We start from the raw sequence: 263361 nt of genomic DNA on the forward strand, positions 1-263361 counted from the left end.
CAGAAAGATCTATTGTACTAGAACGTAGGCGCTGAAGCGGGATGTCAGGTGAGTGAGCTGAGGGGCAAGTCGGGGCCAATGAGACACATTCACACTCAGGGGAAATGAGGGCTCGGAGCCTCCAGACTCTGCTATCTTGTGACCAGAACAAGCAGGTGGGCAGGAGGGCAGAGGGTGGAGACACGCGCGTGCCGGTGACGCCGGGGGTCAGGCTGGTGTCAGGTGTGGTGGCGAGAACAACCTCACGTAAGGGCAGTGAATGGGGTGTCGGGTGGATGACCGAGTGAGGAATTACAGAGAAGAACCAGGATGGTAACTCACGAGGCACGCGGGAGCGCAGTGCCCCTGCGTCTGCCACCGTGGAAGCTCCGGGCGTGCGACATGTGTTCGTGGACACCGCGGGCCTCCTGCCCGCCCTGTGCTTTCCTTTGCCACACAAACACCGTGCGGTCAGGAGGCCATGTTTTGAGAAGCATTGTTCTAGAATTTCAGGTTCTTGGCATGAAATGGTACCTGCAGATCTATAACGTTGAGTCTTCCTATTTGTGGTTCTAACTACGTTCCCATGCCCCGTATGGATCCAGCTTGCTGGACGTTGGCTTGTCTTGCTGATCCTTTCAAACAGCCGGCTCTCGGCCCGATTGTCTGGTCTGGAGTGGGTTTTCCCTGGGGGCGGGAAGAACGGATGCATTCGTTCTTGCACCTTTATTAACTCCTTGCTCTTCCTTTATCCCTGTAGTTTGGGCTCAGTGCTTAGCTCATGTAGTGTGCATCTTTTTGTCTTGGAGTCGGTGTGAATTGACTGTTACCAGCCTGCTGTGTGCAAACGTGCACTTCTATTTCCAGCCCCACTCAGACGCGCCTCTGACAAGCCCATTCCCGCTTGGCAACAAGAAGACTAAATTTAACTCAGCTTAACCCGGTAAACAGTTCCGTCGGGCATTTTTCTCTAACATCGCCCAGTTTAAAGCTTCGTCTCTCTCTGGTAAACACCTGCTCCCTCCAGGTGTGAGCACTGCAGCCTGCATCTGGCCCAGGCTCCTCTCCAAACCCCAGCGACCAGCTGCAGGGGGGAGGCTGTGGCAGCTCTCTGTCCTGGCCGCACCCCTGCAGCCTGCCTGGGGAGCTGGCCGGTGGGGTAGTGCTCAGAGACGTCTGTGTTGGTGGCTGGCTGCAGGTTAGGGGCAGTGAAGGCTGCTCATCCGATTCTGGAGTTACATGGTGACATCTGGCCACATCTGATGGTCTTTGGGTCCCAACCCCCACTAGCCTCCCAGTTTACACACACCCCCGACACACACACACACACACACACACACACACAGAGTTTCCCTTGCTGCCCCCTGTCACCTTTGGCCATCCCTGGAGGGCACTGGCATGGGAGAGAAAGCAAGTGGACAAGGTCTCGAGTCACTGCCCGGAGCATGTTCCTTGTGGAATGTAGGTGTGCTTTTCTCTCCCACCATTTCTGTCCTACCCAGGGGCACAGGCGTCTGCTCGAGGGGAGGGCGCACGTTCTAAAAGCCAAGGGAAGGGCAGGGATGTCGTGGGGCCGCTTCTCGCCTCACAGCCTTTTTTCGCTCCTCGGTTCCTGTTCTGTGCTCGTTGAGGAGTCCACCCTACGATCCAGTTGCCCGGGACCGGCTCTGAATGTGAGACACAGAGGTAGTGGCTGTCCGGGACAAGGGGCAGAAAGGCGAGATTTCTGTCCTCCCAAAAAGAGCCCGGGCATTGAGACTACTGGCTCAACACAGAAATCCCATTTTGATCAGCGAAGAACCACAAACTGGACAGCTTAAAACAAGACAAAACAAAACAAAACAAAATTCTTGCACAGTCTGGGGGCCAGAAGTCCGAAATCAGGGTGTCGCAGGGCCCCGCTCCCTCCGCAGGCCCTGGGGAAGGATCCTTCCAGGCTCCCCCAGCTCCTGGTGGTGCCTGCCATCCTCGGCGTCTCAGGCTTGCAGCTGCACCCGTCCACCTCTGTCCCCGTGTCGCGTCGCCTTCTCCCTTGTATCTGTTTTCTTCCAAGCACACTGGGTGAGGGCCCACCCTAATCCGGGAGGACCTCACCTGCACTGGAGACCGGACTTCCAAATAAGGTCTCCCTCACAGGTTTGGGGGACACTGTCCAGCCCAGGACAGGGCGGGGATCGGCATGCATGCTGACGCGGTCACTCTCTCGGGGTCCTCTGCCGACGAGCAGGCGGGCCCACGCGCGGGCGTCACGTCTGTGGCTCACATTCCTTAACCTGTCCTCTGACCTGAAGCAGGAGCCCCACCACAGCCACAGGTGTTTCCCAGGCGGGAATGTGATCTTACAGGCCTTGCTAATCCTGCTAATCCTCTCTCAGGAGAGACTTCTGGAACTTTCTCCCCCTGTTTGGTGCTTTCTGGTCGCAGTCTATAGTGGAAAACCAGTCAGGGGCCCCTCACCCACTTTCCAGATCCTTTTTCTGGGGGAATGTTCTCATTCTCTCCCCGGAAGGGGCCCATCTTGCTCTGGTGCGGGGCCTGCAGGGCCCCCGTGAGGCTGGGTGCTCCGTGTCGGTGACAGGAAGCTCGCCCCGGCTCCCACAAGGACTTATCCCTCTGGATTTCAGCGGCGTCCCGTGGACGTGTAGACAGGGTCTCAGTCTCAAACACAACGCTTCCCCGAGGACACCTGCAAACACCGACGGGGTGAGAGAGGATTTAGAGATCTTTTTCTTTTTTTAAATGTTCTTATTGAGGCAAAATTCACATAACATGAAACTAACCATTTTTAAACAGTTCAGTGGCAATCAGGGCATTCACACCATTGGGTAACCAGCTCACCTCTCCGCAGTCCCAGAATGTTTCCATTACCCGGAAGGAAAGCCTGGACCCCGCGGGCAGTGGCTTCCTGTTCTGCCCTTTCCCAACCCCCCCCCCACCCCTTGTCAGCCACCTGCTTTCTGTCTCTAGGATTCGCCTCTTCTGAGTATTTTATGCCAGAAATGGAATCCTTTAATATGTGGTCTTTTGTGCCTGGCTTCTCTCCCCCTCCGCATAATGTTTACGGGGTCTGTCCGTGTTCTTGCAGGTGTCCCCGTGGCCAAACACTGTTCCGTGGTCTGGAGAGACCACAGTGTGGGTATCCATTCACTCACGGACAGGCACTCGGCTCTTCTCACCTTCAGCCGTGGTGAATGATGCTCCGGTGAACATGCTTGTACATCTGTTTCAGCATCTGTTTTCAGTTCTCTGGGGCACGTATCTAGGAGTGGAATTCCTGAGTCATATGGTAATTTTATGTTTAGCTTTTTGAGGAGCCACCAAACTGTTTTCCACGGTGACTGCACCACTTTATGTCCCCACAGGCAGTGCGCGAGGGCTCCAACTTCTCGTTAACACCTGCTATTATCTGTCTTGATGCGAAGTGGTGTCTCATTGTGGTTTGGATGGTCTGGTTCCCGTGATGCCTTCACACTGGGGTCTGACCCATTGTGAAAGCTGTTGGTGCCGCCCGGCCCCCTTCCGCTCCGGTTGTGAAAGAACAGAGGTAGGCGTACCCTACTTCACTGTCTGCAAAATCGCTTGCCCCACAGTGAAGTGGGGGGTTGGGGAGGCTCATAGAAGCGACCCTCAAAGCACAGAGTCCTTACGAAAGACTAGCCCAGGCAAAGCCCGACAGCAGAAATCATGTGTCCATGGACTCAGGTTCCCCTGATTCCTTAGCTTAAAGCGTGGCCACACTCCGGGTAGAAAAGAACCCACTTTCATCCTGAAGGCCCAGCCTGTCTAGTGTTTGCAATATTCTCTCCCGTGTCTTCACCAACGCCCGTGTTCTCCGGTCCGTGAAAACGACTTGCACACACGAACTCAAATCTGGAAAAGTCTCCAGGTCCCACGACGAATTCCAGCACTGTCTGAAAGCCGAGATCCCACCCTCCCTTTCCGGTTTATCCTCGTTTTGATTTCCAAGAGGCCCCGGGGCCCTTGGCTTTTTATCACTGACCACCCCTTCCAGGTGGGAAAGGCCCAGCCAGCTCCCTGTGGCGAGCGCACGTCACCGGGCAGGAGTCCCTTCCCTGAGTCTCCTTCCTTACGTTTGGAAAGAGATTTCCTCTGCGTTTTGTGGTTTGTGTCAAATATCTGAGCACATTCAAAGCAAATGGACAGCTTCATCTACTGTGATAATCCTTGACGTAACTTGAATTATCAAGCTCTTGAGGATTGTGGTTGTTTCCGTAAACTGCTCGCAAGAGGAGAAGCGGGTTCTCAAGCTCCTTGGAAAACAGTGGGGTGAGTACAAGAACATCAGGCACCCTCCACCACAAGTAGGCAGGCCAAGTACAAGGCGGTGGTGACTTGGGTCCTGGGAGTACACCGTGTGGGCTTTTCCAAAGCCGTCTCCCATGCCGGGCAGGCATCCGATTTCCGTGTGGAAGAGCTCTTCTGGCAATCAGCAGCTTTAAAAGCCTTCCTATGGGGCAGACATTTCCCAGTGTGTCCTTGACAAAGACAAGAGGTAGAGCGCCAGATGCTGAGGTCAGAGTCCAGCGTTTGTGTGTTTGTGCACGAGAGAGACAAATCCAGGGTAAGTGTGTTAGATGAGCTAAAACAGAGCACTGAAAAAGGACCCCGGATACCGGCCCTAGCAAGACTGGGTGGCTACCAGCCCCCGTAAATGCAGAGAAACACCGTGGGGCAGTGCGCCCCGGCTAAAGGGAGCTGTACTCTCTGGTGACGCTTGAAGCTTCATCAAGTCGTTTTGAAAATCAGGGTTCTTAAATGCTGTTCAGTGGTTCCAGGGCAGGAATCGGGCCCAGAAAATGCAAGTGAGATGCCCCGGCTAGACAGCAATGGTTTGGACACGCTCGGTGTCTCACAGATTGCACGCAGGTGCCAGAGAGAGAGGTAGTAGGGTCTTAGAGGTCATTCCGTTTATTTTCTAAGTGGGGAAACTGAGGCACCAAGCAACGGGGCACCTCTCCCAAGGGCACTGAGCTAACCTGTGCGGGGCTGGTCCCCTGGCACCAGGCTGGTGCTGGGGTCTCCTCCCCCATGTCGCGGGGGAGGGGTTGTTGAAAGGAAAAGAAAAGCCATGGATTCCCTGTCTGATTGGCTTGGCTTGGGATCCCTTCTCAGGAGGTTGTTGAGAAATGGCCTGGCGTCCTTTGCTGGGCCCGGGAGAGACTCCGCTGCCAAGTGCTATGGACTGATGGGAGACATGCTCGAGGTACAGACCTGTGACCATGCTTGGTGGCCAAGAAGTGAGAAACTTGGGGGTTCAGCTTCTTGTTCCTCAGTGAGGGAGTTCCCTTGGCAGGTGCACATGAATAAATGGAAGCTCGAGGTTTGGGTGGTGTTCTGGTATTCTGACTACACCGAAACTTCTTGGCCCTAGTTCCTAACACACTCTGTGTCCATCAGGGTGCAACCAGAGAAACAGAACCAGGGGCGCCTGGGTGGCTCAGTTGGTTGAGCGACTGCCTTCGACTCAGGTCATGATCCTGGAGTCCCGGGATCGAGTCCCGCATCGGGCTCCCAGCTCAGCAGGGAGTCTTCTTCTCCCTCTGAACCTCTTCCCTCTCGTGCTCTCTCTCTCTCATTCTCTCTCTCTCAAATAAATAAATAAAATCTTTAAAAAAAAGAGAGAGAGAAACAGAACCAGGAGAATGCGTGCTTGCGTGTGTGCGTGTGTGTGTGTGCGCACGCGCACGCTGAGCTCTATTGCAGGCAGTGGGCTTATGTGGCCATGGGGGCTGGTGAGGCACGTCTGAAGTGGTAGGAATGGCTGTTAGGAAGGGCAGACTGGACCTTTTGGTCACTGGCCGAAGCTGCTGGCCACAGATGGAATTCTTCCTTCTGCAGGAAAACCTCAGGTCTGCTCTGAAGACTCTCAGCTGATTAGGTGAGGCCGACCCAGGTGTCCGAGCGTAATCTCCCTACTCAAAGCCAGCTGATTATGGACTTTCATCACAGCTACAAAATGCCTTCCCAGCAGCACCTGGGTTAGTGTGTGAGGGCGTCACTGGGGACTGTGGCTGCCCCCTGCACACACAGAAGGCTGACCTCTGCACACTCTGTCCCTGCAGAATGAGCCCCTTTATACTGGCCAGTCCTTGAGTCTTGAGTTTGCTAGATCCCCTCAGAGCTGAGCCACAAAAACGACAGACGTCCCCGTTTTCCTCCTGATTTGTTGGCAAACAGGCATTTGGACCCAGTCCCCAAACGCTCCCTTTGAACCCCCGCATGGTACGAGTTCAGTGTGGGAGCACCAGAGGCCCCGTCCATCAGGGCGTGGCCAGCATTGAGCCGGGACAAGGAGAGGGACCCAAGCCATCAAACCCACGGGAGGGTGTGGTCTCAGGCGCGGGGCTGTTCCCTTTGGGGTGGCCCTGTCTTTTCAGAATATAAGCTACAGAAAACCCACCCACGCTTCTTCAAGCCTAAAGGACTGGGGTTTTTGTTTTGACGGGCCCCGAAGTGCACAGGGCAGATGGGTCTCAGGACCCCGAGACGTTCTGGAATGCTATCAGGGCCGTCTCCGTTCTCACTCCTGCTCTGTTCACCTGTTCCTCCGCTCTCCTCCTCTGGCAGCCCACCCCTACAGCTGCTGGACCTCCCACGTTACCGTTTCATCCCCCCTGGACGAGGGCTGCTCAGCCCTTTCTGAACCCCCAAGTTCAAGACTCAAGGTTGGCCAACCATGACCATGAAGCTGTGGGGGTGGGTGGTGGAGAGATGGCCCGTCCAGAAGGGGCAGGGGTTGGTATGGCCAGCAGACTGGGTGGCTGCCCTGCACCCTTCCCGCTGGACAGCGTGGGGACCATCCTACAGTCCCCCAGGCAAGTGAAGGTGGGGATGGGCCGGATGGTTGCAGGCGTCAGCTCTCCTAAATTCCCGGCCTGCCCCCGGCCTGCCCCCGGCCTCCTTTGTGGCGGCATGCTTACGGGACCAGCAGCTCTGCACACAGCATCCCATGCCTGGATTTTCCTTGATTTCAACTTGTATCTTAGAAATGTACTTTTCCTGTGTCCCAGGCCTTTAGACCTATTTCCTCTGTCGGCCTAGTGCTTCCCAAACTACCTGTGTCAAAGGACCTGGTTTTTTTGTTTTGTTTTGCTTCTATAAAATACAAGAAAAATAAACTGTCAGAAAAATGACCGTTCGGGGCACCTGGGTGGCTCAGTCGGTTAGGCAGCTGCCTTCGGCCCAGGTCATGATTCCAGGGTCCTGGGATCAAGCCCCGTGTCGGGCTCCCTGCTGAGCGGGGAGCCGGCTTCTCCCTCTCCCTCTAGCTGCCGCTCCCCCTGCTTGTACTCTCTCTCTCTCTCTAATAAAAAATGAAAAATCTTAAAAAAAAAAAAAAAGAAGAAGAAAAGAAAAATGACCGTGCACTTAGATGCCTTGGGAAGGTCAAGGTGTTGTCAGAGTTTGCGAAAGCTAGTTCCCAGTCCTGGGCTCAGCGCGGGCCCAGCACAGTTAGGTCTCATCCTGTCACTGAGCGTGGACCATGCATGCCAGACGATTAACGGATCGGTCCTGTGAAAATATTCCCGAGCACTTACCAGGCACTGTTTCAGCTTATGGAACTTTACTTTTGATGTAGGAAGACAATCAATCAATGAACATAATAAATAAGTAAATAAAGCAATGTGTTAGAAGGTGATGTGTCCTGTGGGAACGCCAAAGCAGAGCAGGGGATGAGGGGGCTGAGTTGGTCGGGTTTTCCCCCGGGGCGGGTGGATTGCAGCTTTAAACAGGGGAGTCCTAATGAAAATGAAGGAAGTAAACCATCCATAGAAGGATGTGCATGGTTGTCCTTATCAGTTCAGACATTTATGGGGTTTTGTTTTGTTTATTTTTTAAAGAGGGAGAAAGGGGGGGGCAGAGGGAGAGGGAGAGGGAGAGAATCCCAAGCAGACTCCACACCCAGCACGAAGCCCAATGCGGGGCCTGATCTCATGACCCTGAGATCATGACCTGAGCCAAAATCATGAGTTGGACACTTCACTGACCAAGCCACCCAGACGCCCCTATCAGGGACATTCTTATTATCAAACGAACAGGTGCACCGGATGAGAACCAAGATCCGTGTTGACACAGGCAGGGACGTGTCTGGGGCAGGTGACATCGGAGCATGGGCAGGCCTGGAGGAAGAAAGCAGCAGAGGGACGGGGGGCAGGGAGTGGGGGGGAGAGCAAAAGATGGCCGTGAGGGCAGATGCTAGGCAGCCAGTCCCCACCACCCGCCACGCTCAACGGGAGGAAGGAGACCAGTCAACCCAGTGGAAGCGGGCGCGGAAGGAGGCAGGTGAGTCCCAGAGACTTAACACAGTGCAGACAACCCTGGACGTCCCTGGTCTGGTCGCAGTTAGCGGTGGTTTGGCAACAGTAATGTGCTCATCGGCATCACCTCCCCTGGACTGAGTGTTCAACTGTGAAAGAAAGAATAACATTAAGGAATGTGCACAAAAGGCTCGAAATACAGTCAAAGCTGCTTGGAAGTTAGAGATTTCATCGTACTTTGTAGCTTTCAGGGTGAAGAACAATCCCACGAGAACGTGTGAGTGTCTGGTTCCCCTTGACGATACATAATGTGGACACGGGCCATGATGGGTGAGATCCGCTCCCTACCCAGGACTGTTCCGAAGCCTCACACATATTCGCTCCTCACCCCCACGACCTCCCTAGGAGGGGCTGCTGTTATTATCCCCCCCACTTCAAATTGAGGTGTCGAGCGGCCGGCTTGCCAAGGTTGTTGCAAACCCTGGCGATGGGCTCCATGTCCGGGCTCCTAGCCACTCCGCCATGCTGCCTTCTCGGAGGCACCCTGCATCCCTCTCGGCGAGTTGGGGGAGGCCGTCCCGGGTGGCGGTGGTAGCCCTGCTCCCACCCAGAGCCCCAGCGGCCCAGGACCTCAGAGTACTGTTCCGTCCCTTCCCCGGGAAGCTCCAGCTCAACCCCTCAGAGGTGGCGTGTCCGGAACAGCGTGGTGCCCAGGCTAGGCTCCCTGTGCCCGGGGGACGAAGCTGAACTAGTTAGAAAGCCTCCTGCCAGTTTTCCCCTGGCAGCCGGACACCAAACCATTAGGATGGAAATCCCCCGCCCCCAGGTTCTCTTGACCGAAGAAGGGAGCAGATGGATTCCCAGAACCATAGCACGTAAGTCTCTGTCCTGTCCGAGGTCGGCCCCTCTCCCCGGCCGCCCCGTCTGCTTGTGCAGGTTCACAGACCCGCAAATGAGAGAAGCACGGGCTCCTTGCTCAGAGCTTGCCGGGCGGGGAGCCGGCCACCGCCGCTGCGTCGGGCACGGGGATGGGAGAGCGGACAGTGGAGTAGGGGGCGTGGGCGTGGGAAGCTGGTGGTGGGCTTAATCAGAAGCGGGACATCCTTTGTGGTTGCTTTGGGGGCATATTTGTGTCTCCCTGGTTGGTCCTGGGTTGAAAGCAAGGGCAAGATGGGGGAAGCTGGTGGTCGAGGACCACGTCCCGGCCGTTTGGCCTGGTCGCTGCGAGGGCAGTGTCAGGGTTCTGCTGCCACGGGTGGCCTGGCTGTTGGCCATGTCGCATGCTCCACCTCTCGTGCTCAGCGGGAAAGTGGGCTCCCGTGAAATCCGCAGCTCCCTGGCGGGCAGCATGCCCAGGGCCTGAGGGTCCACTGTGCCACTGGAGATGGACTCGCAGGCCCAGCTGCTGGGCGACTTTACACCCCGGTGTGGGGAACGAGGGCTGTGTCGTGGTCATTTGCCAGGTGGCTACGGACGAGGCTTGTCCCAGTCCTCTCCGGGGGGCGGGGCAAGCTGAACCCCCACACTTCTTTGTCCATTTCGCTCAAGAAAGGCTGGGGGTTCAGGGGAAGGGAACCCACATCGTTTGCTTCATTCTGGTAATCAGGTCAGTCTCTCCTGTGCTGCGTTGTGGATTAAAAGTAAGAAATGTCCCGCTGGGGTAGGCGGCTTGCACCTCCAGTGCTGCAAATGGATCTCATCTGATGGACAAGCCCCCATACCTTCCATGACCTTAATTTCAAAAGTTTACAAATACGCCCAAGTGTCCTGTGGTGGGTGATTTTATGAGTCCGCTTGACTGGGCTAAGGGATGCCCAGGCAGCTGGTAAGCTATTTCTGGGCAGGACTGTGAGGGTGTTTCCTGAAGAGATTAGCATCCAGGAAAGCAGGTGTCCCCACGGCCACCAGCAGGTGGAGAACAAAATGGCGGAGGGAAGGCTAAGTCTCTCTCTCTCTCTCTCTCTCTCTCTCTCTGCTTGAGCCGGGACCTCCAACTTCTGCCCTCGGACACGGGCGCTCCTGGTTCTCAGGCCTTTGGTTTGGACCGAACCACACCCCCAGCTGCCCTGGGTGTCCGGCTGGCTGACGGCAGGCCGTGGGGCTTCTCATCCTCCATCAGCGCGGGAGCCAGCCCCTCGATGGACGTCTCTTTCCAGTGATCTCCGCGCATATCCTATAGGTTCTGTTTCTCTGGACAAAGGCGCATCCCTAATTTCTGTCCTGACCTATTCTTGCCTTTATCAAAACGCTTTGTGAACCTTATTTTCAGCCAGTACTGCCTTTTGGGGTTAATAGTCCCCTGGTTCTACCGTCTGCTAAGTTAAGGGAGGTTCAGGGTTTTCTTTTCTTTTCTGTCTCCCAGGTTCTCTTCACCACAGGGCCGGGGCGAGGCTGGGGCCAGCGGAGCACAATGCTTGGGTGCGAAATGTAGGGGCGGGGGCCAAGGTCAGGATTATAGATTCTTCCTTTTGCCCTTGATTCCTTCCATAGGACTTGGCACAGCACCGTTACTAATCCTGTCTTCACTTAAAGATTGTCATGAATTGTTTGCATGCACTTTGATTTTCTTTAAAAATTGCATTAAAGTGATGTTTATCTTGATCACTGAGTTTTGGGGCCTTCCTTACATTTTGCACCCAAGGTGCATGCCTCCCCTCCCTGCATTCCAGCCTGGTGCCCTGGGCTTGGTGGGAAAGCCCAACACGCTTGAATGGACTTTTACGTCCCCGTTATGGCTTCCGCTTCTCTTTTGATAACTAATCATTCATTCATTCATTTCACAAGTGTTTCCTGAGGCAACTCTGTTCCAAGGATGTGCCAGGTGCTGGGGATTCAGGAGCGAGCAGAACACACGTGGGCTCTGTCCTCGTGAGCACACAGTGCCTGTGGCAGAGCCTGTTCCTTCGCCAGGCCCCCTACGCTGCAGCCCTCCGTCCGGATCCCGGGCCGGCTGGCTTTCCTCTCCGGGTGGAGGGGTGGAGGAGAAGGGCTCCGGGAGAGGGTCCCTGGGCGGGGGCTGCACACGTGTCATAGGGAGTGAGCCAGCCGCTGCCTTCTGGCCCCCCCCCGGGACAGGTGTAGGTTTGGCCTGGGTGGGGCCGGGTCCTCCGTCCAGGTGCCAGGAACCAGCCTGCAGGACGCCGGCATCGAGGGGGTGCAGACAGAAGAACAGACGGACTCGCTCTTCGGTAAGCACGTTCCAACGGCCCGCAGCACAGGACCGCACAAGAGGCGGGTCCCCCGTGTGCGTGTTGGGCCAACACCCGCGAAGGAGCGCAGCGAAGGGAACCGCTTCCTTCTGGACCCGGAGGAGTCGTCGCTCTGCAAGGGCAGGGGTATAAACTGCCTTTGTTCCGCTCTGCTCCTTACTGGGAATGACTTCCATCTGCTTCGGAGGGAGTCTGAGCTCCCAGACGCCCCCTTCTTTTCCTCACGGGGAGTCAGAAATGGGGGGTGTCTTTCCACACGAGCTCCTCACGGTGTTGAAGTCTCCACCTGAGCCGCACCTCTGTGCCTGCTCCCCTGGGCGCCCCCCTCGCTTTTCGGGGGACTGCACGCGGCCCACGGCGCAGGTGCCTGGGCTGTGCGGGCGGCTTTTCAGGGTTAGAAATGCCTCATTTGGGGGGATTAAAAGGCCCAAAGGTCTAATCTGCAACTTCGATTTCCCTCCCCCAGAAGCCCTCCCCAGCCTGTCGCCCTTGCCCTTCTCTCTGCACCCCTGCTCGCGGCGCTGGCGCAGGGGCTGCCCACCAGCTTCGGGCCTACCAGCTCGCGGTTTGTGTTGGCGTGTCCCGTCCGCCCCCTCGTTCCCTCTACGCTTCTCCCGCCTGCTCTTGGAGTAAGTGTCTCTTAGGATCCCATTCTGTCTCCACGGCGGCGTCACCGGCCGCCATGGACCGATCCTTCAGATTTCGTAGCCCCACGGTGGCCGCGCTTGGAGGTGGGCCTGGGGGCGGTAGGTAGGGGTAGAGCTGGTCCCCAGGGTGGGGTCTTGGAAGAGGAGACCCCAGAGCTTTCCCTGTCTGCCGTGTGAGCGAGCACAGAGTGAGGACTCCTTCACTGTGGGCGCCCGGCCTCTGGAACCACGAGGAATGGGAAGGGTCTGCTAGGGAACCGTGGCCTGAGCACCTTGTTGAGCAGCCTGAGCTGAGTGCGGCAGGGGCTGTTCCTCGCCGTGGTTTCTAGCGGTCGCTCTCAAGTTCCCTGCAGGTGGGTTAGAAGGCCCGGGACCTGCGCAGACGCACGCAGGGCCCGCACGGCGTCTCTAATCTACTTGAAAAGGCTCCAGCCGACTTGGGGCTGAAGCTTTAACCCCAGAAGTCAATGCTGATTTGCTCTCCCACGTGGCAGGTTCGGAGAGAGCCACCTTCTAGACGGGGCCGCCACATGTCCTGCCGTCTGCCGCGCGGTCCACAGCCGGCTCTTGGCCAGTCCCTGTCTGCAAGGGTGCCGAGAACAGTTGTTGTTTTTTTTTAAATTATTGTAGCTGGGAACCGAAGCGGCACGAAGATACGTGTGTTGCTGTGGTTTAGAGACGCCCCACCCTTGCGTGGATTGTGTGGAAGAATCTACCTGCGGCTCCTCTTGCAAGGAGGTCGGGAGCCGCCCAGTTCACGGGGTCCAGCTGGTGTGGGGGGGTCACGGAGGCTTCTGAGTCAGTGGCAACTCCGCCCCCGGGGCCAGGGGACGCCTTGAAGGAAACAGAGGAAGCTGGTTACTACCTTCCCTTTCCCTTTCTCTAGGCCGGGGGTCAGCAACACGGCTTCCAAATCCGCCTGTTTACGCAAGTGAAGTTCGAGGGCCCACGGCCACGCCCCTGCCCACGTGGTCTGTGGCTGCTTCAGAACTCCGGGGGCGGAGGTGAGCAGGTGTCACCGACCCCAGCTAGCCCTCAGACTGTTGACCGTCTGGTCCTGCAGACAAGGTTGCCAACCGCTTGGGCCCCGTGCCCTCTGAATCCCGATGAGATGGGCGAGGCCGGTGCACATGGTTCGCATCTCAGAGAACTTGGCCTTCACGGACTCCCGACTGGACCACAGGGAGCTCCCGGCATGGCCCAGTGATTGTGTTCTCCCCTCTCAGGAAACCATTTCACCGGGAGGCCCGAGAGTCACGGGCTGCGCCCTCGATAACGGGAAAGTCATCTTCTTCCCTGTCTGGGCAGAAGGACCAGGACAGAGACCCACTGGAGGGCCTGGGCCCCGGACAGAGGCTCGTGGGGCTGCAGGAGGGACGAGGGGCTGCAGGAGGGATGTGGGGAGGGGAGAGAAGCTCTGTCGGCACTCAGCGTCTCAGGGAGCTGGACTAAGCACAGAAGCTCAGGTTCATTACCCTGGGACCCTAACGTCAGCCGAGGGCTGGGACGTACCGAGGCCTTCACCACTCGGTGGTGACAAGGGGCCACACGTGCCCAGGGGCCATCTGTACCCGGGCCCGCAGACACCTGCTTCACAGGGTGGAGGGATGCAGTGGAGGCCAGGCAGGGCATCGCCGGTCAGCGCCCAGCGGTGGGGGTCCGGGCCGTTCCCCTGCAGACACTCTTTCCCAGAGAAGACGGAGCTGGCTGCGCTGGGGGGTCCACGTCTTTTGCCCTCAGAGCCTCGGCCTTCCCCACGCGAGCTGGACCGTCCACTTGGGGAGGAGGCAGGGAATCCACTCACTCCCAGAGGCTCCGAGCCCCCAGGAGCCGAGCAAGCCACCGTGGACCCTAGCTGGGGAAACGGTGCTGCGATGAGGAGCCGGGCGGGAGCTGGGGTTTGTCTTGAATTTTGCTGGCTGGAAGTGTCCTTTCCAATGCAGACCTTTCATTTTACAGTGAGCTCTCTGAGTACAGAGTTGTTTGTAATCACAGCAGAGGAATAAACAGAAGTCCCTTTTCCATCCCCAAGTGACTGAGGACCCTGAATGGAGCCGGGCGGGAGAGGGGAGAGGTGCGAGGGGGCTGGCCTTCAGCATCCCGAAGTGAGGAGTCAGCGAGGGCCTGGAGGTGGGAGGGCGAGCAGGTAGCAGGTGAGCGGGTGAGCTGGTGACCGGGTGAGCAGGTAGTGGGTGAGCTGGTGACCGGGTGAGCAGGTAGTGGGTGAGCCGGTGACCGGGTGAGCAGGTAGTGGGTGAATGGGTGAGCAGGTGAGCGGGTGGGTAGGTGAGCGGGTGAGCTGGTGACCGGGTGAGCAGGTAGTGGGTGAATGGGTGAGCAGGTGAGCGGGTGGGCAGGTGGGCGGGTGAGTCGGTGAGCGGGTGAGTGGGTGGGTAGGTGAGCGGGTGAGCTGGTGACCGGGTGAGCAGGTAGTGGGTGAATGGGTGAGCAGGTGAGCGGGTGGGTAGGTGAGCGGGTGAGCTGGTGACCGGGTGAGCAGGTAGTGGGTGAATGGGTGAGCAGGTGAGCGGGTGGGCAGGTGGGCGGGTGAGTAGGTGAGCGGGTGAGCGGGTGGGTAGGTGAGCGGGTGAGCTGGTGACCGGGTGAGCAGGTAGTGGGTGAATGGGTGAGCAGGTGAGCGGGTGAATGGGTGAGCAGGCGAGCGGGTGGGCAGGTGAGCGGGTGAGCTGGTGACCGGGTGAGCAGGTAGTGGGTGAATGGGTGAGCAGGTGAGCGGGTGGGCTGGTGGGCGGGTGAGTAGGTGAGCAGGTGAGCGGGTGGGTAGGTGACCGGGTGAGCTGGTGACCGGGTGAGCAGGTAGTGGGTGACCGGGTGAGCAGGTGAACGGGTGAGCAGGTAGTGGGTGAATGGGTGAGCAGGTAGTGGGTGAATGGGTGAGCAGGTGAGCGGGTGGGCAGGTGGGCGGGTGAGTAGGTGACTGGGTGAGCTGGTGACCGGGTGAGCAGGTAGTGGGTGAATGGGTGGGCAGGCAGGAGGGTGAGTAGGTGAGCGGGTGAGTGGGTGGGTAGGTGACCGGGTGAGCTGGTGACTGGGTGAGTGGTTGAGCGGGTGGGAAGGTGACTGGGTGAGCAGGTGAGCAAGTGAACGCAGGGCAGTGCAGTGGGGAGGCCGGGATTAGGGAGGAATAAGTGTTTTACCCTCTGAGGACAGGGCGCTTCGGCTGGGAGCCTTGTTGGTGACTTGGTGGTGTCAGAATCCCATCTGTACAGACTGGTACAAAGGGAGTGATCCACCCCAGCGACTGTCACCTGAGGCGGGGAGGGGGCAGCCTGGGACCCTCCTGAGCCGACGGAGCAGACAAAGCAAGGGGAGGTGGAGGGAGGTCTCCGTGCTCCCTGCTCCGTGCTGAGAGCAGGGGTCCTCGGGGGAGACGCCTCGTCTGGGTCACTGTTGACCCCACTGTGGGCAGGTCCCTGTTTGATGCGGTGTTCTTCACATCCTTGCCAAAGAGCTGGCTTTTTTCTTTTTCTTTTTTTTATTGTGATATACACGGAACAAAATTTACCCTCTTAACCGTTTTAAAGTGAACCATTCAGTAGCATTTGGGGGCATTCACAGTGCTATGCAGGCACCACCCCATTGAGTTCCAGAACTTTCCATCAGCCCACAAGGACACGTCCGCTAGCCATCCCTTCCCCTCCCTCCTCCTCCTCCCCCTGCCCCTAGCAACCGCCAGTCAGCCCTCTGTCTCTATGGTTTTGCCTATTCCGGACATTTCACATAAATGGATTCCTACAGTACGTGGCTGTGGCTTTTTAAAAATATCTCATTTTAAGATTTCTCTTCCCAATTAAAAACTGGGCAAAGGATCTAAACAGACACCTCATCCAAGAAGATACACAGATGATTAAAATCCTATGAAAAGGGTCTCCATGTCCTACGAGTCTCTGACGAGAGAGTTGCAAATTACCACCAGGAGGTACGACTGCACACCTATCAGAGGGGCTAAGATCCCGAACACCGACCACACCCACCGCTGGCTCGGATGTGGAGAAGCTCACTCACCGCCGTGGGAACACAGAATGGCGCAGCGGCCTGGCAAGACAGTGGGGCGGTTTCTTACAAAACCAAACGCGCTCCCACAGTACGATCCGGCAGTCACACTCCTTGGTGTCCACCCAAAGGAGCTTAAGAGTTACTTCCACACAAAAATCTGCACACGGATGTTTATAGTAGCCTTATTCATAATCACTAAAACTTGGAAGCAACCAAGATGCCTTTCAGGAGGTGATGGATAAATCAACTGGTCCATCCAGGCAGCGGAATATTGTTCAGTGGTTAAGAGACAGAGAGCACTAGCCAGTCACTAAAAGACATGAAGAATCTTAAATGTATGTCACTCAGTGAAAAAAAGCCCATCTGAAAAGGCTGCAGTGTGATTCCAACCGCGGCATTCTGGAAAAGGCAGAGCTACGGGAGGGCTGGGGTTGGGGAGGGGGAGCGGGGAGCATAGAGGATGTTCAGGGCAGTGAGACCCTCCGTGTGAGGCTACAGTGGCGGATACATGTCATCACCTCACATTCATCCAAACCCAGGGAGGGTGCAACACCAAGTGATAACTGTGGACTTCAGGTACAGAATAAATAATGTATCGGTGTTGGCTCTTCAGTTGTAACACGCATCCCACAGGAATGCAAGGTGTCACTAAGGGGAACTGGGGGTGCAGAGGAGTGGGAGGGAGGGGTGAGAGGCATAGGGGCTGGAGAGACTTCCTTTCCACCAGATCCGCAGGTGGTCTGGTCAGAGGACCACCCAAGAATATAAAATAAATGGTCCCTTGCAAATTTAATTTGCAATTAAAATGGTCCCTTGAGGGGTAAACCAGCAGCATTTGATGAATTGGAAAATCAGATTCTAAACCTGGCTCCACTCATTACAAAATGGGTGGTCCTGAGAAAGTCCCCCACCTCTCCCAGAACCACAGGGAATTCTTCTCGATTCCTGGAAGGTTCCGGAGAAACAGCCAGCCCTGTCACTTCTACTGCAGTCGGTGGGGCACTGGCAACAGCATGAGGGTCACTAACAAGCCCGCAGTGTCCCCGACTCTGCAGGGTCTAGTTCCAGAAGTCCCAGGTCCCGGGAAATCCTTGGCCCCAGGCGCACTGGGACAGTCGGTGTTTGTGTGCTCGTGCTGTAGGAAAGAAGTGAGGGTTCGAAGCCGATGGCCGAGAAAGAATTCTTGAGCTGTCTTCAGTGCAAAAAGGTGGTTTTATTAAAGCTCGGGGACAGGTCCCCTGGGCAGAAAGAGCGGCACCGGGGTCGCCAATGGTGGCCCATTATATACTATCAAGTTGGGAGGGGGTTAGGGAGAGCGAAAGTCCCTAAGGCATTTTGGAAGCAAGGTTTCCAGGACCCTGAGGGGCTAGCTCTTGTTGGGAAAAGGTCATTTACTACCGTCTAATAAAACCTGAGTCATGAGACCCTTCAGATGTCTATCCGTCGGCCACATGCCTGGGGGATGATCGCCAACGTGTATCTTGGGGGGTAGAGATGAAGGAAGTTTCCAAAGGAATTTTTAGATGTTAGAGTAGACTTACAGGATCCTGGGGGGTCAGGCTAGGATTGCCTTTGCCCTTAGCAAAGTGTCAACATCCAAGCAGTTGTGTCCCTAAAGGAAGGTCACACTGCCTTTTCCAAGGACTTGTCAATGGGCCGTAAGTAGTAAGGAAATTTAATAATTTTTCTTCTGCCCTTGTTTGCCACATCACTAGGGATGGAGTTTTTTTGGAATAGCGTTGTTGGGGATCCGGAACCCATGAAGGAATTCTTGAGACGTCCTTGGTGCAAAAAGGTGACTTCATTAAAGCAGGGGGACAGGTCCCCTGGGCAGAAATAGCTGCCCATCCTGGGATTGTGAGAAGCAAGGATTACACACTTTGGGGTTGGGGGGAAATCAAGACAAAGGGAAGTTCCAAAAGGACTTTGATCTGCTAAAGAAGACTCACAGGATCCTGGGGGCCTGGCTGTGGTCTAGCTGAGGATGTTTTTCCCTCTCGTGAGGCATTAACATTAAAACAGTTGGGGTTTTCCTGGAGGAACATTATACTCTGCCCGCCTCAAGTATTTGTTGATGGGCTGCAGGTTATAAGGACATTTAATTTTATCTACATTTCCTTCTGCCTTTGTTTCCCCCACCACTAGCAAAGAAGACAGAAAAGACAAGGGACAAGATTCGTAGTTCCCTATTTGTTGAGCAGCCTTCGGGGACAGGGGCCAGGCAGAGGGAGCCTGCTGTGGGGGATAAATCCCCCCAGCTGCCCGGGGATGATTGATGAGGGGAGTCTGGAAAGGTGTCCTGCGGGCGCGCAGGCTCCTCCCCAAAGCTTCCCCATCTGCCCGAACCATCTTCCCGCTCCCTGGAGGAGTCATGGGGAGGTAGAGACCAGCCCCGTCACACTGGAACAAATGTCCTTGGGGTAGATTTGGAGACAGGCAGGCGTGAGTCAAACCACAGGCAGGAAATTTCATTTCCAGACCTCCTTCAAACTCCGCTTTCCTGACTCATTACATTCAAAACACATTTAATTTTGCAAACAAAGCCGAGAAGCCTTTCCAGCAGGGGCCCAGCCCCCAGGGCTGTGTGTGTCTCCCTCCCCTGAAATTCAGAGTTGAACTTGAGCTCTCCGGCAAAGCAGGACGGATCAGGAGGCTGATGGAGTTTTCAGGGGGAAAAGCCCAGAGTCTTACAGCCTCGTGCCGTTGCTCTGACCCTCGGGGGTGACTCAGAGCACTTGATTTTCACCTTGGAGATCTTCGTTTTCCAGGTTGAGATATTATAAACCAAGTCATCGAAGAGGAGATTATTCACTAACGCAGTTCAACGTTTAAAAAAAACTAGTCCAGAGAAAAGGGGTCTTTGTCCTTTTAAGAAAGCAGTATTTGATATTTCCAAGTTTCTGGCGGATGCTGAGCTGGGGCGACCGTGGGCCTCCGGAAGGCCAGCCAGTTCTCGAAATCCCCCCGCCTCCCGAGTCCAGGGCGTGCCAACGCGACGCAACGGATGAGCAGCCAGCACGGAAGGAACAGTCAGAAGCTGGGCAGAGACCTCGGGCCTGGCACCGGCCCCTCCTGGAAGAACTGCAGGGGACCTCCAAGGTCTGTCCCGTTAGGGAGACAGACAGGCAGCGATGAACCAGCTGCGAGGGCTTTGGGGTGAACGTGGCTGCAGATGGGGGAGGGCAGCGAGACTCACCTCTCAGGGGCGCTGAAGCCTCCTGGGGCAGGGATTCCCCGCTCAGACCCATGGGGCAGCTTTTAAAACCTGGACATTTGGCCTTGACCCTGGGGCAGCAGGGCCAGGCACCATTAGTTCCAGAAGCTTCCCACGTGATTCCACGGTGCGGTCACTGGACAACCACCGCATGAGGTGACACCTGGCCCTCAAGGAACCCCCCAGCAGGGCTCGTCGAAGGGAAGGCGGGCTCTGGGGAGGGCTTCTCCCCAAGCGTGAGTGACCAGAAAGAAAAGAAGACCAGGAGAGCTACTTCAAATGACGGGACTCAAAGCAGAGGCAAAATATTACTGTAAACCAGTGGTTCGCACGCTCTGCCGTGCATGAGCGTCTCCTGGGGGCTCGTCACAATAAGGACTGCTGGGCCCGGCCCCAGATCCCCGCTCCGGCCTCTCTGGGGCGGGGCTGAGAACCTGCACCCCTAACTTGCTCCCAGGAGCCCCTGTGGCTCCAGGGACCTGACTCAGAGACCCGAGAACCACTGCCCTAAATGAAGATCAAGCTTGCAGGCTCTCAGCTGGGCTTAGCCCAGGGCCTGCACGTGAAAGAGCTGGATTGGCATCATCCACAGCCAGTTCCGATGAACACAGGGGTGCTGGCAGGGGGACAGGGCATGGGTCCCAGTGTGGACTCGAAGGCGTGCCTGACACTGAGATGGGATGCAGAGGCTCCGGCTGTAAGACTTCCACCTTGAATAAGCACATTGCCCGCCGTGCGACACAGCCACCAGCAAAACCACCAGATGGGGTACTAGGCCCCCCGTCCATGGAGTTCCCCTTTCAGACGACACAGGGCGACCTCACTAACGAGCTGCCTGAGTGACCTGGCCTCCGCTCTCCTGAACCCTGATTCCACTCGTAGGCTTCAAGTTAACCAATAGTGAACAACCCCACAAAACCCCAGACACCCCACCTTTGGACCCTAGTAAAGGGAGAGTCCATCCCCTGTGACCTTGCCGCGTGGCCCTGGGCATGCTGCGTTCTCTCTTGGACTCGTGAGTGATAAACCTTGTCCCTCAAAGTGCCCTGATGGGGTCCAGCCAGAGCCACGGGCAGGGGCGCGGGGCGTGGAGAGCCCTCTGTCTGCAGCCCCGAGGATCGACCCCTTCTGTCCCCTCAAGCTCAGAACCCCTCACTAGGCTGAAGCCAAAAGATTCTCTTCTTGACCAAACTGAGGACAGGTCCCGCTGAGCGGTCCCCCGCTCTACTTACTCCCTACCGTAAGTAGAGGCTGAGCTTTCAGGGCAATGGTCTTTGATGGTCAGGGCGAAGGAAGCAAAGGAATGGCGTGTCGAGCTGGTGGCCCTGGCGGGGAGGGTTGCAGTCGGCCTCCCATTGCTCTGCTCCAAGGGCACTAGCCAGTCCGGAAGCTTCACACGGCGCCCTGGCCATTTCCAAAGGGCCCGCTGTTCCTGCTGCAACGTGGACAGTGTGTCCATATTGAAAGCTGGTTGAGCCACCTAGAAAATGGGTCGTCCTGTGTCTTCTCTGCTCAGGCGGGACCTCAGGTGTGACCCTCCAGGAAGCTCCAGGTCGCCCATGAGTCCCTCCTTCACGGCAGGCACAGCACCCACCCTGGAGCCCTAGGGCGGTGGTTTGAGGGCGCGGGGGCAGCTCCCTGAGCCCCCTGTGCATGCACAATTTCAGCAGGAGACATTCGATCCTTTGTGTCTCGGGGACACACAGACCCTGGGGAAGCACAATCGTAGCGGAAGCTGGACCATCTAGACCTGGATCTAGCATTTCAAACAAGGGATGGGGCTTCAAGGAAAGAAGGGCGCCACCAACCCAACACTGGGCTGGATGAGGTTAAACAGACCTCCTTTCTGCAGGACTTCTCAGAGCCTTTGTTCCCTCCGTAATATTTGCAGAAGGCCTGCGACGGCCCAGAGACTGTGCCACGTGCTGCAGGGGCAGTGCCCATCCAGAGGGCTGGGCGCTGGGAACTTTCTGTCTCCATGACTTCGAAGGCTCTGGGCACTGCACACGAGTTCCTTCCCTGACGACTAATGATGTAAACACCTGTTCATGCGCTTATTGGCCATTTGTGTCTTTCTTGGAGAAAAGTCGAGCTATGTCCTTTTACCCATTTCTAATTATATTGTTTGTATTTTTATTCTCGTGTTATGAGTTACATATGTATTCTGAGTGCAAGTCCCTTATCAGATAGAAGATATGAAAATATTGGCTCCCATTCTGTGGGTGGTCTTCTTACTTTCTAGTGCCCTTTGAAGCCCCCCAATTTTTAATTTCCATGTTGCCTCATTTATCCATTATTTTCTTTGATCTCATGCTTTTGGTGTCCTCTCTAAGAAACCACTGCTTCCTTCGAGGTTATGGAGATCTACTCCTATGTCTTACTCGAAGGGTTTTATAGTTGTAGCTCTTACAGTTTTAATTTTTGTAGGTGGTGTGAGGTAGGGGTGCGTGTGGCCGTCCACTTGTCCCAGCGCCATCTCTTGGAAAGGCTGCTGCCTCCCCCGCTGGACTGTCCTGGCACCGCTGTCTGACACCAGCTGCCCATGCGGTGTGCGGTGACTCCTGGGCCCTCCGTTCTAGTCCCTGGATCTGGACGTCCGTTCCCGGGCCAGAACTCCCTTCTGGATTACTATGGTTTTGTAGGAAGTGTTATGCTTGGGAAGCGCGAGTCCTCCAACCTTGTTCTTCTTCAAGATTGCTTTGGCTCTTCTTCCCTGTAGCTGGGATTTTGACAGGGATTTTCCTGAATCTAGATCGATTACAGATCAGTTTGAGGAGAATCGTTATCTTAACAAGATTAAGTCTCTGAGCTGTGAACACGGGATGCCCTTCCATCCACCCAGATATTTCATTTCTTTCAGTGACGTTTTGTGGTCTTCAGCTTATAAGTCTTGCACTTCCTTTTAAAATTTAATCCTAAGTATTTTATTCTTTCTGATGCTCTTGTAAATGGAATTGTCAGCAGAACTGTTTTGATGTTATTGTAAATGGCAATTGTTTTCTGAATTTCATTATTGGGTTGCAGTGAATTTTATAGTGGGGTAAGTCAGGATGCATGTTATGATGTCTCCGTGCCTCTAAAGGGAAAATAAAAGATATATAATAACCAAGGTAATGAGAGGGGACGAAATAATAAAAATTATGTAATCCAGAAGAAGGGTGAGAATGTAGAATCCCAAGCACTCAATATGACAATAGACATAAATCCCAATGCAGTCGGGGGTTACAGGAACTGAACGTGGACTGAATGCTCCAGTTCAAAGGCAAAGATTGTTCAACTGAGTTTAAAAAATATTACAGCCCGGGACGCCTGGGGTGAAGCATCTGCCTTCAGCTCAGGGCATGATCCCAGAGTCCTGGGATCAAGCCCCGCATCGGGTTCCCTGCTCAGCGGAGAGTCTACTCTCCCTCTCCCTCTGCCTCTGCCCCTGTTCCTGCTCACCTGCTCTCTCGCTCTCTCTCAAACAAATAAATAAAATCTTTAAGAAAATAATAATAAAATAAAATAAAAAATATTAAAAGTCCAAGAGCCTCCCCCCTGTGGCGGGCCGCGGAGGATTGCTCGTTTGCTGCCCCACCACTGGTCACTCAGGTCCCGAGGGGAAGGTTCTAGAAGTCCCAGGTGACCTGCAGAAGTTCCATGGCAGTTGGAGCCCCTCCAGGAAAGGGAGCCATTTCCTTTCTGGTCTGGAAAAGAGCTGCCCGTCTGTTGGCCCTGCCTAAGACTGGAGCAGCATCTGCTCAGCTGGTGAGCATTTCTCTGTGTGAGGGGAGCTCCTTCAGAGCTCTGCCCATACCCCAGGGGTGTGCGATGTCTTCCCCGGGACCCTGCTCTCATCTCATCTGGCCTCCCCCCACCCCATCACCTGCAGACCACCTGGCTGCGACCATCTCCTGCCTTCCCTTCTCCCCCGGGCCCATCTCTGCCTGGTCACAACTCACACAAGCACACACCACCGCTGTGTGGCCCTTGCCCCACGGCAACAGCAGTCCAGCCAGGGCAGATAGTCAGGACCCCCTTGTCCCTCCCTGCCCCCAGCCCACACCCAGCAGAAGAGTGAACACTCGTGAGGAACCTCGTCTCCTTGCTTGGTCAGGACAGAGGTTTCGAGTGGCTCCAGAGACGGGTGGGGAGTGAGCCCCCCACACACGGTGCTGCGTCAGGGTCTCTGTGCGCCGGCCAGATGACCGTGCTGTAAGGAAGTGCCATGATGACCATCACGCCGGACGTCAGGTTGGAGTATTTAGAGGGAGTAGCTTCCCTCATTCTGAAGTTCAAGCCAGACAAGTGGAGCAAGTTGATCGGGGCCGAGGAGAACATGGCCTTATTCACCGAATTCTTCGAGAAGCCAGAAGTCCTGGTTCTGGTGTTGACGCTCAGCCCCGCCGGCATGATCATACCCTGCCTGGGCTTCCCCGCCTCCCTCAAGTCCAAAGGGGTTTACTTCATCAAGAAGGGACGGGAGAACATCAGCAAGGGTACCTACAAGGACCGCCTCATCTACGGGGACATAAGCCCTGCGCCCGTGGAACAGCTGATTGCCGTTGTGGAGGAGGTGGGTGCCTGGGGTGGGGGAGGCTGTGCCGGGGGGACAATCTCTGTTTCTCGTGCTTTTGGTGAGTGGCCTAGAGCCCGGCTGCTCAGAGAGTGGCCCACGGGCCAGCAGCGTCAGCCTCCCTGGGAGCCGGTCAGAAATGCAGGAGCCCAGGCCCTGCCCACCCTGGTGCTGGGACACATCTGCATTCTGACCAGACCTCCAGGCGGTGCTGTGCACCCGAGGGCTGAGAGGCCCCAGCCAGCACCTCATCCTCTCTCGGTCTCGTAGGACCTTGGGATGCACCGGGCACGGCCCCTGCCCACAGTGTCAGAGGGTGTGGGCCACTTGAGTCCCAGTAGATGGGTTTCTCAGTTCTGAGACTTTGAGTGAAGAAAGAGAAAGAACAGGGTGCAGTTTGGTGCATCTCCGCACTGTCCTGCCTTGTTGCCAGTGTCAGCCCAGGCAGGTGCGGCAGGTGCGGCAGGTGCGGCAGGTGCGGCAGGTGCGGCAGGTGCGGCAGGTGCGGCCCACTCTGGGCAGCCACACCAGCCAGAGTCCAAGTGACCCAGCTTTCTGGTCGTTGCTACCCTCATGCGTGAGATGGGGACTTAATTCCCTGCCTTGTGTGAACTGGGAGCACAGGCGCCCCTCCTCCAGGACTCAGGCCAGCCTCCCCTCGGATCGGGAAGAGGAGCCTGGCAAGCCTGCTACGGGAGTGCTGGGCCACCTGCGTGAGTCTGCTCAGGCTGCCGTGACAAGGGACCACAGTCCTGGGGGCTGGAGTTCCCAGATCCAGGCAGGACCTGTTCCTTCTGTAGCCTCTCCCCTGGGCTTGTAGACGCTGTCACCTCCCCATGTCCTCACTTGGTTGTCCCTCTGTGTCTGTGTCCACATCTCTTCTTATGAAGACACCAGTCACATGCGATTTGGGCCCACCCATGGGACTTCATTTTAACTTAGTCACCTCTTGAAAAGCTCATCTCCAAAGACAGCCACACCCAGAGGTGCTGGGGTTGGGGCTTCAACATGCAAAACTGGGGGACCCGGCTCAGCCCCTGACAGCTTTCCAAAGCCGCACGGGCCATCTTCTTTCGGCAAGCATTGTGAACCCCCTTCTCAGAGATGGCTTTGCTGCTAGGCCATCATCCTGCCTCTGCGCCCCTCCACTGGCCACGCCTCCTTCTGGCACGGACTCGGTTTCCCTGGGTGGGTTCCAGGCACCGAGGGCTCCCCATTCCTCCTGGGAGCCACCGGGGTGGAGGAGGCCTGGGCGCACGTACAGAGCCATTCCCTTCCAGGTGCTCTACTCCCTGTTAAACCAAAGTGAAAACTTGAGCGGATGGCCCCGGGTGGTCTCGGAAGACATCGTGAAGCAAGTCCACAAGCTGAAGAATGAGATGTTCGTGATGGGGGGCAAGATCAAAGGGAAGACCCTGCTGCCCATCCCGGAGCACCTGGGGAGTCTGGATGGCACTCTGGAGTCCATGGAGAGGTAGATGGCCCAGCCCGGGTACCTGGCCGGCTGAAGGAGTCGCTGACCTGTGACCCCCAGCACACTGAGCCCCACTGGGAGTCATCCACGAAGCCCCAAGCACATGCCTGTGTGACCCCAATAAGGACGGCCGGGTGGAGCCACCTTGAACATGGGTTTTATTCCACACCTGGCCTCTCTTAGCTGGGAGATCTGGGCATTTCTCCAGCCTCCCCACAGTGGTTGCGAGGAGCTTGGGACATGGGGTGAGATGGGGCGCTGCTGGTGGTTGCTTGGGAGGTTGTCCCGAGGGCCACCAAGGAGGGGTGGTTCCCGCCCAGAAGGGGCGGAGCTGGTAGAACCCCATCCCTGCGGCTGGGAGAGCATCTTGCCCGACCTTCTGCTCTGCAGGATGCCCCCTCCTCTGGACAACTCATTGCTGCATGGCATCGAGACCATCATCATAGATTGGTCCCACCAGATCCGGGACGTGCTGAGTAAAGACTCGGCCCGGCCCCTGCTGGACGGGCTACACCCCCTGCCCCGAGTTGAGTTTGAGTTCTGGGATGCCCGGCTGATGAATCTCAAGTGCATCCATGAGCAGGTGACCGCTCCTCTCCACAGTGGTGAGCGGGCCTCCGTGGCTCTGCAGCCAGAGGGCCCACGTGCCGGCCAGGCCAATTCATGACCCGTCCACCCCTCTGTGCAGACCCCCAGGGCCCCCGAGGGGACCCGGATAACCCGCACAAAGTCCTGGGCTCCAGCGGCCGCGGGGTCAGGTGCCTTTTGTGTGGGGTCTCCGAGCCTCTCTCGAGCTTCCCCGAGCTTCCTGTTCTCTGTTTCTCAGCTGAATAGGCCCAAAGTGAACAAAATAGTTGAGATCCTGGAAAAAGCCAAAAGCTGCTACTGCCCAGCCCTGCAAAATGTGTACACGGACGTCACGGAGGGTGAGCTGAGGAAGGGGTGCTGCCCTTGGCGGGGGCCGCGGTCCCTGCCTACATGCACCTTCCTTTGGGGAAAGTCCTGGGTCTTGAGGGAGCAGGTGTCCATGAGGAGGACGGGGAGCCGCCGGTCCCCGTCTCTGACCGTCGGGGCTGCACAAGCGCTTGCTCTCGTTCCGTGCAGGGTTGAAGGAGGCCAGCGACATCGTTCTGTATCTGAAGCCTCTGAGGATCCTACTGGAGGAGATGGAGCAAGCCGACTTCACGATGGTGTGTCAGCCTGGGAAAGGCCACTCTTAGGGGCCGGTCTGGTGTGTTAGGGGCGCGGGGGCTGTGGGCTTCTTGGCCGGGAGGGGCTGCGTGGTCCTGGGGAGCGCCTTTTCCTTCCCCTCTGGGGTGCCCTCCCGGGGCCGTGCGAAGCAGAGGGTGGAGAGGCTGCACACCCGCCTGTCTCCCCGCAGCTCCCGACCTTCATTGCGAAGGTGCTCTACACCATCTGCTTCATCTGGGCCATGTCCGAGCACTACAACACGCCCTCCAGGCTCATCGTCATCCTGCAGGAGTTTTGCAACCAAATCATCGAGATGGTAACCTGGCCCCACCACGCCGCCCTCTGCCTCCCGACTGGCGCCTCTCCCTGCCTGCTCGGCTTCCCCCTGCCCGGCGTATCTGGGCAGTTTTTGTTGTTGTTGTTGTTGTTAAGATTTATTTTATTTTGGGGGGGGAGAGAGGAGAGAGTGGGAGAGAGAGAGCGCGCGCACATGTGCTCGTGAGCGGGGGGGTGGGGTGGGGGGGAGAAGCAGAGGGAGAGAAATCCCAAGCAGACGCCCTGCTGAGCCTGAAGCCCGACAGGGGACTCGATCCCAGGACTCCGAGATCTTCAGCAGTCGGACGCTTACCTGGCGACGCCGCCCTGGGCAGTTTAAAAACAGGCAAAGATGTTGGCGCCGGGGTTTACAGGCCCGAGGCTGAGCTTGGGCCCTCTTGGTGGCCACCCACAGTTCTCCGGAGACTGGGCAGTGTCAGCCCAAGCGGCCCCACGGCGGGTGGGAGGAGGAGAGAAATGGGGCTGCCCGCCGAGTCCGAGGACCCGAGGACTTCTTAGCCGGCCGCGAGCGTTTTTGTTTGGGCCGCCTGCGTGCGTTAAAACCGTGCTTGCCGCCCAGAAGGGCACTGCGGTCCAGGATCCTGCCGCCCGCGGCAGGACGGGATTTCCCGCGGCAGGACTGGATTTCCTGGGCCCTGAAGGGGTCTGGGTCCCCCCTGATCTGGGACCAGGCTCTGTTCCGGCTGCAGCTGTAGGGGGGCTGTGGGGCCATGCAGGGAAGCAGCTCAGTTTCCTGAAAAGGGCCCGGCAGCGGGCAGACCGGTCGGGACCTGGACCTCAGGGACGGCTAATGTGTCCAAAGGAGACATCTGCGGGCCCCGAGGTGGGCTGTTTGTAGCCCGCCGAGCGGCCTGCAGGCAGCCAGCCTGGACCCTGGACGTGACCCCAGAGCTCTCTCAGGACTGGAATGTCTTCCCTTCTGCCCAGACGCGCACTTTCCTGAGCCCAGAAGAGGTGCTGAAAGGCTTGCAGGGAGAAACGGAGGAGATTCTGAGCAACATCTCTCTGTCCGTGAACGTTCTGAAGGAGCTTTACCGCACCTATGATTTCTGCTGCGCAAACATGAAGCTTTTCTTTAAGGTCCGGCCTGATTTCAGAGCAAGTTCAAGGACGTGTGGGCACGGGCTCCCAGGCGTCTGCAGGAGTGTTTGAGGCCCGCACAGCCTCCTCTCTGTGTCTCCCGTAGGACAAGGAGCCGGTGCCCTGGGAATTCCCTTCTTCTCTGGCATTTTCCAGGATGAATTCCTTCTTCCGTCGCATCCAGACCATTGAGGTAAAGGTGAAATGCAGCTCAGGCTGCGTCTCCCATTCTCATCCCACGCCCACATCTCCCGGTAAGGAGGATGAAAGCCACACCCAAGCATGCGTGTCGTGGGGAAACCGAGTCAGGGGCCGGCCTCCTCCATGCCTGGAACCGTTGGCCAAGAACAAAAGTGCCCCATTTTGGGGGGCTTCTCTCCCATGCCGCGCCTTGTGTCCGTGAGCAGGCTGATGACAAATTGCACGGGCGTCGGCAGGAAGCTGGGTGGCCGTGAGCGAGGTTAGGACAAGTGTGGGCAGGGGCAGGAGGCTGCACTGTCAGATACACAGAGTGACACAGAGCAAATGAGCATTTTTAATTGGTTCAAGATGGCTGCCTCTGGGGAGAAGAGCCGAGGCATAAACACGGGGGGCAGGGCAAGAATGTTTTGCTTTTTTTTTTTTTTTATGATTTTATTTATTTATTTGAGAGAGAGAATGAGAGAGAGAGAGAGAGAGAGCATGAGAGGGGGGAGGGTCCAAGGGAGAAGCAGACTCACTGCTTAGCAGGGAGCCCGACGCAGGACTCGATCCCCGGACTCCAGGATCATGACCTGAGCCGAAGGCAGACACTTAACGTCTGAGCCACCCAGGCGCCCAAGAAAGTTTTGCTTTTTGTTTGTGATCTTCTGTGTGGTTCTTTACCTTTGCCCACAAACTATTCACACCATTCAAAGGGGGAAAATCACCCCGAAGCCCTGGAGCATCGGTTTTTCCGATGGCCGCCACCATCAGCAGTGGCTTTGGGCAGGCCTGTCTGGTCTCCACAGCCTCGGGCAGGTGGAGGAGGCCCACTTAGGACTGCAAATTTGCATCACAGTGTTCCTCACGCCCAGAGGCTCCCAGGTCCTGAATGGGGATGAGCTTTCTGGGACAGGATGTCTCCCTGCTGTCCTCTCCCTCCTCCTGGCAGCACGAGCCCTGAGCTCAGGACATTTGACCCTGCTGCTGCTTTTCGTTGAGTCTGCTTTGGTGATGGCATTTTGGGAAGACGGGCCCAACCCCGGCACCGGCTTAGGGGCGTGGCGTGAGCACCACGTGCGCATCTTGGGTCGAACCGGTGCCGCGCCCTGGGTCAGGCTCCCGAGGCTGCCTGGGGTCCCCAAGGAGCCTTCAGGATCCATTGGGAAACGAGGGCCTCACACAGACACGGGAGGTAACACGGGAGGGGACCGGGTGTGAGGAAATGTCAAAAGGAAGAGCGCGGGAGAGTTCTGGAAAGGGAAGCCCCCCCCCCCGGTCGCAGGGGGGGGGCCCAGATAATTGGAGAAGCCTCCAGAGAGCCCCACCTCAGAGGAAGTGGGACTTACGGCACGCCTCGGGCGGGTGTCTCCTGCGGGAGGGCATCCTTGCGGGTCACCGTGGGTCAAGGACGGGCTCTAAGTGCTGATGGCCTTCCAGGAAGCAAAGGATTTGAAGCTTAGTCACAACACCAGAAACCTCCGTGTGAGGTTCCAACTGCTTCTGCCCACAGCTGAGGACATGGGGGCCCCAGGAAAGCATGATCCATTTAGATCACTCCAGAGCAGCGTCCAGATAAGAGCCCCACCTCATCTCCACATTCCCCTGTTCACAGCTTGGAGGGGACTCACGGGGCCCTTCCTTCCGTCCCCTCTCTGTGTTCCAGAGAGGACTTTGGAGGACAGAAATAAACAGAGGGTCCCCCCCCACCTTGCTGCCAGGTGGCCCCAGGTCAGAGGGCCATCCTTGCTCCCTGGCTCCTCCCTGCTGGGGTCAGAGCTAGATCAGTGACTGATCCGTTGTGTTTAGTTATGAAGACTCCTGGGTTTTTTTCCTCCACCAGGATCTTTATAAAACAGCTACTGAGTTTCTGAAGCTGGAGAAGATCGAGCTCGGGGGAGTGAGGGGCAACATCCTTGGCAGCGTGGTCGCTCGGATTTACGATGAGGTCTTTGAGCTGGTGAAGGTTTTTGCTGAATGCAAATATGACCCCTTGGACCCTGGAGACTCCGTAAGTTGGGAGAGGGGGGGCCTTGGCTGGACCCATGTCAGATGCCCCAGGAGTGGGGAGACACGTGGAGGGAGCGTTGGTCACGTTCTGAAGACATCCCAGAAACTAACTGCAGCTGGGGGCATCCCCATGACAATGAGCATCCTCAGATGGAGCCCCGAAACCTGCCGGGAGGGCCAGGGCCAGGGGCAGGGGCGGGGGCAGAGCGAGCACCATCCCTGCTTTGCATGCTGATTAGCAGGTGGACGTTTTAATTCACTTTCAGAGTTTTGATGACGATTACACTGATTTTGAGACCAAAATTCAAGATCTGGATAGGCGGCTGGCCACGATTTTTTGCCAAGGGTTTGACGACTGTAGGTCCATCGAGTCCTGTGCCAAGGTAGGTGCGAGCAGGGACCTTCAGGCGGCGAGCCGTCGCAGCAGCGCCCAGGGCCTGCCAGGGGCCACTTAGGGCTGACCTCGTTTGCAGATGAGGAGCCGGCCCAGGGGGGCGGGGGGCACAGGGGCTTCTCTCAGGCTGCGAGCACCTCGGGCAGCTCCCACTGGGTTTGGTGGCTGCCTTGTAGAGTAAGAAAAGGGAATAAGACTAAGAGGGTTAGTTTACTGTTCTCACTGTGGAAGGGTGTCCGTTCATTCTTATTTGATTCATCGTTCCCTCTGCTTAAAAGGACCAAAAGTTAGAGGCAAAGTGGCTGTGACAATAAAGGACATACCCTTTTAGACCCACTGCGCTGAAGTCACACCCTCTTTGACACGTGAGACTCCGAGAGCAGCCTGGCCTCATTACGAGGAGACACCTCTGGGTGGCAGGGAGCTGGCTGGTACTCGTCTGCCTCTTGTGTACTTTATTACACTTGGCCAAGTTGCAAGCATTAAGCGTGCAGCACTTTTACACTGAAAAAAAAAAAAAAAGAAATGATGCTATGAAAAAAGAATCTTAAAAGAATGGATGGTCGGGAAGTGCTAAAACCCCTAGAGATCATCAATTCAAGAGAGAAACACAGATGGCCAATACATGAGTACATCTAAGTTTGACCTCGAGAGCACCCAGAAAAGCCCCTGGTAAAACAGGAAGGTGGTGACTGCCACCAACTGAGCCGGTTAGATTGTGAGGAGCTGGGCGGTCCAGTGTGCCCCAGTCCCCACCACTCCATACTGTCCCAGCCCCGCCCTTCTTCCTGCATTTCTGTGGCCTGCCTTGCCCTGGACAAACCGCTGAGGGGGAATCTCTGAAGATTGATCTATAGTTCCTCTGGAGAACAGGGACTGAGCATTTAAATGAGTGAATATATGTATATACTTGAGTAGCTTTTTGCTATCTGCCTAGTGTTATGCATGTTTGCCAACTAGGACACTCTGCAGGTGCAAGCTGCCTCTTCCCTTTGCTTGGCAAGTCTCTAGGTTGCTGCAGGCAGTTCGGTGCCCACAGGAGACACCCAATAATTATTATAGGATCTTGGGTCCCACGGTGTTTGCTAAACTCGTTACCTACGTTATCCATCCCATTTTTACCAACTCCGACAAGTCAAGAAGCCTGCCCAGGGTCACACAATTAGCCAGTTATTAGAGAAGCCAGGACCCCAAACCATCCCCAAGTGTGGCCAGACGGGAAAGCAGTCGGGATGGCCTGGGCAGCTCAGGGTGCTGGCCGTCTTTCTGGATCTCCCCAACACAGATGCCAGGACATTCCTTTTTGCCTTTTAGACATTGTTTTTTAAAATGCAAATGCAAGGGAATTTGAAACTCCGCAATGTGATGAGCAATCAAGTCTTAGATTGCGTTGGTGCTCTAAGCAGAATATCAGTGAATGCGAATTAACACAGCACCTCAATGCTCTTCCCTCCACTGGGACACTCTTCCCCCTAAGTAGCTGCCTCAGGCCACCTTGCAGGGGAGGCCTCCCCTGTCCCTGCCTCTCTGCTGGCCCTCCCTGCTATTCTGTTGTGTGTTGATCTCTCTGTGTTCATTGTCTTCCCAACTAGAATATAAACTCCCTGAGGAAAGGCACTTGATTTGGGCACACAACAGGTGCTTTTGAGCTTTCCCCGTGCGGGGAACTGGCTCCAGCCAAGCGAAGGGAGTTGTACTGGGGTCACAGAGCTCCAAGGGCTGCCCAAGTGCGGAAGGGTCCCCAAACACAGGTTTCCAGCCGGGCCTTTAACCTGGAAACAACAGTCTCCCCCCTCCCCCGCCCCCGTGATGGGGTCTCTGAAACTAAAAGATAGCGCTGGAGCTCACCGAGGGTGGGGGAGCTGGGCGGATAGCATGTCTCACCTTCTGTAGGGGGGTAAAGGGGGCGCAGAGGGAGGCGGCACCTCCGCACTCCCCACCCGTGGGCTCTGACGTTGTGTTGTTGTCTAGTCCAGGGGAAGAAGCTGGACTGTTGGGGCCAAACCAACAAGCCCGTCCCCTTCGTGATCAGGAGTCAGGGGTCAGCACTCCGAGGGGTGGGGTGGCCGGCAGGAAGCCCCCCCACCCACGCCCCGACCCCCAGGCACCCTCAGGACTGGGCCCCGCACCCGGCCCACCAGGAGCTAAGCCTGAACCTCGGCCTTCTCGGGGAGCTCATCCTCTGTCCTATTACAACCTCAATCTGGCTTCTGCACCCATAGAGGAAAGGTTCTTTCCTAAATTGTAACTTTGTGCTTGGGCTAGATTAAAAAGAAGGAAACCAAGGGAGAAAAGAAAACAGCGCCTGTCAACCATTTCCACCTCCAAATGCGTGACTCTTCCTCCGCATCTGGGAGTGTTTTCTCTCCCACTTGACACCGCCGCGCCCCCCCCCCCGTGCCCTGATGAGGATGGGCCCTGGGGCTCCCTCCCTCCCAGCGCCTCTAATCCCTGCAAGCTCCCCAGCTGCCCCCAAGCTGCTTCTCAGTGTCAGGAATTCACACGCAGCCAGGAAAGTTCTAGAGAAATTTTCTGCATGATCTCCCGGTGGAAAATAAAATTAGCTTTCTTCCCAGGATCCAGAAGCCAAAAACTATGTAAACGTGAAAAAGAGAGGGGCATGGGAGGGGAGCCAGGAGACAAAATGTCAGGAGGGTCACGAACCCACAAGATGCACCTTTTTCTCCCAAGCCGACAGGTCCCTTTGGCAGGAAGTGGCACCAGCAACCCGGTGCGTCCGCCACGCCCCTGCGGGGAGCTGAGCTTGCAGCGTCCTGAATCGGTTTCTCCTAGCGGTCCAGCTGCCCCGTCTGGCTTTCGGGGACCTGCAGATCTCCTTCTGCAGCTGTGTCTCGCTCTTGCTTGAAAAGGCCATTTTGGGGACACTGTCTTATTCCTTACACCAAAACCTGGGGCAAATCAGAGACTCGGGTCCGGTGCCACTAGGCACCCAGGGCTGTGAGACTGTGGGGTCTGAGCACCACTGACCCCTGTTTGCCTCCAGGGCGGCTCTCCTTGGCCTGGGTCTGGCAGACCTCAGGCTGGCTGTGGAGCTTCCGGAACTCTTTCCAGATTCTAGGAAGACCCCACCCCCCCACCCCCACCCGGGCAGGCCCAGCCCAGGGCCTGCACTGCCCCTAGGCTCCTCCACGCCCTGACCTTGAGCAGTGATCTTTTAGGAAATTCTCCATCTGATTCTAGCCAGGACCCTAACGGAAACACCCAGATAAAGTAGCTTCCTCTCTTCAACTAAGCTTTTTATTTTGCACACAATTGCCCGTGTTTAGCAGACGTAGGGTTGTGAGGGTGATGAGCCAGCTACTTGCAGAGAGGTACTCATGCTCCGTTACTGCTTTCAGAAATGTGGTGTGACGCCTCCTGGATTAGTTCAGGTCCGCAGGCCCAGCCTTTCCTCTCCCGGAAAGGACACGTGACCAGGGACACGGGGTGTCCCTGCTCCTTGGGGACTCAGGGAACCTGGGGTCGAACCCCCAGGGTCATGGCCTCTACACGTTCCCAGGCTCCCTCTGTGATTCCCTCCGGGTCTCCGGGGCGGCGTCTCCGGCTTCCCACCCTCGGCCTCCGTGCTCATTACTGGGGCCCCCCGCCCCCACACCCACGTCCACCCTGGTCAGCCTGACTTTTCCTGGGCCGGGAATGTTTCCAGGCCTCAGACCTACTTTGTGGTGGTGGATGGCAGCCAAGCACCTGGGGACTCAGCAGCCGCCAACGTGAAAATCACAGAGGCATAGAAGTTCCTTGCATGTCCTGATGGGGCCACGCAAGTTTGGCCTCTTGCATCGTGCCAGCCGCCGCGAGGCCGGAGTGATGCTGGGGACAGGGCAGGAGGCGGGGACCTCGGCGACAGCTCATCTCTCGTTCCTCCTCAGCTCCTGCACATGTGCGGGGGCCTCCTGGAGCGGCCCCTGATCCTTGCGGAGGTGGTGCCCAGGTACTCGGTCATGCTGGAGCTCTTTGACGCCGAGCTGGACAACACCAAGACCTTGTATGACGCGCAGCTCGTGGCCTCTGCAGACGGGAATATCCCCCTGATCCACAAGAACATGCCCCCCGTGGCTGGGCAGCTCAAGTGGAGCCTGGAGCTGCAGGAGAGGCTGGAGGCACCCAGGCGGGACCTGAAGCTCATAGAGCACCCGTGAGTCGTGGCACCAGTGGGCGCCCCCCCATGGCTGCGGGCCAGGGGCGGGCCTCTCCTAGCACCCCGAGAGCTGACCGCCACGCATAGGGTGCCCCTCACCACCCCCTCTAACTGATTCCAGGGTCCTGTCCAGCTCGGAGGCCCAGCTGATCTACCAGAAGTATGACGAGATGCTGGAGCTGCTGAGGCGCTACCGAGAGAAGATCTACCAGCAGTGGGTGGCCGGCGTGGACCAGGACTGCCACTTCAACCTGGGGCAGCCCCTGATACGGCGAGACCCAGTCACCAACCTCATCCAAGTCAACTTCAGCAAAGCGGTGGGTGCTGTCCCGCCACTGGGCCCAGAAGGCGTCCCGTGTCAAGGGGCTCCGCGGGGAGCAGGGCCCCACAGCAGGTGGGGCGGTGGGAGAAGCCCCAAGCCTGCCGGTGCCGCCGAGGCTGGTCCCCTTCCCCCAAAGCACAGACTTGTGGGGGCTGATGTCTGTGACGTGTTTAGCTAAAGCTTTATTCCTTAAGGATTAAAGCGTGTCCAGGACGTATTTAAGATACGAGACAAAATAGGAGCATCGTCAAAAGCAGCTTCAGGGACTACACTCCCTCAAAGCTTGGCTGCCTTTCATGGGAGCCCAGGGTCAATTTGAGGATTGACAGAAACACACAAAGAAAGGTCTTGGCAAGATCTGAACAAACGGGCCCTCCGGTTAAGTCAGGCGAGGTGGCGAGAACTCACGCGGGAGCCGCGGGGCTAAAACCTGGGTGGCTGAGCCAAGCGACGAAGACAGAGGCCGGCTGGCCGGGATCCCTGCCAGGAGGCCCCTGCGCCCGCCCCGCTCCGAACCCCGGCAGTGACATCAGGGAGGCAGATGTGAGGTTTCTTCCGAAACCTCTTTCACTAAAATTCATTCTTTTAAAAAAATTCAACAAATATTTACCGAGCGCCCACTTTGGGTATGTGCTTGGAATAAATTAGTGAACCAGACAGACAAAAATCTCTGTCCTCCTGGAGCTTACCTCTTACTGGGGGAGGAGGATGGGGAGAAGGGAAGAAAGGGGGAGGGAGGGAGGGGAGGGGGCGGGAGGGAGTATAAATGAGTGTAACAGCAGTGGTAAGGGATGCAGTGCTGGGGAGGTGAGGATGAGTAGGGGCAGGCTTAAGGGGCTTCAACAGAGCTGGGGGGGGGCACAGGCTGAAGTTTCAGGTGTTGGCGGGAGAGGAGGTAACTGAGGGGGCGGAGGAGGGCGGAGGAGGCAGCACTGAGAGGTCTAGGGCCGTGGAAGGGACTCGGGTTTTTGCTCTTAGTGATGTGGCTGCCATGGCAGGTTTGGGAGAAGAGGCGAGCCCTGAGGTGGTCTGTGAATGTCAAGGACCCCTCCAGGTGCTGTGTGTGAATAGCCTGGGGGCGGGCGGGGGCGGGGGGGCAAGCGTAGGTGCGGGAAGACCGGTTAGGAGCCTTTTGCCTTAATCCAGGAGAAAGACCACAAGAAGGTGGTGGCCCCGGACCAGCGTGGCTGCGACCAGGGTGTGAGGGGAGACTGGGTTTTGATCATAGAGCCCGTGAGACTGTGAGACTCTGGGTGGGCTGGAAATAGAGTCTTCGAGGAAGACAGGACCAGCCCCAGCACATCTGGGCTGGACAACTGGAAGGACAGAGCTGCCATCAGCTGGAAGGGGGCAGGCAGAGGGGGCTGTGGGGCGAGGCGGCTCTGCTCTGGCCACGTCGGGCTTGAGACGTCACATGAACATCCGAATGGAGACACCGAGTGGGCACGTGGATACGAGAGTCTGAGGGTCGCGTTGGGGGAGGTCACTGGGGTGAGAGCAGATCCAGAGGAATGACACCCTGGGACTCACCAGCATGCACATCTCCAAAGTGTCCAGCGAGCCTGATGGCGGCGACCGGGAGAGTGTGGTGTCCTGGGTGCCAAGAGGAGAGCGTGTGCCCAGGACCGGGAGTGACCAGGGAGTGACCTTCCCTTGTGTTGCTGAGTGCCATACCACTGGGGTCATGCCCTGACCTCTTCTGTGATCTTCATTGGCCTAACAGCTGGTGGCAGTTCTGAGAGAAGTCAAGTACTTGGGCTTCCAGCAACAGAAAGAGATTCCAAGCAGTGCCGAGAATCTGTTCTCACAGCATGAAACCTTCCGGAAGTTTGTGGGCAACTTGGAACTCATCGTTGGCTGGTACAATGAGGTGAGCTGATATAGTTTTGTTTCGTTTTACTTGCCAAGTTTGGGGTTTTGTTTAGAGCAAACGCAGATGTAGGATCTCCCAAGGGCAACAGAGAGAGTACCTTTTCATGTCGAGATGTGGTTCGAGCCACTTGGCTATTGATGCACACGGGGGCAGCAAAAATAATGACAACTCAGAACAGCCGAAGATGGAAACTGCCATTGGACTTTGGCTTATGTTCTAGCTCCATGACTGCTTAGAGGGGCTTAACTCTCCTAAATGTATTTAGCTCCGGGTCATATCAAAGTCATTCCATTACGCCCATTAACGTGTGGCGGGGTGGGCATCTGCCAGAATCCGGGCGGGATGACAAATTTCCCAGCACCATATGGTGGGGAAATGGAGGGGGAGAGCTGCGCATTGAGGTAGGCTAGATCAGGGCCTGGGGAGGGGACAGGTGCACATCAGCTCTGCGGATCAAGAATTCCTTTCAGGGCTGCCCGGGTGGTTCAGTCAGTTGGGCATCCGACCCTTGATCTCGGCTCAGGTCTTGATCTCAAGGTCATGAGTTCAAGCCCCCACTGGGCTCCACCCTTTTCAATCAGAGCTGGGGACCTGACACAAGGAATCGTGAAGAGGCTGGTTCTGAATAAGAGTAACTGACTGGCCTTGGGTGACATGCCCTTCTGGGTCGGTAATTGGAAGGGGGCCCGGAGAGACATGGACGCGGGCCACCACGGGCCGTGGCAGGCACCCCCTTCCATACAGACCCCACCTGCAGATCCCTCCTCACTCCTGCCCAAGCCATAGCAGACTAGGGTGGATGTGGGCTCCGCATGAGTTTCCTGGGACCGCTGCCATAATCGACCACGGACCGCGTGGCTTCAAACGGCCCACATTTATTCTCTTCGTGTTCTGGAGGTCACAAGTCCAAGATCTGTTTCCTTCTGCTCAAATCAAAGCGTCAGCAGGGCTGCTTCCTCCCGGAGGCTCTGGTGGGCTTATCAGCTTCCTTGCCCTTCCCACCTCCTCAAGGCCACAGCCTTCCCCGCTCCACCTTCAGATGACAACCCCCCAGCCTCTGCCTCCTCCTTCCCCCTGACCCTATCACCTCCCTCTTCTAAGGGCCTTGTAATTGCATTGCCCCCCCCCATAACCCAGGATGTCCTCCCGGCGCCAAGGTCTTTAACTGAATCACCTCCAAAAATTTTCTTTTGCATGGCCACAGATCCCGAGGATTGGATGCGGATGTCTCTGGGGAGCCATTTGACCCCCCCCCCCCACCTAATCCAGCAAGGGGCCCATGAGACTCCCTCTCCTTGGAGCCCTGGGAATTTGGAGGAGATGCCAGCCTCCTTCGGGTGGGAGTCCTGGGCAAGCAGAGGAATGGAGAAGGGCAGAAGCACGGACTACCAAAGGAAGGGATCCGGGGAGCGTAGCTGGCAGCCAGCGAGAGCCCCAGCGACGGAGGAGGGGACTGGATGCGGACTTTGCGGGTTCCATTCTGGTGGCTCCTCCAGATGCATCCAAGTCTGTGGGTTTCCTGTTTGTGACCCTACTCATTCTGCACACCCTCTCGTGGTTTGCGCTAGCTCCAGAAGGTTGATTGTTCTCGCAGCCAGCTTGCCCCCAACTGGACAACTGTCTGGGGCCAGGAATGTTATTATTTTTGTTCTTGTGCTTTTGTGTCTCCACTCTGTCCTAGAGATGCTTCTGCTCACGGATTCCTGATGTGAGGGCCCCTTTCCTAGAGCTGTGGGGCCGTGGGTCTGCCGCCTTCCCCGGCCTGTCCTGTGCGGGCCCCGTACTGCATGCCCACGTCCATCCCGCACGTGGACGGGGAGCTCTTCCCCCTGCTGTCCTGCCCCTCCCCCGCTCCCTTGCCCAGTTGCATCTGAGCTGGCGCTCCCAGGAGCACAGCATGGCTGCACCTTCCCCTATGGCAGCAAGAAACAGCAGCAGGAATGCCGTGAATCCGAAGGATGTTTCTGGGATCCAGGACTCACTTACCAAACATCTTGTGCAGGGGATGGTGGCCGCTTAGTACCGTGCATTTGCCCGAGCCTGGGAATCTGGTGCCCACCTCAGGTGCCGACCAAGATAGGAGTGCGAATATCATCAAAGGATTATGAGCGAGGCCTTGAGGAGACCGAGGAAACCCCCTACCCTTGGTAGAGGTGACCTCCTTCAAGAACATGCTGGGATAAGCGAAGGCAAAGTGGAGCAGGCAAGGCCGCGCCAACACATAGATTTGTCAAAGGTCATCACCGTCCCAACCACCGACACGTGTCGCCCAGCAAAGAAGCAACAACAGAGCTGTTCCTTACTCCAGTCCATGAATTAGGGCATGGCGGTGACGTCACAAAAATGTGTTCAACAGAAACTAAAAGAAGCTCATTTTCATTAATTTCATTTTTCGGGATAAAATTTTAACGATCTCACTTATTTGTGCAGCCAACTACAAAATACCAGTGTCTGCCATAAGCGCATTTCCTTGACTTTGCTTTTCCTGGAAGCAACTATCTTCAGACTCAGAGACCCTCGCGTTCGCCCACCCGGGAGCCCCTCCCAGCCGTGGCGGTGCCAAAAACATCCATGGGCTCTTGTCAGAGCAGAAGACTTCCCATGGTGGTGAACCAGAAGAAAAAAGTCCAACCAAGTTTATTTCGAATTAAAAAAATTCGATCTTGGGGCACCTGGCTGGCTCAGTCGGAGGAGCAACCGACTCTTGATCTCGGGGCCGTGAATTCAAGCCCCACGTGGGGTGTAGAGATGACTTAAATAAATAAATATTTTTTTCAAAATAAAAAAATTTTTTAAAGTTTGATCTTCTACTTCTGTATTCCTAAACAAAACCCAGCCACACACATCGCTGTCCACCCCGAGAAGCGTGTTTCTCAGCCGCGAGCCCTGCCGCTCTGTGAATACAAATGTTGGACTAGGTGGGGAGGCGGGAAGTCAGGCCCGGGGCTGGGTGCCCGCGGCGACGCTTCCTGGTGACCCAGTTCCCCTCTTTGGAGCCCTTCCCCCCAGGCCCTTCGCATCCCTGGCGTGGTTTCTGTTGCCAAGAGACACCACCGGCCTGCAGACTGCTCGCATCTGTTAGTGTCCAAGCTAGAGAGGGCGCCGTGGTGCCTTGAGGAATCCGCTGGGGTGTCCGAGGGACCACGCGAGCGTGCGGTTTGTCCACATGACACTTCTGGGGACAGAGCCCTAGAGGTGTGGATTTATAACATAGGCTGTGAGAAAAATACACAGGACGTACATATTACTACGTGTATCTTCTCACCGGGAGCTTTGTTTACTCCGGCAATCACAGCAGCACGGTGACATTCGGCTGCTCCTCTGGGATGTCACCGGGGGAAATAGGCAATAAATGAGTGGCCGTCCCGAGTGGCCGAGTATCCAAGTGAGTTGTGGGCAGGACGCAGTGGCCCGGCTGGGCTGGCCCTGGGTGCTGAGCCCCGGCACACCTGCCAGTCCCTGCCCGTCCCCAGGGACTCAGCATCTTTCCCAGCTGGTTCGGTTCTGCAGAAAGGGCTCCCCTCGCAACTCCGTTCACAGGATTTAGTTCCTAAACCTACCAAAGGGGCACGTCGTGAAATGGTCTGGCGTGGGATACAGTCTCAAAGCGAGGGCACTAATAATGGGGAGGAGACCACAGCCTGTGGTAGTTATTTACTATCTAAACTCTGATGAGTGGAGTCAATATCTCTGTTTGCTCACTTTGTGATTCCGTAGATGCTCTCTCTTATTTCTGTCCTGTTTCTACTCGTCATAGGTTCTAAGCTTTATTTCTCTGCCCTCCTGACCCCCGAAAACACTTGAGGGAGAAGGTTGGCAGGGCACCGTATGACAGTACCAAATGTATGGAAAGTGTCGTTCTGAAAGGCAAATGGTCAGCATCTCACGTAGAGTTCTAATTCTATGTGCCTCCCTCACTTTATAAAGTAAGAGTGTCCTTGAAAAGTTATATAAAATAAAAATGTTGCTAGGCAACAATGTCCACAATAGCTAAACTGTGGAAAGAGTCAAGATGTCCATCGACAGATGAATGGATAAAGAAGAGGTGGTATATATACACAATGGAATATTATGCAGCCATCAAAAGGAATGAGATCTTGCCATTTGCAACGACGTGGATGGAACTGGAGGGTGTTATGCTGAGTGAAATAAGTCAATCAGAGAAAGACATGTATCATATGACCTCACCGATATGAGGAATTCTTAATCTCAGGAAACAAACTGAGGGTTGCTGGCATGGTGGGGGGTGGGAGGGATGGGGTGGCTGGGTGATAGACACTGGGGAGGGTATGTGCTATGGTGAGCGCTGTGAAGTGTGCAAGGCTGTTGAATCACAGATCTGTACTTCTGAAACAAATAATGCAACATATGTTAAGAAAAAAGAAAAAGAAGAAGAAGATAGCAGGAGGGGAAGAATGAAGGGGAGTAAATCGGAGGGGGAGACGAACCATGAGAGACGATGGACCCTGAGAAACAAACGGAGGGTTCTAGAGGGGAGGGGGGCGCGGGGATGGGTTAGCCTGGTGATGGGTATTAAAGAGGGCACGTTCTGCGTGGAGCACTGGGTGTTGTACGGAAACAATGATTCACGGAACACTACATCAAAAACTAATGATGTAATGTATGGTGATTAACATAATAATAAAAAATTTAAAGTAAAAAAAATGTTGCTAGGTAGAAGGATATTCCAAAATTCAAATGGTGCTTGTGATTTAAAGGGATAATTTAGGGGCGCCAGGGTGGCTCAGTTAAGCGTCTGCCTTCAGCTCAGGTCATGATCCCGGGGTCCTGGGATCGAGCCCCACATCGGGCTCCCTGCTCAGTGAGGAGCCTGCTTCTCCCTCTCCCTCTGCCCCTCTCCCTGCTCATGCTCTCTCTCGCTCTCTCAAATGAATAAATAAAATCTTAAAAAAAAAGGAATAATTTATAAAACCTGGATACACCTTCCTTCTCCTTCCCCCCCTTGGTTTGTGAACTGACGTTTTTTAAAGCATTAAATTCTTGGAGGAGGGTAGAGCTGTATCAAGAGTATACAGAACCCATACCGTCGCTCTGACCCACAAACAACTTGAACAGCTTCCCTGCAGACCTGGGTCTTCTTTGCGTAACCAAATTTCACATTTGGGATTTCTGACCAAGGAGAGATTCTGAGCCCAGGCGTGCTCCAGCTACCCGTGTCTGTTTCTTTCTAAGCCAAATAAAAACAGTTTTGGATTACGCACTCCCTGCCGTCCCATGATCACCTTCCCTTCTGTTTCTACCCCATACCGTGGGTAACTAAGAGTGAAGTACATGCTTAAACCCTTGGTGATAAGAATAGTTTGGCAAGTTGAAATCTCCTGGAATTTGATTTATACATAATTCCCAATTAAATGACACTAATTGCAATCGGTTTGGTGGGGACTGCGTAATAAGACCCTTCCTGTGAGACCATTTTAAATCCGGTTGGATTTGGAACGAAGGCCCTGAAACCCCAGACTTTGTATTTCAGATAAAGACCACGGTGATGGAAGTAGAATCTCCACTAATAAAGTCGGAACTGGAAGACATCGATGTCAAACTACTGAGTGCTGAAACCATGCTCTTCTGGAACAGCGAAGGTACCAAGGCCACGTTCGACTCACCGTGGGTTCAACCTGGGTGGGGGGTGGGGGGGGCGTGTCCAACCTGTCCAGTGTCTGTCCTATGACACAGGCGAGGAGCTGCTTCTGCCTTCCGGCTGGGTGGTCCACTTTGACTCCAACAGGGTTATGTTTAAGGCCAAAGGATGGTTCCCCCTGCTTGCCCTGTCCCAAAGAGACCATTTGTCTCACTTACAAAGGAATCAGGAAAAGACCTTCTGGGGACCTCCAAGGGTCCCAGAGGACGCACCTCTTTCCAGCCGCTGCAGCCCAGGGCGCTGAGACCAGTCATGTGTCCCCAGCGCTCTGCTGGTGGCTGGAGGGGCAGGGCCGCAGGGGATGCGGGGTCCCCCAGGGGGAACTAATGACCCACCTACTCGGGGATAGGGAAGTCCTGCTCCCAGAGAGGGAGTCCTGCTCAGCATTGCATTCGGGGAACTCCGGATGAACAGTAGATGTATTTTCCAAGGGCTGTCTCATTATGATGAGCCTTCAGCCGGCCCAAGGGAAGTTCTCCTTTTACTGATTTGTTCATTCTGTAAGATTCCCTTATGTTTATATTTTAGGTGTGTTAGAATATATTCAAGAGATGCGAGAAATTCTCCAAAACTTGCAGAATAGGATACAGAAAGCGAAGCAGAATATAGATGGAATTTCTCAGGCCATGAAAGTGAGTGAGCGGCAAGGCGCGGAGCAGGGCTTCATCAGAGGCCCAGGAGAGGGTTCCAGGGAAAAGGGGCCACACAGAGATGCTCACAGAAAGTGCCAAAGGCAGCAGGAACTTGCTGTTTGAGGCTCTGGATCACACAACAATGTCAAGGTGGCCCCAAGGCAGGGAAGTCCCAGGCCAGTCTGCAGAATTCAGGTCTGTTCTGTTCTGTTGAGCTCAGCAAGAGTGTTTGCAGGGTCCCCTCTGTGCCAGGCCAGAGCCAGGGACAAGGGGCGGGAAGGTGCACGGAGTCTCAGCCCTGCTCAGTGAAGCACTGAGGTGACTTTCACTCAAGCCCAATCCAGAAAATGGGGGGAGATCCCCCACAGCAGTTCAGTTGCCCCCACAAAAGGGACTCGTCCCTACTGGGCCTGCTATGTGGAGCTAAGGACCCTCCCCCCAGCTCTGACCATCCACCCCTGGGCCCGGGCACCTTCCCAGGGTGACTCCCTTGGGCCTGGTTGGGTAAAGCCTTCCAGCGGTCTCCTGGCCACCCCAAGCCCCTGACTGGTTTTAAGGCAAACGAGATTCTCTGCTCAACCGTCCCTCTGGGGCCCCGAGGTCTCTCCGAGGGACCAGGACATTCGCATCGACGAGCAGGCAGTGAAGCGGTGAGAACAGGCATTTTCCCCAAATGTTCTCCTCACTCCCACCTTTTCCCTGCAGGACTGGTCAGCCAACCCAATGTTTGAGAGGAAGGACAATAAGAAGGAGGCCCTGCTGGATTTGGATGGAAGGGTGGTCAACCTCAACAGGCGCTACACTGCGGTCAAGGAGGCCGGCCTGAAGATCCAGGCCATGGTCACGGTAAGGACTCGCCCACAACGGGCCTCGAGGGGGCACTCACTGTTAGTAGAAGAGAGACAACCAGAGATGCCATAAAAATGACTTTAGGGTCATGGAAATTCTACTATCTTTAATCCGGGAGTCTTATTTTCAAGAAGCAGACTATCCTAAGCGGACACTCTTGCGATGAGTCTGCCCTCCTCCGTGCTAAGGGGTCAGCACCCCCTACCCTGCACAAAATCGGTATAGGCAAGTGACATCTCTGTACAAGGTCAACACATCTTGTTTCCCTGAGATACACGGTGCGAGGGCGGGTGCTGAGTGAGTATCCGGTGTCCTTCACGGTTTCCCGGCCAGAGCGTGAGGGGGAAACAAAGCGTGTAAATGCAAGTGAGGAACATGCAATGTGCATGCATGGTTTAAATCAGGATGGTGCGGTCACACACACGTACTGTGCCGCCGAGAGCGTAGGTCAGCAGCAGTGGGCCTCTGTCCCCGCTGGCACGTGCCGAGGGAGGAGGCCAAACGCTCGCCAGGCGCCCCTGGGACTGCTGCCTGGGTTCCTGCCAGTGTGGGCGTTCTCATGCCCTCATGCCTTCCTCACTTGGCAGCCGTTTCTATCCAGCTCGCATGTTAGCTCATTTCTGAGGCAAATGTGAAAGGTGGAGTTCTGCATTGGCCTGAAAAAGAGAAAATTCTCCCTTGAGCTCAAGATATTTTCAGGGCAGTTTTGGGGGAGGTTTCCCAGTGCTTGGTACAAATCATGGATGTGGACTTCAATGATGGGTCATCACCCCCAGACAGCCCGCAGGCCCAACTGGGTGGGAGGTGTGTCACTGGCTGTTCTCACGGTCCAGCCATTGCTTGGAAGGTCATTGCCCCAGTGGAGTGACTTGACTGGACCAAAAAATATTTTGTCTCGTTTTCAGATCCTCCTCCTTCCCCCTTTGCCATGGTACCAAAAGGTTCCACTAAATGAAAATGGTCAAATGCAAACATATTACTCGGAACAATTAACAGATTAATCTGTTAACGCTCTCGGATGTGTTGGAAACAGGGCACAGGAGAGAGAAATTGGGCTAGGCTAAGGGAAAGGTTCACAGCACAGCAGTGCAGCCCCAGGACAGGCGACGAGGCAGGGCAGCAGGGAACAGGAGCCTAGGAGAAGTAGAGGCCAGCAAGCCGACAAGACAAGGCTTTGTCGTCATATTTGCCAGAGTCCTCTATGCACATGATAGTTATTTAAACCATTTCTTTGTACCTTGCACTGAAGTTATTTAAGCCTGTGTCTTCTTTCTTCTGTTAGAAGATAACTGCCCGAGGGTGCAGACTGAGTCATATTCATCTTTGTGTTCCCTGTGGCACTCGGTGTCTTACGGATTCATCCATCCCATCATCCACACATCCATTCACTCATCATCCATCCATCCATCTATCCATCCGTACATCCACCCACTCATCCACCCATCTATCTATCCATCCATCTGCCCATCCATCTATCCATCCATCTACTGTCTATCCTCCCAACCACACGTCCATCCACACATCCATCCATCCATCCATTGATCCATTCATCTCTCCTTTCATCCACACATCCATCCATTCATCCACCCATCCGCCCACCGATCCATCCATTTATCCTCCTATCCACAAATCCATCCACCCATCCATTCATCTCTCCTTTCATCCACACATCTACCCACCCACCCATCCATCTGTCCACCATCATTCCACCCACCCATCCATCCATTCACTAGCTCCTGCTTTGTCCTCAGCCTCCTGCTGCATGCTGAGACACAATGGTGGAAAGGACAGTCAACACCTGTCCTCACGTAGCTTGACCTCAAAGGGAGGTACAGACTAGACACAAATAAATAAAATCATTCAGAGTTGTCATCTGTGCCATGGTAGGCACAAATAATGGATTGCTAGAGGGAATACGGATGAGAGGCAGGGACAGAAGCCAAACCTGAGATGAATGGGGGGAGTGGTGAAAGAGGGCTTTCCTTTGTGAGGAGGTGACATTTGGGCTGAAACCTAGAAGAAGCCAGACCTGGCAATAGTGGGAGGGAGCAGCCTATGCAAAGACTCTGACATAGGAAAGAAAAGCACCCGGCACATTTGAGAAGCAAAAAGCAGCCCTGTGTGTCTGGAGTATGTAAGCAGGGACAAGAGTAGCCCAGAGAGTCGCCAAGTGAGTTGGTCAAGGAGTGAGCGGGGGACCCCGTGAAACAGCAGCTGACTGTGCGGTCCTGTTTGCAGGAAAATGCTGAACTGTTCAGAGCAGATACGACGAGCCAGTCCTGGAAAGACTACATCAACTATGTTGACAACATGGTCCTGGACGAATTTGACCATTTCATCCGCAAATCTCTGAATTACTTCATAGACAACATGGTCTTGGATGTGAGTTATAAATATAAGATATGCATATATTTGTGCTATAAATATGGTGTTATAAAGATAAGATAAAGTCTACCTTGGAATCTATAGTTTGTGGGCTCCTGATGAAAGACCAGGCTATCATGTTACAAATAACCAGACATTAGAACCTGCAGAGGGTGAACTATGTGCCCTGGCTTTAAGACTGAAAAGTCCTGTATCCCAGGACCCTCTTTAGGCCCCAGCACTCAGGACATCTGGTCACCTTCAATCTGCCCCACCATAAATCGGCTATAGAATACATAAATGGTCCTACCTTGTTGCCAGGTGAGGGAAAGCAAGCACCACTGTCCCCTACTCAAGTGGATTGATCAGGGGGCACCCTCCTGTCAGCAACATCAGCTACTAACCTACTCAACCCTCATGGGGTCCGAGGGGTCCGTGGGGTCCCTGGAAGTGTAAAGCAGGTCAGCAAACGATGTGCTGGTTAATTTCATTCTGGCATTCTCCGGCATTCTCCATGGGGGTGAGCCCTCTCCCACCCATGTCTTTTTCATTACAATAATTCCCAAATGATTTTGAATACTGCCAGTAGGAGAAGATCAAAGATCCCCCAGCCCCTCTAGCGCACCCGCAGGAAAGATGGCGAGGACAGCAAGACGCCCTTGTACGAGCCGCAGAGGATGGGTGATTCATGCCTGAGCCCAGCGCATGTGTCTCAAAGGCCAGGTGTCACCAGACAATCACAGACCTGAAATTCTGTTGATGAAAGTTGTCCTTACTACCAACCACAAGGCTCATCAAGCAACCCACAATGATGCAAAGTGTCAGCAAGTTCAGGAATTTATAGTTAATTAGTCACAATCGAAACCATGACGAAACCCTGATGACAAAATGTCCCTCTCCAAAAATCCCAGGGCGTCCCCATATTCGTAAGGGGCCTGGCAGCAGGAGCAGACCCCTGACGGAGAGGTTTTAGAAAAGCCTGGTCATCTGAGTTTGTGACGATTGACCTTGTGTACTTAGCAATTCACTCGGACGCTAGCAAACACCATCCCTTGGTCATGGAGAAAAACCCGTGGGTTCTTGAGTCAACTGCCCATGGGGCCGTCATGGGACTGTGTGTGGAAGATTAGTAGCGGTGGAGTGGATCTCATGGCCACCGGTGGGCCTTGGCCCGCACTTTGAGAATCACTGGAGTGTCGGACTAACCTCCATGAGGTCACCTGACAAGTGAGGCCAGCACCCTCAGCCTCGCAGCCTCGCGAGGACGCTCCAGGGGCAGACAGGGTTACTGGGCGTACCTACTTTACGAATGGGATCCTCCCGTGGCTGTGAGGGTTGTCCTTTCTGGAGCACTTGAAAGCCGGCCTGCCTCCCGTCCAGCTCCAGCATCTCACAGCAAGTCATTTTAGGGGCTCGATGAATTGGTCACGAGGCAACTTTGCCATGAAAATAAAAAATAAGAGAGACATTAAAAAGATCACAATGAAACCTGAAAAAAATGAATAGTATTAATACTTAATGTCTTCCTTCGTGATGAAAGGTATCCGTTTTCCAAATACTTGGGGGCAGACTGGTAACCGAGCATGGGACCTGTGCTCCTCCCTGGCATATTCCCTCGTGGATGTGGATGGGCACCCAGCGTTCCATGGGAAACAACAGGAGAAAGCCGACGCTGTCATGCTCTTGTCGCTGAGTTTTGTCGCATTGTGACTGATGCGTCAGGGTACAGGATAGTCTAGCGTGCAATCTGGCTGTACCTGGTCTTGTTTCACGCTCCCAGAAAGTTCCCCACTGTGTTTTCGATCAGGCTGATACACGTAGTTGTTATCCGCTGTCATCCACTATGAGGGCTAGCTGAGATTTCGACCGTATGATAAAAACGTGAGTGCCTCCCAGAACCTTGTCAGTGGAGACCCAAAACCAAACCGTCAACTGGTTCTTTTATCTTTTACGGCGGAATTGTTTCACTCTCGATTAGTTATGCAGCGAGGATGCTCACGGTGGAACTCTAGAACGTGAGCGTTGTGCTTTCTGGAGCATGGTGACACCCGTCCTGCCCAGCCATGACCCCACCAGCGCCTGGGAGTGAGCCAGCCGCCGCTCCCACGCCTCCTATGTTACTGGCTTAGATCACAGTAACCCCAAGAGATGGGGACAGTTGGTGTCTCTGTTCTATAAAACGATTATCCTCATTTTATGTATCTGGGGAAACTGGGAGGGCAAGTGTCTCGCCCAAGGCCACGCGGCTGGTAAGTACCGAGTGGACACAAGCTTAGCACCAAGGCCATGGGCTCTCCCCTGCACTTCCGTGCGTGTGCTGGCCCCCTCCAGCCTCTCTGGTTCCTGCTTGGGGGCCCCTGGCGAAGCGTGCTTTCCCACGTGGACCCAGCCAGCCCCAGCCAGCCCGAGTCAGCCCTGGCATGCTTCGAGAGAATATCAGGGCCTTGGGAGTGGTTCCACGGAGCTCGAGGCATTGACCCCGGGCCGGCCTGTTTCAGGAGAGCGTGGCACCACTCCTTGAGGTCCGCATGGAGCTAGACGAGGACGGGCTGGTCTTCCATCCATCCCTGGAGATGGGCGCGGACCATGGCTTCCTGGCGCTGATTGAGGGCCTGATCAATGACATCTACAACGCAGCCAAGCTCATCCCCCGGCTGGCCAGGGGCCAAATGAGCTACAAGGTCAGTCCAGGCTTCCTTGCTCCAGCTGCCTTCCCAACTCAGCAGTGCCCCATCAGTTACCTTTTAAATGCCGATGGCTCTGAGTGTGAGGAGCCGCCCAGGGGTGTCTATCAGGTCCTCAGGACGCCAAACCGCGTTTCCCTCCCCACTCTAGAAATCCCGCCCTTCTTCCCAGACTGGCTTCTCCTAGTCGGCATGGTTTTCATTCCCACTGCTGGCCAGAGCGTGCTGGTACCCATTTCCTGGTGTTTCACTTGCTTCTGTGAGTCAAACGCTGTGGTCCCCTCAGCACGCAGGCATTTTGACAAATGTGCCCTCGCTGGCTTGTGCATCCAGGTACCTTCGATACATGAAGTACCTATAAGCAAAACAGATCAGATTCTCCGGACACAAAAGGTGTAAGAAGTTTTGCTTCCCCGAAGGGAGGTCTTTGGAGGTGTGTGTGTCGGAGCATTGTTTGTAAGAGTGAAACAAAACCTGGAAAAGACCTAAGTGCCATCAAACAGGGGAGCTGGTTCAACAGATGCAGGCCCAACCTGACAAAGTGTCTGCATGAGTCACCGGGAGAGGTGCTGGCGGCAGGTTATGGTTTATCAAGTTGTGGAACAGTGTTCAGAATATGATTTCATTCATTGAAACAAACAAAAATCTGTCTTCCAATGATATGCTCCAAATTGCTAGGAGTGCTCCCTTCTGGAAACAGGATGGGGGTAAGGAGGGAGGGGGCTCGGACAAGGGGATGCAAAGAGGTTTTGATTTCAAATACTTCTGCGTTGCTTGAGATTTTGGATAATAACAGGCATGAATTATTTGCAACATTTACAACAAGAGGCTCTATACTGTCAGGGAGGAAGGTATATGTGTGCCTGTGCGTGCGTGTGCGTGTGCGCGGGGAGGTGAGTGCACAGAGGAAATCCCTCGCAATGTCAAGGACAGCTTCCCAGATCAGCTGAGTGTACACTGGCTGAGTCTTAAAGGGTGGGAGGGGGTTTCCAGGCAGACGGTGTCAGGCCAAGGGGATGTGCCTGGATGAAGCGTTCCAGGGTCCAGAATAGAGTTCGTCACCAGAGATCAGCTCAGGTATGGACGTGGGACCCGGTGTGCTCCGGAGTCTGGCAGGATGCACGTCTGGAGCTCCTGCAGCCCCCCGTGGGCTCTGAGGGGATCCACCTGCTGATGAAGACACAGGTGGGGGAGTTCAGAGCAGAGCAAGACAAGGGTCCTGCCGATCATGCCATAGCCCAGCCTGTGCACCCCCCACACCAGCCTCACTTGAGCCCATGGGATCTTAATTTGCAGAGGTGGCTGAGTGGCTGTGTGGAGAGGTCAGTGCCACGGAGAGAAAAGTTAATGCTGCTCACAGTTCCCATAGAAACAAGAGGCCTGGCAGGTGGTGAAGGGCCACATGGGGTCACAGCAGGTGCAGAGGTGGGAGTGAGGGGCAAGCCCAGGCCAGAGCCTTTCCAGAGGTTTCTGCAGGAAAAGGCAAGGCAGGTGGGGGAAACTGCTAAGGACTAGCCAGTTTGCATTAATTGGCGACTCCGGGCTCCAGGGGTCACCTGCAGTTATAGGGTACCTGACCCTGGGCCAGTTAGGGTAGGAGGAGTGTTGGATAAAGCAGCGGGCGGGGGGGGGGGGGGGTGTAGCCTCAGGGCTGGTTGGTTTGCATATGAAGGGTATGCTCCCTTCTGAGCTCTTCCTCTCTCTCAGAATTGGCTGGTCAGTCCCCAGAAGGGCAGTGTCTCCCATCCAGCAAGAGTTTTTAAGATGTCAAGGCATCTTAAGATACAGAAAATAAAAACCATAATGAATACACACACCCCACCTCGAGATTCTCCAGTTCCATGACTCAGGGAGTTGTCTTGTTGCTTAAACCAACTTGGGTTGGGTTTTCTGTCACTCAAAACTCAAAAGATTCTGTCCAGATCAGGCCTCCCCAGTTTCCTGCTCTAACCATCCGTGGTAGACTTCCTTTAGTTCCTCAAACATCTGCTTCCTCCCAGCGCAGGGCCTTTGCATGTGCTTTGCTGTTTCTCTTGCTCTTTGCCTAGCCATCCATCAGTTCTCAGAACAACGGTCACTTCCTCAGGGAACATTCCCCAACCTCCTCCCTGCTATGCATTAAAGCAAGGCTCAGAGTCTGTGATTTTTTGAGGAATGCCTAACCCCACGCCTGGACCACACCCTCCATGTGACCACCCCCTCATGTGGCACACACAACAGGTGCCAAGTTACTCTTGCATGAATGAATCAGTGTGCGAGCCATCCTGGAGTCTACCGGACAAAAGTCACATTCAACATAATCCTCTCTCGGGAGAACATGGCCAGTTGGCAAACTGCTCTGTTTTCCGTCTTGAGAGTTAGCAACACTTCCACCGGCAGAGAGACACCCTCCAGGGTGGAGAGATCCAATCAAAGCCGTGACCACAGGCCAACGCTCGCCGGTCTGCTTCTCTCCTGCCCCCTCGCAGGCAGACCTGGAAGACATGACAGACCTCATAGAGATGAGGGAGGAGATGTCCAACCTGGTCATCAGCGCCATGAAGGAGGCCGAGGAATACCAAGACTCCTTCGAGAGGTACTCCTACCTCTGGATGGACGACCCCCAGGAGTTCATGAAGAACTTCCTGATCTACGGGCACACGGTCACCCCGGAGGACTTGGACACCCGGGCCGAAGAGACCCTCTCCAAGGCGCCACCCAGCCTCACCCAGTTCCAGCAGCAGGTGTGTGTGCAGGCTTCCTCACCCCTGCAATTCCTGCCCCTTCCTCCGGGGGTGGGGGCTGCTCACTGGGCTTGAGTCAAACCTTGGTGAATGGCTTCTATTTTTTATTTTTTAAGACTTCTTTTTAAAGATTTTATTTATTTATTTGAGAGAGAGAGAGAAAGGGGAAGAGAGAGCATGAGCGGGCTGGGGGGCGGGGAGGAGAAGCAGGCTCCCCACTGAGCAGGGAGCCCCACGTGGGACTTGATCCCAGGACCCTGTGATCATGACCTGAGCCGAAGACAGACGCTTCACCGACAGAGTCACCCAGGCGCCCTGGGTGAATCGCTTTTTAAGTGTGGGTTTTATTATTATTCTGGTCTGGTGCCTCCCAACAGAGCAGATGACTGCCATGGAAGAGAGTTTGTGACTCACGGGTTCCAGGAGGTGGGGGCACACGTGGCCCCACAGGGCCACGGGGGAAGCACCAGGGTCAGTCCCAAGGCAGAGGGACAGAGGGGAAGGCAGGATCCACAGCCCGTGTTGTGGTTTTCACGTGAAAGATAGGGCCTGGGATTGGCGAGTTGGAGTCATGTTGGTGGACTCCGGGCTGTAGGGGTGGCCCCTCGTTGTCTGGTCCCTGGCCCTGGGGTGATTAGGGTGGGGAAATATTGGCCCCGAGTGCAGAGAGGGCGGTTGGGACGCAGGCTCTGCGTTGGTCTGTATACGAAAGACGGGCTCCCTGGGGCGTGGTCTGCTCTTTCTGGGAGGCCGCCAGCCCTGGGAGGGGCAGGCCCAGCAGGGTCAGTGGGGCCCCGGGCGCCAGAGCATCGGAAAGATGGAACGCAAGACAACAACCACACACACCCTTCCCCACGCACGGTGAGAGGGAGACGCCCATGAGCAGAACCCATGGGGGAGACAGGCGGGGGTGGGGGCGGCTGGGGGAGCCGAGAGCCTGCAGGGTGCAGAGCAGCGTGGAGAGGCCTGGGTTCGGGGTGCCCGAGGTTGCCGTGACCACATTCACCTCTTGAGCTCCTGGCCTGTTCTTCAGAAGCCCTGCCGGCCTTGCCCGAGGCCGTCCCCTTCCGACCGGCTGCCCGAGCTGGGGCTGGGCTGCGGGGCTGCAGGGGTCCCAGGGGTGCTGGGAGGAGAAGAAGAAGAAGTAACCTGTGGGCAGGGCCGCCCTCCTCCCGGCGCGGCCCGACAGTGAGCAGCGGCCGTGTTTTCCAGATCGATTCCTACGAGAAGCTGTACGAGGAAGTGGCCAAGTGTGAGAACACCAAGGTGTTCAACGGCTGGCTTCAGTGTGACTGCCGCCCCTTCAAGCAGGCCCTCCTCAACATCATCAAGCGCTGGAGCTTGATGTTCAAGCGACACCTGGGCGACCACGTCATCAACAGGTAGGTGCCCGGCCCCACAGCCCATCCTGCCGTCCCGACCTTGACCTCGCCTGAGGAGAAACACGCCTTCGTGGTGTCAGGGGGGCGCTCCTGCCGGGCAGGCATGGGGGTGAAGGTCAGTGTTGGGGTCAGCAGGGCCCCCCCCCCGCCCCTGTCCAGGGTGGGTCCCAGTAGACAGGAGTCACCTGGCTGTGAGTGGACGCCCCGGGCTTCGTGGGCCCTACTCATTGAGCACTTCCATGTCTGCAGCCGCAAGGGCGGCAAGGCCACCTGACGTGTCGCCAGGGGACAGGTGACCGTTCTATCAGCGGCGGCGGTCAGGGCTGCGAGGGGCCAGGAGGGAGTGCAGCCTGAGCTCCGATCGGGAGGCCAGCTGGAGTGGAGCTGGTGGGGCGTAGGGTGGGGGTCAGGAGCAGGTGTCCTGAAGAGGACAGGAGCTCTCCCTTGCTCAACAGGGCCCCACAGTATAACTGGGGAGTGCCCCCCGCCCCCCCCAGACAGGCCTCACCCCCACCATGGAGGCTGACACCCCTCGTGGGGGCCTCTCGTTCAACAGCCTGGCTGACCTGGAAGCCTTTATGAAAGTCACCAGGACAGGCTTAACCAAGACCCTCAAGGAGGGGGATTACGACGGTCTCGTGGAGGTGATGGGTCATCTGATGAAGGTCAAGGAGAAGCAGGTGGCCACCGACAACATGTTTGAGCCCCTGAAGCAAACCATCGAGCTGCTCAAGACCTACGGGGAGGAGATACTGGAAGAGACACACCTGAAGCTGCAGGTGGACAGCTGCCGGGCGCCGCGCCATCCGGGGGAGGGGGGGCGGCGGGGGGGAGCAGCCCAGGGCTGGGGGGTGGGGGGCTCTCCGGGGAAGGTGGGGGGGGAGCCAGCCCAGCGCCGGGGGCCTTGCCGCTGGAGTCCAGGCTGTTGTGCCTGGGGACAAGGCCTCTCACATGGGACCCCGGCAGGATAGAGCTCCTCCTGTGGATCCAGGGATCCATGTGGAATGTCGAGGTGGGAGAAGGCTCCCTGCAGAGGAAGGGACAGTGAGGTGGCCTCTAGGGTGAAGCCGGTGGTTCCTCCATTGAATTGTTGAATTAAAAATGCCCTAATATCCCACACCTGCCCCCAAGGACGGGTCAGCCCTGGGTGCAGGGGGGCAGTGGACAGAAAGCGGGGCTGGTGGAGGCCCTGCAGAGGTTAGGGACACAGCAGTGGGGCCGAAGCAGGGGCCAGCTGCCGCGGGAGCTCACCTGGAAGGTCCATGTGGCAGGGCTGGCCCAGGCAAGGTGGCAAGGAGGAGGGCAAGGGTCCTGGAGCCACAGCCCGGCCACCCCATGGAGGGTCCCCCTCATCCCTTTCTCGGCTCTCTGCCCTGCTCTGGATCCGGGCCAAGACCCTGCGGCAGAGGGGGATGGCGGGGGTGCGGGGCGGGGGGGCCGAACCGGGAGGCGCTGCCCGGGGTCCTGCTACCGGGCCGGTGGCCGCCCCTGCCGCCCTGCCCAGGGCCGACAGAGGGCGTGGATGTGAAGGGTGTGTGGCCCGGCCCAGGGGCGACGGGTGTGAACCAGGCTTTGAATGTCCTGCGGCCCACAGAATGTTAGCTCATCATAGAGGAAAGGGAAACCCCTGTCTTTGTTTTGTGGGCAAAGAATTCGTGGGCTGAGATTCTTCCTCTTCAAAATATTTTGTGATCAGAACTCCAGTATTTGCTCAAGTGCAGACAACTTAGAAAGTACAAAAACCCGTCTGATTGTTAAAGTCGTTCTGGCAAAATTACAGAAATGGGGGACAGGCCAGTGGTTGCACCTGTCGAAGGTCCGCCTCCCGGGGTGCCGGGGGCAGGGGGGGGCACGCAGGACTCTCCGTGCTACATTTGCAACTGCCTGTGAGTCCGTACTATTTCACGATGGAAAGTGTTTAAAAGAACAGGAAAAGGAAGGGATCACGGCCTTTGTCTGCTGCAGGAGCTGCCGGAGCAGTGGACAAACACCAAGAAGCTGGCGATCCAGGTGAAGCAGAACGTGGCACCCCTGCAGGCCAACGAGGTCAACATCCTGCGGCGGAAGTGCCAGCAATTCGAGGTAGCGCTGCCCTGGCAGGCCGGACCACGTTGCCCCCGGGAGGACGGGCTGTGGCCGAGGAGGGTGACACGGGCACCTCTCCCACAGCTCAAGCAGCAGGAGTTCAGAGAGAAGTTCCGGCAAGAAGCCCCGTTCAGCTTCACTGACCCTGACCCCTACAAGTCCCTGAATAAGGTATGTCGGTCAAGGACCCCGGTGCCCTCCCAGCCTCTCCTCGAGCTCTCGTCCTTGGCCTGGAGGGGCCTGGCCTCGGGGCCGCACGTGTGCACAGGTGTCCACGCACACCCGGGTGGCCTCCGCGCTGTGGGGTGCTGCTCGGCCGAGGGTCCCAGGAGTGGGAACACACTCCAAGCCCGGCGATCCAGCCTAGCTGCTCAGCCCCACTATACCTCCTTCGTCCCTGGCTCCTTCTCACCCAGTGGCTCCCTGTCACCTGGCCTGGCACTCACCTCTGTGCCGTTGTCTTCCCCTCCCTGGCCACCGTGTGCAGCGCGTGGCCGAGCCCCACCATGTCCCCTTCTGTTCCCGAAGTTAAGTCCACAACCAGTGTCCAACGTACAAGCACCACCGGTCTGGGCCTGACAACTCTCGCGGGGGAGTGTGTGAGGCACGCGGGCACGAGCACAAAGACCCCAAGATGCCCTTCAGGGTCCCCTGCACGTGCCCTCCCCCAGACTCTGCTCTTCTCACATGGCTTCGAAGCCACCATTCCCAAACATCCTCCCCATTCGTCAGGGTCATTTTCTCACGTCCCATTCTCCCGGCCCCGCGGGAAGGCGCACGGTCTCTCCTGGAGCCCACAGGGCCTGGGCTGGGTTCTTCAGGGATCCGGTGTGAGCTTGTTTAGGAACCGGGTCCGTGCGTGCGAAAGGCCTCCTGGAGCCGCCCGCACACACAGGGAGCCCATCTTCACATCCCGCACCCACGTACACACACACACACACACACACATACACACACACACAGACACGCACTCGGCCCCGAAGCCCCCACTCTCACTCCCCTCGTTTGGAGTGACTCTTGCTTCCCTCCTTTTATCTAGACTGTTCTCATTTTCAAAGCAATCAAGCATTAACCTCCTTAATGTTTAATAAGGCAAAAAACAGGGGGTGAGAATTGAGTCATCCTGAACCTCTCGGGAGGAAATCGGGCATTCGTGCCGGGTCCGTTAAAGTCACTTCTCACGCCTGAACTCCCAAAGCTGGAGCGCTGGCCGTGTGATGGAAGGAGGGGGCTGTGGAAGGCGGGAGGGGGTGCGCGCTGCTCTCCTCGGCCAGGCACACAGTTCCCGCCGGTCGGTGCGCGGGGTCGGAACACAGCACCCGGCCGGCGAGCACGCGGAGGAGGTCCACCGGGAGGCGGCGGAGGGCGAGAGGGAGGCCAGCACTGAGCGTGAGCCACGCTACTGACCGCCCACCTCGCCCGCCCCCAGCAACAAAAGAGCATCGCATCCATGGAGAGCACCATGGAGGCCCTGTGCAAGTCTGGGAGCCTGTTCGAAGTCACAGTCCCAGACTACAAGCAGCTCAAAGCTTGTCACAAAGAGGTCCGCCTGCTGAAGGAGCTCTGGGACATGATCGTCATGGTGAGGGCGATGGCGGGCTCCCGGCGTGGGCGGGGCGGGCCAGCACGGCGGGGACCCAGGGTGGGGGGCCAGGGGAGGCCCTAGGTCACACTCTTCTTGGAAAGGAGGGTAGCGCTCGAGCACCTGTTGGCTTCGGCCGGCCTCTCCTCCCAGCTCCCCCGTTTCCAGAGAGACATTAGCTCTTCCCTCTTATTATCTCCAATGAACTGCAGAATCTCTGTCAAATCCTCCTCTCCTCCAAGAGAAACCGTTATGACTTTATACAGAACTGGATTTTCTCTGTGAGCTACTCTGGGGAGCACTGCCCTCCTGGCGTTGATCGGGGTTCTCCCCGCACACAAGCATGCTCCGCCTCTCCGTTTGTCCTATTTTTTTCAGTACATCATAGTAAAATGTTGAACATGTCTTCCTTCTGACCACACCGAGCCTCTTGCAGAGAGGAAAGAGAGCGTCGCCGAGTCACAAGCTCTGTCCTCGAGAGAGAGGACAGACTGGAGCCTCTTGAGAGTTACTTTCTCTCAAGGAGCTGAACACGAGTCTCTTGTGTGTGAGGGACATTCCAGAACAGAGTCGGTAAAGCCAGAGAGGACGGGTGGCTGCCCGTGCCCTGGATAAACAACAGTCCACACAGACTAGAGAATAAAGCCTACGTTTCCCAGGAGTTAGCATTTACAGCCAGAATATTTCGAGGAAAATCCTCTAAAACACACTGCCCAGGACACTTTTATGAAAATAGCATACAGAATAAGCTACAACCTAAAAAAGCCACTGACTCGGTACCCACGGGGCATTAAGGTTTCGTGTCTTAGCATCTTCAAGGCAGGTCTCCTGCAAAGTCACCTCTCTTTGCCTTCATGCAACAAGTAGGCTTGTCCAGCCCGGGCCTCCAGGCCTCGAGGATCTGTGCCAACAACCTCACTCCGTCCATCCCAGCTTCACATCCATTTCCAGCCCACACCAAATTGAAGACCGCAGGCCTTGTGGCCTTCCATCTCCACTGTTGGTAGGGTTCTTCCCGGGGACATTCTGTGTCCTCGAGCTTCTTCTAATACATGGTCATGCGTCAGTATAAGCTAGGTTACTCTGCACTAACAAACAGCCCTAAGAAGACCTCTGTGTAGTTCACAACAAAAGTATATCTCTCTTTCATGCAAAGTCCACATGTTGGTTCCAGGCAGCCCTTGGGCAGCCCCTCGTTCCAGGCTGTGTAGCCCCGCGCATTTCTGTGACTGCGAAGGCCGTCAGGGCTCCGAGTCGAGCACCGGCAATTAAGTGCTCTCTGCCCCAGAGTGCCAGGCGTCACTCACGTTTCCCTGGTCGAGGCAGAATGGCCCCACGACGGAGTAGAGGGGCCTGGGTCCTGGTGAGCAGTAGCAGCACCCTCCACGGGATTCTGCCAAAATAGAGTTGAACTGCTGACTTTCGAGTTGTATCTTTGCAACTGGGCTTTCCCCCCGTGTCCGTCCACCATACCACCCTCTGTCCGCAGTCCTGCATGCTCCCCAGGAGCCACGGCAGTAAGGGGACACAGATGTCTTCCGCAACCTCCAGTGAGTGTTTCCCCCTCAGGTGAACACCAGCATCGACAAATGGAAGACCACCAAGTGGAAAGATATCAACGTTGAGCAGATGGACATAGATTGTAAGAAGTTTGCCAAAGACGTGAGGTCTCTGGACAAGGAGATGAAGAGCTGGGACGCCTTCGTGGGGCTGGAAAACACCGTGAAGAACATGATCACATCCCTGAGCGCCGTGAGCGAGCTGCAGAACCCCGCCATCCGGGACCGCCACTGGCAGCAGCTCACACAGGCCACCCAGGTACCACCCCAGGCGGCCGGTGGGCCTCGCCATGGGATGGGCTGGCCCTTGGCTGTTGAAGCTGGGTGTGGGCAGGGCTGGCTTTGGGCGCTTGTGACCTGGGCTGGTCACACGGGGTGCTGCGCTCAGAGGGCACCCATCCTGGCTGGAGTGTTCTGCTGCTGCCATCTGGGCATTCTTAATTTAAAGATTTTATGTATTTATTTGAGCGAGAGAGAGTGAGAGAGAGAGAGAGAGCACGAGCAGGGGGGAGAGGGAGAAGCAGGCTCCCCACCGAGCAGGGAGCCCGATGTGGGGCTCGATCCCGGGACTCCAGGATCATGACCTGAGCCGAAGACAGATGCTTAACTGACGGAGCCACCCAGGCGCCCCAATTCTTAATAATTTTTTTAACAAAGGGCCCCATCATTTTCATTTTGCACTGGGCCTCGCAAATTATGTAGCCAGTTTTGGTTGTAGGTTGACTGTCCATAGGGTTCAGGAATTTTGGCTTGGATGAACATCTCCCCTGGCTTCCCCCATGCCCCCCAGGAGCACAGAGCCCTAGTGCCCAAATTTTCCCAGGGGTATCCCCTAGTTGGGGGAAGGGGGTGTTACCGGCATCGACATCCCCAGGAGGCAAATGGGAACACTCCCCACTGTCAGAAAACATCGAACAAAACTTTTGAACAGCTACTCTTCAGAGAGGTCCCCCAGAGGTGCCACGGATACAAAGAGAGTGAGAATAGAGCCTCTGCCCTCAGGGAAGCAGAGAGAAGAACAGCACGTGCGATGATCGTGTTCCAGATGCTGAGCGGGGATATTCAGCGGAGATTCTAAGAGTTTAGAGGAGGCGTCGCCTCCAAGAGGAGGGAAGAACAGAAAAGGTTTCGGGAGCATGTGGAGTGTGGCTTGAGGCTTGGGGGAGAGAAACACAGGACAGGCAGAAGGGCTGGGCTGTCTGGAGTGCTTGAGCACTGAGCTGGACAGCAGGCTCGTGTGCCCCATCCAGGTGCCCCGGGAGAGACCCCCAGCCAGTGATGAAAAAGCAACTAAAATGTCCCAGCCGAGGACTTAGTGAAACCCAGGCAGATGTTCTCCCAAATGTGATGGAGAGACACTTGATTCTCCTCAGTTAGTTAAACCAGTCTCCACGGGGGCTCAGAACCAGTACTCGGAAGTGTTGATGTGAGGGCGAGACTGTAGGAGAGGGGTTGTCGAAGGGGTGTGAGGACTGGGTAGCCCTGGGCACCTGCTCCTGTTACCAGAGCAACAGTGCCCGAGACTCAGCTGTGCCTGCTATTAACACAGCATCAGTAGCATTAATCCCTGAGCCTAACGCGTCAGCGTCCTGGGGCTGCCACAACAAAGAACCACAAACAAGGGGCTTAAAACCACAGACACGTATTCTTTCGTGGTTCTGTGGCTGCAGGTCTGCAATCAAGGTGTGGGCAGGGGTCCCTCCCTCTGAAGGCTCCTGGGGACAGTCATTCCCTGCCTCCTCCAGCTTGCAGTGGCCCCAGGCATCCCTTGGCTTGTGGCTGCATCCCTCCAATCTCTGTTTCTGCGACCACGTGGCTTCCTTCTGCATTTCAAATCCTCCTCTCCTCTCCTCTCCTAAGGACGGCTGTCATTTAGGTCCCACGTGGATAATCCAGGATGATCTCAAGATCCTTAACATCGGCCAAGACCCTATTTCCAAATAAGGTCATATTCTGAGGTCTGGGTGGGCAGGAACTTGGGAGAAACAGTTCAAAGCACTATGGGCTTTGCTTTTACACAGTGTTACTGGGAGGAAAGTCAAGTCTTGGAGAAGTGGCTCACCCAAGTCATGGAGCCAGGAAATGGCAACACAGAGCTTCTTCTACCGCTGGCTCTCCACAAAGGACAAAGATGTCCATCCACTACAAATGACCTCAGCTGGAACATCCCTATTTCTCCCCCAGGTGAAATTTGAAATGTCAGATGAGACCACCCTGGCAGATTTACTGAAGCTGAACCTCCACAAATACGAGGACGAGGTCCGAAATATCGTTGACAAGGCTGTGAAAGAGTCTGGGATGGAAAAGGTATTTTTTTTTTTTTTTTTTTTTGTCGACAGCAAAATATGTTCTGTATGGGATGATGCTGAAGCAGGCCCACCAGCCCAGAGCCTATGAGCATCTCGTTTCATGTGGGGTCCGGCAGTTGCTCAACACAAAAACAAACTTTGGTGGGCTTTCCCTTAACCAACCCACGAAGGAAATCTTGTAAAAAATTTCCAGACTATATTACTGGAGAAAGGACCCTCCTGGCTCCAGCTCTGTCTCCTGCATGTGATAGTATGCACATTGAAACACGCCCTGAACTCTCTCCTCTCCTGGAGCGCCCTTGTCTGTGATTTTGGAAAAGAGGCTGAAGGAGTCAGGGTAGGAGGACTGGCCATCAGGGTGGGTGATGAGCCACTGTTTGGGACAGTCCCAGGACACAGGGAAACTCGAGAGGGTTCCTTCTGCAATTCAGATCTCTCTCCTCACCTGTTCGGTGAGTGTGAGTCTTCACATTTTGGCTTTCTTCCCTTTTTTTATTTTTTATTTTTTTAAAGATTTTATTTATTTATTTGAGAGACAGAGAATGAGAGAGAGAGAGCACGAGAGGGAAGAGGGTCAGAGGGAGAAGCAGACTCCCCGCTGAGCAGGGAGCCCGATGCGGGTCTCGATCCTGGGACTCCGGGATCGTGACCTGAGCCGAAGGCAGTCGCTTAACCAACTGAGCCACCCAGGCGCCCCTTTCTTCCCTTTAAAAAAAAAAAAAAAAGATTTTATTTATTTATTTGTCAGAGAGAGAGATAGTGAGAAAGAGCAGGAGCAGGAGGAAGGGGCAGAGGCAGAGGGAAAAGCAGACTCCCTGCTCAGGGAGCCTGATGCGGGACTCGATCCCAGGACTCTGGGATCACGACCCGAGCTAAAGGCAGACGCCTCTCCGACTGAGCCACCCAGGCGCCCCATCTTCCCTTTTTTTTTTTGAACAGCTTTATTGAGCTATAATTCATATACCATACCATTCACCCATTTAAGGTGTACAATTCAGTGGCTTTTAGTGTATTCACGGATGTTTGCAACCATCACGTGGGAGAATTACTCAATGTTAGAATGTTTTCACCAACTCAAAAAGAAAGCCATTCCCTCTAGAAACCCCCCATCTTCCCGTACATCCCCATCCCACCTCGAAGCAACCACTAACCCACCTTCTGTCCCTATGGATTTGCCTGTTCTGGACAGTTCATGTAAATGGAATCACACAAGATGTGGCCTTGTCTGTCCAGCCTCTTTGACTTCGCCTGATGTCGTCAAGGTCCATCCATGTGGGAGCCTGAGTCAGAACTTCATTCCTCTTTATGGCTGAACAGCATTCTGATGACCTGTCCATTGTACCTGTTCATCTGCTGACGGACATTTGAGTCCTTTTTACCTTTTGGCAACTGTCAATGATGTTGTTCTGGATTTTTCGAAGCAGGGCTTTGTTCCGGGTCCTCCTCGGCCCCTCGCGCCAGCCACTGAGTGACGTGGTTTCCGTGTCCCCCCAAAGGTGCTGAAATCCCTGGACGCCACGTGGTCCACCATGGAGTTTGAGCATGAGCCACACCCACGCACGGGCACCATGATGCTCAAGTCAGACGAGGTGCTGGTGGAGACCCTGGAAGACAACCAGGTGCAGCTGCAGAACCTGATGATGTCCAAGTACCTGTCCCACTTCCTGAAGGAGGTGACGAGCTGGCAGCAGAAGCTGTCCACGGCGGACTCCATCATCTCAATCTGGTTTGAGGTCCAGAGGACCTGGAGCCACCTGGAGAGCATCTTCATTGGCTCCGAGGACATCCGCGCCCAGCTGCCGGAGGACTCCAAGCGCTTTGACGACATTGACATGGAGTTCAAGGTGAGCACAGCCCTCCGCCTCCCCCTGGGCATTTTTAGAAATGGCGACGCTGGAGAGTGCGTGGCCACTCACGCCCCAGGGGCCCATCTCCTCCCAGGCCCTGATGGAAGAGGCGGTGAAAACCCCCAACGTGATAGAAGCCACCAACAAGCCTGGTCTCTACGACAAACTGGAAAATCTGAAGAAGAGGTGGGTCCCCGCGCCTGGCCAGGTGGGAGGCGTCCTGGCGGCAGGGACCCGAGCCAGCAGCCCCCACGCCCCCCCCAACCACCCAGGACAGGGCAAACTCTCCTCCCTGGGCGCTGGTGCCCGGGGCCGCGCGGTGCCACGCCGGCCACACAGCATGTCCTCAGCCTCAGAGGGACGCCCACACGGCAGGTCAGGTTCCAAGGTCCGAATCTAACTGGGGCTGCAAACAGCAGACCAGGTGTCTCCGGGGCTGTCGTCCGTCTGACGAGGACAGGATGGGCTGCAGAAGGCCTCGACCTCCCTGTTTCCTCTCTCCTCCTAGCTTGGCTGTGTGCGAGAAGGCCTTGGCGGAATATTTAGAGACGAAAAGACTGGCTTTCCCGAGGTTCTACTTTGTCTCCTCGGCTGACCTCCTGGACATCCTCTCTAACGGAAATGACCCCGTGGAGGTAGGCAGGCCCTTGGCATTCCGAAGGTGGCCCCGTGCTCGCCCCCATGTCTGGGTGGCCCTGGCCGGTTGGAGCCCTGCGCATGGAGGTCCCCGGACCGCCTCCACAAGGTCGTCGGCCCCAGAAACCGCCAGGGGGCCCGGCCATGACAGAGAGCCCCCTTGCCTCATTTTCCTCATCTGGAAAATGGGTTAGATGCCAGGAGCTTGGTGAGACTCTGTGTCTGGGAGACACGCCCGCTCGCTAGGTGGCTGCGGGGTCATCCTGACGGATCCGGGACCCCAAGAGCCAAGGGGAGGTGTTTCCTCGAGGCTCTTCTGAAAAGAGAGAGGGCTTAACTCACTAGGTGAAGGGAAAACACTATATTCTATTTGAATCCTAAAATTGCAGGACACACCAGAAGGGAGGCACGGGGTGGCCCAGGGAAACAGGCCTAGGGCCTGGGACCGGGCTTGTCAAGGAAAAGTGTCCTGTCACCCTCAGGAACAGACCTGGGATCCCCAGGCTGGTCTCTGAGATGCCCCTTGGTTGGTTAAGCGTGTTAGTTAACGCCAATCGGACGGGGGTGGGGTGGGGGCGGGGTAGTTCCAAAAATCAGAAAGACGCTTAAAACCGCCCGAGGAAAACCTGGCTGCGCCGCACCCCCTCCAAGGCCCTGGGTTCTGCGACCCCGTGTCTGCCCCCACTCCTGCCCCAGGTGAGCCGCCACCTGGCCAAGCTCTTCGACAGCCTGTGTAGACTCAAGTTTCGCCTTGACGCCGACGAGAAGCCTCTCAAATTCAGCCTGGGCATGTTCAGCAAGGAGGACGAGTACGTGGACTTCGACCAGGAGTGTGACCTCTCAGGGCAGGTGAGTGCCGGGGGCACATCCAGGGCGGAGGGACCGCCCCCCGGCCACCCAGCCCCAGACTGTCCCTCGATCCAGCAAGGGCTCCAACAGCTTCCGCAGAGAATTTCCAGCACAGCCTGACCCCGCGTGCTCCGGGGTGCATCTTGAGAAAAAACGGAGAGAAGAAAGGGAGGAGAGAGGGTTATGGTTGCCGGTGGGCTGTCTTGGGCTTTGCCAGGGGACTGCCTCGAGGGGCCCCCACACTCCTGAACCGCCGCAGTCTAACCCCTGTTCACAACAATCGGCTCCTCACCTCGGGTGGCCCCGTTCCCATCCCCAGCCACCCACGAGGCGGCCTCCTCCAGCCGACACCGAGCGGCCCCACAGCCCCTCTCCCCCACCTCACCGCGCAACTCAGCAACCAAATCGACTTTGACATTTTCCTAAGTGAAATGTAGTTTGGAGAGAAATCAGCTGGGGACAAAAGGAAAATCTCACGCAAGAAAACTGGAGCTTCAGAAACGTGGGCCCGGAGCTCCTGGCGGGTTTGCTCTGCGCAGCCAGGGTTGGTGGGGGCCCCGGCGAAACCCAGTCGTCATGGTGTGTTCACAACCGCGGGCACTGTGTTTATAGTTTAAAAGAAAAACCAAGCCGATTGTCCTGTTTGGGTCCTCCCCCCGGCAACCAGTAGTGGCTAGTGGAGGGTTTGTATTTCAAAATACAAAGAAGGCTTGTCTGCAAATAAAATAAATACAAAGAAGGTTTGTCCTGTGTGACTGTCTGGGACCCTGAGGCCAGGCACCCGAGGAGCAGCCAGAACCTGCCAGGAACTTGAAAGGATGGTGCCTCAGGGGCTCAGAGGTAGCCTGTCTTCTCCTCTAGAATTTTCTCTGGATCCCCTCCCTTGTCCCCCGAGAAATAGCGTGAGCACGTGAACGCCCAATGCGACAAGTCTTGCAGGGACACCCCCCGGCTTCCCAACCACATTTGTTAAGTGGGTCATTCTTACTGATCTACAAAAACCTTGACTTTTCCACCCCTGGGATGACAATGATGGCAAATGGTCCATTTATTTTTTTAATGACAAAGCCAGTCTTTGGAACTCGCTGCACTCAGGGCCTGTCCGGTCAATGGGGCTCCCGTCCGCAGGTGGAAGTGTGGCTGAACCGAGTGCTGGACCGCATGTGTGCCACTCTGCGGCACGAAATCCCAGAGGCCGTGGTGACGTACGAGGAAAAGCCGAGGGAGCAGTGGATCTTCGATTACCCCGCCCAGGTCCGGGGGCGGCGGGGGCGGCGGGGTCTGCCCCGAGGTTGGTCCCGCAGAGACCAGCCTCCGCGCCGGCAGGGACCGCTGTATCGGGGGGGGGGGGGTGACGCTCACGGTGCGGGGGGGCCCCGGTGGGCGCCCATCTGCTTGCAGATTGCGCTCACGTGCACGCAGATCTGGTGGGCCACCGAGGTGGGCCTGGCGTTCTCGCGGCTAGAGGAAGGTTATGAAAACTCCATCAAGGATTACAACAAAAAGCAGGTGCGTGTCCGCTAGAAACCCTGCCCTCTCAGCCGGTCGGTCAAAAGTGGCCAAATCTCGGCAGCCCCCCGTGGTTCCGCCCAAAGGTAACCGCTTTGGAAATAAACAACTTTCACTTTTTTGTCTGGAAATCAGCAAATCATCAATTTGTGTGCATAGCAAGGACTTACATGCCAATACTGTAGAAACTATCTGCATGGCTTTAAAAATCCCCTGTTTGTACTTAATATCCACCGTCTTCCCGGGGCGTTAGACTTTCTCACACGATGTCATTTTCAGAGGCTCCGTGGTATCCCATCAGGGGCTGCTCTGCAGCTCACCCCACCCCCAGTTGGGGGATATTGAGAATTTCTCTGTGCTCCGTTTACGTACATAAGAGCATGGTGGTCTTCCCTCCGCCACTGTGGGCTCCCAGGGGACCCACGCAGCCGGGGGAGGGCGGGGCACCCGGGGTGTCCCAGCCAAGGTGCCTCTGCTCCTGCAGATCAGCCAGCTGAACGCGCTCATCACCCTGCTCATTGGAAACCTCAATGCGGGTGACAGGATGAAGATCATGACCATCTGCACCATCGACGTGCATGCCCGGGACGTGGTCGCCAAAATGATCACAGCCAAGGCATGGGGGCCGGGGAAGGGCCGGGAACCAGGCGGGCCCCCGTTAGTGCCTCTTCCCCGGTGCGGGGGGGCGACTCTGTTCCTGGCAGCAGTCTCCACCCCTCACCAAGACTCGGCCCTGGGGAACAGTCAGAGGAGGGCCCGCTCCTCCGCGGGATTTGGCTGGGGGCAGCATTGGGATGGACGTGGGTCCTGGCAGAGGAGCAGAGGGTCTGGCTCCTATGCTCCGGCACCTCCTGCAGGTGGAGAGCTCCCAGGCCTTCACCTGGCAGTCTCAGCTCCGGCATCGCTGGGACGAAGAGAAGAAGCATTGCTTCGCCAACATCTGTGACGCCCAAATCCAGTACTCCTACGAATACCTGGGCAACACGCCGCGGCTGGTCATCACCCCACTCACGGACAGGTGAGGGCACGCACCAGCTGCCTTGGGCAGGCGGTTGGGGAGGCCTGTGTCCAGACTCACCCCTACCGCCTACTGGGCACCCAGCCTCGGATCACTCCGACGCTAGCTGTGTGGTCTTGGAGGAGTTGCTCAACCTCTCTGAGGGCCTGCAAAGTGGGGGTGCCATTTCTGGCCCCATCCCACGGACTTCCCTGGCCCGTCCCTCTTGTGTCTCCCTGGCGCCAAGCGCCAAGTACGTGTCCTCTGGACACGGTGAGCTGACACTACCGTGAAAGGGAAGGGGGTGGCCATGGGGTCACCACACGCAGGATAATCAGAGGTCCCTTGCAGATGCTACATAACCTTGACCCAGTCCCTGCACCTGATCATGGGCGGGGCCCCCGCTGGCCCTGCTGGGACCGGCAAGACGGAGACGACCAAGGATCTGGGCAGGGCCCTGGGCACCATGGTGTATGTCTTCAACTGCTCGGAGCAAATGGACTACAAGGTGCGCTCCAGGCCTGGAGGGGGCCAGAGGCCCCTGTGGGGACCACACACCGCATCCCTGGGCCCCATGCGCGTTCTAGATGTCTGGACACTGCGGTTCGAACCAGGGGAGGAGGCACAGGGTTCCCAGTCTGCTGACGGTCTCTGCCCCACGTCCCTGCTAGTGGTCTTGGCCCTCCCAGGAAGCTGGGGCCCCGGGGAGGTGACAAACATGTCCAGAAGAGGCTCCCAGGGTCAACAAACCCAGGCCCAAACGTCCTGTCCTGCCCTGGGAGGTCACCCCCTTCCGGCCTCTGTTCCAAGTTCTGTCCAGGTGGGTGGGGGCTCCCGATAGAGTGAGTGCCTCTGTCGTGGTTCAGCGTGGGGCTTTGGGGTCAAAGCGAGTCCAGACAGGCTGGGGGGTAGCCAGGGGATAGGCCAGGCCCCAGTGATCCCTGGAGACTGTGCAGCACGTTGTGGGTTCTCCGCGGGCCCCATGGGAGAGCAGAGCCTCCTGGAGGCCCAGCAGGACAGCCTCGGGGCGGGGGGGCGGGGGAGGGGGCGCCTAGCGTCAGAGCCTGGGCCTGCAGGAGGCCTCTGGTCCCCTCCCTACCCGTATTTGAGCCCCAAAGCCCAACCTTCCTGAGGTTGAGGCGGGGCCAGCTGCCCCTCTCCTGGTCAAGGCCACAGACCACAGCAGCCTCTGGATTTCAGAAAAGCGTCTCAGGAGCCCTTTAACACTCACCTGGAATCCCATAGGGAGACCCTGAAGAATCCTCATCACCCAGCTAAGGACTGGAGAGACACAAACATCTAGAAGAAAATCTGACACGCATGCCCACCCGCCATCTTAGAGAGAAGCCCCCTCCCTTGAGTGCAAGAAAAAATAGCAGGGGTTGCATTTTACACGAATGCACCTGTCTGAGCCATCCAGCTCGGAGGCCGGGGAAGCCCCCACACCAGGGAGGTCATGGGGCAAGGCTGGGCTCTTCCTGGCAGCCAGCCCTCCACGGTATGCACCGGCCCGCTGGCCGCCCCCAGGCCCCGGAGCTCCCTGGCCTGAGCCCTCGGTCAGCAGACTGTGAACAGGACTGTGACCCAGCAGAAGGGGCAGGTGGGGGGCTCCTGGCAGGACTCGGGTCGGCCCTCTGAGTCTCTTCCTCTCCCCCATCTCACCCTTCCTAGTCCTGTGGGAACATCTACAAGGGCCTGGCTCAGACTGGAGCGTGGGGCTGCTTCGATGAATTCAACCGAATCTCGGTGGAGGTCTTGTCCGTGATCGCTGTGCAGGTAGGGTCCTGTCTGTGGTCTGTGGGTCACGTAGGGGCTGGGGCTTGTCAGCTCTCCTGTCAGCCCTTACACCAGGCAGTCCGTTCAGCCCTGCGGCCCGTCCCCAGTGCACCGTGCAATGCAGGGTGGTGTGGCACGGAGGTGAGAGACCCCAGCCCTGTCCTTCAGGGGCCCGGAGTCCAGGTGGGCACACAGAAGAATCGGATACAGCAGCCTAGGTGTAACCAGCTACACATGCGGGGTTAATGACTTCTGCCTGGAGGACAAGGACAGAGGTTACGGGGTGTCAGCGAAGAATGCATTAGACAGCTGTGCTGGGAGAAGCACGGGGGGGGAGGCGGGGAGAGGAGATGGGAGGGAGGAAATAGGCCCGTGTGCTTCGGGCATGAACGATGGGGAGGCCGGGACGCGGTGGGAGTAAGATCCTCAGATGGGGGACAGCCCTGCGCCGGCACAGCCCCAAGCTGCTTGCAAGATGCCTGTGCACCCGCCCCCCACGTTTGAAGGCGCATTCCTACATTGTACACGAACCCTCCGGATCCGGAGGTGAGAACCACGGGGCTCTCTCAGGGGAGCTGAGGCCAAGCTCGAGGTCCAGAATCAACTTGAATATTCCAAAAGGACCCGGAGGTCAGGCCAATGCAGGTGCTGGGACCCTCCCTCCCACGGGCGCAGTAGATAGATAAGCAGAGACCAGCTCCCTGCAGCCGGAGCTCCCAGCCCACACGGGAGGCTGGGGGGCAGAGCCAGGGGAGCCAAGCTGAAACCAGCCCCCGCCACTCACGACCCACAGCCTGGGTGTAGAGCCTGCTCCAAACTTACTCAGTGGACTCCCCAACTCTGTGCTTGGCCGGGATTTCAACTCTCCCTAATCTGTAAAATGGTTTCAACGACACAGGTTTGCTGACACCATTAGAGGTGAATGCAGGTGGCCGGTATCCTCCACCTGTTAGCCTCCTGACACGGAGCTGTCCCTGAGCCCTGGGCTGGAGGCCAGTAAGGCAAAGAGAGAACGAAGGCTGCTGCCTTGGGGTCCCCCGCCCCCACCAGGGCAGCAGCAGAGTGACTCCCCACCCCCAAAGTCGGTAAATGGACCCCAACATGGTTTATGACTCGAACGGACCATCAAGAACTGGGCCAGGATGCTAGGAGAGGCTTCGCATAGAGGGGAGGCAGCGAAGAAATTAAGAAATTAAGGTGCGCCACCTCAGCTGCCAGCCCTGCCCTGCGGACCAGCCAAGGAGGAAAGGCCAGGCCGCAGGGCGGGAGCTTTGCTCAGAAAGGCGGAGAGACCTTGAATTCAGGGCAGGCGGTTGGGAGGCTTAACCATGATCGTGGGGCGCCCTCCCGTGGTCAGCAGGAGCGGAAGATCCCACGGGCTCCTGAGCCCCGAGGTTTAGAATTCACCCAGTGCCGTTCTCAAAGACCGACAGAGAGCTGGCTGCTGCGGCGTGCCCCCACGCGGCGCCCAGAGCGAGAGCGGGACCCACAGAGCGGCCAGGAGGCAGAGCGCCGCTCAGCAATAGTGCGGAACAAGCAGGGGTGTCCCGGCGCCGTGGGGTGGGGGGGCAGGGGACCCTCATCCCCGGCATTCTACTGGGTGACGCTCCCAGGACATGCTGCACCATCCCCCACAGCAGCGCTCGCGAAGGGGCAGAGGTACGGGAATCTGGAGCAGACCGCTGGTCGCCGGGGTCACGGGGAGGGTGGGGGCAGGGGGAGGTGGGTATGACTATGGCAGGGGACGTGAGGGGTCCTCGCGTCGTGCAAGATGCTCCTGCTAGGGGACGCTGCGGAGGGGCGCGTGGGAGGCCCAGGGGCATGTCTGCTGCCTTATTTCTTTAAAACTGCGTGTGAGTCTATGTTGTCTCAAAATTAAGTTTAATTAAAAAGAAAGCAAGACCAGGAGCGTCCTCTGCAAATGCGTAGCCACAGGCTTCGACACCAGTGAAGATCCAGCCCCTGGAAGCTGGTCATTCCCACACTGACACGTCTGTGTGCCAACTGTTTAGGTTAAATGTGTCCAAGATGCAATTCGGGCCAAGAAAAAAACATTCAGTTTCCTGGGAGAGATGATAAGTCTCATCCCCACTGTGGGCATTTTCATCACCATGAACCCTGGGTATGCAGGACGCGCCGAGCTGCCCGAGAATTTAAAGGCCTTATTCAGGTGCGTGGGCAGAGGAGGGCAGAGGGGACCCTAAGCCAGGGCGAGCTGGGAGCAAGGGAGGGAGGCTGGGGAGACGAGCCTCCTGAGTTAGGGGGTCTAGCAGGCAGGGCCTCCTTAAAAAGTAGACAGTGATCTTCCCGCTCTGCCTTCCTGGGGGAGGAGGCCCCTGACCATGGAAGGCCGGGTTCAGAGAAGAGTCAGTAGAGCAGGTGTGGGGCCTGGGACCAGCCCATGCAGAGGGCAGAGGGCACAGGGGGATGCTGGGAACCCACCCCCATGCCCCTGCAATCCTGACGCTGTGGGCTACCTGGCAGGGGAAGTGTGCACCTAGCTGATGAGAGGCGGGAATGTGGGAGGAAGAGGGAAGAAGCCTGAGCAGACCCCGCTGACCTCCCCCAGGCCCTGCGCCATGGTGGTTCCCGACTTTGAACTGATATGTGAGATCATGCTGGTGGCCGAGGGCTTTCTGGAAGCCCGCCTGCTGGCCAGGAAGTTCATCACACTCTATACCTTGTGCAAAGAGCTCCTGTCGAAGCAGGTGCATGCCAACGGTGTCTGGGGCTGCAGGGCGGCGCGGGAGGGGGCCGTCCACGTGCCCCCGGTGGCATGCCGGCTTTGGCCCCAACCCTCCCTAACCCCAGCCCGGGTGGGAAGGCGTGCTCACACCCGCTCGCCCATGCCCCGCCTCCCCAGGATCATTACGACTGGGGCTTGCGAGCCATCAAGTCTGTGCTGGTGGTGGCCGGCTCCCTGAAGAGGGGTGACCCCAGCCGGGCAGAGGACCAGGTGCTCATGAGGGCGCTAAGAGACTTCAACATCCCCAAGATCGTGACTGACGACCTGCCCGTGTTCATGGGGCTGATCGGGGACCTTTTCCCTGCCCTGGACGTGCCTCGGAAGCGGGACCTGAATTTTGAAAAGGTAGGAACTACTGGGCCCTCGGGTCAGATCCACGCCTCGACGGCAGGTGCAGCACTGGGCAGGCGGCCGCATCGGGCAGGTGGTAGCCACACGTTTCTCCCTCCGCTGCTGGGAGAAACACCCGGAAGCCACAAACACCTTCCAGCCCCAGCCAGCACCTCTTTCAATGCTGGGGGGGGGGGCCGAGGGGGGCGGCAGAGGGGCTTCGGGCAAACCTGTCCCCTGCACAGATGCTCAGCAGCATCACCGGCAGAACGTGGGGGCACATCCACGCCAGAAGCCACTGTTCCCTTACAACATCTCCCACGAAGCCCCCCTCCTGGAAAGACTGCCTGGTCCTGGCGCTCTGTGCCCAGCACCCCCTCCTGTGTGCACCTCCCCAGATCATCAAGCAGAGCATCGTGGAGCTCAAGCTGCAGGCAGAAGACAACTTTGTGCTGAAGGTCGTGCAGCTCGAGGAGCTGCTGCAAGTGCGCCACTCGGTGTTTGTCATCGGGAACGCGGGCAGTGGCAAATCTCAGGCATGCGCCGCTCTTGTCTACACCTTGGCCCTCCCTGAAGGCCTGCAGGCTGCTAGAGGCTCAGCCTCTGCCACGTCCCCACCCCTGCGGGGGCAGGGGGCAGCCAGGAGCAGGCCCCGGTCCCACTGATGAGGCCCTTCTCCTAGGTTCTCCTTTCTTCTTGCTCCTTCCCCCTGGACACCAGCCACCTGCCCCCTCCGCACCAGCTCCTCACCCCCCCCACCCTCCTGTCCCCACCTGCCTCCGGCCATTACCTGGGCATGAGGGTGGGGGCCAGTACTACTGAGAACTATAACATCGGAAGAGTCTAAGCCAGCTAGCGTTGAGCTGGAAGCCCGCATGATGGCCCACCGTGTTACTCAAGATCATTTCCGAAGACTAATAACACGGGGGCGCTCGCAGCAAGTAATTTTTTAAAAGTCAGAAACTTGGCAACAGCTCTCTGCCCACGGGTCCTGCCCCCGGGCTTTAATAAAACCACCTTTTTGCACCCCCCAAAAAAGGCAGAAACTGTATGAACCTGATCTTCTAAAAAGAATATGCACACACATATATACATATGAAAACATCCTCAAATGTCCCTAAAAATCCTTTTCTCTGGGTGGAGGAATTACCAGGAAAACCTTAAGGGAATCTCAATGAGCATGAATTGCCTTTGTCTTCAGGAAACTACTGTGAATTTTTCCTGATCTTAGCCTGGTCCCAGGGCACGTGGCGCTCCACTGTCCACAGACAGGGGTGGTTGCTGTGCATGCCCCATCCCCCGGGCACCTGCCTCGGTCAGTTTGGGGGCGCAAACTCACCTGCGTGTCACCAATGCAGAACTGACCCAGAGCAGGAATTCTGGTTGGGGTTCGTAAAAGGCCTTCGGAGTTGTGCATGGTGCCTCCCTGGGCGTGGGTGCAGGAGCGGTGGCCCCGAGCCCAGTGTGAACAACGCACCCCCATACCAGGTCCTCAGGTCTCTCAACAAGACCTATCAGAACATGAAGAGGAAGCCGGTTGCCGTGGACCTGGACCCCAAGGCTGTCACCTGTGATGAGCTGTTTGGCATCATCAACCCAGCCACCAGGGAGTGGAAAGACGGTAACAGGAGCTGTGACAGGGTGGACTGAGTGAGGGCAGGTCACCACAAGGCATCCGAGGCTCACACCAGCCCTGCTCACTCACACCATCCCTGCTCACTCACAACAGCCCTGTTCACACCAGCCCTGCTCACTCACACCAGCCCTGTTCACTCACACCAGCCCTGTTCACTCACACCAGCCCTGCTCACTCATACCAGCCCTGCTCACACCAGCCCTGCTCACTCACACCAGCCCTGCTCACTCACACCAGCCAAGCTCACACCAGCCCTGCTCACTCACACCAGCCCTGCTCACTCACACCAGCCCTGCTCGCTCACACCAGCCCTGCTCACAACAGCCCTACTCACTTACTCCAGCCCTGCTCACTCATACCAGCCCCGCTCACACCAGCCCTGCTCACCCATACCAGCCCCGCTCACACCGGCCCTGCTTACTCACACCAGCCCTGCTCACATCAGCCTTGTTCACTCACACCAGCCCTGCTCACTCACAATAGCCCTACTCACTCACACCAGCCCTGCTCACTCAGACCAGCCCTGCTCACACCAGCCCTGCTCACTCACACCAGCCCTGCTCACTCACACCAGCCAAGCTCACACCAGCCCTGCTCACTCACACCAGCCCTGTTCACTCACAATGGCCCTACTCAGTCACTCCAGCCCTGCTCACTCACACCAGCCCCGCTCACACCAGCCCTGCTCACTCATACCAGCCCTGCTCACACCAGCCCTGCTCACTCACACCAGCCAAGCTCACACCAGCCCTGCTCACTCACACCAGCCCTGCTCACTCACACCAGCCCTGCTCGCTCACACCAGCCCTGCTCACAACAGCCCTACTCACTCACTCCAGCCCTGCTCACTCATACCAGCCCCGCTCATACCAGCCCTGCTCACCCATACCAGCCCCGCTCACACCGGCCCTGCTTACTCACACCAGCCCTGCTCACTCACACCAGCCCTGCTCACTCACACCAGCCAAGCTCACACCAGCCCTGTTCACTCACACCGGCCCTGCTCATTCACAATAGCCCTACTCACTCACACCAGCCCTGCTCGCTCACACCAGCCAAGCTCACACCAGCCCTGGTCACTCATACCAGTCCTGTTCACTCACACCAGCCCTGCTCACTCACAACAGCCCTACTCACTCACTCCAGCCCTGCTCGCTCACACCAGACCTGCTCACTCATATCAGCCCTACTCACTCACTCCAGCCCCACTCACACCAGCCCTGCTCACACCAGCCTTGCTCACTCACAGGCCTTTTCTCCACCATAATGCGGGATCTGGCCAACATCACTCATGATGGCCCCAAGTGGATTGTCTTGGACGGAGACATAGACCCGATGTGGATTGAATCTCTTAACACCGTGATGGATGACAACAAGGTTCGAGGGGCTCCTGGATTCCAGAACTAACCCCCACAGCCATAGTGATGGCCCCGGGGCCTGGCTCAGGGCAGGGCAGGGGGCTCATGGGAAGGGCCACACATCACCACCCGCTGCACACAACAGACAGAACCTGCCCTAGACTGGAACCGGAAGAGTGAGGGTCTGTCTGGAACTCTGCACAGAAAGTTATGAACAAGGGAAAGATCCCTGTCACAATATGTGTTTGTCAGAGGACACAGCTCCACATGCCCCCATCTGAGATGTGTTTGGGCAGCAGCGAGGGTGAAGGGTGCAGATACAGAGAACATTCTTGCTTAATTGGCATGTGACATAACGTGGCGGAACATCTCATATCTTAGAAGGCAGAAACAGTCTTCAGAATGATCTAGAAGCCGCTTAAGAAAGGGATTCTCAATTAGATGGAAGAGGGAACTCAAGAGTCCCCGGGGAAGGGGGCGGGGATCATGGTTTCAGAAAGCAAACTGAACATCCCAGTGACATCCTACACGGTGCGCATTTCTGGGAGCCTCGTGTGTTGTCCTGGGGTGGGCGGGGGCGGGGGTCAGGGATGTCTGGGAAAGGCTGGGCTGGGGGACGCTGGTTGGTGGCGGGCACAGGTGCACAGGTCCCAGACTTCCTCCTCGTCCGGAGACACGTCCGTGTGACAATCCATCAGGACGATGGCACGTCGGCCCCTGTAAACCCACAGGCCTGCCTCCCTTCCCAGGTCCTCACCCTGGCCAGCAATGAGCGAATCCCCCTGAACCGCACCATGAGGCTGGTGTTCGAGATCAGCCACCTGAGGACGGCCACCCCGGCCACCGTCTCCAGAGCCGGCATTCTTTACATCAACCCCGCAGATCTGGGGTGGAACCCGTGAGTTGGGTTTTCGTTTTCCCGTTCCAAACTGGCGGAGGAAGACGGGGCTGGGGGCGTTTCGGAGTTGCCTGTGCGGGTGTGCATCCAGGCCTTCGGGAAATATGGCGTGGCGCGCGCCACACGACGGGTCACAGCAGTGAGAGGACGCGAGACTGCCCCGTGGCTGTGGGGGTGAGCACAGCGAGAGGACGGCGGGTGCCCTGAGGGGGAGGGAGGAGGGTCCGGGCCCGTCGCCGGGACGGGAAGTCTTCCCGAGAGGAGGCCGACTGAGGGCTGGCAGCTGGTGGGGGAGGGCGTTTTCCAGAAGGACGAAAACTGAGGGCAGCGTGCCAGGCGGGAACCAGCCTGGATGGGGCACGGGGGCGGGGGGGAGGCGGGCGGGAGGTTGCGGGGTCCGGGCAGTGGTCGGGTGTTCGTGGGTAGAGCGTGAAGCCCGAAGACGCTCTTGGCGGGAAGGGGCCGGCGAGGACCGGCCTGCCCGTGCAGAGCCATGGGTGGCCCCTGGGGACAGAGAGGAAGGGAGGATGTGAGAAATGTTTGAAATCTTAAGAAATAGAAGATGTGGCATTGATTCTGGGGACCCAAGGTCCACAATCTAAGTGTGGCCAGGGCTGGTTCCTCCCAGAGGCCCCAAGGGAGAACGTGTCCCAGGCCTCTTTCCTGGCTTTTGGCAGCTCCGGGCCATCCCTGGCGTCCCTTGACTTCTGGATGCACCCCCCGATCCCTGCGTCTGTCTCTCCCCGGCCACCGTTCTGTGTCTCCCGAGGTCTTCCCTCAGTCCCCTCTTCTTGTAGGGACAGTCATTGGCCTGGGGTCCACCCTAATGCAGGACGATCTCATTTTGAGATCCTTACCTTGACTACGTCTGTCTGCAAAGACCCTTTTCCTAATAAGGTCACATTTTCCAGTCTCAGTGGACCTGTCTTTTGGGAGCCACCACTCTGCCCACTATCACCACGTGTGAGAGTTTTCGGGGTGGGCAGGCAAGGCAGGAGCTGTGGACACAGGGCGCCAGGAGGGGGCAGGATCGTGGGGCACTTGGGGGCACCTGTGGGGCAGGGAGGAGAGAGCCTGGAGGGAAGCCTTGCACCAAGAGCGGTTCTTGGGGGCCCCAGGGTAAGGACCAAGAGAGTGAGCAGCCGTTTGGGGACGAGGAAGAGAGAAGTGAAGAGGGTAGGGGACCACCACGGGGCCCCTCGAGAAAGAGGCAGCCCTCCCCCAGGGGGCAGCAGTGACTCGAGGCCAGGAGACCACGGGGCACATCCCAGAGCGGGAAGTGAAGGGAGGCTGCCTCTGGGGACGGGGCAGGAGCCAGGCCGACTCATCCTCCCAAGTGTGTGTGTCCCCCTGGGCTTGCATTTCCCATCAAAGCCAGCGTGCCCATCTGCACGCCCTAGATGACTCTAACCAAGGCAACATTGTTAATTTGCCATAAACACCTTCAGGAGAGAAGGCAAATACAGCAGTTTGTGCACAGATTCGCAAACCAGGCTCCATTCTGAAGACCTGCTCTATTCGGAGGTCAGGTCCTAACCACTGCAGGCACGGGGCTTACCACGCTTTGCCCACAGACACGGACTGTGGAAAGGATGACTCTGTTACTGTGGACAGTCCAGGGTGTGATGGGGCAGAGGTTTGAGCTCTCGGTTCTCTGTTCTGATAGAGCACAGTAAGGACTGGAGCCTCCAGGGTGGGGGCTCGCTCATAGAGAGGCATGTCCTCCTGTGCTGGGTGGTGACACGAGCTTCCTGCTTCTGCTCAGGGCATCCTGGAAATGACACGCTCACTGACCCCCAAGGGAGCCGGACACTATTTATGCTTTTAGCAGGCACTCATGCAGCACTCATGGTGGGCCAGGCTCCCTTCTGTGGGCTTTAAAAATATCAGCCCAGGTGGTCCTTCAAAATGGGAGCCACTGTTGTCACTCACACTTATAAATGACGTGCTGAATAACTTGCCCAAGCCGCTTTTGGCCACAATGGAGTCGATTCAAGCCCAGGCAGCAGGCCCCAGAGTCTGTGCCCTCACCCTTAATGGGGGGGCCACTTCTGGGCAGCCCACTCCAGAGGCAGATGGGCCCCTGACAGTCCAACATGGCTCCTCAAGGATTACCTATTGCATTAGTTTGGACTCTTCCATGGAATGTGACAAATTCAACTCAAACTAGCTAAAGCAAAAAAAAAAAAAAAAGAAAAAAGAAAGAGAGAGAGAGAGAAAGGAATTGGCTCAATTCACCAAAACTGCTTCAGGCATGGCTGGATCCAGGAATTCAGATGATGTAATGAGAGGTCCCTGTTCCTCTCCCTGTCTCTTCCTTCTCTTCCCCTCTCATCCCTTCTCTCCACTTCCCGCCCAGATGATGTGTCATGAGATTTTTCTCTTCCCCTATGTCCAGCTCTGTTGCCCTCAGCACTGGCTTCATTTGGGGTAGCAAAGGTGGTTCCCAGTTGTTCTAAGCTTACGGCATAGCTAGAATGCCAGAGAGAGAGCACACCCCCACGGCCCCAGCATCTTCATCAGACTCTCGTAAGCTCTGCGTCTGGCCCTATCACCAGGCAGGAGCGCCAGAATCACTTAGAGACACCAGGCGTGTTCAGCAAGGGGAGGGATGCCGGGCAGACCCAACGTGGTGGTCCCAGCACCCAGTGCCTCTCCGTCTTCCCCAGGGTGGTGAGCAGCTGGATTGAGAGGCGCAAGGTGCAGTCTGAGAAGGCCAACCTGATGATCCTCTTCGACAAGTACCTGCCCACGTGCCTGGATAAGTTGCGCTTTGGGTTTAAGAAGATCACGCCCATACCGGAGATCACAATCACCCAGATGATCCTGTACCTGCTCGAGTGCCTCCTCACAGAGAAGAACGCGCCACCCGACTCCCCCAAAGAGCTGTACGAGCTCTACTTTGTGTTTGCCTGCTTCTGGGCTTTCGGGGGAGCCATGTTCCAGGACCAGGTGAGCAGCCTGCCACGGGGGAGCCCGCCGCCCACGTGAGGTCTCTGGCCGCCCCCAGCTGGGCCCTGCTTGTTATTCTTGTTCTTCAACAGCTTGTAGATTATCGAGTCGAGTTCAGCAAATGGTGGATCAATGAATTTAAAACGATCAAGTTCCCCTCGCAGGGAACGATCTTCGACTACTACATAGATCCTGACACTAAAAAGTTCCTGCCGTGGACGGAAAAAGTGCCTGCCTTTGAGCTGGACCTGGACATCCCACTGCAGGTAACTGCCCCAGAGACAGGTGAGTTTACTGACGACTTAGGAGCAGGACTCCCCGTCCCGTCTCAGGCTTCATGACGGACGACCAAATGCAAACAATTTTCAACAGCAGGACCTTTTAAGTAAACCTGGAGATTGGACAAACTGTTCAGGTCTGCAAGTTAGTTGGAAGGGGGAAAGCGGAGGCTCAGTGTGTCTGAGGCTCACTGCTCCTTCTTCCCCCGCCGCCCTTCCACTCCCCAACCCCAGGCCTCTCTGGTGCACACCACAGAAACCATCCGAATCCGCTACTTCATGGACCTGCTCATGGAGAAGTCGTGGCCATTGATGCTGGTGGGGAACGCGGGCACGGGCAAGTCCGTGCTGATGGGGGACAAGCTGGAGAGCCTCAACACCGACGACTACCTAGTTCAGGCTGTGCCCTTCAACTTCTACACCACCTCAGCCATGCTGCAGGGTGGGGCCGGGGCCAAGAGCAGAACTCCAGTGGGGGCCGGGGGCAGGAGCAGGGGTGCAGGGTGGGGCCGGGGCCAAGAGCAGAACTCCAGTGGGGGCCGGGGGCAGGAGCAGGGGTGCAGGGTGGGGCCGGGGCCAAGAGCAGAACTCCAGTGGGGGCCAGGGGCAGGAGCAGGGGTGCAGCGTGGGGCTGGGGCCAGGAGCAGGGGCACAGGGTGAGGCCAGGTTGAAGTGCAAAGTGGGACTAGGGGTAGGAGCAGGGGTGCAGGGTGGGGTCAAGGACCAGGGTGGGCCCAGAGAGCCCAGCCTGGACACCCCCATTCATGCTCACCCCACATGGCTGCCCCCCAGCCTCCACATTCCCCATGACCCCTTTTCACCAAAGACCCAGGGACTGGCCAGGGTCCTCTTCACTTGCCATACTCCTTCACTGGCCTCTAGCCACAGAGTAGGGGGGATGGGAGTAGGAGCTCCTGGGCAGATCCCGCGAGAGCCCCGGCCATATCCAGTCTGAGGTGGCCCCGAGGCTGTCCAGCTGCAAGGTTCCTGCTGCCTCTGCCTTGGACCCTCCACACTCACGGCTCACTCCTTTGCTCCTGGGGGGGGTGGAGTCGAAGCCCCACCCCCCATCCTCGGTGCCCCCTCCAGGGCCGCTCCCTCGGCCACGGCCTCTGGTGCTGGGGACCCTGGGCCCAGCAGGACCTCCCAGCAGGATGTACCAGGCATGGTGGTAGCCAACTGGCTCCCTTCTCTAGGGGTTCTTGAGAAGCCACTGGAGAAGAAATCTGGTAGGAACTATGGCCCCCCAGGCACCAAGAAGCTGATCTACTTCATCGACGACATGAACATGCCTGAGGTGGACAAGTATGGGACAGTGGCCCCCCACACACTCATCCGGCAGCACATGGACCATGGGCATTGGTGAGTGGGCAGGGAGGGGGGCCCGGGGAGGGGCGGGACCGCGACACACACCACCAGGGTGGAGCCTCGGGGCTGAGGGGTGTTAACAGGTCTCCCCCTACATCCATCTGCTAGGCCCTGGGCAGGCAGCCGTGGCCAAGAGCACCCACGGAGGGAGGACAGACAGGTCCCTCTCCCATCAAGGGTCCCTCTGGCAGGGGAGACAAAGAGGTGCAGTTGGACAGGCAGGGGGAGCTCTGAGGGAGCCCTGCAGTGCGGTCCTAGAGCAGTCCCCCGGTTGGGACAGAGACAGGCCTGGGGAGGCTGCCCTGCAACTGAAAGCTCCAGGCAGTCAGGACCGGTCATGGGACAGACTTGGGAGGGAGAGCAACCTGGCCAGAGCAAATGTCACATGCAAAGGCCCTGTGGGTGGGGTGGGGGGGGCGGGAAGCATGGCACAAGGAGGACCCAGTGTGGCTGGAGTGTAAGAGCCAGAGAGAGAGGGCACTCAGGGCAGCTACAGCGAGACCTCAAGACCCGTGCTGTGGCCCGAGAAGCCTTCTCCCTCGGGCAGCAGAAAGCTTCGGGTGGCACGTTTACAGCTGCAGTTCGGAAAGACCAAAAGAACATTCAGGGCGGTTAACCTAAGTGTGTCTTGACACAAGCGTCCGGTAACGACCTGGCCAGTGGCCCAGGCCAAACCTGGGGGTTTTGAGACCAAAGGAACCCAAGAGCTCCCATCGGAAATCAGACCGTGGAGGCATGAAGCCCACCCCTTGCTGCCAAGAACTAGAGGCAGAGAGGGCTTCACAAGGGTCAAGACCACCGTGCGCATTGCTTGCCCGGTCCTGGCTCCACCACGCTGGGCTCATAGTAGGAAGCCAGGAAGGTTAGAATGGAGCAGGGGCGGGTAATGTGGGGACAGGGTGTCAGGGGCCGCTCCCCGGGGGATGTGACAGAGCCCGGCCACGGGGTAAGCAGGCCCTGAAAGCGGTACAGGATGGCCCCCCTCAAGGAGCTGGAATCTGAGCTCACGCCTGCACCCTGAGCCACTCCGATGCCTCTCCCGTTTCAAAATTTGTCTTGAGAACATGAAGCAAAATTGGCCGCTTCACCTGTAAGCGATATTTATTGAGGCGTTTTTTTTTTTTTTATCTCCACATGCAAGAAATGATTGGGGGTCGGCGGGGGGCCCGGGGATGGCTCCTCCAGGCCGGCGGCACGACATAGCGCGCGTCTCCCTCATGCAGGTATGACAGACAGAAGCTCACATTGAAGGACATCCATAACTGCCAGTACGTGGCTTGCATGAACCCCACCTCTGGATCCTTCACCATCGATCCCAGGCTCCAGGTAGGCAGAGATCAAACTCTGGTTAGCCAGCCGCTGTGGGTTTGAGGCTCACTTTGGCATAAGAAAATAAAAGCATTGATTTGGGGTGTTGTCAGGGCTGCCGGCCGACGTTCTCTGGAGAATTCCCTCACCTTGCGGCATGCATGCGTCAGGGAATTCCCGGGGGCAACGAGACGTGAGCCAGCCCTCCCTCAGACCCCATAGGGCCTACCGAGTTAGCAAATGCAAATACGGGCGGCCAGTCAAATGCGAATTTCAGATCAACAACAAACACTTGCCTAGTATAAGCATGTCCTGTACAATATTGGGACACACTTGTACCAAAAACAATGACTTGCTGTGTATCTGAAACTCAGACGTCACAGGATATCCTGGATTATATCTGCGACCCCACCCAGTCAGGACCTCCCCTCTGAAGTATCTAAGCAGATGGAGACCTAGAATAGAAAACCAGGCCTGTGCCCTGAGACACTCTTTCGCCTCCACCAAAATTTTGCTTGAGAGCATGACGTGTGGATTTGGCGGTTCCGGATACGCTCGATATCTGATGGGATTTTGGCACATGTAAGGCACAAGGAGGACAACTGTCCATTCTGACCATGCCCACAAGACACTAGGGGCGGTGGATAGAGTCTGCTCCCCCAGAAGGCAGCCCCGGCCACAAGCTGGTCCCCGCGGGCTGCCTGATGGGGGTTGTGTTGTTCTGCACAGCGCCATTTCTGTGTGTTTGCTGTGAGCTTCCCAGGCCAGGAGGCCCTCACCACCATCTACAGCACAATCCTGGCCCAGCACCTGGCCTTCCACTCGGTCCCCGTGGTGGTTCAGAGGGTGAGCGGCCAGCTCGTGGCCTCGGCCCTGGGTAAGCTGACCAGCCTCATCCCCCCTCCTGTGGGCACAGCCTACTGCTTTAAGGGGCTGATGGCTTCTTCATAGTTTCCCCTGGTAAATATTTTATTTATACTTTCAAATCAATATTTTTAAATGATGCTATGTTTCAGCAGGAGATATTCTGAAATCCAGTTGCTTGAGGGGAAGGCAGGGGGTAGGAAATTTAGTGTACAGAAATGATTTACATGTCAGTAGAGCAGCAAACCTCCCCCCTTGACAGCTGCGCAGATTCTTACTTCAATTGTCCCTATCTCATAGTCCATTTGCCTTAGAAACTATACCTTAAGCTCTGCACTTCCTGAGGCCATTAAGAGCACCTAAGAATTGATGTATCTCTTTCCTGTAACAGCCCTGCATCAGAAAGTCACTGCAACATTTCTTCCCACGGCCATTAAATTTCACTATGTCTTCAATCTCAGGGATCTCTCCAATATTTTCCAGGTACTGCTCTTCTAGCCTGTTATGGCCACATCCCTGATCTATAGGTGCTCTCCTCCTCTGCTGCTCTCAGGAGAGAAAGCACAGTGTGTATGGACTGACAATAGTGATGGTGATGATGACTGCAATAATGATGGTGATGGTGATGATGGCGATGATGGTGCTGATGGTGGTGATGGTGATGATGGTGACGGTGATGGTGACGGTGATGGTGGTGATGGTGATGGTGACGGTGGTGACGGTGACGGTGGTGACGGTGATGGTGGTGACGGTGATGACGGTGACGGTGGTGACGGTGACGGTGGTGATGGCGATGATGGTGGCGGTGATGATGGTGATGATGATGGTGATGATGATGGTGATGCTGATGATGGTGATCATGGTGATGATAGTAATGGTGATGATGATGATGGTGATGGTGGTGGTGATGATGGTGGTGATGATGATGGTGATGATGATGATGGTGGTTGTGATGATGATGATGGTGATGGTGGTGGTGGTGGTGGTGATGATAGTGATGATGATGATGCTGGTGATGATGTCGGTGGTGATGATGATGATGCTGGTAGTGATGGCGATGGTGATGATGATAGTGATGATGGTGGTGGCGATGATGATGGTGATGGTGGTGGTGGTGATAACAGTGATGGTGGTAATGATGCTGATGGTGATGATGATGTGATGGTGATGATGATGGTGATAATGTCGGTGACGGTGATGATGATGATGGTGATGGTGGTGATGGTGGTGGTGATGATGATGATGGTGATAATATCGGTGATGGTGATGATGATGATAGTGATGATGGCGATGGTGACAATGATGGTGATGATGATGGTGGTGGTGGTGGTGATGATGCTGGTGATGATGCCGGTGATGATGATGATGGTAGTGACGGAGATGGTGATGATGATGATGGTGATGGTAGTGGTGGTGGTGATGACAGTGATGATGATGATGCTGGTGATGTCAGTGGTGATGACGATGATGATGGTAGTGATGGCAATTGTGATGATGGTGATGGTGGTGGTGACGATGATGATGGTGATGATGGTGGTGGGGATAACAGTGATGGTGGCGGTGATGGTTATGATAATGATGGTAGTGATGGCGATGGTGATGATGATGGTGATGACAGTGATGGTGGTAATGATGACAGCAATGATATTTTCTCTTATTTATTGACTGTTTAGTCGGAGCCAGGCACCAGGTTTGGCCACTTACACTCCCATCTTCTCCTCCAAAATACACATAACGTGCTCCTATATCCCCATGTTACAGAAGGGGAATCTAAGACTCCAGGGGGTTAAGGCATGCTCAGCTCAAATGCCATGCCCTCTAGAGGCCCCTCCTCATCCCTATGCTACCCCACTGCCCCCATTTATGTCATTCATAGCCCACATCACAATGTGGACTCCATGAAGGCAGGGCGTACCTTGTTGCTCTGATCCAGGAGTCCCAGGGAGGGCCTGGAAAACGGCAGACCCTCAATAAGAACCTATTGAATGTGTCCAGGGCACTTGGTCAGTAAATGGCTGAGCAGGGCTTGACATGGGCAAGCTTGCTGCAAGAGCCCAGCTCAGAACCCCCTGCTCTGTGGCCTTTGATGTCTGGCTCCCCCCCATGGTCATACTCCCTTGTCCCTTCTCCACTGTCCACACCCTTAGACAAGGAAGCCCTTGGCTCTGTCTTGTGAGAACTACCCCCTACATCTCTCCCTGTGACACACCCTCCAGCCTCCAGGATTTGCATGGCCTTGGCCATCAGTGGCTTCCCTGGCTTGGCAGATCACTGTCCGGCCAAGTGACCACTCTCTTGCTTCATCTTGTGAACAGCACTTGGCTGGCCTTCATAGAGCAGCTAAAGACGCTGACCACCTGTGTCTGGGGCAGGGACTCTTATTCTCCACAGTGGAGATCCTGAGAATACCACTTGACCTAGTCCGCCTCTGGCTGCACGAAGCTGAGAGGGTGTATGGAGACAAAATGGTTGACGAGAAAGACCAGGAAACATTGCGCAGGGTCACCATTGCTTCCACCAAGAAATTCTTTGATGTAAGTCAAGCCGCCAAGTCCCTCTGATGAGCCCAGAGAGGCTCCAAGAGGGCAGAGACCACACTGGGTCCCAAGAAATGACTGTCACGTGAGTGTGCATCTGAGGGAGAAGGGATTGACTCCTCAGTAGGTCAGGATGGGATGACCTCCATCCATCCATTTGGGGTAGAGAAAGGCCTGGTTGGGTCAATGTGTTCTGCTGGAATGTCCTGAGCTTTCTTGGCAGATTCATTTCTTTCTCTTAATGTGATGGGCATGAGACCATCCTAACCAGGGATTTCTGGCAGCAGAGCGAGCCCTGGCAGCAGTGGTTTGGGACCACGAAGACATAGCATCCTGAGCCCGCTATGGCAAGGTGCCAGGGCTACCACTTATGACCTCTGTGCCCGAGATGGACAACAGAAGTGCCTTACCTCTTACTTCTAGGATCTTGGGGATGAGCTCCTATTTGCCAAACCAAATCTCTTCTGCCACTTTTCTCACGGGATCGGTGAGCCCAAATACCTCTCGGTAACCAACGTGGCTCATCTGAACAAACTCCTAGTGGACGTCCTAGACAGTTACAATGAAGTCAACGCAGTCATGAACTTGGTGAGTAGTGTTCGAGCTGCCAGCAAGGGCAAGGGGCTGGGACCCGGGTTTCCTGTCCTTTCTCATTATGAACCCCTTAATGATGCTCTGGGGCGCGTGACTCACAGCAAACACCGCCGGGTCTGAGAGGAGAGTCTGTGCCGTGGAAGGAGCTGAGTCCAGGTGCGCTGGGATGCTGAGGTGTCTCTCTGGCCTCCACAGGTGCTGTTTGAAGATGCGGTGGCTCACATCTGCAGGATCAACCGCATCCTGGAGTTGCCCCGTGGGAATGCCCTGCTGGTGGGTGTGGGCGGCAGCGGCAAGCAGAGCCTCTCACGCCTGGCCGCCTACATCAGCGCACTGGACGTGTTCCAGATCACCCTCAAGAAGGGCTACGGGATCCCTGACCTCAAGGTGAGATGTGGCTTTCTGACAAGCCGCCCTTGGCAGTGGGGGGCGGGGTGGAGAAAACTCTGACCACTCATATGTCCAGCACACAGAAAGTGAACGTCACCGCAGGTCCTCGTCGTACAAAGTAAGGGCCAGGACACGTTTCAGGCAGTGCCCAGGTGCACGTGGCAAAGGCAAGAGGATGTGTGGGTCTCCGTTCCTGCTGGGCTGGGGTCTGCAGTGACAGCACAGACAAGAGCAAAGGCCCTGGTTCTTGCCCCTGGTCACAGGGCTGCTCTGAGTCGCTCCCCGTTCACCAGATTAAATAATTCAGGGCTGTTACTGGGTCTCTAACGACAAACTTGGATTCGGGAAGGCTGCTTTTTGAGTTAATTAAATAAACATTAGCGTAAACAGGTCTCCCATCCCCAAGATATGCCGCCGAGGCTTTTTATTGATTTCTTTTTCCCGAAAATTTGCTCTGTCAGGGAACTGTGTGCTCGTCAAACATGATTAGCCCAGAACAAATCATCGTAGTGCTTCAGATTGGAGCGGAGATTGATTCGACCACATTCCACGAGCACGTCTCTCTTTGCACCGGTGCCCGGGGCTGCTTCTGCGGGCCAGGAGAGTGCCTGACCCGGCGAGACCCTCCCCACCGCACAGGGCCCCCCAGCAGCCGCGGGCGGGCAGCTTTAGTGGGGCGATCTGGAGCCCCGCCAGGGCGCAGCGTCCTGGATCCTCTGCGGGAGGAGGTGGTCTGCTGGCCAAGGCCCCGGGAAGGACAGTGGGAACGGTGCCCTGCCAGCAACACCAGGTGGGCTGAGCCAGAGACTGCGACCTCTGGATCAGCATCTGGCTCCTGGTTGTCATTGTCCCCGATGGATTCTGCTCTTTCTATCAGAGGACTAGCAACTGTGTTTTTTTAAGTCCCCCCCGCCTTAAGGGAAGGGTCTCCCTACGTGGGTTCTCCCAGAGGCTGCCTCCTGCCCCGATCAACTCTCAGCTTAGCCAATCACATAAGTTCACACTGATTTCCCGAGTGCGCTCAAGGGCAACTAGGACCCTTGCATCCGAGCTGTATTGTCTCAGTGGGTTTTCTCTGCTGGGAAGTTTCCAGTCTATTAACCAAATTGTATTGGGTTAATGCATCCTGTCCCTTGCTCTGTCCCTGTGCAGATTTTGTCCCCGGTTCCTCACTTTAGGGTCAGTTTTGGGTGTTGAGTCTGAGCAGTGTTACTCTACTCGTAGGCATCGGCTGCAGCCACGCCAAGGCCTGTCCCCTCAATACCCGGACGGAGCCGTTTTGTGCTAACCATTCCCTGTCCCTGATGAAGCAGCTGCTGTGGGTTTAGAAGGAAGGAAGGAGACAAAGTGGGCTAGCGGGCCTTGCACTGGGCTGTTAGTGATGTGACCTTGTTCTATAGTCTGTGGCATAATCTGTGGACGCCCACTGGAGGTTAGGGATGCGGCAGCAAAGGGGTCAGGAACCGCCCCCTGAGGGACGGCTTGAGCCACATGGAAAATCCTGGACTTGGTCCCCGGAAAATGAGATGCCGTCAAGCGTTTGAGCAGAGAGGACCAAGTGAAGGGTGGTTGGAGGACCAGAGAGAGTGGTGCAGGGTGACCAGTAGGAAGGTGTGGAAAAACCCAGTGACCCCACGAAGGCTGGGACTGGACAGTGTCGTGAGGTGGGAGAGAGAGGCCCGAGTCTAGGGGTGGCCCCGAGGGCTCTGCCTGTGCAGGGGGACTGTGTGGAGACAGGGCTTGCCTGGGGCCCCACACCCTGCCCTCCCCGGGCCAGCCCACAGTCTAATAAGCAGCTTCAGGGACCTCCCAGCCAGAGACGGGAGCTTGTGCCCCCCTCCATCACCACCGATCCCTAGATTCACCTGGATGCAGGTGATCATTGACCTCCTTCTCAATGGGAGCTGAGCTTTCGGAGCTGACGGTGATGTCCGCACCTGCAGCAGGGACCAGCAGGGTGGTGCCCCCCGCCAGGCAGGAAATGAGGATGGGACAGAACTGGGCTGGGGGCCGAGGGCAGCCAAGTCACAAGTGCCAGGAGGAACCCATGTCATGAACGCCACTCCGCGGATGGGGGTGTCCGAGGAATCTGGGGGAGAGGAAGGACATGCTGGGGGGTTGGGAAGTGCTGGGAGGTGGCAGGCAGAGACCCCAGGACAGGCCCGGTAGCCTAGGAAGGTGGGAATATGGGGGTGGGCAAGGGAACACAGACATGGCCCACAGCGCTTACGGGAAACTCAGACGCTACAGAGAGCAAGTCGTCAAGCCCCGCATGCGCACGTCACTCCTTGGACGGCTGCGCCAGGCGTTCTGCGCACGAACCCACACTCGGCGCGTGTGTGCTGGCATGTTCTTGGGGAACAGCAGCTCTCCGTACTGCTGTGTGATGAGCTTATCTTTTTTTCCTTTTTACTGTTCTCCTTCATGTATTCCTCCCGCACCGACCATGCAGCTATTCTCTGAGCTGTTTGTTTAAATCCTACCGAGGACATGACAGGCCTCACACTGAGTGTAGGGATTGCTCAGAGCACGGTCCTCAGTCTGGGACCAGCTCCAGACCCGAGCCCGTGGTGCATTTATTCGGGACCTCTTTTAGGGTCTCTGAAGTTTTGTGTTTTTTTTCCTTTTTCTTTTCTTGGTAGTAAAACGGACCTAACACAAAATTTACTGTTGTAACTATGCAGGTCAGTGACGTTACGTACGTTCACAGTGTTTCATAACCACCCCCAGTCGCCAGAGCTCCTTCATCTGCTCACACTAGCCCCACCCCCGCCCCCAGCCCCTGGCGCCCACCCCCCACCAGTCCAGCTGCCTCAGGGGCCTCACCCGAGTGGACTCCTTCAGCATTTGTCGTTTGGGGGCTGGCTGACGTCACTTGGCATCACGTCCTCCAGGCCCGGCCGTGTTGTATAGCGTGGGTCACGATGTCCTTCCGGTGTAAGCCTGAATAGTAATCCATCCTATGGAGAGACCGCGTTTTGTCTGTCCGTTGGTCGGTTGACCGACACGTGGGCTTTGGTGATCCCAAGGTCCCGGGCCCCATTCTACAGACCCTGCACATTCCTTGCAAAGCTGACCCCCAGCTGTCCCTTCCCCGGTGGCTGTCAGACTCTGAGCGTGTCCTCCTTGGGTCCAGGTTGACCTGAGCACACAGTACATAAAGTCGGCGGTGAAGAACGTCCCCTCGGTGTTCCTGATGACAGACTCCCAGGTGGCCGAGGAGCAGTTTCTGGTGCTGATCAATGACCTTCTGGCCTCGGGGGAGATCCCTGGGCTGTTCATGGACGACGAGGTGGAGAACATCATCTCCTCCATGCGACCACAAGTGAAGTCCCTCGGCATGACTGACACTCGGGAAGCATGCTGGAAATTCTTCATTGAGAAAGTGCGCAGGCAGCTTAAGGTAGGAGCCCTCGTCTTCACGGCATCCCAGGGAGTCCCAGGTTGTCTGGGAATGAGGTCCCGTGTCCCTGGGAACCGGCCCTGCTGAAGGGATTGTACCCCTCCCTGTCCTCGGGCCTCATCTGCCCACTCTGTCCTTCACCCGGCCTTTCTCTTCCCCCTCTTGCGGGGCCCACGTCAGAAGGCTTGGGGCGCCCTCTGCACTCCCCCATCTCTCACGAAAGGCGTGAAGTCAGTGGAACGTTCACTGGTTTCGAGGGAAACCCAGAAGCAGGGGTGCGCTGTGCAGACATGTGGAAACAGACAACAGGGAGCTTTCCTCCCGATCGAGCTCTCTGCCCGCGTGAGCCTGGCCCTCAGCACCACCGCCCCATGAGCAGCTCCCCTGTGTCCCGCCTCCAGGTGATCCTATGTTTCTCTCCCGTGGGCTCCATCCTGCGCGTGCGGGCAAGGAAATTCCCTGCCATCGTCAACTGCACGGCCATCAACTGGTTCCACGAGTGGCCGGAAGACGCCCTTGTGTCCGTGAGTGCACGCTTCCTCGAGGAAACCGAGGGTATTCACGTGAGTCACTGGGCACAGCCCCGTCCGCCGTCCCCCAAGCCGGTGCTCACAGAGTCGGGGGGGCGGGGGGCGTCTGCGGCCTGCGACAGAGGGACCCCGCACCCTCTGCCTCCAGGGCTCGGACAAGGGTGAGCCGGGTGAGGACTCACCCTTGTGCAAAATTTAAGAGGCGGGAGGAGGGAGCGCCTGGGTGGCTCAGTCGTTGAGCGTCTGCCTTCGGCTCGGGTCATGATCCCAAGGTCCTGGGATCGAGCCCCGCATCGGGCTCCCTGCTCGGCGGGAGGCCTGCTTCTCCCTCTCCCTCTCCCCTTGCCTGTGTTCCTGCTCTCGCTGTCTCTCCCTCTGTCAAATAAATAAATAATAAAAAAGAGGGGGGAGGGGGAGGCGTGACATCAGTAATCAAGACCAGTAATGTCTTAATGTGATACTTTTAAAAATCTCAATTAATGCTAAATAATTCACAGTGAACAAAACTGTAAACAAAGATAAGCTGCTGGTTGTCGGTTTCATGGCCAGGGGACACCCATTTCAACCAGCTGGGGGTGCCGCACCCCTGTGGCCCCACTGCCCACCAGGGCTGGGTCAAGAGGGTTGACGCCAGTGTGCCAACAGATTGAGCAAGGCTGGCTTTAAACACAGTCCCTGATCAGGGCTGATGGGAGCACTGCACTTACTCCTGCCCCGGGCTTCGACACAGCTCCGCCCAGGGCCGCTTCCTCACCTCTGGCCTGCCCCTATTACAGGCCGCGACAAGTATGATGGGTACCGGGGCTTTCTTTCATGGGAACGACCCAGGTTCGCTGTTTGAGCTAATTGCCAGCCTCGAAACGATCATTAAACTCTGACCCAGCCAACGGAAGGAATGAGCAGCCCTACAATAAATCACACTTGGTTATCACGTTTTATTTATTGTGAACACATATTCGGTTATGAAGTAGGATAAAATAAACCTGAAATTAACGTTTCCCCCTAGTTTAAGAGATGGGTAAAAGCCCCTGCTTGTCATCGCTAGAGCGCCCACGTTTGGGACGGGCCGTTCCCAGAACACTGCAGTTCCCACGTTTCACTGGGGGGCACAGATGTGGGTGTCCAGCCCCCAAGAGAGCGGCCTCCTAAGATTGGGGAATGGCCCCACTCCTGGTACCAGGGAGGGCCAGCGAGTAGATGCCCAAGAAGAAGCATGCGTTGGATGAACACACTCCCAAATCAACTCTAATTGGGCGGTATCACTTGGACAGTTCCTGGGGCAGAGCCCTCGGGCAAGTGGGGCGGCCCAGATGGTGGTGGCCGTGACCCTGATGTGGGAAGGGAGTTGCTAAACCCAAGGACCCAGCGCAGTAAATGCTTGCTGGATCGCCCGGGTTGCTCAAACATGCTGCCAGGCCCTGCCCTTTCCCAGGGATGCAAGCATGTGAGTCAGGGACAGAGAATCACAGGAATAACGCTGTGCCCTGTCCCCGGTGCTTAGCCACGTCCGGGGTGGAGCAATGTCACCAGTGCCCGGGACAGCCTCTGCAGGCACTGCTGTCTTGAGCCTCAAGCGGGTTGAATGGCCAAGGTTGAGAGAGGGCATGCATCTCATCGGGGGTCCTGGCGAGGACGGGAAACCCCACCCTGCTGAATCGCAGTGGCCAGCAGCCTCCTCCTCCCCACGGGAGTGGGGTCGCTCCCTCCCGCCAGGGAACCAGGAACGAACGGCCCCCTCTTGCCTTTGCAGCCAGAAGTCAAGGCCTCCATCAGCCTCTTCATGTCCTATGTGCACACAACGGTCAACGAGATGTCCAAGTTGTACTTGGCCACGGAGAGGCGCTACAATTACACCACACCCAAAACCTTCCTGGAGCAGATCAAACTTTACCAGAACCTGCTGGCCAAGAAGAGAATGGAGCTGGTGGCCAAGATCGAGAGGCTGGAGAATGGTCTGATGAAGCTGCAGAGCACAGCGTCCCAGGTAGGGAAGGCAGGGGCTCTGCCAGCAGGTCCCAGAACCTTCCCCTGAGCAAGAGAAACAGAACTCCCACCTTGGAGAAACTTCCATTCTCAAACCACAGAGAACGTGTGGGTTTTACTATAGAAAATGGGTTCAACATGCTTTGGCAATGCTGATGTCATTGTGTTGGGCGCTTTACGTGGGGGCCCAAGTCCCGCGGGATTTGTGCGTCGGGGCTAGTGCGTCCGTGACCACGCGCCCATTCCCGGATGACTCGCAGGCTGTGGGGGCCCAGATGGAAAGGCTTTTGCCATCCAGTTTTCTGCTTGGCTTTAGGTGCCCTCCCTCGTGTAGCCCCGGCCCCATCATCTTCACTGCCCATTGCTGGGGTTCCCGAGGGAGCCAGGAAAACAGCCCCGACCCCGCTTCCCTGCCCAGGTGTGACCCCGCACAGCTGGGGCCGTCCCGCCTCTGCCCCCAGGGAGACCAAGCCCATGAGCCAGAGCCAGGTCAGCTTGCCCCCGCCACAGGCAGTGTGGCAAGGGTCAAGGCCACCCCTGTGGGGCGTGGAGTGGGGAAGATGGCAGGGGGTGTCCCAGGAAGACGGAGCTGGGAGGGGCCAAGCAGGACTGCTCCCACTCAGACAGATGCCGCAGAAAAGAATAGGGAGGGGCCCAGCCAAGCAGGCCGCTTCTCTTCTCCCAGATGAACCTTCCAGACATGGTCCTGTTACAGCGACTGAGGGGCCTCCTTGTGGGAGAAACCATCAAGAATGCGGCGGCATAGCCTACCCTATCACTCACTCCTTCCCCGCACTCCCTCCCGCCTGGCACGACCACGGGCGGCACGACCACGGGCAGCCTGGCCCCGGCCCCAAGCTTTTGGTGCCGCCCCACCAGCCTGTGCGTGGCGGCCAGGGCCCACGCTTGCCCATCTCTGGGTATCTCCTCCCCCAGGTGGATGATTTAAAAGCCACGCTGGCGATTCAGGAGGCTGAACTCAAGCAGAAAAATGAGAATGCGGACAAGCTCATCCACGTGGTGGGCGTGGAAACTGAGAAGGTCAGCAAAGAGAAAGCCATCGCCGACGAGGAAGAGGCCAAGGTGGAGGTCATCAACAAGGTGCGGACAAGCACGGCTCCTAAGCACTGTGACTCGTGGCTTTGCCAGGCCAGGCTTCCCTCCCCTGAGCGCTCAGTACCTCCTCCAGGCCCAGGCAAAGGCTGGGAGGTTCTCCCAAACTTGCGGGAGCCCCCGCTCCCACGCATGAGGCCCCTGGCTCAGAGGAGGGCTGTCCTTTAGAGAAATGCCCATCCAGGAGCCGGTCTCCTCAAAGTGCAGTGCCCAGGGCGCGGTGGCAGCATTGCCAGGAGCTGGTGAGAAATGCAGGTTCTCGGGTCTGCATCTTAACAAGATGCCCGTGACCCACGAGCACATTAAGGGTTGAGAAGCCCGCCTCGGACTGGAGCCCTGGTCCTCAGACCCGCTGCACCGGGAGCCCCCAGAGGTGCCGATGTCTCTGGCCCCGGTGGGGAGAGGGCCACCTCGCCGAAGAGCTTTCTCCCCACCCCTCCCTGCATGCCTCTGATGCCCCCAGACATGCACCTGCGTGAGTGTTTGAATGAAGAGTGTTCCAGGAATTGCCTGTTATCTCTTGAGATGCAGCATGGCATGGTAGCAAGTGGTTTCTAGGAGGAGGGGTCTGACGCTGCCACCAGGTGCTGGAGGAGGAAGCTGAGGGCCAGGTGGGGCGGCAGGAGCTCCCTCTGTTCCTCCTTGTAACCCACACACCCAACTCTCGGAGGCCCAGGGTGGTCGGCAGCTAGCCAGCGGCAGAGTCAGGAACTGAGCCGGGACCCACATCCACACCCCAAACTGTGCCACAGGCAGCTGTTAACGTCCGGGTGCCCATCCCTCCCCAACGCCTGCATCTGGAAATGGCCCCCTGGCGGGGCGGGTGCTCCAGGGAAGAAGCTGACCACGTCCGCACCTTCTGTGCCCGTTCCTGCAATCATGCCCCACACTGTCCGTAAAGTTGGCGGCTGGATGGACCCCCCACACGGTGCTTTGCAGAGACCCTGTCCCTTCTGTCTTCCCTCCTCTGAGCCCAGCAAAGCCCCCCAGCCCCTCCTGGCTTCATCACTGAGGCTCTTCCTCATTGATAGATACCAAGTTGTTGCTGGTCTCTGTGCTTGGCATCCCGAGGCTCAGAGGGGTTCTTCGGGACTCGAGGAGGAAATGCATGCATGCATGAAAATGCTCTCACTTTCTTAAGGGGAGGGCGAGTTCTACCTCCAATGTGCTCCATTTTGGACAGATTACACAATGGCACCAAGAGACCACAAGGCCTCAGAGCCAGTGGTGTGGGGTCCACGTGGCCCCAGGTTTTCCCTCCAGTCCTGGGAGCTGGGCGCATAGAAGGACCGGTTCCCATTCCAGAATCCCGAGTCTGCGGCCCCAGCACGGCTTCTTCCAACCTGAGTGTTGGGTGGCAGGGAGGAGAAAGGCGGGCTCCAGGCAGTGGGTGGGGACCTCGGGGCATGAAGGGGAGCACGGGACACAGCCCTGCCGCCACCATGGGGGACGCACCATGGGGGACAAACCTCTGTGCCCGGGCTTTGGGGGGGGGGGGGAAGGCCACCCTCCTCACTCCCGTCCGTGCTCCCTCGCTGCTGCCCAGGGCTCCACGTACACACGCACTCACACACACGTGCACACACACTTGCGTGCAGCCCCCCTCCCCCCCGCATTGATCTTTCCCGCGTGGCTTCCTTCCAGAATGTCACAGAGAAACAAAAGGCTTGTGAAACGGACCTGGCCAAGGCCGAGCCAGCCCTCCTGGCCGCGCAGGAAGCTCTCGACACTCTGAATAAGGTGAGGGCAGGAAAGAAAGAAACAGGACCGGCCCCAGGGGGAGGAGAAAGCCGTGGCATTGGTGCAGGGGGCCGCAGGCTCTTTGCAGGGGGCCACAGGCTCTCGGCAGCTTCCCACGGTCGCCACAGGGCCTCCGGGTCCGGCGCACAGGGCTACATCCCCTCCCAGCTGCCTCCTGTCCTTTGCAGAACAACCTGACAGAGCTGAAGTCCTTCGGATCCCCCCCGGATGCCGTGGTCAACGTCACGGCCGCTGTCATGATCCTGACCGCGCCCGGGGGCAAGATCCCCAAGGATAAGAGCTGGAAAGCTGCGAAAATCATGATGGGCAAAGTGGACACCTTCCTGGACTCCCTGAAAAAGTTTGACAAGGAGCACATCCCCGAGGCCTGCCTGAAAGCATTTAAGTGAGTCCGGGCTGGGCCGCGCCGCGGGCTTCTGTTGGCTTCTTGCTCTGTCGGGAGTGCGGTACGTCCCGGCGCTGTGCGGTCCCCCGGTCCTCTCCAACCCGCCCCAGCCAGCGGCCCGTTCCCAAGGGCAGCCTGTGCTCACCAGGGTGGGCAGGGGAGCAAGGTGGGACCCCAGAGACGGCGGGCGGCAGCGGGCCTGGGGAGATCTGGCTGCACCAGAGTCCAGTGTCCAGGTGAAGCATGGCCCCGGCTGCATCGCCCTCTGCCTTCCCCACCTGAAGGATCAGGGCAGGCGGGCAGCCCCATGGCTCAAAGTCTAGGCACCCCCTTCCCCACACAGCACACGAGAGGGTCTAGCAACGCTGCACGCGGCCGTCAGGACGCTGGGAGCTGCGGGCCCACGAGAGGCGCCACCAGTGGCCCCCCCTCCGAGGCAAGAGCAGTTGTGCACACGAGCACGGGTGATGCACACGCACCACACACACCCTGTACATATACACAGGTGCACACGTGTGTGCCGTGATCATCCCGCTGGCTCGGGCTCCATCAGGCGTGGTTTCATCTTTCCGTTGCTGTCACCTTAAGCGCGCCACGTCTGGAGGGACATGCACAGCGGGTGGGCAGTGTTGCTGTGGGGTGCGCGTGGGACAAGACGCCGAGGGGCCTCCCTGCTGGGTTAGGTCTCTGCGCAGTTGAAATGGTACCGTACGTACACAGGGCTGTCGGGGCGCCGTCTAGCTAACCTGGGGGAAAAGAACGATGTTCTGCTACGTCAGCAGCCTGACCTGTAGCTGGCAGACAATCCCGTGGCGGATGGATTGGCGCGTCTGTAGCTCCGCCCGCACAGTGGAGGGATCCGCCGGCTCCTGGATGGCCACCCCCCACGTGCCTGACGTGTGCTGAAAGAGGCAAACCCGTTCTAATATCGACCTAAACAAAGCGTGAAGTAAACCAGAGGGAGGAGATGACGGGCCGTGCTCCCAGCCTGAATTCAGACCACTTTTCGGTCATTATCTTGAATCATGCACTGGAAATTCTTTCTGCAGATGGTGCAGTTTGTTATGCTTCACGACTTTGTTGTCATTTTTAAAATACTGGTTTCTAAAGCGCATCTCCGGGCAATTTTCCTCGGCACGCCCGGGCCGTGGTCCCCTGGGTAGCGGAGGTGACGCCGTGGAGTGGGGTGGGGATCTCTGGGGGTGAGGGTCCTGGGTGCATGTCAGCACTGCCCTCCACCCCCCAGCTGGGTCATGCTGGGAGAGCGACATGGGGTGACGATGTGTGCCACGGCGGAGCAGGCTCCAGGAGCTCCCATTTGGAAAGCTCTCAGGGCAGCACCTGACCCCCGGCCCCAGACAGAACTACTGCTTCCTGTCCGTGGTACTTGGGGCAAGTTGCTGAGCCCCTCCGAACCCCGGTTTTCTTGCTTATGGGTGGGGTCTTTGGAGAATGAAAACTGGACGAGCTGTAGAAACTCCGGGAACCGGACAAGGAATGCTGATTCCCCGCCCTCGTCTAGCGCACAGGGTCATTCTCCTCACACCCCACATCCCACTTCTGGGGCCAGAATTCTGTGTTTCATTCTTTTCTTCAACTTGAAGATAGCCCCCTCCCAAAAACCCCAATTCACTGCACTCCCCTCGTAACTGCTTGTGGGAAGCGGCCAGAGCTGCGGATCGGGGTGCGCTGAAGGCCCGAGGGGGAGACGCGGGGGAGCCCTGCGGAGCCCGCCCCAGCGCCCCCTGTCCCCTCTGCAGGCCCTACCAAGGCAACCCGACCTTCGACCCCGAGTTCATCCGCTCCAAGTCCACGGCGGCCGCGGGCCTATGCTCCTGGTGCATCAACATCGTCCGCTTCTACGAGGTGTACTGCGACGTGGCCCCCAAGAGGCAGGCCCTGGAGGAGGCGAACGCCGAGCTGGCTGAGGCGCAGGAGAAGCTCTCACGGATCAAAAACAAGATTGCGGTAAGTGCCCACCTGCCCGCACCGAGGAGAGCACCAGAGCCACGGGTCGGGGCCCCATGGAGCAGGGGCTGCCCTGAATTATTCAGCAGCGCGAGGAGCCCAGGCAGCCGCAGGGACCGATCGCCCACCCCCGGGGGCCCCGTCCCACCACTGGGCCTCTCCGTGTTTTCCCAGGAACTCAATGCCAACCTGAGCAACCTCACGTCGGCCTTTGAAAAGGCAACAGCAGAGAAGATCAAGTGCCAACAAGAGGCCGACGCCACGAACAGGGTGATCTCGCTGGCCAACAGGTAGCTCGCTCCGCCCCGCGGGCACCCCTTCTGCCTTCTCAGTCCCCCAGAAGGGCCGGGCCCGCAGAGCAGCCCCTGGCGGAGGAGGAACGGCCCGGGGTGGAGGCAGCAGTACCCCTGCTTGCACAAATTCATGAGGAGGACCCGCTGACTTGCTGTCGGCCAGTGTCTCCACCTCTGGGAGCTGGAAGCCCTCCATGGTGGGTCCCCCGCACATCCCAGGACCTTTGGCTGCGAGGAAGTCCCCCAACCCAGACCTGCCCACACCTGCCTGGGAGGCGGCGTCCACAGGGGCCCGCTCGGGCAGATTCCCCTCTACCTGCTCCCCTTTTGGGGCCTCCACCAGCGTGGGGCTTCATGTCTGTCGATGCCCGTGGACTCCAGGGCAGCACTGTCCCAGGGGGAATGCGGCTCGAGCCACACCCATCATTCTACAATGTCCTGTTGCCCCTGCGGCACCGTACAAAGATGAAACCAATCTTGATAATGTATCTTACTGAACCCCAAACGTGATCATTTCAATATGTGATCACTGTGAGAAGGATCGCTAAGAGGGTTCGTGCACGTTTTCACTCTGAGTCCTGGAAATCCCCATGCACATCCCAATTCAGACCATCCATGCCTCGGGTGCTCACTAGCCACGCGCGGACAGCGAGGCTTCAGAGCTATCTTTTCGTGGTTTCAAAAAGTGAGCACCGGGAGCCTGGCACAGAGCCGCGGGTGGAGTGGGTCCTCGGGCATGGCTTCTGGCCGAACGTTCTCCTACCCGGCGGGCTGGCAACCGCTGACAGGTTGTCAGTGAGACACGGGGATCCTGGGAGATCCCCAGGCCGTGTGACAGCGGCCTCCAGCAGAGTGTGGACGTCGTCCCGGGTTTGCGGGACTGGACCGTCCCCACCCAGAATAGCAAAGTGGTCTTTTGGTCTCTGGGAAGCAAGGGCTCCTCGGGTGATGCTCACAGACCTCAGTGGACCTAATGAGGCAAACTGTGCTTTCTACAAACATCGCAGACCGATGATGTCACATCTGGGGCCAGGGGCCAGTTCTCAGGCTCGTGGCCCGAGCTGCATGATGCCCACGCTGCAGTCCCCGCTCCATGTGGGGCCAGGTGCCCTCTGGATGCCATGTTGTCCTGTGGCCAGTGTGGCCACCACCTGGACTCCACCTCTACCGAGACCTCCCACAAGCCAAAGCCTGAGCTCAGTGGTGTCCCGGCAGCAGCTTTAGCATGGGCGAAATGTTCAGATAAGGTCAGCACAGAGGTGACATCAGCGCAGGTGGCTGGGGCAGGGGAGCTCAGGCCCCAGGTGCCTCCAGAAAGCGTTAGTTTTGCTTCCCTAATGCGGTGATTCCCAAGAATTTCCCCCAAAGCCTTTCCACACGTTGAAGCACGGAGCGAAGGCAGTATTTGGAAACGCCAAACTCCTGGCACTGAGAGGTGGAGGCTGCTTCCTGGTCTTTGGGTGCGACCCTCCATCATTCCTTTGACCCCCACTGACCTCGTGTTCACATTTAGGCTGGTAGGGGGATTAGCGTCGGAGAACGTGCGCTGGGCTGAATCGGTGAAGAACTTCAAAAGCCAGGGGGTCACTCTGTGCGGGGACGTCCTGCTGATTTCTGCCTTCGTATCCTACGTGGGCTACTTCACCAAGAAATACCGAAATGAGCTGATGGAGAAATTTTGGGTCCCTTATATAAATCGGTTAAAGGTAAGAGGTTTGGTTGCATTCATCCGTCAGGAAACCTGGGGAGGTCCCTGGGAGGGGGCAGACCCAGCCAAACGTCACACACGCGGACGCTCTGGCCACTGCAGGTTTAAACTGTGGCCCAGCTTGGCCGACGCGGACGCCCTTCCTGGCAGGTTCCAAGGCGCTCCGTCAGGGCGCTGGGAGTGGTGGTCTTCCAGACCGCACGGCTCATCCGTGGTCTAACCACAGCCCCGCTGTGTCACTTGGGAGAGCTGTTTCCCTTGGAGCAGTAAGGCCACATCACCCGCCCCTCATAAGACGGAGCACTTCCTCTTGGCAGGTCCCCATCCCGATCACGGAAGGTCTGGACCCCTTGAGCCTGCTGACGGATGACGCAGACGTGGCCACTTGGAACAACCAGGGCCTCCCCAGCGACCGCATGTCCACTGAGAATGCCACCATCCTGTGCAACACGGAGCGCTGGCCCCTCATCGTGGATGCCCAGCTGCAAGGAATCAAGTGGATCAAAAACAAATATGGCAGTGAACTGAAAGCCATCCGCCTGGGGCAGAAGAGGTGGGTGACGGCGGCAGATGGGGCCAGGGGGGTGGGGGTGGGGGTCAGAAGGCAGCCTCTGGCTGGCTGGGCCCCTGGGCTTGCAAACACACCTGAGGTGTTAGATGGGTGGGCGGGTCTTTACGTACAGATCCTGGCTCACAGGTGGATTTGTTTTCTGCTATTTGGTTTTGGGGGACAGCACCAGCAGTAAAGCATTAACCTCGGGGCTCTTCTGTCCCCCACCCCCCACTACCTGCTGCTCACCCAGGCTCAAGTCCCACCTGGCCACCTGCCGGCCACAAGGCTTCACGCCAGTCATTTTCTCATTTCTCGTCTCTAGTGGGATGAGTTTCCTCAACACAGGTGGTCACTGAGGCCACCCCACGTGCCTTCCTGGTGCCCCGGCACCTGGGACCAGACACAGGTGTGAAAACATCTGGGGCTGCCCCCATAAGGGGGCTGCGCTCCTGTGGGCCCCCAGGGGAGAGGCCCGCAGATGCCCCAGAGCTCCCCGCAGGGAAGGAGCTCCTGGCCCCTCGGCCACTTGTCTTCTTGGTGCCTTCTCGCTCCGAGGGCTGCCTCTGGGGCACCCAGCGGTGCCCTCTCTGGGCCCGCGTCCTTACCTGGCCCCATGTCGTGCCCACAGCTACCTGGACATCATTGAGCAGGCCATTTCTGAAGGGGACATCTTGCTCATCGAGAACATTGGCGAAACCGTGGACCCTGTGCTGGACCCGCTGCTCGGCAGGAACACCATTAAAAAGGGAAAGTGAGTTTCCGGTTCCACCTTCACAGTTTGGCCCCCATGAGCCACGTGAACACGCTCTGTGGGGCCTGTGGCCTCTGCGCAGGGCGGCGGTGTGGGGAAATGCTGTTCTGGTAGGCAGCAGGGTCTGCGACAAAATGCCGGTCCCCAAGGAGAGGTGGGAAGTTGTGGGACCGCATCCCAGTCAGAAAGAGCAACACCAACACCTTATTAGTGACCGCCTGCGGACAGCTGTCCTTGATGGTCATGCTTTTCTCTCTCTCTTTTTTAAGATTTTATTTATTTATTTGACACAGAGAGAGAGCACAAGCAGGGGGAGGGGCAGAGGGAGAGGGAGAAGCAGACTCCCCACTGAGCAGGGAGCCCGATGCAGGACTTGATCCAAGGACCCTGAGACCACGACCCGAGCCTAAGGCAGACACCGACTGAGCCACCCAGGCGCCCCACTGGTCATGCTTTTCTTCTATTGTTATGCATTTTACAAATCCTGAGCCTGTAGTACTATTTCTTTTTTTATTCAGGTGAAATCTACCTTACACAGAATTAGCCGTTTGAAGGTGAACAATGCAGTGGCACTTGGTGCACTCATAGTGTTGTGCAAATATCGCCCCACGGGGAGGCCCCCCGTACTCACCACGCACTCGCTCCCCGCGCCCCCAGCTGCCGGACCCTGGCACCCGCCCATGTGCTCTCATCTCCACAGATTTCCCTGCTCTGGACACACGTCCTTTAAAGGGAATCACATGGTGTGTGCCCTTTTCTGTCTGGCCGCTTTCCCTGGGTGCCGTGTGCTCAAGGCCCATCTGTGCGGCAGCGTGGCAGGACCGTGTTGTTCTTACGGCCGAGTCCACCGGATGGGTGTGCCTCGTTCCATTCACCGGTTCACCGGTTCAATGCATTGAGCCGTATTACTTTTCTAATATAAAAAAAAAAATTAAATCAACTTTTAAAATGGGAACATCAGAGCTGGTCTGAGCCACTGATAAAAATAGGGGGTGCATGCCGAAGCCCAGAACAGAGGTGGCCAATAAACGTGCTGACGTCCTAGCCTCTGAGAAGAGCTTGACGTGAGGTGATACCCAAGGGGTAAAGTTACATACACAGAGGCCCCCGAAAGTGAGCTTGACCAGCAAGAGCGGTTCCCCCACAGTGGACCAGCAGACCCAGCTTCTGGCCCTGGCTGCTCTCAGATTCCCCCGGGGAGCTTCCAGAATGTAGCGGTGTTATGAATTGGGGCGTCAGTGTCTTTCTGACGTTCGTGGCTCTAGGGTGGGGCCCAGGTGGCGTGTTTCCGCACCGGCTCCCAGGGGAGTATGAATGTGCAGTGGGAGCTGAGCGAGCACTCCTATAAAACCAGAACAAACCAGCCAGAGAGCAGGTGCACCTTCTAGAAGGTCCCGGCCATAGGCCAGAGAGGAAAGAACAAGAACAAGAAGAGACACAGTCCTTTCCGGTGACCAGAGGAGGGTTCAGGGTGGGGCGAGGCCCGGGGGTGGGGGGTGGGGCACCAGGCTGCTGGTGCTGCTGCCTGAGCCCCTCTGACCCCTCCCTCCCCTAACGGCCAGGTTCATTAAGATCGGCGACAAGGAGGTGGAGTACCACCCCAAGTTCCGTCTCATCCTGCACACCAAGTACTTCAACCCACACTACAAGCCCGAGATGCAAGCCCAGTGCACCCTGATCAACTTCCTGGTCACCAGGGACGGGCTCGAGGACCAGCTCTTGGCTGCCGTGGTGGCCAAAGAGCGCCCGGATCTAGAGCAGCTGAAGGTACGGGGCCCGCCGTCACACGGCATAGGGCGGGCCGCTGGGGTCGCCACGAGGTTCCTGATGTGGCAGCTGCCACCCCGATGTGGCCCCAGGAGCCCCAGCCCATCCCACAGGTCAGATTTTGTGTAACAGAAGGAGCTGCTCTTCCTCCCCAGTGGCCTCCCAAACCTAACTCCAAATCCAGCAGCCGCTTCTCTGACGGAAGAGGAGTCTCAGCGGAGCCCAGACGGCCACACACCAAACTGCAGCCCCACGGGCACGGCCTTTGCTGCGGGTCCCTGCGTGCAGTGGCCTGCAGACACGGGCTCAGAGTGTCCCCACGCCCTGGCCTCTCAGGCTTGCGGTGCTCCTCCCGTCCCAGCTGGAGCTTCGGCTGAGCTCCCCTCCCGGCGCTCTGTCCCTCCCACAGGCGAACCTCACCAAGTCCCAAAATGAATTCAAGATTGTTTTGAAGGAGCTGGAAGACTCCCTGCTGGCCCGGCTGTCGGCCGCGTCGGGGAACTTCCTGGGGGACACGGCCTTAGTAGAGAATCTGGAGACCACCAAGCACACGGCCAGCGAGATCGAGGAGAAGGTGAGAGACCACCTCCAGGGCCTGCCCTGCGCTCCCCGCCAGAGGGCACTGAGGGCCCGCCATAGCGCTGGGAAGAGAAGCCACCGGGCCACGCGTGCCCCTGGGGCCCAGGGCAGGGAGCAGGGGCTCAGGCCCCACCCAGCACACCGCAGCCCAGCGGAGGGTCCCTCGCACGGGGCAGTGGGAGGGGTTGGGGGGTTGGGGGGCAGGGGGGTGGGGGGGCCCACTGCTCACCGGAGCTTTCCCCCGACTGGTCCCAATTGTTTCAAGGTGAAAGAGGCAAAAATCACAGAGGTTAAAATCAATGAGGCCAGAGAGAACTACCGGCCAGCTGCAGAGAGGGCATCCCTGCTGTACTTCATACTGAACGACCTCAACAAGATCAACCCCATCTATCAGTTCTCGCTCAAGGTGTGGCTGCGGCCGGGCCCTCGGGCTGGGGCCCTGGCGTCCACAGAGCCCCGGCTGTTGGGAGCACAGACGGGGTCCAGGCCGCAGACAGCAGTGGGAAGGGGGAGCCAGGGTGCGGGATCTGCCCTGGGCCAGCACCCCGGGGAAGGGGCTTCCTTGCCTGATGCCCCAGACCCCCACCCACCACGGAAACAAAGCAGAGCCCCGGCAGGCAGCATGGGGCAGCCTCGGAGTCCAGCCCCGCAAGCCTCCGTGTGCCCCCTCCCCAGGCCTTCAACGTGGTATTTGATAAGGCCATCCAGAAGAGCACCCCCGCAGAGGAGGTCAGGCAGCGAGTAATCAACCTGACGGACGAGATCACCTACTCCGTCTACATGTACACGGCCCGCGGGCTCTTCGAGCGGGACAAGCTCATCTTCCTGGCCCAGGTGGCCTTCCAGGTACGTCTGGCCTCCCCACTCCAAGCGTGGTCCGCAGCCGGCAGCAGCAGCGCCCGAGGGCTGGTCCCCAGTGCAGACTGCCCGGTGATGGGTGCCCTTCCAGTCACTGCCATGGGACGTGCTTGGGACTCTCTTTTGTTGACATGAGGCACGGTTTTAAGGAGGAGCCACTGAAGGGGAGGTCCATTAAGGAGAATTTTACAAAGGTCATTCTAATTGCATTTACGGACTGCCTGTTAAGCAGTCCTGCATCGGTGGTCAACCACTGTGGATGCCGAACACTATTTCTTAAGGTAATACAGGTACAAAGGAGTAAATATGCCTCCTGTTCATACGGACCTGCTGGAATATTTCAGATTTTTGTTCCATTAAATTGATGAAACAGCCCGTCCACCACTTGGTTTACTCCATCTTGTAAGTATGGTGGGAAACACTAACTTCCAGAGAGCTTCTAGAAGGTTGCTTTCCATCCAAACTCAAACTGTCCACCAGGGTCCAGATCAAGGAGGTTTTCCTTTATCTGTGAATCCCTGAATGGCAGCCCCTCCGTGAGGTTTCTCCCGCTGAGAGGGCATCAGGATATTTCCTTGGTGCTCCCCCTAAATTTCCAAAAAATTTTTCTTTTGACCAAAAAAAAAAAAGGAGTGGGAGTCTGACTCAGGCGAAAGTCTTTGCTCTGCAGTGTCCGAGAAAAGCTGGGTGGGGCCCTCTGTGCGTGGTGGCCCCGGCTCACCTGCCGTCCATCTGGGACCCGAGACCCGGCCAGCTGGATGCCCTGAGAGCTGGTGTGCACGGGTGACGAGGAGACCCAGAACATGACCCAGAAGATCCCCCAGAAAATGTATATGCCCCTAAAGAACTGACTTGTGTAGGAACATTCTCAGCAGCTCTGCTCACACCTGCCACAAGGTGGACGCAGACCAAATGCCCATCAAAGGATGAGCAGATAAACAAGAACGTGGTCTCTCCACACAATGGAACCTTATTGTTCTGACACCCGCTACGGCGTGAATGAACCTCAAAAGGAGCCAGAGGGGAAAGGCTGCATCTGTAGGATTCCCTGGACACAGAACATGCAGAACAGACAGATCCGGACTGACGGGGCACAGACCTGGGGCACCATTGGCTGGTGGCGGGTCCGGGGGCGCTGCTCAGGGGTTCCCTTTGGGAAGATGAAAAAGCTCTGGTTCTAAATAGTGGTGATGGTGGGACATGACATGAATTTACTAAAATTTCGTACTTTAATTGGGTTAAAATGGTAAATGTCATGTGTATTTTATCATAATTTAAAAACACAACAATAAACCAAGGTGAATCCGAAGCTTGGCCTGGACCCAGGGGGCAGGACAGCTTTTCCTCTGCAGGGCCGGGGGTGGGGGGGAACACCTCGGCCTGTCCCACGCCCGGGACCAAGGTGTCCGGCGCTCCCACAGGGGCCGTCGGCCACCCCTCCCTCCCCCACTGTTGTGGGACGACGCTGAGCGGCCCCACGTTCCCTCAGGTCTTGTCCATGAAGAAAGAGCTGAACCCAGTCGAGCTGGATTTCCTCCTGCGGTTCCCTTTCAAGGCGGGGGTCCAGTCGCCGGTGGACTTCCTGCAGCACCAGGGGTGGGGCGGCATCAAGGTTGGTGTTGGGACTCTCTCCCTGCTGCGGGGGATCTGGTGCTCATGCCAGGGATATTTAAGAGCTGCTACCGCCAGCCGGATATCCAGTGACCCGGGGAGGTCCCAGAGGTGGGGCCGGGGTGCAGAGGGCTCCTGCCAGCTCGCAGGAATCTCTACTTTCCTGTTTGAACACAACGGTCACTCCAACCCACACACGGTCCCACGAACTGAGCCACAACAGGCCCCAGGGCGGGTCCAGGGCCGCCTGATACCGCTGCCCACCGTCCCAATCCTGGGCAAGTGTCCAGGCAGTTCCTCCAAACTGGGCCCACACACTCAGGGGCCCCCAGCATTTCGGCTCAGAAGGCCTGAAGAAGGCAGCCCCCCCCGCCACGATGGGAGCAGCCCCTGTCCCTCAGCCCTCTGGAGGGGCAGCTGGGGTCCTGTGCCTACGCTAGACCCTCCGTCCGCATTCCTGGCCCTCAAGGGCACCGGCAGCTCATTTTAGCACCAGGCCAGGCGGCCCACCCTCTCCCAGCGCCAAGACAGCGGGGCGTGGGGGGAGCTGAAAGGCCGCCTGCCCCCAGGCCCTGTCGGAGATGGATGAGTTCAAGAACCTGGACAACGACATCGAAGGGTCTGCCAAGCGGTGGAAGAAGCTGGTGGAGTCGGAAGCCCCTGAGAAGGAAATCTTCCCCAAGGAGTGGAAGAACAAAACGGCATTGCAGAAGCTGTGCATGGTGAGGTGCATGCGGCCAGACCGCATGACCTACGCCATCAAGTGAGTGTGGCGCCCTCCAGGGTGGGTGGGGAGGCAGAGGGAGGCCCCGCGGGGCCCACGGGCACGGGACCCCAGCTGCAGGCGCTCCCCACCCCTTCTCCTCCCGCCAGCCTGAGGGACCAGTGAGGGGAAACAGGGCCCCCTCCAACCGCCCCCCCGCCCCCGCCGCCAACCCCGAGCCAAGATTCTCTACAAAGTGTGGGCGTTAATGACACTGAGGCCACAAGGAGTCCTTTAGGACGCAGTGGAGAGAAAACTGTGGCAAAGCCATCATCATCCGGATTTTATGCCCCCAGTGGCCACATTTAAAGTAAACTGTTGGGCCAGCTTCAGCTCATTTGCAAAGAGAATTATTCTAACTTTGTGAATAATTTCTCTGCCCCTGAAGCTCCTGCACGTTTGGAAAATTAATCACCGCGGCCTTCCAGGCCCCCGTCCCATTCACTCCCCATTTGGCGCTGCCATTTCACAAAAGGACTCCAGGAACAGTGACATCACACAACACTGCACCGGTCCCCACGGGTGACATCTGAGATAGCCCGTCCACCCTCTCCTGGAGTGGACAGGGTTTCCCTCCCCCTGACCCGGGGCCGACCTGGGAGCACGGAGATGCCACAGGATGGAGGATGATGGAGATGCCACAGGAAGGGGGACAAGGCAGACAAGGAATCAAGCCCAGCGCCCGTTCTGGGACATAACATGGCGTCTTTGCCTTTTCTTGGTCCTAAGAGCCCCAAAGCAGCCAGATGTCCTGAAAGACGCCTGTGTCCCTAACAGAACTCCCCTCTGACAAAGCAGAGGCCTGACTCCCACGCACCGGTTGTTCACAAACGTGTCTGTTTTGCTCCGTTTGGTTGGGGGTCACAGGCAGGGCAGCAGGAAGTGCAGGGAAACAAGAAATCCCCGCCATGGAGGACAGTCATGCCGGAAGAAGTTTGGACAAAGTCTGGGAAAGGTGGAGGGGAAGGACACCTGGCCATCACAGTGGGGACATCAGCCGGGGAGCGGAGCGCGGTCGGGTGTCCAGGCCCACGGCCCCCAGCGCACGGTGGCGCGCCACCCGGGGTCATGCGTGTGAAGGCACGAGGATGCCCTGAATGAAGTACCTCAGACCGCGTGAGCCTTCGTGCGCTTCGCCTGGGCCTGGGCGACCCCAAACCCCACTCTGTGACATGTCTGTAGCGTCCAGGAAAGCCGAGTCACCTAATTCTACCGGAGCCATGTAGCTTAAAAGCAAGGAGATCCAAATCCACAGTGAATAATGTAACAGGGCGGACTGTGTGCCGGGCGCCAACCAAAGCCTTAACTCACTCACCCCCCCAGGGGCCCCTGAGGTTCAGGGGCCCAGAGACGGCAGTGACTGGCCTGGGACGGGACAGTGGGAGGCCCGCAAACTGCCTCTCCCCACAAAAAGCCCAGCTCCTGTGGTGCAGATGCCCCGGGGCTCCCGGGGAGCGGCTGGGAGCTGACCCCAGCTCTCCTCTGCCAAGGACGCGGTGCCCAGAGTGGTGGGGCCCGCCGGGAACCAGTGCGCACTGTTCGTCATTAATTCACCCACGGAGAATGACTGTGTGGCCTGCCGTCGTTAGCAACGGTGATTTAGTGACATTCCCGCCTAGGGCAGGACTTGGGACATTCCAGAAGTCCCTCCTGGACACGGATGCTAGCCTCCACGTTGCGAGTCAGTTCCCAAAGCCGGAATCAAGTACAACTGGGGAGGGTTTCAGGAGGAGCGCCCCCGACACCCCGCCTGGAGCCCTCGTCGGCTCGGGAAGTGCACAGAAGCCAGCGAAGGCCACAGCGAGGGACGAATCCTGATAAAAGGGTCCCCAGAAAGTCCTGCTTGCACCACGGTCCCCACGGAGCCGGAGGGTGTGGGGTGGCCTCTGAGGGAGCCCTTCCCTCCACTGTTCTTTCAAAGACTGACTGACGTGCTGCTCTTAAAGACACTAAATCTTAGTATTTCGGTGCCTGTGATTCACTCAGAACGTAGTATGCTCAGCCACCTGTGATGGAGAGGCGCAGAGAGCTCTAAAGGTCACCCCCAAACAACACCAGATTTCCCATAAGAGGGGCCCAATTGACCCCAGACAGAAGGTCTGAGGGTCAAGAAAGTAAGTCTGGGGCTCAGAACACAGAGCTGCTTCTGTAAAGACAGGTATTTAGGAGGCCTGGGTGGCTCAGATGGTTAAGCGTCTGCCTTCGGCTCAGGTCATGATCCCAGGGTCCTGGGATCGAGCCCCGCATCGGGCTCCTTGCTCAGCGGGGAGTCTGCTTCTCCCTCTGCCTCTGCCTCTCCCCCTGCTTGTTCTCTGTCTCTCCTGCAAATGAATAAATAAAAATCTTTTAAAAAAAAGGTATTTATGTAAATTCCTTCTTTTTCCCCTGCGATTTTCTTGATGAACCGTGTTTTGTGGTCTTTGAGTTCACCAAGATGGCTGCAAACGTGAACTTCCTTCCTCCTCAAACCCCCAGTCCGGGGAGATCACCAGGACCAGCGAGAACCGTCTGTGTTCAGCTTCTTCCTGCGGCCCTTGCTGGACAGCAGACAGACAGCGTGTGGGAGACGAAATCGCCATAACCTGTCCCCTTCCCTAGGAGCGCAGACGGCTCAAAGGACCCAGGGGCCACCTGGCGCTGGGCTGTGCTCACCCTTAGAATGCCCTGGGTTGTGGCGCCACTGAGGCTTATGTTCCCTCCCAGGTGACCTGCGAGCCTCTGAAAACGGGGCCACAGGAGATCGCCTCTCACCTGCTGGCACGTTGTAGCGCCCGGCAGGGACGGAGGCGAGAAGTACCTGCTCCCCCGACCACACCCTCCCCCGGCAAAGAGGAACGCCCCCGAAAAGACTGCCTTCGGGCCTGAGACCTTGCTCTGCTTAAGAAAGTCCACCAAAGGGGCGCCTGGCTGGCTCGGTCAGAGGAGCAGGTGACTCTTGATCTCGGGGTCATGAGTTCAAGCCCCATGTTGGATGTAGAGACTACTTAAAAATAAAACCTTTAAGGGGCGCCTGGGTGGCGCAGCTGGTTAAGCGTCCGACTCTTGATTTCAGGTCAGGTCATGGTCTCAGGGTCGTGAGAGCGAGCCCTGCATCAGGCTCCACACGCAGCGAGGAGTCTGCTTGAGATTCTCTCCCCCCCCCCACTGCGCCTCCCCCCACTCGTGTGTGCAGTCTCTCTCTCTAAAATAAATAAACCTTTTAAAAAATAACTAAAAATAGGGGCGCCTGGGTGGCTCAGTTGGTTGAGCCTCTGCCTTTGGCTCAGGTCATGGTCCTGGGGTCCTGGGATCGAGCCCCACATCAGCCTCCCTGCTTGGTGGGGAGACTGCTTCTCCTTCTCCCGTTCCCTCTGCTTGTGCTCTCTGTCAAATAAATAAATACTCTCAAAAAACTAATTAAAAATAAAATGAAATCTTTAAAGAAATAATAAATAAAAGAAAGCACCCCAACAAAAGGGCCCTTCCACCAGGGGTCCCAACCCACCCCGTCCCCCTCGCCTTTGGGTCTGACCAAGCGCGTCTCCCCCAGGAACTTTGTGGAGGAGAAGATGGGCAGCAAGTTCGTGGAGGGCCGGAGCATCGAGTTTTCCAAGTCCTACGAGGAGAGCAGCCCTTCTACTCCGATTTTCTTCATCCTTTCCCCAGGCGTTGACCCCCTCAAAGACGTGGAAGCCCTGGGTAAGTGGAGCCGGCCAGGGAGGCCTCAGAGAGGGGCGGCCACCGGGAAATGCGCATCAGAGCCACAGCAAGGTGCCCCTGCACCCCGGTGAGGAAACAGAAACCAATGAGCCTGGGAGAGAGATGAGCCTCCCGTGGGCCCAGGAGGAGGCACAGCGGTGCGGAAAGCAGGCCGGTGCTTCCTTGGCAGGGGACACAGGCAGGCGCCGTGGGACCCAGCGATCCCACGGCCGGTGCACACCCCGAAAATGAAAACAGGTGTTTAAGCGCATACTCCACAGGGCTGGTCACTCACCATAGGCAAAAGGCAGATGAAAGCCAATGTCCATCAACTGTTGAGTGGATAATCCCAACGTGGTGAAGCCACATGATGGGACAGTACTCAGCCACCAAAATGAGGTGCCAACAGGCACTGCCACACGGACACACCTTGAAAACACTGTGCCAAGAGGAATCCCAGCCAGACACAAAGGCCCCCTGTTCTAGGGTTCTGTGTATCGGAAGCATCCAAAATAGGTAGATCCACAGAGACGCGCACAGCTGAGCGGCTGCCAGGGGCGGGGGCGGGGTGGGGGTAGGGCTTCCTGATTGGGGGGGGCGGGATAGAGTGCTGGAACCAGAAGAATGGCTGCACGACACTGTGAATGTATTAAATGTCACCGAACTGTACACTTGAAGATGGGTGTGAAATTGGCAAATCCGATGTGTTTTTCACAAGAGCACACAAAGCGGGGAGGGGGGTGGGATTCCTGGCAGGATGGCAGAGCCGCCCCCACGCACTTCCTGTTCTCCTTCCTTCAGGGAAAAAGCTGGGATTTACCATAGACAACGGGAAACTGCATAACGTGTCCCTGGGGCAGGGACAGGAGGTGGTGGCCGAGGACGCTCTGGACACGGCTGCAGAGATGGGACACTGGGTCATTCTTCAGGTACGGGGGTGCCCGCCCTCTCACCCGCAGGAGGGGCAGGTGGCTCCCACACCACGTCCCCTCTGCCTGGTCCGTGGGGTGGTGCGGCCGTCACCACCACCTTCCTCAGTGAGAGGACACTGGGCTTTAGGCCAGAGTTTCCCTACAGAGGTGTTGCTTATAAAGCCCAAACTCCAGTGGACAAAAGCTCCATTCCTCCTCCTCCGCCTCCTCGTCCTTGCTCGGGGGAAGCACCAGGGGCCCCTGCAGCCTCTCCAAGCCCTCTCCTGAACCCCAAGGAGCACCTGCAGTCCTGCCCAGCCTGCACAGGGTGAGCCGACCTCGGTCGGCATGGCCTAGCCTGGTCCCGAGTGGAGACCCCAGCTTCATGCCATTCCTTCTACCCAAACCTCAAAGCAGGGATGGGGACCACATCATGTCAGCCTTATGCCCGGGGAGGCCGGGGAGGGCTCGCCAGGAGGCTGGAGGTCTTGAATTCTCCAAGCGCGAATACTGACTCCCAGGCCTCAGCAGAAATTGGCTGGCGCACCTGGGCCCGGGGAAGGGCGGACAGCGGGCACTGCTTGGAGGGACGTGTGGTAGGGACGCAGGGGTGCTAAGCCCCGGGCTTGGCCACAGAACATCCACCTTGTGGCGCGGTGGCTGGGCACCCTGGATAAGAAGGTGGAGCGCTCCGGCGCGGGCAGCCACGAGGACTACCGCGTGTTCATCAGCGCCGAGCCCGCCCCCAGCCCCGAGTCCCACATCATCCCCCAGGGCATCCTGGAGAACGCCATCAAAATCACCAATGAGCCACCCACGGGCATGCACGCCAACCTGCACAAGGCTCTGGACCTCTTCACCCAGGTGAGGCGGCTTCCCCTCCAGCACACGGGTCCCACAGACAGGAAGGCAGCTCTGGCCTGCACTGCCGGGGAGCAGGCTCTGAACTCCGAGGACGGCTCCACCATGGTTCTCGCCGCTCCACGCCATCCCCAGCACGCGCACACACGCGCGCGCACACACGCGCGCACGCACACACACACCTCACGCCACAAAATCAATATATTCCTGGAAGACTAAGTAAAATGTACATAGTGTGAGATGCAGTCAAGTTACAGCTTTAAAGACAGTTTCATGACCTGCGAGCCGGCACAGGTCAATGCATCGCAGGTCCTGGGCTTGTCAGAGCCCCTCAGGAAGGGGCCCAGCTCGGGAGGGCGGTGTGCTGGGCTCCAGTGCATCTCGGCCCCCTCTCTGGCTCCTCGGGAGACAGAAGGAGATGCTCCTGGTTGGCTCAGGCTGCCGCCAGGCCTCCCTCAATCCCCAGCAGGCCCCCACCTTGCTTCAGTGGGACAGCTCCCATGGCCCCTCCCTCCCCGTCCAAACCTCCTGCCCCACCCCCCAGCCCTGCCCCCTTCTGCAAGACCCTAGCATCTACGTTCATCTCTTGGCACCTGATCTGTCCTGCACCAGAACCTTCTGGGTGCACACACTTATCTCCCACGTGGAGTCTAAAACCTTTTTAAGGAAGACACCCCTACCGTCTGGTAACACCTACAAAGACTACTCGTGGAGCACATTGTGCTGAGAATGAACAGCTCACCATCGTTTCTAAAGAGTCTGGGCTTCTGTTTGTGTGCGTGCCGCGAGGGGTGCCGACCGCTGCCAAGGGACAGTACTTCTCGTTAAAGAAGTCCTGAAATGTCCTGTGTTTGCGAATATTTTATTAGAAAGCAGCGTAATTTGACTTGTAATCAATACTTAAGTGATAGAACTGCCATTTCTGAAAGAAATAAAGACAAGAAAGCATTCTCTCCTCCAGTCAGTCCATGGACCGGGGGCTCCGGCAGCTGCCCCCCCGGACCCTGCCCCTCCCGCCCCCAGCAAGACAGCTGGCAGAGGCAGGACTCGGGTCCCCTCCCACAGGACACCCTGGAGATGTGCACCAAGGAGATCGAGTTCAAGTGCATCCTCTTCGCCCTGTGCTACTTCCACGCCGTGGTGGCCGAGAGGCGCAAGTTTGGGGCCCAGGGCTGGAACAGGTCGTACCCCTTCAACAACGGGGACCTCACCATCTCCATCAACGTGCTCTACAACTACCTGGAGGCCAACACCAAGGTAAGGGTGCGCCTGGTGCCCAGCAGGGTTCTCCGCGCCCCCAACCACCCCCCGTCAACTGTGCAGTGGCTCATGCTCAGGACACATCCCATAGTGTCGTAACCCAAACAAAACCTGAAAACAAGAAGCCCCGAGACCCCACCCAGCAGGCGGATACGATGAGTGTCGCCCTGTCCCTGGCCACCAGCCCTGCGGCACTTGTCAGCCGTCTGGCAATTCTTCCCCTTGGTAGCACACTCCACGGGGGCAGGCATCTCTGGTGGGCCTGCCCAGAAATCCTGGGGGGCGGGGACAAGGAGGGGCTTCCCTGGTGCATGGGCAGCGTCCGCAGACAGAACCCGGGTCCAGAGGGAAAGCCAAAACGATCTCCCTGGAACACACGAGTGCTGCTCTGATTTTCCTGATGGTGGAGATAACACGTGTGAGGTGCTCTGCAGACGGCCTCGGAGGACAGAGAAGCCCGCAGACTGAGAGGGGCCTCGCCTGGTCCCCCTCGGAGTCTGACTCCCGGAGAGCCCGGCACGGACACAGCACAGCTGCTGTGACCCCCCAGGGGAGGCAGGTGCCCACGCCCCCCAGAAGCCTCGGGTCCTCCTCACTGGCCCCGAATCAGCAGCGACAGGACCGCGGCACAGCGCCAGTGACAACAAGCAGGCTGGGCAGTGGCGGGAGGGCCAGACAGTGGGACCAGGCAGTGCCCCTCCCGCCACCCTGGCGGCATGGTGGCAGACGGCGCTGGGGTCCAGGGCCCCAGGCTTGAAGTCCAGCGCTGCCTCTCACCAGCTGAGACCTCCTGGACACTGGGGCTCAAGCTCTGGGGGTTGGGCGAGAAAAGTGCCCCGCTAGGCCTGGGGTGCTGGTCTCGGGACACCCGCCTATTTCCCACTCGACTGTAAAAAGCTCAAGATGTGGGTGGAGGCGAGGGAGGCCAGGGCCAGGGCAGGACGGCAACCACAGCCTTGCATACCCTTCCCCGCGGGTGGCCGGAGAAGGTCTGACAACCTCTGAGGACAAACACCATCGTTCCCCCGGCCGCGACCCCGCAGGGCGGCCTCCCCGCGCTGCCATCACCCAAGTCTGAGCCCAGCACGTGGCTCACCGGCTTGGTTCCTGGCAAAACCCATGCCCGGAGACAGGAGGGCCGAAGGGGCCAGCAGGCAGCTATCCCCAAGAAGGGAGCTGGTCTCCACCTGCAGGTGGCGGGGCTGGAGGGCTGGCGGTCCGCTTCACCTAGAGCAGAGCTGAACCCTCGCAGCTACCTTCCAGCTCTCGCCAAGAAGTAGATGCTGGGGAGCGGCCGTGAAGGAGCAGTTTGGTTAAGAGATGTTTTCTGGGGACGCTGGCATGGGAGGAACAGTGCTCGAGTTTTTTGAAGACGTTTATTCAGACACCTGCCCCATTATTCACACACACACAGAAACCGAGGTGGGGAGGAAACACCTCGAGAACACATGCCATGAGCTTCAGCGACCCCCAGACAGGAGTGAATGACACAGGAACGCACGTCCTGCTGAGCAGTGACCGGTCAGGCCGGGCGCACCAGGCTCGTGGTGGCATGACCCCTCCTCTGTCCGAGCTCACAGCCTTCAACAACGTTAAGTGACCAGAGGACGTGGTCCAGAGCATTAAGAACACAGACCAACTCACGCAGACTCTCAGGGGAAGGCCAGGTGCCCTGTCTCTGACGAGCGCTCCGGGACTCCATCGGCACGAGTGGGAACACGGGTGGGTGGTGTCCGTCCCGGCTTAGTGCCACAGCCCCCACCCCGCGGGGAAGGTTGTCCCTGGGAGGAAGCCCACGGGGCCCAGGGCGTCAGAGAGGCCTGAGGAAGCGAGCTGTCCCCAAAGCAAACAAGTAAAACACAGAGAAAGCAGCTCAACACGTACCCAAGATAACCAGGCAGAGAACAAACTTTAAGTCACAAAATGACAATTAAGAGAATATTAACATTTTGAGTGAAATTCACGAGACTGAATCAGGCAACTGATGAGTGCACGAGTTCTTTACTCGATAAACTGTGTCAGGAGGCCGCCCGCCTGCGCTGCCCGGGGCAGTGGCGGGATGAACCACAGGCACGTGGCGTCCAAACTGCGTGAGATCCACACCGGATGGCAAAAGCGTGGTGCAGGTGAGAGTGTAAAATAACTTATCGATTCATTGTTTTTATGCTGACCATCTGCTGTAACAATCTTCTTACTTACACGGCTGCTCGCAAATTTGGAATTGCATACGTTACTGCCGTCTGCGGCCCCCGCGCCACTTCGGTTGGACGGCACCGTGCGGGGACCTGGCAGCCGAGCCCAACTCCTGGCTTCTCGGAGGAGGCAGCACGTGAGCAGGCTTCACAAGGTGGTGGCGGGGAGCGGCAGCCCGCGCTGCACGCGAGGTCAGGCAGCCACGCTCTGGGCGCTGTGCTACCCGTCTACGCAGCCCTGCGGGGTGCGCAGGTACAGGGAGCCACTGGGAACTCGGAGCCAGGCAAGCTCAGCGGGACTGCGAGGCAGGCCACCGGATGGAGACATCATAAAGGTGTGACTGACAGGACTCTGTGGCCAAAAGAAATGGCACCCAAGAGTGGACACCCCCAGTCACCGCAGAGTGAAACCACTCCGGTCAGGCGGCCAGCGCACAGAGTCACGGGTGGCTGTGTGTCTCCGAGCGGGGGTGACACGGGAGGCCCACGAGAGGGAGCGAATGGTGGCTGCAGGGTGGGCCTGTGGAGCTGGAGGCCCCAGCACACAGCCGGCAGTCACAGTCAGGGCAGGGGCCAGGCCTCAGGTGGAGGGAACAGCCAGGCAGTCCTCGCCAAAGGAGCCAAAGGCAGGAGATGGCCAAAGAGGGGCTGACGGCCGAGTCAGACCCCGAAGGGGCGGGGGCACTTCTAACCACTTCCGTCCTTCCTAAGGTGCCCTGGGACGACCTCCGCTACCTGTTTGGAGAAATCATGTACGGCGGCCACATCACGGATGACTGGGACCGGCGGCTGTGCAGGACGTACCTGGCGGAGTACGTGCGGGCGGAGATGCTAGAGGGCGAGATCCTGCTGGCACCGGGCTTTCAGATCCCCCCAACCTGGATTACAAGGTGAGCGGGGGGCTCTCTCTCGGGGACACGAGCTCGCCCCGTGATGTGACAGCAGCCAAGGGTGATGCTGGCCCGGCCAGCTCTGGGGCCAGCCTGGCGTCGCAAACGGAGTATCTGTGATTGAGCAAGAAGCCAGGCAATGAAAATGAGAGCTGGCTTGAAACAGCCTCTGGGGAGGAGGGGGCGTGGAGATGGTTCATGTGGCTGGGGGGTGGGGGGTGGGGCAGCCAGAAAGGGGGTTATAACGAGAACTGTGGGGGTTTGTGCAGACGGCAAGACGTGGGCGGAACATCCCGGTCAGAAACACTTGATCGGCGGACACGGGTTCCAGCTTGCACGGCTTTACCTTGGCAGCCTGCTCACCCACCACCCCTTCTCAGGGTTACCACGAGTACATCAATGAGAACCTGCCCCCCGAGAGTCCCTACCTGTATGGCCTGCACCCCAATGCAGAGATTGGCTTCTTGACAGTCACGTCAGAGAAACTGTTCCGCACCGTCCTGGAAATGCAGCCCAAAGAGACCAACTCAGGAGCAGGCACTGGAGTATCTCGTGAGGAGAAGGCAGGAGACTTAACACACGGCCCAGGGCCAAAGGGCAGGGCCTGGAACCTGGGGTCGAAAAGTGCACCCCCAGAAACCGGGGTGGAGCGTGAGCTGGCTAACAGGCCCAGGGGTGCCGCCCAGGGGCCGTTCCCCCACCCCCAAGCCTCCCTCCCTGCAGCCTCTAACTTGGCCCAGCTGGTGTGTGAGCAGCAAGGGAGGGGGGGGGGCTCCTACCCAACAGCCCAGAGGCATCAGAACAGCCCCTCCCCGTGAGCTTAGAAGACCCCCGGGGGGCTCATCCCATTTAATACTGGAAAGAAGCAAAAAAACTTCAGCATTAAGAGCTTTTAACCTGTTCTCAGTTGCCTGGGTTACCTCTGCCATCTAGTGAGCAATTAACACCTTTACACTGTTCAGTAAATTCTGGACAAGGTCTGTTAACAGCCAGCTGAAGATTGGGCTTACTGGTAATAGACCAGATTGTGGACCAGAAGACCCTCAGTGCTGTGAGGCCTCACGGCCCTTTCTTGGTCTAACAACTGGAATGAGACTTCTGATGGCAGTGGTGCAGACAAGCCGTGGGGGCCACTCCTGGAGAGGGTGTGATCAGCATGGCCCCCACAGAAGCCCCCACGGGGACTTGTAGGTCACAGTCCTATGGGTACCAGCTGGTCTGATGGGGGAGGAAGCTGTTCATTTGGGAATGTCTGCAGCTCCCACGGCTACAGTCCCATGGCTTTGATGACCAGCATATTCAAAGCCTGTTGGCCAAGATCTCCTCCTCTTGTCAGACGTGCAGCTGCACCTCCGGGACCCTGATTCTCAGGCAACTCCACTTCCCTTTGCTCCAGGAGCCCTCGCTGTGAACGTCCGACACAGTCTCCCCGACCCTTGACGCTGGGGGTGGGCTGGCAGGCACATGCGGTGACGGGGCTTGCCGGGGACTGACTTCCAGGTGAAGGCCGTGCTGGAGGAGATCCTGGAGAAGATCCCGGAGATGTTCAACATGGCCGAGATCATGGCGAAGGTGGCTGAGAAGACCCCCTACGTGGTGGTCGCCTTCCAGGAATGTGAAAGAATGAACATCCTCACCAATGAGATGCGCCGCTCGCTAAAGGAGCTGAGCCTAGGGCTGAAGGTAACACCACACAGGTCAGCCAGGACCCAGGGACAAGACTTAGGAGGTAGGCGGGCCGCCACAAGCTGACTCCCCACCTCAGCTGCAGAGCACAGAGCCCCAGGCCCTGGGCATTGTCGCAGTACTGCCTCCTCTGGGTTCCCCGGTCCGGAGCTGCAGGCCCGCCAAGCCGGGGGGCGCTCACCCAGGGTCTGTGTCAAACTACTTTTGAGGACTCACGGCACGGATGGGGCGGGAGAAACAAGGCATGGGACTGGCCAGGTCCGCGTGCCTGTGAGCGGCACAGCCTGGGCCGCCAGCGCCCCACCCGTATGTCTCCTAGGGGGAACTGACCATCACGACCGACATGGAAGACCTGTCCACGGCGCTGTTCTACGACACCGTGCCCGACCCGTGGGTGGCCCGGGCCTACCCCTCCATGATGGGCCTGGCGGCCTGGTACACCGACCTGTTGCTCCGCATCAGGGTGAGGACAGTCTCCCCGGGTGTCACAGCACACCCCCCACCCCCCAGGGCCGGCAGGACCGTGGCTATGAAGGGGGAGCGTGTCCCCGCCAGAGGCCTAGAGGCCCCCACTGGCCTGGCCTTTGTCAGAGCAGGGCCGGAAGGGCCTGGCCCAGGCTACACAGACGCCTGACAATGCAGGCGCTTCCTGCAAAAGGGAGGGAACAGCGGCCCGACAGCCCTCTGCACCAGAGCCCAAAGCCCCAGGGGCACCATCCAGGGAACTGCCTTGTCAAAGCCTCCTTTGGGACCCCAAATTGTCCTCAGATGTGAAGCCCCTCTCCAGACCCTCCTCCTCCCGTCCCCTCATTTAAACTGGAGCCAGCGGGCACCGGGCTCTGCTGAAGCACGTTTCCGCCAGGAGCTCGAGGCCTGGACGACAGACTTCACCCTGCCCACCACCGTGTGGCTGGCGGGCTTCTTCAACCCCCAGTCCTTCCTCACGGCCATCATGCAGTCCATGGCCAGGAAGAATGAGTGGCCGCTGGACAAGATGTGTCTGTCTGTGGAAGTAACCAAGAAGAACCGGGAGGACATGACGGCACCACCCCGAGAGGGCTCCTATGTGTATGGGCTCTTCATGGAAGGTACTGAGGGTTCCGGTCTGAGGAAGCTTCCAGAGCCAGTCCCGCTGGGCTGGAGGGCAGAGACCAGCTGGGAGGGGGCAGGTGGGAGAGGTGCGCGGAAGGGGCATGTCAGCTGGAAGCTGGACTCTGGTGGAGACGGTGGCGCGAGTCTGAGAACGCGCTCAGACGACGGTCCGGAGACCCAACCTGCCGCACAGGGCAGCCAGCCTGGCTCTGCTTGGCCGGAAACGGCAGGCACGTCCTTAGGTGTGAGCACCTGTTTTAGGGCAGTGAGGAGGAACATGGCCCTCTCAGAGGGCCTGGGGGCAGGGAGCCCAGGGCAGACGGACGGCTGGGGGCGCCAGCGTCCCCACCTCAGTCCCACCTCCCCGTGGCCGGGCCAAGCAGCAGCAGGGAGGGCGCCAGCCGCCCCTACCTCCCTTGTCCTGTGCCGGCGGAGGCCTCAGGGCCACCAGGCAGCCTGGTCCCTTAGACCTGTCGAGCTGAGAGGCAGCTTTTTCCACCACAAACTGTCCCACTCAGCAACTGACGCCACCCCCTTACCCGTGGGGGTGTCAGGGTTTAGCCCGCAAAGGCTCAGGGCTCCCCAATCCCCACGTCAGAGACAAGCACGACAGAGGCCGCTCTCCATGTTTATTTTGGAATGACAGGAACACAAACACCATTAACAGGGTGAGTAAAAACGATAGCAGTCTGGTTAAAGGCAAATCAAAGTTCCGTGTGCGTGTGCACGTATGATTGCGTGCCCTGCGCATGCACACGCAGGCTGGACAATGCACATGTGACCTCCTGGGACTTCCAGCTGCAGCCCCCACTTCCCGCCACTGAGGCTGAGAAGGCTGACGGCAGTTCTGAAAACACCACCCATGTAAACAGGTGGCCCCGAGAGCTTGAGGCAGAGCTATCCCTCTGGGGCGCCTGGCGGGGTCCTGGGGGTCCCGGCATGCCCAGCACTCCTGCCCGGTCCTCTGCTCAGAGCCCCACCTTCAGCCGAGCCTGCGCCAGTCTACCCCCTGGCACCCGCCCCCCCCAGCCCGGCTCGCTGCCGGCACACCACACAGCACCCAGGCACAGCCCCACGGGGCCACCCTGACCTCGCCGTGCTGTCCTGCAGGCGCTCGCTGGGACACCCAGACTGGAGTCATCGCTGAAGCCAGGCTGAAGGAACTGACGCCAGCCATGCCCGTCATCTTCATCAAGGCCATTCCTGTGGACCGCATGGACACCAAGAACATCTATGAGTGTCCTGTGTACAAAACACGCATCCGCGGCCCCACCTACGTCTGGACCTTTAACCTCAAGACCAAAGAGAAGGCAGCCAAGTGGATCCTGGCAGGCGCGGCCCTGCTCTTACAGGTCTAGCGCAGCTGGTGCCAGGTTGACAATCAGAAACTCAGCCCTGCAACTGTTACTTATTTTTATAGGAACTGACAGTTGCCTTTTGTTCTAAGTAACCCAGACACTTTAGAAGGACATCAAGGTGGATGGGCCAGAGGGTGGGGGCGGCGCTCAAGAGGGGGTGCGGGCCAGATTAAAACAGAAGTCACTAAGTTGCGCTTGTCTGACTCACTGGATCTGGGGGACTCCCCTGTTCCTGCTGCTGAGGTGAGCCCCCCAGGAGCCCAGCCCCCAAACCCTGCCGGCCCACAAGCAGCTCGGAGGTGTGGGCACAGCAGCCATGGCCTCTGGCCTGATGCACCACGCAAGCAACCCACCAGTGAGGGGCCAGGGCACCCATACCAGCAGGAACTGCCACCTCCACACAGTCCCCTGAGGCGTTGTTCCCTTCTCCCAAGGACAGAGAACCTTTCTTGATTCAGACAAAGCCTCCTCCCTCCCAGGTCCCAGGAGCTGAGACACGCCAGTCCAGGGGCAACTTTGTACTTTCAACAGCCCACTTTCTGAGCGTGCACAGAGAACATTACGAACTTGGTTCCTGGGACCACCTTAACGTGTGTCCTTGGAGGTCACAGGCTTGTCATGTCCACAGTAACTCCAGGAGGCCGTGGGTCCCTTTTCAGGAGGCACAGCACCTTCCTTTCCTCCCGCCCCTGCGGTCCCCACATCCCGGGGTGTCCCCCGCCACACCCCGACTGCGGCCGGGCGAGCTGGGGCATGGGCAGTGCCAGCACCAGAGGGCCAGTGCCCAGCAGCCGGGGATCCTGACTTCCCCAGGGGACACGCGCTGCAGCGAGCACGGGAAGGCCGACACCCCCGCCCCTCTGCGTCTCTGTGTTCTGGGTCCCGGAACCTGTCCAGGGAGACAGGACTAAGGAAAACCACCAGTCTGATGAGGAAAAGCACCCCAAGCACACACAGCCCGCTGCACCCGGGGGCCAGCACGTGCTGGTCCCAGGGCTACCCTGGGATGACCTGGCTGACGCCTCAGGCCCTGTCTTTCCACGGCCATTCCAGCCAAGTGAGTGGGCTGCCATTCAGGGCTGGCCGGGCCGGCAGCGCACACAAGGGGAGGGAGGGAGGAGCCAGAACGCTGGGGAGCACAGGGAAGGCAGCTAGCAGAGCCCGCAAACCCCCGTGGAAGCCTGACACCCCTGATGTTCTCGGGCTCACATACAGAGCACAGGAGGCCCTCCAGGAGCATCTGGCCTCGGGCTAAGTTCAATCTGATCCTGAAGTTCTGTGAGAACTTTTTTCCAAGTAGTCTCACTGGAACCGCAAGAGAGGAGACTCCACCTAAGGTAACAATCTCAACAGTCCTGGGGCCTGGTGGGACTCAAAAAAAGAGAAGGAAAAACGCCCCTCCAATACTCGGGGGTGGTGGCTGAGAGTCCAAGCCCTTTGGGGCTGCCCTGCAGGAAGGCGGAGCTCCCACAGCGCTTGCTGGGCAGCCCCTCTGCCGGCCAGGAGGGGTCGCTGCTGCCCTTCGTGTCCCAGCCGGAGAGCCAGCGGAGCGGCCGCCACTCCTGGGACTAGACAACTACCAGCAGCCACCAGGCAACTCAGTTTTAATCCCTGGTAATAACCACAAAATGGGAAGGTTTTGCAATTTTGCCTGTAGAGCCTGAAATAAAACAGCAATTTCTTCCACACGTACTGTGGTTAGCTGACAAAATGACCTCCCAACTTTCCAAGAGATGATTCACCTTTGGGTCGCCATCCAGTGACAGGGACCCAGGGATGGTGCCTCCGCAGGTGCTGTGGGACCTGGAGGCCCTGCCTCCTGGGGGGCCGGAGGGAGCACCCGGCGGGAGGGCCGGGGCCGGCTTGAGGTGGTTAGCAGAGACAAAGGGAGCAGCTGAGCATGGAGGACACAGGCCCTGATTGCTCAAGCCGGGCTGTGGCACAATGTTGACTCTGGTCCCACAGAATCTGCAGGAATGTGAATGCTGTTTACCGAAAGCCTCTCTCCAAACAAACCCAGTGCCCTGGCACATTCTTTTGGCTTCTCTAGTCTAATTGTCCCACAGGACAATTTAGTAACTAGTTTGAAGGCAAACAGTGTTAATGGACGTGCTGCGGCCCCGGAGCAGTGTAGCCACGGCCACCACTCCACCCGCTTCCCACCCACTAAACCCTGCAGATCTGCCGGCCCTGGCGGGGAGGAGCTGTGCATGCTCTCAGCCTTCGTCGAGGCTCCCAGCACTGGAGAGCGCCACACACACAGCCAGGCTGTGTGGACGAGGCCAATCACGCCTTCCAGAGCCCACGAAGGGGACCATCGGCAGCAGCCAGTCCTCGGGAGGGAGCCACATGAAGCGGCTTCTGGGGCAACGTGCAGGGTGGAAAGCAACCCGCCCTGACAAAGGATGAGCAGCCATACCCTGGGGCCCGAAGGCCTTCTCTTAGGAAGGTCTTTGTGCAAGGTTCAAGCACCTGGAGATGTAGAGATTGGGCAGCAAGGTTTTGAAATCTGCTCCTGGAGACATAGGGCAGTGAGGGGGAGAGGGGGGCACCCTGGCCTGTGACAAATCTACATGCTACGTGTTTTGAAGATACCCTGCTGTGAGGTGACACAAACCATGTTTTAGGCAGATGCAATAAAAATGAGGTTCATTCTTCAACAAAAAATTTGCAAAGAAAAAAAAAATGAGGGAAACCCACAGATGAAAAGAGACTTAGGTGACATATCACCATATCATACCGGACCTTACCCGCAACCTCAAGTCAAACACACAGAAAAATTTTAATAAAATAAAAAATATAAGGCAAACTGAAACTGTGAACACATTCAGGGTATTTGATGACACTAAGGTATTCTTGCTCATGTTTCAGTCAGGTGTAATACTGGTACAAGGTTTGGGGTGGGGTTTTTTATGAGACTTTGTATTTGGGGGGGTGGCAATATACACATATTATCTGGAAATACAGACCAGCATGCAAACGTCAGAAGAAACAGGAGAGAGAGTCAAAAGTGGCTGCTCGGGAGGCAAGAGAGGCAGGAACCAGCTACTCGGTGTCAGATCTCTAGCATTTATTTCTAAATTTGTATATTATTTGAATAAAATAATAAAATAAGTAATGAAAATATGGAGGAAAAACTAAATGATGAAATTAAATATGATTTTGTTTTAATGAGAGAAGCCCGGCACCAGCACCCAAGGGAGCCCCTGCCGTGGAACCGTGTTCACCCCTTCCCCGCACCTGGGCTGGCTGCCCAACACCCCCACCCAGAGCCGAGAGACGGGTCCCCTCTGGGGCCATCCGGGGGGTGGGCAGGGTCCCTCGGGAGAGGCCCCACCTCTACCGGCAGCCGCACAGTCAAGCAGCAGCCTGGGTCCGCCTTGCTCGCGTCCCACCACGGGCCCCAGCCGGTGGCTCCGGGCGCTCAGCGGAAGCCTCCATCCCCAGTGGCAGGCCCCTCCCAGGTGGGCAGAGCATGTCCTGCCACCGAGCGTTCCCCCTGCTCCCACCGCCCTGGCTGCCCGCTTAGTGATGCCAGCCTGGTCCGCAGTGCTGGCGTGAGGTGACAGGGCCACCCAATCTAGCTTCGGGCCTGGAAAACTTTGGTGACAACCATGGTGACCCGCGGGACAGAGGTCCTGGGAACCACCACCCCCCGGAGACAGAAGCCCCGGCCCCACACGTGGCCTCGCAAGGCAGCACCTGTCATCCTCAGAAGAAGTTCTTAATCAGCGGAGTCACCATCTTCACCCACAGCTTCACCTGCCGACTCGGCTGCTCAAAGGTGGCAGACGACACCACACCTGAGCGCAAGTAGAGCTGCTCCTGCTCCTGAGGGAGAGGAACAAACAGGCAATTAGGGTCCTCCACAGCACTGCGTGACATGGCCCGTTGGCCCCGACGCCCCAGCCGGCTGGGGCGCTGGGGCGCTGGGGTGCTGGGGTGCCAGGCAGGGGAGGCGGCCTGCGAGCCTCCCTGTCAAACCCGCCCTAGCGAGCAAGCTAAGAAGCCCGTGCATCCCTACCCTTTTAAGACCAACATGTGTGTGGAGCAGATGACATGGAGTGAAGTAGAGCTGGCGGAAGTAAAGCACACAATCACCCTCACTAAATAAGGCTGTGCAACTTAAAGACACGTTCTTGAAATGGGAGGGTTTCTCTTTTCTCAAGTTGGCAAAAAGCTGTTGTCTTGCGGTGACCCCAAGCCGACAGAGGCCGTGTGCTCTGCTGCCGGATACAGGGTCACAGCATCTTCCAGAGAGCAACTTGGCAACAGGTATCAAAGCCTTAAGAAACGCCCCTTGCAAGAATATATCCCAAGAAGAAAGCCACGCACTCCAGATCTCTGTGTGCTGCCATCTGTTACAGCGACATTTATGATAGGGAAAAACTGGAAACCACCTAAATGTCCACCACAACTAATTAAAGATAATAAACCCGTGTGACGAACCAGCATGCACCACACGCTGATCGCGTTCTAAAAGACGACACAGAGAATATAATCCTAATTTCATTAAAAAGACTGGTCACGCCCTTCCACACACCGAGAACGAGAGGGCATCCTTGGAGTGACTTCAGGGACATTGCTGAAAGCAGAGGCAGATGTCTTCCAATTTTTCTAAATTTTTACAATGCATGTTTATTTTATATTTAAAAATGGGTTTGAAAACACTTGTATACGCCTTCTCTTAAATTGTGCTCAGAATCTTTGAGAGAAAACACTTTCTTAAACAATACACCCTCCAAGTCCCATGTTTCCATTAGTAAGGTATTTGACGAAGTGGCCAGGAAGTGATCCTACTGGGTCCCACCACTTGGGGCTGAGAGGGCGATCCCTCTGGATCTTGCATCCGTTGGTCTGGAAAATACCGACTAGCCCGCACCATCATGAGGACCCGACAGAACGGCCTTGAAAGCAGGGCCCGCTGTGAGCCCAGGAGCACCAGAAGGAGCACTGCGATGACGCTGCTGGACCCAGCCGGGGAGCTGAACGGGCTCTTCCCTGGGGGCAGGGATGACCCAGCAAGAACGGGGTCAGAGGACACGGCGGGAAGTGTCCACAGCTTTCCCGTCCAGGCAGACCCAGGAGCCCGACTCTCTCTGCATGGTTTTCAGGCTCATGCCCTCTCCACTCTCTTGGAGCCAGGGTCCATGCGGCACTTCCAAGCTGAGCAGGCTCTTGGCTGCCAGCGGCGAGGGCCCCGGTCCCTGGCTGGACGTGCCTGACGGAGGCGGCGCCTGGGGGCCTGGAGGGCGAGCCTGCAGAAGTCTCCACAGACCCAGCTCCAGCCTTATGCTTTCAAACAAATACGCAGCCAAGATTTCAATTAAATTACCAGAAACACTTAAGGTTCCTCACAGACCCCACAACAGGGCTGGAGAAGGAAGTCAGCTGATCAAAGTTAGAATGCTGTTCGAGGGAGTCTTTCTCAGGTCACAAGTGGTAAACCGTGTTCTCTGAACAAAACCAGGAAGCTTTCAGTTTTTATAGTGCGTACTAAGTGAGGGGAGGGGTTTCGGATTCTGATAAAAATATCTCTCCATTCCCAGTGCGATACAAATAGGGCCCTTCCCTGTATCTTCCCGAGAAGACAGGGAGCAGGGACACGGGTGGCCGGGGTTCTAGGGACTTTCTGGGCCGTGGGGAGGTTGTGTGGCCAGGCAGTCCCAGGACCAGGCACTGTAGGGCCACCTGGCAAGAGTGGGGGGCTGCAGTCCCTGCATCTAAGTATATAGGTGGAATTATCTAGAAACGTGTTTCTGCATTTCAAAAGCACAGAAATCAGTGTGCCTCGGAAGAAAGGAAGAGCTGCAGGGGCGTGAACTGAACTGCCACCCTCCCACGATCTAAAGCCCCTGGGATTCAGGTTTGGGAAGAAAAGGAAAATATCCCAAATATGTCATTTGGGAAAACAGCTCCTGACCACAACCGGCCCAGCTTCTCTCCAGATCCAGGATGTGGGTTCAATCCCCTCACTCAGGAGGTCGGGGAGAGGGGCCAGTACCAGGACCCTGGGGCACAGGCCTGGGGGACTTGCCCCCACAAATCAACCCAGATCTGTGGGGAACTGGTCCTGGCCTGAGGCCCGGTTCACACCCACAACTCTACTGCCCCAGGGCAGGGGCTCACCGACCGAGGCGTCTGTGCAACTGGTCCAGAAGTCCAGCAGACCCCACTGGGGTGCGGCCCTACCCCTCTCGCATCCGTGACTCCAACTGGAGCCTCAGCTGTGAGGCTTCCTCATTTTCTGGAAGCCTCACGTTAGCAAGAAACCTGCTGAGCGGCTCAGATTCCACACTGGCCACCCAGAGCACAACCGCTGCCACTTCCTCTGGCCCCTCGTCGTGAAGGCCTTCCCGGCACCACAGCCCCACTGGGCCGCCGACAGGATTCCCAGACGGTAGAAGGCAGGTCCCAGGGACAAGGCAGTTACCGTGTCCTTGTCCAGCAACAAAGGCTCCCACAGTTTCGCAACAGTCATTCCCAAACACTGGAGAATACAAGTTTCACAAAGTCAACAGCCGAGGCTTCTGAGGTCTGGCCCACAGCAGCGTTATCTGTGTTCCTGTGACTCAGGAGGGAAGCTGGCCCCCTCCATGGAAAGGCTTTGCTGTAAAGGTCACAGACAAGAGTGCACGGCACCGCCCCACTCTCACATGCACGGCACGGGGCTCGCGCTCTCCCACAGGCCACCACACACGCAGTCCCACAAAAGCACTAACAAATTCTCAGCAACTTTGTTTTTCTCTAGACAGAAAATAAAATATTCTACCACAGAAGGAGGGCCGACATAGCTGCTGACCCTTTGGGAACCACCCTGCATCCCTGCCCCAGTGAGGAAATGGGGTTCTCCCCCTGCTTCTCTGGGCCGTTAGCCAACCAGCGGTACGGGGCTCAGGGTCTCCAACCCCAGCTCGAGAAAGGGCTGCTCTCCTCACTTCCAAGTGGCTGAGAACACGGGCCCGACCTGTATCTTCCAAGGGGAGCAGGTGGGTCCTGGACTGGCCACTTGCGCCCGATGGCCAATGCACCCCACAGGCTGAGCCAGCCAGAGTGGGTTAGGTTTCCTGAGCCCCCAGCTCCCACGCTCAGGAGAACACTTGCTTCTCCCCCTCATGGACAGAAAGACAGAAGGACAGAAGCCCTATTACAACTGTGAGCATGAGGACAAGAAACTCCAAGACGCTGGAACTCCCCAAGGAAAAAGGGACCTGCTTTGCTGATCACCGTCCCCTGGCCAGGGGTAAGGGGCCAAGGCAGCCAAGGGTTTCTGCCCGCCCGCACATCGCCCACCTCCAGACTCCACAAATACCGCCCAAGGGAACCTGCTGCTGGCGGGCACACCCGCAGGCCCTCTGCACTGTCCCCAGTGCGCCCATTCCCCAGCCAGAGCGCCCCACAGGGAGACAATGTGGAGGGAGACAGAATCCAGGTGACAGGTGCACACAGACTCTACGGCTCAGAGACGGAGGACGGGGCTGCCCATGCCCTTGAAATTACTCCCTTCTCCACGAAGCCCCTCTTGGACGGGCGCTCGGGCTGCTTCCTGAGGTCTGAGGTCTGCCTCTTCTGTCTCTACTGACAGAGACGGCTGACACCCTGAGTGCCCGTTCTGCCTTCCTGGCCGGCCTGTGGAGGTCCTGCTGGCGGTCCCGGGGCCTGAGTGAGCCTGGCTCCTCCCCCACACACCCACTACGGCTGATCTGCATTCTTGCTAGAGGCTGGAGTGTCCGGGTGAGCGAACAGCGCTCTTGCCCGCACCAGAGGGAGCTCTCGGGGCCACGGGGCAGGAGCAGCTCAGCGGAAGCAGGGAAGGAGGGCGCGTGGCTTCTAAGGGCGGCCCTGTGGCGGGCTTCTCTCGGGACAGGCCTTCTGACCACCAGCAAGCTTGTGAGGACTCGGGTTCTTTCTCACACTCGAGATGACAGCAGGGACTGTGTTCAGGGGACACGGTGACTCGGGCGAGGCTGAGCACCCAGCTATCCCCCACTCTGCCCAGGAAATCCCATCGTCCCAACCAACCTGGTGAAGCTGCTGCTGCAGGGCCCGGCTCTCCGTCACTATGGCGATCTGGGCCTCCAGGTCCCGGTGAACCGACCTGTACCCAAAATTAGGAGAGCCAATCAACGTGAGACAGGGCAGGCTGCTCCCTGCCAGGTACAGCCAGAGGCCTGCAGGGAAAAGGAAACGTGCAGACAGGAAATGAGCACAGCATCAGCCGAGAGCCTCTCCACGCTTCGTTCAACCTAAGAGAAAAGCAGCCCTGCTGGGAACAAGTGGTCAGGTGCTGCACGGAGGGCAGGGACCTGGGGCGCCCAGTGCTGCATGGAGGGCAGGGACCTGGGGCAGCCCGCGTTCCCGGGAGGACGCTGCCTCCTCTCTTGCCCAAGCACAGCGAGAGGTGGGTCCTTCAGGAAGCCCTGGGAGGCCTGTGCTCAGGTTCTGCTCTCACCACCCCATGCTAACCACAGCGCCTCCCAGAGATCTCAGGGCCTCTGATACCCGCTCTCTGAACTGCCTCGGCCACATCCCGGCCATCGGAACGGGGAGCCCACCCTGGCCAGAGGCTCCATGGTCCTGCCACAAGCACCGAGGGGACAAAGTCCATACCTGTGTCTCAGGAAAGACACCCCCACTGTGCTAAGAAGGCGGCCCAGGGAAGAGCAATCCTCCTACCCAAGTCCGTGGGCATGGGGCTGTTCCACGGGGGTGGGGGATACAAAGGCTCTTGGTAAGTACAGGTTACTCCATTCTGCATCCCTTCCCACCCAGGGACACGCGATTCTCCGTTTCGGGCTGCTGACACACTACACACAAAAGGACACCAGACCTGAGTCCCTGCTAGGAACTCAGGGACATCCAAGCCAGACACGTGAAGTCCACTAGAGGCCAGTGGAGAAGAGAACCTAAGAGGTCCTATAAGTTTCTATCCCACCCCAGAGAACACCACTTCCCCTTTTCTGCTAGGAAATGAGCCGGCTGACAGCACAGCCAGACAAAAAGCAGGGCATGGTATGACCAGCCATGGGGTAGGGGGACGGAGTCCTGCCTCGTCCCCCAGCATGCTGACATGTGCACCGTGAAGGCTGCGGATTGTCTCAGAATCCTAACCCGTCCCTTGAAACAGACAACAGGCAGGTGGGTCTGCTGTGCACCTGGTCCCCCACACTCTGTCCCCTCCCTGCAAGTCCCAAGGCCTGCTTGCACGGTCCAGTGCCCATCACAACTACTTCTCCTAAACAGACTATTCCCAAAACCTGACCTTCCCAGGACATCTGCTGCCCCAGACTTCCTTTCTCCCAGGGGAGCCCAGACTTGGGTCTGGCCTCTGTCTTTTCCACCACACTACACCCTCACTAGCACCAAAAACGCTCAGCCCAGAAAACCCAGCCTATTGTCCAGTGCCGGAGTTGGCCCCGGCTCCGTGCAAGGCTCCCCTGATCAGAGCCAGCCTCCTAATGCCCTCCCACCACCGCTGGTTTCCCCTCTGCCAACATGACCCCTTCAAAGGGCCCACAGGCGCACATGACCATCATGAGCAAATCAACAGCATGTAATACACACCAAGGAGCCTAAAATAGAAGGCCATTTCCTAATTCTCACTCAGAGCAAGAGCATTTCCAAGAATACCTTGGGTAAGAGATGACGATGCTCTGCTGTCTGTTCCTGTAATGTGCTCGACCCTCACCCCCCACACGAGGCCACATCAAAGCCGCCTGCCTGCCTGTGCATGTCGTTCAGTCAACTGTACCACCCCACGGGGCCACTGCCGTGTAGGCAACCGTGGGGCTCACCTTATCTCCTATCAAGAGACCACGGGGGTGTGCCGGCTGGCCCCGGGCACTGTTCCACATGCCCGGGGAGGTCTGGGCAGAATGGCTGAGCCTTGACCACTGCAGTGCTGGCTCTCCTCCTTTGCTAGGCTCAGCCTCTCCCACCCTGCCTCTGCACAGAGCCTGAGGCTTGGGGCCAGGGCCAGGGGCAGACCTCCCCCAGCCTCAGAGCTTTCCACCGGCCACTGCTATTCCAACTCTTGTGATGTCACAATCTGTAAGACTCAAAAGCACCGGAGACGCTCAGTGCTCCTCGCGCAGCCAGCTCTCCACAGTCCACTTACACAGGGACAGAGTGCGCACACAGCAGGGAGGCCCGATACCCACATGGCTGATGTGGGCTAAAGCTGATGTGAATCATGCCACCCTCGGTGTGTCCATCCAAGGCTCCTGGACCACAGGGCCTGTTGGGCAAGACTGAAAGGACCTGGTCTTAGGCGTATTTTTTATTTCTGAAATCTGCCTAAATGTAGATCTCTTCCTCACAAGGCAACCTAGGGGCCAGCCATGAGAGGCAGGCGGCCCAGGCCCAGCCCACACCGGTCTTTGTCCGCACCACTGCACCCCAGCCCCAAAGGAAAGCTCTCTCTCACTGATACACGTCCACGTGCTACACAGGTGTATCTGGGCTTTACATTTAGTGAGACAAGAGCTTCCCAGCACCCACCTGCCACGATCACCCCACTGGGGAGGCACGGCAGACACCTGTCTTCTTCCGGCTTTCATCTCTGGCCCAGGCTGGCCTCGGGAGAGCATGTGCGGGTGTGGGCAGCACACATTCTGAACCTACTGGCCGCCTCGGTAAGGCCCGCAACTGCCCCACCACTTCCCCTGTAGAATGTGGACTGTGATCTTTCTCCATCCAAAAGGACATAAAGACCACTGATGTTGAGGCCACGTGGTGCTGTGCCCCAGGAGCTCGACACACCGCCCCATGAACAGCCAGCCCTTCAGGGTGCAAGCCCCCCAAAGGTGGGATGTTTCTGCTGCTGGGCTAGGCCGGGAGGACAGCCCAGAACTTTCATTCAGGGAGGGACTCAAGAGGGTGCATCCCTCGCTGGGAGCCTGAGCACCCTGGGAGGGTGAGGGGCAGGGCGGGGGCTCTCGAACTTCCCAGCAGGGCCATAAGCCTGTTATCAAGTCCAGGGCCTGACCTTTGTGCCCAACACCTCTACCAATCTAGGACCCGCCAGACTGGGAGACTCCGCAGCAGGAGCAACAGCTGGGAGGGGACTGGCCGTGGGCAGTCCTCAGCCCCAGAGGGAGCGCGCTGGGGATACACAGATGAACTGAGTCCCAAGACTTCTGCAGGCTCCCAGCTCCACAACGAGAGCCCTCACTGCCTGCCCCGGCTACTTCTTGTGCTCTGCCCACGCCTATGGTCCCTCCTCCACACGGTCCCAGCACCTCGATGCAGGGTAAACCAGGTGGCCCAAGGGCTCCCACAGAGCTCCCTCACCAGTCCTCTGAGCTTTTCCCATGGCCCGGCCGCCTTCCGGCCTCCCTCCCTCCCTCCCGACCTGCCCCTTCACTGCTCCCCATGCCTAGCATGGTCTCGGGGCCTCACACTCCCGGGCCCTCCACCTGGACCCTCCAGGCAGGGTCTGTGCTCAGCGAGTGTCCCCTCCACAGAGAGGCCTTCCCAACCACCCCCCCCCAATCTAACAGACCCCCATCGGCCCAGATTCCTCCTCCCGCTCTGGTCTTCTACATAACCCATTTCCCTACCTGACCTTATATTAGAATAGATTCATCTGTTTGTATCTGCTTCCTGTTAAATGACAGATGCCTGGGGAGGGCAGGGGCTTTGTCTGGTCCCCAGTGACTGGTACCCAATGCCCTGAATGCTGCCTGGCACACGGCAGACACTACATAAATACTTGTTTGAACAAAATAAATGAGGCTAATGGTGACCTTCCAACACACGATGATGAAATTAAATACAAAAAACTCTTGAGTTCTAAAGCAGGAGCTCACAACTATTTCTGGTGAGAGAACTTCCCTGAGGCTCTCTCCAAGAAAAATGTCAACTTATGCCCCCTCCTTCACCTCTGCCACAATATTCCGCGACAAATTTCAGAGGATTCTCAGACCCCTATAAAAATACAAGGGGACAGGAGACACCATAGTCCCAACCTCAGAGGGCTAAGCACTTGCCTGTTACGCTCCGGGCCACTTCCAGAGGCCGGGCCTGCCCCCTCCCCAGCAGAGCAGTTGGTGCAGGTGCGGCCCCGCCCCAGCGCACACCTGCTGGCGCCCGGGGGAGGCACGTGTGCCCGGGACACGCAGGATGGAGCTGCCCCGGCTCGCACTGCAAGCTCACCTTTGGGCACTATGCCAAGCCGCCTGTCGGGAAAGCAGTAAAAATAGTGACAATTCTCACAATCATTAACAGATTCCTCTGTCAGTAGGAGCCAGAAATCTCTTAATCCAATGGCCTGCCCCGCCCTGGCCACACACATTGGGCTATTAGTGCTAGGGTACTGTACCAGATGAAATCCAAGTCAACACCTCAAAGCTCATTTTCTGATCCTCCCGAGACGTCCCCCAGCATGGATGTGGCCCCTGCCCCAAGGGGCTGTGTGCCTCCCCAGCCAGAAGTCCCGCGACGGCACCGGGCACAGCTCAGGCCCACTCCTCTCCAGGGAGCAGGAGACATGAGAACCAGGCCCAAGAGACACATCTGTCATCCCCACTCAGGCTCCTCTGGGACTGCTGCCTCCCCAAGACCTAGAGAGGTCAGTTCGTTGGCACGTGACAGATAACAGTGCTTACAACCGCTGACAGCCATTGTGCACCTGGCCCCAGACCCCACTGTCCACCAGGACCAGGTTTAAAAGGTGAATCCCTGTAGCCACCAAGATGTCCTTCAATAGGTGGATGGATGAATAAACTGTGGTCCATCCAGACAAGGGAATGCTATTCAGCACTAAAAGGAAAGCGCTATCCAGCCATGAAAAGCCGTAAGGTTTAAGTACCTTAAATGCGGGCGCCTGGGTGGCTCAGCTAAGCCGCTGACTCTTGCTTTCGGATCAAGTAATGATCCTGGGGTCACGGGATCGAGCCTGCATCGGGGAATCTGCCTGAATCTGCTTGTCCCTCCCTCTCCCCCTCTGCTCCTCCCCTCACTCTCTCTCTCTCTCAAATAAATAAAATCTTTAAAAAAAGAAAAAAAAAAAGAACCTTAAACGCCCATTACTAGTGTAAGAGCCAGTCTGAAACGGCTACAGTGTGGAGTCCAACTGTATGACATTCTGGGAAAAGTGACAATATGGGACTGTCAGCGTCAGGGACGGACAGGAAGCACAGAGGATGTTCAGGGCAACGAAAGCCTGTGTGGCACTGTGATGACAGATACATGTCCTCACCCGCGTGAGCCCATGAATCCACACCACCAGGATGACCCTAGATATAAAGCGTGGACTCTGGGGGATGACAGTGTGTCAATGTCAGTTCATCACTTACGAGCGTACTCTCAGCTGCTGGATGCGGACAGTGGGGAGCCTGGGCGTGAGTAGGGCGCAGTGTGTGAGAAATCTCTATACCTTCCCCTCAATTTTGCTCTGACCCCAAACCGCTCTAAAGAAATTAAGTCTTTTAGGGGCACCTGGGTGGCTCAGTCATTTAAGCGTCTGCCTTCAGCTCAGGTTATGATCCCAGAGTCCTGGGATCAAGCCCCGCATCGGGCTCCCTGCTCAGCGGGAGCCCTGCTTCTCCCTCTCCCGCTCCCCCTGCTTGTGTTCCCTCTCTGGCTGTGTCTCTCTGTCAAATAAATAAGTAAAATCTTAAAAAGAAAAAAAAAAAAGAAAGAAAGAAAGAAAGAAACTAAGTCTTTTAAAAATAAATACATAAAATAAGTATACATCTTCACTTAAAAGGCTAACCGTAACTACACGAGCTGTGAAGTGCTGTGCTGGGCACCAAATGCAAAACAAACGAAAGCACAGATGGAAAAAAAAAAAAATGCAGACACCCAGCACCAACTCAGGTGACCGTCCTGCAGCATTCCAGGTGCTTCCAGCTCACAGAGCCTCACTGCACCCCACCTATGGGGAAAGGAGTGAGGGACAGGCCACAGGAAACTGCCCAGGCACGAACCTGAGGGGCTGCTGGCGGACTCGTGTCTAACGCAGACCTCCAGCCACCTCGCCCCCCAGCTGCCCTTCCAGAGGTCAAGAAGATGCAGCTAAGACCTCCAACTTCAGCAGCGTCCTTCAGGGACCCACGGGGGGGGGGGGGGGGGAGGCAGCAACAAAATCACAGGTGACAAGGACACCTCTCCTCTCCAAGAGATGCAGGAACCCCCCTCCGAGCCCATCCACCAGCAGCCCACCTGCAGCCCATGAGCCTCTGGGCCCTGTGTGTTCGAGCGCCCACCCCACAGCCCCCAGGGCCACCTCCCTCTTGGACACTTCATAGAAACCCCAATAGAATGCACGTCAGGTCACCGTACTCACCTGAGGGCAAACCAATACCATCGCCCCGTGTCACACAGAGGTTGGACCAGGTCCCTCCACGTTTGCCAAAGGTAAATTTGGGCTGAAAACTAGGCTTCAAGAATCCAAGTCTGGTGGCCTCTCCAGCCCATCGCACGCACAAGGGGCTCCCCTCCCTCAGCATTCTGAATAGGCGGCCTTTGCAAAAACCCAAAGAAAACTTAACAGACCACGTTGCAAAAGTCTCTAGAGTACATGCCTTTAAATAGTAGGTTTCTCTAGTACTTCGAAACAACATTAAAATTACAAATACTGAAGTTGGCTAAGGCATCAATCAGCAAAGCACACCAGTGAGACATGCCTCTACTCAGTAGCCCACCGAACATAAGAATCACTGCCTCCTCCACAGGAGTTACCTCCCACGAGGTCTTTCCAACGAGGCATCTGAACCACCGCTTGATACACCCCCATCCTTGATGAGTGGGGAAGGACTGAAGGATACACCCTAGTCCTCGGAACCTCCTGCCATCGGGCTGAGCTGCTATCCCCTGGCACTTGCTGCCCGGTATGGTCACTTCCATGAGGAGGATGCCTCCTGCCAAGCCTGCTAGTTTCCCACGGGCAGGGCCCACGCAGAGTGTTCCTGCATCACTTCACTCATGGGGCCACCAGCAGGTTCAACACCGAGTCCCTCTCTGACTGACTGCAGGGGTGGTGCACAGTGCTGTTAGAGCCACAAGGATGTGGACGCTGCGAACACGGGATCCCGGCTCACTCTCCTCACCAAGGGCTTATGGGAGCACTGGGAGCCGAGATAAGTCAGGCCTGCCCTGCAGGAGTGTGGGTAAGGCCATCAGGGTATCGGGTGCTCAGCCATCAGCAGGAATAAACAGATACACCACCTGCAGAGAGTAGACAGTCAGTAAATCCAACCATCCACCCCAGCCACCACCTGGGCTGCCTGCTCCTCTCCGAGGCTGCTTTGGGGAGAATGAGCATCCAGGAATGAACCAGAAATGGGGGCCGACTTAAGGACCCCCCCCACTATTGATCTCAATCACAGGAAAGGACCCTGGCCTCTGACTTCAGCACTGACTGACCTCTGACCTCTGACTCCTGGCCCCCCTGCTCCCATACCACACCCCCCATTCCCTCTCACACACACACACTCTCATACACACACACACGCGCGCGCGCACACACACACACACACAGGCACACATGCCCTGGGATTCCTGGCCTTCCCCACTAATCCAGTGCTCCCAAAGTACATGGCCCCACCTGGGGCGGGGCAGAAGCATGCCCGTCCGGGAATAGGCAAGCCACACTGGAACAGCCGGTTGGGTGTTTCTGTTTCAACGGTAAATGGGGGGGGGGGGGGTGTCACTGCTCACTTATCAGTACTGCCCGCTTCAGGGAAATAACCCACGGCCCTATCAGAACCATCAGGCCAGGCTGAGCTGGGGGGCCCCAAGTGCCCCAGGACGGTCGAGGAGGAAGTGCTATCTAGGCGTCCCCTGCACTGCTCCCTAGACACATGTCCCCTCCAAAGAACAAAGCTTCCCCCACCCTTCAGCTCAGTCTTCAATACCGCGTGCCCAGGCACCTTCACTATTCTCATAAGGAAAAAAACCAAAAGACATGTATCATATGACCTCACTGATATGAGGAATTCTTAATCTCAGGAAACAAACTGAGGGGTGCTGGAGTGGGGGTGGGGTGGGAGGGATGGGGTGGCTGGGTGATAGGCATTGGGGAGGGTATGTGCTATGGTGAGCGCTGTGAATTGTGCAAGACTGTTGAATCACAGATCTGTACCTCTGAAACAAATAATGCAATATATGTTAAGGAAAAAAAAAAAACCAATCCTAAAATACTTTCCACACCCCCTCACTGGTTAGCCCTACCCGCCCTGAGGCATCTGACCACCTGCCTGGCTCAGCCCAACAGCACAATGAGGTAGTTCACTTCCCACACCCAACAATGCCACCTGCCCAGGCAGTGGGCCTCCCAGCAGGAAGTGGGAACCACCAGAGAGGCCAGAAGCTCTATCAGTGATTCTTAAGACCTCAGAAACTCCTGGGGAGTTGTTTTGTTTTGTTTTTTGAAAAAAATACCGTGTTGGATTTGTCCCCAGAGAGCCGGATTCAAGAGACCAAGGAGGGCAGTCTGGGCTTTAATATTTCTTTTGACACATCCCCAGGTGAAAACCACCGATGTAAGGAAAAAAAAGACTTCCACCCACCCAATGATCCCAAAATGACCTCAGATCTAAACAACGCAGACAAGTGGCCATGGCCGTCTGCAGCCTGGACTCCCAGGCAGAGACCAGAGACCAAGAGAACACCACCCCCCCCTCCATCAGCCCTTCCGCAAGACTCCAAGACCAGCCCAGGAGCAAAACAGCCTCTGACCACCAAAGAGAAGCCAGAAAAACCACACAAATCACCCATGGCCAGAGGCTCTCTGCACCAGTCACTTTTCTTTAGCCACAGGACTACGCTCAGTCGTGTGGTCCCTGGAGCATCAGGAGTGACTCCGCCCCAGAGGCAGGTGCCCTCAAAATAGCGAGCGGCAGCGGGGATAATCCCTCTGCTCAGCACAAGGTTTTAAACCCGTTTATCCCCGTCTCAGACCTCAGCCCTGGGATTATGGCATGTGCGGGCTGCCCCAGGGATGCCGATGCCTGTGGGGGTCGTAATCCACATGCAGTTCAGACCATGACCCACATATGGGCAGCACCGTTCGGCTCAGAACGGAAAGGATGTGGCCTCGACCTCCTCAACCGTGAAAAAAAAGCGGAGGATTCACACAGAGGAAAAAGAACCACAGTGCAGAGGGAAAGACTGAAAAACCAGGATGTTCAACACCAAATAACTCATCCCTAACACATCCTCTGTCCCTGAAAAGGGCCCAGCGATGCAGGGGAGACCACTGACCAGGGAGGGCGACGGTAGGGGCCTCTCCACGCCCCGCCCCGAGAAGTTCCATGCACACTTCCTGAAACAGCCACCCACGTCATCTGTGTTAAGTTCTGGGAGCACGAGAGGGAGAAATGTGGACAACTGAAACTCTCAAATAGGTGGCACGTGCACACGGCTGCCAGGAGGACAGAGAGGAGGAGGGCCCGGGGCTAACTGCATACCTTTGGCATGGAACGTCCAGCCCCTCCGCCAGTACTCCTGCAGCTGGACCCGCTCCTGCTGCCCCAGGCTGCACACCTCACTGAAGAACTGTCGCTCGATGTGCACGTACGCGGCCGGGATGGCCCCCGCCACCCCCTTGGCTCCGAAGAAGCCGTTCACCTCCGGGGAGGCCAGCAAGATCTGGTACTCGGCCCGCGTGCCCAAGACCAGGTCCATGTAGGCCTGGGTCAGGTTGAAGTAGCCAGTGGTGAGATAGACCTTGGCTCCTCGCTCAGCCTCTGTCAACAGGGTCTCCGTGACGATCTCGTCAATCTGGATCTCAAAAGGCTTCATCTGGATCAATGGGTAAATCCAGGTATCAGGGGCTGGCCTCCGGTCCCCGGCAGCTGCTGCGTCCTCCTGAGTCAAGAGGGAGTCGCCATGGAAGGTCTGGGCGTGCAACACTTGCTGGCGGGCCCTGGCCGAGTTGATCACATCCATCACCCTCTTGTTGGCCGCCCTGCAGTATGCAGCCCGGTCACCTGTGGGGACACACGGGAGGGAAGGGTGAAGGAGAAAAAGTGGAGGCTCTGGACTCTTGCCTGCACGGGGACATGGCAACAGACAGGCAAGTGCAGATGCCCTGACTGACCATCTACGGACATGCTTCGATGGAGCACTGGCCCCAGGCTCCAAGCAAGGCTCCTCCGTGGATATCAACATCCAAGGAAAGGCCACGAAGAGCCTGCACCAAGAAACACGAAAAGGCCTCTACCAGTTCCATTTACGAAAAGTTCTTTTAAAGATTTTTTTCTGAAGTCATCTCCACACCCAATGTGTGTCACGACCCCAAGACCAAGAGTCGCTTGCTCTACCATGAATCCAACTGAGCCAGCTAGGCGCCCCTACAAAGTTCAAAAACAGGCCAGACTACTTGAGGGCGACAGAAATCAAGGGAGTGGAACCTTGGGATTCAGGGCCTGAGAGGGGACCAGAGGGCGCTTCCAGGAGCTGGCCCACGAGGCATACGCATGTGAACTGCACGCCTATGGGTGGTGTTCAGCATGTACTTCAGCGAGAAGGTTTAACAATAAAGGTACATGTGAGTGTGAGCCACAAAGCATGGGCACAACTGTGGGCTGAGCAAGAGCCACGTGGTGGGACAGTGGGAGCGGGGCCCCCAAGGTGCAGCACGTGGACAGGCAGGCTGGGACCCTGCATGTCTACACAAGACACTGGAGACAAGCAGCGGTCCAGACACACTGGACGGACGAGAAATGACCATAAATGCTATCAGCAGACAAGCCTGAACACTAACGAGCCAGCATCCAACCCGAGAAGTGAGGATAAAACCAAAAGCACAGTGTGAGCAGGGAGCAGGCGAAGAGCAAGGTTCACAGAATGACAATGATGGGAGAACAGAGAATGTCCACGCTGCCCAGAACTGGCCCTCCAGGAAGCGGAGCAAACAGCAAGTCTCGGGGAAGGCTGAGCCAGAATCAAAGAGGAAGAGGACCAGGACGCACTCACGCACTCACAGCTGGGGACAGGGCCACACGTGAGGGCCTCTGGGGGTGGGCTCAGGGACAAGGAGAAGGGATGGCCTGTGCGAACCCTCCCTCCCTGACAGCAGCACCCACGGGGGGAGGAGGCAGCCACCGGCCCCATCATGTCTCAGGCTGTCCTTCTGAGTGTCACGAGCGTCCCCTGCATGTGTTCGCCCCTTCTGAGTTACCCTGGTCCCCTGAGTACATCTGCGCCTGCCCAGGCGCCCCTACCTGCCCCCTGAGCATGTTGACTCATCCTTCCCAGAACGTGGGGCCTACTTCTCCGCACATTCATGCCTGGCCTGTAAAGTTAGACCAGGGGTTGGCCAGTGTTTCCTGTATGGGCCAGATATTAAGTATTTCAGGCTTTGCGAACCAAACAACAAAATTGAGGATAATACACAGGCACTCATATAATGAGAGAAAATAAATTTCCACAAATTTTTTATTCATAAAAATTCAAAATATCATAATAATAACTGAGGATCCAGGGTGGCAGCAGGCAGGACAAGTACCCCAATCACATATTGGCTCCAGGGCTAGGGCTCCTCTGGCACCCAGGACAGGGGCTCTCCTCCTTATAAGGTCAGGGTCTACCCCTCCCCACATTGCTGACACTATTGCAAATTCAGCAGCAGGCCTTCCCAAAGGCCACCAGGAAGCCGCAGGAATCACAGGAATGCAAATGCCCCCAAGGACACTAGTTGCCAGGGTTTGCCTGTTTCCAGGGAGCAGAGCTGAGGGCTCTCCCATTTCACTTTCCAGGCAGGAGGCCACAGACCTCAGCGGAGCTGAGAGCCACAGAGCCTCCGTGCTCCCCACTGGGGAACTGGCCCTGGGGAGGGCAGTCAGTCAGCAGGCTACTTCCTGTAAGTGTCGGGCAGGCCCCTGGCTTCCTCCCCCAGGCCCAGGCCGAAGCCCACACTCCCACCTTCCCAGGACCCACAGAGCATGCCTGGTGGCCAGTGAGTCACCTCTGTCTGGCCTCAGAGACAAAAGCAGAATGAGGCTCTGCCACCCAAGTCTCGCCAGCCCGAAGCAAGACTCCTAGAGGTGCACTTCCCCTAGTCCTCACCCCCACCCACAAGCTTGGGAGGGCAGCAGAGCCCGGGACCGTACCTTTGTAAGGGTGCACCATCCCCTCCACCACCTGCACCGTGTCATCCCCCTGCAACTGCAGGGACACGTCCCCCACTGCGTCCACCAGCTCCGTGAAGAAGTCTGCAATCTCGGGGCAGTCCTGCAAGAACACGTAGCGGTCCTGGCGGTTGGTGAAGTAGGAGTCGCTCAGGTTCGCGCTGCAGGGAGGAAAGAGGCAGGTGAGGACTCAGGCTGGAGAGGGTGCGACAGCAGGTGCTTGGGAGTAAGCAGGAGCAGGGCGGCGACAAACACGGGTCAGGACCCCACGGCGGCAGCAGACCCTGAGCGTGGCCACTCATACGAGGCACAAGTGGCATGAGGTGACACAAAGGAGGGAGCCACAGAGCCCCGCCCCTGGGGTGACAATCAGCTGGGAGAAGAATGGCACTCATAAAGCCAACTACCCCCCGGGGCTCATCTCCAGGGCCCAAGTTTCAGAATCAAAAGGACCTGGACTGTCATGGTGGCTCTGCGGTTTGTTTCTTCCGTGTTCCTGGCTCTGCCTAAGGAAGTCATTCGTCCTCTCTAGTCTCTTGCGCACTAAGTGAGGAAAACACTACATGGGTCCCCACGAGGATGACCTGGGACAGCACACCCAGGCACAGAAGAGTGGCTAGCATCCAGAAAGTGCTCAAGAAGCCAGGGCTCCCTTCTGAGCACCCCGGGTGGGCTTCCGGTGGCCACAGCCAGAACCACCGGAAGACAGTGAGGCAGTATGACACCTAGACTAGAAACGTATGACCACGTTCCTTCTCTGTGTTCCGCTAACCTCCACCCTGGACGATATTAAGGGGAAGCCCTTGATGGAAGGCAACAAACTCACCCGCTCAAGATGACATTGTTGTCAAAGAGGTACACTTTAATGTGCTGCAGGCCGATCGTCTCATTAAAGCGCTCAGGGATCAGGAGCCGGAGAAGCCCACGGAGGTTAGGGGTATGGAAGAGAGAGACGCGAACCTGTTCTGGAAACCTCTGTAACAGCGGGAGCAGCATTGTGCGGGAGTTCTTCCTACCTAAATACAAGGGTGAGCAAAAGAAAAAAGACCGGCGATGCACACCAGAAGATACTGCGCCTGCTGGGGAGGAACCACCTACCATGGGCCCACATCTGCCTGCGTTGCCCATCCAAATCAGTCAGAACCCCTGGCACCATGGTGAGCCGGAGGACCTCAGACCAAATTTTGCTCTGGACACCGACACATCTCAGAACAAGACTGGGGCGGTCAGGGCAGCAGACATCTGCCATTTTAGCACCCAGCACCCATTCACCCTCCTCCTGGGAACCATACCCCACCTCCTCGTAGGGGTACCACCCCACTCCACTCTTGGCATTCCTACTCTGGATAATGATGGCTCTACCCTCCCTAAACTCGCACCCCAGCTCCACAGGAGGGCACCCAGGCCTGGACTGGGCCAGTCGGCGCACGCACAGCCCCGGTGCGTGGCCCATGGCAGGCCACTCAGGAGCTTCGGTCTGACCCTCAGGAAGCAGACTCTCTTCCGATGGACAAAATGTCATGGCCAGATGGGCCTGGGGCTTCCAGAGGCCACCACACAGAGCCTGAGAATAAAGCCAGCCCAAAAGAAGGAGGGCCAGGGGAGCCTGGGTGGCTCAGTCATTAGGCGTCTGCCTTCAGCTCAGGTCATGATCCCAGGGTCCTGGGATCAAGCCCCACATCAGGCTCCCTGCTCAGCAGGAAGCCTGTTTCTCCCTCTCCCACTCCCCCTGCTTGTGTTCCCTCTCTCACTATATCTCTCTGTCAAATAAATAAAATCTTTAAAAAAAAATAAAAATAAAACCACAGAAATTAAAAAAAAAAAAAGGGAGGGCCAGCAGATGGGTCCTGGTGACCAGCCAAACACCCAGATCATGACCCACCCAAAGCAGGTCAGTCATGGGAGTTGAAAACTGCCTCTTTTTTGCCCAAGTTGTTTTTTCTTGAGTTTCCAGTCACTTGCTACAGAAGGAATGCTGATGAACAACCCAGGCAGTCTGGGGGCTATCTTCAAACATCCTTGCCTTTGCTGGAGGGGGGAGTGTACTCTTGAACAAGGGCTCTGAAAAAGGAAACGTCAGAGGCAGGGAGTGCACCAGACCCACCTCTTGAGCCCCGTGTGAAGTCCAAGAGGATGGACACCTTGAGGTCTGAAGGGAACTTGGCTTGGAGTGACTTTTCCAGAGTGCTTTCCAGGCAATCCACCTATCAAGGAAAGAACCCCAAAAGAACAGAAGTATAAGACTGAAAAAGATTATTATGTATTAAAAGAACAGATTAAGGGGCGCCTGGGTGGCTTAGTCAGTTGTCGGCTTGGTTGTTAGCTCAGGTCTTGATCTCAGGGTTGTGAGTTCAAGCCCCACATTGAGCTCCACACTGGGTGTGGAGCCTACTTAAAAAAAAAAAAAAAAAAAGGATCAACTTGCCAGGTAACGCCGCCCCCCCCCCCACATCCTCTTGGAACACACATACGGACCATGAGCACTCAAGAATCAATACCATGAGATTTCTTCTTCTGAGACCAGTAACAGTAACCATAAGGTGCCACCTGGCACCCTCGTCCAGCCGGGCCTCTCAGGAAGAGAGGGTCTATGTGTCAGAGACATGATGCCCAAGCATTCTGGACCTTGCCACTCTTGGAAAGGCTCTCTAAGACACGAGCTCTCGCACGTTTCAACAGACAATCCCCACAGACACACAGCAAACAGTGCCTACACATGGACAGCACACGGTAAATATTTGCTGAACCAATGAATCCAAGACACAACCTGCCCACGGGCCACTCTCCATGAGCTGGACATGACATTTTTCTCTCAGAAGAACAAACAGGCTTCCCAAGCTTGCAGCTAAAAGCATGTCCTGAAGACAGAGGGCGACCCTCCCTGCCAAGGAGGGAGAGGAGAGGACAGATGTGCTTCTGCTGACCCCCCCTTCCCACCACTCTCTGCACCCAATCCCTGGCTCCTACCTGTGGGTGTCCAGACAAGGAGGAACCAAGAAACACTCAGGCCCATTTCAGAGCCTCAGAGTGGAAAGCCATCCCAAGAGTCTCGCCCACATTCATGTTAAGTCAGCCTAGAGACAGCGCCCGCGCACCAGAGCATGCACTGGACTCACGCCCCACGAAGCTCGCCCTAAGCAAACCGGCGGTGTCTGCTCCTTCCCACCCTGCCCATCTCACGACAGGTGACAAGTGTGGAGTGACACCAAGTCCAGGGGGAACAGGCAGGCCACAGACCTGGCACCTGACCCCAGCCCGACCTGCGCTTCAGTTCATTTGTCTAGTACAGGGTCAGAAAATCTTTTCTGCAAAAGGCCAGGCAGCAAATATCCTGGGGCTTGGGGGCCAGAGGGTCTCTGTCACAACTACTCAGTTCTGCCTTTGCAGCAAGCGAGCAGTTGCAGACAATACATCTGTGAGCAAGCACAGCTGTGTTCCAATAAAGCTTTACTTATGGATACAGAAATTTGAATTTCACAGGTTTTTCCTGTATCACAAATATTCTCCTCCTTTTGATTGTTTTCCAGTCATCTGAAAACACAAAAACCATTCTTAACCCACAGACCATACAAAAACAGGCAGCGGGCCGTAGTTTGCTGAGCCCTAGACCGGCAGACAGAGCAGCCTCGGAACCCCAGTGCAGGGTGGGGAGGACATGAGAGCGAGGATGAGCGCCGCCCCCCGCACCCCTCACTGGCCCTCCTGACGGGGCCGACCCCCAGCGGCGGCTGTGAGGTGAGGGCCAAGACAAGGCGGCTCGACCCCAACTCTACGGCGCCATGTGGCCAGGGGTGCAGGGCAGTTCACTGCTGCCGTGGGGACCACCCCACCTCAAACCTTACCAGCTCCTGTTCCAAAGGACCTGTCCCCAGGTAGAGCGACGCCATCACCACGCGTCTCTTGGCCACCTTGATCTGGCCCTAAAAGAGAAGAAACAAGTCACAGTCATGGCTTCCACAGCTCACTGAGGAAACCTAACAAGTAATGCTCCGGGCCCAACTTCTGGTATCTGAAGCTGATGGTAACCGCCCAAATAAGGACCCGCGATCCTAATTTAAAATACTCCCCCTGGGGCCCCTGGGTGGCTCAGTTAAGCGTCTGCCTTCGGCTCAGGTCATGGTCCCAGGGTCCTGGGATCGAGCCCCGCGTCGGGCTCCCTGCTCCGCGGGAAGCCTGCTTCTCCCTCTGCCACTCCCCCTGCTTGTGTTCCCTCTCTCGCTGTGTCTCTCTGTCAAAAAAAAAAAAAAAAAAAAAAACCCCTGAAAGACACGACCCGACTGTACGAGACATGACACAGCCACCAAAGAATGAGGCATGTGTTCCACAGCCTACTGCTGGGGTGGAAGCCGTCGCTGCCCCGGGTGCAAACCACCCGGGGGCGTCACATGGGGCACGCGCAGGGCACGAGAGCGTAGTCCCTGCGGGGCAGAGGAGGGGAGGGGAGCGCGAGAGCCAACGTGCAGGCCGCTCTGCCCCCGTCCACACCTACGTGGCTGGATTTCCCAACGAGCGGGCACGTTTTTCCTCTGAAACGCAGAAGGGTCCCCAGGCACAAGGACAGAACAGACCAGCACTCCAAGATGACTCTGTCACCTCAGTCCCAACGGGCAGAGTGCTCTCTCCAGACCTGCTCCAGCGTAGGGAACGATAAACCCTCCAGAGCTCGAAGCATCCTGCCCCAAGGGGGGTGACAGGCAGAGAAAAACGGGCAGCATGCCGAAGGTCATGCTCTGGAAGGAGAGGCAGGAGGGCCAGGCCTCGAGGGAGGAGGGAGGCAGAAAGCAGGGCACACACCTGCTTTCTGACCCGGGAGGGATGCGGCACCCACAGCCCGCACGGCCCGCACAGGAGGGGTGCCCTGACCACAGAAACACACCAACACACTGGCACAAGGCCTGCAGACCAGGAAAGCACAAGAGAATGTCCCAAGTCCACCGACTCCTCTGTTTGGTTATTTGGGAAGCGGATGCCTGCAGGGAACGCCATTACACGGAGCCAACAGTGACTCTGGGAAAAGGCACCTCGGCTCAGGCACTGCGACGAGGGCTCGCAGGCCAGGCAGACGACAGGCTGCACTCCCCTCTCAGGGAACAAGGCTGCTCTGTGGGCCCGGGGAAGACACATATTCCACTCAGCGCAATCCCTGCGTCAGAATCTGCCCCGGACTCAGTTCAAAGGGCAAGAGAGATGGGCTTCCTCCCAGCCTGCTGGGCCAAACCCTGGGGCCCTTCCTGCCTCCACCGCCCCACCCAGGCAGGTTCGCAGACGGGGATGGCCACGCAGAGACTCAGCCAGTCCTTCACCCGGAGTTGACTAGAACACAAAGAACTGCCTCTGCAAAACCTGTTTCTTCAAGCCAAACAGAGAACCAAGTAGGAGCAAAGAGCAAACCACTTTAACATCGGTTCTCCACAAAAAAGATGCACAGGACAGATGAGCAGCACAGGGAAGTGGAAAGAACACGTAAACAGACAGACACAAACACACACATGCAGAATGCATTCTGGAAAGAGCCAGTCAGAAATTAAGCTAAGTGTGGATCTACAGAACAACAGGGCAAAAGGAGAATGTACAAGTATTCAAATCCAGTACAGTTCATTCTACGGAAAAATTAATCTCTACATGTATTTCCTATTATCTACCACCATTCTGCCTGTCTGACCTCATCATACCTTAATTCAAACATCGTTGCTAATTTGAACCCACAACGTTCATGTTAACAAAAATTAATCAGCTTCGGGGCGCCTGGGTGGCTCAGTCAGTTAAGCATCTGCCTTCTGCTCAGGTCACGGTCCCAGGGTCCTGGGATCGAGCCCCGCATTGGGCTCCTGGCTCCATGGGAAGCCTGCTTCTCCCTCTCCCACTCCCCCTGCTTGGGTTCCCTCTCTCACTGTGTCTCTGTCAAATAAATGAATAAAATCTTTTAAAAAAAATTAATCGGGGGGCGCCTGGGTGGCTCAGGTGGTTAAGCGACTGCCTTCGGCTCAGGTCATGATCCTGGAGTCCCAGGATCGAGTCCCACATCAGGCTCCCTGCTCAGCAGGGAGTCTGCTTCTCCCTCTGACCCTCTTCCCTCTCGTGCTCTCTATCTCTCATTCTCTCTCTTTCAAATAAATAAATAAAAAATCTTAAAAAAAAAAAATAAGGAACCAGTTCAGTCAGAAGAGCAGTTTTAAAAATAAAAAAAAAAATTAATCGGCTTCAAATTACTTATTCCAATTAGCAGTTTCACCTCAAGTAACTAGATGGGCCACAAACACCTGAGTGCTAAAAGCTCAACCCCCAAATGCAAAGGTGAGCATCTCAGAGAAGGCACAAACTTTAGACAAAGGCACAGGAAAGAAGAGGGATAAGGCCTAAAACCAGGTGTCCAACTTTTCCAGTGATCCGTAAAGCCTCTTCACCGAACAAGAGAATTCAACCACTTCCTACACATCAAATCGCATCCACGGGTCCCAGCTGGGTCTTCATTCCCCGTATGCCCTGCCTCCCAAGACGAAATCGCTACGCTGGAGATGTTTGCAGGGGCAGGGGTCTGTCGTGCTGTGACTAGAATAAGGTTCCTTTCTCCCCGGACATCGTTAGCAGGGACGCCCACACGCCCTCACTAACCTCCCTTCCGATGAAACCGACGGAATCATCTGTCCGTAAGAATCAAAATTTAGGAGCTGCCCCTCACTGCCCACCCACTCTGAGCTACTCTACCTGAGACGTTAGCCATGCAGGGGAGCCTCTGATGACGGCTCAACTCAAGCATTTGTGAGGCTAGAAACCTAACAGGGAGAAGAACCTACAGCAAGAAGCCGAGCAGCCATCAGAAACTTCCAGAACAGAAGGCACTTCTGCTCAGGACTCACCCAGCCTCAGGCCCCCAAGCCTCTAACTCCAGCATCCATCCCTCTCTCCCGTGGACACAACTTACCTTCATGAGCTCAAAAAACTCTGCCGGGGAAGAAAGCACCCTGACGTGGGAGCTGGAGACCCCGAACTCTGGGACCAGGTTTCGGATCCACTGGAACCTGTGCACACCCTCTGGACACAGGCAACAAGGAGGGGAGGTGATCTGGGGGACAGTCGGGGACAGCAAAGGAGCCAACAGCAGCCATGGTGACCTGGTTAAAGAGACACGCAAAGGGTCATACTTCTCCAACACTTCCTCAGAAGTCTCCTCAGCTCCGGTGGGGGGACGGAGGGGAACGGGAATTTTTTTTTTTTTTAACCAATTTCAGATTCTCTAGACCATTTTAAGTGAGCCCAAGTCAAACTCTGCAAAAGGGCTTTTCCTTCAGCCCCTACTAGTTGAGCAACTTGAGAAGTGCCTATGCCTACAGCTAAACCCCAACTTGCAGTTGGCTCCAAACAGCTCCAAATCTAGAGCAGCCACAAGTAAACTCACAGAAGCCACCGCATGGGTTAACACCGGGGTGCCGCACCAAATCGGCCTGCAGAAAGCCACTGGCAGCCACCTGGAGCCAGGGCGAGTCTGGAAAGAGGGGGACCATTGCAACCCTGGCCCCCAGCTGCAGGGCTGCGGAGATAAATGAGACTTTTATTTAGGGAAGGACCCAGAAAAACCAAGTTTTCTCTTGAATACTCGGCTGTGGAGAGAAGAACTGGAGGAAGAAGAGCCTGAGGGAAGGGGGGACCGTCTCGGCAGTGGCGAGAATTGCCCCCTCAGCCCTGGACACGTCGTCCTTGGGGCTCGTGCCACATAAAGCTGCACCCCTCGCCCCCCACGGCCGGCTCCACTCAAGACAGAGACAGCAGCAACCAAGGTCCTGCCCGTGGAACCACATGTCTGCTGCCCGCCGGCTGCCACCCCCCATTCCGTGGGCCCAGGGAGGGGCAACACACCCAGAGCCCCACACAAGCCCGGCCCTATTCTCAATTCCTGCAAACAGCAGCAGGAAAATCCTCTGCAGTGCGTGCCCTTCTACTGCAGCTCGGAGAGGGACTCTGGGGAAAGGGCACTTGAACACCCCAAGGCCTGAAGGGTCACAGATTCCAGGAAGATGACTTCATTCACTTGTCTCATGATCAAGCGCAGAATCTTCCCAGGGCCCCGCAAATGTCCCTACACAGACACCAGATGGCCCACAGCTGTGCTTCCCAGAAAGCCCACTGGTCGGTCCCAGCCGACTCACTGCCAAGAAAACTTTAGTCAACGGTTGAAGGTGGCGGCTCTCTAGACCCCGGGAAGCCAGGGGCTGGCCTGGGGCCCCACGGTGCAGAGCGGGTAGAGCAGCTATGCTTTCTCGCTGTTTCAGAGAGGGGGTGATGGCACTTGAGGGGACCAGCTTGCTAAGGTTCTCTGGCTTCCAGGCGATGAGCAGCAGCTTGCAAATGAAAGGCTTAGACACGTAAACTAGGGATTGCTGCCTCGATTTCCCAAACTGTAGGCCTTATTCCTGCTGTGCTCAAAGCTAACTTCCAGGAGGAGAGGGAAAGATCCTTCAGTCCAATGGAAAACCACGAGACAATGGGAAAGTCAGCACAACACTCTATCAGTCTGAAGCCCCAGAGGGGGCTTAAAGTCTAATATTCATTAATTAAACATGGTCTATTTGAGGTGGAAAACCCCATAGCAGCGCCACACCAACGGATCTCCCAGCCTCACGGCACTTACCTCTCTCAGCCCATATGAAAAAGAACCAGGGCGACCGCTGAAACCCCACCCCACCCCCAACACCACGCCGTCAGTCCCGCATCCTTCCCCTGGGCCAGGAGACTCCAATGGGCTCCCCAAAAGGAAGCTGCGGAGACACATCCTCGGCACACAGTGACCCAGAGAGGGCAAGTGCCAGCTCGGGCCATGACCCCAGGCACCGTGTGAGCACTGTTCTGTCCTGTGGGGGGCACAAGGGAAGAGCAGCCCGGCCCCCCACGAACCTGGGGACCTCCCAGGCTTATACACCTGAAACCATCTAAGAACGACGCAAGAGGAAAATGCCACCACGAATTAAAGGTCGAAATGTGCAGCACGTGTGCTTCAAGTGACAGGGAAGGGGAGCTGGCGGCACCGAGCAGCCGGGGGGGACTGAGGACGCCCCTCCCTGGAGCGATGAGGCGGGCCGAGCGGAGGGGCCGCTCCAGGCAAGGAGGGGGCTGAGCAAGCGTAAGCCATGGGCGCTGGCGAGCACCACCACCCACGGGAAAGCCCAGGAGGGTCTCCACAGCCAGTCCGGAGGACACATGGACCCAGGGCCCACCGTCAGCCCGGGCCTGCCCCGGAGAGGCACCGGGCAGGCTGCGGCGGGCAGGGCTCAGGGCCCCGGGCGGCCATGGGCAGGCCTCACCCCTGCCAGGCAGCTCTCCCTGGGAATGCTCCACCAGGGCCTCCGTCCAAAATTTGTTGAGGGCTTTTTTATGTTGGCTTCCTGTTTCATCTGTGTACTGACAGGTTCATTTTTGCTAGAGAGGAGAAGGTGCTGAAAGCCAATTAGGTGCAGGGAGTCGTGGAGGGGGAGACCCAACCCTGAGCGGCAGTTTTAGACACCCGAAGAGGAAGGCGCTCTGAGAAGGAGCAGAGCGTTTTAGGAAGGTCCCCCCAGTGACAGCATGGGCATGGGGGAGACCACACCTGGAAGGGTGACACTCAAAATCTAACTGGAGTGCCTCAGCCGGGGCAGAAGCAGCCACGCCCAAGTCTGCTCAGAGGCTCCATTTTTTTCCTTTTGCCTCAGCCAGAAGTCCATGGGGGGTTAGTTCCTGCTTTCCACAACCTAACTCCTGGGAATCTTCCCAGAAAAGGCTGCTCCCGGTGCTAGCAGCAACCCCACCGTACAGTCACCCCAGTCTCCAGGGGCGACCACCTGCACAGGCAAGTCCCCTCACCCCAGGGAGGCTTACTAAGAAACCACACGTCCCAGGTCAGGAACCGAAGCCCCGAGAGATCTGAGGAGCTGTGATTACTTCACCAAAAAAGCAGAGCCGTGTCACACATGCCATTCAGAGAACTAAACGGGCACACACACACAATTTCCACATCTAGACCTGGACTCCCCTGAATCATCTTTCTAGGACCATCCAGCTCCCGTTTCTAGTTACAAAGAAGAGGAAGTGGTGGGGGGTAGGGGTCCAGATAATAGCTTCTGCGACTCAGGAATATCATGGAAGTTTGGAGAACAGGGCCAGGGCAAGCGCACAGGGACGCTCAGGCAAGCCGGTGGCAGAGGCGGCAACAGCAAACAATGCAAACCGGTCCCCAGCCGACAGTTCTAACGGTGAGAGGAACCGGCGGGCTCTGTGAGCGCAGGCTCCGGCCACCCATGGGACACCTGACTCTGAAGTTCAGCCACAGGATTTAAGGCTTCCCGTGGAATCTGCAAAATCCCTGCACTGGGGAGCAGGCTGGGTCTAAGTGCTGAAGACCCCTGGCCTGGGGCCCTTCCTCTACCCAGGGAGAGACCTGTGCGGACGGGGTGATGGGAAGGCTTCAGGGTGACTCTAGGATGGCACAAGGAGCATGAAGGGAGGGAGGCACGGAGGGGAGGGAAGTTTCTTCCCACCATCTCTAAGAGAAATCCACATCTGAACTGCCTTGACTAAGGATACTCCTGTCCCTGAGCCCCTGGATGGGGGCCACCACCAAGTGAAGACAGTGGAAGCCTACCTGACCCCCAGGGCAGTCCTAGGTGGGACAGGGCAGCCCACCCCTCCTGCCAGGCATGGGAAGGCAGCGGGGCTCGAGCTCAGAATAATCAGCCACTTGGAAACAGAGCAAAAGAGCCACTGAGACACGACCAAACACAGCTATTGACACAGGGAGCCTCAGAGGAAAGAAGGTATTTCTCCTTTTTGTGGGGAGATAGGAGTTCTCCATTTCACCAAACACCTTGAAGCTGCATGTGCTCCATGGAAAAATACTGGCACACCTTGCATTTTTCCTTTGTCTGGATGTGCAACAATGTGCCTGGAGGTCCAACCAAGTTCTGTGGCCAGTGGCAAGATGCCAATAAAGAAAGGCAGGGGCGCCTGGGTGGCTCAGTCAGTTAAGCATCTGACACCTGATTTCAGCTCAGGTCATGATCTCAGGTTGGTGAGATCAAGCCCCATGTCAGGCTCCGTGCTGGGTGTGGAGCACGCTTAAGATCCTCTCTCTCTCTTCGTCTACCCACTCCCCACCTCCCTCTCTTAAAAAAAAAAAAAGAAGAAGAAGAAGAAGAAGAAATGGAAAGGCAAATACTAGATAATTACACCCAGGTCTACACTTTACCTTTACATATCCCCTCCAAGGCCTCTCCCCCTCAGAGGACACAGGTCTGATCCCCAGGGGCCGCAGAGTGTCACCCACCACCCAGTGGGGAAAAAAAAAGCAAGCTGGCCAACCTCTTAGGGTCTTTTCAAAAGGTGGCACCTTGGGCTCTGAACAAAGAACACAGTGATGTGGGAGGACCATCTTCCTACACGAAGCAAAAATCCTGAACAGACAGTACTGAAGTTCTACCCTCTGTCCAGTACCGTACTCGGGGCATTAACTAAGCAGCCCCCGCTATGGGCTCCGTCATGCTCTGAATCCATGAGCTCTTCTGGAACTATAAGATAAAATTCGTGGTACAAGGTCTGTGGCTTGGGTCCCACCCAACTCTGTACAAAACGATGAAAAAAGCAGTTCTTAAAAGAAACTAAGTTCTGTGGACTGCAATATTTTCAGAAACTACTTTTTTAAGAAAAACCCACCCTCCCCGCTCAGTCATGAACATTTAAACGTCAGAAAGTGAGCTAAGGAGAAAAGAGTAACAGTCACAACACTTCCTGAGAAGAGCTCAACAAACTACGTGAAGGCACCATACTTCCTGCGTCCCCGGCAGCAGGCGGCCCTTCCTGACTAACGCAACACCAAGTCCAAGAAAGGGAAGTGAGTGTGAATTCCCGTAGGTTACAAAAGACCAACCGCCCGCTGAACTCCCACAAGAAGTCCAGCATGGGAGGCCAGGCTGCCAGCATCTGACTACATGCTGACCAGATGACTGTCCTCTTGACTTGCCCAAAAGGAAGTCGATCACATCCAGGGGCCAGAAAGCTAACATAACCCACAATACACCTCAGGTGGCCCAAGCAGCAGGCAAAGCAAAGTGCCTGATGAGAACCAATCACACTTTCTACTAATCCAAAGGCTTTGACCCACGGTACTTCCCAGCAGCCTTGAAAAGAACTCGTTTACATGAATCAGATCACATGTTTACAAGTGGATTATCTATCAGAACACTTTAATCCCAGGCTAGCTGCTATCTCTCTAGGAGCACACAACTGACTGACCCAGCCTAATTAATCACCAGACGCAATGTGTTCAGGGGGTACTCATGTTAATATGAACTCAATAAAGCTACAATTTGGGGTGCCGGGTGGCTCAGTCGGTGAAGCATCTGCCTTTGGCTCAGGTCATGATCCCAGGACCCTGCGATCCAGTCCTGCCTCTGGCTCCCTGCTCAGCGGGGAGCCTGCTTCTCCCTCTGCCTGCCACCCCCCTGCCTGTGCATGCACTCTCACTATCAAATAAATAAAATCTTTAAAAAAATAAAATAAAGCTACAATTGAAAAATCTCTCTGTTGTAAATTTTTTTTAAAGATTTTATTTATTTGACAGAGGGAACACAAGCAGAGGGAAAGAGAGGGAGAAGCAGGCTCCCTGCTCAGCAAGGAGCCCGATGTGGGACTCGATCCCAGGACCCTGGGATCATGACCCGGGCTGAAGGCAGCCGCTTAACTGACTGAGCCACCCAGGCGTCCCTGTCAGTTGTAAATCTTATTCCAATCCCTGCAAGATCAAATCTGAATTATTTGGGGAAATTATGCTTTGATTCTAAATATCCCCCTCCTACCCATTCTACTACTATAAATAAGCCAAGAGATGGCTCTACTAACCTGTAACAAGCAAGCAGCATCACAAAGTTCAAAGAAGAAGTAATTTCTGGAAATGTGGTCCCTCAGAGCGGAAACTACTAACAAGCCGAACTGGAGTATGCCGACCTGCCACTATGACATCAGATACCTAACTGAAAGAACAGTCTTCTGGTTGTCTGTCTCCCTCTTATAACTCGGGGAAGTTAGAAGCCCCTCACCCCTTCACACTCACTGACTCACTCACACACACACCTCGAAGAGAAAATAGGACTTGAGTTTCAATAATAAAGCCCTTTCTGCACATACAGCTCAAGCTGAAAATCGTCTGTTTGGGTTTTTTAGAGGAGGCCACAAAGAAGATACTTCCTTCTAGGGCAGGCAAGCTCAAGATCAGGAACTCCTGCCCCCCTGACACATTTCCCACTCAGCCCCATCTACTCCAAACGAGTCAATTCCGTGGAGTCTGAGGACTCCTAAACACCACCTACGGTGCTCTCCCCCCGTCCCGAGCTCCAGATCTGTCGGTCAGCTTCACACTGACATCTCTACTCAGAGGCACCTGGATCCTAGTTAACACACCCAAACTCACCTTATTGTCACCCCCCCAAGCCCAGTCCTTTCTTAACCCTGTTGTAATGATGTGTGATTCCACCCATGCAGTCACCCAAGTCCCTCTACACGTCCCCCACCAGAGCTAACTCTAATCCCTTCCACTCTGCAACACCTCAGGCCTAGACCACCATCCAAGGAAACTGAACAAGCAATCTCAGAGCTTGCCTCCCTGGGTCTCAGCCCAGAGGACAAACTTGCTCCCGGCTCCTCCCTTGGCTCAGTACCGCCAGTCGGCTCCTGGAAATGACTTGAGTACCTGCAGCACCTCAGAACTGCCTTCCACCTTTGCTGCCACAATCATCAGCCCACACCACTCACCACCCTTCCCTGAACACCAGCTCCCCCTTCTTTACCCAGCGTACTCCTACACTCCAAAACACAGCTCTGAGATCACCCCCACCAGGAAGACTTCTGTGACCTCCTGCTGTGCCTCTCAGGTGCTGCCATGACCTTCTACCTTACCTTACTATTACTGTCAGCTTATGGGTCTGAGCATCTTGAAGATGGGGCGAGGTCTTTATCTTTGCTTCCTTGGTACCCAGCAGAGCAGTGCTCTACACATGCATGCTGAATAAAGGAATGAGCCCAGAGGTCCATAGTGATAATGAGTCAGATGCCTGCTCAAGAGAAAAACAACAGCATTTCTAGATCACTAATTGGAAGTAATTTTAAGTAGCATTCTCTGTCACTGTGGCTGTCTCTGTAACTAACAAAGAAACCACTGCAATGAAAGTACCCTCTCTCCACCCCTCTCGTTAGCCACGAGGGTTCATCAGGTACTCCAACAGGTGAGTCAGATTGGCAAGCTAAAATCTGACAAAGTCTAAGCTCATGACTACACAGAGCTATTATCAACAATCAGAGTTACAAGAAACCACACCATTCGGGGAATGAGGAGTTGTGAGGTACAACTAATGGAGGAGAAACGAAAGTCAGCAGCCAATATAGGATGAATGGCCATACAGACCAGAGAAACCCCAAACACCAAGCCACAGAGTCGGGTAAATCTGCAGACCGAATAACCGAATAAGACAAGGGGGGGTGGGGGGAAGGTCAGAAGGCTACAGCGTTGTAACAGCACTGGTCAAAGCGCTTATCTTCAGTCCTAGCAAACCGTTCTAAGGATTATAAAACACCAATTTTTTTTTTAAAGATTTTATTTATTTTTGAGAGAGTGAGAGAACATGAGCAGGGGAGGGAGGGGTAGAGGGAAAAGCACACTCCGAGGGCAAAATCCCAGGACCCTGGAATCATGACCTGAGCCAAAGGCAGAAGTTTAACTGACTGAGCCACCCAGGCGCCCACAGATTTCTTTAAAACACAAAACTTGGGGCGCCTGGGTGGCTCAGTCGTTAAGCGTCTGCCTTCGGCTCAGGTCATGATCCCAGAGTCCTGGGATCGAGCCCCTCATCGGGCTCCCTGCTCCATGGGAGGCCTGCTTCTCCCTCTCCCACTCCCCCTGCTTGTGTTCCCTCTCTCGCTGTGTCTCTCTCTGTCAAATAAATAAATAAAATCTTTTTTTTAAAATTAATTAATTAAATAAATAAAACACAAAACTTGGTGGCTGGGGGGATGGGGTAAACGGATGAAGGGCATTAAGGAGGACACGTGATGTGATGAGCAATGGGCGTTATACGCAACTAATGAATCAATGAACACTACATCAAAAACTAACGATGCACTATATGTTGGGCTAACTGAATTTAAATTAAAAATAAATAAATAAAACAAAACACAAAACTTGTGCTTAAGTGAGTTTCTGGTTTAATTTTTGACCCAGAGATACAACTCTCTCTCAGCTTCATCAAAAAGAAATACGGTGCCACATCTACCGCAGCCATCTACAAAAAAGGACTTTGGAGAGTCAGTTTAGACTACTCCCACTGCCACACTGCTCCTCGCCCCCCACCACCGGAAAAAGACACTCAAGAGAAACGTCTTTTTCAAAAGAATTTGTGGAGATTGCCCCAACATCCCTTAGCAGTTAATTCCAATGGTAAACAATTAACAATGAAGTGGTTTTTGTCGTTTAAACACATACAGGGAAATGACAAAATTGCCTGAACACATCATCTTTGAGGAGAGAACATTTCTTGAAACGTTAAACCAAATTTCCCAGTGGTTTGATGCCAAGATGTAGAAGTCATCTGATTTCACCACCCACTGCAACAGCGAGGTCTTGGCTAAGCACCAACTACAGAAAATGCAGAGGCCACCTCTTCCCCGGCCCCGCCCCCACCGGGTTTCGCTGGTGTGAAACTTAACGCCATTCTGATCAGCAAGCTTCTGAAGGGCTCCATACGGATGCTATCACCTAAAAGTCACCCTGAACCGAAGTCGAATTTTTGCCGAAAATCATCCACTGTAACCCAGCATGAAGCAAGTTCCTTCCCATAAGTAGAAACAGCACACATGACTGGACCACAGATCTGTGCACGAAAGCCAGGAGGTCCCACCTCACCCAAGCAGCACAGATAAAATCGAACCTAATGCAAACTCTTCTAAAGGATGCACGTCTAAGATCCGATATTTTTTTCTTTTAAAGGGTCAAGTGTAAGGCTTGAGTCTCTCTGATAAGAAAACCATTTGCACACAAGAAATTTTTTCTTTTTTTTTCCTGTAACCTTAGCAATAACAACAGGCCTCTTAGGTCAGCATGTTCTTGGCAAATGTTGACTTTGAAAGACCACTGCCTGAACAAACTGCTTCAAAGCCTCCTCCACCACTTACATAACTCACTTCAGTACTTTTCCAGAACACAGGCCCTTTGAAAAGTGTGAAGGGGGTTCCGAGTGGTTCCTCTTCCCTGGCCTGAGAGTCCCTGACTCAGGATTGCTTCACAGCCCTCTCCCGCAGGATGTGCGAAGCCCTACACGCACACGATCCCGGCCGGGCTCATTCACCCCGGCCGAGCCACCCGGCTGCCAGGACCGGCAAGGAAAAGATCTCCTCTCGGAACGCCGGCGGCGTCTCCCGCCACAGACCCTCCAACGTCCGCCGCCGGGGGGCCCGGGGAGCCCGCGCTCAGTTCCCGCCCCGCCCGCCCCCCGCGTGAGCGCACCCCCGGCGCGGAGGGGAGGCAGGGCTGCGGCCGCGGCCGCGCCCCCGCCCCGGCAGGCCCGGCCGCCTCTCACCTCCTGCGCCGGCGGTCCCGGCTCCTGCCCAGGCGGTCGGACAGGCGCCCTAGCAGCGCGGCCAGCCCCGGGCGGCCAGGCAGCAGGCCCAGCAGCCGCCTCCAGAGCACCGGCCCCGCTGCCGCCGCCGCCGCCGCCGCCATGGAGACTCGGCGCTTCCGCTTCCGGCGCGCAAGAACTTTATTGACACCGGCGCTCGCGGACACGGGGAGGGGGCGGGGCGGGCGCAGGTGTGCGGGCGGCGCGCAGGGCGCAGGCGCAGCGAGCCGAGCTCCTTCCGTCCCGCTCCCCCCACCTCCACGCTCCTGAGCCGGCTGGCGTCGCGGCCACCGGGTCACGCCCAGCACCGAAGCTCGCGGGCAGGTGCGCGGGGCAGGCCACGGAGCGTACGGTTCTGCGAGCCGAGGACCGCGCGTCCGTGGAGCCGGGAGCATCTCCTGTAGGGACGTTGCAGGGTCCTGAGGGCGGGGAATGACTCTGATCCGAAACATGGGGTTCCTTGGCCGCCCCACGCGGACTGAGACTGGGGAACCGGTAGAGCAGTGGGAGCTCGTCACATCCTACTTGTCCTGTCCCAGGGGGGTGTTGTGAGGGCTCAAGGAATGAAAACCATTCCGCATTCCACGTTCACTCAGGTATCCCAAGGAGGTCAGTTACACGCGCCCTGCAAGAATGTTCATCTTGGCATTGTTCGTGATATCAAAAATGTGGAAGCAGGGGCGCCTGAGGGGCACAGTCAGTGAAGCGTCTGCCTTGCACTCGGGTCACGATCGCATGGTCCCGGGATTGAGCCCCGCATCGCGCTCCCTGCTCCGTGAAGGGCCTGCTTCTCCCTCTCCCTCTGCCGCTCCCCCTGCTTGGGCCTCTCTCTCTCTCTCTCTCTCTCTCTCTCTCTCTCTCTCTCTCTCTCTCTGTGTCAAATAAATAAATAAAATATTTAACAATAACCAAAAAAAAAGTGGAAGGAATCAACAGTGGGGAAGTTGGTGAAATAGTGAAATAAATAAGGGTGCATCACTATGTTGGTAGACCCTACATCCATAAAGAATTATGTCCCAAAAGAATGTTTAATGACATGAAGTGTAAAATCCAAATTTTCAAAGAGTAGTATAGAGCTTATCTCACTGGGAAAATTAAAAATTGGAGGGAGTATTGTGTACAGACAGACTGAAAGTAAATACACCAAAATGCTAACATTGGCTATTTGGTGCTATTCAAGAATTTCCGAGTAGTTTACAAGCAACAAGCATTTCAGATTGTTTTTCCTTTACGTTTAGATAGCGTTACAAACACAAGGTGGAATTTGATTCAACTCTTCCGAGTTAGAAGGGGTGAATCATCGAATTTCCTAATTTCCAGTAACTAGAATGAGACCATCCATTGCATGATTCCGTTTTTGCACAGCTCTTGGGACACGGGGTGGTTGCAGAGTCAAGTTGCTGAATGCCTGCACCATGATGCTCAGTGGTGACCACAGGAGCATCCTACCCATCCTGAAAAGAACTGGCAGTTTCTTTTTCTAGGTGGTGATTCCCGGGTAAGGTATTAAGTGAGACAAACAACCACGGTACTGTCCCATTGGGAATTTCTGATCTAAAATAAATTGTACTGGGGCACCAGGGTGGCTCAGTCGGTTAAGCGTCTGCCTTCAGCTGGGGTCATAATCCTGGAGTCCCTGGATCGAGCCCCAAGTGGTCTGTCTGTCTGTCCATTGGGCTTCCTGCTCAGCAAGGGGTCTGCTTCTCCCTCTCCCTCTGCTCCTACCCTGCTCATGCTCCCGCTCACACTCTCTCTCTAATAAATAAATAAAATCTTTAAAATAAAATAAAATAAATCGGACTAACACACGGTGTTATTACAGCATGGTAAGTTAAACTAGTATTTGCATTACGTATAAACAGCAAGCAATGACCCAGTCACTTCTGAAGCCACACAGCTAGAGCCTCTGGCCTTCATGGCTAGTTTGAAACTGTCAGAGGTACAACCAGAACAAGGCAACCGTGACTTTGCCCTAAGACGTGCACACTGAGAAGTTGCAAAAATTTTGAAAAATGGTTTTCAGAAATTGAGCAATCTTTTTTTTTTTTTTTACACGATGACAACATAAACACTTTCCACCAGGAGATCTCATCTGGGCAGGTTCGTGGGAACAGGCAGAGGAGATAAGACACTCTCAGGTGCCACAGGTGGCCCAGAGAGGAGGTGTAGGAGTGCCCCAAGCAGCTTGGAGGGCCGGCGGTTAGGGCAGACACCACACTACTGCTGCTGGGCTCTCCATTCACACCTCCGCTCACACCTTGATGACCCCGGACCAGAAGGCACTTGCCCCCTGAGACTCCCCATTGGCTTGAAAGCCCATTCGCTGAGCCCCGCCCTCACCCTCCTGCCCTCACGCACTGCCTTCTGATTAATCTCACTGGCTCCTTCCCGAACAGGAGGTGCCAGGGTTAGAATGGCAGAGTTGATGGGACTGCTGACAGATACCAGGTCTTCCCAAACGGAAAAGGAAATGCATTCATTGGAAGGAGAGTTGACGTCAGGGAGTGGTGGGCTGCTGCCCCTGATAGCAAGACTGTTCTCCCGGGCAGGAAACACCAGGAAATCCTGAGCCAAGGGCCCCGGCCTCACTGTCTGTGATTCACACCCAAACCGAAAATCATGTCAATGTGAGCGGAAGGCCCCTCTTCCCGGAGCCTACTTTGTGTGCAAGGGTCTCTCTCAGCCACAGGGCTGTTGGGAAATGCAAGGAGGGGGAGGTGTGCCCGTCCATCTTCTCCCTCCAGGGACGAGCAACCCTGTCGCCGATCAGCTGCTTTGGAGAAGCCCACTCTTCTTTCACAGAGAACATAGCTTAGGGACAAGGATAGGATGAAGCCAGCCTTGGGGTCTCTGCCTCCATTCCTCCACTTGGTCACTGCCCAGCCTCACCAGCCTGCCTTTTCTCAATCCCTCAAGCCCACCCCCTCAGCGTGCGTGCGCACACACACACACACACAACACACGTTGCCGCCTGAGGATCTTTGCTTAGTTGTTCTATCTGCTCACAGCTCCTCTCATCCTTCTGAGCTCTGTGCTTCCCCTACAAACACCTCCTGGCCCCATTCATTCTGCGTATTACATACTGTGATCTAATCTCATTTTTTGGTTTATTGTTTTGTGTGTGTGTGTTTATCAAAGTACAGTGGACACACAATGTTACATTAGTTGCCAGGGTACAACACAGTGATTCAATCTCTCCATTATACTTTATGCCCTGCTCCCCACAAGTGTGGCTACCACCTGGCACCATACAACACTACTGCCATACCATCCCTGCACTCCCTATGCTGTGCCTTTCAGCCCCGTGACTTACCCATTCCATAACTGGCGGCCTGTATCTCCCACTCCCCTTCACCCATTTTGCCCATCTTCCCACTCCCTACTGTGCATTTTGTCTCCCTGCTCCTTACCCCCCAGAATGGGAGCCCCTAGCGCCTTGTTTGCTGTGAGCACCCCAAACAGGAGGACCTGCCAACAGATGCAGGCTCGGCCCACCCCTGTTGAATGATCACACATGAGCAGGTGGTGAGCTCTGGAGCTTCCCGGCTGTGGGTCTGTGTTTCTCCACCACGGGGGGAGAAACAGTGATTTAGCCTCCTGGTAATTTATTGACCTGCCACAGGTCAGTTTGCAAACCTGGCTGCTCAGGTCTACCTTTGGGGGCTGGTTTACTTGAGCCCTCAGTCTCCCTTCAGGACACCAGTGCTTTCCCTGCCTTCATTTTCCCTGAGATATGCTCTGAGCTTTCCCAGTCCTTGATGCCCTTCCAAACTAGGACTTGACCCCACCCTCCCTGGCATAAGGCAGGCTTCAGGTCCTCCTGAGCAGGTGCTGGCTAACGCTTCCTTCAAGGGTCCTATAGTAGACACTTTACACTTTGTGAGCCAAGTGGCCTCAGTGGCAACAACCCAATCTGGTACAAAAGCCACCATGACCAATGCTAATGAGCGCGGCTGTATTGCCAATAAAACTTTATTGACAAAAACTGTGTGCCATGGTTTGCCAACTTGTGCTTTTGAAGACATCTTTTCTCGTGGCCGGGTAGCAGGTGGGAGCCCTGCCAGGGTCTTCCTGCACCAGGGACCTGAGGTGGCTGGGGCTGGGGGGAGGCCCAGAGAAGCTGAAGGTTGTGGAAAACAAATTTGCCAGGCACTGAAGCTCAAAACAGCCATTTCCAGGGTAGGGGTGGGGAGCTGGTCAAGGTTCTTGTATTTATCATTTAAACTTCTCAGTGTTGAAAATCTTGTCATCTGCAAAACAAAACACCTATTGCTCAATGCGCTCCCTACCTCCCCGCCTCAAAGAGAGGCCCCGGATAATCTGGCATTTCATCAGCAAGAAGCCAGGGCCCCAATTTCTGGAAATGCCTCCTGGGTGGAGCATGCTGGTTTGTTTCTGTGTCGCTAGCTCTCAGTTTCAGGGGAATCTCGGCCTCTTGTGGCCTGGAAGGCAGCCAGCGCCACCCCAGCGAGGAGCTGCTCGCCTCCTCCTCCCGCGCGGCGGGAATCACGGAGGCCCGTGGCCAGTTCTGTCCCAGGGAATCCCGGGCTCCCTGGGTCCTGCCTGGGTAGCCAAGGCGAGCTGCTGGGGGTTCCCTGGCAGAACCCCACCCTGCCCCGCTTCTCTCTGCCTGGCCCCTGGGGCAAATTGAAACAAGAGGCTGAGAGGCTACATGTGCCCCAGGCCTTGGCATGCGAAGCCTGCTCAGGATAGGTCTGGCTTGATGAGATGAGGCCAAATCAGGCCCGGCCCAAGCAGGTGGGACTCTCAGAACCAGGCGTGATTTATTTCCAGTGACTCAGAATTTAGGAAAGAGACTCAAAGTAAATACCCCAACGTCAATGGCCCTTCTTGCCCCTTTAACCTAGAGAGAGGAGGCGGGAAGACAGAGGCCAGGTGGGGTTGCTGTGTCAGTGCCTGGGGCTCCAGGCAGGGAGGGGAGGCCAGTCCTGGGGGTGGCCCTGTGCTGAGCTGGAGAGCCCACGTCCCATCTAAAGGGCCAGTGGAGACCTGCCAGAATGTAGACCCAACGATGCCAATCATCCAATTTTTCCAAAGAAAGCCCCAAATTCAGATGTGAATGTGAAATTTCCAGATTTTTAAATGTTGTCTCAAAAAAATTTGGGGGGGGGGGCACCTGGGTGGCTCAGTCGTTAAGCGGCTGCCTTCGGCTCAGGTCATGATCCCGGGGTCCTGGGATCGAGCCCCTCATCGGGCTCCCTGCTCCGCGGGAAGCCTGCTTCTCCCTCTCCCACTCCCCCTGCTTGTGTTCTCTCTCTCGCCGCGTCTTTCTCTGTCAAGTAAACAAATAAAATCTTTAAAAAAAAAAAAAAAATGGGGGGGCGCCTGGATGGTTCAGTTAGCTAAGTGTCTGCCTTCAGCTCAGGTCATGATCTCAGGGTCCTGGGATCAAACCCCACTGCCTCTGCCCCTGCTTGTGCTCTCTCTCTCTCTCAAATAAATGAATAAATAAATAATCTTTAACAAAAATTTTATTAATTCTGTGCAATCCAACCAAAGTATCTATGGGTCGTGTTCAGCCAATAGTTCACCACTTCACACGTCTTTGGTCTATAAAAACACATTTTAAATTTCGAAGTTCCAAAATTCAGAGAATGTACCTGACCCATCTCTCAGGGGTTTAAGGGAGTATGATACTCTCATTTTGTCTGCTTGTAGCTGCCTCAGGTGGAGCTTGGAAGCAGGGAGCAAAAGCTTTTCATAGGTGGGAGGGAGAGAGAGGCAGAGGGAGCAACATAGAAGATGCTCAGTGGCAGAGCCCAGGCACCCAGACACTGGCGGTGCACCGGTCCTAGGCTCTGCTTGCTCCTGGCACCCACAAGCTGGGAACCTTGGGGAGGTCAGGTGACCCCTCCGGGCCTCAGCTTCCCATCATACTGCATGTGTCACTTCCTCAGGGAATTCCCTCGGCTGCCCCCCCCCCATAGATGCGGTCTCCCCATAATATGCTCACACAGACCCTCCCCCCAGGACTTTTCCTTTATAGTACTTAGTGCAGTCAAAATTAATTAATCATGACATCAATTGTGGGAGAATCTTGTCCTTCCGGAAAGAATCTAAACTTCATGAGGACCCAGACTGATAAATTCCAGGCACCCTGCTCAATCTCTGACACATAGTAGGTGCTCAATAATTATCTCTTTAAGGAACAAATGAATGAATGAGTGAGTGAGTGGTTTTATAAAAATAAGTCTTGCAAGAGCAAGACTCTGGGTAGGCTCATCAACCCTAGAAATCTGGACGGCCACTAGCATTTTATTCACAAATAGAGGGGGCTTATGAAATCCTGGGGAGGGGGCAGTACGAGTACCTGGGTTAAGAACTCTGAACTATGCAATGTGAGGCCAGATGAGTGCAGCATGAGCAAAGGGAGAAGTGGGAAGGAACGACGTCATGCTTTAGAATCTCACCTCTGTCCCTGATAGATACTCTACCTCCCACTCCTTCCGACGCACTTCTCTGTCCCTGTGGCTGGTTCCAGACCTTGGGAGCCAGAGAGAGGGTGTATCATTTCCCCTTTGACCTGGCCCAAGACTCAATGCCTGACAAAGTACCTGCCAGTGTGTGCTTCACAATGTGGGGGAACCAAGGACCTTCCTAGTGCTGTCACATACCTGGATGGGGCATTTCGGAGGTCCCTGTGGAGATCTCGCCACTGGAGGGAGCTCAGTGCAGGCCGTGGGCTGTCAGCTCACTCAGGTGAGTTGGTGAGCAACGCCTGACCCCGGAACCCCATGGGTCAGGGGCTCCGAGCCGCCTTGCTCCGGGGGGGGCCAGCCATCTGGTTTACTGTAGGCCTTGCACCCAGGGGTCCTCCACCAGCCCTCGGGCGTCTAGGGCCCAGGGCAACAGCTCCCGGGAGCCCACCTCACTCCTCACCCCCCCTGGCCAGGCTCTCCTTCTCCTGGGCACTGCCACTTTAGCTCTGGGCGCCGGGCCAGGCCTCACTTGCATCGCAGCCCAGATGGTTCACCACGGCCTCTTCCCAGAACTGCCTGCTGCCCGGGTGTCTGTTCCTGAGTGCGGGTGCGGGCACAGTGGCTGCTTCAGGGCCAATGGAGACTATTCCCAGCCTAACCTCGGACAGAGCGGGGTTTGTTGGTTTGGGGTCAAGAGAGACAGTCAGCTGGAAGTTAACTGCCCCACTCTCTACCCCCAACTCAGAACTTGGAACAGATGTGGATTCCTCATAGAGCGGTGGAAAGAAACTTCCCTCCCCCCAAGATGGACCCCACACACCCTCTGCATACCCTCTGCACCCTCCTAAAGTCTCCTCCACTGATCCACCACCCTCCCACCACCCCATGGCAGGGGTTGGAGCTCTGACCCAGCCCAAGCCCCGGAGGGAACAAGGAATCTGAAAAGGCAGGGTGGGTGAGTGGGTGGGTGGGTTAGTGAAGTTTCCTCTCCCTCGGCACTTTTTTCCGGGAAATGCCAGAGACCAGCTGGGCCTGGAATGTCAGGCTGGAAAGAACCCCTCCACTGCTCCAGACCTTAGAGCCACAAACCTTTTCTGTCAGCTCTGTCGCCCCTCCCAGCAGGAACAAAGACCACAAGCCATTGTCCTGGTTTCCCTGGCCTGCCTCTGGGCAGCATTGTCACAAGCAGCAAAGAGAGATCAGGGTCCACCTGTGGTGAGATCCCTCGACCTTTCCCCCTGCCCTGGAAGGTCACCTCCCCGCTAACCCTGCCTCCAGCAAGGACAGACAGGGGCTTCCTTGGGGAGAGAACAAGATGCATCAGCCCTTGGCAGCCCGACCAGGCCCTGGAAGAGCCACCCTGGGGCAGGAGGGGCAACGCGGCTTCTAAGAGGTCTGATAAGACACAGAGCCGCTCCCCCACCCCCACCCCCACCCCCGCATCCTCTTCAAATGAGCTGAAAAAATGCGGGGGGGGGGGGCAAGAAGAGGAGAAGCCTCACTAGACTAGAATCTGCAGAGGGAAGGAACCAGATTCTTTCCCCCACCACTGCAGCCCCAGGCCTAGTCAACTAACCCGCACGTAGTAGGAGCACAACCAATGCAGAGTAAGCAATGTAAAGCCATGAGGCAGGCCACCCCAGGCTGCCTTCTTGTGCCATAGGAAGCCCTCCAGTCTTAAAGACAGAGGCTGAGGGCCTGGTGTTGAGCAACGCTGTGGTCTGAGGCCAGTCTCCTAACCCATCTGGGTGCAAACGAGGCCTCCGAACAATGGCAACCATAGAGCCCGCCCCCAGGCTGGCCAGAAGACAAGAAGACCGTCTATGAGAGTATGGGACCTTGTGTTCACCAGGCCTGGCCATCACTTCCCAAGACCACCCCACAGGCGTCAGAGTTCCCATTTCCGAGGTTTAGGGAAGAGCTCATCATCTGTTACTCCCCGTGAGTAAGTGAAGCCCCACAAGCAGCTGAAACCTCTGTGTACTTCCCCTCCCTCATGAATGAATCTGTATTATCTTTATGACCAAGCACCTTTGCCTGGAAATGGGATTCTGACTTCATAGAAATTCTGCAAAGGAAGAGGTTAGAAGGCAGGAGTCTCCTAAATCCCATAGCCAGGAAGACAGCGGGTGGGGCAGAGGGGCCAGACCTGGATGGGCTGTTCCCCCCCACCCCCCACCCCCCAGAGACCCCAGCAGGCAGGGAGGGTGGGAGGGACACACCGCCCTGGGACTGCTCTGCTCTGGGCGTCTCGCTTGCCTGGAAGAGGGTCTCCTGGGTTGCGCCCTGTACTGGCCCAGCGCCTCCTTTCCCACTTTTCCAGCAAAATTTGAGTCCTCACTCTGTCTTCGGATTAGCAGGTTTATTAATCCCCACCAAAGGTACATGGGGCTTCCACCCCCTCTATCCCATCTACAGATGCTCCCGAGTCCTGCGGGAAGAAACCAAAAGCCACTCTAGAAATAAGCAGTCAGTGGCATCCGAAAAGGATGGAAAACAGGAGTTAAAACAATCTCTTAAAGATTTATTCAGGGGCGCCTGGCTGGCTCAGTCGGTGAAGCATCCGACTCTAGGTTTTGGCTCAGGTCACGACCTCATGGGTCATATGATGGAGCCCTGCATCCGGCTCTGTGCTCAGTGGGGAGTCTGCTTGAGATTCTCTCTCCCTCTGTCCCTCCCCCCAAAAATAATAAGTAAATCTTAAAAAAAAAAGATTCATCGAGCACTTTCTTTCTTTCTTTTTTTTTTTTTTCCATCGAGCACTTTCTATGTACCAGGTTTGAAAAAACCGAACACCGTCTGTTTCCTCAAGGTTCTCACTGGACAAGTAATCAGGGCATGTTGGTCAGCGTGGAGAGAACTCTCCTGGAAGTTTAGACTGAGTCTCTGCCAAGTCTTAAAGGAAAAGTAGAAACCAGCCAAAGTGTGGAAGGCAGTTCCACCTGGAAGGAAATGAACATGCAAAGACCCAGGCCTGGGGAACGTTCTGGAGACAGCCTGGGGCTCCATGAGAGGTCAGTAGGGGTGGTGGCCACTGATGGTGGCCTTAGAGAAGTTTGAATCATCCCAAAGGCATTGGAAACCTGGAGTTATTAGAAAGACAAAGGGAAACTTGGTAGTTGGCTGATCTGTTTGAAGACAAGCCTCTTCATGGAATGTATCTTATATGGGAGATAACAGGGCTCTCCAAAACAGAAAGCCATTCCTGGCCACACCCATCCCCTAGCAGCCCGGGCTGCAGCCACACCTCCTCTCTCCAGACACCCCAGTGCTTAAAAAAAAAAAAAAAAAATGTAGCCGACATGTGCACTGAGCATTTAATATGTTCAAGGTACCATCCTAAGCATTTGCACGCATTAGCTCATTTAGTCCTTACAACAACCCCAGATGAGGTAGGTACTATTATCAGTCCATTTTACAAATCAGGAAACCGAGGCATGGCTGGGGAAGTTAGTTGCCAGAAGTCATACAGCCACTCCTAGACAGCAGTTCAGTCTCCAGAGTCAGTATGCGAGGAGGGCAGCTCCCCGCACCGCCCCCCCCCCCCCGCCGCAAGCCCCAGGCCCGACAGCCCCTTTCAGCACCCCTCTCCCCCAGCCCAGCTCACACTGCCCCTCCTCTCTGCCCTTCCAGTCAGTCCTGAACTCTAGGGCATGCTCCCAGCTTGCTGGCAGACATGCAGACATGCAGCTTTTGCTGCGGGTCCTCTGCAGAGCCCAGGCTCATTTGGGGACCATGCTCTTGCTTCAGAAGTATGAGTTCCTCCAACTAGTCTGGAATTCCCAGAGTTCCAGGGCTGTTTCCTCCTCCTTATCTTCTCCCCCTTCAACACCACCCCCATAAATGAACTCTCAAAGTGTCCTAGGCTCATCATCACAATCACCCCTTCCTCCTGGCATCCTCACTTGGGGGGCCCATGCCTCTCGCCTCGCCTGTCTCCCTGCAGGATTCACCCAGCACTTCTGTCTCCCAGCACTTTGCTCCGTGCCTGGCAAAAGCAGGCACTCAATGAAGGTTTGTGGACTGGATGAATGAACCTGACTTGTGTCAGAGCATTGTAATTTACAAAGCACTTTCTCATCCATTAACTCGAGGGCTATTCCTTGTGAGTCTTGTCCTCCACGGATTCAGCACAGAAGTGTATGGTCATGGTGCAGCTTCCTCTTGTCCTTTTCCTGGGTGAGAGAAAGAATGAACTCCTGATTCGGGAGAGGAGGATCCACTTCATTAGCCCACAAGCGTCTTGAGGGCAAAGACCCAGTCTTATTCATCATTATATTTCAACACCTAGCATAATGCCTGGTACACAGAGCCCAACATTTGAGAAATGTGTTGAATAAATCCATTTCCCCCTCTGCGGAAGTAACTAGAAATAACAAGAAGAATTCCTCCTTGCTACTGTCTCCTAATAGAAGCTGAGGAAGAACGAGACAGAATCCCTCCATTTCTAGCACACTTTGATGTGCAGAATCTCTTCTTGTTTTGTGATCTCAGCTCTCTGATGGGAAGAGGTTACTGTTATTATTTTACACATGGCAAACTGAATCCCAGAGAGGCTGGGTGTCCTGCCCAAATCTCACGTGGTCCTGACATGCGTGAGAGAAGAGGTGATGGCACAGATTGAAAATACAGTGGCAAAGGCAGTCAGGTGCCTCTCCCCTCCCAGATAAGGGAAGGAGCCAGGCCTCTGTGTGCTAGACTCCCAAGATGCCTGTTGTCATGTCAGCCTCTCTCCCTTCCTTTCCGACTCATTACCTTCAGCAGGGTGGCAGCTAGGAAGAGGGCACAGCCCAAAGCCCACAGCCCCTGTGTCCCGAGAGGTGACGATTCAAGTGGAATTTAAACTAGTCCTCAGGTGTCTGCAGCACCCCACTGCCTGTTTGGGGACAGACTGCAAAAGTTGCCAACCTTCAGAAAGCAGGCGCTGGTTAGCCCAAGCCACCCACATCCATGCTGGCGTGACCAAGAGCAAATCCATCATTCACCACACACGCCTCCTCACACCCGGGGCGGGGGAAGATCAGACCCCCCACACTCAGAGGTAAGGGAGGCGGGGCACATTCTTGGCGGTGCTGGACCATCTGGAAGTGGGCTGAACTTCTGAAAACTGTCTTCTGGAAATCCTCCGCTGTTGGACTATTAGTCCCAGGTCTAATTCCAACTGCGATGAGAATTCTCCTGTGTCCCCCGGGAAGGTCCCCCGCCCCAGCTCCTGAGCCAGCCTCCCCACTGCCCCCTCCAGTTTCCATTCCCCGGCTTGGGAGGTGCGGCTCCGAACTCCACTCCCGCTACGAGACCCCAGGGCGCCCTCTAGCGGACGCGAGGCGCGGGGTGGGGCCATTGCTAGCCCTCGGGCCCGGTGAGAGCACCTGGCCGGACCCACAGCGCACCCCGAAAGTTGGGAGACCCAGATGTGTGAAAGCGGTTCTTGTTTGTCTGTCTCTGGCTTTCTGGTGGCGGGAGGCGGCACTCATGTCCGCGTCGGTAAAGAACCTGGCAGTGGGCCGGGGGGCTGAGGCCGGACAGCTGCCACACAGGCTGCGTCCCCTCCATCCCAGGGACTCCCGGCTTCGCCTCGGGACGTGACCCCAGGTCCCCACCCCACCCCACTTCAACTCCCAGGTCCGGCCCCAGTGTCGCCGCCCGGGGCTTTGGAGTGTCCCCACTTCCCTCGCGGCAGGCCCGGGCCTCCTGGGGCCGCGATCGGGACCTCGGGCGGGCCCGGGTGGGGGCGAGGGGGTGTCCCCGTGAGGTCTGAGAAAAAGGGAAGGGGAGCCGGGAGCCTCTCCCGCTCGGCCTCCTGGAACTGCCCGCGCGCTCCCGGAGCGGGGCCCCCCGCCTCTGCCAGAAACCGGCCTTCTTAGAAGGGAGGGGGAAAGTGTGAATGAGAAGTTGGGGGCGGAGCGCGCGGGGGGGAGGGGCCGCTGCCAGGAACGCGCCGCCGGGGCTGGCGCCGCGCCCGCCGGCCGCCGGGGCCGCCTCACGCCGCGCTTTGTCTGTGCGCGCGTCTCGGCCGGTCCTGGCCCGGCTCGCGGCCCGCCCTCGGCCGCCCGCGGCCCCTCCTTCGCCCTCCGCGCAGCCTTTCATTGCTGCGAGTAGTGACTAAACATTACAAGAAGGCCGGCCGCGCAGTTCCAGGAATCGGGGGGGCGGGGCGCGGCGGCCGCGTATATACCCGCTAGCGCGGACTCGGCGGCGGCTCCGACTCGCACTCCCGCGCCGCCGCCGTCGCCAGCGCCGCCGCTCCAGCCCAGCTCCCGCCGCGGCCCCTCGCCTCGTCCCCGCCGGCCGGCCCGGGGACGCGCAGGGGGCAGGGCGGGCGCCCCAGCGAAGCCCGAGGGACGCGCGCGCGAGGCCCTTTGTGGACTTCACGGCCGCCAACATCTGGGCGCAGCGCGGGCCACCGCTGGCCGCCGCGCCGCCGCCTCGCCTTGGGGACCGTAGGAGGCGCAGCCCCAAGGCCGGAGACTTCGTTTTGGGACCAGGTAGGAAGGAGGGGCGCGGCGTGGAGCGGGGCGGGAGCGGGGGTGGGGGGGGCTAGCTAGTCCCGGGAGCTTTTCCCGGTTTCCCCTCCCCTTCCCGGGTCATTCCCGGCAGGGAGGGGACGAGGTAGGGGCCAGAGCGGATGGAAGCCGGAGATCCCAGGTTCCCGGAAGACCCAGGCTGGGCCCTCGGGCTTCTCATGTCCCCTCCCCACCCCACCCCACCCCCCCCATGCCTCAGATTTCTCTCTCCGTCCCCGCCACCCGGGGCCACCGGACTGAGCGGCGCCCAGAGCGTCCCGGGGGCCCTTCTCCCGCTCCCCACCACGGCCACGCTCCCGGAGACCCAACTTCCGCGCCCGAGTTTCCCACTCGGCGTTCTCCCATTGCGCGCTGGAGAGGGGGCTGCCTGGGGCCACCCGGCCGGCGGGGGCGGGGGCTGGGCGGGCTCCGCGGGGTGCCTGGGTGGGAAGAAGGGCTCAGGAGGGGGGCCTCCGGTCAGGGGGGGTGCCCAGGCCGCTCGGCGGAGGCTGGGGAGCCGGCACGGGCCGGGCGCGCTGGAGGGTTCCGGGCACTCACGCGGCGCGCCCCTTCCTCCCCACAGCCCCCGGGGATGCGGTAGCGGCCGCTGTGCGGAGGCCGCCGAGCAGCTGCAGCCGCCGCCGCGCAGATCCACGCTGGCTCCGTGCGCCATGGTCACCCACAGCAAGTTTCCCGCCGCCGGGATGAGCCGCCCCCTGGACACCAGCCTGCGCCTCAAGACCTTCAGCTCCAAGAGCGAGTACCAGCTGGTGGTGAACGCAGTGCGCAAGCTGCAGGAGAGCGGCTTCTACTGGAGCGCCGTGACCGGCGGCGAGGCGAACCTGCTGCTCAGCGCCGAGCCCGCCGGCACCTTCCTCATCCGCGACAGCTCGGACCAGCGCCACTTCTTCACGCTCAGCGTCAAGACCCAGTCGGGGACCAAGAACCTGCGCATCCAGTGCGAGGGGGGCAGCTTCTCGCTGCAGAGCGACCCCCGGAGCACGCAGCCGGTGCCCCGCTTCGACTGCGTGCTCAAGCTGGTGCATCACTACATGCCGCCCCCCGGCGCCCCCTCCTTCCCCTCTCCACCGACCGAACCCTCCTCCGAGGTGCCGGAGCAGCCGCCATCCCAGCCGCTCCCAGGGAATCCCCCCAGGAGAGCCTATTACATCTACTCGGGGGGCGAGAAGATCCCTCTGGTATTGAGCCGGCCCCTCTCCTCCAACGTGGCCACTCTCCAACATCTCTGTCGGAAGACCGTCAATGGCCACCTGGACTCCTATGAGAAAGTCACCCAGCTGCCTGGGCCCATTCGGGAATTCCTGGACCAGTACGATGCCCCGCTTTAAAGAGCAAAGGACAGGGGTCGGGGCGAGGAGCCTGGGTCCCCTCTCCTCCGTGGCACATGGCACAAGCACAAGAATCCAACCGGGAGAGTCCTGCAGCTCTGGGTGAGCCAGGGGGGTGGACTGGCCCCTCCCTTCGGCCCTCCCCCCCCCCTGCAGAATGGGGCAGGCGGGACCTGGAATGTGTTTGAGGGAAGGGGGAGTGCCACCTGAGCGCCCCGCCCCCACTCCAGCTTCTCCGGAGGAGCCAGCTGGCCTGGTGGGGACAGCGACGACAGCAGTGGATTCTCTTCTCTTCTTCGCTTCCTCGACTCCCCTGCATTTCCAAACAGGGGACACTGCGGGAGTGTTGAACTAGTGAGAACTGCCGGGGAGTCTTCAAACTTTCCAACGGAACTTGTTTGCTCTTTGATTTGGTTTAAAAGGTAGCTTTAAACCCGAGCGGGTCTCTGGCCTGGAAAGAGGGTGCAGGAGAGGGTGCCCCAGGGGCCTCAGGGCTACAGGCTGGCCACGGCGATGGCCACTCCCCCTGTCCACCCCAGGTGAGGAGGCGGCTGCGTGCTCCTCCCCTGGCTCTGGGGGATGAGTGCAAGGGGTGAGCGGAAGGGGGGTATTCTGTTACCCTCTCTCGGACAGCCACCAGAAACAAAGGTCCCAGAGTCCATCTAGTGCCCAGGAGCCCAGGGCCCTTCCCCCGTTTTAAGGGGGAAGTGGCATTTGGAGGGGAAGGGGTGGGCTGGTCAGTTATTCTTTTCCCCACCCCTGCTCTCCCTTCTGGCACCTGGGGGTTGGGAGGAGGGTGGAGGAGAGGAGCCATCTTTGACCCCAGGTCCCGGGACAGAGAAGATGAGGGATTCTACTTTGTGCGTCCTGTCTGGCTAGGAGATTTGCCTTAAATGCTCCCTGTCCCATGGATAGGGACTGGCACACAGGAAGCCACACGCTCAGCCGATCCAGGCAGAGGCCAGGGGATCCTCGGAGGGCCGGCTGCCGGCCCCTCGGCGTGGGGGGAGGGGCGGGCGGAGATGGAGGCGGGTGGAGGTCCAGGCCTTCCAGCCAAGCCCTGGAAGAAGGCGAGCCCATTCGGTATTGGCCAGTCACAGGTGCCTCCCGGTGCCTGGGCTCTGGCAGAACAGAGCCACCAGGTCCCACAGCCCTCCTCACCTGGGGGGGTGGGGGGTGGGGGAAGGGCACAGGCAGGAAGTCATTGAGAGACTGGGGCCCCTGCCAGCGCAGCTGCTCCCTTCTGCAATAGCACTGATCAGTGAAAAGTTAACAGGAATGTAGCAGCGACGGAATTACCTGGAACTGTTCTTTTTGGGGAAAATGAAACAAACACAAAGTTTTCTGTGTCAGGTTATTGGGCTGGATGGGGCAGCTGTGTGTTGGGGTGTTTGGGTTTTTTTTTTCCTGTTGTTTTTGTTTTGTTTTGTTTTTTGTTTTAATAATGTTTACAATCTGCCTCAATCACTCTTTTATAAAGATTCCACCTCCAGCCCTCTCCCCGCCCCCCCAACCCAGGCCTTTGAGGCTGTTAGGAGATGCTTGAAGAACTCAACAAAATACCAATCCAAGTCAAACTTTGCACATATTTATATTTATATTCAAAAAAGAAACATTTCAGTAATTTATAATAAAGAGCACTATTTTTTAATGAAAACCGACTGGAGCCTTTTCCTCCCCGCCCCTTCCCTGCCTTGCTTTCTCTTTCACCCGCACCCACGCCGCGTCTGAGGGGAGGGAGGGAGCCGCGGAGGTGCAGGCTCTGCCCCCTCTTGTGTCAGGGGCGCTCCTCGCCATGGAACTGAGCTCGTCTTCACCACGTCACTGACAAGCTAAGGCAGCCACCTAGACTTTACCGAGAGGGGTAATTCCTGCTAGTCTGATTCAGATCTGACCAGAATATGCAAAGCAAGTTCGAAGGAAGCGCTTCAAAGGGTTTGCAGGGAGTAACCTGAGCTGTGGTCAAAGCTTTTAGAGATTCCAGGTTATTAGAGGCGCTCTGCTCTTTGGCAAGGAGGTGTTCCGAGAAAGCCCAGACTCCGGGGTCCTGGCGGTGACCCGTGACCTCAGCACAGCCAGGTTCATGGGAGGTGGGGGGAGGGGTGGTCTCCACAGGCACTGCCTCCCCCCACCTCCAGCTTCCCTCCATTCCTGGGAGACCCAGCCTGAGCAGTGGCCGGCCACATGCCTCCCAATGACAGCACCCATCTATTTGCCTATTTCTTAGTCACTCCCACCCCCTGGGCACTTAGAGGCTCTCCCGTTAACCTACCCAGCCCCACAAGGCAGGTGTTACCACTGCCATATTCTTAGACATAACTGAGCTCCATGGAAGCTGTGGGCTTACACTGGCCACTTCTGATGCCCAGAACAGTGCTCAGTAAATACTTGTCGACTGAGCGGGGGCAGCCACTCAGGTTCCTGGAGGTTAAGCAACCTGCCCAAGGACACACCACTTGGGAACGTGGGAAAAGACACAGAATTGGAACCTGGGAGCATCTGGTTTCCAAAGCCTATGAACTCTCTCTGCCTCCCTAAGCACTAAGTATGTGGCCAGGGCTGCCCCTCTGCCCCTCTGTATACCTCCCTGCAAAGCCAACAGGTGAGTTCCCCCACTCTGGGGTTTCAGCATTAGGGTTGTGCTAAAAAACAAAAAATCCTTTCTCTGTGACATTTTCCTTCCATGCTTCTTCCCCCCCAAACCCCAGACCTGACCACTGAAGAAATGAGTGTAATTCCCAAGTCAGGGGTCCCCATGCCTTCCCCCAAACCTCAGATGCCTGAAACAAATACCAGAGGCCTCTTCCCACTCCCCCCTCTCCCTGGGTGTGTGTGTGTGGCGGGGGGGAGCCGGAGAATAAGCAGCTCCAGGAATCAGCATCCAAAAGGCAACTGAGAGGGGGTGCCTGGGTGGCTCAGATGGTCGGACCCCTGCCTTCGGCTCGGCTCGGGTCATGATCTCTGGGTCCTGGGATCGAGCCCCGTGTCGGGCTCCCTGCTCGGCGGGGAGTCTGCTTCTCCCTCTTCCTCTGCCTCTCCCCACTGCTCCTGCTCTCTCTCTCTCTCTCTCTCTCTCTCTCTCTCTCTCTCTGTATCTCTCTGTCTCAAATGAATAAATAAAAAAATCCTTTAAAAAAAAAAGGCAACTGAGAGTAAATAAAGTCATTTCTCTTTCCCATTTCCTAGACTTTTGGGGGAAATAATGTAAAGAGACAAGAAAGGGCCAGGCTAAGGCATGAGACTACTGAGTGGACAGAGCATGTAGGAACCACTCCAGAAAGACCACCGCTTCTGGAACCAGGACTGCAGACCCAGGTAAGCTCACCTTCCCAGAGCACCAGGTCAAGTGAGGGGACCCAGTGGGGCCTGGGAAGCTCCTGGCAGGCTCTTCCCTGCTGAGGGGGGTGCGGGGGGGCTGCCAGCCGGCCACCATCTGCCTTCAGCAGAAAGCTGCACAGCTGCTGGAAGGACAGCCTCCGTGGAACCTTGGAACCTAGAGCACACTAAGTCGCCGTCCTTGGCCCAGAAGGCGGCTGCTGAGCCGGGGAGTCCAGTGTTCACAGGGCGCCAACTGAAAGGGCTTGATCTTCTCTGGCCCCGGAGAGAGCTGCTTTCCCCGTCCCCCTGGAGATTAAACTCAGAGGCAGGAAGACCCCTGACTCCTTTCCCCTGATGCCCCCCTCCCATCCTTCTCCCCACACTTTTGTCTCTCCATTTTCAGACCACAAGACCAACCTTCTACTTTTGCAGACAAGGAGGCTGAGTCCCAGAGAAGAAAAGCAATTTGCTTAAATTCACACGGCAAGCTAGTGGCAACCCCAAGATCCATCTGCTCCCCAGGGCTCCTTCCTGTGTTCCCTCCTCCTCCTACCCTCCTGTTGCAGAAATCTTTCTGTACTTCTCGGTCCTCTTGGGGACGGAATCCACCCCCTCCCAAGGACTTAAGGGGGGCTGCCAGAGAAGGAGTGTGCCTGGTTCCCAGATTTGCTAAGAAGCTTGAGCAGGCACCCACGCCTCAGTGGGGTTAAGAAGAGCATAGCTGGGGGTCCCTGGCCAACCCCCAGAAAGGGGAGAGTGTGCTGCTTCCCGGCCCTGTGCCCTATTAGGCTGCTTCTGGCTGTAAGAATCCACCCCCAAGAGGCCCTCTCCTCTCTCCGGTGGTGCTGTTTTTGGGCAGGCCTCCGGATGAGCTAGAGCCAGGAATGGGAAATCTAAGGCCTGCTCTGGGGGGAGGGAGGGAAGGAGGCCACAGAGAGGGGAGCTGGAGATGGAAAGTAAGCCTTCATGTTGGGTCCTAGTTTAAGGAAGGAGGTTCGGGAGGGGGTACCGCCAGTGTACCAGGCTGAGAGACGGGGAGAGTCGCAGAGGGAGTCTGAGCAGGGACAGAAGTCCGCGGGGGTGGGGGACAACGTGCACGGGGGCGGATCCGGGAAACCCAAGCCGAGGGTGGGAAGAGCCGGGCCCGGGACGCACCTTCCCGCGCCGCGTCCCGCCGCCTCCCGTGCGGGCTGCCGTCGGGCGGGCGGGCGGGCGGGCGGGCGCGTCGCTCCCAGGCCGGCCTCTGCCAGGAAGAGTCACTTCCCGGACGCCGCGGGAGCTCTGGCGGAGCTATGCGAAGAATGTCCGCGCGGAGCCCGGCGGGTGGCACCTCCCGGGCCCGCGCCGCCGCAGCAGCCGCCGCCCCGCCAAGCGCAGCGTGCGCGCGGAGAGCAGGCCACGCCCCCGCCACGCCCCCGCCCCGCGGAGCGCGGTCGCCGTGACAACGGGATTACAAGCTCGGAGCGCTGTTTATTCTCAGCCGAGTGCCAGGAAATTCGACGGGGTGGCTGCCAGGCGCACCTCCCTGGGGTGGGGGCCGGGAGGGGGAGGAGAGAGGGTTGGACCAGCACGCCCGGGGCTCCTGGGGGAGGGACGCGGTCCTCCGTCACCGTCACCAGGGGTCACTGACCCCTCCGAGGGGAGCTGCTCAGAAAGCACTGACTCTTTCCCGGCCAGGAGTGAATCAAGTTTTCTTCTCCCAGGGTAGCCAAATCTCCCTCCAGGCTGGCGAGTACCCCCCACCCCGCCCCGCCCCCCAACGCACACTCTCTCTGTCCAGGGTTCCCCGTCCTTGGAGCCCTAGAGCCCCCCGCCCCACAATCCCTCATTCGCTCACTCAGCACACAGCTATTGAACACATCCTATGGGTCAGGGAATTGAATGTGGGACAAGACAAGACCCTGATTGTCCTGCTCTCCTGAGATTTATCGGGAGTGACAATGAATTAGTAAATATATAAATACAATGATTACAGATTGCTATTAGTACCCCAAAGATGCATCTTCAAGTCACATTTCCAGTATGGCCCACATCCACGATCCTGTCCCACACCCTCAGGTAGGGTGACCAGCTTGTCCTGGTTTGCCCAGCACTGTCCCAGTTCGGCCCTGAGAGTCCAGCAAACCAGGCTAGTTGATCACCCTACCCTCAGGTCAGAATGCACCCATTTCAGAGATGGAGAAACCGAGGCCCAAAATACCAGGGCAGTTCTTCCAAGGTCATGGGGCCAGTTAGAAAGAGAGCGGGAGCTGGGCTCCTTCAGCTAAACACCCTTCACACAACCCTCCTCAGGCCCCCCAAAACACTGAAGCACCTGTGGCCAGCCCCCCAGGGACCGTATGAAATTGCTGTCTCCCAGGCTCCAAGCCCAGCTCCTTCTGAATCAGAAGCCCTGAGGATAGTACAGGAATCTGCATACTCAACAGTACTCCAGGTGACTCTCAGACCACTCCATGCTGCCTTGGGGGAAGACAAGCCTGGATCCTCCTCTCTTCCTGGGACAGGGAATTTCCTCTTTGAACCTTGACTAAGCCCATCTGGGAAGTCAGCAGGGAGGGAAAGCCTGGGTTCACTGCCCGCGCCCCGGCAAGCGCAGGCAAGTGCAGCCCTTCCCTCTCCTGGGCTCCAGCCCCTGGGCCCTGGGCCTAAGACCAGGGGGCACCAGGGGGGAGGAGTACGGTGCTCCTTCCCCCCAACGCCGCCCCGCCCCCCCCCCCCCCCCAGTGCTGAGCCCTCCCAGCTGTGCTATGCTGGGAACAGGCCAGGCATTTGTGAAATCCTTGGGTGAGCCTGACCCACTGTCATGAGGACTGCCTGTGGAAGCTGGTGCAGGGAGGGGGATGGGGGGCTGTTCCCAGAAGCGGGGAGAACTCTGGACTTCCCACTCCTGAGTGCTCTGCATTGCAGCATGGCCTTAAGCAACAGCAGTGGTCTGGAAGGCTGCATTGCAGAGAACCAGAGGCCCAAGGCTCTCTTCTGAAAAGAAGCTAGGGCTCTGAATGCTAAAACCGCGCTTGAGCTCCGGGTTACACATCACTGGGGCCATTCATAGCAATGACCAGGCCCAGCCTTAGAGAAAGGCTGAAATCAAGGCTAGACTTACAAAAAAAAAAAAAAAAAAGAAAAGAAAAGAAAGAAAGAAAGAGAGAGAGAGAGAGAGAGAGAAAGAAAGAAAGAAAGAAAGAAAGAAAGAAAGAAAGAAAGAAAGAAAGAAAACAACCAGAATGCTAGTTCGTTATGTACATTACACAAGAAAATGTATTTGCTTTTTTTTTTAAGATTTTATTTATTTATTTGAGAAAGCACAAGCAGGGGGAGCAGCAGGCAGAGGGAGAAGCAGGCTCCCCACTGAGCAAGGAGCCCCAACTGGGCTCAATCCCGGGATCATGACCTGAGCCGAAGGCAGATGCTTAACCCACTGAGCCACCCAGGCGCCCAAGAAAATGTTTTTCCTTTCACCTCCTTCCCCCCAAATCTCCAATCTTCCTTTCGTACAGAAAACTTTATGTAGTATCTATACCATACAGGATATCAAAGACCCGAAATAGAAAACCTGGTCTTTCAGGAGGCTGCTGTGCTGCACAACCTTAGGGGGCGCTGTTCACAATATGATCTTTGTAGATGGGGTCCCAGGAAGTTGTGGGGGGGAGGCTGCAGTGTTTGTGAATTTTAGGGTACAGTAACAGTGCCTGATCCTTGCCTTAACGACGCTCCTGGGCGATCCCAATGCTGGGTAGGAACCCTGTTCTGGACACTGTGACCAATGCTGGAGATCCATGCCAACAAAGAAGCATTTCAGATTTCAAGAGGCTTACAGTCTGAAAGGGGAACCAGACGTGAAAACCAAGAAGTATCCTAAAAAGGAATGGGTGTAAAAATAAAATGTTATACAGCATACAGCTGGGGGCCCCCAGGAGGAAATGACCTACAGTGATTTCCCAGAAGAGATGCCACTCGTGAGCTAAGGCAAAACAGCAGGTGTCCCCTCCCGCAGGCAGGCGGCGTGGGACACGGGGGCATTCTAATGATCCGAAACAGGGAAATGGCCCGGAAAATGGAAAAAACTTTAGGGAACTTCAAGAAGTTTGGTATGTCCCCATCGGGCACATCCAGGCCAGACTCATCTTCTAAAAATACTGCATTTGTTATGTCACAGGCAAGGCCCACCCCCATAGGAGCCACACTGGTTCCTTGGGCATTTTCTTCTCAGCTGGGTTCCAGTACTCCTCAGGCTCTCACCTGAGTGGAGATCCAGCCTCGTCAGCTCCCCACCCCCTGCAGCCCATGCGGCAGATGGTCTTCCTTCCACGAGGGTGCTCTCCTCATTTGCCCCCCACACGCATCACCCCGTGTTCCCCTGTGAGCCCACATCCTGGCCTGTTACGGTTATCCCACCCAGCGGCCCAGCCTGCCCCCCTGCCCCCCTCTTTGAGTTTCTGTCTCTCTTTTGAGGCTGCCTCCTTTTCCACCTCCTCCCTGAAGCTCTCCTGGACTCCCGCAGTCCTCCTAGACTCTCTTTCCTCGGAAGGCATCCGATACGTGGAACCATTGCTACTCCTGTATCGCCTGGTCCTATGGTGTTATGGTTTCTTGATTTCTTCCCAACTGGACTGTGAACGCTTTCAAGAAAGAAACTCACTCTTGGGGCGCCTGGGTGGCTCAGTCGGTTAAGCATCTGCCTTCGGCTCAGCTCATGATCCCGGGCTCCTGGGATCGAGCCCTGCGTCGGGCTCCCTGCTCCACGGGAAGCCTGCTTCTCCCTCTCCCACTGCCCCTGCTTGGGTTCCCTCTCTCGCTGTGTCTCTCTCTGTCAAATAAATAAAACCTTAAAAAAAAAAACCAAACCTATTAGAACACTCATCACCTGACTTCAAGTCTAACACCCTCCCCACTGCTGCTAACATTTGCATGGGAGAGCCCCTGCCATCTAGCAGCAGCTGTGAAGGCTCCCCAGGCAGCTGGGGCCACACTGGCCACTCGTTGGAGACCAGCTCAGTCCTGCAAGACAGTCCTAGGGCTCTCATCCCTCTGTCATCTGTGGAGAGCTTGGGCGGTTGCAGGGAGGACACCAGGATCACCCCACCTCCCAGCAGGAGGGAGCCTCAGATGTGGAGGGCTGGTGCTCCCAATGGGCATAGAATTGCCAAGGAAACTCCAGCAAGACCTCTGGCCAACCCAATGTGCGGGATTTTGCTTGAAGCCTCAGAGAACCCCAATGTCACCCTAAACTATTCTTTCTGGAAGCTGGGGGATGAATGAGATGACCTCTACATAACTTTTCTGTTACCGAATCCCTATGAAAAGGAGGCTGGAGGAAGAGGAGCCAGTGCCAGGAGGGAGGCAGGCTGGTTTCCAGGAGTGGTCCTCAAGCCCTTCACTGCCCTTTTCAGCGTCCCTTGGCTCCTGGTGAAAGTAGGCAAGGGGGTCTGGCAGGAAGGCTACCCAGAAGATACTCAGAGACCAACCGGCATTGCCCAGTGGGGGTGGGGCCGTCAATGGCTGTGGAATACTGCTCTACACTGGGGCTTCCCCACTGGCCTCCTCCAGGCCATCACTCCGGGGTTTGGCTGAGAAGTCGGCAAGGACCCTGACCAGACTATGGCCAGCCCCGGCCTGGAGGGGAGGAGCCCAGGAAAGCAGCCCGGCCCGCCCGCAGGCACACTGCCAGACCTCTCCAGTCTAAGAGAAGGAGCTGGGAAGGTCAGCCAAGGGGCCCAGCTGCAGCAAGAGACCTTGTGCCCACACCAGGCTAAGGACTGAGCTGATCAGTCTTGAGTGCAGGAGGGGAGGGGCCCCCACCCAGGCAGAGTCTACAGGCTCCAGGGTCACTGGGGGCTCTGTGGCTGGTAAGAGAGACATCTGGAGAGGGGCCAATGAAAACGGTCAGATCCCCAGTAGAGGCTGCAGACCCCCAGGAGACAGGTGGGGAAGTGGTCACAGAGGACAGGAGGGCCTCCTGGACGTGCACAGGGTGGACACGTTGCTGCACACACGAGCTGCTCAGCACATTCTGAGCTCCGTCTGTAAATGCAACACGGGGCACCATCCGCTGGATGTGCGCTGCTGTGCGTTATCTTCCCATGGGTTGATGTGTGACGGTGAGTCACCCCAGTCTCGGTCCCCCACTGTGACCAATACAGCTAACCAGGAGGCTACCGACCAGGACTCAGGGTGGAGGAGATGGCAGGGGTCCGAGCTCTCCTATGGGAGGAGAAAGCTGGCCTGGCCCAGGATCAAAAGGTGTTCTCAGCCTTGGAGTCAGGATTCAAACAACTGAATCAGCCTGCGCAGGGTGTAGGCGGAACTCTGCTCCCTAGTCTCAGGGTCCTTTCTTGCTGGTCTCCAGAGGGTTCTGTGGGAAACAGACAAGGACTGCATGAGAATGGCATTGGCCTTGGTCTCCCCGTGGCCTGTAGGGGAAGAATAAGACAGTTTCGCCATGCAACGGTGCTCTCCTTGGCCCCAACCCTGGAGGAAGAGTGCCCCCACCAGCGTGTTTTATTCATTTCACACTTTCATGGCCGGGCTTCTAGTGTGCCAAGCTCTATTCTAAGCATTTGAAACATATGAGCTGCGGCGCCTGGGTGGCTCAGTCGGTTAAGCGTCTGCCTTCGGCTCAGGTCGTGGTGTCGGGGTCCTGGGATTTAGCCCCACATCAGGCTCTCTGCTCAGCAAGGAGTCTGCTTCTCCTTCTCCCTCCCCCTCTGTGCTCTCCCTCCCTCCCTCCCTTAAATAAATAAATAAAAATAAATGAAACATATGAACTTATTTAATTCTCCAGGAACCCTATGACTTAGGTCTTATTATTGTCCCCAGTTTTTCGGTGGAGAGAGCTGCCAAACAGGATGTACTGTGACTTGCCCCAAATCACACAGCTAACCGGGAACAGAGCTGGGGTCCAAACCCAGGCGGTTGGGCTGCAGGGCCCCTGCCCACGGCCAGCCCCTGCTAACCCCAGTGAGGCCCTGGGTACTGGCTTGGGAGCCGGAGAGGGCAGAGTGCTGGCTGTGGGGCACGAGGGCTGGCGGTGTGCCCCAGATCACTGCTTCCGGGCAAACGACCTTGGACGGGCACCTAACAGCCTTGCTTCCTCATCTCTACAGGGGGGATCTCAACAAAGCCGGCTTCGTGCGTTACAAGGGTGATACAAGACCATGCCACAGGGTTGTTGTTCTTATCAGCAAGGGCTCCCTAGGACCAGCAAGATCTGAACACTTCCATTCACCCAACATTCAGCCCCATGCGCTCCAGCTCAGAGGAGAGCCGCGAAGCTGGGCCACTCGATCCCGGGTTTCCGGCCCCCCGGGGAGAAGAAGACGCTGAGGGAGCACTTCTTCCTGTCTCCTCCTCGGTCCCTTCCAGTTCTTGCTTTGTGTGCCTGCTACGTTTCCTTCTTGTTTTCCTCAACTGCCCTCAGCGTGACATTCTGTGGTTGTACAAGTGTCCTGGGGCTGCCATAACAGAGGACCACAAACTGGGGGGAGGGGAGGGGGTTTAAAACAACAGAAATGGAGCTTCTCGAAGTTCTGGAGGCCAGAAGTCCAAAATCAAGGTGTCAGAGGGGCTGCATACCCTCTGAAACCTCTGGGGTGGGGTGGAGGGGAATCCTTCCTTGCTCTTCTCAGCTTTGGTGGCTTCCCGCAGTCCTTGGCAACCCTTGATGGGGGGATGCGTCATTCCCATCCCTGCTTCTGTCGTCACACGGCCTTCTTCTCTGTGTGTCTGTGTCCAAATCTCCTCTTATAAGGACACCAGTTATTGGATTAGGGCCCAAACTAATCCAGTATGACCTCATCTTAACTAATTATATCTGCAAAGACCCTATTTCCAAATTAGGTCACATGCACACGTGCTTTGTGGACATGAATTTTGGGGACACTATTCTACCCAGTACTGCTGGCTGGTTCTGCAGGCTCTCAGATTAAGAACTTTTTTTTTTTTCTCTCCTTGCGTCTTTCACGAAGAGCCTGAGAAATGTGTCCTTCTTTGTTCTTGGGCAGAGAGACAAGTGGAATGTCCCTTTATGCTCTGTTAAGGACACCTTGAGCAAAGGACAGGCTGAAAAGACACCCAGGGATGGAGTGCAGCCGTTGGCGGCCGTAGCCTGCCTGGCATGGCCTAGTCCTCCACAGACATTGCCTCATTTAGCTGCAGGGATGTTTCCTGCATGTCTCTGGTGAAGAGCTCAGGCTTAGCAACCTCAGATGACCCCTCACACAAGAAAGAGCATCCTCCAGAAAGCTTATGCCGGGCTTCCATGGGAGAGAGAGAGAGAGGGAGGGAGGGAGGGAGGTAGAGCCACAGGGCCAGGCGTGGGACATCTGGCCAGTGCCACAGTTCCTTGGCAATGTTACCTAGGGAAAAGTCCAGGGGATGCCCGACAGCCAGCTCTTTGCAAAGCCCTGCGTGTCTGGCAGTGAGGTGGACACGCACACAGCAGCCTCCATCCCTCAGATGTTCCCGTTGAATCCAAACAACCAGGCTGTGGAGAGCTGGGGACATGAAGCTAAAGGGCCTTCATAGGCCTCTTCACCATCATCAGAGACGCGGCCGGATGGAGAAAGCCTCCAGGTGATCCTTGAGAGCCGAAGGCCAAGTGCTCAGGTTCTCCGAAGCTTTCCTCAACTGGGGGCCTGCAGCCCCTTCCCTGTGCCCGCTCTGCCCCTCACCTGCAACTGGGGACTTGGGGCAGAGCCCAGGCTCTGAGAGGCTCTCTGGAGTACCCAGGTTTGACTTCTAGGACCAGGGAAAGGAGAGAGGGAGGATGCCAAGGAGGCATGAGTTTGTGTTCTACCTGAACCACAGGAAGGGGACCGCCCTGCCCCAGCGGGCCCACAGCTGCTCTTCCAGGGACAGGAAGTCGTCTGAGTATCGAGCAAGCGGGTGCCGGGGGAGGGGCTCAGGCACCTGGGCAGTTGGCTGGGCCATCTGCTCTTCCTGGCGGCACTGGTTCCCACACTCGGGAGGTAGATGGGGTGGGGATTAGGAGCCTAAATTTTCAGCCAGTTCAGTTTGCCTCCTTGCAGCTAGGAGACCTGGGGGCGGGGGGGGGGGTCTCTAAACCTGTTTCCCATCCTCCTGGGGTTGTGGTGGTGTCTCGGTAAGTGAACACCCACGTTGCCTAGTACCCAGCGAGTGCTCTGTCAACATTGGGTGCTCCCCATGCTCCTGAAAAGGGGCTGAGCCCCTCGACGGGGATTGCTTACAAATAATCTGGTGTCTAAGTGGCGGCCTGACCCGCTGAAGGGAGAAAGGGTGACCTTCTAGGCAGCCCCTCCTGGTCGACTAATCTCCCTGGGAAAACAGTGACTCCCTGCCTCCACTTCTCAAACTGGGAGCTCTCCCTACACCAGGGCCCCCCTCAGGCTAGCTGGCCCAACCACAGGACAATCAGGCTTTGGGCCAGGCAGTTACAGTAAGTCGGACCCGCCCTTCCTTACATGGGGTACCACTGTGCCCTGGTCCAGAGCCTGGCTTCCCATAGAGGAGGGGAAGGGGGATAGAGAGGCCCTTCCTTGCAGGTGCCCTGGGCCGGCTCTTAACCCCACCCCCAGAACATGCTGGTCTTCCCAGTGATTTCCAGGGGCTGCCTTGTCCTGGCAACCACCAGACCCAAGCTGCAAAGGGCAGCTGAAGCAGCAACTGATGTTCAGAAGGAGAGGCTGACTCACTCCAGCCAGGCTGCGCCCTCCATGAGTATTTCTGGACCTCAGCCCGGGATTCCTGTAGGTTCTGACGACAACAAGTTGGACCATCCTCTTGTATAAGGTGGGTTCCAAGGTAACCCTTAAGGGGAAGGGAGGAGAGGGAGGGGCTCTGGCTGGCGGGGTGTTGATGCTCAGCAGGTCCAGGCCAGGGGGTGGGAGGGGACATAGGACAGTGACATGGGAAGGCCTAAAGGATCCCCAGGCCTGACTGAGGAGGAAGGGGGCAGGTAAGAAGAGAGGACCCCATTTATAGAGCACAGGGCACACATTACATAATTATTCTTTTTTTTTTTTAAAGATTTTATTTATTTATTTATTCATGAGAGACAGAGACAGAGAGGCAGAAGCAGAGGGAGAAGCAGGCTCCCCGCGGAGCAGGGAGCCCGATGCCGGACTCGATCCCAGGATCCTGGGACCACGACCCGAGCCGAAGGCAGACGCCCAACCGACTGAGCCCCTGGCGCCCCATAATTATTCTATTTTAATCATCACAACCCTGTATGATAGATATGACTTATCACTGGTTACTAGACGAGGAAACTGAGCCTGGGAGCCGGTGAGTGGAGGCTGGGTGAGGGGTGGAGGCTGCTGGAGCAGAGAGGGAGGTCAGGCCCAGAGAGCCTCCCCAGGACCACCTGGCCCCGGGACTGCAGCTGACCTCGACGCCCGCATTTCACCGGTCCCGCGGGAGCAGGATGCAGACCCTGGGGTAGGGAGGCGGAGTTCCTGGAGGTCCTCCCTGCCGCCCCACCCCGCGCGCGTGTCCTCACCCCCGCCCCGTCCGTGTGTCCCCCCCGCCCCCAAGCTGCCAAGTCCGCGCCCATGGCAACCGCTCCTCGGGGCAACGTGTACAGGGGGAGGGACCGCACCAGCCCTCGTCAGACCTCGCAGCCGCCCGCCGCGCATTCCTCAGCCCTTCCATCAGCGCTGCCGGCCCCCGACGGGCTTCCCCGTAGACTGTGAGGTCAGCTCCCCCCACCCCTGCCGCCTCCGGGCCTGCCTCCTCCCCGGACCCCGGACCCCGGTCCCCGCGCCCCCCGCACCTGCCCCACCTCTCCGGGCCCCGCAGCTGGGATCCTGGCCCTTGAGCCACCTCCCCGGCCCCCGCGTCCGGGATCCCGGCCTGCGTCCCTCCCTGGGTCCCCGCGGTCCCGGAGCTGGGCGGCCCCTCGCGCCCTCCAGCCGCTGCCCGCGGGCCTCCGGGCTGAGCCCTATTTCGGGCGCTGGCGCTGCGGGGCCCGGGCAGCCCTGCCCGGAAGGGAGGCTATTCTGGGCCGGGCCAGCGGAGCAGCTGTGGCCCCTGGGCTTCCCGGCAGGGTGAGCGCCCAGGACAGAGGGCACGCTAGGGCAGGGCTCCCCTCCCTCCCCACCTTCCTCCCAGGCTGCGCCCAGCTCCCTTCCCTTTTTGGCCAGACCAAGGTCCTTCCCTAGGCTAGGAATATTCTCTGGTGCCAGGTCACGGGCCGAGTGTCCGGAGCCTGTGGCCACAGCGCACCCTCTTGCAGTGCTCCCAGGCAGGTGCTCCTCCCCGAGCCTCTCCACCTCTCTGTTGGGATGGTCTTCCTAGCACCCTGTGCTTGTCCGGGCTTGGCCTTTGTCCCCCTGTGTCCCATTTGCCTGCCCTTCTTGACTGTAACCCCTCACCCATGTGTCCATATGGTTCAATGGCAAATAAATCCCCAGTGTCCAGTACCGGATGGATCCCCCAAAATGGTCATTAAAGGAAAGTTGTTACACTGTCACATTTAGGACACCAAACTCCAGTCCCTTGGGGTCTTTTTACATTCTGTTCTGCAAACCTTTCTGATGATCATCGGTTCCAGCTGCCCCTGGGCCCCTTCCCCCACCAGAGGGAGTGACCACTTCCTTGCAGGACCTTGGCTTGGTGGACAAAGCCTCAGGCATCTGCACATGTGGCCCGGGTCCCTTTGGGCGTACTCTGACCTTAGGACCAATTGCTGGACTCGTCGGGGCCACATTCTTCCATCTGTGGGCCAGGATAAGAATCTCTGTGGTCTGTCCCACGTCATGGTCATAAGGAGACAGAGTACGGGCAACGTGATCAGAATGCAAGCTACTACATTATCTAACCCAGATCCCTCTCCCCAGAGCAAAAGGTTTCCCAGAATGTGGGAGGACGTGCAGGGAAGGGAAGAGCGGGGAGCTAACATCTGTCCATGTTCCCACTGCACGAGGTGTTTTAACTACTCCGTGTCATTCAGCCCAGTGCTTCTCAAACTTGAACGTCAGCACGAACCCCTTGGATCTTGTTAAAATGCAGACTCTGGTTCCTCAAGCCTCTGGCGGGGACTGAGGTGCTGCATTTCTAACCAGCTCCAGGTGGTCTCCCTCCTGCCGGCCGCCCACCTCCCACCCCTGGCAGCAGGAGGAGGAAGAGGGAGAATCCTTGACGGCCCACCCGGTGTTCCGAGGACAAAGCTGAGGTATAGGGAGATTATGCGGCTTGCTTGACGTGGTGAGGCCGGGGCTTAGGCCCTACTGGCCACAGAATGTCCCCCCCCTTCTAGCCTCAGCTGCTGGGGTCCTCCAGATGCTCCAGCCTTGACCCCAGACCCCCACCCCCAGCCCCCCTCTCTTTTTAGTTCACATGATTGCACGAATACCTGTGAGTTGTAAGACAAGTACTCAGTGTATACTTATCCTCAATGAAAACAAATACAAAGTAAGTTATATATGAATAAAGAATGAAACATGTCCCCACACCCAACTGTGCTCAGCTCACCCCACCAGAAAACAAAATCCCGTCTGCAATTTACTACTGATTCTTTCACTGATGCCATCTAGTTTTGTTTACACCTTGGGTTAGCCACGGTTAACCCTGAAGGATATGGGTAAAAGGTCAGGCCAAAAGCCACCAAACCAGGGACGGCAATTTGGTGAAAGAGAGACAGAGAGAGAGAGAGAGAAGAAAGTGTGGTTCAAACGTGGGCCCAGGAAGAGGCAGGAAACCACTTTCTCCCCAGAGCCCTTCACTTCCATCTTTCAGGGCAAGCTAGAACAGGTGAGGGGGAGCCCAGGTCCGCCAACACCCTGGCTCATGAGTAACTCATAGCCACCCAGTGCTCTGACTTACTTGTCAATAGCTAGTTTACTTCTTGACGGAGAGACCAGAACCTTCACACTCACGTATAAGTGGAAGGATAATCAATTGGCGATTAATTAAAAGTGGAAGTTACTGGGGATACAGAATCGCTCCATCAGAACTGAGTGCGGGGGGGGGGGGGCGCCCGGGTGGCTCAGTCGTTAAGCGTCTGCCTTCAGCTCAGGTCATGATCCCATGATCCCAGGATCCTGGGATCGAGCCCCGCGCTGGGCTCCCTGCTCCGCGGGAAGCCTGCTTCTCCCTCTCCCTCCCACTCCCCTTGCTTGTGTTCCCTCTCTCGCTGTGTCTCTCTCTGTCAAATAAATAAATAAAATCTTAAAAAAAAAAAAAAGAACCGAGCGGGGAAGGTGGTGTTTTTCAGAGGTGCGTCTGTGTGGAGGTCAGAGCTCTGAGAAGGGGGGTTCTGGTTTCCTGAATAGCGTCTGCTCGGTCTTGGGGGGGTTTGCAGTCCGGGGGGGGGGCCAGGGCGCCGGGGCCAGAAGGCCCGGAAACCTGGCGGACTAGGTCAGGTCCTGGCCCCACCACTCGCTGACGGAGCTATGAAGTGAGGGGGGCTCTGGCTTGGGTTCTCCACCTGACTTGAGCTGCTCGCAGGCGGGCTGTTCCTTTCCTCCTTCTGTCTCCCGCTCACCAACCCCAGCAGGTGCCCCAAGTCTAAGCCTCAATTCTGGGTCCGGTGAAATGAGACTGACAAGTTAGTTTCCTTTAAACATGGACATTTTCTCAGATTCGGGTAATTGGGGAAAAACCACAGGGCTCCTTTCTGAGAGGGAAGGACCGGGGCCCACACGGGACACGGGGGAGGGACCGCGGGAGGGGACTGGGAAATATCACCACTCTCACTTCTGCTTTGTGGGACCCCTCTCACCTCATAACTTCCCCTGAAGTGCCCACTGGCCATTTGCATGTATCTCATTGAAATTCCGGATAGGAGCGCCACCCTCTCCCCCCTCCCCGGCCCCCAGAGGTTAGCTGGAGCATCACGGGGGAACCGAAGGGTGGGGACACGTCGCCGTGGGACGGCAGAGACTGCCCCAAACCTTCCCCTGGCTGATTCACCCTTATTCAATAGATGGGCCATTTTCCTAGAATGTTGCAACAGGGTTATTAGGGTTTTTCCAGAGATTTCTACTCTCTCAATGACCCAACCCTGAGCCCCTCAAGTGGAACACAAGATGACGCCCACCACAGGGGCTGGGCCTTTGCCCTCTCACCTGGGTGTCCTCTCTGTTTCATGCTTTCTCAAAGCACAGAGCCCGTTCTCCTGAAAAGGACTCATTGTATATCCAGCTATGCACACAGCAGGTTCTTGGGCGTGTTTTTCTTTCTTAATACATATTTGCTTAATGGATGGGATGACTGGAAATTGCTTACCCCTGATGAAGAAACAGGAAGGCAACAGAGTTTTAAAATCCTTAAAAAAAAAAAAAAAAAAAAAAATCCATCCTGAGCTTTACCTCCTTCATCTTTATATCCCTTCACTTTCTGTCACAAATGTTCCCATTCTTTTTTTTTTAAGATTTTATTTATTTATTAGAGAGAGAGAATGAGAGATAGAGAGCATGAGAGGGAAGAGGGTCAGAGGGAGAAGCAGACTCCCCGCCGAGCAGGGAGCCCGATGCGGGACTCGATCCCGGGACTCCAGGATCATGACCTGAGCCGAAGGCAGTCGCTCAACCAACTGAGCCACCCAGGCGCCCAAATGTTCCCATTCTAAACCCTAAACTCTTTTAGGAGTCGAAGCGCTTTGTAGGGGGAGACTGAGTCTCACTCGCCTTTCTCTCCCCAGTCCCTGGGTTTATGTCATGGGGTCGAAGCTCCCTCGATTTTGTGATTTCGGATTCTGTGGCCTCTCTCCACCCTTCAAAGAGGCAGACACAGCACCATTAATTAGTCTTGGGCTGGGTTCAGGCACCACGTTGGCAGTGGTCGGTGATGGTCCTTAATCCGGTGAGGAGGCTGATGTTTGAACTCCAGGAAAGGAATGTCACCATGGACTCATGGTTCACACAGGGTATTCCCTGTGGGCTTATAATAGCAAAGGACAGAGATACGGGGAATTGTCAGGTGAGTACCCTATTTAGGGGATATTTTTTCAAAAAGTTCAGAGAATTCTAGCCAACAACATCTATCGGTTCTAAGAGTGAAAATGGGCCAAGGAAAAATGAGAAACCGGGGGGGGGGGGTGGAATCAGAGTTTGGACAATCCAGTCACAGAAGGTCTCTGAGAGAAAGTTTAGTGGGTGGGCGCAGGGAGCCTCATAGGGAGCTGAGGTCATATTTCAAAAGGAGCAGGGAAGGAGGGAAGGAGGAAGGTTCTCAACCTAGCACCTAGCTGAGAAGACTCAATTGTGTCAAAGAGGAAAGAGAACAGACTGCTTTTATTGAGCACCTACTGTGTCCAGGTCCACCCCCAAAGTCTGTCAATTCTGCCAAAGCCCTACAGAGCAAGGGCTGTTGTGCTCTTCCTACAGGAGAGCAACTCAAGGTGACCACACCCTTGGCCCTTCTCCAAAAGGTTCCCCAGGCCTCGAAGACCACTTTCAGCTTTCCTTCCTTCTCCATCACACTCAGAAAGAGAGCAGGACAGGGTGATTTGGGTAATTGGGTAGTTCAGTTCCCCCACAACTGAAATCCCACGGGGGAGGAGACAGTAAGACGGGCTGGAGGCTCGGAATCAACTCAAGTGTCCACCCAGGGATGCCGTCCCGTCCCGGGACAGGAGGGAGCTTGCACCCCGGGCTGGGGAGCGGTGCCTTTTCTGTCATTCCCGAGACTGGGAGAGGGGCAGGAAGACGGGGCAGACCAGGCCCCTGTGGAGCAGGCACCAGACTGGAGAAACTGGAAACCAGGGAATAAGACGGTAATCGCCAACTGAATTCTGGAATGAACCGTTAAACAAATTCATTTATTCATGCCCTTAGTCAACAAGTATTTGTGGAGTGTCCCTAAGTGCAAGCTACTATGTTAGGCACTGGGGGGGAACTCTTAAACTGGGGTAGACTATTCCTTAAAGACCTTAGCAGCTACAAGCAGGGCATGATAGTGTGTAATTATTGTAATGGGAAATACTTTTACGGGAGATATACAGATAAAACAATATTGGAACTCCAAGGGCACTTAGAAGAGGCAGACGGGAGTATCTGAACTGATTTCAAGAAAGGAGCCAGACATGGTCACAATAGGTATATATGTGCCAGTATTTATAAAGATTAAAAAAAATTGGAATCCACTCACATGGGATCTGTTGAATAGGCAATGTCCTTATAACGGAGTACTACACAGCTAATAAAAATTGTTTATGTGGCTGTACGTCTGTTCACATGTGAAGATATTCACAAAATATTAGTGAAAACAGATCACAGAAGACTATTTAGGTCTGACTGCATTTTTATGAGTTTTTTTGACATACTCATTTCTAGATGTTTTTAGAAACTTGTCAAAATACATACTAAAGTGTTTGAAGTGCTTACGTATCTCTGCAGATGGGGGTTTAGAATGCCCTAAAATTCTTTCTCATGTATCTCTATTTTGGAATTTTAACAAAAAGGGTACTATCCTTTTACAAGGATAAAAAAAATTAACAGTTTACTTTTAGCAACTCAGGCCAACGAGAGTCCTTTCTTCTTTGGTAGGATCCTCAGATCATAGCGATGTTATGTAGATAGAATACCTTGATCCCATCAGAACATCTGACTGTGATAACGTTACGGAACACATGGGGAGAGTAGCCTAGAAAACAGTAGAGTCGTAGCAGGTGGCCTTCCTCAAAACAAACCAAAAAGCAATCGGTTAATGAACAATGCCCATCTGGAGGTAAGTCTCTAGAGAGGTGTAAAGGCTCTGACCCAGACCAAGTCCCGTTCAACATTTTCATCAATGACTTGAGTAAGGAGCATGAAGGCATGTGATCAGATTTTCAGATAAAACTGGGGGGTACCCCAACTCGTCTGGATGCAAACCTACGAGAGCCTAGACCAGTAAGGTGGAAAGGCACAGGATTAGCACACAGAGTCCTGAATGAGATGCCCCGGGGGCCCCGGGACCCGAGAGCCCAGGAGGAAAGACACAGAGGCCAACTGCGCGTGAGTTCTTGCTCCCGTGCCACGGGACACCGTCCTCATCAGGATGGAGTGGTCTCCAGTCCTTCGTGGGCCTCCGTGGGCACCGTTCTGGGCAAACATGTTTAAAGAGCAATGTCACGAGGGCGTCAGGGGAAGGACAGAGAGGTCTGAACACTCACGTTCCAGAGGGGCAGGAAATCTCCCTGACAGAAGCCAGGATATGTCCGGAGAGAAGAAAGCAAGACAAGTTTCACCAGCTAGTGGATGATCACAAGGACATGACTCCCCCAGATCAAAGAACAAGGGAAGTTTCCAGGAGGCTGATTTCTTTTTTTTCTATAAAGGTTTTTAAAGATTTTATTTATTTATTTGACAGAGAGAGACACAGCGAGAGGGGGAACACAAGCAGGGGGAGTGGGAGAGGGAGAAGCAGGCTTCCCGCGGAGCAGGGAGCCCGATGCGGGGCTCGATCCCAGGACCCCGGGATCATGACCTGAGCCGAAGGCAGACGCTTAACGACTGAGCCACCCAGGCGCCCCAGGAGGCTGATTTCAACTCAGCACAATGAAAGGGGGAAATGCCAGATCCTCAGAGCACCATCTTGTCCAGGTCTCCCAAGAGCCCACGCCGCTGTCCACGCAGGACAGGGAGGGAGGCGGTGAGCCTGCCGCCAATGGCGGAGCTCCAGCACAGGTGGGCTGCCCCCCGGGAGGCCGCACCAGGTGACCCCAGGGTCCCCTTCCAACTCACGGGCAGCACCTGCCCTGGGGCTTTGTGTGCACCCAGGAAGTGGAAAGTGACCCAGCCAGACTGGGCCCTTGAGTGGGGGTGGCCCTGGGGGGAAGCCAGCACTGGTGGACTGGCTGTTGGAGGGATGACAGCAGCCTGGTGACAACACAGAGGAGGAGGGGGGTCAAGGGAAGGAGCGAAAGAGGGAACAGAAAGCAAACGCGAGAGAGAGAGAGAGAGAGAGAGAGAGGAACAAAGAGAAGCACCGAGAGGAAAAGTGGGGAACAGATGGGAAGTGAGAGGCTAGCCAGCCCAGCCATGGCGGTGGCAGCCTGCACCAGGCAGCCTGGGAAGGGAGGGAGGGGGTGGGCGGAGACCCACTGGGGGTGGGATGGGAGGGGGCAGGATTTGCTGCAGAGGGCTGGTGCTCTGCCCGCAGTCACCCCCATCTATCTGACACTCAGTCCACCTGTGAGTCGTGCCTGAGTGCCTCAGTGTGTGGGGACCGCAGGTGCTAGGAGGCTTCAGAAAACGAGGAACCATGACCCCGGCCAGCCCTCCCAGATTCACCTTCGAGCTGGGGAGACCAAGCATGGATCCATAACAAATGAAGGACAATGCACAGCCCGTCACAAGGTGGGAGAGGGCAGTGTGGACTTTAGAGTCAGGAAAACCTGAGCTCAAATCCAGACTTGGTGTGCTGTGCAGCCTCAGGCAAGTTCCTTAACCTCTCTGAGCCTCCGTTTCTTTCTCTGTTAGGAGGATAAATGAGACAATGGATGCATAAGCACGGGGTCCCCTCCCCTCAAGCAGGCCTGAACTTTGAAGCGAGGAACCTCAACCCTAAGTGAGAAGAAAAGCTGGAGAGGTCAGGGAGTCCTGGTGGGACGGCTCTGTCGGGCCCGGGTCCCGTTCGTTCACTGACTAGGTGCTGGGCTTGAGCCTACCAGTGAGAGAGTACATCCGTTCTCAGCACCGATCGTGAAGGCGAGGGGAAATGCCGCGGAGCTTGAGCTAACCAGGCTGGAAGCGGCCTGCGCCCCAGGGCACGGGGCACCCGGACGTCTGCGCGACTGCTGAGTGCTAACAAGGCCCCCTGCAAATGCACGCAGCTGGGGGCAGCCAGTAGGGTCAGGGGCCTTGGCAGACGCTGCTGCCTTTGCAGACGGTGGGGAATTCTTAAGGAGTGTCTGGCATCGTGTGTATGCCCACAAATGGCCGGAACTGGCCACAGGCTGTGGGCAGAACTAGCAGAGGGCACATTCAGGCAGCATCCAGAGGGCGAGGAAGGGCCCACCCTAGCCCAGCGCTCCAGGCCCGCATCCTCTAGTGCAGCCCTCCCTGGAATTATGTCCATGGGGTTGCAGATCCCCCTCTTTGGGAACCATCTCTGGCCTGGGACCTCAGCTATCCCTGCCTCCAGGAGGGAGGGTGCAGAGCCACCCCGTGAGTCACTGTGCCCACTTCCTGCCACATAGAGTCCTCGGCTGAGTCACCGGCCCCCCAAAGGGAAGGACTGGCCACAAGGCCAGAAAGCTGGAGCCCCACGGTGGCGGGAGTGGGGGTTGCTGACGCCGCGGGGCCACAGGGCTGCTCTCTCCCGCGCGGCCAGAGTGCGTCCGCAGAACCGGGGGTCCTCCCACCGGCACCAACCCGCCACCAGCAGGACTAGCTCTTGCTGGTATTTTCCCCCCCATACCCGTCAAAACAAAGCAAAACAAGAAACCCCCACTTTTTATTTTGAAATTATTTCAGGCTGACAGAAAAGTTGCAAAAGTACTACAAACAATTTCCAGATACCTTCACCCGGACACCCCCCAAAGGCAACTTGTTGCCAGTTTGTGTTACTGTTTCTCTTCCTGCCTGGCTCCTTGCTCCTTCCTCGGCCATTCCAGGGTAAGTTGCAGACGTGATGCCTCTTTCTCCCTGAAAGCTTCGGGGGGTTGTGTGTCCCCTCCCCAAACAAGGGCTTTCCTTAGAGAATCGCAGCTTACCCAGCAACCTCAGGTTGGGGCTTCACGTCCGATGATGCCCCATCTCAGATGCCCCTGGCCCATGTGGAGGGCCGGCCTGGGCGGGGAGGGGAGGTTCACCCCGCCAAACCTGGCCAGGGGCCAACACCCCAAGTTCTTCCTTCCCGCCAGGCCTGAGGTGCTGAAGGACCACTCAGCTTCTGTGCAATCTGGGACGGTCATTCACTGGAGGATGAAACTTTGACCAAAGGGGGCATGGGAACCTGTGGGTAACTTCTCCCTTCCTCCTGGCACCTGTGCTCAGGTGCACTGTAGTCAGTCCCTGGAAGACATTCCGGGAGACAGCAGACACATCACATCCTCAGGGACATGCAGTCACACAGAAGCTCTCTGCTTGGGGTCTAGTGCTCTGAGGTCACCTTGAAACTCTTAATCATTCTGTCTTTCAGTTTGGGTCTTCTAAGTGGGTTACTCCGGAGCCACTCCCCATGCTAAACCCTGAGCCCTTTGTCAGCATCCCCTCCAGTGGGTAGTGTTCTGCTCCCCATTCTACAGATGAGATAACCGAGTCTCAGAGAGATTAACTCACCCAAGGTCAGCCAATAAGTAATTGAGTTGGACTCAAACCCAGTTCTTCCTGCTCTGAAGCCCAAGCTGTGACTCTTGGCCGCTGACATGGTCGTTTCTGGGGTCTGTCCTTTGATTATCTAGAAACAGGGTCATTGATCTCATCCTGGGCACCACACTAGAATTGTGGACACAGGAAAAAGTCAGACGTGGGGCTGGGATTTAGGTTGGTGACCCTATGGGAGTGATGCTGGCACTTGGGCCACGTGGGGCCAGGACAGGCTCTCCAAGGTGGCCAAGCCAGGGGCTGGGCCTGGGCCAGGCCCCGTCCTGCCTTCTTGCCTGTGGTCCAGTTCCCGTTTCCACCAGCCAGGGAAAGCAGGGCTGAGTCACCGGAGTCCCTGTCCCTGACTCCTTGCCCATACATCATGCATTCCAGTCCCTGGCTCTTGGCAAAACCCCACTAACTTCTTAGCTCACCCCACCCTCTTCCCTGAAATAAATCAAAGTTTCAAGCTGGGGAGGAGGTCACTTGACCCAAGCCCTTCAGTCTGCAAACGGAGGCTGTGGGGTTTGGGTAGAGGTCCTGATGAGGCGGAGGGTGCCTGAGTTTGCATCCTGGAGTAGAACCCTGTCCCTGCTGCTGAGTTCCCATAGAGCCCTGATCAATTAATCTTTCTGCGTTTCAGCTTCTCCTGAATGGGGCTGGTGATGGTAGTAACTCAGTGGATGGGTCACTGGGAGCAGGAAACATGAGAGCCTTCTGGAGGGAGCTCCCCTGAATGCGCCCCACACCTTGTGAAGATGACCTCATCATCCCTCAACAAGTCCGCTAGGGAGGCATTACTAGCATCCCCCGCTTTACAGAGGAGGAAACAGGCTCAGAGAGGTTAAGTCACCTGTCTACGGCAGCCCAGCCAGCAAAGCAGAGTCCCGGTCTACCAGACGACTGTGCAGGGCAGCGGCCCTTTCCCACCAGGCACTGGCTGCCCGCCCACCAGCCCGGGGCTCCCAGAGTCCAGGACTGCAGCCATTCCCCAGCCAAGCAAGGAAGCCGACCCCCTCCAGATAAACAAAGCACTTCCTCCCCGAAGCCGGTCCAGAAGGAGGAGGTGCTGCGTGCACAACTGTTTATAGAGACAGATGTTTGGGACGGAAAAAGAGAGACAGCCCTCCTCCATCCCCATGGAGACACAGGAAGTTTGCAGCTTGGGCAGAGGCAACTGGAATTGAAAAAGGAGAAGGGGAAAGAAGGGAGGCAACCAGATCTGACCCGCTGAAAACGGTTTGACATTTTCAGATGCTGGTGCCTAACAAAGGATGTTGCCCAGGCAACCAGGCCTGCAGCCCGGAGGCTGCCCATCCAGGCTGGACCAGGGGCCAGAGCCCATAGGAGGCTCCGGCGGGAGGGCCACAAAGGCCACTGCAGAGCAAATACTCTGTATTTGTTTTGTTTTGTTTTGTTTTAAAGATTTTATTTATTTATTTGAGAGAGAGAGAATGAGAGTTAGAGAGCACAAGAGGGAAGAGGGTCAGAGGGAGAAGCAGACTCCCTGCCGAGCAGGGAGCCCGATGTGGGACTCGATCCCGGGACTCCAGGACCATGACCTGAGCCGAAGGCAGTCGCTTCACCAACTGAGCCACCCAGGCGCCCCAAATACTCTGTATTTGTAAGCACGGATACACCTAGGGGCCTCTCAGCCCAAGGCTCTCCCAGGGATCCCTGCAAAGTGGGGAGGTGACTCATAGCCCCACCTCCGCCCTTCCCTCCCCCCTCCCCTCCCCTCCCCTTCCCCCCCTTCCCCTCCCTTCCTCCCTCCCTTGTTTCCCAGGTGTTCAATCTTACCCTCGTCCCAGCCCAGGAACCATGTCCCCACCTTGTTGGTGGCAGGTGGCAGGTGGCAGGTGGCACTTGGCATGATTGAGACCGGAGAGTTGCTTTTGCATGGAGGGAGCCCCCCTGGAGCCCAGCACGGCCATATCCTCAAACTCTCTGGCAGGAGAACCTGCGCAGTCGTTCTAGGGAAGGAGGGAGGAGAGGGGAGAGCTTTGGGGCCTCTGCTAACGGACCACATCTGCTTCCTTGGAATTTCTCTGCCTGGCTCGCCAGCCCTTTTGTCCGCACGCCGCCCCTGGCTGGGCCATCCAGTGTCCTGGGGCTGGGCATTGCTTCCCAGCGCCTCTGGGCTCTGGTGGTGTGTTGTGTTAGCACCGCCCCAGTGACCACGATGTTGTGTGGGATCGACATGGCGGCCACCTGCACGGACCTGCCCCAAGCCGCTCGCTGGCCAGTGCAGCCCAGCTTTCTTCTCATCCAGCTCAGCTGCATGACCCTCTCTCTCCTTGCTTCCCTCCAGGGGCTGGGAGAGGGGGTGGATGGGGAAACTTCCGATGAACTCTGGCCCGGACGATGAGAATTCCTGAAGCCAGGATGTTCTGTGGGAAAGAGCTAGAAGGGAGAGGCAAGCTGCAGTGGCCACGCTGGCTCTGGGGTCACGACTGCAGGACCGAAGCAGGGGGCTGGCACCTTCCCACCCCCAGCCTCGGAAAGCCCCTGAGATGCCCCACAGTGGGAAGGCAGACCACAGCCAGACCACATATTTATCCGGCCTGGCCGGCCCGCAGTGCACCCCAAATCCCAGGCTGATACTGGGAGTGTGAAGGTGTCAGGGTAAACGTCCTCCTTTGACATACGGGGAGATCAACACTTGGCAAGAAGGACTGGGTTAGAGGTTAGAGGCCGAGGGTAAGCCATGGCCGTGGCCGAGGGTACGCGGCGGGGAGGGGGGGTGCGGGGAGTGTCCCCAGCCAGGGATCGGGAACACAGCTCTCACCGGCCCGTGTTATGTGAAGTGGCAGCTCAGATGGAATGCTGGGGAGGGCCAGGCAGTGAGCACAGAATCGGGGATCCAGCATCACTGGGTCTAACCCTGAGAAGGCAGAATTCAAGCCCAGTATTGAGGCACAAAGAATGTCACCCCCCGGAAAAGCAGGAAACTTCGGGAGGACAGAGGGTGATGAGAGCTTTATCAGCACCCACGATACCCGGGATGGGGGCCGGGGTGGGGGGCTCCCTGACCCCCAGAGCAGCCTAGCCACATCCCCTGGAGGCCTAGGCTGTGGACAGAGGCTTGGAACTGGGCCCTTCCAGCCCAGCTGCCCAGGAAATGGTGTGCAAGCTCAACACCCGCCTCTGCCCCAGCTATAGCTGGGTGACCCTGGGCAAGTTAACCTAAATTTTCTGGGCCTCAAAACCTCTACTATAAGATGGGCATAAATAGCTATGTTTCACTCAGAGGTCGTGAGGATCAAAGGAGACAATTAAACACGTTTAATCGACACTTGTTGAGCGCTTAGTGTGTGTCAGGCTCTGTGCTAAGCTGTCTGTCAGGGAAGAAGTAGTCAGGGTATTGTGGGTGTCCAACAAGATGCTCTCACCTGGGCAGGGAAGGGGTGTGTCAGCTGCACTGCGAGTAGAAGTGACCCAGGGGGGCAGCCTAGAGCAGGGGGTGGCCTGGAGCAGGGCAACTTGGAACAGAAACCATAGACCAGAGGCCAAATCCAGCCTGCTGCCTATTTCTGTTCAGCTCGTGAACAAAGAATGGTTTTTACATTTTCAAATGGTTGCAAAACAAAATAAAAAGAATACTATTTCCTGACACATGCGAATGACATGAAATTCAAGTTCTTTTTTTTTTTTTTAATATATTAGGGCTTTTTTTTTTTTTTAAAGATTTTATTTATTTATTTGACAGAGAGAGAGTGAGAGCAGGAACACAAGCAGGGGGAGCGGGAGAGGGAGAAGCAGGCTTCCCGCCGAGCAGGGAGCCCGACGTGGGGCTCGATCCCAGGACCCTGGGATCATGACCTGAGCCGAAGGCATATGCTTAACGACTGAGCCACCCAAGTGCCCCGAAATTCAAATTCTAATACCCATAAAGTTTTATTAGGACAGAGCCGAACTCATCGGTTTGCAAATTGTGAGTCGTCTGGGGCTGCTTTCATGCTGTGGATGACGCTCAAAGGCTTACTATTTGGCCCTTTGCAGAAATAAAAGTTTGCTGGTGCCTGGCCTAGGGGAAGCATGTTCAAAGGCCAAGGGGTAAGAGAGAGAATGGAAGTTTCTGGGCAGTGGGAGAAGCCCACTGTGGCTGAGAGGAGAGCTAACAGGTGGGTAGGGGTGGGAGGGAAGCCGCAGAGGTGACCCATTCACCACAGCCCAACACCACTTGTGGTCCCCACCCAGGAGAGGACAGAAGTTGAGGGTGAGTGGGCTCTGCTCAGCTGTCACCAGCCAGGTGCCACCTTGCACGAGCCTCCCGGGGAGGGGGAGAGGTGAGGAAGGAGGGAGACCGCGAACTCCCTCTTCCTTATCACCAAGAAACAAGGAGCAGCCCACGGGGCCCCAAGAGGGCTTGGAAATCAGAACATTTCTGATCCTTTCCAAGGAAACCTCCCTTCTGTGGGGCTCAACGACGCCTCGTTCTCCCCAAGGAACCAAGCCGGGGAGGTTACCAAGGCCTGCTGTCCTGATTCTACAGGAGCCCCGAAAGGCCTATGGGGTGCTCCCTCCGCTCTCCAGGTCCTGCTCAGCCAAAGCCTGAGCAGTGCTGATGCAGCAGATTGAGACGATCCCAGGGGGCCTGGAGCAGGCCCACATCTGGCCAGGGGTGCCGGGGTCACAGCTGGGCCCCAGGGCCTTCTGGGAAAGAGAGGAGGGCGGGGAGGAGTCAGCCGAGGGCAGGAGAGCCTCCTCTCAGTTCCCTCGGGGTTGGGACCACCTTTTGGGGGGACCCCTGGACGATTCATGCGGCAAACCACGCCATCTTGTTGGAGGAGGGCGGTGCCCACTGCCGCCCGATGTGCTTGCCGACCGCCCCACCAGGCAGCACAGAGCGATAGAGCCTGTCCCACAGGGGGCTGGGACAGTTCTCCACTGGATGGCGCTGGGGCCAGGGCCCTTGCCGGTGCATTGAGGAGCGAGGGATCCCGGTGGGACCCTCCCCGATCTGCAGACCCCGGATGGGGCGGTCCTGCCTTTCCAAGAAGCCACCTTTGCACCTTGTCTCTGCGCTGCTCCCTTCCTTGGACGAGCCCCCGAGGGTCGTGGACGGGCATGTGTGGGACCAGTAGGAGTGACCCTCTAGAGAAACCCTCATCTTGGGCCTCTCCGGAGCCCCCCAGAGTTGGGGGGTATGGTGACAGCGTGGGGAAAGAGGAAGTGGGGAGGGGCCTCCACCCCCACCTCTCACGTGAGCAGTGCGCTCCGGTGTTGGGCGCCCCAGGACAGACAGGCACGGAGACGACGCCCCCCCCCCCCCCCGGGCGGAGGCTGTGGCGTGTCCAGGTCCGAAGTGAATCAGGTGTAGGCTGCAGGGAGGGGAGTGTGGGGGGGGGTGCCTCACGGGAGATGCAGTCTGTCCCTGGAACAGGGCTGAGGAGAACAGACTCCTCCAGTTAGCCAGGGGGACGGGCTGGAGGCGGAGGTTCCGGCCACGGGCTGAGCCGGCCGCCAGGCGTGACTTCACAGGCTCCCGTCCTCCCCCTTCCTCCTCCTCAGCGCAGCTGCGGGGCCTGGGGGGCGGGAGGGGGGAGCACCCGCGACCTCAGCCCCCGCCCCTCCCCCACTCCTGGCACCGCAGCCCCCGCCAGGCACCGGGAGGCCTCCAACAGCAGTGGCATCAGGCCTGGTCTCCGCAGCCCTGCTCCTCGGAGCCCACAGCCTCGGGCTCCATCACCCCGGAGCTCCACCTCCCGCCATCCTTGGCTCCGGAACCCGGGTGCTCAAGCCTCTGGATATTGCCTCACTCTTCATTGGATCTTCCAGCCAAGGTCCCCACCCTTGCCCTTTCCTAGTCCCCCCACCACCACCACTTCCTAAAGCCCCTCCCCTGCCTGCCTGCAAGTCACCTGACTGGGCTCCGGAGCCCAGCCCTACCCAGATTCCTCACCCAGCTCTCCCAGCTCTGAAATCGCTGGAGGACATAGGGCTCCTTGACAACACAGGAGCAGTCTCAGGGCTGCAAACCCCCGCCCGGTCCTGGCGACACACTCCAGCCACCACTCCGGCACCCGGCTCATAGAAACACGCGCGCGCATGTGCACACACGCACACGATGCACACTCACGCGTGCCGCACGCGTGCGTGTGCATATGCGCGTGCACACGTGTGCACCATCACGCGTGTGTCTGCACACACATGCATGTGCACTCTCACACCATTCAGTTGGCGTCGTGCCCGTGCACCTTCCTCCCAGGCTCCTGCAGTGCCTCCTCCTGCCTCTGCCGTACCCACAGGGGCCTATCCTCTGGACTTGGGACTTGTTAGTTCCTCAAGGCTCCTTCCCGAGTAGCAACCCAGCCCGCCTGTCAGGACGGTGGTACCTGCCTGCTCCCAAGAAGTGGCGTCTGATGCTCCGGTCCATTTTTTTACAGTCAAGATTAAAATAAAACGAAACCAACCCCCTGTTACTGTCTGAGATTGGTGAATGATTGGCGGGGAGGGGGAGATCCCCACCCAGGAGGCTCAGCTTCACTGGGAAAGGGACTTTCCTTAGAAGGAACCAAGGCGTCTTGTCTCAGCTCTTAACGATTTGGGAAGGGAAGCTGAAGAGCTCTTTACTGTAACTCGAACAGCTAAATTATTCATCAGGAACAGCCGGCAGAGATTGGACGGTGACCTGAGAGACAGGAGGCCCCAGCCCAGTCTGTGACCTGGGCATGGGACCGTCCCCCCCTGCTCCTGAGGGGCTAGGCTGAGTTAGAGGAGTCTGGGGAGAGAGTAGCACTGGGGGGTCCCACAGAGTGGGAAGAGCGTCATCCCAGCTGGGAGGTGGGGGTGGGGGGACACTGTGGCCATATAGGGAGCCACAGTGAGAGGTGTCCCTGGTCCCTCAGGGACTTGTCCCGATGCAGGGGTCTCCCTTGCTCTAGCCAGGTGGACCCCAGACCACAGCAGGCTGGCACTGTCCTGAGACACCAGGTTTCAAGGTGCCTGGCTCCCCTGTGCCGACTCCCTTCTGCAGCCTACAACTGTCCCTGCTGACCACAGGGGCTTGGGGTGGGAAGGAGCATGGCCAGAGTCCTATCCAAAGTTCAGGCCTGGCCTCCCGCTCCCCCGGAGGCTCAGGATGGGGAGGAAGGGAACAGGTGGACATCAGAGCTCGTCCCTCAAATGCAAAACACAGCCCGGCTCTGTGCCCCTTCACCTCTGCTCTCTCTGCTCTGGGCGCGGGGAGGACCGGCTCTCCTGCCCTGCCTGCTCAGCCCCCAGGCCCAGCGCTCTGCCCCAGAGGGAGGCTGGGACAGAGAGCTCAGTAGTCTCACGCATTGTCCGTTCTTCCTTCCAGCTCTGCCTGTCCCCGAGGAAGGAGTGACCGGAGGAGCAGTGGGAGGTGGGGATGGGCCCAGGGCCCAGTTGCGGTTGTTGGGCAACGTCTCCCACGCAGGAGTCTCCTTTCCCCACAAGGAAGCCTTCTGGGGGAGAGGTGAGGCTTTCTCGGCTTGTGTCCCTCCCGCCCGCAGCGCCTGGACCTGGCCGGTGCTCTGTGCATGTGCATGAACGCAGATGATGGATGGACGGACAGATGGACGGATGGGTGGGCGGGCCCGGGGGGAAGGGAATGGGAGGTCCGTGAGTGTGCCTGAGGACTGGACCCTGCCACGTGAGGGGTCTGGGGGGGACAAGTCCAGAGAGGACAAGGGGAAAAGCGAGAGAAGAAGTAAAACCCAAAGGGGGTGTACGGCGGTGGGGGACCCGCTGAGATGGGGGGTGGGGAATCTGTGCTCCTGCTTAGTGCTCCGGAGGGAGGCCCAGGGTGGGGGGAGGAGGGAGGAGGAGGAGAGAGGCCCAGGAGGGGGAAGAGGGGCGAGGAGGAGGATCTAGCCTTTTGGAAAGTGGAGCCTTGGGGGCAGCACGTGCTGACTCACCCTCCTGCCTTCAATTTTCCCTGTTTCCTGGGGATTCTCATTTTATTTTCGGGAAAGCTGCCTGCTCCGTGACTAATTTGTTCTTAAACAAACCAAACCCAGGCAGTGTGGGGAGGCCAGGCGGGGCCTGAGTCACTCTCCGCCCAGGGGGACCACACCTCAGCTGTGGGCCTGGCGGCCTTCCAGCTCCCCGGAGCCCCTCTGCCCTGGGCTGACGGTGGCTCTGTGGCTCCTCAGGGAAGCAGCGCTCCTGGAGGTGGGCCCCCTGGGCTGTGACGGATCCCCAGCTGCTGAGTGAGCTCCTTGACGGTTCACTGCCTAGAACAGTGCCTGGCCTGGAGCCAGTGCTCAGTTAACATTTGTTGACTGACTGACTGATGACTCTGCTCCCTCCCTCTTCTCTCCCACCCACCCTCCTGGAACCCTTCCCTTCCCAGGCCCTTCAGTTGGGTGACACACACTTTACTAGCAGTTACCTTCCCCAGGACCATGTCCTAAGACAGACCCAGTGATAAATGCGATCTCTCTGGATCTACACGATGGTCACCCCGTCTGCCCCTGGGAGGGGGGAGGGCTATTAACCGCTTTGCCATTAGGGTCGCTCGGGGGTGTCCATCTGGTAGCACAGCCAGGCCGGGAAGTGGCCTGCAAACAAGGCACTCTGCCAGGCAAGGGGGGAGATTGCTAGCCCCTCAGTTTTACAGAAGAGGAACCCGAGGCTCAGAGAAGCCCCAATGTCCATAAGTAGCAGATGCCTCGTTTGAACCCAGATCTCGGAGCACCCTCCAGTACCCTAGCCTGCCATCGGTTACCCTGCACCGCAGGCTATGAAGCGGGAACCAGCAGGAGGGCAGCTCAGCCGTAGCCCTGTGGGGCAGGAAGACAGGGACCAGAATGGGAGGCGGGAGTGGGGGGTGGGGGGGTGGTGAAGGGCGCCTCTGTTTTCTCTAGCTCCAGGCCCGGTCCAGATGCCCCCACTAAACCCAGGTCTCCCAAGTGGGACTTGCGCAAGGCAAGCCACGCGCAAATGGAAGAAACGTATTTCTAGTTCATCTCATCCTTTTAAAATTTCAACCTTTGTGGGTACATAATATCCACACCTAGGAATAAAGTGATCTTTATAAATGAATAGATCGGCATGCTCTGGATCATGGGCGAACAGTGCCCCCCACCCCAATCGGCTGCACCCAGGGACTTCGCAGAGCAGGTGCCCAGTAAACCCTTCTGTGTCCGAAGGTGAAGGCGCGCCAAGCCCGGTGTCGCGGTGGGAGGCGGCGGGGAGCGGCTTCCAGCCGGGTCAGGCCGCAGACCCCCCCCATACCCCGCCCGGGCCCCTGCACCCCCACCTCCGCCCACCCCACCCCGGGGCAGGACGGGACGTGGCTGCGGCCGGGCTCCCGCCCCCGCCCGGCGCGGCAAGCCACCTTCCCCTGGGTGGCCGCGAGGGCCCGGGAAGGGGGGCGGCTCCGTGTGGCCGCCGCCGGCCTCCCGCGCCACGGCTTCCCCGCGGGTCCCCCCGGGAGGCCCAGAGCGCCTCGCGCCGCGCCCAGGGGCGGGTGCCCGACCCCGCGCCGCCCTCGTCCGCCAGGCGGCCCGCGGCGGCCCCGGCCTCTCCCGGCCCGAGCGCGTTTCCAGGAAGCCGGAGCCGAGCCGGCCAGAGTTCCCGACAGCCGGCCGGGCGCGGAGAACTGCTGCCGGGCCGCCGCCGCGACTGCGTCCGCACCAGCGATCAATGCGCCCCGGCTCCCCTCCGCCCAGCGCAGCGTCAGCGCCTGCAGGGCACCGTGCCCGCCCCGCCGCGCACAGGGTCCTGGGCTCCTGTCGGGGTGGCTCCCTGCCTCCCTCGCGGGGGTGGTGGTGGGGGGGGGGAACGGCTCACTTGACCCGCTTGCCGGTCTGCAAATGAGAGCGACAGTCACCCCACCCCCACCCCAGAGACGTGGGGAGCAGGGAGCAGGGCTCAACGGGCACACCCCCGGGCGCCAGCGCTTTAACTGCCACGCGGAGGACCCTCAGTCTCCCGCCGGGCCCACTGACCCGAGGTTGGACCAGCCAGCAATTCCCCACTAAACTAGCACCTTCTCTGCCTGCCCCGCCTCTGCTTTTTAAAAAGGGGTTCAGTGGCTAGTTCCTCGGAAAGAACGCCTAAAAAGAAGCGGCAGCAGGGACTTTCTCAAGCCCAGGGTGGCCCCCCATGTGCGTCTCCAGTGTGGGGGCTGGGAGTGAGGTGGGGAGGGGAGGGGAAGCTCCTGGGCCTCTCAGCTCACCAGCCACCCCCTCCTGATTTGGGAGACTGGTGGGGAAAGAGAGGGAAGGAGGGAGAGGGCAAAGACCAGGCGGGAGACAGGGAGACTGAGCCTTTGGGAAGGTGCAGGGACAGCACCCCCCATGTGGGGGAGGTCTGAGGGGGGAACAGGTAAGGAGGCCTGGGGATCCAGCTCCCTCCTGGGAGCCTAAAGCAAGAAGAGACCAGGGGGGGGCCTCTTGGTCTCACTAGGTGGCCTGTGTCAGCTCTCGATTTCTGCCTTTTCCAGGAATGCTCGAAAGAGGGGTTCTAATGGGGGGGGCTGGTGCCAGAGTCAGAACAGGAACCTTAAGGGGGTTGCAAGCCCTCTGCGGTGTTTCCTTCCCTCTCCCCCCCCTCAGGGGCCCTCTGTTCACCTGGGACAGGGAAAAGAGGGCCAGCTCTGGGAAGAAACCGGGGTCTGAGCATCCCCCCACTAACTACCTCCCCCACAGCTGCCTCAGACTCACTGGTTCAGGGTCAGGCTTCCCCTGGGATGGCAGCATGGAGGGGTGACTCCAGGGGGCCACCCAGGCAGAATCAGAGGCGGGGACTGGGGAGTTTGTGGGAGTTTGGGATGGGATGGGATGGTAAGTGTTGTTTGTGGACCTTGAATTCACTGCAGGGTGTCCGGAAAGGGCAGGTAGAGGATTTGAGTCCCTTGGTGTTGTTGGTGACTGGGCAGTGTTCGTTTGAAGGGGACCCAGGTCTCAGGCCAGGCATGAGGTCTTAGCTTTCTGAGGGGCCGTCCCGCTACAAGGTCCAAGGAAGATGACCTTCCTGCCCAAGTCTTCATGGCCCTCTGGCCCCACCTGGAGTGCGTCCATTTGTGCATTCGTGCATTCATTCAGACTCTTGCCCAGCCTTGCTGAATGCCCCAGCAGGGTGGGTCTCCCGTTAACCCTGGAGATACCGGGAAGGGGCTCGGGGCTGGTAGAGGGGAACCCCTGTTACAAGCCTGGGCAGCCATGAGCACGGTGGAGAAGCCCCCAAGTTGGACTTCGGCACCAGAAATCAATTCTTTTAGTTGAAATGTGTATTAATTTTAGATTCACATGTAGTTGTAAGAAATAATACGGGAAGATCTCATATACACTTTGCTCAGCTTCCCCCAGTGGTAACATTTTTCAGGACTGTAGGACAATATCACAGCCCACATTTTGGCTTTCACATAGTCTGCACATCTTATTCAGAGGCTTACTTTTATCCATTTGGTTTATAGAATTCTCTCACCTGTGTTGCTCCCCAGCATTGCCCTTTGTAATCAGTCACATCCCTGCCAGCATCCTGTAGCCCCCAGGCCCCGGCAGAAGCCAGTTTTGAGCAACAGGCAGGAGGTGCTTGCTTCCATATCCCCTCCTCCCAGCCCCGGTGGCCTGTTTGTTACTGCCTCAACCTCCCCTCAAGAGCAGGGGCTGTGTCTCCTGCAGCTCCCAGCCCAGGCTTGGCATACTCCCTGTTCTGACAGCACGCGTTTGCCAGAGGTGGGGGCCATATGCAAATCCGTCACTGGGAGGACAGACTTCCCCAAAATAGTGGGGGTAGTGTGCTTTGTTTATGGGGTTTGTGAGGGGGAAGGAAGGAAGAAAGTGTGTGTTTGCGGTGTGTGAGCACATGCCTGGGTATACACGAGACGTACGTGGAAGGGTACACTTGAAAACAAACTTTAGCCTTGGTTGCTTCTGTGATGGGCCAGTAGGTGGCTGGGGATGGGGTGCATTCCTTTCCCGTGTCTGCTGTAATAAATTAGTGGCTTCAAACAACACCAACTTAATATCTTATAGCCCCGGAGACCAGAAGTCTCAAATGGAGCCACAGAACTGTGTTCCTTCTAAGAGTTCTACAAGAAAATCTGTTTCCTTGCCTTTTTTCCAGCTTCTAGAGGCTGCCCATATTCCTTGGCTTGTGGCCCCTTTGTTATGGACTGACTGTTTGTACCCCCCCACCCCATTCCTATGTTGAAGCCCTAACTCCCCAATGCCAAGGTGCCTGGAGGTGGGGCCTTTGGGGAGTGGTTAGGGTTAGATGAAGTCATGAGGGTGGGGGCCTAGGAGGGGATTAGTGCCCTTATAAGAAAAGGTGCATTAGTAGTAGTACCTTTATAAGAAGAATGACCCGAGAGCTTGCTCTCTCTCCCCCAGGTGAACACACAGGAGAAGGTGGCCGTCTGCAAGGAAGGCAGAGGGCTCTCACCCAAAACCTCATTGACTGGACCTGACCTTGGACTTCCCACCTCCAGAATGGTGAGAAATAAATGTCTGCTGCTGAAGGCCCCTGTCCGTGGTATTTATGATGGCAGCCAAGCTGACTGAGACCCCCTTCCTCCACCTGCAGAGCCACTAGACAGCATCTTCTCACTCTGCTCTGGCCTCAGGCATCCCTCTTATAAGCACCCTCCTGATCACATTCGGGGCCCACCTGGATGATCCAGGATACTCTCCCATCTCGGGGTCGTTAACTTCATTACATCTGCAGAGTCCCTTTTGTCCAAAGAAAATGACATAGTCACAGGTCTGGGGATTGGGGTATGGACATCTTTGGGGGCCCCAAGCCAACGCTTTCTCAGTCAACACTTGTCACATCTGAAATTTGAAACCTATGACTATTACCTATTCAAAAACCCAATGCCGGTCAAACAAAGAGGACCTGAGAGGGGTCCAGAGGTGCCCAGGACGGTGCGTGCGTATGCGCGCATGTGTGTGCGTGCGTGCGTGCGTGCGTGTGTGTAGAAGCTGGGGTTGATCCCTCTCTGGGCCTCTGTCTCTCCTCTGAGGGAATGAGACAGCATGGACAGATCCGGGCCCGTGGGACTGGGAGCAGCCCATTGGAACCCGCGGAGCCTCAGCCTTCACCCTGTTCGAGGCGATGGCAGTATTTCCTTTCCTCCTGGCTCTGCCTCAAGATTAAAGCACTGAACACACCCACAATGCACGCAAAGTGGTAACCCGTGGTGGTGGAAAAATCGTGACAAAGCCACCTGTGGGCTTTGTGTCACTAGGTTGTCCCCTCTGCTGTCCCCAGCACAGAGACGGAGCAGTCCCTCCCCACCATGTCCCACTTGTCTGCAAAGGCTCCGTGCCCTCGGTGCCCTTGGGGTGCCTGCTCCCTGTGGGCAGCTGCGGGGCAGGAGGCCTGGGAGTCGGTGCCCCCCCCGACGGCATCCCAGCCACACCTGGAATCTCACCTCGGCTCCGTGTCATGAGGGTGGCACAGGAGGCCCCAGGACTGACAGCACAACCCTGGAGTCCGGTGGCAGTGGCTTGGAACCCAGACTGGCCACCCCTTGCCTTGCCTACCAGCACCCCTTTCCCTTCCTTCAGTAAGAGCAACCGGTTTCCGTTCCTTGGCCATTCTTGGTCTTTGTGGCTCATTGATGGGACTGATGTCCCCCAGTGCCCTGGAGGCGGGGCACGACCCAGGACAGTCCAGTCAGGACAGGGTCCCGGCACTGCACGGGGACAAGGCGGACGCAGGCTGAGGCCAACCTAGATCCGCTGCGGCCACCTCCGTCACCACTAGGGAGAGCCTGCTGTGCGGGAGAAGCCCGCAGGGGAGGCAGAAGGCAGGGACGGACGGAGGCCTATTCCAGGTGTCGCTGCTGGTGAATCTGGATCCAGCTGTGCCCGAGGCCTCCTCCTCCTCCCGTGTGTTTTCATCATGTGAGCCAACTCCCTTCCGAAGGCCTCAGCCGGTCCGCATGGGCCTTGCAGAGTCCTGACCAGCAGCTACTAGCTGAGCCACTGGCCATTGGCCGCACGTGCTCTGTGCCCGAGAAGAGACGGTCAATGCTACCTGCTCGTGTGATTGCGGTGATACTAAGTAAGATAAAGAACCAAAGGACCTAATTAGATACATGGTAAGCTACAAAGTAACAACTCCGTAGCAGGTGGGTTAGAGTCCTGTTAATCTCAAGAATATGATGAGTCAAACGAGATGGCTCCCCATCTTACCAGGAAAAAAACCCTTAAGAAACCAGCCTCAGCTGGACTGAGATCAGAACACCCATGTCACGGGGGAGAGACCCTCTCCCTGTCCAGAGCCAGCAGGGGACTGCAGTGGACACATCCTAAGGGGACCCCAATGTGTCACATCCTCTATGATTCCCTCCCCATGAGTGTGGGCAGAAGCTGGGACTAGGGTCTAAGGAACAGAACCTGGCAAAGGGGACCAGATGTCCCTCCATAGTTATATCTAAGACTCTCTCTCAGCAGACCGGAGCAAGAACGTCCCCCTGCTGAAGGGAGGGGGCAGCCATGTTGAGGGAGCCCATGGGGTCAGGAGCTGTGGCCTCTAGAACTTGAAGGTGGCCTCTGGCCTCCGGCCAGCAAAACCCCCAGGCCCTCAGTCACACGGCTGCAAGGCAAGGAGTTCTGCCCATAACTGGAAAGAGCTTGGAAGCGGATCTTCCTCAGGGGAGGCTTCAGGTGAGGACCCAGCCCAGCCACCACTTTGATGGCAACCCTGTGAGCTCTTAAACAGAGGGCCCTGCTGAGCAGCCCGCAGACCTCTGACCTAAGGCAACCGTCCGATATTAGATGTATGTGTTGTGTAAGCCTCTAGACGTGTGATCATTTGTTCACAGCATCGAAACCAAGCACGGCGTCCCGCTGCTGTCTGGGGTGTCAGAGGGAAGAGGCCCCAGAAGGGGCAAAAGTCCAGGACCCCCTTCTCACTGGGTTGGGGTACAATTTCCCAGGGGCTGCTGGTTATTTTGGCTGGATTACAACTCACCTCTCCCTTGTTTCAAAGCAACCATCACTCAGTATCGCTTAGTTTCTGTGGGTCGGGACGTGGGAGTGGTTCGGCTGGGCCTTCTGGCCCGAGGCCCCTCATGGGGCTGCCGTCCTCTGAAGGCTGGACGGGGCTGGAGGACCCACTTCCAAGGTGGTCCATGCGCATGGCCGTTGGTTGGAGGCCTCCATTCTTCTCCCCATGAGCTTCCCCATGGGGTAGTTGGAGTATCCTCATGGAATGGGGGACTGGCTTCCCCCAGAGCAAGTGGGCCAAAAGACCAAGATGGAAGAAGCCACACAGATCAACTTGGTTCAGTACGGGAGGGGCTCAATACCAGGAGATAAGTTCCCTGGGGCCATCTCGGAGACGGGCCACCACACAAGGATGGGCGGAGGGGACAGAGGCTGGTGGGGGCTTGGAGAGAGCTATGGAAAGAAGAGTGGGCACTTGTAAAGCTTGGGAATTCTCGGGCGCCTGGGTGGCTCAGTTGGTTAAGTGACTGCCTTCGGCTCGGGTCGTGGTCCTGGAGTCCCGGGATCAAGTCCCGCGTCGGGCTCCCTGCTCAGCGGGGAGTCTGCTTCTCCCTCTGACCCTCTTCCTTCTCGTGCTCTGTATCTCTCATTCTCTCTCTTTCTCAAATAAATAAATAAAATCTTTAAAAAAAAAAAAAAAAAAAAGCTTGGGAATTCTCTGAGCATACGCCAAGGCTCTCGGGTGTGAGGCTACCCCCGGCTTCCACCTCATGTGGCTCAGGGAATGAGCTGGGAGAAGAAGATCACAGGTCCCAGTCTTGCTTCCCCAAACCGGGCCCTGGACCCCAGGGGAAGTGGGGCCCTGCAGAAAGGGGCCAGGGAAAGCAGGGGTACCCCATCTGGGCTGTTTGTCTCTGCTGTGGGGCCCCAGCTGCTTGCTCTCCTCTCTGAGCTTCTGTCTCGGTGCAGGTGAGGCCTACTGGCTCCCTCAGGCGAGAGCTGGGGGACCGAGGACCGACGGGGGTTAATACAGTGCTGTGTGCGGCTGTCAGCCAGGCCCCATGCCGCGTCCCCCCCTGAAACCTTGAAGGACTCTCACAGGGGGTGCTGTCCACCCACATTATCCAGATAAGGAAACTGAGGCTTGAAGGTCCCATAGCAAGTGGAGTAGAAACGGGGGAAGAAACCTCCCTGATACTTCAGGGGTCTGATCAAGGCCCCTGCACCCAGGGCCTCCCTCCCTGGGCCGAGCAGGGATCTAGAGGAGGGAAGAAGGAAGGAGGGGGAAATCTGGGGAGGTCAGTGCCTGGCAGGGGGTGTGGGGCTGGGGCCTGGGGGGCTGAGCCTGGAAGAGGGCTGGAAACCCTGCTCCCAGCCATCTGAGACCCTGGCTCTGACGCCACTAGCCGGCTCGCTGGCTGCCAACCCTCCCCACAGTGACCTGGGGAGTTTGGGCTCTCATCCCTGGTGGCACAGGCTTCCCGGAACCCTGCTACTGTCTCTTTTGGGGCTGGCCCAACCTGGCTGCAGTGGGAAGGTCCCCATGTTGGGCGGAGATGAGTGGCAGGCACCCCTGAAGCCGGCTGGGCGCTCAGATCTCCTCTGCCCAATGCCCTGGGCTCTGGGTCCCGGAAGAGGTCCCTGTGCTTCAAGGGGAGGGTCTGGTGGGAATGCCGAGGCCAGATTGGAGCGGGCAAGAAAGCTTGTGGACTGGGAATTCCGGGCAGGAAGAACAAGACCCCCTCTGGGTCAGGGAGATCAGGTAGCCTGCGCGCGGGAAGGGCAGGTCGGGCAGGAGGTGCGGAAGTGGGAAAAACCTGAGGCACTCCCCGCGAAGCCAGGAAGGGCTGGTCCTGCCCCTCCTCCAAGCTCACTGCCCTGCTGGGTCCCACCTGCGTGTCCTCACCACGGCCCCACGAGGGGGGCCTATCCCTACTTGCTGCTCCCTGCCAGCAGGGAGAGGTAGAGCTGCTTGTCCATGTCACTCCCCGCACCCAGTGACTGCAGATCCAAAACCCAGTATGTGGGCTGCCCTCTGGGAGGACAGTGCATCCCTCTGGGCACCCCCAAGCCCTGCACACCTGCCTACATATCCTGGAATACTTGGGCAAACTCAGGTCTATGATCCCCGGTCTCAGTGCAACTCGCACGCATGCACACGCACACAGGGGTCTCCTCACCCAGGTCACCTGAGCTCCCAGAACGGCACAGGGAAAGGTGACCTTTCCCAAGAAGCATGGCTACCTTCCTAGCGTCCTGCCCACCCCACCCCCTGCTGCCCATCTCAACTGCTGTCCAAGACAACAGCTCAAGGAATCCAAAACATAGGCACAGCAGCACCCAGGCTCAAGGCAGGCTGGGGCTGGGACCTCCGCAGAGCTCGCCTGCAAACAGGAGGCCAAAGAATGCAGTGGGCAGCTTGGCAGAGAGACAGACAGAGCCACCGGGCTTCCAGTAACACGCTGGCCCTGCCCTGACCTCGCCCACCGGCTCAGACACTCCGCCAATAGATGTCCAGTCCCGGGCACCAGCCCCCTGGCAGCACCCAGCCCAACACAGCTGCTGCCCTCCTGGTCACCACCCCTTGCCCCCGGCGACAACAGGACTGGAACTGGATCCCTGTCCTCCCAGGGCTCCAGCCTTGCCGGGAAGGGGGTATCTTTAGCTTCCCTTCCTGGAAGCCCACTGGCTCCGGTCCCACCGTGGCCCAGCAGCATCGCCTCCACACCCGGCCACCTCCCCCCTCAGCACCGATTCCCTAGAAGAGGGGCAGCCACTCCGGGGGGGGCTGGCTTGGCCATTCGGTGCCCCGCCAGGGTTAGGGTCCCGTGTCCAGCTTGGACCTGACACTGCCCACACAGTCCTCCTTGCTCCCCTCCTGAGCCCCGCTTGCCTCGGGGTATTGGCCAAAAGATACCACACCCCCCGCTGAATTACAGGACCTGAAATAGTGTTGATGCGTCCCTTGTCAGAGGAGGAGACCGAGGTCCAGAGGGAAGATGGGAAGTGGCCTAGGGCTCCCAGAGCAAGTTGCAAACAGGGCAGTACAGGACCCGGGGCTGTTCCTGACACTCTAGGGTGTTTTCCTGGCACCAGGGGTGAATCAGGAAATGACCCGTGTGGGGACTCCTTAATCGCATGACCTCCTGGGTGCAGGGATGGGCAAAGTAGGTGTGTGGCTCTGAGAAAGTGAGTCCAGAGAACTGAGGGGAGCAGCCAGAGGGGAAGTGCCCGAGTCCTCCCTCAGAGGGGGAGCACCCACCTGCAGGGCGTCTCCCAGGAAGAAGGCTGGGGGCAGGACATGTGATAAGGAGCTGAGTCAGCAACAGGGCAGGAGAGGACTGACTGGATCTCATGCTGCAGGGTGGCTCTGGGGCCTCAGGAACTGGGTGAGGGCTCAGTGAACCCCTCACCCAGGAATGAAAGCAGTCAGGTCAGGCCTGACATCATTTCCTGGCCAAGAAGACACTCAGCATGGACTGTTCAACCAAGACCGGGATGGCGGGGGGGTGGGGGGAGACGGGGAAGTCTGCTGTCCGCCCCCCCAGGGGCTCGTAGCTTGGGCGTGGGGGGAGAGGGTGGAGTGGGCAGGCAGGAAGAGGAGCAGTGAGCACCCAGTTAGCTGGGACGCAGTCAGAGTGCAAGAGATGTCAGTAAAGGGAACCAAGTGTGCAGATGTGAGCAGGTTTGCAGCCGGCTGAGGAAAAGCCCAGGAAACTTTCCCACCCTGGGGAAGGAGGTGGTAGGGATGCAGCCTGACAGGGTGAATGCAGCGTCAGTAGCAGTCATGGGGGCCCTGGGGTCAGGGAGTACAGTGCTTGGAGCCACACAAAGGCAAGAGGCGAAAAACGATGGGAGGTGGGAACTTCTCAGGCCTGTGATTTTAACTGCAAGTAACAAAAACAGAGTCTTAAACCATAAAGATTCCCGTTGTTTATATAACAAAAAATCCAAAGGTTAGGGGTTCCAGAGCCAGTTGGAGGCTCAAGGATATTGGCAAGAGCCCAAGTTCTCTCCGGCCTTCCATGACACCAGTTTAGGGTTACTAATCATCCTGCTGCCCAGAACTTTTCCAATTTTAGTGCTGAACGTCCTGCATCATGGGAAATCCAATCCAGACTTGTGGTCACCCTGGTATTGGAGACGGTGCTCCTCATGGGCACAAAAGAGCTGCCGTAGCTCCAAGCCTCACACCCTCACAGGACAGGGCACTGAGCAAGAGGACATAGGGTGCAAGCAAAACAGATTTCTCTTTGAACTTCTCAGAAGCCCTCAGAGACCCTCCCCTTACACTTCATGGGCAGGCCTGGGTTGCATGGTCACCCTAGACCAGTCACCGGCAAAAGAGTAGGGGGTTGGTATGACTTGTTTAGACCCATCACTATTCATCCCCTGGGGAGCCCAGGGGCACGGGAAAGCACAGGATTTCTCTGGATTAGAGCTGAGAGCACAGGGCTTCAGGGAGGCCTGGATGGTAGGAAGTGGGGTCATGGGGGGCCTGGAAGAGGAGGAGGGTGGTAGCAGAAGAAACAGGGGGCATCCTAAGCTGGAGGCCAGTGAGGCTGGAGCCCAGGGAGGGGGGTGGGAAGAGGGGCAGAGGCTCAATCCCTCTAGGGTCTGGGAGGCCAGAGGAGCTTGGGTTATTTCCCCCATGGAACCTGCAGACGCTGGAGCCCCGTAACAGGAGAGTAACTAAGTGCATGGTCAGGTTTGTGTTTCAGGAAGCCCCGCTCCTGCTGCTCTTGGGCCAAGACCCCAGGGACTGGAGGACGGAGCCCCAGGGGGAAGGTCTTTGTCCTGCAGGGGAGAGGCAGAGGGGTGAGGAGGGGCTGGCTTCTGGATCTGCTCTGAAGGGACAGCAGGCTTTGCCGCTGGACCGGTCGATTGTGGGGTGCAAGAAGAAGAGAGGGCAGGGCAGAGGCACTGCTTGCGGCCTGGGTAACTGGCGGTCTTGTTTACCAGTTGCTGAGCCGGGGAGAGTATGAGAGGAGGGCGAGGGGGTGTGAGTAGATCCAGGCAACAGCCTGGCTGGATGCAGACAGATGGACGGACACAAGGATGGCGTGAGACTAGTTTCACCATCATATCTGGGCCAGCCACACGGGCTCACACCCAGTAGAGTGAAGCAGGTTGTTGGGGGGGGGGATAACAAATCTTTTAAATTGAAGGGCACCTGGGTGGCTCAGTCGGTTAAGAATCTGACTCTTGGTTTCTGCTCGGGTCATAATCTCGGGTCGTGGGATTGAGCCCTGCTTTGGGCTTTATGCTCAGAGGGAAGTCGGCTTGGGAGTCTCTCTCTCCCTCTGCTCCTCCCCCTGTTCATGCTCTCTCTCTCTCTCAGATAAATAAGTAAATCTTTTTAAAAAATCTTTTAGGGGCGACTGGGTGGCTCGGTTGTTTAGCGTCTGCCTTCGGCTCAGATCATGATCCCAGGGTCCTGGGATCGAGCCCCGCATCGGGCTCCCTGCTCCGCGGGAAGCCTGCTTCTCCCTCTCCCACTCCCCCTGCTTGTGTTCCCTCTCTCGCTGTCTCTCTCTCTGTCAAACAAATAAATAAAATATTAAAAAAAAAAAAAGCCGAGGTGACCGGCTGCCCATCCCCAGGACACTTTGCTCTTGTCGATGAGATGTGGGGGTGACTCCAGGGATGGCCTATGGTTCCCACTCCCGGACTGTTAACCAGCCACACAGTCTGATCCATCAGCCCCACCAGCCATAGCAAGGTTCAGGGACGGGGGCCAGAGGGCACCACCTGCTCCGGGACCGAGGGGAGCCACCAGCTCTGCTGGGCTTCCCGGATAGACCCGGCTCCTCCCCGGCTCCTCCCCGGCTCCCCCGCACCTGAGCAGCTCAACTTGGCTGCACAAAATACCGAACTTACTGGCTGGGCTTTCCTGCCATAGATCTGGGGGTCTGCAGAACAACACTCTCCCCCCTCACCCCCCCCAAGTCCTGCTCCCTTCCCGTGTCAGCTCACAGCCCCCCACCCACCCCTGTGACTACTTCACACCATCAGCCACCTTTCTGCTCTCCTCATAACACCCTGTTCTCTTCATTCACAGCGTGGAACAAAACCCAAAACCCAAATCCATCTCCTGCTGAGCCACCCCAGGGACAAGGAGCACCACAGGCCCCTCCGCAGCCTGCCCTGCATCTGTCCCTTCCCCCCCACCTCCCCTGCAGACATGCCGGCCATCTCCCCCCTCAGACACCCCCCTTGGCACGCCCTCAGCTCATGCAGGCAAAGGGCCACCGCCCCATCTGCGCTCCCGTCTGTGTCTTCATCTCATGGGGTCGGGGGGGGCTCTCAGCTGCTCACCCTTCCCCACAGCCTCAGCCACACTCTCCCCCGCACGGAGCAATTCTTGGGGACACCAGCTGGGTGTCTCACAACCTAAGTCAGTTCTGACACCACCTACCTGGACACCAATCCCACAGGTCAAGGGCTCCGTCCCGCAACTTCAGCTGCAAGGAGGGCGTCCCCAGGTAACCCACAGCTTCTGTCTGACTTGACTACAAATCAGAGGTTCCCATGATGCCCTCCTCCTTGGATTTGAGCGTTTGCTAGAGCAGCTCATAGAACCCAGGGAAACATCTACATTTACCAGTTTGTTATATAATGAAGGATATGCCAAAGTCTACAGATGAACAGCCAGCTGTGGGGATACGGAGGGTGAGGTCTGGGAGGGTCCTGAGCACAAGACCTTCTGTCCCCATGAAGTTGGGGAGCTTCACCCTCCTGGCACGCGGATGTGTTCACCCACCCAGAGGCTCTCCAAACCCTGCTCTTTGGGGATTTTATGGAGGCTTCCTCTCGTAGGCACGATCGATCATTAATCCAATTCCAGCCCCTCGCCTCTCCTAGGAGAATGGGGGCTGGGGCTGAAGATTTCAAGCCCCCACCATGACTAGGTCTTTCTGGTGGCCAGTCCCCATCCTGGAGCACAGCCAGAGTCGCCTCTTTAGGACAAAGACACTCCTATCACCTAGGACATTCCAAGGGATTTAGTACCCCCCTCACCCCACCCCTGTCAGGAACCCCGGGGGTCAAAGACCAAATACTAGAGCAAAAGAAGTTCCTAGTGCTCTTATCACTTAGGAAATTGCAAGGGTTTTTGGAGCTCGGTGCCTGGAGCTGGGGGCAAAGACCAACATGCATCTTTTTCTGCCTGTTCACCTGGGCTCTCCTCACCATTTCAAACTCCATGACCGCAAAGGTAGATGCAAGAAGCCGCAGGCTCTTTGTAAACAGTCGCAAAGTACAGTGGATGGGCAAGTGTCCATGCTGCGGGGCTCTCCTGGGTTTCTTACAAGCTGTTTCCTCAGCCCAGGGGTGAGTATCACCGTCCAGGGCAACTAACACCTAAGATTATGTGTTGGCCGCGTTGGCCTGGGAGCCTGGCCAGGACCCACAAGTGGCCTTATTTCTGGGATAGTCTCCCCATTTAATGAATGGACCCCCTCCTGTGGTCTGCCTGGTGGCATGTCAGCAGGCGCCAAGGTTGGCGGCCGAGATTAGCATGCATTTTGCAAACCGGAGACTGTGTGGCCCAGGGGACCCTGACACGCGCCTTGGAGGGTCCAGCATCTCACATTCCCCGCTGTGGCCCAACTGAGAATGACAGAGGCTTATCCCGTCTCCCTTCAGATGGCTCCTCTCCCAGAGTCCTGGGGGACTCTGCTCCCCTCTTTCTGCCTCATGCCCCTGCCTGCCTCCTGGACCACCGCTGATGGTCACTCACTGACCCCCAGAGGGCCTCCATCCCCGGGGGCACCCTGAAGACTGCCGATGCCCTCCCTGGAATCATCATTACCTGTGTTTGCCTCGCCCCTGCGAGGTGGCCCTGAGGGCCGGGTGAGGGTCAAGCAGGACAAGCTAGCGTGGATCTGAAGGCCCTCTGGAAGAGGGGTTCTGGAGAGATGCAAAAGGGGGTGGCCCCTAGCCAGGATTCTGAGCCGGTGTCCCTGAGCTAGGACAGCAGAGGATCGGGACTCAGTGCATGCTGGGTTTGGGAACACCCGACTCAAGACCAAGGGCAGAAAGTTCAGAGAAGTAAAATGGTAGACGTGGGGCCAGTAATTAGTACTCTCCCGAGGCAGAATGTTTCGGAAATCAAGTAGGTTGCCTCACCCAGCAGTGGGCCCATGGCTGGGCACTCTTCTCAGGAATGTGGAGAGGGGTCCACCGGGGTGCTAAGGATTGGACTTCAAGTAAACAAGAACCGAGCTTAACCCTGCTTAAACATCCGGGAGCGTTCGTTGATCAGCTCAGGGTTCCAGAAAGTCTCATCCCTCCAGAGGAGCAGCCAAAGAGAGGCGCCCTGCTTCTGGGGACTGGCTGCATCCTCGGCAGTCTCTCCGCACGGTTGCAAGATGCCCTGGAGAGTCGTACAGCCGTGTCTCTCAGGCTCCAAATCCAACAGAAGAGTGAGTCTCCTTCTAGCGACAACAGAAGCCCAGGATTTGCATCTGTGGGGCCCATTCGGCCTGAGCTGCGATAGGTGTCCTGAATTACTGTGACCCTGGGCGGGGGGGCGGTCAAGATCCAGGCTAGCCCTGCGGGGGCTAGAGTTGGGTCAGTGGGGAAAGTGAATGGTGTGGAGGAAAGCAGCAGGTGTCTGAGCTGAGGGGGTGAACCGGGTGAGCCCTAACGTTCTGTGACTACAGGACATCCCCAGCGGCACTATGTGTCCACATCATAGGTGTCTGATCATTGATTGTTGTGGGAATAAATGGAAGAAAGAGAAGAAGGGAAGCAGGAGGGAAGGAAGGAAGGAAGGAAGGAAGGAAGGAAGGAAGGAAGGAGGGAGGGAAGGAAGGAAGGAAGGAAAGAAGGAAGGAAGGAAGGAAGGAAGGAAGGAAGGAAGTGAGGGGAGGGGAGGGGGGAGGGGAGGGAGGGAGGAAAGGAGAGGGGATGGGAGGGGGGAAGGGAGGCGAGGGAGGGGAGGGGAGGGGGGAGGGGAGGAGGAGGGATGACTGTGGTCCCCACATTTCTTTGATGTCCGCCTTGAGAACTGTGGCAGACCCTGGATAGGGCGAATTCTCAAGTCAAAGAGGGCAAGCCAGTGTGAGGGACACAGCCGGACCAGGCTTCGGTGGTGGGGGAGACCAGGTGGAAAAGACCAGTCCCCGTTCCCTCCCACCCAGTGACCTCAGGTGACCCTTGGCTGGTCTGCACCTGGGGAGTGTCCACGGCACCTGGGGAAATCCCGTGGGCCCAGGTGGACCTTGGAGAGGCCTCTAGCTAGGCTCCAGCTCCGGCTTCCCGGCTGGCCAGAGCACTACCTGTTCCCAGAACACCGCCTGCCCCAAAGGCCATTCACCCTGGATGGTCAGGCTGGGCCAGAGGGCAGGTCCCCAGCCCGGGGCCCACGGCCCAAGGATGAGAGATGCCCACTGAAAGCCCCTGCCTGCGTGCCTCCACTTGGGCTGTCCGAGGCACAGATGCTGTGGGTGCTCTGTGATGGGGGTCCAAAGGTGGGTGAACGGATGGGGCTGGGACAGAGGCTTCACTTCGAAGCGTGAGGATTTCTCTTCCCAGAGGGTACAAAGCTTAGGCTGAGGCTTCGACTTGTTGGCCTTGGAGGTCCCACCTACCCAGGGGAACTGGAGGTGCAGCGGGGCCCCAGGGATCCCTGTAAACAATCCTGGGTAGATGCAGGGATGGAGCAAAGAACCAGGAGAGCTGGCCCAGCCACAATGAGTGCAGGGTCCAGTGCAGAATGAAAATGCCCGGCCCCTGCTTCAAAAAGTATGGAGAATTTTCAACGCTCTGGCATTGCTCATTGCTCAATACTCAATGCTCTGACAGCAGAGCATTAAGCCCAGCACAGGATCCTTATAAGCGTGGGGCGCCTCCCTGGGTCTGAAGCCAGCCCTGCAGCAGAGGGAGGAGGACACAAAGTCCATGGTGAGGGGAGCAAGAGCATTATAATGGGCATCTTTTTTTTTTTTAAAGATTTTATTTATTTATTTTAGAGAGAGAGAATGAGAGATAGCACGAGAGGGAAGAGGGTCAGAGGGAGAAGCAGACTCCCTGCCGAGCAGGGAGCCCGATGTGGGACTCCATCCCGGGACTCCAGGATCATGGCCTGAGCCAAAGGCAGTCGCTTAACCAACTGAGCCACCCAGGCGCCCTATAATGGGCATCTTAGATGCACACACGATACGTACAAAGGCCCTGTGGCCACATGCCAAGGGCTCTAATAAGAGCCCTGGAGTCTGCCTCCCTTTACATCCTGTGTCTCAGTTGAACCTCTAAATAACCCCACAAGAGCAGTGTCATGAGTCCTGGCTTACAGAGGAGGAAGTAGGGCTCAGAGAAGTGCGGGGTCTTGTCCAAGGCAAGCAGGCAGAAGAGCTGGAATCCAAAGCCAGGCACATGGGACACCGCCACCCCCCCGCCCCCGGCCCCGGGGGGCTATCTTGGACCTAGCTGTGCCCTGAGGCGGCTCCCTTCCTTAGTGCTGTGGGCCCCGATTCCCAGCTCCCTCTCCATGGTCCAAATCCCAGCTCTGGCCTGACTTAAAGCTCTGGGCTTCCATCTCACCAGTAAAAAGGATATTGTGTTAATAGACCTCACCCTCTGTGGGATGATTTCTCACAATACACCCAGAATGCCGAGAACAGCACTGGGCGTAGAAAAGCCCCAAATACGTGTCCTCCAACAACGCCATCATCACCCTTGTTTGCCCTCCTTACTGCCCTCCCTGTCCCAGGGGCACCACCCACCCTACCCCCCAGCTTCCCAGCCTGGCCCACCATCCAGTGAGCAGACCTCCACCCACAGGAAGCCAGGCCACCAGGCAGTGCTCGAGGCCCCCCCGCCCCGCCCCCAACACACACACACTTTCTCTGCTTACTCTCACCAGGGCTGAGCTGAGCAGCTGCACCCTGCCCCACAGCCTTGGCCTAATGGGAGGCCAGGCTTGGGCTGCGAAGGTCTCCCTCTAGCGGCCCGAGAGACAGTGTCTGACTTTTTTTAAAAAATAGTATTGTCTTTTACTTTTTCTTTAAATTCAGTTAATTAACATATAATGTATTATTAGTTTCAGAGGTAGAATTTAGTGATTCATCAGTTGTATGTAACAGTGCTCATTACATCCTGTGCCCTCCTTAATGTCCAGCACCCAGTTACCCCATCCCTCCACCCCCCTCCCCCCAGCAACCCACAGTTTGTTTCTCTTATGGGGCACCTGGGTGGCTGTTGGTTAAGCGTCTGCCTTCGGCTCAGGTCAGGATCTCAGGGTCCTGGGATCGAGCCCCGTGTCGGGCTCCCTGCTCTTCGGGGAGTCTGCTTCTCCCTCTCCCTCTGCTGCTCCCCCTGCTTGTGCTCTCTCTCTCTCTCTCTCTCTGTCAGATAAATAAATAAAATCTTAAAAAAAAAAAAGAATCTTTTGTGGTTTGTCTCCCTCTCTGATCTCCTCTTGTCTTATTTTTTCCTCTCTTCCCCTATACTCCTCTGTTTTGTTTCTTAAATTCTGCCTATGAGTGAAATCATATAATTGTCTTTCTCTGAGTGACTTATTTCACTCAGCATAATACCCTCTAGTTCCATCCACGTCATTGCAAATGGCAAGATCTCATTTGTTTTGATGGCTGAGTAATATTCCATTGTGTGTATATACCACCTCTTCTTTATCCATTTATCTGTTGATGGACACCTGGGCTCTTTCCACAGTTTGGCTATTGTGGACATTGCTGCTATGAATATTGGGGTGCAGGTGCCCCTTCAGATCACTGCATTTGTATCTTTGGGATAAATGAGGGTCTGACTTCTAACTCAGGGGGACCTTGCTACAGCAGAACCCTAAGAGGCCCCAGCTCCCGGGTAGCTCCCGGCCAGGCCTGGACACCTGTCTTCTGTCCATTCACTCATCTGAGCAGCAGGAACCGAGCTCTTGCCAGCAGCAGCCCAAGCCGGAGGCTCGAATCTCAGAGCAGAATGACAAGCTCCGCCCCCCCCCCCCCGCGCCGCCGAGGGGGACCCAGGCTGGGGGGCGGGGCTAGAACAAGCCACCATCAGGTGCTGAGAGCCACCCCAGGACTCAGACCACTCCCAGAGCTGGCAGAGGGAGGGGTGAGCATGGCAAGGAAGTGGGGGTTCCTGTAGCCAGCGACGTCCAGGCAGAAGGAGAGAAGAAGGGCAGCCCAGGAGGAAGAGAAGGCGCGTGCAAGGCCTGGAAGCAGGAGGCTGTGTGCAGGGTTGGGGCCCCAGGCCACCGGGCCCTGCTGACACGTAGAGGTGTGGGCGCAGGGTAGGAAGACAGCAGTCGGAGGGCTGAGTTACCACCGTGCGGAGCAGGTGCGCCATGAATGAAGGAATGGCTTCACCTCTGTCCTAGCACCAGAGTGCCCGGGACACTTACGCAGGCACCTTCCCCAGCCTGTGGATCTGGGCTCCGCAGGAAAGAAGCCAGAGAACCCAGATGTTAACAAGCAGTCCAGCTAATTCTGAGATCGCGTCTGGAGACTTCCTGGGCTCTCTGTAGCACCGTCTAATTCCCCGGGGCAGGTCCCAAGCCTGGGGGGGGGCGGTTTGGGGTGAGCCCCGGCAGCTGCCCGCGCAACAGGTGCCCCGGATCCTGGGGCAGGAGGTGCTGGCGCACGCTGAGACACAGCAGCGGGGTGAGGGACTCAGGCGGCGACCCGAGGCTGGTGGTGTTAGAAGGGCGCCATCCAGGCTCTGGTGACCTCTGCGAGTCCCACGCAGTCCGGGCTCCAGGACCCACCCAAGAGAGGGGGCAGCCTGTCCCCAGCCTGCTTGGAAGGCGCTGAGGCGAGGCTCCCGGGGTTGGGAACCTGCCACATGTCCTTTACGGGCCACTCCGCCTCTCTGACACCAGGTTTTTGCACAAAGGTGACCGAAAAAGTACATGGGTTCTCTTCTTCTTCTTCTTCTTTTTTAAATTGTGGTAAAATAACACATAACATAAAATTTGCCATTTTAACCATTTTTAAGTGTTTCAGTTCGGTGAAACTAAGTACATTCACACTGTTGTGTGACTGTCACCATCACTCACCTCCAGATCTGCATCTGCCCAACTAAACCTCTGTCCCCTCTGAACACGGACCCCTCGTCGCCCCTCCCCCAGCCCCAGGCACCCTGTCTCTCTGAACTTGAACTCCGGACACCTCATGTCAGGGAATCCTTTTGTGACTGGTTCCTTCCACTGAAGCCTCATGTCCTCCAGGTTGCTCCCACTGTAGCAGATGCTATGAGTCCCATTCTCTTTAAGGCTGAGTGATATTCCCCTGTGTGAATGGACCACATGGTCTCCCAGGGTCACCTCCTGCTTGATTCCTCTCAACTTTTCCATCGCACCTACCAACCGGCAATAAGAATAAATGGTGATAATAGGGACGATGCTAGAACAGTGGGTGGGATTGGCCCTCCCCCAAATATGTCCACCCAGAACCTAAGAATGCAACCTTGTTTGAGGAGAGAGTCTCCGGGGATGCAATTAAATTAAGGATCTTGAATGAGATTATCCTGGATTAGGATGGGCCCTAAATCCAATGACGGGTGTTCCTACAAGAGACAGAGAAAGCAACAGCCACAGAGACACAGAGAGAGACCCGAGACCACAGAGGCAGGGGTTGGAGGAGCCTTGAAGCCACGAGCCAAGTAATGCGGGGCCACCAGACGCCGGAAGAGGCAGGAAAGATTCTCTGCTAGAGCGTTCGGAAGGGGCACAGCCCTGCTCACACCACGATTGTGGACGTCTGGTCTCCAAAACCATGAGAGGATCGACTTCTGTTGTTTTAAGCCCCCTCCCCGCCGCAGTTTGTGGTAGTTTGTCCCTGAGGCCCCAGGAAATCACTACAGGGGCCATCCAGAGGGAGGCCACCACATGCCCTCATGGCCAACCCTTCTGAGCCCGTCTTTCTGTCCCCACTTCCCAGGCTAGAAGGCTCTGACGTGTGAACCAACTTCTCCCCAGCCGGCAGAGTCCTTCGGATGCGGCCCAGCGACCTTGATGGCTGGGCTGGGCTCCTCACCCCCAACCCCCCCACTGCCAGCCGCAGCAGGGGAGACACAGAGAGCCCACTTCTTCCGAGAAGGCTGTTTTATGTGTTTTTTATGTGTTTTACAGACATTCTGTTATTATGTTTGTTATTTACGATCAGTTTTAGGGACATCAACTTGCAGCTGCATTGTTGGGAGTAAATTTTATTTCCATGGTTCTAAAACACAAACAAACAAAAATAATAAGGCCGTTAGTAGCTGGATATTGTCATAATTCTGTAGAATATAAATTTTACTGCCATCATAACCGTAAAGTACCAAGAACCCACGGCAACACAGTTATTGGGAATAAATGTCACTGCAGGGCCCCAAACACAGACAACACTTCCACTCGGGCTGCAAAGGGGCGTCGTATTTGTGGGCGTCACCTCTCAGCGGGGCAACTCTGAAGAGTGACTGACACTCGGGTGACAGTCGCAAGCAGCGGCAGTGTTCCTTGGGGATCCGTTCTAGCGCTCTGATGGGGCACAAATAAAACAAATGACTCCCTTTGTAGTTGAATTTTCAATGACCCGGCTGACACGAATTTTTCCCTGCTGCCGCCCGCAAAGCTATAAAATGCGAAAAGAAGCAGCCATTTCAGCTCTGGGAAAGATGGGATGATAAAAATACAGTTTGGACTGCAAAATCTTCTCCGGGGTGGGTGGGGCTAGGGTCGTCAGATACAATACCCGGTGCGCAGGTGAACGCGATTTCCGATCAATACGGAAGAACCGTTAGTGTAAATATACCCCACCTGCAGCATGGAGAGACTTAATACTAAAACAACACTCACGGTTTAAGAAATTGGAATTTCACTAGGTCTTTTGGTTGTTTATTTTACTGAATTTGGCAACCTCACCAAGGACTCAAGAGCAAGGATGACCGCCCCCCGCCCCCGCCACTGCCGCCATAAGTGACTTGCTCAAGTCAACTGCCAGGACTCTGGGGGGACATTCGCAGGTGGGGGGTGTGGGAGGCTGCTCCAGGTTGGCCAAGAAGAGTGTTCTTGGTCTCAGTAGGTTCCATCAGGTCCCCAGGCTCGGAGTGAGGACAGGTGAGGGGTGTTAACATAGCCTTGGCGTTGATCCGTTGATCGTTTAGGTACAAAGGTAAAGGATAAGAGAATAGGTAGAACTTTTTTTGTTTTGTTTTGTTTTCGGCTTTTGTTTTTTGGGGGGGTGATAGGATTCACATGCACATTTCAGTGAGGCCTCAGGACTGTGGAGGGTTGTGGGGGGGTATGCAGATCGCCTGTTTTACAAAAGGGTAGCTGAAGTTGCTGATGCATAGTCACAAAGCTAAATAGGGTTCCGTGCGCTGGGCAAAGCCCAGTCCTGCCCCCTCCTCTGCAGGGGGAGCTCACAGAGAGTTTGCAGCTGATCACTTCTCTTAGCTCGGCAGAGCGTGTTAACTCAGGAGGCTATACCTCTAGTCCTTAAAAGCTTTGCAGAAGGGCCTGGCTGAGAGCTGGCCTCTGGGCTTCCCCCTCCCCCTAACCCCCGGGAAAATCAGCGCCAGGACTTAGAGCAAGGGCTTGCTTTGGATCAAAAGTTGCACCATCCAGGGGCGCCTGGGTGGCTGGGTCAGTGGAGCATGCAACTCTTGATCTCGGGGTTGTAAATTTGAGCCCCATATTGGGTGTCGAGATTACTTAAACATAAAATCTTAAAAAACAAAACCAAACACAAAAGTTGCACCATTCGGTTTGAATCAGCCTCACTTGCAGAGCCTAGTAGCAAATGACTTCAGCTGCTGCAAAAAATCCACCTTCCAAGGGGGCTGTTTTGCTCCTTTCCCCTTAGGAGAGGTGAGCCCCGGGACCTCTGGAATAGGCATCACTCCCGGGGGCTCCCTGGATGAGCTTCTAGGCAACAGTTTACATAAATAGCCCTCTTCCCTGTTACTGCCCCTCGCTGGGGTTTTGCTTAGTTCAGGTGGCGGGCCGTGAGTGTGCACCAACCAGCAGCACGTGGACGCCGCACTGAAGAAGACCACCGAGGTTTACGGAACACCTCAGAGATGCCGTGTCCCCTGGGGCCTCCCGCCCTTCCCACTTCCCGTTTCAGGTGTGCCCACGGGCCCCCGCGCCTCTACCAGCCTCTACCCGCACAGGACACAACAGGCCTTTGTTTCTTGCTTTTTGTTTTTTCTTAATGCAAATAAGGTGGAAATACAATAGTATTTCCAAAACACACCCAGAGGCAGTCACTTCCCAGCACCTCTGGTTCTCTTCCCAGGGCCCCTACATCTCCCACCCAGTGGCCCCCTAGCTCCTCCCCATGGGCTCCCCGCCCACGGCTCCTGGGTGACCACCAGGTACCCACGAGGTCCTCCCCGCCTGCCTCCCACCTTGCTGCTCAGAGTCTCGGGCCCCCTCGCAGTGCCCAGAGCACATGCCCAGGGCTGTGGTTCCCCCATATTTGTTTTCCGTGGCTCACCCCTCACTGCCTGGCCCAATCACCTCCAGGAGGAGCCTGCCCTGACCATCTTTGGAATTCTGTAATCCACCTGCCCCACGCCTCGTCCCCCTAACCCGGCTCTCCTTATTCCTTCCAACACACTGTCAGCCTTACTTCTCTGGCACGCATGCGTCTCCCCACTGGACCGCAAGCCCCCAGAATAGCGCCGCTCACAACGGGCACCAAGCACACAGTTGCCAAACAAATGAAGGAAGGAAGGAACCAGTTTGCTTCACAACAGTGGCCTCTGGACATGGCGCATGACCCCACTCTATTCTGGAGTGCAGGACCACCATCGATGGCACATTCACCCCTTTGCCTGTTCCTGGTCTTCCTATCAGGATGAAATCCTCTGAAAGCCGCTGTCACCCCTCCCCCAAACAGGTCCTGTCTGCGGGGGGGGGGGGGGACTCTGCCTGCGTTGGCTGGCACCCCTGCACCCTGGCCACCGGCTGCCACTAGGCACCGCTGCTGCAGCTGCAGTCAACAGGCTTCTCACCTGGAGTGGGGGTGACTGGCTGGGGGGGCTTATCTACACGTGTTTGCATCATGCTCTGCATAGCCCTCCCTGTGGGAGTTGAAAGGCGGCAGTTTGCAGCCCAGGCCTCTCTCCCTGCTCCTGGCGCTTGGTGCCCAGAGGAATCCCTGAAGATCTTTTCTGCCCCCCAGGCAGGGGCAGGGGTTGTCTAGGGCCAAGATGAGGGTCCTCAGAGCAGCCTCCTCCTCCTCCTCCTGGGGCTGGGCAAGGCTTAGAGTGCCAACCAGAGGGCAAAGGGCCACCCCAGGGTCTCTGGGGAAGTGGGAGAGCCTGGCCCCTCTCCTTGGCCTCAGAGGCCTGGGGGAGTGGGCACAGAGGGCACTGGCCCTGGGACCCCTCAGGGCTGGCTCTGAACCACAGAGGGCAGATATCCTCCCCCACAAGGAGGGGTGCTCCTTGGGGACCATCTCCGCCCCCCCAGATGGCTGGTGTCCAGGAGGCCAGGTCACAGGGTGGAGCTTCTGGCCACAGAGAGGGTGGGGATGGAGGCTCGGCTCCCCAGATGCTGGGCCTTCCTTCCTCTTTCTGGGAAAAGATGGGGCCACCCCATAGGCCCTGGGAGCCTGCCCAAAGGCCTCCATGCCTGGGGGCAAGCCCAGCCCTGTCCCCCTCCGCCAGCTGCAGAGTGGAGGTAAGCAGGGTCCCAGAGAGCTCTGAAGAAGATCCCTGTCTACCTGCCTGGGAGATCCTGTCTCCCCTCATGCCTGGCAGGCCCTTGGAGGGAGGCCTCCTCCCACCCCAAGGCAGGTGGGGGACAGCTTTCCCCAGCACCACCCAGCAGGTGCCCTGGGCCACCAGCTCTTGTGGGGCTGTAGGCAGGCAGGTCTTCACTCCAGACCTGGCCGGGAAGGTGTCTGGGCGGGGGGCCAGGTGGGGGAAGGGGGGAATGGGATGTCCCCTGATGTGAAAATGTTGGGGTTTGGAGGCACGTGGCTGGCGCAGTCCGTTAAGTGTCCGACTCCTGGTTTGGGCTCAGGTCAGGATCTCAGGGTCATGAGATTGAGGTCTGTGTCGGGCTCTGTGCTGAGTTCAAAGTCTGCTAAAGTTTCTCTCTCCCTCTCCTTCTGCCCCTGCCTTCCCCTCCCCCACCCCGCACACGGGAGCATGCTCCCTCCCCGGCTCTTAAATAAATAAATAAATCTTTAAAAAAAAAAGAAAGAAAGAAAGAAAAGATTGGGGTTTGGCGCGAGTGGTCAAGAAAGAATTCTTGAGACCTCTTCAGGGCAAAAGGTGGTTTTATTAAAAGCCGGGGACAGGTCCCGTGGGCAGAAAGAGCGGCACCGGGGTCATGAGCGGTGGCCCATTATATACTTTCAAACTGGGAGGGGGTTAGGGAGAGCGAAAGTCCCTAAGGCATTTTGGAAGCAAGGTTTCCAGGACCCTGAGGGGCTAGCTCTTGTTGGGAAAAGGTCATTTACTACCGTCTAATAAAACCTGAGTCATGAGACCCTTCAGATGTCTATCCGTCGGCCACATGCCTGGGGGATGATCGCCAACGTGTATCTTGGGGGGTAGAGATGAAGGAAGTTTCCAAAGGAATTTTTAGATGTTAAAGAAGACTCACAGGATCCTGGAGGTTGGGTTACTATTAAGATAAGTTTGCCTTTTGCTCTTAGCGAAGTATTAACATCAAGGCAGTTGAGTTCCTAGATGAAGGTCACTCTGCTGCTCTCAAGGTCTTGTCAATGGGCTGTAAGTTGTAAGGAAATTTAATTTTTTTCTTTTTCCTTTGTTCTTGGCATCATCCCCGAACCCCTCAGCAGGTGCACCAACCTGGGCGGGAGCCCCCACTGGCCCAAGTCACCACTCAGCCCTGCGGCTCCTGTCTGTGTGTGTTAGCCCCAGCTCTACACCTTCCAGGGAGGGGAGGGGAGAGGCGGGAGGGGCGTGTCGGGGGGAGCAAGTGGGAGATAGCCGAGGGGCGGGGCTGGGCACCCCACCCCACGTTCTGTGGTTACCTCCGTCCTTCCCCGAATGGAGGCAGGCCTCCTGCGGTCTCAGCAGGGCTGCCTGCTGGTGAGTCCTTTCCCCGTGGCCCCCCCACCCCTCCCGCAGGCCCACCCGGGCCCTGCCCGCCCTGCCCCAGCCTCACTCCCAGCCCCTGCTGCAGGTGGCCTCCGGTGGCACAGAGGGGCCCTGGGCGTGGGCGGAGGTGGACATCCACACCCCACGGGCTCTGCCCTCCTTCTACGGGCCTCTTCCCGCATCCTAAGGGCCACCCGGGAAGAAACAAAGACCCCTGTTGAAGGGGGCCTGGGGCCTCAGGCACTGAGCAGGCAGGAGAGCCTGCCTGGTCTGCCTCTCTCTGAACACAGATCTGAAGTCTTTGAGCACCCAGCCTCTCGGGCAGGCTGGAAAAAGGTTCAGGACTGTGCCCAAGGCCTTTTGGGTCAGGCTGAGACGCAGAGTTTTAACAGAAATCAGCTTAGCAATGAGCAGGGGTGGTGGGGAGGCTGCTTTCTCAATCCTCCTCCTTCCCAGAAGGAAGGAAGCCCATATTTTAGATACCACAGCAGCCCTCTTGGGCAACGAGCCCCCCTTTCCAAGATGCCATCAGCCTCCAAACACATCCTGGGAGGGAAGTGGGTCTCTACACCTCTCCTCCCCCAGCCTCCCCAGCATCTTGGATGGAGCTGGCCAGGTCTTGCAGTCCCCACCCCCAACCAGTTCTCCAAGTCTTGGGCCAAGGGAGAGGGCAGCCCTTCCTTGGCAGCGACCCAGCCATGCCCACCCTACCCTGGCAGGAACCCCTGGGCTACAGTGGTCCCGCTTCAGGTGTCGACCTGCCTTTGAACTCTAGCCATGTGCCTTTGGGCGCACCACCTGTCCATCCTACCTCGCGTCCTCACCCCACACTGAGCATCATGAGCAGTGCCCACCTCGCTGGGTTGTTGGGAGGTTAAATGGGGACGGTGCGTGGGGAGCAGGGACCTGACACGCAGTAGACTTTCCACTAGAGCTGGCGTCCAGATCGAGGGTTTTTTGTTTTTTTTTTAAGATTTTATTTATTTGACAGAGAGACAGAGAGAGGGAACACGAGCAGGGGGAGTGGGAGAGGGAGAAGCAGGCTTCCCGCTGAGCAGGGAGCCCAAGGCGGGGCTTGATCCCAGGACCCTGGGATCATGACCTGAGCCGAAGGCAGCCGCTTAACGACTGAGCCACCCAGGCGCCCCCAGATTGAGGGTTCTGCAGCCAAGAAGGCCCCAGCTTGGGGTGGGACTCCCAGGAAGCTGCATTCATCCCAGCCGGAGCAGCGGCACAGAGGGGAGGGTTGGGGCCCCTCTGAGAGCTGAGCCCCGGGTGCCCCAGGGCCCTGGCAGAAAGAGGGAGACCGTGGGCAGGCGCGGTTGGCCTGGGCCTAACTGTCACTGGGCCTAACATCACAACCTGATGCTGACCCACTGTCACTCGTCAGGCAGGAGCGCGGGTCATCGGGGCAGCAGCCGCTGCTCCGGGCTCGGCTGTCCGGCTACTGGAGTGAGTCCAGGCGGCCCTGTGGAGGAGCGTCCTGTGGCATTAGAACAAACCGCAAACTCGGGGGCTTCAAACATGAGAAAGTTACTCTTTCACGGCTCTGGAGGCCAGGGATCCGAAAGGAAGTTGTGGGTGGGGCCGCGCCCCCTTCCGAAGGCCCTTCCCTGGCCTTTCCAGCCCCTGGTGCACCAGACGTCAATGAGGCGTGTGGCCATGTCCCCGCAGTCTCTGTCCTCACCTGGCTTCTTCTCTGGCTCTGTGCCTCCAACCTCCCTCCCCTTCCTCTTACAGGGACACCACCAGATCACCCGGGTGTCTCATGTGAGATCCGTACTTAATTACACCTGCAGAGATCCTGTCTCCAAACATGGCCTCATTCACAGGTTCTGGGGTTCAAGATGCGGCCATATCTTTTGGAGGCCACCATTCCCTTGGGGGTCCCCATGGTGGCCTCTTCAGGGTTTCCCTCCACGCACGTGCCTGCAGGCTCCTTCTACCCGGGGTCCACCGCCCGGCACCCTGGCAACCCCGGCCTGAGCGTGGGGTCCGGTTTGTACGGCAGGACATGGGGGTGGGGTGCGGTGCGCTCCAGCTGGAACTGTCCACAGTCCGTGCTCTCCGCCTCTGTGCCCAGGGACGCTCCCAGCCCCTCCTGCAGCACGTGTGCCACTCGAGCTGGGTTCCTTCCTCCTCCCGGAGGGCCTTGCCACCCTAGGAGCTCCTCCTTGAGCTGACAGAGCCGCCACCGGCCTGGGTCCCAGGAGGGAGGTGCGCTTCCCCTGACTGGGAGCACCCACTTGGGAGCACCCACATGGGCTGGCACATGAAAGAGAAGTGAACTTCTCCACAAGCCACAACACTGTGGCTGGATCCCCTGTCACAGCCACTAACCCCGCACCCCCTAACTGGTACTAGTTACAAGAACCAGAAACCCATCTCAAACCAGCTGAAGTCAAAAGGAGATCGAAATGCAAATCAAAACCACTGGGAGACACAGTTCACACTCACTATGATGGCTAGTCTTTAAAAAATTAAATTACACCTCCCTCGCCCAGAAAGTAACAGGTGTCAGGGAGGATGTGGAGAAATGAATCCTGTGCATGGTGGGCGGGAATGGCAGCTCGCACGGTCACTGTAGACGATAGTTTGGAAGGTCCTCAAAAAGCAAAACCTAGACATACCGTACAATCCAGCAATCCCGCTCCTGGGAATGCACCCAGAAGAACTGAAAGCCGGGTCTTGAACAGATATTTGCACACCCATGTTCCTTTCCTTCCTTCCTTCCTTCCATAAGCCCTTCTCTGTGCTGGATTCTGCACGGATGCCTGTGGGCCCACTGGGGACCAAGCCCATGCTCTGCCTTCACAGGTCTAATAGGCTGCGCGGAAGGACCAAGTGAGTTAGTCTCTCTAAAGCGCCAGGGCCTGGCATGGAGGGAAAGGTGTAGAAGTGTTTGCTGTTAAACTAGCACCCACCTAGCAAGCCAATCCTGTCCATGCCAGCCGAGTCCCGTGCTCCCCGGTCCCACGAGTGTGTGGACATTGACATTTGCATGTCGGACCTGAGCCCAGCCCGGAGGACGGGAGCGCTGCCTTAGTTTCCTCTCAGGGGCTGGGGCACAGTAGGATCATTGCACGGCATGGACAGAGACCCAGGGAGCCCAGAGCCAGCCCCAGGAGAGGTCCCCCGTTGGGGTGCCTCTCCCCGTGAGGGTCCTGGGACCCTGCCCGGAGCCTGGCCCCAGGAACAGGAGTCCAGCATGCTGGAAGAGAAAGGGAGCAGAGCTAGGGCAGAGGAGCAGGACCTTGGAGCAGGAGGCCAGGGAGGCCAGGAAGTTGGGGCTCGGCCACCAGCTCCTTTCTCAGGGACAGGCTGAGCCCTGGTCATGCTGAGGAGACCCTGGGTGCACATGAAGTGGTAGCTATGGGCCCTAGCCGGCAGGCAGCCCGCACAGGCCGTGAGCCTTCCCTTTATCATCTGCAGCAAAGAAAGCATTTACAGTCAATAAACGGGCTAATTAATTCTCTTCAAAGACCTCTCAATTATTCATCCTGGGCTACAGAGAGAACAATTAGAGCATCTCCGCTCGTGGCCCTGGAAGTGGAGGCAAGGCTGAGCCACAGAGCTGGACCCCTGGGCCGCACAGCCTGGCGGTCCCCAGGGACTCCGCCCCCAACAGAGGCCGGCCGGACTTGTCCCTGGGGCGCAGCAGGATGGATCCCCTCTTCTCCCTCAAGATCCTTAGCCTCACTCCTGGAGGGGTGGGGGAAAGCAGAGACCCTGAGCCAAGGGTGACTTCTGTCCAACGGCCCATCAGAGCAGACTTGTGGACACAAAGCCAGGCTTCAAGCATCCAGCCTCCCTGGAGGGGCTGAAGGTACCCCTCACTGGACCTGAGTGGAGCCCCCTTGGCCTCTAGGAAAGCGCTGTGCCGGGAGGAGGGGGCAGAGGTCAAGGAGAGGAGAGCGATCCGGCCAGAGGCTGTGGGCCAGGCCGGCTGGAGACGATACCCGTCCTCCAACTGCTGCCCAGAGAAGTCACCCTTGGAGAGCTGGAGCCCAGGGAGGGCCCTTGGGTCCCATGCGGAGCTGCCCTGGTGCCCCAAGGAGGCTCCTCCAAGGCGGGGCCTTTAATTCCCAGCTAACTTCCCTTCTCCCCTCCAGCTTCCCGGAGTTGCTCAAGTCCCTCTCCGGGGCCTTGAGGGAGAGCGCGACTGGCCTATCCCCCGTCCACCTTCTCCTCCCCGGCCCAGGCCCCTCGTTGTGGGCTCTCACTGCCCGGACTCCCCCAAACAGCATCGCCCGGCAAGCTGAGGGTTAACTCTCGGGAGCTCCCAGACCGCGCAGAGTGGGGGGTGGGGGGCCGGGGGGCGTGCCTGTCGGGAAGTATGGATTTCTGCAGTGGTTTTACTGGAAAAGCTGTAGCTGAAGGTGGGAGGGGGTCACCATGGCAACTTCTGGCTATGGGAACAGGTTGGCGGGTGGGAACCAATTCTTCCAGGGGCCCAGGGGGCCCGGCTGGCGCTTGGCACCCGGGGGGCCCCAGGGCTGCCCCCTGCGGGGGTCCTCGCCATCCTGGGGAGGCACAGAGACCCTCCCCAGCCTGGAATTACCGACTTCCCGGCCTTCCTCCGGCAACCCCTCCCCAGGGCCGGCCCCTCACTCAGCCGCCCCGCCCCCCATTGAAGCGCCCCCCACACCGAGCTGTTAATCGATGGACCAATTGCCATGCGGCCGCCGGGGAGCTCGCGAGAACCTCCCTCTTGAAAAAGCTTTGCCTTGGGAGAGGCTGACTCTGTGGCCGGAGCTGAAATTCAGGGAATGCCATGAATGAGGCTCCCCCTCCCCGGCCCTGCCCCACCGAGGGAGTCTGGGATTCCAGGGGGTCCAAGAAGAACTCACCCCCACCGGCCCCAACTGGGAAGTTCAAGAAAATCCTCTCCACCCCCAGCACAAACCGGCGCTGCACCACACGGGGCGAGGGACATGGGGCCTCCGCAAGCCCCAGACGGGCGTGGGGGGTTGGGGGCGGCAGCCCCGAGGCACAGAAGGCTCCGTGAATCCCCGACGCCCCCTGCCCGCTGCCGCCTCTGTGGGTTTCCGGGAGCCCCAGGCCTGCCCTCCCGTCCGACCTGACGCTTCGCCCTGCCCTGCCCTGCAGCCCATTGAGCCCCCCGGACCCGGGAGGGCCTCCGGGGTGCCGGCAGGACCTCAGGCCAGGGAGCGCTGGGCATTGCTGGTGGGAGGGTCTGGAGCTCCCAGGCTCTCCAGGCTCAGGTTCCTAGGGGTCCAGAGAGGTGGTGGAGTTTGGCCTCTGAGCCCTACCCCCCCCCTCCCCGCCCCGCAAATCCTGCAGGCACTGGGTGGGCGGGTGCGACAGGGAGGGGGTGTGCCCAGGAGGCGCTTCCAGGAATCTCCAGTGGCTCTGCCCAAACGGCCAGGAAGAGGGCGTACAGAGGGCATCTGCAGCTGGGGGGCCCGTCGGGGAGTAGTGAGGGGGGAGGCCCACCCTCCACCCTCCCGCAGCTAAAGGAAGGACCACCCGCCCGAGTCCACGTGGGCACCAATCCCAGTTATGCTGGAGGCCCTTAGACGTGTGGTTCCTCTGAACCTGTTTCCCCAGCTGTGAAATGGGCAGGATAAGACCACTCATGTCTCCAGGGGGTGAGCACAAAGTGAGACCATTAATGCCCCGGAACGTTAATAGGCGCGGGGTTCCTAGGTCACGCCCGTTCTCTCCTCTTACCACCCCAACGAAAAAGGAGCTGGGACCTTTCTTAAAGCCTCCTGGGTTTTGCTCACCTCGTTGGTGACCGGGGCCGCACCCAGGCGAACTGCCCTCTGCGAGCGCCCCCTGCTGGCGGGGTCCGCGCAGGCCGGAGCCCAGGTCAACCTGCCCCAGGTGCCGGTGCCTGAAAGAGTTAAACCGACCGTGCATGAGGTCCTTTTCTCCCTCACCCCAGCCTCGGCCGCCGGCCCGGGCTGACTTAAGGGACACTCAGATCAGCGCCCCCGCCCCCACGCCGGCTTCCGCTGCTCCCCCTACAGCCCCCTCCCCGCCCCCCGCGCCGCCCGGGGCTTCCATCTCGAGCTCTCGGATCCGCCGAATCCCGATAAAACATTTGGGGGAGATAAGTGCTGCGTATAAATAATTAAGACCACATGCATATTCGCCAACAAAAAAAAAGTTTAAAACCCCCATTCCGGGAACAGCTGCGTGTGTGGGGCCCGGGCGGGGCCGCTGCGGCCCACCTCCACCGCACTTGAGGCCGTCCCCACCCCACGGGCTCCTCCGGGGAGGGTCAGCCTGGGGCTCCTCCTCCAGCGAGCCCTGCCCCCAGCCCCAGGGGGAGCTGTCTCCCCGCGGGGCCCGGAGTGGGTGGGGAGCCGGTGACAGAGGAACTCCGAGCCCAGGGGATGGGGCGGGGGAGCCGAGCACCACCTGGGGGGTGGCCCTCATGCATTGCCAGAGGCCAAGGCCCTAGGTAGGGTCCCCCAACCCGTATGCCTGGGGGGTCTAGGCACCCAGGTGGTGCCCAATAAACATTTACTGAAGAAATGAATGAGTGAGCCAATGAGCTAACTGCTCCCAGGCTCCAGCCGAGTGTCTGTCCTGAGCTCTGGCAGAGGGTACACAGCACTCACCGCCCCCCCCGACCAGGTGCTGGCGGGCACCTTCTCCGTGTGCAGCTAGAGGGCCTCAGCTAAGACACTGGAAGGAAGAACTTCCAGAGGGAGCCAGGCCACAGGCCAGGCGGAGTACAGCGGCCCCCCTCCCCTCCTCCTGGGCGAGCTGGTCAGCCCAGGATCGTCCTGGGCTAAAGAAAGCGCGTCCTGAGGTGCCTCTGCTCAAGGACCGTCCAGCCTTCCCGCCTGACAGCGTCATCGGATCCCATCCTTCGGGCTGCTGTCCAGGTCTCCCGTCCCCTAGACCACCCACCTGCTCAGGCAGGACTCCACGCATACAAGCTTGCTGCAGGCCTTTGCTGGAGCTGCCCCTGGTGGCCTGCCCTCTGCCCCTGACTCACGGAACTCGTGTTCTCCTCGCGGCCTCCATCTCCTCGCCCCCCCTTCTACTCTGATTTCTCATCCACGTCATTTCACGTATTCACTTCATGCCCAGGATGTCCCAGGCCCGGGGAGGGGGGGCGGGATCCCAAGAATGAAAGACACGGGTCTTCCCCTCCAGTAGCCCACAGCTCAGGGACACTGGCAAGTGACCAATGACAAAGGCTGCTGTAAGGTAAGCCAGGTGCAGAAGAAACAGCGAGAAAAGGGTGTGTATCTTGGCAGAGGGGCTATCCTGGACGACTCCCTAGAGGAGACAAGCTGAGTGGAGTCGGGAAGACGCGGGATTCCTCCAAGCGCAGAAGGCAGGGGTTGACAGTGCCTTCAGGTTCTCCCAGCACTGCCCCCTGCTGGCTGTACACACACCTGGGGTACTCACAGCCATGGGCTCCAGTCCTAACTGCACTACTTACAAGTTACCCTACCTCCTGGATCTCAGTTTCCTCACCTGTAAAATGGAGGTTATGGTCCTGGCTATGCAGGGCTCCTGACCATTCATCCTTGGTCCTCTGTTCTCAGGAGGCAAAGCACCCTACCCCAGCACCCAGCACAGGTCAGCAAACCTGGGACTGCAATTGACAGCAGATAGAGACTGGTGGATGGATTGGGGACCCTGGAGCTTTCCCCTGTTCTTCTGCCTCAGTGACAGGGAGCACAAGCCTCTGTTTACCCAGGACTCTGGGAAGGCACCTTACACTCAGGATGGCTGGCATGTTGCAATCAACAGCCCACCTGACCAGGAACACTTACGGCCACAGTCTGTGTCCTGCCCTTCCCCGGGGCCATGCAGGCACATGACAAATATTTGTTTGTGGAATGAAACTCTCCAGGGAGGAAGCTCCATCCAGGGACCCAGGGCTGAAGAGACAGGGTGCGTGGCGCTGCAGGTGTTGGCTCTGTGTGTTGTCCTAAGGGATTCTGGGTTTCCTGGTCAAAGGGCTGGCCGTCTTTCACACCCAGGGGCCAGGGTGAGGTCAGGCTTGTCTCTGCACCCGACGGGAACCAGAGAGAGGCCTGAGCCACATCTGTGCCCCTGACATCTCCTAGTCTTAGCATGTTTTTTGTTTTTTGTCTTTTAAGTAATCTCTCCACCCAATGTAGAGCTTGAACTCACGACCCCGGGACCAAGAGTCACACGCTTTAGCTACCGAGCCAGCCAGGTGCCCGGACAACTCCTGGTCTTCAGACCCCACCCTGTGACTTCCGTTCACTGCAGCCAGCGCTCCAGGTCCCTGAACATAGGCTCTTTCTTCATCCTGGACTTTGGACGCAGTAGGCAGGTGCACAGGATAAGAAATTCTAAGATCTAAGAGACAATGACTTTCAAACCTTCCTACTGTTTGGATCACGCACCCTCTAATACAAAATGCTTGAGCTCATAACAGTATAGGTGTAGTTATTTATAGATTACAAGCTTCCATGACTATATGAATGTATTATTTGCATTATAAAATATTCACAAAAGGTTGCTATTTAAAAGGATCAAATTTAAATCTAAGCATAAAATTCTCCCTACCCCAGGGGGTCATCCTCTATACCCCACTCTGGAGACCAATGCCAGGGGGAGGCTCTTCGGCCTCCCCGTGCTGTGTTGGGGTCCCTGGTGCCTCCCCTACGTTGATCCAATCCCCAGCTTCAGGGTCCAATCTTCCTTCTTCCCAAAGACCCCTCCCGCCAAAAAAACCCTCTGCGGCTACGAAGATCATGCTTTTCCTGACCTCAACCATTCTGTCAGGAGCTGACAAGCCAAGCTTGGGGTGCTCAGGGTGTCCCCAACAAGGACCATCTAGTCCCTCCTCGGCAGGGCAGCCAGCAGAGAAAGAAATGAGACTTGTCTGTGGCACAGGGGACAGAAACAGGCCCACCAGGAACAAGATAACAGAAAGATTGGGGATCCTAAGCAGACAGACTTCCTGCAGTCAGGGCATAGGGGGGTGTTCTTCAGTGATTGGTAACCCGGGTTCAAACCCACGAGGCTATCTCTAGAGTACACGCAGGTGCCCAACACAGGATTATTGTCCATAAACAAGGTAGGATCTGCCCCCAGGGCACTGGACGTCTGTCTGTCCCTGGATTCAGACCCTGCCAGGGGCAAGGCCACCATTCTCACCTGTGTCCCTTGTGACCTGTGACTCCTTTGGGGACATCTGCACAGGGTGGACAAGGTAGGCTGGAAATCTACAACAGAAGCCCTTTCCCATCCTCGCCTCCTAGGACCAAGGGCCAAGGGAGTCTCTAGGACAGCAGAGCCCAAAGCCCTGACACCTTTTGTCCTTATGAGTTCTGTCCATGTCCACTCTCTAGAACCTTCTTTACTCTTCCTTCCCACACAGGTTCTACCCCCCTGGTGGCTGCAGGAAGCGATCGGAGGCAGAGGAGGGTCTGGGGGAAGGGCACCCTGCCAAGCTCAAGGGGCAACAGTGGGAGCCCTGACCTCCCACCATGCAGGACTCCGAGCCTGAGCCCCAGGTGTTCAGCCCATTGGCCCCTTACCCTTGAGTCCTCTGCATCTAGTATGGGGTCAGCGTCTGTGGACCTGGACCCACTCTCCAGACGGGCCGCCATGCCCATGCCCAGCATCTGAGCCCTCTGTCCTCCCCACACGCTGGACCCAGGGGCCAGGGCAGAGGGCCCCGAGGACAGGCGAGGGCCCAGCCTGCACGAAGCTGACCTCGAGCCTCAGCCCAGGCCGCGTAACAGGAAGCCAGAGGCCGATGCCGGTAAGCAAGGCAGATTCAGAGATCAGAGGTCTGCTGCCTGATCAGAAGTGGCCTGGAGTTGGAGGACAGATTACTGGAAGAAGGAGGAAGCTGGGCAGTAAATAACCAGACCCCGAACACTGGCCTCTAGCTGTCGGGAGCCCAGCCGGGCAGTGCAGCCCAGGGGCCCCGGGGAGGGGCAGGGGCGGGGGGTGGGGGTGGGGAGAGGCCCAGGAGGTTCAAGGTGTGCTCTGCTGGCAGCCAGAGCTGGGAGGTGGGGCAGGTCTAGAAGGCAGGGCTGGGGGATATCCAGAGGGTCCAGGGCAGGGCCTGAAATGTAAGGAATCTCCAAAGCTCTGCAGAGGGTCGCTTGGGCCCCATCCCCAGGCCACCTGCTCCACAGCCATGCATCCCCAGCCCCCAGCCCCCAGGGGGGCCCTTGTAGTGGGGACCCAGCCCTGGGCTAGCTTGGCTCCAGCCCCTGAGCTGATTCCTGGAAGGCCGGCTGCTTCTCAGCAGAGCCGAGGGAGCCCTGGGGCTACTGTCCCAGAGGATTTCCCAGGATTCCAGCTGCCCCACCCACCCAGCTGCCTCGCCTTCACACTGGGTGCTTCGGTCTCCTCCAGGCATCCTGTGAAGCTCTTAGGACAAGGAGCTCCTCATGGGCCTGCCCCACGGGAACCCAAGATGTAGGTGCCTCTGTGGAAGGGGTCAGATCTTGACTCGGTACCTCCAATCTCAAGAGGCTGAGGCCCGAGCCTTGCACAGTCGGCGGGGCTTGGGGGGAGGCATCAGAGGCCTCCCACCCCCACTCTGGGCCTTAGGGATGGAGGGCTTGTGCTGGGTGGAGGAAGGGCCTCCAGCTTGCCAAAGAGAAGTGGCAGGGGATGGGGTTCACCTCTCTGAGGTTCATGGGGCCAAAAGGCCTGCCCAAGGCCACTTTTTATTCTAGAAACCATGGTGGCCGCTTGCCTCCCAGCATCCCTGGCACTTCAGACCAAGACCTTCCCAGCCCTGCCTCCACGGCTCCCTACTCCGATTCGCACCCTGACCCTCTGGCCTGGCCCAGAGCATAATGGGCACCGGGTACATGGCCAACCTACTCGCCCAGCAAAGGGAGGACTGTGCGGTGCAGGGGAGGTGACCTCCATGTCACGGGGTGACTCGCCTTGGAGCTGCGGTTCCCACCCTCTGAAAGCCTTGGAGGGGAAATAATTGGTCCGTGAGTGTAAGCCTAAGGGGGAGGCAGAAGTCCCAAATTTTAGAAGACAATTAGGAGAATATCATGGTGACCTTGAGGAGAGGGAATTCTTAAGCAAGACACTAATTATAAAGCGGGGGTGGGGGGTGGGGGATAAATTTATCTACATAAGAGGAGGAACTTGTAATCTATCAAGTATTCCATAGAAGTGCAAAGACAGGCCATAGAAAAGAAAAACCTTTTTTCAGCCGACACAAGCTACAGACAGGAGTTGGTACCCAGCACGTATAAATAACTGGCAGATTCCCTGAGAAAAGGCTTTGGCTCCGCACAGAAGAGGACTGCAACTGACTGAAACATGAGAAAAGGTGTCCAGCTCCACTACTCAGCAGAAAGAGCAGATAAAAATCAAAATATACCAGCGGGCTGGCACCGAACAGCTGAAGTCATGAAGTGTGATCCTGCCCAGGGATGGCAGAAACGGCATGCGGTGGGAAAGTAGGAACAGAAGTCATGGTAGCCACGCGGGGAGAGGGGTTTGGTGCTGACTTGCAGAGCTGCAGATCCGCGGGGCGCTTGTCCACAGAAAAGGGAGCACGTGTGCCCCGGCAGCACTGTTGGTAAAGCAAACCTGAAAATAACCTGGATCCTGAAACGGGAAGAACGGGGAAATAAACTGTGGTCTGGACCCCCGGCGGAAAACGCCCGCCGTGCCAAAGCCCAAAGCACAGCTCCACACAGGTGCCATGCACCCCACTCGGCTGCTACTGAGGGACCCGTCCATGGTGGCAAAACCCAGAAGAAGAGCGGGTAATGATCCTAAAAGTCAGACCGCTGCAGTAACTGCTGGCCGGGGGGGGAGGGGGGGGGGCTTGTGAATCACAAGGAAACTTCCGGAATCCTGGCAATGTCCGATTTCTTGATCTGAGTAGTAATGACACGGGAGTTCCTTCTCTATGTATATTTATTTGTAAAACTGGGCAGATATGCTTCACGCACTTTCCTGTTTCCCGTTGTATGATACAATGTTTTTGAAAGCACAAGTGTATCTGAGCACCCACTGTGCGGGGCACTGGGCATAGCGTTGGCCGGGCAGACCCCCACCCAGCCCTGCCCCTGGTGGGGTGCCGGTAAAGGTGGTGTGGGTTTCCCTCGGCCTGGACAGCGCAGGAGATCCCAGCTGCCGTAATCTCAAGCCCACCATGGGTTGCTGCAGAGCCTGCCTGCTGGGCAGTGGGGTGCAGGCCCCTCCCCCTCACTACCCCCATTCTCCCTGGGTCTCCCACTGTTTTGATTTCCCAAGATGGCCCTGAAGGTGACCCACCTGTCGTGCTACGGACATGTCCCTCTGCAGCGGACTTGGAGCAGTCGCCCTCCTGGCCCCCTCCCTCTCCAACAGCACATGTGGCCTTGAGGTGGGGCCCAGCCCTCTCGCCTTCGCCATCTCCTCCCCTCCCCCCAGGCTGGGGAGATTATGGTGCAAACAGTTCTCCCTTGACTCCCAGGCTGCTGGGCCTGGATGCGGGCCAGCGCCCTATGGATCCTGCGGGCTCAGGGCCAAGAGGCTGGGATGGGAAGGACATTTCCCCCAACCTGTTTACCGGGACCCAAGGCCGCTATCTCCAGTTCCAATCTGCTGCCTCCCTTTATCTCAGTGGGGCCAGCCCCTGGTTCCCAGCAGCAGCCTCCCCGCCACTCACTTCCTGCCGGGGGCCCAGCGTTACAGGAATACGCACGCTGAACTCGGCTCGTGCGTGTGTTGGCGCGTGTGTGTGCGCCCACACCCCAGAGCCTGCACCTGGAGGGGTGCCAGCAAGCCTGGGGGTGCCGTGAAAGCAGCCACCCCAGAACTCATGTCTTGTTCCCCCCCCAAGCCTGACCAGTGTCCTCCCACTGCGCAGGGGAGCAGCAACTAGATATCTCAAGAAGGCCAGGGAAGGGGCTATCTTGGGGACCCCCATGGAGTGTCCTCCACGGAGAGACCAAGGCAGGAGCAGTGTCTGCTCCTCATCCATTCCTGGCCTCCTCTTGCACAGGGCCCCAGGGCCCTCCATGGTCAGAGCTGCTGACGCAGCTCCTGGCCCCCCACGACACTGTCCACGTTCCCCAGGGGTACCGGGGTTTGGGGGAAGCTGATCCACGTGTCTCCCTTCGTCAGTTGTTCAGCTGGAATTACCTGGGCCAGCTCCAGATGGGGCATACAGGACACTCCAAAGGCCAAGAGCATCCTGGCCCTGGCCCATAACCCTGGGGGGCAAGGGGAAGGGATGACACACCCCAGAAGGCAGGCCGCCTCCCTCCCCTGCTGGGGCAAGGGTCAGGGGGGTTCCTGGAAGAAGGAACGGCTCAGCTGAGACCCAAAGACTGAGAAGGTGATAAAACCAAGGACGCGTGCCGATGGTTGGGGGAGGGGGCATTTCCGGGCAGAAGGAACACAGGTGCAAAGACCTAGGGTGAGACAGAGGCCGGAGCATTCGGGGAACACAAGTGTTGCCATCCGGCTGCCATGCGGTGAGAGGGAGGGGACTGTGACAAAGAGCCTGGCTGGGGGAGAGGGCGGGGCAGACCCGGAGGTGGCCTAGCCCAGGGCTGTGGCCTTGGGGGAGGAGGCAGCTGATGTGGGGGATGGGGCAGGCCTGCGTGCAGGCCGGAGACAATCTCACGACCTTCGACCTCCAGGGATGGCAGCTGCTTAGGGGCTGGACTCTCCTCTGAGCAGATGGATGGGGTCTGCTCAGTAACCTGCGGTAGTGGGGAGGGGGCTGCAGCAGGGCCTTCTGGCTTCTCCTCCCCAGCCCGGGAGCTGCGAACTCTTCCCAGCTCACCAACAGGATGACTCAGATTATCAGACGCAGCCAGGGACGCACACAGACACATGCGCACACATGCGTGGGCACCCCGCATCCCCCCCCCGCACTTACACACATGTACACACATACAGACACATGCACACACGGGTGTCGCATGTGCACATGCAAACAGTGCTTGCACATATGTGCACACGGACACACATACATACATGTGTGCACACAGATACACATACACAAGAGCCTAAACAACCCCCCTGAGACCGAACCTTGGTCAGAGGCCCCCCCCAACCCAACAAGGCCTCAGAGACATGCCCCCCGGGGCACCTGGGTGGGTGAAGCATCTGCCTTCGTGTCATGATCCCAGGGATGGGTCCCCAGTCGGGCTTCCTGCTCAGCGGGGGTCTGCTTCTCCCTCTCCCTCTGCCCTCCCCGCCCCCCGCTTGTGTTCTCTCTCGCTCGCTCACTCTCGCTCTCTTGCTCTCAAATAAATAAAAATCTTAAAAAAGAAAAAAAAAAAAGAAAGATGTCTCGTTGCTCCGGGGAGGCCCCCACCTTTGTTGCCCCCTCCACCACCAGGGTGAGGGGGACAGGCCCAGGTGCCCTAGGACTAGGTAGGAGGTGACAAGCAGCACCTGGTAGGTAGAAGGAACCTCTGTGAGGCCCCAGCTCCCCCAGGAAGAGGCCAGCTTTCTGGGGAGACAGCTCTGTTATGGGAGGAGAAAGGCTGGTTTGCTGACCAGCTGTGTCACTTTGGTGGCCGCCTGGGATGGTGGAATGGCCCTAAGCCCCCTGCCCAGGCCTCCTCCTCCAAGGGTGCTATGGCGGTTAACAGGGAGGCTGTGGGTGGGTAGGCTTGGCAAACTGTGAAGTGCCTGCAGACAGGAGGCCGTGACTGGGACGTGCCTGGGGATCCCGCTGTCTGCCCCCTTACTCCTTGTTCTGAGAGCCATCACTGCTGCCCCAACCCCTCCCTTCCTGTCCATACAGGCCCTCTGCTCCCCACCCCCACTTCCCAGCAGAAGGGCTGGAGCCAGACTCAGAGATAAGGGGCTTGTTTTCCGAGGGCCCGGAATTCAGTGCAGACTGTGGGTCAGGGCCAGAGGGGCACTGGGGTGGGGAAAGGCACAATGAGCCTTTCCTCTAGATGGGACTCCTTGGGGCCACCGATCCTACAGGGATCTTGTGATTTTTCCTCTTTCAAGATGCCCGCACTAGGCATGGGGGGAGAGGTGGAGAGCTCCAGGGAAGGCGCCCTAACCCTGGATACAGCTCCATCTCCAGCCCTGCTCCCTCCTCTGCCAGGCTGGCCTTCTTTAGAGATTTACAATGCTCCAGCTCCCTCCTACCCAGAGCTTTTGCCTTATGTTCCTCCTCTGTCTGATTAAGGACCTGCTCTGTCTTCAGAGCTCAGCCCAATCCCTGCTTCCTCCAGGAAGCCTACCCTGATGCCTCAGCCAGGCCCATGGCAGCATCTCCCAGTTCTGACATCCACCCTCTTCCCAGTGCTCCTCTCTTGGGCAGCATTCTGTCCCCACCCTGAGGACCGGAGCCCCGAGAGCAGCCTGCCCTTCCTGTCCTTTATCCCCAGACCCAGCTGGGAGCAGGCACATGGCAGACCTCTGACCCAGCTGGGACCAGTCACATGGCAGACCTCTGATGAAGGTGTGAGTGCCCTCTTTCACGAGGGGTCCCCTGACCAGAGCTGTGGGCACCTCTTCTGGGGAACTTGGGCCCCTCTGGGACCAACCTCCTCCCATGGGGGACAGACATCTGTGGCCATATTCCAGGGAGGGGAGCAGCCGAGTGGGGCTGGGCACTCAGAGGGAGCCCTGTCCTCCCTGTGTGAGGGAAGGTCACGCTGCAGAAGAGCTGAGTCATGGTGCTCCTCGCGGCAGCGGCATCAAGCCCCAGGGCCCTGGGCTGTGACCAGTAAGGATGGTCATAGCAGCCGCAGTAAGAAAGGGAACACTCATATGTGGCACTTACCCCGGCCAGGCACCAGGGTCAGCACTAAGCACGCTAAGTCATGGAATCCTCAAAACAGCCCATTCTGGAGTTAGGGAGACTGAGGCATAGAGAGGTTAAAAGGCTCATCCAAAGCCACACGCCTGGTAAGTGAGGACCTGAGTCAGTCGGTGCCCTTCACGCCTCAACCCTGCACTGCACCTCAGCTGAAGGCAGACCACCTCTCCAGAGCAGGGGTCCGGACGAGGGGGCTCTCTGTGCACCGCTGGAATTCTGCCTCCCGTATGACCCATGAAGTCGGAGGCCCAGACCCGCTGCGCCGTCTCTGTCCCCCCTTGCCTGGCACCTTGGCAACGCCCGGCACACGGGAGGTACTCAACAGGTCTGTACTGGAAAAACAGTCAACGACGGGACGCTACTTCTTTAGGGGCGACGTAACACAGTGGTTCAGAGCTGGACCCTGGAGACAGCCGGCCTGGCCACTGCCTCGCCAAGTGACCGGAGGCGTTAGCTTGTGCGCGGCTCAGTTTCCCCATCTGTGAAACGGGGGTGCTACTGGTACTCGTCTCCTAGAGCTGCCGGGAGGCTTAACTGAGCCAATATTTGTAGGGTGCCCGAGCTAGAGCCTGGCACACGGCAGGAGTCACATGAGCGTCCGCTCGATAACGTTCGTCCGGCCCCGGTTGCTTCGTCGGAGAGCAATACTCTCGCTCTCCCACATGTCCCCATCGCTCCGTGCCCGCCGCCCTGAAGCCCGAACTACAACTCCCAGCACGCCTCGGGGCCCTCCTGCCCGAGCTCGCGCGGTGCCCGCCGGGACGAAGTCCGAACTACAACTCCCAGCATGCCGCGGGCACCCCCGCAGGCCCAGGTCCGCCGCTGCGGTCGAAGTCCGTGAAGCCCCGCCGTGCCAACCCCGTCGCTCCCGGTCGCCCTCGCTGGGAAGGGTCGGGGTGGGGGTCGGGAACCGCCCCCGCCATGCTCCGGGGACTGGCGCGGGCCGCGGCCCGGCGGCCCGGGGCCCTCTGGACTCGGGGGTCTGGGAACAGGACGGGGGTCCCGGCGCACGTGGTGGACCTGCGCAGCGACACGGTGACCAAGCCCGGGCCGGCCATGAGGCGCGCCATGGCCGAGGCGGTCGTGGGGGACGACGACTACGGCGAGGACCCCACCGTCCGCGGTGAGCCCGGTGTGCAGGCCGCGGCCTGGGGTCGTCGCGGGGACCCCAGAGCGCTGTCCGTGGTGCTGGCGGGAGAAGTGGCCCGGGGCGCAGGGGTGGCGGCTCGGCTGCAGGCTAGGCGTCATGCCCTGCGGCCTTGCTGCTCAGTCTGGCCCATCACCCGACAGTGTTGGAAATGCAGATTCTCGGGTCCCACACTTACACCTGCTGAGCCAGAACTGCGTGCTAACAGGACGCCCCGGGGATTTGGTGTGCGCATTCAGGCGTGGAGCTGCCTGATGAGATGGGCGTGGTCTCCTCTTGCAGAGGAGGGCTCTGGGATGCTGAGTGTGGCACCCAAGGGTCTCCTACCCAGCAAATGGCAAGGCAGTATTTGAACCCAGGTCTTCTCTCTAAAACCTATAGCCATCGTCCTGCACGCACTGCCTTTCCACATGAAGACACACGGAAAACCAGTCTAGAAAAGAGGATTTCCCACAGGCTGCATCTCTCAAGGAGTGGACGCTAATAACCTGGGGAGCATTATTTTCAAGACACAGTGTTGAGAGTTGCCACTATAGCGGATCACTGCTATTGTGAGGGTGTATACCCTCTGCCGTACCAGGGACAAGCCACAGGTTGCCACTTGAGCTCCAAGGGCCTGTGTGTGGGGTCAGGTGGTGATTGGTGATCATGCATTCTGCAGACACTTGCTGCCTGGAACTTCAAAAATGCTGAGCCCACTGCCAAACACACAGATACCATGGGGTGGGGGAAGTGCTGGGGCTGGCATGTGTCCCCAGAGAGTGCCTTGGGAACTGGGGGGGAGGGGAGGCATGGAACTCACAGGGAAGGGGGACTTTGCAGAGTAGCCTCTTAAAGGGAGAGTGGGGCCCCCAGGCAGGGAAGGGAGCTGGGTCACCTGGGTGTTGAGAAAAGTGTTTAGGATACGGATAGGGAATGTGGCTGGAGTGTGGGGTACCGGGAACCCCCTGTCCCTGGAGATGAAGGCAGAGGGCAAATCCCACTGGCCTGGAATGTCATGCTAAAAGACTTCGGACTTGATACCACAGGCAGAGGGGAGCCACAGCAGGCTTTAAAGCAGGAGCCTGAAGCCCCACCCCCCAATCCCCCAGAGTCTCCCCTTCTGAGAGCTCCTGCCCTTCTGTTCTGGGAGAGGAAGTCAGCAGAGAAACCGCAGGGCCCCACCTGCAAGGGGCTGATGGGAAAGGAAGTGAGACAGGTGTGAGGTCTGGATGGGACAGGGGGGTTCAAACCACAGAGTTTCAATGTTGGGGGGGCCATGGCCCAGGAGGAGGCTGGGTGCCAAGGGTTGACTGAGGGGCCTCTATACCCAGATATGCGGTCACCAAGACCACAGTCTGCAGCCAGTGGACCAGGGCGTCTGTCTGGCTTGGCCACTCACCTCAGCAGGACTCGAGCCCACGGTTATGAGTAATACAAGGAGAGTGCCATTGTTGATGGAGTCTCCCTGCACCCCCATCCCTTCCCTCCTCAGAGCTGCAGGAAAAGGCCGCCAAGCTGCTGGGGGTAGACCGGACCTTGTTTGTGCCCACCAACACCATGGCCAACCTCATCTCTGGTGAGCACGGCGTGGGGTGGCTCCCATTTGCCCTCCAGTTCCTCCCTCCGCATTTCTCTCCTCGGTGCTGGGGGCAAGGCTGGGACAACATCAGTGGGGTCTGAGCCATCTGGACTTCCGCTGGGCTGAGCCAGGAGGGCCCCTAGCAGGAGATGAGGGAGGGGAGGAGAGTGAGGTCAGTGTATCCGTGCTCCTCCCCCAGCTCCCTCCGCAGATGGTCTCCCTGGGCCAGGCGGGCAGCCCTCTCCACACTGCCCTGTCTCCAGGTTCTGGTAACCACACCGCCCTCTTGCCCCGTATGGCCTGGGGGTCTTGCTCTGTCCCTTGTGACTTCCCTCCACGCTGCCACACCTTTGTAAATTGCCCCTTTATTAAACTCTGGCTTCCAAGTGTGCATGTGCCCTCTGTTTCCTACTGGGCCTGACTGATGCCCATGCCCTGAGCTGCTTGGCCCCCAGGGGCAGCATGGTGGCCAGCTTCCCGAGCAGGAGATGCTCTGCAGGTGGGCTGCAGGGCACAGGGTGCAACACCTCACAGGATGGTTATCCTAGACTTTTGTAGTTCACGGGACTGTTTTCTGGCACAGAGCAGTAGGGTGTCTTGAAGGGGTGCTGTTTCCTCAGTGGCATAGGCACTTGAGAGCTAGCCTCCGGGCTCAGCCGGGAGCTGGGCGGGAGCAGATGGGCCCCATGGGACTCAGAGCCAACACTGCCCTCCCCCATCTATCTCAGTGATGTGTCACTGCCAGCGCAGGGGCTCCCAGCTCCTCCTCGGGCAGGAGTGCCACCTCCACGTCTACGAGCAGGGCGGGGTGGCTCAGGTAAGGACCCGGCACCCCTCACCTGGGGCCAGCACAGGCTGCTCAGCCTTTCTGGTGGGAACCTGCTTCCCCGGCATCGTGTTGGGACCTGCAGAGCGAAGAAATGGCCGGGGTGGTGGCGTCTCTAAGGAAGCGGGAAAGGGAGCCATTCCCAGACTGACCACGTGGGGGCACCCGCGGCCCAGCACCCCTCCATCAGACACCGGCTGTGCTTGGTGCTCTGCTGCCCCCTAGTGGGCATTCGGAGCACGCGGCGCTCGGTGGGGAAGGGCCCGCATCTCGGGAGAACACAGTCCTTGGTTCCTCCCCTTCTTGCTGGGATGTCCGCGCCCACGTCCGCAGCACAAGGGGAAGGCTCGATGGCCCCGAGCTGGAGAGGAGCCGATGGGACAGAGATAGGAGGTGACGCTGCGCCCCCGGACCTGATCTCCATCCCTCCTCCCCCAATACCTGCAGATCGCTGGGGTGCACTCCCACCCCCTCCCAGACCTGCCCCATGGCACCTTGGACCTGGCTGAGCTGGAGAGGGTGGTCACACGGGGCCTCGGGAGCCCCTACCACCCGGTCTGTGAGCTCATTTGCCTGGAGAACACCCACAGCAGCTCGGGGGGCCGGGTCCTCCCCATTGACTACCTACGCCAGGTAGGCCCTACCCCACCACTCTGCCCACCCCCCACCGGCCCCCAGGCAGCTCCTGGCTTCCTGTCCTCTGCAGCCCCTCTCCGGGGACTGTATCTCCTCATATACACCGTGGGCGCCCGTGGCAGCTGGAACTGCGGTGGGAAGGACGTGCGTGGTCGGTCCTCGGCTGCAGATACGGAGGCCTCCACTGCCCCAGTTTAGGCCCCAAGGACAGAGACAACCCCCCTTCTCCCCAGGGAGCGAGTCCCAGAGCAGCCCCAGCTTGTGCAGGGTGTGAGGGCTGAACCGTGCGGCTCCCTGGTGTGAGAACTTGCTGCTAACTGACCCTGCAGACCTACTCCTTGCCCATGGGAAGGGCTGAGAGCATCTCCCTCACGGAGCCATGGGGTGGCTTAAACAGGATGCGGCATCTATGGCTCGCGCCACATCAGCATTGGGCCGCAGCAAGCCCACCGTACACATGAGGTAAAACGCTTAGCATCAGCCCCCTTTACAGAGGATGGCACCCAGGCTCAGGCAGCAGAGTGCCTGCTCTGGTCCCAGGGGGTCAAGCTGGACACCAGCCCAGCTCTGCTCACTCTAGACCCCTCGAGGCCCCTGGAGACCCGTCCTCCCTCCGCTCTGGCCCCAAGCCCAGCCCCTCTGACTGCTGCCTGCTCTTTGCCCCCAGGTGCGCCTCCTGGCGCAGAGCTACGGGGTCCGGGTCCACCTGGATGGGGCCCGGCTGATGAACGCTGCAGTAGCTCTGCACATGCCCCCCGCCCGCATCGTGGAGCACTGTGACTCTGTGTCTCTCTGTTTCTCCAAGGTGGGGAAGCCACTGGCTGCCTCCCAGACACAAGACGGTGGGGTGCGCACAATAGGAGTCAGCTGGTGTTCCTGAGCTCCGATGCTGGCAGCGGCTGGCCCTGGGCCCTTTTAGCCCCTCCCCAGATGGGGCCCCGTCCACCTCACATCCCCCTCCCCTGGCCACAAGGGCAAAGATGCACACCTGGGGGGCTGGCAGGCAGGACTCTCTCCTCTCTTCCTCCCAGGGCCTCGGTGCACCAGTGGGGGCCTTGGTCGGGGGGCCCAAGGACTTCATCGAAGAAGCCTGGCGCCTCCGGAAAGCCCTGGGCGGGGGGATGCGCCAGGCCGGGGTGCTGGCTGCCGCTGCCCTCGTAGGACTGGCGGACTTCGAGGAGGTGCTGCCGACGGACCACAAGAACGCTCAGAGATTCGCCAAAGGTACCTGGACCGTGGCCCCCCACCCTCACTTCCTTTTGCTCCCAGAAGAGTGCCTGGGGTTCCCCCGTAGCAGGACCGAAATCCCCAGCAGGCGTACGTCCTTCTGACTCTAGCACATGTAGGTTAGGCCTGAGCCACAAGGCGTGGAAGCCAGGGAATTAGAATGCTTTGCCAGGCCTCACTGGTGGAGGGTCTGGACCAAAAGCATGCAGTGGATGTCAGGAATTCCTATTTCCTGCAGGATCTGGCCGAGTGGAGCCTCTAACCTGGGTCTTTACATCTGTCAGTTGAGTCCTCGAAACAATCCCATCATGTCCCCACTTTACAGATGAGGGTACCGAGGCCCAGAGGTTAACTGATTTGTCCCAGGTTACACGGCTGAAAAGTAGCAGAGCCAAGTGTGTGGGACTCCAAGGGTCCCTCTTTTCCCCACTACAGTTGGGCTGCCCTCTGCCTGTCCTGGGACAACAGGGCCAGATGCTGGAGACTGGGGTGGGGTCCTGGGGTCGGGCTTCACTCACCACAGGCCCCGGGCCCAGGGCTCCAGGAGCTGGCGTCCCCCATCTGCTCCGTGGACCTCGCCGCCGTGGAGACGAACATGGTGATGGTGAGGGTGCACGGGCCACCGCCCGAGGAGCTCTGCCGGCGTCTGCAGGCCGTGAGCGCGGACGAGGTGGCCCAGACCGGCCGCGCGGTGCATGTGCTGCTGTTCCCCTGGACCGAGCGGTCGGTGCGCGCCGTGTGGCACCGCGACGTCTCCGCACAGGACACCGAGCTGGTGCTGAAGAAGTGGGGGTTCGTGCTGAGGCAGCTGGGGCCCTGAGGACGGGGTGACCGGACCCTGTGCCCCGGCTGGGATCCGGGTGGGGAGTGGAGGTGTCCTGAGGGAGCAGGTGGAGGAGAGGCAACGAAACAACACCCCGTTACCCCCGTGTCTCCTCGGACCCCCGACTTCCCACACTCAGGGTGAAGCCTTCCACCTGCGTTCATTCAGCAAGCCCTCGGTGCCTCCCGTGTCCCGGACAGGGTGCCACGAGGGCAGACAGGGGGGACCCCATCCCAGCCCCTCACCAAAGCCCAGGAAGCAGCCAGGGCAGGGCTTCTGCTCCCAGCTCACAGAAAAGGAACCTGCCCTGAGCCATTTGCTCGGAGTCCCGCAGCTGATGAGCGTGTCCCGTGCTCGGGCTGGGGGGCACTGGAGCAAGGGCGACAGGAGATTAGGAAGGGACAGGAGGGCTGGATGGCAGGGAGCCCTAGCTGCTGTGTTGGGGGCTGGGCTTTATCCTGTGGTCATCTACATATTTTTTCCTTTTTCAAAAATAAATTTTCCTGCTTACAAAAGAGTATGTCTTTATTGTAGATGATTTGGGATTGGATCTCGTTTTTAGCAGTTCCTGGGGTCATGTAGGCCCAGCGGCAGACAGGGAGGCCCCGACCAAACCCCTGTGCTCCCCGCTCCCCAGCGAACCGCAGGAGAAGTCCAGTTAGAGCCTCACAAACTGAGAGGACCTGCCTGCCAAGCTGCCCCTTCCAACGTGGAGGCGGGCGGGGGGGGTCCTCTTCCACCTCTGCAGACCCACAGAGAAGGAGCTCGTGTCTGCAGAAGACGTCCCTGGATGGACAGTCAGACACACAGACGTCTCTGGATGGACGGACAGACACGCAGGCGTCTCTGGATGGACGGACAGACACACACACGCACATACACAGCTGGTAACAGTGTTACTGCCCACACACTGCTTATAATTCTGTTTTATCAGTTCTGAAAAAATTTTAAGAGAGAAAAACAAGGCTTATCCGCACGGAGCATAAACTGATTTATTTAAGGACAAATTGGCATTTGATTGGCCCGGATGCCAGACCCAGCTCAGGCCTCGCCCCCGACAGCACAGGCCTCTGATGACTGACCCCAAGGAGCCCCAGCCCACCATCAGTGACAGCCGGCCTTGGGCACAGGGGGCACCAAAGTGGGGGGCACGGGATCCTGGGACAAGCTTCCTGCTGACCTTGGCATTGGCATTGAACGGTAAACACTAAAACATAAGTACGGAGGGAAGCCCTCAGTGGGACCCCCAAATGATGCCAGCCCCCAGGGCCCCAAGGAGCTTCCTGTAACCTTTGGAGTGGTAAAGGGGGGCTGGGAGAGAGTAGACCAAGGCCAGAGGGGACGCCATCCACTCTCCGCACACATCCCAGACTCCTGCACCCCAGATGGGGCTGTCTGGGGCTTCGGGTGCTGCACAGCCCCCTGGGGATCCTTCTCTGCCACCTCGACTTCTCTACCTACAGGAAAATGAGCGAGCTTCACGATGGATGACCCGGGTGCCTAGCCACAGGGCGCCTGCGCCCCGGTCTGCGAGCTGAGCCCCACCCATGCCGTTTAGTAAGCCTGCGGCCCAAGCTCCAGGCCCTGGCCTCTGCCTCTCTCGGCAGCCCCGGCCCCTCCTGGCTAAGAAGCCCCTTCACCTTGCCACTGTGGCACGGCTCCCCCACCCTCACCCCTACTAGGACTTCCGCACCTGCTAGTTCAGGGCACCCACCAGGCCCCTGGAATCACAGACATTCCCCAGGGGGCTGCAGATGGGAGGGTCGGCGTCCTGGAGCACCAGCCCAGCAGAAGCGGCAGATGCGCCAGGACAAGGACTGAGGCCTGAGAACAGGGAGGGGGCCGAGGTGCATCCAGCCCACTCGGCTGCCCTTGCAAACCCCAGGGGACTCCCGGGCCCCCTCCTCAGTGTCCTCCCCTGCAACATCTGCCCTTGAGCCAGTGGACCGAACAGAGGCCTGGGAGTCCCACCAGATGTCAGGGCATCTGGCTCTGCCATGTGCTCTGGGATGGTCTGGGCCTCAGACTCCCCTTCTGTACAAGGGGTGACTGGTAACTAATGTGAAGGGAGACTGGAGGACTGGACAAGCAGATGAGCAGGTGACACTCTGCTCGGAGCCTAACTCCGTGGGTGTTTAACAGATACCAGATACTTCTCTCTCAAACTCCCTCCTCCCCAGGAGAGAGGGTAGCTCCTCCACCTGACCCAGGGCCCTAGGAGCGAGGGCAGCATGGCACACCAGGGCTGATGGGAGAGGGCGAGGGCGGGCTATGCCCTCGAGAAGCAAGGGGACCCGCTGAGCACCAGGAGTCTGCAGCACCCCACCCCGACCCCACTAACATCCCCTTGGGCCACTTGTTAACTCTTCCTGGGACTCCCTTTTCTCATTCCCAAGAGAAAGCCAAACCAATTAGTCCCTGAAGGGCATAAATCAGGCAGAGGAGCCCCCCAAACATCCAGCTTTGCCAAGCAAGAGGAGCCTGGATCCTTGGCTCTGCCCCCAACCCCTGCCCCTGCAGGGGCCCTCTCCCAGCCAGAACTCCAGCCAGGCCTGTGGGTGCAAAGGGGAAACTGGGCTCCTCTGGGACTCAGATGACCACAGAGTGGGGGGCCCCCTGCTGCCGGCTCAGCCTGCGGGTTCAGGCGTGCTGTGAGCAGGAGGAGGCCACAGAGAGCCTCTGAGGCGCAGGAGCCCCAGGCCAGGGCTAGAGCCCAGCCGGAGCAGACACGGATGTCCCGCATGTGCTGGGGCCACTGGCGGCCGGTCTCGGCGAAGGCCAGGTGTGAGCAGTGGATGTAGATGCTGACCCCCACCAGGGTCAGGGCACCTGGGGGAGGGGGGCAGGGGGGCCACTCGCTGTGTCTACCTGCTGGGGGCAACTGCCTAACCAGGTCCTGGCCGAGGCAGTCCTGCAGACCAGGAGCCCCTACCCGCTGGCCTTTGGGGGAAATGGAGGCTCTGATTCAGTTCCCAAACCCCCAGACCTCACCCCACAAAACCCCCCTTATAAACAGAGCCACCTACACCCTCAGCAACAGTCCCCACTCACATAACTGCCCCTGCATACACAGCACCCTCCCGTATCCCCCAGTGTCCCCGACACACACACACACACACACACACACACAGAGCCAGTGACCTCTACTGGCAGTCGGGGGGCTCTGGAGCTCTGGCCAGGCCCCCCTTCCTCACAGTGCCCCCCACTTCATTGGGTTACCCCTGCCGCTCCTCTGGCCCTAGCCTAAGCCTCCAGCTTCTGCAGGCCTCCTGCCCGCCCCCAAGCTCTGCGACCCCCCGCCTGCCCCCATCAGTGTCCCCGATGCTGACACTCTCCTCCTGGCGCTGCACAGAGTGCTGACAGTGATGTCAGCTGACCCACTGCCAAGAAGCAGCCCCCGCGGGGACAGCAGCCAGGCTGGACCCTGGGCGCGCGGAGCAGGTGGGGTGTTCCTTGAACCAGGGCCCTTGGAAGAGGAGGGCCCCTGAGTAGCTGCCTCCGGGCCCTCCCTCCACCCACCGGCCCGGGCCATGTTTCTGAGAGCATAATGCCAAGGCTTCCTGGACACAATCCCACCCCATTGTTTCTCTCCCTGGCTTCCCAAGCTCCTCTTAATTGGATTTGGAGCCACACAGCCGGTGTCTGGGGCCAGGCCACAGCTGACATGGTGACTTCTCCCGCTCTCATTCTCTACAGCGCACGCCCAGGCTGTGGGTCCCCCAGGCTCTCGGCGCCAGGCAGGTCCGCCCGTTCCCACTTGACCAAGGCCTCCCACAGGGCCCAGCACCCTCTGGGGAGGAGGCAGGGCTGCCCCAGAGGGAGCCGTAGGCCCATGTGGTCTGGGCCTCAAGTGCCATGGCCTTGACAGTAGACCTGGCCCGGATGCCAGACCCAGCTCAGGCCTCGCCCCCGACAGCACAGGCCTCTGATGACTGACCCCAAGGAGCCCCAGCCCACCATCAGTGACAGCCGGCCTTGGGCACAGGGGGCACCAAAGCGGGGGGCACGGGATCCTGGGACAAGCTCCCTGCTGACCTTGGTGAATCCTTGGACATCTCAGGAAGCTGGGACCACAGGGGGGCCATGGCTGTAGCCCCGAGGGAGTGCCTGGCCAGCGCCCAGCCGCGTCTAGATGAATGTCAGCTGAGGAACTGCCACCAGTCACACTCTGGGCCTGGGCCAGGGTCCCTGCCAAGGGCTGCGAGGCCCCTTTCCACCTGTCTTCCTGCCCGGGCCTGCCCTCTCTTGTTCCATCCCACCAGGCCAGTGAAGGGCAGGAGAACAGGGAAGGAAGGGGGCCGGTCTCATGCCCCTCGTGCAGGTGTAGGAGGGCAGGTGCAGGATCGCCTTGGGGAGCCTCATGCCTCCCGTGCCTAGAAGCTTAGCCTCCCTGGCTCGAGGCCTACAGCCAGCACCCCTGCCCCTGTCCCTAAAAAGGCCCAGTACTACCCGAGGGGCTTTCGCCTGCTGCGGCTGAATCCCCTGGGCGGGCCCAGGCTCAGCACAGGCCAGATGGGAGCCGAGGACAGGGGGGCAGGAGAGGAGACCCCCTCACTCCCAGGACCCGTGCCCTCCAGGGCACCCACACTCACCCCCCAGCAAGAAGCAGCAACCGGTGAAAAACAGCAGCAGGACGCTCTGTGCCAGGGAACTGAAGAGGTCACAGATCCAGCCACACACGACAAGGACAAGGCTCAGGGGCAGGACCACCATGACAGCTCGGTGCAGGGCTGCCAGGAGAGGGGGCTCAGCGTCCAGGCAGGGACCTGGACCTGCCTCCACCCCCCAAGCAGCTCCAAGTGAGCACTTCAGGGCCCTGTCTGCCTGGAGGTCCACCTTCACAGGACAGTTTTGCCTGGAGATTAAGGACAGACAGGGCATGACTCAGCCGCAGGACTCACAGATCTGTTGCACGGAGGTGGGGACATCCAGGTCTCACTGGCAAAGGGGTCGATCAGGGGGATGCAGCTGTTTTGCCCTAAGAAGCAGAAAGGACACAAAGCCTGGTGGGCTGGACACCTGTGGGGTCACCACCCACCCTGAGTTTCTCTGAGATGGGTGGTCCTGCAGGCACGCTGGACAGCATGCTCTCACCCCTGCCAGAACCCAGTGGGCTGACCAGTGGCCATGGAGCCCCGTCAGATTCTCTCCTGGACCCCAGAGTTGTGGCTCCAAATGGGTTTGGAGGGTTTAAGATCTTCTGTTTTGTTTCTGTAACATACAAATAATACCGACGTGGATGTCGGTCTAAAAATCACAAACATTCGAGAGACGCTGCCCTCAGCACTCCCATAGGCTTGGGGCCCTGAGCATGCTCACGTGTGGCTTTGCCTGGACAGGAAAAGGTGCGCGTAATGTGGACTGACTCTTGCACACACACGTGCACACCCACTTGCATTTGCAGACACACACGTGCACACGCCAGGAGGACTTGGGAGCATTAGGCCCAGTCTGTTCAGTGGCTGAACCAACAGCTCATCTTTCCTCCCCAGCTGCCACGGAGGAAAGCATGGTCACGCATGCGCATGCACGCATGTGCACACGTGGCACACTCATGGTCACCTACACATACACTCACATGCACACACGCATACTCTCTTAGACACATGCTCACACATTCAGATTCATGCACACACGTTCACACTCACACTGCCGTAGGCTCACATGCATGCACGCACGCGTTCACACGCTCTCCCAGGCGCTGCTTCCCCCCAGGGCTGTTCCTGTGCAGGGGAGGCCCCCAGCCTGCTGGCTGCCCCGTCACACAGGCCTTGTGGAGGGAATGCCTTCCCCTCTCTCTGCGGGTCCGAAAGGCATGCAGCACTCCTGTTTGGTGCCCAAGTGCGCGCCAAGCCGTCAGGTGGTGGTGGTGGTGGGGAAAGTGGAGAGAAACAGGGGTCTTACCCCAGAGCCCTGGCTGTGCCAGGCTGAACCTCTGGGGACAGCAATTGAGAAACAACTCGTGGTCACTTGGATGTGGACCCAGGGCCTTCCCGGAGGCCCCCAGCGCCCCACACCCGCTCCCACCTCAGCGCCCACACCCCTGCTTGAGGAAGAACAGCAGCCCAGTGCCCTGGGTGGCGGGCCCTGCCCCTGCTTTCCCCCCTCAATCCTCCAACCATCCCCCACCCGTTTGCACCCTGAGAAGTATCGCTTTCTCCCCATCTGACGAAGACTTGGAGGCGAAGGAGGGACGAGGTCCTAGGTCAGGCAGCAGCCCATGGCAGAGCCCACTGAGAGCCTGGGGTTGACTTGTCATCTACCAAGTCACGTGCCCGCAACTCCTAACATAAGACACCCCCGCCGCCCCCCAGGGAGGACAAGGGACTGCCTGGGGCTCCTGCTCCCCAGGCTCTTGGGTCCTTATGGGGCCACGCAATGCCTCCCCCCAACCCTTTCATTTCTGAGCCCGGACTGGTAGCCCTACTGTCACTGCCCGGTTTTGGGAGAGGACAGAGTCCGGGATGGGGAGTGGGGGCACGAGGGGGCGCCCCGGTCCCCCGCTGCCCTACCTTCGCAGACGCGCCAGAGTCGCGCCCGGAGTGCGAGGACAGCCGCGCGGCGCGCCCCGTGCTTTTGCCAGCGTCCGCCACCCCCAGGACGTACCAGAAGTCGCGGGCCACTGCGGCCACCAGCCGCGCAAAGCTGAGCAGCGCGCCCAGCCAGGCCATGTGGGACCCGGGGATTCGGGGAGTGGAGAGGGCCAAGGGAGTGAAAGAGTGTGGGGAGAGGGGAAGCGGGGAGTGGGGGAGCCTGTCCGGGGAGGAGGCGCCCGGGATTTGGTGAGCTGGGCCAGGGACGGGGCGCGGAGGAGTAGGGGTCACAGTTGAGGGGATGCGGGGAGGCGGCAGGGGCGCAAGCTGTGGCGCATCCGCTCCGAGGCTCTTCTGGATGCGGCGCCCCCTTTTCTGCCTGCGCGCGGGCCTCGCGATACGCCCCTCCCCCCCCGCCCCCCCTGCCGAGGGTCGCAGGAAGATCGGTCCCACCTCTCGGCGACAGCGATTGCAGAGCTCGGCCCCAGGGGACAGAAGGAAGTCTCAGAGCCGCAGGTACACCCGCCACAGACCTGGGTTCAAATCCCAGCGTCCCCGAGGAGCTGGCCGCTGGAGTGGGTCCCTGGGCAAATGTGTTAAATCTCTCCAAACCTCCGGTTTCTCAGCCGCCAAATGGCCGGGCTAAGGAGGAGGAAGGGTGGGGCCTGCGTCGCCCCAGGAGGGGGCTCAGCAGGCAGCTGACCTCGCTGGCCAGGAAGCCAGCAGCCTGAATGGTGGGAGGCAGCCGCCCCTGGCTGGGTCACTTGGCTGCTGGCTGGTCCTGTGGTCCTGGTCTTAATCCGTCTCCAGGACTAACCAAAGGGATCCAGTGAAGTGGGGTGGATGGGCAAAGAGCCTAGGCAGGCTGGCAAGGGGGCTGTTGCTTCCAGTGAGCTTCAAATTACAAATGCCACAGAGGGCGAGGCTGGGCTCTGCCTCTCCATCACTCACTCAGCCAACACACGGGAAGCACCTTCTAGGACATGGGCCAGGCGCTAGTGGGGTGGGTTGCAGAGGGACCTCAAAGGGCCCGAACCCAGGGGGAGGCAGTAACAGGCATGGTAGTGGGGGCTGTCACAGTGGGGCTGTCTGGGGTGCAACTGTGGGCAACGGGAGGGCCCCCTCTCGGGCCCCTGGACAGTCCGTCACTGCCCTCCCAGGGTCTGGGCAGAGCCTGCAGAGACAGGGTCTGGGGCTTTACATTCACGTCACCACTGAAGGTGACCATTCTCAGATGAAGTAGCTTCATGACCCGGAATCACCCCAGGGCTCTCATTTCTGTTCGTTCCAGCCCCTTTTTCTGTACTAGGCATTTCTCGGTTTGAGGAATATGGTCAGGAAAAACCATCACAGCAAGGTTACTGAAACAATACTTCAAGGGGCACTCAGAGCCCATGGCACTGTTTTGGGTTCCTGCAGGCCGTGCATCTTCCCATGCACCATGCCCAAGGTTGGACTGGGGCACAGAGCAGGCCTGGGGGCTTCCCTGCTGTGGCAGTGGGGGCGCCCCAGCCCCTGCTCCGCCAGCTGGGTGGCAGCCAGGGGTCCTTCTCTCTTGGGCAGGTGAAAGAATCCAGCAAGCATACAGGGCAAAGGAGGTGAGGGAGGTGATGAAGGCGAGGCAGCCATCTACAAAAGCAGGAGGGGAGGGGGGCTAGGGAAGAGGGGAGCGTGGTGGCAGTACAGGGCCCCTGCTGGAGAACAGGGGGGGAAGGTGAATAGTGACCCCAGCACTTACCCACAATGTGACAAGGACCAATACTGCTTTAGGTGGGTCAAAGCCGCCTTGTGTGTTTCAGGTATGAGAGACTGGGAGAGCCAGCGGAGCCCCCCGGGGCTGCACGCTCCATATGCTTTTTCCCAGTGACCCCTGCCTCTCAGCCCGAGCTTGTCTGAAAGGGTCTTCTCTGCAGCCCCATAAAGAGGATTCTGCTGGGGCGCCTGGGGGGCTCAGTTGTTAGGCGTCTGCCTTCGGCTCAGGTCATGATCCCAGGGTCCTGGGATCGAGCCCCACGTCGGGCTCCCTGCTCGGCGGGAAGCCTGCTTCTCCCTCTCCCACTCCCCCTGCTTGTGTTCCCTCTCTCGCTGTGTCTCTGTCAAATAAATAAAGTCTTAAAAAAAAGGGGGGGATCCTGCTGTCAGGGCCGGGGACGGCACTGCTTGAGGCCACCGTCAGCAGAGCCACGCAGCTCCACACAGGAATAGATACATATTCCCCTCACGATGCAGTGTCGATGGCCAGGTTAGCAGTCTACACCCTGCCTGCTTTATTTTTTTACTTTTATTAAATTTTTTTTTTTTTTACCCCGTCTGCTTTAAATTTCAGTGTTTGAAGCCCAATGTGTAGTTGGGAGCCACTGGATTGTCCCCTAGGCAGTAGGTACCGGTCCTCGAGGGGCTACTTGGATGAATTCCACCAGTCTACTTCCCTAAGATGGACCCAGATTATACCCTAGTCTGATTCTGAAACAGTGCCACTTTGGAATGACCCCTTTTTTCATTGGTCATCCTCCTACCATAGACTCATAACCCATAGTTAGAGCTGTCGGTCAGCCACTTGGTGATCTAGGATGTCAGGGCCTCTTCAAAGTTAGCATCAGACCACTACCACCAAAATCAGGGCCAGGAGGAACCTTTGGATGGAAGAAATTCCGATTATAAGTGACAAACAGGGCTGCACCCAAACCTTTTTATAAAACTCACATTCAACTATCTCTTCAGGGCCAGCAAGAACAGGATGCCTGACCCCAGCAACAGCTGTGGGGCAGGTGAGCCTCCTGGTTCAGGCTGATGCCACAGTGCATTGCCTCCAGCACAGGGCTGAGGAAGCAGCCGTAACTGTCGGAGAAATCACCGAGCCGCGCAGCATCAGTTCCTTCACAACTCAGCTCACTGCATGGGGCAAACTCCTCCAACAGGAACTGAACCTTGCTAATTTACCCATAGGTCAGTGCATGCAATCAGGGTGCATTATGAAGCTAATCCACCCTGGGAGATTCGAGACACTGTTCTAGTCAAAACCAACCACACTAAAGGGTTCTCAAATGGTGGAGGTTGTAGGCTGGAAACAGAGGTCTTTCACATTGATGTGGACAACAGACATCCTGTGTGGGACATGGCACAGACGGGGAGACAGCCACACACCTGGTTAGTCTCATCCCCAGGAACCAATAGGATCTATGAAGGGCTCCTCATGGCCACGTTGGACTCGCCAGGATCTGTCCACCACTGATGCCCCCACATCAGAACGCACTACAGTCCCGAGTGCACACTTGCGCTCCCTCCGCCGGACACAGCGTTCCCTTCTTCCGTCATCTGGCAGCCTCCTCCTGGTTGCTGCACAGACAGCTCAGATCTTCCGTGCTGCCCTCAAGGCAGAGCCGTCTTCTCATACATCACACGGCTGTTTGTTGGCCGTGGTCTGGAACCTGAGCTCACGGCGAGAGACTGAGTCCTCTCTGGCCTTCACTCAATTCCTGGGCATAGCACTGGCTCACAGTAGGCGCTCAAGCATCTGAGTGAACAGGCAGACAGACGTCCCCACCTTGGGGACCAAGGGGAAAATAACCACAGAGAAGCTAAGGCCCCAGTTTGGTTGGTCAGCTGAAAACTGACTCCAAAGCTGTGGGCTGAGCCCAGTGGAGGAAAATCTACAGCGCAGTTGGTTTTTTTGCTTTAAGAGCTAGATTCCCCACCCCCCACCCCCACCCCCACTGCCCCAGACAAGAAACCCTTTGTGATGGCAACTCTGGTTCAGAGCAAGGCGGGCTGCACAATGGAACTCTCTTTTCAGCTCAGACCTTAGATGTCGAAAGCACAGACATTTTACTGTAGCTACAACAGAGCAAATTGGGTGAGGGGTACATGGGGCCCCTTCATACTATCTTTACATGTTCCCATTAATCTTAGTTCAAAATTTAAAAAAATGTCGGGGTGCCTGGGTGGCTCAGTCGGTAAAGCGTCCGCCTTCGGCTCAGGTCATGATCCCGGGGTCCTGGGATGGAGCCCCGCATCGGGCTCCCTGCTCCGCGGGGAGCCTGCTTCTCCCTCTCCTGCTGCTCTGCCTACTTGTTTGGTCAAATAAATAAAATCTTTAAAAAATTTTTTTTAAATGTTGTACTAGGAAGATCAATGTAACCCTTGGGGAGACATGTTTCCATTCAATAGAATGAAGGCCTTTCTGACAAAGCAGTCTGAAAAATGGAATGGGGATGGTTTCAAGATAGCCCTGTCTCTGGAGTCGGGCAGTTGACCCCAGCCACACCCGCAAGGCCGGGCCGCGTCATTCATCAGGGGGGGCCCATTTCTGGGGCCAGGATGCCTGGGTTCAATCCTCATAATAGTTCCTAGTTGTACGATCTTGGACAAGCTACTTTGCCTCTTTGCAAAAGTCTCTATTTCTGCATGAAAAAAATGCAGATAAGATCACATAAGACTTCATTGGCAATTGTGAGTTATTTCTCTTTAAGAGCAGCCTGCACAGAATGGTCAGCAGCCCAAGGGGGTGCCAACCTGCAGGCAGTGGCCGATGGCTCCACTCTTGGCAGGTCACTTTTGGTCAGGCTGGCACTTAGTGTGCTGGGGACAGGTGGAGGATTCAGATTCCTGAGGCTGGCCTGTAGGCTTCTTGACCTGTACACCACCCTCTGCACCTGACAGCCCATAACCACCCATCACAGCCCTTTCCTGACTCCCACCAGACTTGGAGAACCCAAAAGGGGACATATATTTGAAAAAAAAACCCTGAGGCTCTGGCCCTTGGTAAAGGCTTGTGGCTTGATTAATGGAGGTCTATTTAGTGTTCCGAGTGGACAGTCATTAAGGCCCAGTGATAAACATGGCCTCTGGAAAATACCTCTGTAGAAGGGGTGTGTAAGACGGACTGAGGGTCAGCTCCAGCTGGGTCTCACTCCACAGCACAGCCTGTCGAAGCCAAGAACCGCATCACTGCCCGCTGTGCAAAGGCCCAGCTTCTCTACAAAGCCAGCCTGTAAGGGCCCGTTATTACAGTGAAGGATCCATTTACAGACTGGCACAAATATCAAAATTAAGCAGCTTAGATGAGTACAGAGGCTAGAGAGCTTTTTCCCCCCCAACAGAAATCACTGCAATAAATAATTTATTTTCCAAGCTTGCAGGGAAAATTATACTTCCCTCTCTGACTGGGATGTGGCAGAAAAATAGAAGTCTGAGATGCATTTTGCAGAGCCAGTTTATAGCTGCAATGGGTCCAGATGACACACACAAGTGGGCCTTGTAGCCCAGGGCTGGCTTTGTGTCTGCCAGAGCTCATCTCTGCCCCACAGCCGTGTAGGCGGGAAGCAGCAGGTGGCTAAGGAACCACCACAAAGACCTGACAAGATTTTAAAAACCCAGTAGGGTCTGCAGCACTGTTTGAAATGAAATGGTTTTTATTTTTCAGAAATGACAAGATGACCTCCAATAGGACCGTTAACAATCCACCCTGCAGCTTCTCATCATGGAGGGAGAAATAAGATCTATCATTGTGACACCAGGCTTCAGCCCTGTGTGAGCCGGCCTTGGGGAGGGGACGGGGAGAATGTCGATGAGCATGGGGGGGGGGGGGGGCGTGTAGCAGCAATGGAGAGACAGCCAACCGGGGCTGACAGATCCCCTGCCGCAGCCCACCAAGTCCCCAGAGCTTGGAGTTAAGTATTTAAAAAGGAATCAGGCCACTGCTTTGCTGTCAGGGAGGGTGCCACCAGCGTGTGCCGACGGCTCCTGAGGGCTGTCTAACGCTGCAGCAAGCTCATAAACGACAGTTTCTGCTACCTATTTCCTGCTCCCCTGTCTCCAAACCCACCTAAGGCTCACGCAGATTTCCCCAATGACTTAGAACGGCTTTGTGCTCACTTTAATTGTAGTTTGTGCTGTTCTGTGAAGTAATAATTCAAACAAAATAAGAAAGCGACATTGCAGAGCCTGAGGAGAAGCTGAGGACTCTGTCTCAAGTGCCCCCGCGCACCTACACAGAAACCGGCTGAGGTGGTACAGGTTGCATGACCCATGTTACCAATGAGGAAACCACAGGTCAGAGGCAACAAGCACCGGGCCCCAGCTGCCAGGTTTATTACCACTGCTCTAACTGACTCACTGCTCTAACTGCTCTCACGGAAATCTATGATCCTGTAAGAGTGCAAACAATATAAACAAGTTATCTATAAAAGTTTCCTCCAAAAGGCGTTTCCAATCCACTTTTTAGATTAATTGATCCCTCTGTCCTCCTTGAGGGGGGTTCACATTAGAAAGACAGGTGCCTTATCAGCCACCTAACCCTCGTCATGAAAGGGAAGTAGTGGTCTGCAGAGTACTGGGAACAGGAAGACCAGGAATTCCTTCCATGGGTCTCTCATCCCAGCCCTGCCTGCCCCATCCGTGTCACAGCTCATTCAGAGCAGGGAGCCAGGCCTCTGGAAAACGCACTGTCTGGCATTAAGGACCTTTTCGTTGTCTGTTTTAGAGAAATGTCACAACCTTGCCATGTGCCTGTGGTACGTGCTGGAGGTGACAGATCTTCAACTGACCTCCAAGCAAGAGGCTGGCTTTACTGTCAAGACATCAGGCCTCCTCCACCCACCCCTGCCGTTTGGGCTTCAGTCCCAGAAGGGCTCTGGCACACCTGGGGGCTCAAGGCAGCCTGGGGTTGGCTTCTGCTAGCTCCCCCTGTGAAGATTCCAAAATGATGAGACAGGCAGGAAGGCCCTTCCCACACACAGTAGCTCAGGGCTCTGGCAGGGATGGCATTTTGTGTCATCTGCTCCGGAGGGAAGGAGGGCTGCAGCACCAGACCTGACAGGGCAGAAGGACGGCTGTAGGACTTGTAGATACCCCAGT

The 263361-nt window shown here is 57.4% G+C and overlaps 6 protein-coding genes and 1 long non-coding RNA gene across 16 annotated transcripts; 3 read left to right on the forward strand and 4 right to left on the reverse strand.

The window, feature by feature from the left end:
* Nucleotides 1–23555: 23555 nt before the first annotated feature.
* On the forward strand, nt 23556–119654 carry DNAH17 (dynein axonemal heavy chain 17). The gene is given in 81 exon segments (XM_088028108.1): nt 23556–23900; nt 25181–25374; nt 25765–25957; nt 26201–26300; nt 26479–26564; nt 26756–26881; nt 27829–27981; nt 28088–28174; nt 30005–30172; nt 30438–30554; nt 34456–34721; nt 34846–35041; nt 36770–36916; nt 42411–42519; nt 43107–43210; nt 43916–44056; nt 46298–46441; nt 48922–49104; nt 51576–51830; nt 53043–53212; nt 53769–53991; nt 55178–55294; nt 55382–55468; nt 56727–56879; nt 58449–58697; nt 60623–60745; nt 62244–62591; nt 62689–62780; nt 63103–63229; nt 63927–64079; nt 65208–65333; nt 65481–65588; nt 66073–66204; nt 66446–66606; nt 66937–67093; nt 68257–68361; nt 70374–70531; nt 70931–71069; nt 71225–71452; nt 71836–71973; nt 72926–73058; nt 74323–74450; nt 75181–75329; nt 77999–78281; nt 78374–78547; nt 78794–79001; nt 79756–79921; nt 81151–81253; nt 81965–82112; nt 82491–82582; nt 84472–84633; nt 85060–85224; nt 85426–85617; nt 88757–89023; nt 89425–89586; nt 91304–91537; nt 92473–92637; nt 94294–94389; nt 94578–94795; nt 96556–96763; nt 96938–97053; nt 98570–98762; nt 99082–99317; nt 99946–100068; nt 101631–101835; nt 102245–102409; nt 102680–102820; nt 103090–103260; nt 104762–104884; nt 105453–105646; nt 109176–109324; nt 110126–110253; nt 110872–111099; nt 112162–112353; nt 115260–115419; nt 115422–115438; nt 115819–116001; nt 116939–117121; nt 117444–117587; nt 117987–118212; nt 119327–119654. Coding segments are annotated over 81 exon segments (13386 nt in total). The 3' UTR covers nt 119575–119654.
* On the reverse strand, nt 61687–72931 carry LOC148163354 (uncharacterized). Of its 2 annotated transcripts, XR_015769296.1 has the most exons (4): nt 72777–72931; nt 68248–68617; nt 63939–64221; nt 61687–63546 (listed from the first exon to the last, which is right to left on the reverse strand). It is a non-coding gene; the product is annotated as an uncharacterized LOC148163354 (long non-coding RNA). The 2 variants fall into 2 exon arrangements; XR_015769295.1 differs by having other exon boundaries at nt 61687–64221.
* On the reverse strand, nt 82957–83832 carry LOC148163355 (uncharacterized). The gene is made up of 2 exons (XM_088028127.1): nt 83804–83832; nt 82957–83752 (listed from the first exon to the last, which is right to left on the reverse strand). The coding sequence occupies exons 1-2, from the start codon at nt 83830–83832 to the stop codon at nt 82957–82959; spliced, it is 825 nt and encodes a 274-aa protein (XP_087884253.1).
* On the reverse strand, nt 114342–156402 carry PGS1 (phosphatidylglycerophosphate synthase 1). 8 transcript variants are annotated; one of them, XR_015769293.1, is made up of 14 exons: nt 156242–156402; nt 146575–146764; nt 143495–143572; nt 141757–141856; nt 140479–140668; nt 139635–139813; nt 136989–137510; nt 127597–127745; nt 123277–123405; nt 119307–119419; nt 116336–117115; nt 115867–115938; nt 115353–115552; nt 114342–114900 (listed from the first exon to the last, which is right to left on the reverse strand). XR_015769293.1 is itself a non-coding variant. In XM_088028109.1 (10 exons), the coding sequence occupies exons 1-9, from the start codon at nt 156382–156384 to the stop codon at nt 123286–123288; spliced, it is 1671 nt and encodes a 556-aa protein (XP_087884235.1). In that variant the 5' UTR covers nt 156385–156402; the 3' UTR covers nt 116336–117115; nt 123277–123285. The 8 variants fall into 8 exon arrangements, 4 of the variants coding, with proteins under 4 accessions (XP_087884235.1, XP_027968160.1, XP_027968161.1 ...); XR_003610695.2 differs by lacking the exons at nt 114342–114900; nt 116336–117115 and having other exon boundaries at nt 115330–115552; XR_003610697.2 differs by lacking the exons at nt 114342–114900; nt 115353–115552; nt 115867–115938; nt 156242–156402 and adding an exon at nt 152517–152639.
* A 12535-nt stretch (nt 156403–168937) lies between these two features.
* SOCS3 (suppressor of cytokine signaling 3) lies at nt 168938–172229 on the forward strand. Its single transcript, XM_028112685.2, has 2 exons — nt 168938–169205; nt 169807–172229. The coding sequence occupies exon 2, from the start codon at nt 169895–169897 to the stop codon at nt 170570–170572; it is 678 nt and encodes a 225-aa protein (XP_027968486.1). The 5' UTR covers nt 168938–169205; nt 169807–169894; the 3' UTR covers nt 170573–172229.
* Nucleotides 172230–244553: 72324 nt separating this feature from the next.
* LOC114216318 (uncharacterized) lies at nt 244554–250488 on the forward strand. Of its 2 annotated transcripts, XM_028112888.2 has the most exons (7): nt 244554–244876; nt 246375–246458; nt 247190–247278; nt 247735–247920; nt 248591–248728; nt 248955–249147; nt 249687–250488. In XM_028112888.2, exons 1-7 carry the CDS (start codon nt 244675–244677, stop codon nt 249968–249970), a joined length of 1176 nt encoding a protein of 391 aa, XP_027968689.1. In that variant the 5' UTR covers nt 244554–244674; the 3' UTR covers nt 249971–250488. The 2 variants fall into 2 exon arrangements, with proteins under 2 accessions (XP_027968689.1, XP_027968690.1); XM_028112889.2 differs by lacking the exon at nt 248591–248728.
* A 1181-nt stretch (nt 250489–251669) lies between these two features.
* TMEM235 (transmembrane protein 235) lies at nt 251670–256644 on the reverse strand. The gene is given in 6 exon segments (XM_088027051.1): nt 251670–251797; nt 252572–252802; nt 254566–254739; nt 254913–254951; nt 256486–256504; nt 256507–256644. Coding segments are annotated over 6 exon segments (729 nt in total).
* Nucleotides 256645–263361: the final 6717 nt, after the last annotated feature.

This window comes from Eumetopias jubatus, unplaced genomic scaffold (assembly GCF_037043125.1).
Source record: "Eumetopias jubatus isolate StellerSeaLion01/CBP00866 unplaced genomic scaffold, mEumJub1_p1.0 scaffold_10, whole genome shotgun sequence".
Lineage (NCBI taxonomy): Eukaryota > Metazoa > Chordata > Mammalia > Carnivora > Otariidae > Eumetopias > Eumetopias jubatus.

Coding starts and splice junctions, on each gene's coding strand:
- LOC114216318 (XM_028112888.2), top strand. CDS start 244,675: ATGCTCCGGGGACTGGCGCGGGCCGCGGCCCGGCGGCCCGGGGCCCTC. Junction 246,459..247,189: donor CATGGCCAACCTCATCTCTG/GTGAGCACGGCG, acceptor CATCTATCTCAG/TGATGTGTCACTGCCAGCGC. Junction 249,148..249,686: donor CGCTCAGAGATTCGCCAAAG/GTACCTGGACCG, acceptor CCCCGGGCCCAG/GGCTCCAGGAGCTGGCGTCC.
- PGS1 (XM_088028109.1), bottom strand. CDS start 156,384: ATGGCGGCGGCGGCGGCGGCGGCAGCGGGGCCGGTGCTCTGGAGGCGG. Junction 140,669..141,756: donor CTTCACACGGGGCTCAAGAG/GTGGGTCTGGTG, acceptor CCTTGTATTTAG/GTAGGAAGAACTCCCGCACA. Junction 139,814..140,478: donor AACAATGTCATCTTGAGCGG/GTGAGTTTGTTG, acceptor TCCTCCCTGCAG/CGCGAACCTGAGCGACTCCT.
- LOC148163355 (XM_088028127.1), bottom strand. CDS start 83,832: ATGTGTATTTTGGAGGAGAAGATGGGAGT. Junction 83,753..83,803: donor TTGGAGGAGAAGATGGGAGT/GTAAGTGGCCAA, acceptor TCAATAAATAAG/AGAAAATATCATTGCTGTCA.
- SOCS3 (XM_028112685.2), top strand. CDS start 169,895: ATGGTCACCCACAGCAAGTTTCCCGCCGCCGGGATGAGCCGCCCCCTG.